Source organism: Poecilia mexicana, unplaced genomic scaffold, assembly GCF_051168715.1.
Source record: "Poecilia mexicana isolate PSO_F unplaced genomic scaffold, ASM5116871v1 scaffold_14, whole genome shotgun sequence".
Classification (NCBI taxonomy): domain Eukaryota; kingdom Metazoa; phylum Chordata; class Actinopteri; order Cyprinodontiformes; family Poeciliidae; genus Poecilia; species Poecilia mexicana.
Window position 1 is genome coordinate 26,331,349 of NW_028263383.1, and position 271,811 is coordinate 26,603,159.

General features: G+C 38.0%; 7 protein-coding genes across 10 annotated transcripts; 4 read left to right on the forward strand and 3 right to left on the reverse strand.

The window, feature by feature from the left end:
• Positions 1 to 21,247: 21,247 nt before the first annotated feature.
• Positions 21,248 to 47,074, forward strand: klf5l (Kruppel like factor 5 like). Its single transcript, XM_015012404.2, has 4 exons — positions 21,248 to 21,520; positions 34,713 to 35,643; positions 36,645 to 36,704; positions 44,683 to 47,074. Exons 1-4 carry the CDS (start codon positions 21,380 to 21,382, stop codon positions 44,859 to 44,861), a joined length of 1,311 nt encoding a protein of 436 aa, XP_014867890.2. The 5' UTR covers positions 21,248 to 21,379; the 3' UTR covers positions 44,862 to 47,074.
• A 6,214-nt stretch (positions 47,075 to 53,288) lies between these two features.
• Positions 53,289 to 124,050, reverse strand: klf8 (Kruppel like factor 8). Its single transcript, XM_088012436.1, has 7 exons — positions 123,605 to 124,050; positions 88,106 to 88,423; positions 72,368 to 72,616; positions 72,050 to 72,284; positions 66,232 to 66,343; positions 62,606 to 62,745; positions 53,289 to 61,752 (listed from the first exon to the last, which is right to left on the reverse strand). Exons 1-7 carry the CDS (start codon positions 123,629 to 123,631, stop codon positions 61,571 to 61,573), a joined length of 1,263 nt encoding a protein of 420 aa, XP_087868562.1. The 5' UTR covers positions 123,632 to 124,050; the 3' UTR covers positions 53,289 to 61,570.
• Positions 124,051 to 125,481: 1,431 nt separating this feature from the next.
• rbm41 (RNA binding motif protein 41) lies at positions 125,482 to 134,387 on the forward strand. Its single transcript, XM_014998115.2, has 7 exons — positions 125,482 to 125,504; positions 127,346 to 127,462; positions 129,584 to 129,788; positions 129,866 to 130,070; positions 132,346 to 132,800; positions 132,898 to 133,045; positions 134,114 to 134,387. Exons 1-7 carry the CDS (start codon positions 125,497 to 125,499, stop codon positions 134,296 to 134,298), a joined length of 1,323 nt encoding a protein of 440 aa, XP_014853601.2. The 5' UTR covers positions 125,482 to 125,496; the 3' UTR covers positions 134,299 to 134,387.
• A 2,214-nt stretch (positions 134,388 to 136,601) lies between these two features.
• cldn2 (claudin 2) lies at positions 136,602 to 141,870 on the reverse strand. The gene is made up of 2 exons (XM_014998117.2): positions 141,222 to 141,870; positions 136,602 to 139,263 (listed from the first exon to the last, which is right to left on the reverse strand). The coding sequence occupies exon 2, from the start codon at positions 139,237 to 139,239 to the stop codon at positions 138,400 to 138,402; it is 840 nt and encodes a 279-aa protein (XP_014853603.2). The 5' UTR covers positions 139,240 to 139,263; positions 141,222 to 141,870; the 3' UTR covers positions 136,602 to 138,399.
• A 3,853-nt stretch (positions 141,871 to 145,723) lies between these two features.
• Positions 145,724 to 178,106, forward strand: clip2 (CAP-GLY domain containing linker protein 2). Of its 2 annotated transcripts, XM_014998119.2 has the most exons (18): positions 145,724 to 146,293; positions 149,042 to 149,258; positions 155,464 to 155,963; positions 160,167 to 160,291; positions 161,843 to 162,056; positions 164,817 to 165,014; positions 165,091 to 165,194; positions 166,200 to 166,260; positions 168,869 to 168,919; positions 171,067 to 171,435; positions 171,567 to 172,130; positions 172,219 to 172,276; positions 172,873 to 172,956; positions 173,861 to 174,017; positions 174,994 to 175,153; positions 175,842 to 176,030; positions 177,018 to 177,077; positions 177,328 to 178,106. In XM_014998119.2, exons 2-18 carry the CDS (start codon positions 149,144 to 149,146, stop codon positions 177,337 to 177,339), a joined length of 3,021 nt encoding a protein of 1,006 aa, XP_014853605.2. In that variant the 5' UTR covers positions 145,724 to 146,293; positions 149,042 to 149,143; the 3' UTR covers positions 177,340 to 178,106. The 2 variants fall into 2 exon arrangements, with proteins under 2 accessions (XP_014853605.2, XP_014853606.2); XM_014998120.2 differs by lacking the exon at positions 168,869 to 168,919.
• A 5,591-nt stretch (positions 178,107 to 183,697) lies between these two features.
• On the forward strand, positions 183,698 to 218,979 carry gtf2ird1 (GTF2I repeat domain containing 1). Of its 2 annotated transcripts, none has more exons than XM_088012437.1 (27): positions 183,698 to 184,596; positions 192,213 to 192,342; positions 193,500 to 193,641; positions 195,334 to 195,510; positions 195,587 to 195,770; positions 198,314 to 198,612; positions 199,807 to 199,902; positions 200,302 to 200,385; positions 201,435 to 201,618; positions 202,841 to 202,866; positions 204,159 to 204,285; positions 205,474 to 205,517; positions 205,653 to 205,733; positions 207,739 to 207,900; positions 211,522 to 211,575; positions 211,729 to 211,809; positions 212,276 to 212,459; positions 212,585 to 212,646; positions 213,746 to 213,814; positions 215,023 to 215,290; positions 215,374 to 215,402; positions 215,487 to 215,534; positions 215,615 to 215,692; positions 217,161 to 217,353; positions 217,666 to 217,703; positions 217,791 to 217,897; positions 218,174 to 218,979. In XM_088012437.1, exons 2-27 carry the CDS (start codon positions 192,217 to 192,219, stop codon positions 218,240 to 218,242), a joined length of 3,012 nt encoding a protein of 1,003 aa, XP_087868563.1. In that variant the 5' UTR covers positions 183,698 to 184,596; positions 192,213 to 192,216; the 3' UTR covers positions 218,243 to 218,979. The 2 variants fall into 2 exon arrangements, with proteins under 2 accessions (XP_087868563.1, XP_014853607.2); XM_014998121.2 differs by having other exon boundaries at positions 183,701 to 184,596; positions 217,788 to 217,897.
• Positions 218,980 to 220,177: 1,198 nt separating this feature from the next.
• dtx2 (deltex 2, E3 ubiquitin ligase) lies at positions 220,178 to 240,520 on the reverse strand. 2 transcript variants are annotated; one of them, XM_014998122.2, is made up of 9 exons: positions 239,930 to 240,520; positions 236,956 to 237,544; positions 234,798 to 234,856; positions 229,768 to 230,004; positions 225,426 to 225,493; positions 224,009 to 224,176; positions 223,636 to 223,797; positions 223,075 to 223,164; positions 220,178 to 221,401 (listed from the first exon to the last, which is right to left on the reverse strand). In XM_014998122.2, exons 1-9 carry the CDS (start codon positions 240,243 to 240,245, stop codon positions 221,156 to 221,158), a joined length of 1,935 nt encoding a protein of 644 aa, XP_014853608.2. In that variant the 5' UTR covers positions 240,246 to 240,520; the 3' UTR covers positions 220,178 to 221,155. The 2 variants fall into 2 exon arrangements, with proteins under 2 accessions (XP_014853608.2, XP_014853609.2); XM_014998123.2 differs by lacking the exon at positions 229,768 to 230,004 and having other exon boundaries at positions 239,930 to 240,519.
• Between the last annotated feature and the right edge of the window lie 31,291 nt (positions 240,521 to 271,811).

Here is a 271,811-nt window from a genome sequence, read left to right on the forward strand (position 1 = left end):
GTGATGTGTGCTGAAGTAAATGAAAGAGAAGTTCAAATACATGCCAACAGTGAAAATTCTTCTTAAAATGAAGATATATCACAGATTTAAAAATAAATTTAGCGCCCCCTTCACTGGGCCAGGACCCCTTGACCTCGTTAGCTGCCCTGACTAATGCCTAAAGAAAATACGAGGTAGAATACTTAACATTTTGAAAACAATTTTATTGAAACCACTGATATTGAAAGACCAACATTTTTGTAATATCTAATAAAAAATTTGATCATACATGACCTACTTCAGGCCTTTTTAATGGCGCAGAAAACAGGCAATAGCAACACGGACCAACGACAAGGACCAACGACATGAACCAACGACAAGGACCAACGACATGAACCAACAGCATGGACCAACGACGTTCATCACATATGCAGCGAACGCATATGCAACATAGACATATGCAACGTAGACATATTCAGCAAACACATATGCAGCGAACGCATATGCAACATCTACATCTACATGCAACATAGACCAACGACATAGACCAACGACACATAGCAACGACACATCTACACATATGACTTCTACTTATTTTTGATACAAATGGAACCCCATAAGACTCGTTTTTTGAATGTGTGAGAGCGAGACTTTTTTTGAATGTGTGAGAGTTGTCACGGAAGAGGCGGGGCATAATTTTTGGATCAAACTGCGCATGCGTAGATCCTAAACTATAATTTTCCATTTTTGACTCACTGTATGTTGTATTACTTAGTATATTTGTGTTTTTAAATATATATAAATATATTGAAACTATCTTTCAATAGCTACCTTATATTAAACTATGTTAAGGACAAATGTCAAACATAGTGCAAATATTTTGAAAACAAAGTAAAAGATCTTGCAGGTATATTAATCTCCTTCCTCCTTCATCAGAAATGAAAAATTATAAATGCACACTATGTGTTGGGAACCTGTGTTTGTTGACTGACTTTTATTTGTCAGGCTTACGAGACAAAAGCTGAAAAAAGATCGATTTTCTTCGCTTTCAAAATAACACAAAACAGCGAAAAAAGACCTCCACACCGGACCTCGTTTATTTATGTATGTATTTTTATTTTGATAGCTGCCGATTAAACTGAAAGTTACACATTGATATGATCATATGAGTAGTTTTTACCGAGAAATCGATCAGAAGCGCCGTGAAAATGGTCAGATTCACCGGATCCACGTCTCTGGCTGCAATGCGCGCTCCCGTCACAGGGGGAACAGATTTTCACGGGGGAACAGAATTTCTCACAAGACCTCTTAATAATTCCTGTAATGCTGGCACCCAGTGGACAGATTGTACTACAGCAATTTTGCTATTTTTAATCAATCAATCAAATTCATTTATTTCTATAGCACATTTAATCTACAAGAAAATTAAACGTTCTATATATATTTAAAATATATATAGCACAAATATACTAAGTAATAGAACATACAGTGAGTCAACAATCGAAACTTAAGGTTTAGGATCTACGCATGCGCAGTTTGATCCAAAAATTATGCCCCGCCTCTTCCGTGACAACTCTCACACATTCAAAAAAAGTCTCGCTCTCACACATTCAAAAAACGAGTCTTAGTACTGTGTGTTCAACTTTAGTCTTGTGTATGTGAGAGATAAACGTCTGTGTGTGTGTGTGTGCGAGCTGGTAGCAGTGTATGTGAGCGAGACAGTTAACGTTTGTGAATGTGCGAGCTGTTAGTAGTGTATGTGTGCGAGAAAGTTAACGTTTATGTGTGTGTGACATTTTAGTATTTTTTTAGTGTGCGTGGCTATTTTTTTTGGAGTGTGCGAGAGTTTCTGGTAGTGTGTGAGAGACAAAACGTAATTTTTTGAGTATGCGAGGCAACTTTTTTGGAGTATGCGAGAGTTTCTGGTAGTGTGTGAGAGACGAAACGTAATTTTTTTGAGTATGCGAGGCTACTTTTTTGGAGTATGCGAGACTTTTTGGTAGTGTGTGAGAGACAAAACGTAAATTTTGTCCCAAACGGCCCCTCATACAAGACCGCAGTCACACACACTGACATTTTCTAGGACAGGTTTAAGCCTTGATTATGTTTTAATAAGTCTCCACAGTGTTGCACTTTATTTCCTTCCAGAGTTGCCTTAAATTTTTGACAAAATCTCATAGAAATAGTGGAAGAGTCGAACTGTTGCGCAAATTCTTAATGCATGTCTCAGACAATAAGGTCTCGAAAAAGATCGGCCATGTTCCTTGAAGCACTCTGTCATAGCATTGTCATTTTGGAAAAGGGGTGGAATATATTTACTGGTGAAATGACCCGGTCATTCATCATCTCCAGATGACCAGCTGACCTCAGCCTTTGGGCCGTCACAGACTGCTCCAAAGTTCATGTATGCACTGCTTGGCTCTACAAACTCGCTTCCTGTCAGTGGATCGTGATGACTCAGTGTTTATCTACTTGTGAAAGTTGATTTTGATATCATACTTCCGGCCAGAATATGAAGAGAAAACACAATCCCTCAATTACATGGAGAACTATTTTACTGAACTGATTTGCGGATTTTTCTGCATCAAAGATGAAAAGAAGATAGTTTTCCACACCAAGGAATGTTATATGAACTGCCCAATAAACTATTTGAAACTTCACTATTGGATTTCCTGTCAATCAGCAAATTTTATATAAATAAGGTTTATATACATTAAATAATTAAAATGATTGTCAGCACTAATTCAGCCTATATAATGTAGACAGACTCCACTCTGCCTTCCTACTCTGTAATTTACCCTAATTTTCACCGTTTATTTCAGTAAATGGTCCATTTATCTGGGGAATATCTAGTCCTGACATGTGCTGAAAGATAAACCATGAAATAAACCATTAAATGCTTCAAAGTACATGAAATAAACAAATATATGCTCCATAGCACATACGTTGCTAGAAAAACTTTTCCTGAAGTTGTTATGCAATCAACAGAGGTGGTTTCCATCATCAAATCACTTTCTTTCTACTTGCTGAGTTTGAATAAAAACAGGCCATTTTATCTTCTCTGTTATCTCCTTAATGTCATGCCTGAACCCGTCTCAAAGGCTCTAGTTTTTTTTTTTTTTTTTTTTTCCTGTCCTCCTTTCTTTCTGTCTTTCAACAGGAAGGAAGTTAGCTCCATAAATGGAAAACCTGATTTGGAGTAACGTATGAATGAACCGTTTCCTGTTCTGAGGAGATTATTCAGATCTGGAGCAGATTTTGATTTAAATGAGGACGTATCCTCACTGGAATCTGCGGTCTAACCTGATGTCATTTAACTTCTAACATAACGCATTTTGGCAACAGCACAAGAACAGTTGGATTCAGTGAGTGGCTCGGAGGCCCGGAATGCTGCTTGTGACGCAACGCAAGCAGCATGTTGCGTGTCGACTATGTGGTATTGGATAAAAGACTCTTTGAGCCAAGCTCAAACATGTCACTGTATTGTTATCAGGATAGGACTAATTGTTAGCTTTTATTTTGTCTGTTTGAAACAAACAGAAATGAGGCATTAAAGACGCCCAGGTCTCCGTTTTTCTGCAGGACTCAACACGACACCTGATGAAAAATTGTGCTACTTCTTTTTTTTAATAAATAGAATGAGGACACTGTGACTCGAGTTGATAACAAGGTCTATAATTAGTTAATCGTATTTTATTGAAAATAAGCAAAATTTTCAATTCAAAAACCCTTTTTGCTGCTGAATTGTTGAATAAAGAGACTCAACAACAAATATATTTATTGTTCTTATTCTGTTATTTAGATTATTTAGCAAAACTTAAACGCAACAATAGTTTTTTCCAGTGTATTTGGTTTTGTATTGTAGGTTGTGGATATCGCTTGTGCATCAGATTTAAGCTAACAGAAGCTAACAGAAACATGTGAATACAAAGATTCTGGTTTTTTTGAGACTAATTGTGCTAAAATTATTACACTTTAGAGCATAAACATGTAGTTGATTAATCAAAATTAACCTATAAGTAGTCCAAGTATTATTATGAATTAACTTATCCAGTAGCTCTCAGGAGTTATTTTCTCTTAGTCAGTCTCCCATATCGCTGGTCCTCTCATTTGCTTCAGTTTATTGAGGTTTGTAGACAATAGTCACCTGAACATTTCATTTACAATGAGCTCTGGACTTTGATTGGACCATTGCAACACTTTGCATCATTACCTTTTCTGTCATTTTGTTGCAGATTTAATGCTGCAGTTCTGTTCATGACCCAGTGTGGACCGAGCTTCAGACCTGACTTTTAATTCGATAACTCAAACTCCTCATGTTATTCTGTCACAACACAGTGACAGTTTTAACAAATACATAAAATTGTGATGTTTACTGAAGTTAGGAAGTGCAGCTTTAAAACCAGGCCAGTCCAATTACGTCCTTACTTATTATCCTGTTATAAATGTTGAACATTTAACAAGCTAACTGCTAACTTTTTGTCTGAGCATTGCACATTCTGATGTGGGGTAAAGAAACCAGAGCCTTCATTCCTAGGAATACTGTGAGTTTTCTGGAGTATTTTCTACTAGTAAATACTCCTTAAATGTACTTTTCCCAGACTGATATTGAGCAATTATTTGTTGGTTTATAGTTACGTAAGTGACTCAGAAATATAAGTATTCTCACTAAACGACATGTTACTGTCAAACATGTACATTTTATGTAAGCACTTTCCATCAAGTTTAGAAACTACTAAAACAGTTTCTTGTCTCAACACTCTTCTCAATCATTTGTTTTATATAACTTGTGAAAATTTCCGAGGCTCATTGAAAATTACTAACGTTTTCTGTGTAAATAAGATGTTTGTAATTTTCCCTCGTTTGTTACAGGCAGTCTGCAGAGCCCCATATTTGATCATGCAGGTCACAAGTTGTTGCTCATTTGTGGAGGGTGAAGTAAAAATGGAAAAAAATTATTGCAATTAAAACCAGTTTAAAAAATATATATATATCCAACAAACTACACAGTTTTACAGTGCAACATGGAGATAAAGAGACTTAATGTACTAGAACTACTGACATCACAAAGTATGTTACTTAAGGACAGTACCAGGAAATCTTGGTACATAATGTAGGTGAACTGAACCTACTCATTAAGTTTAAGAGTTTGACATACCTACGCTTGGAATTAGACATTCTCAGAATGTATCTCTGGATGAAAAGAACTCCCAGATATGTGACTGCAGAAGATCTGCCAAATCAAATTAACGTCACTGTCAGCAGGTAGTTTGTAACAGAAAAGAGATCTATGCAGAAACTCAGGTGCCATTCTAACAGTGTAAAATGATTACGGCTTGAATGATAGCACAAGGATGTTATTTTCTCATGGTACCTGACCTGAAATGACACGCAATGATGGACTAAACATCATAATAACAGTTGGCAGCACTTTGATTGTGCCTTTTTGGCGACTTGAGGCTGCATTCCTGGAAATGTTGACCTATTTTTTTAGTTGCCCCACTGATCCATGTCATGCTCTCAGTGTATTAAATTCATTTTTGAAAAATAATGGATTTGAATGTTAATGGTTAAAACTGAAAGAAGAAGATTCCAAAGTTTTAAGTAGAGGTGATTTAATTTTAATTTTATGTGGATTCATCTTATTACAAACAGGTTGAATCCCATGAATACATCAATGTACATCTTCTCAAAAGTAGTGCCGCACGGCTTTTAACCCAGAAAAACTAGAAGCTTGTGTTCTGTGCTGGCAAAAAAAATTGTCATTTTTTTGCCAGCACAGAAATTTTGTTTCAATCAGGATTGAGTGAAATTTGCAACGAGGGAAGACAAATACCTTCTTTAGAGCACTTTATACAAAAGACAAAAACTGAGATGTTTTCTCACATTTAAGTATGTTTAAATAAGTCAAGTTGAAGTTTTTAGATTTCAACAGTTTGTAATTGATGAGTAACTTTAGGTCAGTTCTGCTGGTTAATTGCAGAAAGTGTTTGGAACAGTGAAGGACTGCCTACAAAATGATCATCAGGTTCCATCTGAAACATGTTGTACGTGGTGGAGCTTTGGAAGGTGGTGCAGGGTGTTATTTTCTCAGAGTACAAGGAACATTTTAATAACATGCAGCACCAGTTGTGATAAAAGGGAAGCTTTCATGAAGACTTACTTCAAACCTCAGAGTCCTGTGCCATAAAGCATGGTGGTGGCCAGAGACGGCTAGATTACCCTAAAATATCACTCGAGTAGCACTTCTTCAATATATTTTTACTCAAGTAAAAGTAAAAAGTACACATCCAAACAGTTACTTAAGAGTAAAAAAGTATTTGGCTAAAAGGATACTTATGTAAACATCAATCATTCAATGTTTAAAAATGACATCATCAGAAGAACCAAAGGATAGTTTAATGGAAATTTTGATATTTAAGGACCAAAATGAAAATAATTTGTATAAATAACAATTACAACAAAACAAAATAATGCAAAAAATATATTTTTTTTATTAACCAGTTTTTTTCTTTTAATATAATAATACTGGAAGATTGCACATTTAGGGATCCAAGTGATCCCTAAAAGTGGATGGAGATGTTATGTTTCTGGGAATACTTTCTCAAACCCCCAACTACAACCTTTTGGAGATTTGTGGACTATGTGAATATGTGAAAGAAACCAATTGTTTATACAAATTCTGCAATAACTGAGTTCAAATGTCCAGAATTGGACAGCAATTTGTTCATGAAAACAAAATATATATTACATATATTATAGGTATTATATGACCTTCTGTTCTGACCCAAGACTGTCAGGTGGTTTTGTCCTTTCCAACAATCAACCAGGTGTGACACATTAACTCACCCATTATTAATGAACCTAAATTTATCCTGCAACACCCCTGAGGATACTTAGCTTACAGACATGTGTTCCTCTGCCTTAAATTAACTCAGTCTATCCAAATGTGGCATTAAAGAACAATATATTGCACATTTTAGATTTCGGAGTTGAGTTTAATAGACAATGAATTCTTTATTTCTATACCACAACCCTGAATAGGTAGCTTTGTGGTCTTTTGTGCTCCTGTTTCTTCATTAGTGGTGCCATGATGAAGTGATGTTACACTGCATTACACAGTGATGTCTAAAATTTACCTGTGAAGAGGAAATTTGAGTAAAAAATGTTTCTGATGAACTGAGGGGTCTACATGATTGGCCAGTTTTTTGTGCACACCACTTTGACAGGCATGTCGTACTTCGGGCAGTTTGTCTTTTCATTTTTCCCTTCATGGTGTCTATCGTTCTCTAACGCTTGACCGACTGTGACTCAGTGGGAAGAATTGTTCTTTTGCAATTGAAACGTTGTGGGTTTGATTCCTGCTCACTGCTGTTACCAGGAGTTTAATCACACTTTGCTCACCAATCTGAGTATAAATGTAGGTCTGACTGAGTGAACGTTGTTCTAGCGTGCATCGCTTTGTGTGACTGGTATGACTTAAAAAAGTGTAACATAAGCTATAGAGGTTGACAATGTTTTAGGAACAAAATAGGACTACTTTTCCATTCAGTTAAATAAAATTCTGATCCAGTGAATAATTTTAGACAGACTTAATGTGATTCTGACTCTGGATAATAATGAAATAATGCATATTACGGTATATTTAAACTATTAAAATAAACATTTATTAGCATTTTTAGAGGGAGTCTTTATCTTAGTTATTAGTTATGTCTTAGTGCTGTAGTTTACATCAACCTGCCAGGGACTGTAGATGAAAATTGGCCTCTCTGGCTAAATCGGGTTTATTTATATGATGAACTTATGTTAAATAATGTGCATTGTTCATATTTTATGTTTAAAGAAAAAAAAGTAAAACAAAATAGAATCATCATCATCATCATCACCACCCAAAAAAGATTAAAACTGTGGTTTCATGTACTCATAAAATTCAATCCAAATCAATAAAAACATCTTAAAACATATCCAAGCATTTCAATATACGTGGCAAAAGTAAATCCTGTTAAATGCTGAACTTCCTTCTGAGTTTAGTGCTATGAGCTAGTGTAGTGCAATTCCACTGAATCACTGTTCAATGATAATAAAAGGGATCTTGATTGGTGAATCTTATCATAATTGGATTGCTCAAGAAGATAAATGGGTTTTACAAGAAGCAACAACTCAGGGAAGCAAATAAAGAGACAAAGGTGACATTTTAAATTACTTTAAGACTTAAAACTCATTTCAGGACATTTTACACTTTTTACACACCAGCAATGAAGAGTTAATAATAGCCCAGACCTCCACTTTCTGTCATTTCAACTAGCTGTTGTCTCTATAACGCCCTTTCACTCCACAGTCTACCTTTGAAACAGGATGAGGGGTAACCTGATATTGTGAGAACCGTCTTTTCTCATAGGTTAAAATCACCAATCACCCACTTAAAGGGTCAAATACCGCAGCATAACATTTTGCAATAAATTCAAAAGTGTCAGTGGGTGTGATAAAGGACTCTGGTGTGGATGATATATGGGTTTATCAGGAAAATCAGTCACATAATCAGCAGAGTAGAACATGTACGCTACTTCAGGATTGCAGTGACTGGCAGCTTTCCAGCATCCTGAATCCATCATTAAACGTCCTGCTTGGTGATCGCTAACTTACTCATACTCCACCTGAAGGAATTCCAGGACTTCCTGAAAGCCAAATATGGTCAAGCATCCGACAGAGCAGCAAACGCATTTCCTGTTGTTACGGGTGCAAAGAACAGAAACCAGAGTTTATATAAATGTATTTGCCTTAAAGGAAAATCAAATATTTCATTTTGTGGTGGCATAGTCAACTTTTAAAGTAAAAAGAAAGTTTATTATGAACAAAGACAAGCAACCTTTACACCTTTAGCCTGTTGTGTAACTTACAACTGAGAATGTGTCTAGTTACACCAATTTCTGGCCATAAACCACTTAAGTTCCTGTGTGTCTTTATCAAAGAGTGCAACTATTGTTTCTCTAGTAGCAGGTTTACAATTTGTGTGCTCACAAATCATAATAACAATGAACAAGAATATAGAAATGTTTCTATTAGCAGCCAAATCTGACCTGTTCTGTGTAGAATCCAATACAGAAAAAAAAGGAACTGAATTAGAGAGATTTCAGTCTCTTTGAAGTGTGTCTCTTTGTTGGTCACATACATCCTTCTAAAAGTTTTTTTGGTAATGACTAATGTGCAATTGCACTTTATAGTATTCAGTGTGGAATTTAGCTAGACAGGGTCAAAGCTATAAACAGCATGACTTGTCTTAAAACTGTCACGCAAAAGAGAGATAAGGGCTCTAAAAAAGATGGTTTCACATCACAGGAAGTGAGGTTGAAGATACATTTTATTTTATTGTTTGATCTAGTGGAAACTATTACATCCATGTTTTAAATAAAATAAATTATTTCTGGTTATTTAGATCAGCAAAAAGTTCTGAACAGAAGTGGTGCTCTGATCCACTGTGGTTACTGGCTAAGAGAGGTTATATCTGTACAACCTTCTCCATCTGCAGACTGATAGTTCTGTCCATTCTTCTTGGCAAAACATCTTTCTGCAATCATGCATTTCCAAGGCTAGCCACAGATTCTACGGCAACAAACACAGAGCAGGCAAAACGCAGCCCAAACCTGATTTTCTTAGCAATATGCAACTCATATCTGACTTTCCCCCCCACAATCTGAACGACCCAATTCCGATCTTTTCACCTCCCCCCAAAAAAATTATATTTGTGCCACTTCCATACATGGAACTAAATTGGATAGGCATCCAATAGTTGTCAAAGTGTCTGAGGTCTGAACATTTATGTCTTATTTTTTCCAACTTTTACATCATTGATGTGAGACATGCTTTATAATTATGCACCAGGAGAAGCTAGACAGCCCCAGTAATTTAGGCTTAAACAATGGCAGAAAATTATAATTTTGGAAATTATGAAAGAAGTCTGTCACTGAAGCACATCACATCACAATCCCACCACTCTTGGTTTTGACTAAACGTCTAAAACTTCTCTACAGAAGCTGCAGTTAATTAGCCACAAAAGGTCTTTGCTATCAGCTTCTTTCATCTTTTAATGATCTTGTGATGATTGTCGGTTACCACTGATGGATAACTATGACGTCGATCCATAGACAGAGGCATTTACTGTTACTTCCATAAACAGTGCAGTGCTTCCCTTGTTCTAGTGTGATTGTAATTGCATTTAATTAGTAGTATGAACAAATGTACAAAAAAAATCAGAATTGAGCATGAAGACCTGTTGTCTGAACGTAGCCTAATTTAGACTAAGTCTGCACTTTGACTAGATCATTTTAACTCATAACCATATTTTGATCTTAATCACTTAATCACATCTGATTGCATGTTTATGGTCAAAGATGGTCCAATTTTTCAGAGATGATTTCTAAACTAAATCAGAGTTGGGAAATAAAGCTGACTGATAAACACTCATAATCACCACCTTTTTGGACATTTGGGTGGATGAACGCAGCAGAGTTAAGGACCCTACCATTGACTAGTTGGATCATTTGGGTCTTGTGTGCAAAGACCAGTTATGGCATAGTTACTTTGAAAAAGTAACTTTAATCAGATTACTGATTACTCCTTGAAAAAGTAACTTAGTTAGATTACTGATTACTTGATTTGGAAAGTAACTAAGTTAAATTGAAAGTAAATTCTTTAGTTACTTTCAGCAGCTGCCAACAACAACGCTTAGCCACCTGTGAAAATTACATTGATCTTTGCCAATACTTAATTACAAGTTATTTTATAATGGTAACATCAACAATGTGTCTCCACTTATATGGTTGAACTGCAGGTGAGATTGTTTACTAGCTACAACAGTACAAAAAAAAAAACTTTAGTAATTTGTGCGTGTTTTTGTGTGTTCCAGTATTGTATGAAAAACTATAAATAGTTTTTACTATCTTTGCACCCATGATCCCTCCCCATCATCCAGGTTGTGCATTACGGCCCTGCGTTTGGTGTCAGAGCGCAGCGCACAGAGCTCCTCCTGCGGCTCCACAACTCAGATGACCCACTGCACAGATTTGTGATACTTATCTTAATATTAATAATTATAATGGCGTTTAGTTGCACAACTTTACGGGCTCTTTCATTCGTGGCTGTTTTCACAGTTATTGCGCTGTTCATATCAGTCTCGATGTTTGCAGTTTTCTGGAGCGTAATGCAAAGCTCAGAGGTAATTCACAGGTAATGTATTAATTAACTTGATGTTAACAAAGACACCGGGATCATCCGGGAAATGATGGACAGGGAGAGTCTCACTAAAACTAACTGGATTTCAGAAAAATTCTGGGGTTTATGTCTGCTTATTTGCAAGTCCAAAAACCGCAACCCATGACTCACTTAATCTGCAGCGACTTTAGAAAAAAAACAAGCCCAAAACCACTTATAATAATCTGAAACTCAAAATAGTTCCTGTTTATCCAGCAATAAAATGCGCATCTCCCTGTTCCCTCCATTGTTTCTGTCGCTCTTGATAACTGTTACATAGAAACGGCGGTCACTCCCCAAGATGCATAGAAAAAATTAAATTAAATTATAAAAGAAAATAGTAATGCAAAGTGATTTCAATAAGTAACTGTAGTCTGACTACTGGATTTGAAATAGTAGCGCTTTAGATTACTCGTTACTGAAAAAAGTAACGCGTTACTAAGTAATGCGTTACTGACATCACTGGCAAAGACTCCTCTATTTTGAATTTTCTTTTTCTTTCTGAACAGTGTTAGAAGTAAAATGATGGAATATAGTTATGCAAGTGGACTGGAGCTTCTGCTCAACGAGTTCTGTTGCTACGTGGGTGTGCGCTCGGTCTTCTACAATGCTTAGGCTGACGTAAGCTTCAAAGTAAGATGACATGAATAACAAGTCTGAGTTTCTACTTTCTATGAGAAGGTTGCACTCAATTAGAATTTATCTTCCTTCGCCTCCTTTTGTATGAACTCCTTACCAGCGACTTGAACTTGAAAAGGTCTGACCTTTGTACACACTGCTCATAACTGACGTAATGAAGCATAGGAGCTCTGAGTTTACTCGGATCAATTCCTGAGCTCTTACCTTAAAGAAAGGCAAACACTCTTCCACTGGAGGCATCCTTCTTCAGAACAATCAGTCACTTGTTCCCAGGTTCCTCCTTCAGTCAATAGGAAGCCTCCAACATCCAATCAGATGATTTGTTTCATCACACCCATATTCACTGTGAGGGGTGAGGTAACTACTTGCCTCACTGCTATCCCCATCAATGTTCGTCATCGTTGTCATAACAACGGGATTGTTGTCGCTCTTTTTTTTTTCCATTTTACACTTGAGGAAATGTACCGCTTAATAAAACATTTACTAAACAATAAAATAATTCATAAGTGTCATGTGGTGGTTGAGAGGTGGTGAGGAGAGACGCAGAGACCCAGGTTGTGAAAGAAATGATGAATTTAATGAAGAGAGCTCAGAGAGTCCAATACAGGTGGCACGGCAGAGAGTTAGCACACAGCTAATTACCGGTAGCAACTGAAAGAACAACGGACTGAAAACGAGAGCGGAACCAACACAGGACTTAACAGTACGACTGTTGTGGCAAGCAGACAAAAGACATACGACGTACGTTTGACGAGGACCCGACAAGAGACAGAGACAACAGGTGGACTTAAATACACACGGGGTAATCAATTGAACGAGACACACCTGGGAACAATCAAGGGCTGAGAGGACAACAGGGAAACAGGACTAAACACAGAAAATCCCAAAATAACTATACAGAAAAACACGGATCATGACAATCAGAACCGGTTCAGAATAACAAGGTGTAGTTCATGGTTTGTAATGTTAAAACTTTTGAACCAAATGTCCTAGTCAACATTCATTTTAAAATAATCTAAATGTTTGGCACATACTCTTTCTTGTTCACATATTTACTCACTCACTAAATCATCCACACTAGAGGACAGTATAGGTGATAAAGTATAAAAGTAACTACACTTCTAACCTGAGGTGAAAAAAGAAGTGGTTTTTCAGTTTTTCAAGGAAACAATGTTCTAATTACAGTTCAGAACAAAAAAATAAACTATATGACACAAACAACAATTTCCCTGTCGCAGGGAATTTCCCTCTCACAGAGTTTCCTGGTAGTGCACTACAGCCAAGCTGAGATTTTATCTTAAAGAGCACAAAACCTATAAATATTGCCCACAAAATGATAGAATATATTTTGAATAATTGGTTTTGGAATTAACAAACTAACAAGAGCACAAACTACTTAAATAATGAGTAAAGTATGAGTAAAAACTAAAATTTTCAAGCTACAGATATTACAGTTAATATGCTAACATTCACACTGGAATGATATTAGCATGCTAACTTTAACCAATTACTGCTTTTTTATGGAAGAAGTAACTTGGAGCTGTGAATGACATCACAATCAGCTAAACACTTTCAGTTAATATCTAAGAAAAGTTGAGATTCTAATATGGTAACACCAAAGCAACCATTGTTTATACCTCTTACAAGCATTGTTTAAGCTATAGCTACTTTCCATATTCAAAAACCTTTTATTTATACTTTTTCAGTTTAGAATTGTATGCATTACATGTAACACTGATGTTAGTTACATTATATCTGGCGTGTCTCGTAAAATAAACATGTTTTCACAATAGCTTACCATTGTTGGAGCTACCATATTGGATCATAAAACCAGAATTTTTTTTTAAAAATCTCAGACCTTTCAAATGGTAAGTCCGACTTTGAGAGACTTTCAAGTTGTTTTTTTCTACTCAGAAGTCAAGTAAGTTCTGACAACAAATAGCATGCAGCATTATTGCAATGTTAACCTTTGTATGCTAATATTAGCATTGGCATGCTAACAGATCTGATGTCATGTTGCATGATATCAGCTTATGGTTTGAATATTTTTATTCCAGCAGTGAAAAATCGCTTTGACGTACAACATTTTTATCATACAGCATTTTATGTGTTTCATGCACTACAGTTAATCAGGCATAACATTATGACCACCTCAGTAACAGTGTGTTGACTATTGCAACACACAGGAACCAACTCAATGTAGATTTCAAAGAGATTGAAACTAAACTCATGTTCATCTTTCAACTTTTGAAAACCCTGAATATTCAGTTTGAACTCCAGTCTCACAAGATGGGAAACATTGATTTTTTTTTTTTTAAAGGAAACCACATTGTATTTATGCAGCATTTTAGCAGGTATGATTACACAGCATGAAGAACTGTAATATTAGGCTCTTTATGTTAATAGTTACCAATTAAGGCATTCCCCTGTTCCAACTCTCAAAGCGTGGCTTGACTATCCTAACCACTGTTTTTATTTTCATCTTAAACCCACTTTTACTGACATGCTTAGACATAGAGTATATAATCCAGGGTTTTCCAACATTATGTATGACTCTCCCCTCAGCCCTCCATCTCTGTTGTAATATACTTGAGATGGCACTCATGGAGCTTTATGTGTCCACAGCACAATGGATTTATGACTCAGTTTAAACCCTCTAGAAGGAAATACTCAGTCTATAAAAGCCAAATATCATAAATTTCAAAAGAGCTCCAATTCAAAAGTCCCACTTACATCTTTGTTCAAATGTCCAGTAAGGCAGCAGGAACTGCCAGGGACCTGTCAGCAGTGAATGATGAATAGCAAATGTTTCACGTTGAGTGTGATGACAGGAGCACTTAAGAGTCTACGAGAAGAAAACTTGAGTTTCGCAACTAAGGAGTCACCTTTTCCTCAAACAGAAAGACTGATCAAACAACAATCGCCTTACTAGATTTAACTTTTTTATCTAGACGCAGTAGAAATGGCAGAATTGCACTACAATAATTGGTATCTTGTAGTAAAATCTTTTGGAAAAAACTTTTCAATTAATGCTTATTTTGTTCCCATTTTGTTTACAGCCATCCTAAGTTATTACTTTAAAACATTACTGAAATTTTTGTCCATTCTCCATTGCAAAGTAACTCAAGAACAGTCAGATTTGCTGGGGACCATCTTTGAACGCTAAGACATGACTACTCTAATATTCTTTGATTTGAACCATTCCTTTTAGCTCTGGGTGTTTGCTTTGGATTGTTTCCATGTTGGAAGGCAGACCACTTTCCCAGGTCAAGTCTTTTGGAACCTCACAGTTTTTTTCTTCAAGCTTGCTCTGGATCAATCTCCATCCTTACTCCCGTCCAACTGTAACAAGCGTCCCTCTCTCACTGTCCCATATAATGATACTGCCACTGCCAAATGTCATGATGGGGAGTTTGAGTTTTCTGCCATATTGTGCTTTTCATTTAGGCCAAAAATCGTCATCTAGAGCAATTTTTATCCCAAATTTTATTTAGCATTGTCAGAATATTTTGGGCTGAAAAAACACACACACCACACTTTTAAGATTTTTTCATCACTTAAGAATTTTAAAGACATGCTATTTTCATTTCACAATTATGAACTATCTGGTGTTCTTCTATCTTCCACACCACCCCTAAACATACACACACACACTCAGAAAAATTTTATGAATACTGGCACAAGGTATATAGATAAAGAATTAATCTGTGAATTGTAAACCAAAATCCCAGAAAACCTCTCAAAATTTCCTAAAGGCGTATCATATCTGTCTTATTTTCAACATGTACAGCATCAGAAATCCTGTAAACAACATTTTAGTATTACGTTATTACAGGAAGGACTGGAATAAATCAGTGAGACATGAAAGCAGTAACGGGTGGATGCCTGAACTGTTGATTAATAAGTGAAGAAAATTGTGGATGATAATCATCGAGTTGTCAATCACACACAACTCATATTTAGATAAAGCTTCCAGAGTTCAACTGAAAGTCTTCAAGTTATAAATTAAGTGCACCGCACCTTTTCTTCCCTCAGCCCTGAAAAAAAAATGACGTTGTGTAAGAAGCTTGAGTTGCAGCCAACAGACAGCTGCCCACACTAGAGTTTGCCATATTTATTTATTTATTTATTTATTTATTTATTTATTTATTTGTTGATTGGAAAGTTACATACAGAATTTCTTTTTTAGCTTCCTCAGATTTTAGCTTCACCTCTGCTGGGAGACAGAAAGTGACAGGTCAGCAGTTTCTGTTACTTTCTCAAATTTTTGTCAAAGCATCTGATTCCAACGTGATCTAACAGGAAGAGAAATGCCCACATGCGTTTTTCTCCTTTTAGTCACGAGGAACAACTTCCGTTCTTGTCAGTTGACATCTGAACAATGCATTGCTGAAATTTACCAACACTTTACAATTCATATCAGTCTATCTGCTCACTCCCACTTAAGCTTTGTTGTTATCCTCTGATAGTTTGGCAACAATTGGTAGTCCTCTTTTCTGAAAGATTTTAATTGTAAGTCATCCAAAACACAACCAACAGCTATATTTGTTGCAACATCTAAAGAAAATGTTTGAAAATGTGCATGAATCTGTTTGTTCAGACAGAGTTAAAGAGGGATGCTCATGGATGTTCTTGGCAGAAAAGAAGATCAACAAGATCTCCACTGCAGATTGAGACAAAGACTTTTAACTAAGACATCTAGCATGGAGTTCAACATTTCCCCTGAATTTACAGAGGAGCTTGCTGTGACTTGAAGCGAACTCATAATTGAGCTTAAGTGTTAAATTGCAGTCTCCCTTTGAAGGTAAATGGGAGTTAACCAACATGTGGATGCCGTGTCCTCCGGTGCCCTTAACCTGCTGCTAAAGACAGAAGAAAAGAAACAGGAAGGAATGCGGTGCGTCCAGCTTCTTATAATTGAAGGAGGTGTCGTTAGCGATTAGGCAGGTGAAGCAACACTTGAATATATTTGGCATTACATCTTTCTTTTTTGCTTTTAGAGATGGATTAATCCTCAACATGAATAGGTTTTCATTTAAAGTAACTGAAAGTAAAACATGACAGTTTGATTTCATTTGAACCTCTGTTCAGTTTTTATTCTGCCTATTATTTTGCAGTTGATTACCCAGCCTGTCAGCCCACCATTAGCATAAATTCCAAAGCAGATTTGAATTTTTTTTTTTAATGATTTTAAGTTCCAAGTGCATGTTTTACTTTAAGCAAGGCTACTTGCTTGATGTTGTGCAAAATTAAGATTGGTTTCCAGTAAATTTAATAATTCAGATCAAAACGACCAAAGAATTGACAAGTTGGTGAACCAACTGATTATTAGGAATTAATAGCCAAACAGCTTTCTGCCAATTGCTGTTTTATGTAGACCTGCCTGGTGAGATGTGGTAATATTGCATATCAAGTTGAACAAAAAGTTCAGTTATTTTTGTTCCTCCCATTTCATTTTCCTTCTATTGTCTTTGCATTCAAAGGGTGATCCAAAAATATCAAATGAATGCATTGGAAGTTTATGTCACAGGATTCATACTGGCAGAGGAATTTGACAGTTTTTCTTTGGACTTTGGCTGCTAAGCTGTGTGGCTATAAGTTATGACACACACATTAGCACTGGCATGCTTTTCTTAGTCAAAAAAGTAATATTTATAGACATTATTTTAGTTAAATATATGGGGAAAATAGCAAAGACAACAGATTGACAGCCTAAGAATCAAAATTTTGTTATTTGCTGTGATAATGAACAACATAAAGAATCCGCAAACAGTGTGAACTTTCTCACGGCTTGCCGTCACCCAGGCGCCTGTAATTTAAGAAGCAATAAACTTGCACAATTAGATATTAAAAGCAGCTATGGTATGTTTCGACAGTTAACGCAAGAGAACATTCTAGTAATATTGCTCTGATGCATCACAACAGCAGATTGGCTGGCTCATCATTTCTGAGGAAGAACAACTTGTTTTATGTTAATTTGTGACGTAGTTCAGCCCCACAGTGTGACACTTAGCTCCTCCTCTGATAAATTCTCTCGTTACCCAATCTTTAAGGATGGAAAACCATGACTTTGTAGGTTTGCTGTTGTGAAATACTCTTGATGATGGGTTGATCAGAGCTCTGCAAAATGTACTAAGTTTATTCTCAACCTGCTTTAAACTTCTCTTTTACTTTCTCCCTGACATGTCTGCTGGGTTCCCTGGTCTTAATGCTGCTCATGATCTTCTCTAATGAACCACTGAGGCTTTTGAGAAAACTATATTGAGATGGACTCTGTTTACCAATTAAGGGACTTCTAAAAGCACAATTTTGTACAGTTTCTTTGTGTCATTTTTTGTGATTTTTTTTTAAGAGAAGAAGATGAAGATGTAATCAGACCTCAGCAAATGCCAACAAGATTATTGTACACTTTACACAATTCATAAAAGCTAAGGATGATTCTTGCTACCTTTGTTAACTGCCTTGTATTATTATGCAAACCCAAGAACCTTTTCACATTTGTCATTTTACCAAGACCAACTTCAATTTATTTTATTGGGGTATTAGGTGATCAACACAAAGTGATGCATAGCAGTGAAAGATAAAGAAAAAAACAAAATAAACTCATTCAGGTTGGACAGAGAGCATCTGTGATCTCCAATAGTCAGGTTTTGCCACAAACTTTCAATTGGATTTAGTTCTAGACTTTGACTAGAACTAAATCCAATGACATTACAAGTCATATAAAAATGTGTTGATCTGAATTATTCCATTGTAGTTCAAGTTCACATTTTTTCACAGTCTCTCTCTCCAGAATTTTGCAATTGTTTTTGTGATTTTTTTTTTCTTACAATAAAAATCACAGATTTTGTTATGTTACTTTTGAAATATTTGCTAGGAAATTTCCTCAGTAAGAAAAAAGATGAGAAAAATGTAACAAGCAGGAAGATTATTTAAGGAAATTAAATATGTCAATTACTTGCCATACAGATTACAGAGCGTGATCTGACATCAATGAAGACTGAGGCAGAAGTGTAGAATAGTAAGAAAACTGCCACATGCAGGTGGGAGTTAGCAGTCTTAAACACAATATTTTTTTACCATTTATATGGAAAATTTACTATAAACTTACTGTCGATTTTGCATAAACTTCCACAATCGCAGAATCACAAAACACTGAAGGGATTGTTATGTGTGACCACTAATTGTAAAGCTAAAAAATCTGTATTTGGGGGCGTAAATATGTAGAAGCCAAAATGACATCCTGGAAATCACAAAAAATGTTTCATATTGTTTTTTATTGCCTTTTTTAGTCATTTGATCTAGTTCAGGGATTGAAATAACTGGCTTATGGCTGCAAGATATGAGAAAATCCTGCAATGGTGATGCTATTGATATATGTTTGATGATATAGTTTATGACACATGCACATTTTCTTTGCAACATCATTTGTATCAGGTGTGAGCATCTGCTGCTCTGGTTAAATATTAGATTAGCGTAGAAAATGCAAGTTTTTGACACTTGGAATATTTTAGGCAACAACTATAAGACTCCAACCAGGTATTTCTAATCACTTGGCTTTTCCTTTATCTCCTCTCTCCCCTCTACGTCTCAACATTTGAATAAGTGTGAGAAGAAAAAGAAAACATTTTGAATATTGTTTGGTTATCGGCGTAAGATTCCCAGGGACCCATGAATCAAAGTATCAACCACTTCAAAGTTCCCTTCGCATTCATGTGAATGCAGCTTTTCTCAGGGAAACCGTTCACTTTTTTCATCTGAGAATGCTGGACAATTGTTATCTGAAATAATGTGGCTCTTGAAGCTCCTTCATGTAAAAGAGGGTTTGATTTGATTTACTTTTCTGTGGCTACAGTATTGATTAAACAAATCATAAAGGCAGAAACACGCCTACAAAGCTGTTGCATTTATGGTTCCCCTTTTGTTCTGCGGTGACGTCAAACCTCTGATATTCAAGGCAAATCACAAAACTGGACTTTTAGCTTTTTAACTACAGTTAAAACAACCCATACATTTCAAGGCGTGAGCTTCTATGAGTCAGAGGGTCAACACCAACAAACTGAGATTCTAAAGATGTAATTAAATACTGAAATATCCAGTTTTGTAACTGCGTCAACACGTTAGGCTGACATCAATCCGATTTAAAATGGAAAAACCTAAACAGAAAGTCTTCTTTAAAATGTGCTTCTTTTGACATCTTGCCAAAGAAAATGAATGAGCAAAAATTGAAAAAAAAAATAAAATAATTGAGCCAATAAAGATGTCTAATGTCGCCTAAGACATTTTTGCTAACAAAAATGTTATAAGAGGATAGAAAAGATAGAACATATAAAACCAAATCTTCTCTTGTTTTTATTTATTTATTTTATGCGTTCACACAGACTACAAACTACTAGCTGCAACAACAGGTGTGAAAGGTTGTGTTTGTACACTGCTAAAAGTCTTAGGAAATTTTAGCCTGTTGTAGATTTTCAAAAGGACAGAAAAATAGTTGAGACTATTAGAAGTAAGGAGCTTACTTCTCCTTACATATGACCCAGTGTTAGCACTAGCCGCTAAGATACTTTTATCAAAATTAATGAAATATTTTATGATCAGTTTATTTTCCTGATGGAGTAAAAAATGTTTCCTCAGTCGTTCCTATAAAAGCCAGTCTGCTACTGTCGCACAGTTAGCACCTGCAAGATGTTGAATATTTTGCATATAATATAGTTGTTAGAGGTTTTTTTTTGTGAAATAAGTTTTTATTTATACCTCTAAAGGACAGAAATAAAAATAACAATTAAAAATGGATCTCAAGGTAGCTCTAACAACTGATTTAGCTGCAGCAAAGTTGGCTTATCAGATGGATAAACATGGTTCTACTCATTATTACAGCTTTGTTATAAAAACATGAATACTTTGTGTGGTGCTTAACATTTCATATTGTAAGAAAATCATGTCTGCCATAAATTTACCCAGATTTTAAAACAAAAAAGTCTCAATCTGCATCAACTGCCTGTGCTGGGCAGGCCACAGTTGTATTATTTTTAACTGCAGCTGTGGGGTCACAAAAGACCAGTCCAAGGGCCACAAATGGCCCCTGGGCTGCACTTTGAACACCCATGTGTAAAATAAATTAGAATTTCCCCACTATCAACATATTTATTTGGAAAATTTTTCCAGCAAGTTAAATTAGTTTAGCTGACTCTCTCTCTCTCTCTCTCTCTCTCTCTCTGTCTCTGTCTCTCTTTCTCTCCATCTCTCTTTCTCCCTCCTACAGTGCATCAGGTGAACCCCACCTTCTTCCGTTAAGCCAGCCCTCCTCTGATTGGCTGAAATTCGTGTCAGTCATGCCCTCCAGGTCTATACTTGAGCTCAGGTAAAGGCTACCTGAGACCTCACAATTATCTAGAGGACTGTGGATTACACCGTCTGTCTTCAGCCTCACGTCAACGCAGTTAAAGCCAGTAATCATAAAGGCCTTGGCGGATACAAAACCCCAGTTTGTTAATAAGAATAAGTTCCGGTTTTTATGGCAGCGGGAGTAGAATTGGCCATGAATCCGCCGCATATGACAGAGGAAAGGGCGGTTTTCACGCAGCTGAAGCCCGTGAGGATGTCGGGAGCGGACGGCGCTGAGGACACGTCCGTGTTTGAGGACGTCAAACCGCCGGTGAGAATCTCTGCCGACCCGCTGAACTCCAGTCTGGGCCTTTCTGGGTTTTTAATACCTTCTACTTATATTCTCAGGTCTTATAAACAGTCTGCGATGCTGTAAACTGGTTCAAGCTTCGATTCCTGTTGAATTACCTTTTGTTTAACGGGCTGCACAAAACGCAGCTTACCTGTAAAGGGCAGGTTAAAGTCCTAAGCTGACACCTGACAGGGTAGAAACGCACTAATAAACCTCAGCTATATGCAACACGAATTATATGACAATTACACTGTTTTAGAGATGCATAGAGTTCTTAAAAACTTTATTTGCAAAAATGTAGATAAAAAAAAAGCCATGCAAAACAACACATTTAAAACAACTCTCAGGAATCATAAAGGCCCTTTTATGATAAACAAGGTTTTTAGAAGTGTGATGATGTTAAATTCGTTTCAACTTAAATATTTTGCAAGCTGTACATAAAGATTGGTCAGAGAGAAGCTGTTTGCACACCTTCAGGCCTGGTTTCCTCAGGTTCTCCTCCCCAGAACAATCCCATCATCCAGGAGGAGGTTCGAGCTCATCCTGAGAGCAGCTTCAATGGAGCTACTGTTTTTGTCCCATCCTATAAAGTAACCTCATGCTTACAGTGTGACATGTGTTCCTGAACATTTCAGGAAGTAGCTCTTGGCTTATTGCTCACAACCCATCACAGTGAGATTCAGAAGCCCCTTCTGGCCTGCGTCGTAAACATGGACAGCCGGTGACAGCACAAACATGCAGCTGCATTAAAGTTACATGGCTTTACAAAGGCCCTGCTGATCGCAACACGGACAAACTGAAACCGAACCCCTTTTGTTGTGCTCCAGAGTTTGGTCACTTGCCATTGGTTTTTGGTAAACAGGTGCCCAGTCCGAACACCTAAGGCTAAAAAAACAAAACAAACAAAAAAAAACACTTCCCATGTGGGCAGCAGTAAACAACTGATGGTTGGCGTTTACGTTTTCAAAATGTAACATCCAGAGTGCATCTAATACCCGCGAGGGTGTGTAAATCCTCAATTTCATGTGATTTTTTTTTTTTTTTACTTCCATGCAACACGTTCAGGTCTTAAGTATCATCGACAGAATGACGTGGATGTTTTTTTTTTCTTTTCTTGTAAACAGGGAACATGAGAAGCTGAACGCTGTAGCTGTTTATAAAAAGCAAGAGAGCATTTCCTGTCTTTTTTTTTTTCCTGTCACCGATAACCCAACTACGCAAACATTTCATCTAAAACACTGAGTGTCTTTAGGCATGTGGTTGTGTTCTTTAGGAAAGCTCTCTCAGGCTATCTTTTTGCAGATTACTGTGGGACTCTATGGGAGCCATAAACATGGACCACTTTACAGCTCTGACCTGTTTGTGTGCTCATAGGATTCCATGAATCATAATGTTCTACAGCCGAATACCTGAACCTTAGTGGGCCAGTGCAGTATTTTTCCTGTTAATAATTGACTCAATTATCATAAGACATCATTTCGACTTGAAGGGTTCAGCGGGTTGTTGGCGCTACGTAGCAGGTTGCAGCAAATGGTGTCGTTTGTTACTTTTGGGGTCACTGCGGCGCGTTGCTTGGGGTGAAACAGCTTGGATACGCGTTTGTCTTTTCTTGTTTCGTCGCTAGAACCTACGACGCTTGAGCTTTATGCAAAAACATTACGTCAAGTACTCTGAAGTCTGGCTAGGTGAAATTGCAACCCCTCAGGCAAATTTTTGTAGGCGGCTGCTTTGAGGAGGTTTACCTTATGTGCTCTTTGTTCACCAGAGATTCATCCAGTTTGTTTCTCAAATTGGTCGCTTTCTGTAAGAGTTTAAAAAAAAAAAAAAAAAAGCTCTTCCTTCCTTTTGTTTTGCTCAATTGACTCAAACGATATAACAGAAAATTAATGGAGAGGGGGAGGAAAAAAAGAACGTCAAATCCCTCCTTTGTCTTGTTTTTCAAATTTCTTTTCTCCACTCTCAGACAGGTCTTTGTGTAATTGTGTCGGTGTTTTTTAAACAGCGCTTAAGTCGACTGTGTCGTGACAGCTGTATGTTGCTCAACCTGTCTGTGCAGCGCCCGCATCTCCGCCGTCCTCCCTGAGGCCAGAGAGAGCACGAGGCAGGCCGACCTCATGAGAAAGTCATAGCCATGATGAGACCCTCATGAGTCCAATTCCTGTCACAAACAGCACTTTGATTAACTGCCAGGGAGCTGTCTTCACAACTCCAATGAAATATTAAGCTCGTAGTCAGTCTTTTTGCACAAATATTTGTTATGTTTTGTTTAAATTCTTTATATATTTTATTTTAGTGTGCAGAGAGGCCTCAAATGATGGGAATTTCTGATAAAAGTGGCCATAATCCACAGTTGATTGATTTTTTTTTTGCTCATGCTGAGAAGCAAGGGGAATCATTAGCATGCTCCAAAGGAAACCCAACTCCTTCCTTTGTGTGGTCTCCCTCAATTACTGAAGCAAATATTTAGTTATGGCTAATTAGTGTCCAACATTAGTCACCAGCTTGTCATCAACCTCAACATCAGAATACCCTCAGATTCACATGCAAGCGCCAGCGGGACCAGCTGGGAGGATTGGAAAATACGGAATCAAAGACTTTAGGTTTTGTTCTGGTTCACCGCAACATGTCAAAGCTTGACACAGTTTTGCACCTGACATATATAATTCTTGCTAATTATTGACATCTTGAGTAACCTGTAAAGAAATATGAAGACAAACATAATTCCAGGTATGATTGAAATATGTCAGATTCTGTCATTTGCTTTAGCTTTGGAGAAGCAAAGAGGGAAGTAAAAATTCCAACAGTTTTGTCACACCGCTTTTTGGATTTAGACATAATGGGAGTTGAGGGATTTTGTTGGATATAAACCCATAAGTTGGCAGGTGTATTCGTCAGTATCACCGTAAACATATATTTTTACAGCTTTACCACTCTCTTAATGGGCTTAACCTGGAAAAAGAGACAAAGTCCAATATTTATGGCTTATTCTCCTTTCAATGACTAAAAAAAATGTTTTGAAAGTTTTTCAAGGTTATAAGTGCAACAGTAGCTTTGTCTTGTCTTGTAATTTTGTAGTGTGGCTTGAAATGAAAGAATAACTTGTAATACACACAACTCTTTACTAGTGTAAGTTTAAATCTCTTTCTCAAAGAAGCAGATGGCTTCTTTTAAAACATTTGAGTCATTAGAAGAATACAGAAAGTAAAAGAATAACAACCCACAATGTTCTGTTATTTACATAGATTCCTTTTTACCCTTGAAGCATTGTAAGTAAATTTCCCTGGGAGCACTCTTTGAAAGTTTAGAGAAATATTCGGCTACACCGGTTCTGTAAAGGTTTGCTTGGATTGGTAATAAATCCATTGTCTGAAGCTTGAGAACATCAGAGCATACATTCAAGCCAAACTCAAGAAATCAAGTCAAATTTATTTCGGAAGCATGTTTTAAATGTAAAGTAAACCAGACAAAATGATCAAATAAAACAATTTTGCATCAAATGAGGAAAAACCTGAGAATGAATTAATAAAAATGATTTCTTAAATTATACATCAAACCTTCTTTAAGGATCCTTGATTTGTTGCCACTTAATAGAGGGAAGTGTCAGAAATCTCTCAGTCCTTTGTCTTTTATGTGGGGCATTATAGCAAAAGATTTTCTTACTAGTGAAAGTAAATCTGTTGGGCTTGTCTAAGGCACTCTGCTACACTGCTGGATAGGATGTAAAAATAAAGAAAAACACAAAACTGGTAGTTTCTATGAGAACTTAAAAAAGTTGCACTTAAAATTTCCATGAGTTGTTGCTTCAAAAATTTGTGATATTCTTGTATCACCAACATAGAGAAGGACAGAATATAAAAAATGTACACAGATAAAATCAAAACTTTTCCTTTTCTGTTACTTCTGCTAATTTGCACACCAGCATTAGCTTTGCAGCTAAGCTAGTTGTCGAGAAAAAAAAAAGTGAAATGTTTTTGGTTTTATTTATTCATACATTTTTGGATTGTTTGTCTTATAAGCTAAAATCAAATAATTAGTTGCCTCTGCTTTGAATCAAGCAATTGCTAGCGTAGCACAGCTAGCTTCAACAAGAAGTTTAAAAGTGGAAAATTAAAAAGTCATGAACCATGGGCTTCAAAAAGTTGTCAGTTTTGTTCTTTGCATATTTAAAGATAATTTCACCATGTGGATAGTTACATTGTTTTCTTTACTTAGAAGTCAGAAACTGGATCTGAGAATGACGTCGTAGCCAGTTTAGTTAGTTGTACGTCGGAAAACGTGAAGGGTTGCTCAGTAAACACTACTTTTGACTTTGAACTCAGAAATTCAGACAAATATAATGGCTTTAATCTTGCCGAAAAACAATATCATCCTAACATAGATAAGGAACTACTGTGTTACTATCACTGACGTAGAACTTAAGTTTCCAAATTATCTGCACTCCACACTGGAAGACTTGTTCTAACACTTTTTCTATTTAAAGTACCACAAATCCACCATGTACAAATATTTTCATTATGTTAGTACAGGTCATTGATATGAAAAAGCCAGTAAAGATAAATTCAACATTTTTTTTTATATGTTTCTGCACAATAATATATAATGGCTGCCATTATTCGGAAGAAAGCAGCTTTTTTGTTTTTGTGTATGTGTGTGTGTGTGCGTGTGTGTATATATATATATATAAAAAAATAAAAAAATTCCCCTCTCACCCTCTGTGGGTGGTCTCTTTCATCCTCTGAGCTCGGGTCCTCTACCAGAGGCCTGGGAGCTTGAGGGTTCTGCGCAGTATCTTGGCTGTGCCTAGAACTGCACATTTCTGGACTGAGATGTCTGATGTTGTTCCTGGGATCTGTTTGAGCCACTGCTCCAGTTTGGGGGTGACTGCCCCGAGGGCCCCTATGACCACAGGCACCACTGTGGTCTTCACCTTCCAGGCCTTCTCCAGTTCCTCTCTGAGGCCCTGGTATTTCTCCAGTTTCTCATGCTCCTTTTTCCTGATGTTGTGGTCACTTGGTATTGCTACATCCACCACAACGGCTTTCCTCTGTTCTTTATCCACCACCACAATGTCCGGTTGGTTCGCCATTACCATCTTGTCTGTCTGGATCTGGAAGTCCCACAGGATCTTAGCTCGGTCATTCTCCACCACCTTTGGGGGTGTTCCCCACTTTGACCTCGGGGCTTCCAGTCCATATTCGGCACAGATGTTCCTGTACACTATGCCCGCCACTTGGTTATGTCGTTCCATGTATGCTTTCCCTGCCAGCATCTTGCACCCTGCTGTTATGTGCTGGACTGTCTCAGAGGCCTCCTTGCACAACCTACACCTTGGGTCTTGTCTGGTGTGGTAGATCTGAGCCTCTATTGCTCTGGTGTTTAGTGCCTGTTCCTGGGCGGCCAGGATGAGGGCCTCTGTGCTGTCCTTGAGTCCAGCTTTCTCCAGCCATTGGTAGGATTTCCTGATATCAGCCACTTCAGTTATTTGTCGGTGGTACATCCCATGTAGGGGCTTGTCTTCCCATGATGGTTCCTCCAGCACCTCGTCCTCTGTTCCCCATTGTCTGAGACATTCGCTGAGCACATCGTCCATTGAGGCTTTGTCCTTGATGTACTGTTTCATCCTGGACAGTGGCTCTCACACTCACTAGTCCTCTGCCTCCTTCCTTACGGCTTGTGTACAGTCTCAGGGTGCTGGATTTGGGGTGGAACCCCATTGGCCAGCTAATTATTCCGGCAGGGTATCTGATTACTGGTAAGGCATAGCTGTTTATTGCACGGATCTTGTTCTTGCCATTGAGCTGGCTTCTCAGGACTTGCCTTATTCGTTGGAGGTATTTGGCTGTGGCTCCTTTCCTTGTGACCTCATCGAGGTTGCCATTTGCTTGTGGTATTCCCAGGTACTTGTAGCTGTGCTCTATGTCTGCTATTGTTCCCTCTGGGAGTGAGACCCCTTCTGTGTGGGACTGAACCCTTTGAGGGATCCTTCTGGATCAGGATTGTGCGCAGGATTTGGCAGTTTCGAGTGCTTCAGGTATGGGCATCTGGCTGTACTTCTTAGGTACTGGTCTTTTCATTGCACCTCTTTGGAGCTCTATCTTAGCCTCTAACCGTCTTTTCCATGATGGATATTGGGTCTCATAGTTGCTCTTATAGCCAAGCATTTCAAGGATCACTGATGCTGAGTTGTATATCAGCTCATTGGTTTCTGTTATGGTGTTGGTAGGGATTGTTCTCAATGCTGCATTCACATCTTCAATGAGACTTTCTGATGGTACTTCACTCAGCCGTTGTAATTGGCGTCGGGGTTGCCTGGTGTTCATTCGGGCCACGATTCTCTCTCTCAGGTCAGTTGCTGTCTCGTTCAGCTTTGATAGTTCGTTCATTACTGGGGCTGCATACCCAGTCTCGGGGTGGGGAGTAGTTAACTCCCCCCTGACCTTATCTTTGGGCTCCTCCCTTTTGCCGTAGCATTTGTGTTGTACCTCGTCAATCTCAAGTTGTGATAGCAGTTGCCGTTTGCGGATGTTGGAACACTGAGCTACTAGTTGTTTGGCAGTCATTGTAGACTGTGGGTGTCGAAGTAACCATTCCACCCTCAGTCTTTGCATGTAAGCCCTCTGACTAGGGTTACTTGAGTAGTAGCATTCCAACAGATCCATGTTTTCGTCTCTCGCCCATTTCCGTCTTGTTCCAGTAGCCCATTTTTCATCAAGGTGCTCTGGTTCCCCAGCACCTGACGCAGACCTTGTTTGGCCGGGCGACGTCTGAGCCGGCATGTTATGCGTATCAATGTCTCTCATGTTATGAGGTAGGCTATATAGCTCCAAGGGTCTTGCCTAAGGACCCACACTGCATAGCTCAATTGCACAATTGCACTGTTGTAACTCGCCCCAGCCCGGATTCGAACCCCGGTCTCCCGGGTGGTAGACTGGTGTCTACCCACTGAGCTATACAGTCAGCTATATATATATATATATATATATATATATATATATATATATATATATATATATATATATATATATATATATATATTATTGAAAAGGCTGCAAAGATTGCGTTCATGATGACATTTACACGTTGCAGAAAAAAGTCCCAGTTAAAAGTCACGTTCAAATTACGCCTACCTAGTAGATTTGATGTTTACAGTCTTCTAAATGGATAATCATTATCCATTTTCTTCAAAACGTGGTGTTTTAACCTCCCGTATTAGAAGCTCTTTACGGTCAGATCAGTCTATTATTCTTACCAGGATTATGGGAAATAAGTGAAGGGAATGAAACTTCTTCCTAGATTCTTGTGTCATTATGTCACCTGTGAGTTTCCTGTAAGACTGACTGCAGACGACAGGATAAGTTACAGAGTAACTTTATGGAGCACAGATCAAGAGCACGTTGCCAGTCACGCCCACTGATTCCTGAAGATCAATACTTCAGATAACATCCAAAAGTACTCCAAGCGTTTTTTTGTTTTGTTTTTTTTTTGTTTTTTTTTGTTTTTTCATTATCCCGGATGCTTACCAGAAGTTTCTTTTGGTTCTGTCCTCCAAGGCCCCTCCGGCTGTGTGTTATCAGACTGAACAGCCCGGTTTTCCAAGCAACTTACTGCCAACAGACGTTCTCCATGCAGCCGAGGTTTAACATGGTTGTGGTTTGACTAATGATTTGACTTTCAGGACAACACATGCAGGTGATTTGAATATAAGTGAGAGCCTCTGCTGTGTGCGTTTTACAGCTCGTTGATATCCTCGCAGCAGTGGGAGAGGTGGAAGTCTATCATTTGTATTTTTTTCAGTCATCTAGGTAAATTTAATTTTTTTTTTCCTTTCCATTCTTACTTGGTTATAAGGTGTTTTCTGTAGATCTTGGTATCGTCATGATCATCTCAACCAAACTGCATGTGTTTGTGAAACTGTGTCTCCTTTTCCTCCTCCTCCTTTCCTCTCCCATAGAGAACTTCGGGACAGTCTCTGATGGATCTGACTGAGAGACTTTGAGACATGTTTTAAAAATGTGAAATCTTACTTTTATTTCCAAGAAACATAAACGTGAGTTGCCTCTAATCCCTTGGCACAGTATGTTCCTTCCACACGTTTCACTCGTGTGATTCATGATGTGTTCAGTAATCTGTGTCCGTCCTGCCCAGCCACGTCTCCCTCTGTCTCCAAACAGTCATATTCTTCTGTTTTCTTTTGGCTCGTCAAGAAAAACAGTTGCTTTAAGAGCTGCAAACAAAAGGTGAAATAAGTCTTGAAAGTCTGAACTTGTTATTATATATGGATTCCTTCAGTTTCCTCAAACAGTAACGACCACTGCTGGCGTAAAGGAAGGGGAACTTCATTATTTTGGTTTTCATTTAGAACAAAAACGGAAGAGACGCAATAAAGTATAGCTGAAATATTCAAAAATGAGTAAATATATGCAATGGTGGCAAAAAAAAGGGGAGGAGTGCTTTCTCGGTACTTGAATGCAATTCCCCAAATAACACAATTAAGAATATTAAATAGAAATAATTTAATAAATAGAAAACATAAAGACACAAATTATGAAAGGAAAAGGGATTAAATGTTATATTAATTATGACAAGAAAACATATTGGGATGAAACAAAAATATAAATGGTGCAACAAAAAAAAATAAGTTGAAGCAGAAATAATGAGAGATAAAAGTAAATCTATAATAAAATAAAAAATAATCATGGTCCAAAAATGAGTGTAAATAATACATTAAAAATAATAATACAATGCTACAATAAGCAGCACTGTACTATATGCTACATTCAGCATATAAATCTTACGGTTGTAGGTCAAAACAGTACTGTGATGATAAAATGTACCAGATGGAGGGGTTTGAGCGATCATCAAACGTTTCATGAATCATGATGGTTTATTGTTGCTCTGGTGTGTCATAGTGGTGGCAGAGCGATGTGCTAACACAGTGCTATCATGTTAGCACATGGCTGCATCCTGGAGCTGTTTAGAGAGGGAACAGGAGATGGAAGGATCGTCACGGGAACGGGTTGGTCACACAGAGCTTTATAGAGATTGGGAAAAGAACATAAATTCTCTTCAGTCTCTGTTAACTCTGTTCAGGCTTGTTTTTCTCTATGTAGTAAAATCATTTTTACTTTCTTTGAAAGCTAAACAGATTTCTCCTAATTTTCTTTCCTATCAGAAACCATAAAACAGTCTCAAAGGTTTGATTTTTAGCTCCAATGACCTCCACACAGTTTCTCCTCTGAACAGACCCGCTGGCTCCTGAGCAAATATATATATTTTTTCTTTTTCTGTTTTTTTACGACAATCCAAAGGCTAATAACCTTTTGCATTCCTGAAAGCCATAAAGCAGAAGTGGTGTGCAGACGCAGCCAGTCATTCTGCAGTTTGCTTTACCCGGGGGGTGTTTTTGGTAAATGGAGAGATTTTCAAACAATATCGGACGCATCCACCAACGGTAAGAAATCCACAACTTGATAAAGAAAAAAAGTTTTTTCTGCGGTTGGTTTTTCAGCAGAAAGCCTTAATGGAAACAGATGTTCTGTCTCCAACAGAGCAAATCTAAAACTTATGGAATGATTTTTCTGTTGAACTTGGAGCTAAATTCTGCAAAACCTCTTTAAGGACGGAAGTAAAGGTGGGTGGAAGTGGGAAACTCCCACTCCGTCCCATAAAGCAGCTGATAAGAGACTGTTGTTATCAGACTGAAAGATTCATAGCACGGCTGTTATGCATTTCTCTAATTATTAACTGACTCACCGCCCGAAAATATTCTCCACGTTTAACACATGAAACAATAGAGACACATTCTGAACTTTAGCTTAATGAATCGAAGACTTAAACCAAACAGCATGACCTCAGCTTGCAGCAGAGAAATCTGGAGAAGCTTATTAGCTTTGGGAAAAGTTATCAATCACCAACTAACCAAGACCGAGGTCACCTTAGGGTTACCGCTGCCAGCATCCACTGTAACAGAACCTGGTTCTGTCCAGTTCTGAGAAGGACACAAGCTCTCTCTTTTTGAAAGGAAACAAAGCGACTGTTTTTGTTTTCCACTTTTTTCCACTCAGAAAATACAGAAGTCTTTTCTTCTCAGCGGCTTTCTCAGATTGCACTGATCACACAGCGGAGGGAGTTCACCTGTGACTAATGATGGACATCTGACCTGGCCCTGCAGGGAAAAGGCTGCAGGATTCACGCATAGATGCATGTAAAAACAAGAAAACATGCAAATGGCAACGTGTGGAGAAGGGTTCAGGATGGGTGGGTTTCTTTATTTGAGATAGCTGCATTTGGGAAAACCAAGAACTGTCCATGATTTAGCAGCTTTTGGGGTAAATCTGACATTGTTGTGGAGGGATGCATCAGTTTGTTTCCAGTGTTTTATTTCTGCACTTAAGTTCAGTTAAGCTCTGGACTTTGACTGGGTCATTTGCAATACGTTGAGTGCTTTCTTTTCCAGCCATTTTTATGGCTGCTGTGGCATTGAGACTAATTGTTCTGTTGGTAAACTAGTCTGGACGTAGATTCAGCTGTCAAAAGGATTTTTTTCACATTTGACTTGGCAAATAGTTTGGACCCAAGACATCCAGGTCCTCTGGCTGCAGATCAAGCCCACATCATGACTTCTCCACCACTGTGCTTGACTGTTGTTCTTCATTTCATCTAACCAGTTTGACCCTTTTGCTGCATTCAGATGCAACTTTGCAAACCAAAAATCATGCAACCGTTTCGTTTGAGACAGAACCACTTGCAATCTTTTTAAACAAGTCAGTCAGACTTTGTCTGTTATTGTTTCCTGTCACAAACTTTTAACATGTAGTGTGCGACCCGAGGACTGAAGAGTCTAATGTTACCACCTTTGCAATCTCTGAATTGATACACCAACTGATTTTGGGGGGAATTTGCCATCCTGTTTATCCTGGGGAAAATTGGCAACTTTCTTAAATGTTTTCCACTGCAAATAGCTTTTCTTTTTGCAGAACGGCAGATTTATGTGGTTTACACATGACTTTCCAACCCCTCTCAGATTGACGGGTGGCATCTGTTGCTCCTCTGCTTCTTGCTGATTTCTCTCCACCCCGGTCCGTTATGCTCTTTCAGTTAGAATAAATGTAAATAGGACTTGGTAAAGATTATATTGTTTTTTTTATTTCCTGAAACTTTAGAGCGATGATCAATTGAAGTGTTTAATTTCCTTTAATGTCTCTTTAAAAAGATAAGTCCTCTGACAGCGTATTAGGGCTATTATTGTTAGAAATTTTCCCCTTTTGCCAAAAAATCTAATTTTCGACTTTTAAAGCTCAGAAACTCACAAGTTCCTCGCAAATCTTTGACAGCTGATTGCACACGTGTGTAGTGCAGATCATTTTCTTGACCCCCATCAGCGTCTCATTACCATCATTTCTCCAGATGGCTCTTGTGCAAATGAAAGACGAGTTCATCAAGTCCATTTTCCCTCTGATCAATTAAATGTTCTGCTTTTGCAGAACTGAAATATGTGAAGTAGTTACGTATCCAAGAACAACAGTTAGTTTGTGGTTTAAAGCTCTAATCTTCATATTTCTGATCATCAGGTTTCTGTCATCACTTTCAGTTTGTGCTGATGTCTCTGCTAGATTAGTTGCTCTCCTTTGTGCATAACACATATCACACATTTCTCTTGCTTATTTTAGCTCTCTGATGCTGTCCGTTTTGTGTCTCACTGGCGTGTTTTTCATGCTGATCCCAGTCGTCCTCCTCCCCTCGTGTCCGTCATCTTTTGTAAGGATCGGATTTGTCTGGCAGGTTTATTTTTACCCCTCAGTGTTTAGGTTTTGCACCATCTTTCTCATGCGTTCAGCCTTTGTTTTGGTTTGTCTGAGAGCTTTTTCTTTCTTCTTTTTTTTCACCGATTGTCTCCTTCATGCATCAACCCCCCGGCCACGCCCAGGGAGGGCTCTCACCCGTCTGAGTGTGCAGGTGTAACATGTGTGAACAGTCTGGACCTCTTAGAATCTGTGCATATTTTTACATTTTGTGTGCATGCGTGTGTGTGTGTGTGTGTGTGTGTGTGTGTGTGTGTGTGTGGGTGTGTGTGTGATCTGTGCTGCAAAGACTCTTTACTCAACAGCTCGTCCACCGCCTGCTTCATGGACTCTGAATGACACACACCAGTTAATTAGGAATGAAGATCAGATAATGGCTCCCAGTCAAACACAGGAAAATACCTGTCGTTTATTTTACTCAGCGCTGAGCATGTCCAGTCCTGCTGCGCAGAAAAATGCCTCTGTGTTCTCCACAGATCCTCCAGCTTTGAGGCTGAAAGAAGAGTTTCCAGAAATAGACAAAAGCAACATTTTGCAAAAGTTGTATAAAAAGCACAAACGTCAGTGTATTTCATGTGGTGGGCATTCTTCCACTAATGCATTACACTAATAGCAGAGCTAGTTTTTCATTTAGCGCTTCAGGAATTTTGCTTACTTTGAAAACATTTACAGCACTTAGCTGAATGAATTTTTTAGATAAATTCTAAAGCTCTAGTTTATTTGGCTGTTTTGTAAACTTCCCGTGGAATAATGTTTGACTTCTGTGTTAAATTTTAGTTGTTGACTTTTAGGAATCCAAGTAATTATACGTTTATATTAATGCTCTTATTTTGAAGTTCGCCCAGCATTTCTGTTTCTTCTCCTCATGTTCTTTCTTTTTCCGCAGTGACTTGATTTCAAACAAGAAACACAGGAACAAAATAAAACCGAGTGGAGGACATGATATAAACATAAAAATAATATAACATACGGGCTGTAATCATTCAAGGGTAAATATTGGAATAATATCCCAATAATATACTGAAGTTTGTGTTGGTAAGGTGACAAAATGTGGAAAGGTTCTTTGGTTTAGGTAACAGTAATGTTCCTTACTGTTTATAAGTCGTTTCATAAAGTGTATGATAATCTTTTTGGCACTTGTTGCAGACTGATTGCATCTTTGTTTTCTTATCTTTAAAGAAACTGAAACTTGTCAACTCCTGCCTTCCTGTGATTTTTTTTTTCCATTTTCCAAGGAAGCAGAGTGAACATGCTCAGGAAAATACTTGCAGATGCTCAAAGTCTTACATTTCTTACAGAACAGAACACTTACTGTTACAAAGCAATGATTTGAAAAGCTCAAAGTTTAACTTCTGCTATTTTCATTTCAGATTCAGCTAGAACTGGACAAGTACCTTCCCTTGGTCAACAGCCCCCTGCTGACCACCTCCACAGACATCGAAAAGAAGTACAGGCGAGAGAGCGCGTCCGTGGTCGATGAGTACTTCTCAGAGGACAAAACTCCCACCCCTTACAGCCTCAACATCAACCTCATCCTCCCCAGCACCACCCACCTCCGCACAGGCCTCTACAGGCCCAGTAACCCCAAAACGCTGACGCCACAGCAGATCAAGACAGAACCGGGCCTGGAGGTTCCCTGCTCCCTCCCTGCCACCACCCAGGCGCTGCCAGACTTCACCTCGGTCTTCAGCGTACCGCCGGTGGTCAACAACGTTTTCATCAAGCCGGATATGAGCTCCACCGGCGGGGTGACAGTGTCCACCGCAGCTCAGCAGCAGCAGCAGCCGCATTTAGACACAGAGCTGCAGATCGGGCCGCCGCCGCCGCAGCCACAGGTCTACCACATGCCCATCGCCAGCTCAGACCTCACCCTGCCACACAGCGGCGCGGCGGTGCAGGGCTCCGCCGGCGGCAGAACCATGCTGAACCTCGGTGCCGCCGCTTTGCCTGCAAACAACGGCGGCTACATGATGCACGCCGAGCACCAGCTGCAGCAGCAGCAGCAGCAGCAGCATCACGGCTACTACCAGGCGTCAACCCAGCCCACGGCGCCCCACAGCCTGCCGCCCTCACCGCCAAACTCACAGCCAGGCAGTCCGGACGGCCAGCCGGAGCTGCTCACCCTGGGGACGCAGCCGCCGCCTCTGTACCAGCAGCGCCTGGGGGGCCTGAAGGTGACGGGACTCTCTGCCCACGCACTTCTAATGACGCACGGCCAGGGCGTTCTGACGGGGCCCAAATACAACCGACGGAACAATCCAGAACTGGAGAAGAGGCGAATCCACTTCTGTGACTATCAAGGTGTGTGTGGGGGATAAACATAGACACAGCTGCATGGTTGTGAAGTAGAATATCATCCATGATTTTTTTTAAATTATTATTCTGGGCTCAGTTGGAAAAAAAAAAAAATATATTGTGTCAATTCCCTGCAAATAAGACATCACCCAGGTCAGTGTTGGATTGAAAACACCTGCTGTATTTGGCCAAGTTTTAATGCAACAATTAAAAGCAGATTCTGATGATTGAGGTGTAAAATAGAGTATAAGTCAGTGAGTAGAAGTGATTCTATTTACCATGGAAAGCAGAAAGCTTGCAAAAGATGATGCCTTTGTGTTGCATCTAACTTTTTACTAAGAGATTTTAACTTAAAAGTCTTAAGTTATTTACTAATTCATTTCATTTCTGTTTGAATTCTGGTCACAAAGCTGCTTCCAGGTCAAGTTCTCCAGTCAGCATCCTGCATGCAACCAGATTTAACAGCTTGATAAACAAATTGTTAGCAACAGCAAGTTTCAGCACAACCACTCCAACAAGTTTGTCCAATTTGCAGCCGGAGTTGCTGTTGTGTAAACAAACTGAAATCCAAAAGCAAAAGCGCACAAACACGCAAGATCGTTCAGGAAGGATTTTCCCATCGCCAGCATGCTATTAATAACGCAACAGAAAAAGGAAGCATGCACGCCAGCAGATTAGGGCTGATTTTAACTTGATATGAAAAGTTTCTGCACAATTTTTTGCAACACTATTAGGGGTCATATGGAACAATAAACTTGAAGTTTAAAATATACAGCACCTTGTTTAACCTCCAGAACAGGTTTTATCTTTTTGTTTTCTGGCTCTTCAGAAACTGTAAAAAAATTCAGTTTTGCTCCAAGATTTTAGTTTTTCTGAATGTGGATCTTACACTGTTTGATCTAAGCGGCTGTTGTAGTTCTTCAGGAATACTTGTTGTCGTGTGACGTTTGTTGAAGACGTCTCTGCCTCCTGCCTCGCTCATCAGCTTCTCCTTCGTTTCTTCACAGGTTGTACCAAAGTTTACACAAAGAGTTCCCATCTGAAGGCGCACCAAAGGACACACACAGGTGAGAAAACTCTTCCCAACCGGCAGAGTTAGACTCTGACATGGCAGGAAGTGGGTGCATTTGTTTGCCATCACTTCCTCATTTCCTGTCTGGTCACCGTCCGTTTATAGAGGAACCTTTCATTTGTTTATTTATTCATCCAGAGTTCCCACACAATCTGGAAAATGTTCTTTCCATCCTTACCTTCTTTCCTTCTCCATTTGTTTCATTTTATCCTTTCTTCTCATCTTCTTCCCTCCCTTCATTCCCTCTTCCCTCCATTTGTCCCTTCTTACTTTCCTTCTTTCCTTTTATACTTCCTAGCTCTTGTCTCCCTGTTCTGTCTCTTCATCACTCTTCTCGCTATGCTCCTTCCTGCTTTTTGTGTTTGCTATTCAAACTTTTTTTCTCTTTTTTTATCAGTCTGTTTTAGTTTTTCATGGTTAAAATATCTTTGATGATGATGATGATGATGATAATAATAATATTTTGTATTTACTCTCAAATACCAAAAACTGACCTAAAACCTAAAAAGAAGGAATGTGTAATGGTGATGAGAAATTTATATGAACACTGAAAGTCACTTTAAAAATGTTATAAGAATGATTTGAGTATCTTCTCCATAAAACAATATTTGATTGTATCTTGCTAATCATATCAGTGCAAATCCATGACTGATGGCTGCTGTCCACCGCCATCTTCTTTCCTCTCCAAAAGGTTTAGAATAAAATAACAGGTTTGGTTTGGATCCTTGTCTTTGTGCTCCCTCTGACCATTTTTACAATGAATTCAACTAAGTAAAAGTGAAGCTAGCAACTGTCTGATGTTTGACAAGCCCTACAGGAGCTAATGCATGTTTAGGTTTTCTTGACGTCCATCCTGGCGACTGGCCTGATTTCTAACGACGCGTCACGTGCTGAGGGTCAACAGCGAAAGGGACGTTTAAGGAGATGATAGGAAAACCTGCCGTAGTTTACAATTTGGAGATGGCAGCACTGACATTAAGACCACTTTTAAAAAAATCCAAGAACGTCTGGCTGCTTGGAAATGCCATGTAATACCAAGAAGCCTGGTTCTGGAGTGATTTATGGGCTCAGCGGTTGCAGATCACTGGATTTTCTGGTTTTATCAGTCACAAGATGTCTCTCAAAGCTGCAAAACAACTTGAAGATACGCTCCATGATAACGTTGTAGGACTCAACAATCTTGTTTTTTGCATTATGCGTCAACTTTAAGCATGCAATGTCAGCTTTTTGTAGACCTGCTTGTTCTTCTGTCCCAACTTTTTCATGTCTAATTGCAAAACGGCAAACACCCACTCAGTCATACTGGAGCTATTATCCTTCCGATGGAGCCACTTTAAGCTTATTTATTCAAATGTCGCATGTTTGTCACTTTGCCAGTTTCGATACGCCCTCAAACGATAATAGAGGTGAAAAACAAGAGCATAATTAAAATGAAAATGACATTCAGGCGATTTTAGCGTTTGTTTTTTTGTTTTCTTTTTGTTTTTTGTCCTCAGCATGTGTTCATGCTCATACTTGTCCGCTAAATTTCCCAAGAGAGAGAGAACAAAGAAGGGAGGGAGGAGATCAAAATGAAGAAAAGAGAATAAAAAAGAGGGAAGACGCGCGATTAAATGAAGACCAAACCAGTTCCTCCTGCTTTTCAGTTCCTTTTCAGCATAAGCAGAAGTAGGAAGGCAAAAGGGGCTTTGCCTGCAGAATGGGGGCAGGCTGGTTTCGACGTTTCCTTTTGGTAAGGCGAAACCTGCCGATTCCCAGCGGCCTCGGCTCAACCTGTGTTTTAGAGATTTACTCATGCGATTAAAAAGCTGCGCGGCTCCTTCAGCGCAGAGGTTTGAGCCCGCAGCGAATGTGACGAGCAAACAAAAACGGACCATAAACGGATAAGATGAGACTTTATGGATGTGAGCGGGGATGTTTGGCTGTTAAAGCAGCAGGACACGGCAGCACAGTGCAAACAGAATATATGTGATATAGTAATATGTAATGAGAATAGTAAACAAATAACATAGAAAAATATATAAAACGAATGACCACTGTGTAGATCAGGGTCTGTAGCATTTACAACCTAAATGAGACAATTTTAGAGCCGTAAAGGTTTGAACCTTTTGAAATAAAACAAGATGACGTACAGTTGAAATTGGGATGGGGAAATTTATTTAAAAAATTAATATTTTCAACTTGATGGCAAATGTTGTCACTGGTATTTTTAGTGTCGTTTTCTCATGGAGGAATAATATATTACATGGAAGAAAATGCTTAACCACTATTTACTAGTAGATTTATATTTTAAACAGTAGTTGATTCTTTATTGTTTAATGTCAGAGTTATTACAAACCATTGCTGAAGGTCCAAAGAGCCACTTGTGGCTCAGAAGCCGTATGCTGCAGAACCGTGGCATTAGATGATAACAGAAATTATAGCTCCAATTTTGGTCAAAATATATGAAAATTTACTGAAGATGCCTTTTCTCTAGCAGCGCTATTCCCATTTTTTTTTTCTTTTATCAAATCCTATAAAGTGATCTTAATCCACACTTGTCCAGGTGTTTTGGATTGGATCCAGCACCGGACCGTTTACTCCTCTGACCTGTGAATTATTCACACATAAAAAGGCTTCTAGACTAAAACTATCTATTACTAAAATTAATAAATAAAAACATAACTCATGTGTTTATGAATAATGTTGCTTTGTTGCCACAATCCAGTACAATGACATGTTGAATTAATATTCATGTACAGTAGACCCCTGGTATTTGCGCCCATGAATCTTATTACTTTTACTTCATCTCATGTATTTCAGCTCTGATTCATCGTTCTTCCCCACCCTTTCTTGTTGTTTCTACTTTTTATCTCCAGATGTTTTAACAATATTTTTCTGCTCTGAGTTTTCCATACCTGTTAATGTTTTGTGGTCAAATATCGATCGATTTCCTGATGAGATCAGCTCTAGTCTAAATGAGTTACCCGGAGTGTAAAACTTGTGTGATTTACGACGATGCTTTGCAATTTCTCTTGCCAACTAATTGCGAAGATCAGCAACTTTCACATCTGACGTGTCTTATAATCTGATTAGAAGATAATCTGATTCTTTTTATTGTTGCAGTGACCCATTGCAGCTCTTTTAGGTCTGTTTCAGATTCCTGGAAGAAAAAGTTTACTCTTCCTTCCAGAGTTGATTTTGTGAAGTTGTGCATGTGTACTTATATGGCCACAGTATTTAAATTTTCTTTCCCAAGTGCAATCTATTGTTATGTTTGCTTGAGATTCTACAAACAAACCAGGCTGCATCCCCTGCAGGTTACCAGCCTGTGGAGGGCAGGAGTAGATTGTCTTTGTTCGATATTTATCTTGTTTTAGCCGTCGAGTAGATAAAGGCTCGTTGCTAAGGTTCACACCTGATGTAAGACTACAGAGTGAAACTTCTTGATCTAGGCTTTTGTTAGATGCTGAAAATCATTTTTGTACTTTACTTGGAGACTTCAGTGTATTATCTTGGTCTGATTGAGATTAAAAACAGCGTTCAGCACTGACAGTTGCCTCATATTCAGTTACTGTATTGATGATAGTAAAGTGACCTGCATTAAAGATCCAGAAATCTGTCTGTTTTTTTTACATGTCTTTGCCTTTAGAATTGAATATCATTCCACATTATATCATGTTACAAAGCTAGCAACTGCTAACCAATCACAGGGAAGAAGCAGAATTCATGGTGGTGAATGCATGAAGTGGTGATCTTATCATTATGCCTGAAAGAACATTTCAGAGAACATTTTAAAAAATGTTTCTGCTAGAAATAACAAGAAAAGAAGTCAGTTGAGGTGATTCAGAGATCAGATCGGGATTCCTGCTGGACGTCTCCCTCAGGAGATTTTTCAAAGTTTTTTTTTTTTGTTTTTTTTACCCAGCATGCAACTGGTATGAAATATTTTTGCCTTTCTCCACTCTGTAAGTAATAAAACAGTCCAGGTTTAAAAACACTTTGTTTTTAGAGCTTTCATTTTGACAGAGTCATAGTTAATAATTACACTAGCAGCCATTTCACCCATGAGTAAGAGTTAGAATGCTAATAATGTCCACTGTCAAGCATCGGATTCAACAGTAAAAGTCTGTTTCTGTGGAAGTGAATCACCATCTACACCTTTACCAGAGAAATTGGCCCCTCCCAGGAGCTCCGAGAAGGGGGGGGGGGGGGGTTAAGGGTCAACCTTGGCCATGACTGCCTCATCTCTTCACTTTGACTTTAAGTTGTGTGTCGATACCTAAAGAATGCAATCAGCCCTATTGGGTAACCCTCCAGCCCTCTTCACAAACACTAACCAAGCTGATAAAACTTGAGTTTATGGGCGTCCTGAAGAGCCTGAAAGTGTTTGCTCTTTGACTCCGTAAAAAAAAAAAAAAAAAAAAAAAAAAACAGGCAGAGACGTTGTAAAAATAAATGATTATACTTCATTCGTATTACACCAGACAGTGTATAGTCTTGCACGGTTTGAACCACAGAGGCAAAAAGCTGAGAGCCTCTAATCTTAAATTCAGCTACGGATGAACTGAAAAGCTGACGAAGTGCAAGGAATGGTGAAAGTTTCCCAATAGAAACATTGAAAATAATTATTTCTAAAGCTAAATAAAACTTCTGTACTTAAATTGGTAATTTGCAGGAAAAATACCTAAAACATAAACTGCAATTTTTAGTTAATAGTGCACAGCAAAAAGTATTTCTCACTTATTAATATGGCTCTTATTAAAGAGCCGCAAATAATCATAAACTCAAACTACAAGAAATTTATTTGATTTTGTTTTTTAAAGAAAAGATTATTGTTTCTAATCCAAGTGCTTTCAACTATTTTGGTTTAAAAAGAAGAGAGAAAAGAGAGAGAGCCAGGATCTCACTGATGGGAATTCACCTGACATATAAGAAGGAGGAAGCTGAGGTATTCGTTCCCTTTTAAGATGTGAGACTTGAAGTTTCTCAGAGAGTAAATGTGTATCTTCCGTATAAAATCCCCGTCAGGCTGAATAAAAGCCTCTCTTTGTTCGCATTGATTGATGCACCCTCGCCGCTCGCCGTGTGTTTTGTTGTGATTGAGTGGGTGAGACTGTGCGTTCATCCATCATGGCTTATGATGTGGTCGGAGTTCGTGAACCCATTAACACACACGTAAGCAATACTGTAGTTTGACCGTTTTTCTAATCGGCCACCTGATCAAACAGCTGCTGGCTTCCATTTACCAACACCTGCAAAGGCTTTTTAGAGCTCATTCGCTTCATCTTATTGCCTTTTTATTTTTTATTTTAGCTTGATGCAGTTTTCAACTTTGAAATATCGTATAAATTGTATTAATAAACTGCAGGATTTTTCTTGGGATCGAAGACGAATGCTGGCAGGTGTAGATGGATGACTTTTCACCTGCCCTATTGCCAGCTTGTCGAGGAACATATAGCAGTCAAGTATGTTTGTTCTGCGCTCCTATGTGTCGTATTTCACCGGCTCTCAGGGATAATAGTCTTAGAGAGCCGACTGTGCTTCTTTTGACCTCAACGGCGCAGCGAAAGAGCAAAACCAAACACACCTGTGGCATTGAGGGGCCTGAGCTTTTCATATTTGTACTTATAACTCCTCTTACATACACCAGGAGTCACGATGTTCTCCATATAAGGAGACCTTTGTGCCGTTCGAGAGTTTCGGTGATGTATTTTAGGGGATTTTGGGAAAGGACCAACATTATTGGTAAAACATGATTACACCAAAATTCTTTAAAACCTTCTTTTGTTTTCCTCTCCGCCCACTGTTTGCTCTTTGGACTCATAATGGCTGTCACTACGTGACTGATGGAGGCCATCTAATCAGAGCTAACAGTGCCCATGCTAATAACGAGAACATAACGACCCACCAGACAAAACAGAGTCAACTCTTCACATTTTTTGATAGAATAGCAAAAGCCTGTTGTTGTAGAAACATTTAAAATGTTTTGCCTTCAGTAAACTTTTGGGGGTTTGGTCATTTTAACTCTGTTCCCTCTGATTTATTTCCAGACATTATATTGCACCTCAGCTATGAACTATGGCATATTTTCCTCTCTGTCATGTACATACCAGCTTTTTTTTCTTCTTCTTCTCTTTGTTGATTATTAGCTCAGGTGTTTGGCTTCGGCACGTCGCGGCAGCGCAGAAATGTCAGCCTTTGGGTGGGGTGGGATAACTGTCGAGTTACATTTAACTCGGCTTGTTTTTCCGCTCTGCTTTGAACCCATTTCTCACAGGTTCTTTGTCATCATACCTTCTTATCCATATTGGCCCTTTTATTGTAGAACCAGTGGAACGTGTCTTGTTTCATAGAATCAACATTACAGATACAAAAAGATGTTGCAACAGTCGGATAAATATTGTTTCAAATGATCTCTGTGCTGCACGCGACACATGATTTTTTTTTATTTTTAATTTTTTTCTTAAACATTAAGAACCTGTTTGCGGGATATTTGTGTTTTATTATTTGCTGGATATTTGACCATCTCTAGTGAAATTGCAGAGTTTGTGAATTTTAAACATGCTGAGGTTAATGTTAGCCTGCTTTATATTTAAACCCAGTTTGGATGTTGTTGTCGTCATTTCTGGAAAGCCCAGTTCAGACCAAACTTCATTGGGATTTGTGGCCAAATTGACAGGAAGTATTTTGATAAGAGTCGAGCTAAAACCATCAAGATGAAAATGTTACAGGTGTGTTGCATAAATTATTCAATCTCACCTCACATAGATGAATAGGTGGAATTTAGGCTCTACTTCAGGAAGGTGATCTCAAACACAAATCAATTTTTTTTGTTTGTTTGTTTTTTTAATGAACAAAAACATTTTAAAATTGTGGATTGGTTTCCCAAAAAACCCAAACCCAAATGACAAATCTTTCAAATACAAACTACTTTGATATCCAAGCTTAGATGTTTTTTTTTTTTTTGGACAAACAATAAAGTATACTGCAGTTTTCCAGCATTAACAGTGTGTTTTACTCTGCTAATTGCATTAAAACTATGGATTTAATGTAAATAAATATTGGTTTTCTAAATATTATTTCACTTATTCAAATACTTACATGAACAAGTGCTTTTTCTGTAGTGATAAAATATGTAAGTGTAAATAAAGGAGTGACTATAACTTTACCCTTTAAAAACAAAGGTAAACTGTACTTGACTAAAACACACATTCATTTTCAAGAAAAGTAAACTTAAACTTAAAGGCAACATTTATTTGACTCATGTTTGTGTTATTTTTTTATAAAGAAAGTAAACTTTACTGTTCATGTTGCTTTCTGAAAATCACATTAAGATACTTCAGCTGCATCTTAATGTGATCTGATATTTGATTATCAAACATCTCAGATTGTGAATATATTGATATAACCTAAAGGCACGTTGCATGTTATTGCTTACATCCTGAAATGTGCATGCGAACAACTCTGGAGGGCAAAAAGACTATTTTTTTACTTGCCGTCCACAGCCATGCTGTGGAGAACAATTCTGTCAACCAAGTGAAGCCTGGTGATGTTGGTGTGATTCATTTAGTGCAGTGTGCCACAGCAAAGGGACATTGACACAGTAAAAACATTAAATAACATTAAATAAATAAACACTCATATTTTTCTTTTTTCTCGCTTTCTGGGTTGGCTTTATGCAACACGCAGGCCCGCAGAATGGTCAGTTATGGACATGGTTTAGTGCACACACTAACTAGTGGTTGGTATTTACGTTTGTTATTGTGCAACAAGCTGGCACATCTGCAACAGATTGTTGCTAGAAGTCTTGGTAGTGACATCAAGACTGTCATTTTTTGCCTGACTATTGGATGCTTCAATACCTGCTTGTGTAAATGTATGAACTTTGGTGTATTTGCAGGTCTATCACTGGTCTGCATGAGGTATCATCATGGTGTCGAAGCATCCTGCAGTGTGCTGATGACAATGCCTTCTCCTTTTTTCACTTCCAGGCGAGAAACCGTACCGCTGCACGTGGGAGAACTGCGACTGGCGCTTTGCCCGATCGGACGAACTCACCCGGCACTACCGGAAGCACACCGGCGCCAAACCCTTCAAGTGCGTGGCCTGCAGCCGCTGCTTCTCCCGCTCGGACCACCTGGCTCTGCACATGAAACGCCACCAGAACTAGAACCCAGCTGCCTGTGGGTCCAAACCAAAACAGTCACATAAGGAGAGCAGTGCCCACACATCCCAGCCACCTGTCTGGACTCTGGTACCTCTCAACTCAAACACTCCAAAGAAAACCTAGGGGTGCACTAAAGGACCTGATTTTAACATACAGGTTAATCACTTTGTAGATAGATCTTTACTGAAGATCGCTTCCAGGTTTCAAGAATGGACTAAAAAAACTCCTGATTATCTTGGAGAACTTTTTTTTTCCCCTACAAAATGACTGTTTTCATCTTCCAGCTCTCTGAGGTATGAACTTTCAACGAGACATGTCCTGCCTGTGTACATACTTGTGCATATGTCTGTGTGTGTGTATGTGTGTGTGTGTGTGTGTGTGTGTGTGTGTGTGCGTTTTTGAGAATACAGCGAATGTATTGAGCATTATACTTGATAACTTTTCTTTTTCACTGAACGCGATCCTCAGTAATATTCTGTGTTTTATGACTTCCTTGTGATAAAAATAAAATCCTCCAGCTGAGGGCCTGAATGAGGAAAGGAGGCAAAAAAAAAAAAAGAACCAGCAGATGAGATGACGCAGACCTCCATGGAGGGGTTAATCTTAAGCTTGTTAGGCCTGTTCCAGCTCAGGTAATACCTGTCGAACCCAGTGTTTGTATCCTTCATCCCTGTTGCCATGGCGACCATAATATCGCCAGATTTTTTGTCCCAATGTTTTTTTTTTTTCTTTTTTGCGTTGCAGTCTATTTATTTTTGTTTGTTTTGCTTTAGTTCTCCCCATATTTGTTTAACGCTTTAGCTCTGAAAAGACAGACGCGGGTGGGCAGAGCTTTTATGTAATCAGGTTTGTCCTCCTGATCGTTTTAATGCATCACATGGCAGGAAAATGACTCTCAGGCAGGTTAGCATTCACCGCATTGTGTAAGTGGCTCGTTGATGGGGCCTGTGTGGCGTTAGGGCAGTCAGTCTTGCAACGAATCTGAAGATGCCTCTGACTGAAGACTGGTGCTGTGTGATGGCCTCATGACTGTCATTACAGCTCAATATCAAGGCAGCAGAGACAGTTTTCCACCGTAAGACGTCCTGGATGACATTTTGGCAAGCACTGCTAATCCACTTAATTTGCTTTTGCCACACCTCTTTAAATCTCCGTCTGGTTGTTTGGTTAGAATTCAACCAGAGAGACGTTGGACTTAATCCTTGTCCGTTACACTGCTAAACCACAAGATTTTAAGTATTTTTGGCCTAATTTTTAATGCAAATATCTTAGAATACTTTAAATAAGGCAAAACTAACTTACAAGTAACTTTTCAGCAAGATATAGGCTTGTTTTAAGTCCTTAGTTTCTTAATATTGATGAGAAAGTGATCACTCCGCTGGTAGATTATTACACTTATAACATTTTTCCCTTGTTTTAAGTGAAATAATCTGACTTGAGAACCAGTACTTTTGATCAATGTTAAGGAATTATTGACTCAAAACAAGATTTATATCTTGCTGAAAGTTATTTGTAAGCTCTGTCTTATTTCAAGTGTAGTAAAATATTTCAAATTAAAATACCTTCTAATAGTTTGTGTATGTAGTTGAGATCATTGTAACTTCTTCCTTCTCCCTCTAATTTACGTTCTATACCTAAAAGATTAAAACTTTTGCTCCTTGGCTTCTGATCTTAACCCAAATAAATTAGTGACTCAAAACCTGAGTAGTTCTGGAGAAAAGAGAGAAAAGTTTGCTATTGACCTGACTGACCCCAATGAAAGACTTCACTCCATGGAGGCTGGCTGTCTGATTAGATGATTTAAGTGAAAACCTTCCTGTTATTTCAACAGTATGATTGTTCTACTTTTACTTTTTTTTTTCTTATTTTGTCACCAAGGAAGAAAGTTCTCCTGTCTCTCTCAAAGAGGGAGCGCTGACCAAACCCCACTGTGTACATAACTGCAGTCTTAAACGAAGTCTCTGTAAATATTTGTTTTATTTACTATTATAATATTAATATTTTTTGTTTCCTTTTTTTAACTAATGGGATTTTAGATTGGTTGTTTGTGAGAGTTTGTTTAATTTTGTTTTGATACCTAATGTGTGTAAGAGAATTATCAAATTGTTGATGTACAAATTAAAAAGAACAATGGTTTGTTTGTTTGTTTGTTTGTTTGTTTTTCTGGTTGCGCAGCAGCGATGTTGCAATGGAACAATAAAAGATATTTGAAGCTATTTTAAATTCTTCATGTTGCTTATTTTGAACTGTGTTCAAATGTTGGTTGGTGGAGTAAAGTAAAAACAACAAAAAAACAACCTAAGATGTCCTCCGTGCTTCATGCACACACTCATACCTAAGGGCAGTTTAGTGAGACTAGCTAAGGGATGCGGTGGGGATGAGAAGTCTGGTTTTGTGTACTTTGAACCATTTCTGTATTGACTTAGCGACACATTCTGAATCATTAGAAATCTAAAACTTCCATCGATGATCCCTTTCTGTTTTTGTTTTTTTTTTTAATAATTGCATTTTTATTTTACTTTCCACATCGTGTCAACCACGTCGTCTTCCCGGGAAGATGTAAGTTTGATTCTGAGTTAATTATTCCTTTGTGTCAACTCCTCTGCTCCATTCCGGCTCTTCAAGTCACACAGAGTTTTTTGCAACTTGCGTGATATGAAAGTTGATGCCGCTAGCAAAGTGGCGGTGCAAGACACAAAGGTGCATGATGTTCTGACGGAACAATTAAATACAAAGAGTAATTCAGTGCATGAAGATCCAAATGTACTCTGTCATTAGGTTTGTGCCAAGATGATTTCAGGCTGGAGCCTCAGAGACCAGACATCCAGGTATTTTGGAATGTGTTCCTAACACAGTGGAAAACATATATTTACACACACAGAATAAAAAGATAGAAACAGATTTTTTTTCTCACTGTCTGAAGTTAAATCAGACCAAACTGTTATTGTTTTAACTTTGTTAGAATTTGCTTTAAATTATTTCTATTTGCTAAATTCCAAAAACATGGTGAAAACATTTTTTTTGTAACTTTCCTTGAATTGAAAATTGACTTGTGACTCGCATGAACACAAATGCATCACATAATCCATCAGACATTTGCAGAGAGAAGCCCAAAAGTTTTGACCGAAGTCATACATTTTAATAAACAGCTAGAATTACCAAATAATTTTGGTAATTCTAGCTGATCTAAAGCAAGAAAAGTCTGGTATGATTTAACTTCAGACAGTGAGAAAAAAATTGTTGTGTCTTTTAATTCAGTGTATGTAAATATCTGGTTTCAACTGTACATGTACAAGACAAAATGAAGGAAAACATGACTATATTCTGCAATTTTAAACCATAACTATCATCATGAGACTTCTTCCATCCTGCCTGGGTTTGAATCTCCATCAAAAACCAAACATAACACTTTTCAACTCTTACTGTGGAAGGTAATTCTATTAACTCAGGGGGCAGCTGAATACTTAAAAAGTATATCACACTTTTTAAGATTGTTAGTGACAAAAAAAAACTGTTTTATCCTTTTATACTCTGCAGACTTCCCCTACTTTGTGTTGGTCTGTGGTTTGCTTCTCCACCTGCATCCATAGTGCACAGAGGAGTGTTATCATACATCCTTCCTCCTATAAACTGTCTGACTCCAAGAAACTCTTAAGTGTTTTCATCACTGCTGGTATTTACACACTTTACTCCTTTTAAATAATAATATTCTAGTTTCAGTAAATATTATGGGGGGTTTTTTGTTGCTTTTTTTGTTTTAGTTTTTATTGCATATTTGCAAACAGCAGATTGTTGTTCAGGACTGGATCCAGCAGAGATTTGGCTACAGGCACACGGATGACTCACCTGTTTATCTACAACCATCAGTCGCTCTTCCATTTTCTGCTCAGTTACTTTTTTTTTTCTTTGTGGTGAAGCTGACAGCAGAGCACATGGCTCATTCCACAAAACGTTCTTGTTAAAACTTGTTCAACTGCTTGAAGTTAACTGTCTCTCAGAAGAACAGAAAGTACAGAAAGGCTATAAATACATTTTTAAAAACATGTAGGATATTTCCCACAGGCATTCACTACCTCTGTCAGTCTTTAATTGTGTGTTGCTTTGGTTGAGTACTGATAATTTATTATTACTATATTTATCTTTATTACTAAGATTTTATTAAACTTGACCATGTTATTTTGAAACATTATTTATTTGGATTTATTTAGTAGTGACAGACACACTAAGTAGATAAGCTACAATCTATCTGTAGCTGGAAGCTAGCAATTTATTGAGCTATTTAGTGCTGCAGGGTTTTTACCAACTTCCCCCTAAAATTAATCTTAATTATTTTGTAAACATTCAGAAAAATGCTGAAGTTTAAGTTCTCGACTGTTAAGAACTCCTCAAGTACTTAGGCGTTTATATTTGAGTTAGCAGTTTACCATTAGCTTTTGCTAAATACCATGTTAGTGCAGTGCTTAAACATTGGCTTAAGTAATGTTTATGAGCAGTGCTTTAGGTTAGCTGCACTGCTAGCTATCTTAAGGTCAAGGTTCAGAAGCTTCAATAATCAAAATAAATACTTAATATCCATCAATATTCTTTACAAGTGCTGGTGACTTTCTCCAGCGAACCCTGGACAGGTCACCAGTCTGTCGCAGAGCAACACAGTGACAGACAGGACAAACAACCACACACACGCACACACACGCACACACACACGCGCACGCACACGCACACACACACACACACACACCCACACACACACACACACACACACTAAGGAAAAATTAAAGAAACCAATTAACCTAACAGTCATGTTTTTGGACTGTGGGAGGAAGCCAGAGTACTTAATATTAAGTTTTTAATACTTAATATTTGTTTCTTATCTTGGTCAGCAATAAAACAAAGAATCGTTTTCAAGTTCATAAGTTAATTTGACTTAATTATGTCCTAAAACATAATACAGTGGAAATGTAGAACTGACAGGTTTGATTGAACTTTTCCTCTCAGATTTTGTGTCACAATAACTAACAAAACACATCCGCTCAACAGTCCCAGACATGAGTGACTTGTTCCAACAAAGGCCAGCACTGATTTCTCAGGATGTTCATAATGAAATTTCCTGAATTGCCTTATCAGAAATCTGAGAGACGCTTCTCCTTTCTTCTCAGAACACTTGAAATGCAAGAGATGCTGAAGTGGGACACCCCGGCAGGAGTCCCTGCCTGCCAGACCTTCAGGGTTGAGGATGCCTGGACGGCCCTGAACCTCTGTTCCACACAGGGCCACAGCTCCTGCTTCTGCATGCCGCTGTTTGTTTTAAAAACTCTGACAGTGTCTCATTTGGAAACTGCTTTCCAAGCCATGCCTGGGTGACATGTGAGATGGTGGAAATAGGGAAAGCAGCCAAAAGAAAAAAAAAAAAAGAAAAAGATGTCAAAACAGCCCTCAGCGCCTGCAGACTGTGACTTCTCGCTCTGACACGCAGGGATCAGCTGCATTGTTCGCCTAAATCCATCGTTTGGTAAAGAGCTGCCTTAACAAAAGATCCACCAAATCCACAGAGTGTTACGTGATGTAATGGACGACTAACTGGTCTGTTTGGCTGCGTTGCACCGACATGTTGCGGGACACCATCTATACGTTGGTTATGCTACTGAGACAACAATTCGTTCTCAGAAAGATTCAGGAATCAGTTTGGACTGGTGGCTGATCGTGGCGATGAGCTGTGGAAAAGCTGCTTCCAAGAAACCCTGTGATGCTCTGCTGTGGTTGTGAGTTTTCAGGCATGAGGGTGGCCGCAAGCAAAAAGCCTACTGCAGGAAGATCTCTATCAGATATGGAAAACGGATGCCTGTGAAAAGCATTTTCTCATTAAGTTTGTTCTTATTAAGTTTGTTCTTTCTCAGGAAAGCGTTCATCAGAGGATCCTAACCCAAACGTTTGCAGAAATTTTAAAGTCCAAAAGTTTCCGACACAACTTCATTGTCTTCCAAAGGGACAGAAAGAGTCACAAAAAACCAAAAATCTGCTAAAGCAATAAATTAATGTGTTACAAAAAGCATTTTATGCCATAAACAGGACTTATTGTTGAGGAGGTGTGATGCTGTGGGATCCAAGGTACTTGTCGTCTCATGAGCTCATTTTGGCTCCAGGAGATTTTATTTTATTTATTCATTGATATTTTTTGTGGATCTCTTTGTTTAGGTTTACACAATTCAAAAGAAAACATGACCAGAGACAAAATTGAATACAAAATAAATTAACAACAAAAAAAGCGTGTTCTCGTTCTCTTAGAGTCTCTTTCCAAAACTTTTTGTAAATACTTTAAAAACAAAGACATGCTTCAACTATCCAGCTGATTTTTTTCCATCATATAAACCTTTTTTAGTCTCTGTTTCCATCCAGTTACAGTTACTGACTTCACATTCTTCCGATTAACAATTATAAAGCAGAACATATGAGGACACTTCCCCTTTAACAGTTTTCACAATTTCTTTCTTAATATTTTTCTGTTCTTTAGAAAATGACTGGACAAACGATACCTGTGGTCACCTGTGTTGCCTCATTGTCTCCAGCATAAAGCTGCATACAGATTTTGAGATAATCAGAGGGACATGAAAACATTGAATTATTTCCACTGCTGACAATCGATTCCTTAGTGACTACAGAGTTTAACCCACAGTTCTGCTATTTTAGAAACAAATAATGGCATAAACTTTATTTATTTGAGTTTTATCTAAATAATAAAAACCTGATATATTTATTTTATTCTATTCTAATGTGGGAGTTTTGTCTTTTGATTAAAAGCAGTCCTCAGTCAGACACACTGCAGTGACCTGACATCGGAATGCATATCAACAAGCCATCAAGCAGCAAAGATTTCTCTTTGTATTGCATTTATGACTCGTAAATGTCTCACTCTCCATCTGCAAGAATCCAGTGACTACCAGTGTGTGTATGTGTGTGTGTGTGTGTGGGGGGGGGGGGGGGTGTGTGTGTGTGTGCGTGCGTGTGTGTTAATGATTGACCCGATCAGGACTGATTGGAGCCAATAAACCTGTTTGGGTTAAAAAGTAAAGCAAGGAGCCTCTTTCTGTTGTTGTTAACATCCAGTATGTCATTCTGAGAGTTTTTTATTCATTAGATCCTTGTGGTGGATTTATTGTTTGTCCTGCTGCAAATGAACTAAGTATGTTGGTTTTCAATTCTTTAAGTAAAAGTCAGAATGTTTTTGAAAACACATTATTTTTGTTTAACATCAATAACAAATCACAACTCAGAAAGACTTGAAGGCAGACAGGTGTTTGGTTCTTGGCTTTTCTACTCTTATGTTTTTACGTGGCGCCCTCTTGTGGACGCAATCTCAACATCTGATTATTTTTGTGTCTTTCGTAACTATTGAGCTTCAGTTTCACACGCTAACATGGCAGAAATAACTGCCCTGCTTTACTTTGTTAATTAGAAAATAACAACATACTGTTCAAATGCCAAATTTAAAATAAAATAAAATACATTTCTGGGACTATGTATGAATTTACATAACCACAAAGCTGATACTTTTATTTGTTGGACTTTTTATATGTTGTCACATTTTAGTGTATTGTACATGTCACCTGGATAATTTTTTTTTGTACAAATACAAATCTGAAAATTTGGTATCTTTATAATAAATTTGTAATAATATGAGCATAAAGTAGCAATAATACAAGAATGATGTCGTGATAGAGTGAGAATAAAGTCGTAATATTAGACGAATCAATCAGTGAAAAAAATAACTTCTACATAAAAAATAATTTGGGCATCTTGTCAAGTAATAATTCAGTATTGGCTTTTACAAATCAGAAAATACTTAAACCTTTGTAACACGTCTGTATCAAATTGTGATCAGCAGGCAGAACCTGAAGCAATTGTGCAAATGATTGTGTTCATTTCAAAGAAAGAACTGCATAGACTAGCCAATCTGGTCACATCAGACCTAACTGTATCAAAGCTTTTTCAGGTTATTTTACCTCTTCTAGTAATTAATTCTGATAAAATTATGACTTTATTCTTGTAATATAAGAAAAAAATCACATTTGTCTGGCCCAAAAGGTTTGTTGTAGAATTGTATATTAGCAATAAATACTTCTATATTTCTTCAAAATGTCAGTAGAGCACCATACTGTACAGTTTGAAACGCGGAGAAATGAATAAATGAATAAACACTGTGCAATCTACAAAAATAACTTTGAAATTGTGCTTAGTAATAGTTCAAGGACAACTTACTTCATGCGTTACCAGTACAACCTGAAGCACCAGTCACTGGCGTTACCCTCTCAACTGCTGGTTTCGATAAAAATCCAGTAACTTAGTTTTTTTTTTTTTTTTTTCTCACTTGATTTTACCTCAATTGTTTTTCACTGTGAATTTGTAATATGAGAGACAACACAGAGACAGCAGGCATGAAATCGCACCAAAAAACATTTTTTATTCTATAAAAGAAGAAGAAAGGGAAGAAAAGGGGTCAAAATAATCACAACTGTACAGGGAGAAAGCGACTTTTAAACACCATGAGTCACAGTATCAAAAAGCTCACGTTTTCCGCACTGATCTTTACACTTTTGTTCTGTACAAATAAAAAAAAAATCAAGAGAAAGGAAATATTATTGATAATTGTATTATTATGATAACTGCATTGCACTGAGTAAATACACTACTGGCCCATAAGTTACTGCATTCAAATAGAAAATACCTAAAAGTTCTGGGTTTTGCGGGAGAAATGATTCACGGTGGGTCGAGGCACACAGACGGACACAGGCGGTGACGTCTCAGCAGGGGTCAAACTCTTAAAATATGTTTCACAGATGGACATTCCCGTTTGTGTACATAAAAAAGCCCGACAAAAATAAAAACTCTGAAGAATACTGAACAACAAAAGATCTGATAAACAAAGAAAAAACAACCAGAACAGGAAAGTTAAGTGTATAGAAGCATGAAAAAGTATTTGCTTTCTTACAGATTTATTTTGGTTTAGCTTTAAAGATTTTCTATCATTAAATGCATTTTAATATCCTGAAAGAAGTTGTTCCATACTTTTTTATAACAAGACGATCAGTATTTTTTGGAAAGGTCAATTTCAATTTTCAATTTGATGTGATCAAATCAGATTTGCAAATCAAGGAATTACTTAAAAAGAACCCATCAGACAACATGAAGTAGGCTAAATGTTCTCAAAGAGCAACATATCATGTCCTGAATTATACTCAAAAGAACCACAATTCTTCCACAGTCTCATAAAAGGTTCATTGCCAAGTATTGCAATACATGGAGACAATTATTTGATTTAGGGAGCAATTCCTTCTTCATACAGTACCTATCTCAAGGTAAGTCATCATCTAAAAACAGCATTTTATATTTTCTGTGGTCATTTTTGTGTGATAATTAAACTTGTTTGTTGATGTGAAATATTTAGTTTGCCAAAAACCGACAAAATTTGTTAGGGAGCAAATACTTTTTCTCATTGTTTCACACTGGACATTTTACCCTCCAAATCCCACACTAACACACTTTGTCCGTTGTGACCAGGTGTTTACATCCCGGCTCTCTCTCCTTAGTGTGACTCTATAGCTGAAAAGTGTTTTTGCTCACAAAAGCTTCTGTGATTTCTTGTGCTTGTTAAGTATTTTCCCAAAACTTGCTCCTAAAGTGCTACTTTCTCAAATGAAGGTGAAGGATAAAAACTCTTTAAATGTACAGCTTGTTTGTTTTCCAACAGAATTCAGTTCTAGTTTGCCATAAAGTTTTGCTTTATCTGACTGTGATACGTTTGCCTTTGCCAAAACATATTTGATTTAAAATTTAATCTGGAAGCTCCACAATATTGCTGAAATAATAATCATAATAGTTTCAAGTATCCATTTTGGTTGGCTTTACTAAGTAATAAACCAGATTCGGTGGGGTCACAGCATCTTCCTGGAGAGTCTATGAAATGTTTAAGTCATTATCCAAATTCTTAAAGCTGGGGTTCCAACTTCCAGATTATTTTACAGCTCTGTAGAAATGTTCAACAGAAAACAAGAAAAGTTTCTACTTCTTGGCTCAAACATAAATCACTCACTAAGCCAAGTTTCACCTGTTCAGTTCAAGAAAATCTGTAGCTTCAGTAAAACTATGTCCCAACAAGACATTGGATCATCAATTTGAGATTTTTTAGATCTATTCCTGGAATGGGTTTGAAAATACTAAAAAAGAAAGAAAACAACTTTTAAATTGGCATAATTCATCTTCTTGCTAGTTTGCTAATGTTATGCAGCTTCTAATAGCTTTCAAAGAAGTTGTTAACCTCAGGAAATCCACATCGCTCAAAAAAATATTGTTTTGTTTGACTTTTTGATTTGTCTGGCAAATGTTTATTGACTTCTGTTGCTCCAATGAGTTTTTTTATTAGGCAAGCAAGTGAAAAATGTTAAGTTATCTTGCTTTTAAGTAAGTATTTCCTATTTCTTTTATATGATGAAAAATTAAGCTTTTTTCAGCATCAATTCTGCCTCTTCAACATCATCCTCAATGTTAAGGTATTTCTTCATTGAAAAGATTTAAAATCAAGTACAATTCAATATCAACTGCTTGTAACAATCTGAAAATTATAGCTTTAGCAGTCAGTGCTAGGGATGTCTTCACATTTTTCTATAAATAATGCCCAAATTTAAAGGATTTTTCACTTTAACTTAAAAGGAAAACCCTCAAAAAATATGAATTCATAAGCTGAAATGTTAAAGCACCTCACATTTGTTCTATACAAGTTAGCATTGCTAGCATTGCTCCATTAGAATTCTAGAAATCTTTAGATGTGCTTTCTCATTACTTCTTTGAGTTTTAGCTCATAATACTCTATGACATCAGTATATACAAAAGAAATTGGTTGAAAAATCTCATATTAAAACAGGAAAAATACCACTTGTTATCCTAACCCACCTATAAATGCAATTAGCTAATATGTTTGTGTATTATGTACCATCTTAATGAATTAGCTCCATCCTAAGTTTGCTGGTCAGGGCTAGTAATATTCATTTAAGTTTCTCAAACAGATTATCAGTGTACTTTAAAAAAGATAACATTTGAATTTACAATCTGAAATGTTAAAGCACCACATGTTTGTCCTGTACAAGCTAGTTTTGTGACAACCGCTTCGGAGAAGCTTTAGTAAACTTTGTTCTCATGGACATTGCTTCTTAGTTAGAGTGTCTCTCACATTTAGATTGTGGCATTTGTATCTCCAACTGTAGCTAATAAATTGAAAAACTTCCAATAAAAAATAAAATTAACATTTGATTTCTTACTCCATCATAAATGCTAGCATCTAGTACATTAAAGTTAGATAGCATCTGTGTAAACTAGCTTGTAGGTAGATTTATTGGTCAGGGATTGTAGCTCTCTGACTTAAAACATAATTTATAATTTTAGAGGATTTGTATAGTTTAGCTTTAAAAAAATACAGAAATTTTAATTTTATTAATGAATTGGTAAAGTACTGGAAATGTCAGCTTTTGTGCCTTCGTGAATCTGTTTCTTCAAGATTTAGCTTCTTTAGTTTGACCTTTCATTCTTTATGCATTTCAGCAATGGGATCAACAGCTACATGAAGTTTGAAAAACACCTATTAATTAAGAAAATTTGAATTTTATTTCTGGTCCACCTTGGATATTACCAGCTAGTGTTTCATTTGAGTGAATTAGCTACCCATTTAGAGTTAGTAGAATAAGACTTGTAATCTCTTCAACGTTTCCAGATGAAACTATCTATTTAATGGTATTTTTAAGTTAAAAGAAAAATAAAATGTAAAACATTTAAAATTAAAAGCTGAAATGTTAAAAGCATCACAAGCTAGTATTGCTCCATTTGCCTCAACATTTGTCGTAAGCATTTTGTCTTTTGTTTGAGTTTTATGGTGACATTAATATCTAAAACTATACTGAAAAAAACATGTTGTAAAGAGAAGTAGTTCACAATTGTTACTTTAACCTTCCTTAAACGCTAGTGAGCTAAGTTTATGTAGCATCTAAGTTAAAGATCATTTTACTTGTATGGCTGAAATCATTTTGTGGTAATGTATTTTATTTGTATAAAATAGAATCTATTAGTATGTTAGAATCTTTTGTGTACTATTTGGGAACTTTTCAAACTTTCTACAGAAATAAAAAATGTGAAGCTAGCTTCTGATTTAACCCCGTAAGTCTGTTTCTGTTGACCACACCTGACTCTTAGCTAACCTTACCAACAACATTTGAGTGCTTTTTGTGTGACAGAATTCAAATCAGGTCCAGTGATAAAATATTAAGCTCTCTTACTATTTAAAAATAAAAACCCTGTTTGTTTGTTTTTTTAATAAAAATTCTCACCCCGCCCAAACTGTCTCACACGCACTTACATGCTCACCAACGTCACTATAAGAAAAAACAAAGCTATTCTCCATGCAACACAAGTGTTCACAACACAAGTGGGACCACTTTTTAAGTAACTACGAAACAAATGTATTAGATTTTGGGGGGACAACACACATGATGAAATACATTTTCATCAAACCAACAAAGGAAGAAAAAGAAAAACTTTTTTTTTCACATTATCTAGTCAGTGTTAAAAATAGAAATTCACCCGTTACATTTACTCTGCACTTTCTGATTATATACAGTTATGTACATGGATTTCTTTTAATTATTTGTCCTTAATGTCTTATCAACAGTTTACAAAAGAAAGAAAATTGCAATCAAATGCATAAACTCTTCTAAAAAGATGTGCTTAGTAACTTTTTCTTTTTTTTTACTTGAAGCAAGGGGGGATGATAAGAAAACTGGGACTATTGTGTTGGTCTGCTCAAGTAAAAAGAAAAATGTCCCTCCAAACAAGTGACTGAACTGAGTTAGGATTTTAAACATTCGTTTTTATGTGGAGAGTTACCAATTTTTCCTATTTCTTCTAACTAGCTTCCACTGATTTACACCAAAACCTGTTAAAATCCTGAATCAGATCCAGTGACTGTATTTGGATTGATCTTCTTTTGCAGTTTGCAGATCAAGCAACAATCTGCCCTCGTCGCAGCATGCACTCAGCTCACAGGAAATCTGCATGTCCATTTCATTCACTAACATTGAGTTCTCACATTCTAATTTTTTAAATGATGACAAAAATCTGTATGGTCTATAAACAGAATATCTTTTTTTTTTTTTTTTTTTTGCACCTGAACAGACCAGAACTATAAAAGAGGTTCTTTCAATTGCCAACAAAGCCTCCATAAAAACTTATAATCTGTTGGCTTTGCTCAACAACACGGGCTTCTATCCTGACGTTCCCCCATTTTTAAGGTTCTTGTGAGTTCAAACTACCAAGCTAGTGCTCTACTTACTGAGTTGAACAGAACAGCGCATGGAGCGAGGTCTGCGTTTTGTTGCATAATCAAGTTCAGCCCAGGTCAGGGGTTGGAAACCAGCCTGTTTAAGACATGTACACAGGATCAGTTCTGCTCCGAAACACCAACAGTTTGATTTATGTGCTGAGCAGCACTAAAAAACAAAAACAAACAAACAAAAATAAACATTAAATCCAGATTTGCTCAGTACTTTGTGGAGCGTACTGTATGTTTACTGAGAGGATTGACCCCCTTTGGGGTAGAAATGCTAGTGAGGAGAGCACTTTAGTTTCCCCATGGTCTGAACCCAAAGGCGTGATGGACCCTGACAGCCCGGCACAGTGCCTGTAATTTCATTCAGGACCTCTGACAGACGACCTACAGTCAAAACCTGACGTACGCCACTGGATGTTTCAACAAAGATGAACATGAGTCGCAAAATGGAGCAATTTCTGGTGCAACAAATTCACATAATTAATTTTTAAACTAATCAAGTGGAGATTCTCATATTTTCTCCCCCATCTTCAAGGTCTTCAACACACGTAGCCGGGTCTTTATGAAAACAAATATCTCTGCCACATCATTTGAAAAAATAACATTGTGTCCACGGGATCCGTTTAAGAAAGGTCTTCATCAACACGAACCTGCTGAATTACACCACACACCATCGTTTTAAACATGCCAACCCATAGGGGCAGTGTTGGGCAAAGCTGAAATCTATGTCAGCCAATTACATCCTTCAAAACAACCTCGACTTCCTGTAAGGAATAAATCATGGCACTAGGATTTGTGTGGACAGTGGTTGAGCTGCTTTAAGAATTAATAAGTGAAAAATAAATTTAACTTTATCTCATAAGCAGACCTTTTTTATATTCTTTGTTTTTATTTTCATTGTAAGAGACCCTTTATTATATGTAATTGTTTTTTTTTTTTTTGCACATTTAAGAAAATAGTATTATTTTACTCATTTATGTATATATTTATTGAGTTTTTTTTTTCTTTTTGCTTAATTTATTTTACATTGTAGATTTCAAGACATTAACACCAACATTACCAATAATTGCGGTTAATTTATATTATTTATATGTCATCATTCCTTTATTATTTTTTTGTTTAATCTGATATTATTTATTGTGTTGAAAATCTTTCTATGTAATATATTTGTTTGGACTATAGAATATTTTTTGGGAAAATAAAAAGAAAACAAAGATAGAGCTACTTTTAGTAACCATGCTAGAATATAGGGTCAATGAAACACAAATCGTTTTTAATGATATTAAACTGAGTTTACATGTGGATGACATCCGGCTACGTGTGGACTAGGCGTTAATAAAACCTCCAAAAGCTGCTGGATTTATGATTTATTAGATTTATTACGTCACGGTTTGGACTGCAAACTTCGTCTCAGTGGTTCTGGTTTCGCCCTTACAGATTGACTTCAGTTATTAAGGCTCAACGGGCAAGAGGTAAAAGAACGTTGACAAATGCCCGCAATAAACACTCGTAAAAATGTTCATTTCTGATTATTTCTAGTTTTTCTTTTAACTCAAAACTCACCCACAATCACACAAACGCAGGCAACTAACACACAATCTGAAAAGTCCCCCCTATTGTATTTCCCTGCATGAAGAGTTTGTCTTCTTAAACAACTTGTGTTGCTCCATCTTTTTCACAGCCTCAGAAAATCAACGAAAAGGATCCGACTTATTTATTTTTTTGTTGTTGTTACTGTTCAGATCAGCAGACCTGGAGGGAATAGAAAACTGTTCACCAAAGGCCTAGCTTTCTTTCTTTTTTCTTTTTTTTTTTGTAAAACACCAATAAGAACGCATACAAAGCAAATACTGTTGCCAAAGAAGGATTGGAAAGGTGTGTGCACGCCCGAGGGAGAGGTGGAGGGAGAACATAAACAATGTGACTGACGCACTGAAAAAACAAAAAACAAATCAGTCTTTAAAAAGTTCACAGTCTTCCAGCTCCATGTACCAAGGAGAGGCAGGAAGGTGGGTTGGTTTGAGGACCAGGACACCGGAGACGTCACTTCAGCTGCTGCAGGTGGGTTCGCAACATGGAGTCGGCGAAGTACTTAATCCATAAATATTGGAGGCTGTGTTTGCAAGGAGCCCCAGGAGGTCAGTTAAATTTCCTCCATTCATTAAAAATCTTGAGTAAACATTTACTATGATGTGACTTAAAAGTTGAGAGAAACCAGATCCACCAACGAAGGCGAGCTAAAGGTCATTTATAAACCACCTTCTAGTCTCAGGCTGATCACCTCCGTGCCACGCTGCATTGATGCAGGAATTCATGCAAAACGACTCCCGACCAACAACTGTATAATGCACACTTTTCAATATGCCCACATTTCTCTATTTAAATCATTTTTTATTGGTCTGATGTAATAGTTGTAATGCTGCTAATCATCAAAAAAAAAAAGCTAGAATTATGTTATTCTTAGTGAAATTTTCAATGCAGTACAGGAATCTTCCTTTTAAAATTACAACTGCAATAAATAGTTGTAATTTTTTGTTGGTGCAATTTATTGAGATGCACCAGCAAAAAGTCACTGGTATCCCTAATTTTCCAGCATTTATGTTGCTTATTTGTATTGAACAGAAAGGATTCAACTCAAACCATTCTTGCTCTGCAACACGTCAGTAATAAATTTACTAGGATGTTAGATGGCGTTCTTCATTGTGAATTGTTGTTTGATCACACAGCTAAATCTCATGTGACAGCACAGGGCTTAAACACAAAGTCAACATTCCTTTGACTTTGTGAGAACCTGGATCCTCAAAGAATCCAGGTTCCTGGATTCTTTGAGGAGCGACTGAACAACTCTTCACCAACTCCAGACTTACACTGAATTCAGAATAAAAAAAAAAAGAAAAAAGAAAACAGCAACTGAAGTGACATCCAAGTTACATTAGGTTTTTAAAAAACACTGAACAACCTCTTTGTATCCCCTACTCTTCCTCCTCTCCCTTGGATGGACTGATGGATGGATGGAGGGATGAATGAGTGAGTTTCAGTCCCATCTTCTTATTCCATTGCTATTCAAAAACTGAGTTCAGGATTTTGAGATAGGACTGAACTGAGGTGCACAATGAAGATAATTAATAAATCCACCATGCATAAACACGTATGCAGACACACTCCCAGTTGTCCTGTAATTTCAACGTGGAGAGAAGGAGGAAGTGTTCTTGTTCCGCCTCTGCAGATTGTGTTTAGAAATCCTGGACGCAAAACGTGGAACATCATGGAGGCTCTTGTCTACGCGGGTGGACTCTGGGAACCCGAGAGGGTCGGAGGTCGGTTCGATGGGCTGGTTTTGGAGGGGAGTTCACATCATCACGTGGCGGCGGCGGTGAAGGGACAAATGGTCAGACCGGGAGAAAGAGCGGTCGCATTCCGTGCACCGGAAAGGTTTGATTCCTGTGTGCTTGCGGAAGTGTCGGGTGAGCTCGTCGGAGCGGGCGAAGCGCCAGGTGCAGCCCTCCCAAGTACAGTGGTACGGCTTCTCTCCTAGAAATAAACACAACAATCATTGTTACATAAGCAGGAGCTTTAAGCATCTAAACTGTACATAATTCATACATGGACCTCACACCCAAGGGGAATGTTGATGTCTTAGCACCTTCACCTTTCCTCCAGTTTTGCTCAAAAACCGACTCTGGGTGTGCAGTGAGACTGATTTAAGCACATATATCTAACAATAATTAATGGTGTGTGCGTTTAAATCACACAAACTCCACACGTATTCTGTCACAACTCTGATAAACCCTGGCTTCCTTGCTCCTCATGTATGAAAATCCAGGAGGGCCAAAAGACATGCAACATTTTTAGCCTTTCACATGCAAAGTACGTTTTTTAACGTGCACACAACTGTGTTCTCAACTTAAAGGCAATCACAGACAGTTGTTTTTTTTGTCTAATAAGTGTATTTGTTGGACGGAAAAAAAATAAATCACTACCAACAAATAAAAAAACCCACAGCAATTTTGTGGAATATGTGGTTAAGCATACAAATATGTTTATTTTTTGCATTGCCAGTAGTATTTAAACATTTCTTGACTTACTATGTAATGTATGAAACTATTTAATAGTTTTGCATTATATTATTTTTTTTATTTAATTTTAATTTTTTTTTTCAGATAAACCCAGTCAAAGTAGCCCTTTTTCAGTCTCTCACTTGCTTTAAGCCGTTCACAAAGAAGTCTGATTGTAGTCGCATTTAATTATTAGTGAGAATGAGCATGCAAAAAAAAATAAAAAATAAAAATTCAGATTTCAGCCAAAGAAAATGCCATTATTGTCAAAGGCAAAAATGTTGTTTTTAGATGTTTTTGGTGACGTGAGCTGGTCGCTTTCCTTTTACCTGTGTGTATCCTCCTGTGGGCTTTGAGGTGAGAGCTCTTGGTATAAACTTTTTTACAGCCTTCATAGTCACACATGTGGATCCTCCGCCTCTTTAGGTCTAGTGTATCGGGGTCAACAGGTTCCAAGTCTATAACTGACCTGGGACAGAAAGATGCAAGTAGGAGTTAGTGGTGCTGGACACTGAAAATACAATACCATTTCTTTATCTCATGTCAGTTTGTGTAACCTCTTTTTAAAAGACAAAAATCACATCAATGAATAAGAGCAATCCTGGATTTATGGAAGTTAGGTGGAAGTAAACCCAGTTTTCTACCTTAATAATACCACCACTTATTGATTCTCTTCAGAAGAAAGCTAATCAAAACTGTCTGTGACTGGTTGACTTTGATAATGCCAGAAAGTGTATGGGATGTAGGATATATTATTATTGTATTGGAATTTAGACCCACAAATGAAAGGGAAAATCAATTTCAGCCCATTTCCAACCTTCATCTGTCTTTCACTGGAAAATGACCAGGGTATCCTTGGCTCAGCATTTCCTTTGTGAGAGTCTTATCAGATTAAACATGTAGCTTATTCACTGGAAGAATGTTGGAGTACCAGCACATCGGGACCAGGTGGTACAACAGAACAGGGAAGATTGTGTTTGTTTATGCTAACGTCTATATTTATGTGCAAACACCACTGTATTTTATATATAAAGTTGTCGGTTGTGTTTATCTCAGTTACAATTGCAATGCTATTTCTGAAACAGTAAAGTTTTTCAGTGATAGGAGCTTCCAAAATTAAAACTAGTTTCAGTAGTGGTTATAGAAGAAACTACTGCTTCAGCTTTGCCTGTGAAAATATAACATGAGCTGGAGCATCATTAAACAAGAACTTCTGCTAACTGTGTAAGTAATGGTCCTTTTAGATAATGATAGCACATAAACTGCTGTTAGCATAACAGATTTGGTTGGCATAAGCTAACATGTTAATGTTAGTGTGTTAGTTAATGGTAGCACGTGAACTGATTTCAACTTAACTAAATGTTAGCAACCATAGATCTGCTTATTTTAGCATTTCAGCTAGTTATAATAAATAAGCTGCTGTTAGCATGGTAAACGGTTAGCTAACAGGCATTCAGTTCAACTCAAAAATAATCTAATCTAATAATCCAAAAATGAAATTATATGTTGTTGTAATTCATATTATCTGAAGTTAAGCTTAGGAAGCCAGTCTGAGTTAAGTTGTATAGTTTGACAACTAATCAATGTAGATCAGGAAAGACTCAGGTAGACTAAGGAACATTTAGGCATAAGTGCATGAAAGTAATGAATTTATTAACCGTTACAGGCCTGTGAGCACAAGGGGCCTAAGAACAGTCAAAGTACTACCTGTTGACTATCAATGGATTTCACTTTGACTTCATTCAGTTTTTCAGCCATCAGCTCTCATTTTCAGCTGATCAGGTTCAGACATCAACTTCTTGAACAATATTTAGCATTAGCTCAAGCTTTGATTGTTCAGTATATTTCTACATCTCTATGAAGGTTTTTCTTTGAATATTTATGGCAGATTTGTTTTCTTACAAGTTCTTTCTTTAGTTGAGCTCATCAGTTTGGCTTAGAGAATTCCCTTTGAGTTTTCCCCAAAAATGGAGATTTTTCTAGTTAAGAGTAAAGTCCTGAAAATATTTTTTTTGTTGTTGTTTTTCTAAAATACAAGCAGGCATCAGTTCTGGGAATATCAATAAAATAATGTTGTAGTGTCATCTCTGCCCAGCAGGTGGCGTCACACATACACTCTCTAACAGCTTCTCAAGACAACCTACTGTATTTTACCATGAACCTCTCTCTCTTCGTCATGTATTCAAATCATTCCGTTTTTTCCTTTCTGTCTTCCTCAAATGTTTTACTGTCTTTAGTTTCACTCTGATCTACTTTTCTCTTTTCTGCTGAAGTATCCATTTTAGAAAGCTTTTTTTGGGAGTGGAGAGGGAGGGGGGTTAATGAATGGTATAGAGGAACAAAAAAAAAATCACTGATCTCCAAGTCCATCTTACAAAGAGGTGTGACGGCAAACTGCATTACGTAACCCTTGTTTACACCCCGGTTCTGGGACAGCCCTGCCCAGCAACACACAGTCACACAAGCAATCCCTTTTTTTTCCTCTCACACAGACACACAAACGCACAACTGTCCAAATAATCTTCATTATAAATATAAAATACTCCACTAATGTGCAGAGTTTTTACAAGGCAGACTCTCCGTCATGCACACACATGTAGATTACAGAACTGAACAAACCATCAGCTTCCACACCCTGGAAATACAGTTAAGTAACAGCGCCGCGCCCATGCGGGTGTGGCAGAAACTCTGCTGATCTTCTAATGAACCCACTGGACACTAACACACACACACACACACACACAGAGAAGTGTTTCTGCAACATCTCAGACTTCTTTTTATGAAGCATGCAGACTGCACCTCCAGTCTCTCTGCACACTTTGTCTTCCTGTGTTGCAGCCTGGGCGTCTCCAGTGTGTTCAGCTGTACGATGGGTTATATAAGGTTATATAAGCATCCAGTCATGGCTTCACTGCAGTAATGTAATTAGTCAGGAGCCTGCAGGCGAAGGAGGTGACCCACGCAAAGACCGAATTTCTTATAAACCCTGCTGCACATTGCACTCTCTTTCTGACCCTGCTGACTTGTAGTATGGCTTCTAGAGTCAGCTGACGTCACATTAATGGCATATCAACAGCTTCAGCGACTTACAAAGAAATACTGCACCTTCCACAGTTAATCATGTTTTAATGGTTATCTTCCACGCTGATAATTGAAAAAAAAAAAAAACATTAGTTGGTCAAGGTGTGTAGAAAAACTTTTGACCATTTGTTGTTTATTTCAGCAGAGAGAATCAATCAAGTTTGTTAAAGAAGTTATCTTGAAAATCAAGACGAAAGCAAAAAATAAAACAGGCTTAAAGATCATTTTGAAATTGACTTGCAAAAAGACAGTATTGTGAAAACTTCCACTTCTCATTAACGTTGCGGAAAGGCATTGTGAATATGTTAAGTGCAAAGCTAACCAGCAGGGGGCGACTCCAGTGGCTGCAAACATATGCTAATTGATAGACCTGGACTTGTGTTTTTGATGTTTTTTGGTCTAAGTCCTAGTTAAACACAGCCGTCAAGTGGGATGATCTGACATTTTTCTCAGTATTTGATGATCAACAGAAGAGCTTATGGCAGGCCCACAGCATGACCCCTCCACCAACATGCTTGACAGAACGACATGTTTCTGCTGATGTGCTTTGTGTGAGTTTCTTCAAACAAGGAGCTGAACATTATGATCAGACATTTCTGCTACGGTCTGATGCAGCAGAAATGGAACTGGACACTGTTCCATAAGACTCATGTTTCACTTAAATGCAACTTTGCAAATCTTTTCAAACAACATAAAAAAACAGAGTTGTACCGTCTTCTATTAACGGTAATGAACTTTAACTTTTAACAGGATAAGTGGGAGTAGAAAGAGAGCTGTTGTTTTGATTGCTATGTCTGATGCTGGCTAACTGCATGGATGGATGGATGGAAGGATGGATGGACGGACGGACGGACGGACGGACGGATGCACTCACCCTGCGTCAATGCTCTGGGCGCTGAGGGAGGCCGATCCGGACTCTGTACCGCTCTCTGCATCGCTGTCACTCTGATACTCCACTGGAGACGTCGAACCCGGCTTGATCCGAACTGCAGGAAAGGAGAGGATGATGGAAAACATAAATCAGTTGTTTAAACGGATGAGAAGGTGGAGATGGTGGAAGATGGAAAAGCGGTGGGGATGGGTGGACAGCAGAGAATAGAACAGCAGGGGGTTAATTGGAGAATTACAATGTCAGGATTTAGGCAAGTTGGCAAGACAAAGGCTGTCTGAGTCTGAATGCGTATCGGAGGGTGTGGTCTGCTAAGCTGCAGCATTAATGGATCAATTAATACAAAACCTCATGCTGGAATCCCCTATTTGTATCTTTATCCCTATATTTATTATCATTTTACAGTTTATTTTCAAGTGCATTAGAGTTAAAGGAAGCTCTTCCTGAAGAATCCTCTTTACTCCCAGAAGCTAATTAGTAATTGAGTGAAAGATAAATCTCTGTGTTGGGTTTCCTGGAGCCTTGGCAAACTGCTAAACTCCTCACAGATGCCTGTTTATCGTGAAGTCAGGAGGCTGTTTGTTTTTCAGCTGTGATCTCCTGATAGTGCAGAGGCATGGCGAGACTTGTTCAGTTTCTCTGCGTTCACAGAGATGCAAATTATGTTAGAATCGGTTCTTCTGTGTGAAAATACTGGTCTCTCATTTCTTTGGTTTTAAAGTCTGGGGTGATTTTTAAGAAAATAAGAAAGGAACAAGGAGCTCCAGCTGGTGAAGAACCCACAGATCAGGGCTGCAAAGGTTTGTAGATCTGAGCCAGATCTATAAACTGACTTGCAGCTAGTCAGCTTGTTCCAGCTAAAGCTCTGTAAAACCACAGTGTGCTGATTGTTCAAAACCAAACAACATAAATGAACAAATTATTTCACATTTAAATCTGAAATTTAGCTTCCTAGCCAAACAAATGTACAGCTAGACCAGCCACAACCCATCATCACAATATGGGTGTCGTTGTCCTCTTTTCTTCCACACTTCCTTTTCTGTATGTTTCTCATTTTGAGAAAAAAAGCGAGAACACGAGGGGAGGATTTGGAACTGCTGTGTAAACAGTCTTCACCCACTTCAAAATAAGGGCATGAATATAAACATTTAACTAGTTGAAGAAATCTTAACAGTTGAAAAAACACAAATGTTGAACTTTATTCAGCTGAAAGTTCACAAACCGCCAAGTAAATCAGTGCATAAGAATATATCTGGGAAATCTAATTTAGGGGAAGCTAACTGTGCTAAACATTTTCAATATTAGCAAAAGGGCTAAACAAAGAAAAAGTGCTTGATAATTAGCCACTAAAAATATCCTTTTGTGGCTTATTGACCTGGAAACAAATCTCTGTGATTGTCTACTGGAAAACGTTCAAGTCAGCAACCTTCATCATGATTGCGTAGGCTATAATTACTGTTTTAAAAATGTGGTTGTTTGTGGTTTTTGCAGTATTAAAAATGTTTAGTTTCCAAGTTTCACTTTTGAACACTGACACTGAAAATAAATACTTTATGATATTTAATGTGTAAATATATATATATATATATATATATATATATATATATATATATATATATGATAATATTGCGCTTTACTGACACATTCTTGTTTGTGGGTCAGGCTTTTAGTATGAGAATCCATTCGAGGATCTACAAACACCCAATCATCAGAAACAGTTGGACACATTGTTTGCAGGTTTCTGTCCAATCGCAATCAGTTCAAATTAAATAAAACATCCAGTACTCATTTAGGTCCTATTTACTGCCCAGATTTGTCCTGAAATAATTATTTTTACAATTACGCAACACGGAGATAATCCTGTCTGGCGCCCATATGTAAATGTTGGCTGGTTTCTTATCCATCACACAGTACCTTCATGTAGTTGCCTTATATGACCATTTAGGAATGTGTTGTTGGTTTTTTACTTTTAAAGGACCTTGTCGTGCAGAATTACCTGATATATTTAACAGTTTTAAGAGCTGCATTGCTTTGCTTTGAGTTATTTGCTTTATTCAGTCTTAATACTTTTGAAAAGATCAAGCAGCAATACCAGGAGTAAAGAAAGTAAGCACTTTTTTTGCACAAGATTGTCATTTTATATATGGTAATACAGTGAATGGAGACAGAAGTGACCTCCCCCTCGTCTGCTATCTGCAGGAATGTGGAACCCAATAGTTCAAAGTCTACCCGGCTGAAGAGAGCAGTTAGGGGTGGGGAGGTCTGAGGGGTGATGCAAGGAATTTGGGTGGAGTATATGCATACATGGGGAGGGTGACCAAGAAAAGACTTGCTTTTTGTCTCTTGAGGCCATCAAGCCCCCCCCACCCCTCGCCCCAGTCCTCTGGTTGCTGCAGCTTTTCTTTTTCAAAGGCAGAGAAAGAAACGACCCATCTTGTCTCCTGTCCAGCCCCTTGAGCCGCTCCCCTCTCCTTCACATCCTTCCTGCCGGACCCTCCCAACTCATGGAATCGTGGCACCCGCTCTCTCTCTGCGCCTTTCCAGCCGGCTTTAAATCTCGATGCCTCCCACACACCACCGCGGCGCACGAAGCGTCATCTGCCTCCAGCTTGTTTGCTTTGCAGCCACACAAGGCTGAACAAAACGTCAAAAAGTTTTATCTGTGCGCTGCACATTTTACTTCCAGTGCTGCCAAAAAATGTGGACAGAAATCAAAATATGCAACACAAGGTCTTCAGAATCCACCTGGCCTGATGAACCACACTGACACTGGAAGAAAACAAAAAAGTGGGGACCTTTCAAAATTCTTAAAATCTACCTAAATTTAGTCAGTGACATGGAGAATCAGGGGAAATCATAAAAAATTTAACTTGCGTTTGTCCTTACAGCAAAACTGTATTTTTAAATAATGCTACAGGTATATGGAAAGGTGTTTTTGTAGAGAATTATCAGGTTTTCAAGCTGCCATATCTGATCTTATCTAGCACAAAGGGGATGGAGTCTTTATGTCATCTGATTAGTTGTAACAATAGATGTGAAAACAATATATACAATTTATAAAATTAAATAAAATGTTACCCCACGGATGTAAACGGGTGTTTATGCTGCCATCCATCCCTGGTAGCTGATATATCCTAGGTGCTACAGTGCTGGTTCTGTCATTTTTGTACAATGACTAACCTTTAGCGCTTTCAATTTGAACCAGAGCACATGGAAATGGAAGCCAAAGCAGAAATGACAATAGGAAATGAAGATGAGGAGAATCTTCATCTTCATGATGAATGGTTCAAATGGTTGAAGAGGAGAGAGTTGGCTGAAAAAGCTGGTGTTTGTGCAGCTGCTGTTTGGAAATGTCAGCCGGAAAAGAAAGTGTATGATTTAAAGAGCTCCAATTTCTAACTAACTGTTTACAGTTAGCATCGGGATGAAAACATTTTGTCAAATATATTAAAATGGTGTGTTACAAAGGCTTAAAGATGCCTTATTGTCACTTTAAGCACTGACTTATATTACAGTTTGTTTTAGTTTTGCTTTAGCTTCCACTAATGGTGTTAGTTCCTGTTACTGGTGTTAGCTTCTACTGATGGTGTTAGCCCTAGCTAATGTAGTAAACATTAGTTCAAGTCAATAACGTTCATTAATTTCAACAGATATCAGGTTTATAAAGGTCTATAGAGTTGAGTCTTCCAATATGCGCCCATATCATCGATACGGCATCCATTGTTCAGATGAAAACATGACAATCTCCATAGGCAAAAAACATAATAAAGTTGTATAGTTTGAGTAACTATGAGTTTTTAGAGATCACAAACAACTATTAGTTGTTAGTCTAATAGGAAAATGACAACATATTTAAGCCAACAAGTTCACATAGTTGTGGCTCTCATTAAAGACAATCCTGATTGTCTCTCCAAGGAGGATATTCTGAAGCAAACTCCTGTTCCAGCTCCTGGTGAGGAGCACAGTTTGGAAATCGAGTCAGAAAAAGAAGAGAAATATTCTCACAACGATAAAGCTCTTCACTCTGAAATGTTTCCAGTGATTTCGCTTAGAAAAGGAAGAATTTTTTTTAATCGTCAGAAGTATAATAATTGATTACTAAAAGAATCTATAGTTACAGCCCTATTTTTGTATGAATGGTTCTGTATTAACAATATGACCTTCCCATACAAACAGTAAAGCTTCAAATAGAAGCTCTACTTTTCTCACAAGTGAAAAACAGTTTTAACCACTTGAGAAATCCTGACCTGACATTTTTAAAAGTCGCTGCTGGGAACTGGGAGGAAGTAGGAGGGCTAGTTTGAGACATGGATGTAAAAAAATAAGAAGAAGGAAAAAAGATGATAAATCAGAACGCTGCAGCTCCTGGCATGAACTGAACGTCACAGGCTGCTGAGGACAAACAGTCCGAGAGCATCTTCAGGCCGGTCAGAACGCCTCAGAGTCTTGCGGATATTTTCCAGAGTTGCTGCCTCCGTCGTTTACATTCCTGAGTCGAGGCCATGTTGGTTTGAATTAAAAACCAAGGTGAAGCAAACAGGGACTTTACAAAGTTGGTCAAAGAGGTGAAGGCAGTTCTACGCCCAGAGTTTACTCAAGGATGGGCGACATTTCATTCAACCTCATCCTCACTCCAGGTTGATGTAATCAATGGCACATCAGCAGTGTGCACACCATGACATCATTACAGTCTGATTCCTTTGAAAGTGATTATATCTTGAATTTCAATCAACGACAGATTTGCACAAAAAAAAAAAAAAAAAGAAAACAACGTAATATCCAAGATGTTTTCCTAAAACTATCAGTCATCTGTAACCAACGAAGATCTTAACACCAGCTTTCAGGACAGGTAAAGGAGGGTGAAGAACTGTCTCTATATGCTTCATACAGCCAAAGAGGTATTTAGTCATTCATGCAACTTCCTCTGGAATCTCATTAAAACAACTTCAAAGCATTGGAAAGGTAACGGCACAACATTTTCAGCCCCTTGCTAGTAAGCATTACTCCATCTTTGCATCAGTAGTCCAGTGTTTTAGCATCCGAAGCCTGTCTACTACCAAGGGGTGCATTCACACCAGTCGTGTTAAGTCTGGTCTAACTGAACTCTCATTTGTTTGCCTAGAAAGTCTGGTTCGTTTGGGGAGGTGTGAATGAGCCATCAAACTCTGATGCGGACTAAAAACGCAAACTCTGGTCCACCGACAGACCTAGGTCTCAGTTCGGTTGAATTGAACTCTGGTGTGGTTAGAATGCATATGAGAATACCAAGCGCATCAGAGACCGTTCCAAAAGCAGGAAGTGGACCACAGCGCAGGGCATTCTGTAGAGCTAGTGGTACAAATGGCTGGGTGGCTTTGCCAAGGGCAAAAGAGAAATCCTACAACCTCTAAACTCTGACACCACTCCACTTTTGTTTATGTTTCATAAAGAAATGTCTTCTTCAAAGGTTTTGGTGTCGTTTCCTTCAATGGTTTTAGGTGTAGTGCCACCACAGGGGAGGGGGGAGAAACATGTTTTCAAAGGCTTTAGTTTGTTTGCAATTTTGGTCTGCAATCAAATCGAGTCAATCAGGTGTGAAAACATCTTAAGTGCAAACAGTGTTTTATCAACAGTTGTTAACAGTGTTTCATACAGTCTTATAAGAGTGAGATGAAGTCAAAGCATCCCAGCTATTGTTACAAACCAGGACACTGTAATGTATTTATCTTCATGGATTTGTGTGGTTTAACCCAACCTTAGGACCAAGGTTAATTAAAAGTTTAGGGTTCGGGAGGAGTCTCTAACAGCACAACAACCCGCTCACCTGATCCTTCTGAGCGCCCGTCGCTGCCTATCAGTGGAACTGTGATGGCTGCCGTTGCGACGCCGTCTGTGGGCATGGTGGTGTAAACTACAGGAAGCGACTGCACCACCACAGGGATGGTCTGCAGCTGGCCCACCTTGCTCGGCATGCTGACCGATGGGATTGTATGGATGACGTGGAGAATCTGCTGTCCTCCGGCTCCTTGTGTTGCTAGGATAGAACCTGGAGAGAGGACCTGGCAGGAGAACATGACGGAGTCAGAAACCGTGCTGTGTGTCTTATTATGAATAAACGGAGGAGGCAGGAGTTTGTGGTTACCATGGAGCCTATGGATTGTACCGTGGAAGGAACGGGCGTGGCTGAAAGGCCGGGCTGGGACGCGGCGCTGCTGGGCGCCGGGTTGACCGTGGAGCTCGTTGTGGAAGCAGAGCGGGGCTTGTTGAGCGACAGGTCGACGGGTTCGGTCTGGTCCTCAGCGGGACTCGAGTGAGGCGAAGATGGCTCCGCCTTGAACTCTGACTTCATTTTCAGGTCTGTGGGTTGGGAGCAGTCATCACCTACATCCGCCTGTCGGGGGGAAAAAAGGAGGGGAAGAGCTACGTCAGACTAAAACAACACGTTGTTTACACATTACACATATCGCATGACATACAGTATTAAATAATAGATTACATTACTAATGTGAGACATGACAAATCAATACAATAATGACAGAAGTTTTCAAACAATCTTTTGTAGCCTTTTTACCCCAAGAAAATGTGGAATTTCCCTTACTGTAAAAGGTTTGTCTGTCTTTGTTTTAAAACCAGAAATGCTGAGAAACTAAAGCCTAGTTCTTAAATTTCCCAAGTTTTATATGGTAGGCATATACAAAACTTAAGTTTGTTAATCAGTGTCAAGTTCTGTCTTGGTAAATAAAAAAAGGCCTTTTACCTTAGAAAGTAATCTTAACAGAAAGAAGCAAGTCAAGTTTCAAGGTGCTTTATGTGATAAAAATCTAACACATTGAAAGGTCTGAAGACAACAGCAGACTAGTTCCACTGGCAGATTATTTCACTTATAGCAAGACATTTCCCCCTGTTATAAGTGAAAAATCTACCAGGATAACTTGTACTTTTTATCAATATCCAATAATTATTTCGATGAAAAGTTTCTTGTTTTATATTATTTAATTGTACAGATATTTTCACTAGAGACTAGACAAAAGTACTTGGTAAGATTTTGTGTTTTTCCAGTGAAACAGAATGAGATTCAAAATAAAGGGAATTTTATTAAGGCAGACTATTTAAACTGGAAAATGGTGCAGAAATTATGCCATCAGACGAGCGATAAGCCTCCATAAACATGCATCATTTAATATTCAGTCTTTTTTTTTTTCCAAGCAATGGAAGCAGGAATGCCGGCGTTGGGGATCCAATAAGCCCGCGTTCTCCGAGCCTCCTTAGAGGAATGGAGCGTTGATTCTCCTCTCCAACCACCCAGGGCTCAGCTGCCATGCAGCCCCAAAGTACAGTGAACAATGGCTGCTGTGTGGAACGCTGGGAAGAGGGGGAGGTGGATGAGAAAGTGAGACGGACAGAGACAGAAGGCTGCATGGGTATGGAGAGAGACTGGTACAGGCTGAAGGAGAGAGACAGAGAGAGAGAGAGAGAGAGAAAGAGAGAGCAAGAGAGAGAGAGAGAGAGAAAGAGAGAGGGGAGAAGTGGAAGAGGGAACAGCAGTGAGCCTCCAGTCCAGGAATTGGCCTCCATCCAGTTGAACTGAGCATAGTTTGGCTCTGGGCGAGGAGGAGAGGGTGGAGGCTCCGCTACACCCTTTTATCAGGTCACGCATTCAGCTGGAAGCTGGGTTTGTAAAGGTGAACGGATTAACAAACACGTAAACATCAGCTATCCACCTGGATGTCTATGAAAATAACTGCAGTCTAATAAGGAAACTATTTGTTCTGCATGTTTGGATGAATTTGTTACAGATTAACTTCTTTTAAAGGGATGAATGTGTCTTCTCTTCCAGCTCCAAAACTACATTTGTGAATGGAGATTTAAAAGTGCTAATGACCCGCTCTTTGTGTCGGATATATTATCTGTTTCCTCTGCGGATGAACTGAGCAGGAGAGAACAAAAGGGAACAGAGAAGAGGAAAAAAAGAGGAGCTCACAAGGCAAGAGGAAAAGAAAAGTAGAAGTAAAAGAGGAAAGGAAAGGAAAGGAAAGGAAAGGAAAGGAAAGGAAAGGAAAAGAGTGGCAGACAGGTATATATGAAGTGAGTTCCAAATCTAAAATTGTTCAAAACTTGGCAAAGGTCTCCTGAACAGAAAAGAGAAAAAGAAGAAAATAAGAAAAGGATGATCATAAGCCAAAAAGAAAAGGAAAGCCATAACGCGATTATAGTGAGACGGTCAAAAGGAAGGAAGAACGGAAACAAAATCCTGAAAAGAAAATCAAGTGTGAAAGAAGTGAGCAAGGCAGGGAAGAGAGAACGAAACAAGAGAAAGAAAGACAGAAAGGAAGGAAGACGGAGTGGGTGGGAAAGGCCCTGCCGTTTCCATGGAAACTGAGAGCCATCAGCTGACTCCATGTTTTCCGCTCGTTCCACCCACCACCAACTCCCTTCCCTTTCCCTCCCAGTCCGTTCACCTTTCCATCCTTCATCCCTCCATCTCACCCCCCTCTCTTCACTCTCTCTTTCAGGACCACACCTCTGACACCTTTCTCTCCCACACCTCCGCCTCTCCCTCCTCAGCATCCCTTACTCTTTACACCAACCACACCCTCAGTGCCTCACCCTCTCATCCCCACGGCGGCTTTTCTTTCTACCCACTTGCTCACGTACTTTTTTTTCCCGTTTTTCCCCTCTCCTCACGGCTGCTCAGACGATTCTGAACAGAAATCCACAAACAAAGACTCCAAAAGGATCCGTTTCTAACAAAGAGTAGAACATCTTTTCTGGACTCGAGATGACATAAATATTAGAAAAAGAAAAAAAAATTGTAGCTTTTAAACGGGTTAGTTCACGGGGATCATATGTGGAGATATTACAGTAACTGAATTTGTGCAATTCAAATAAATTGCATCACCTTGAGAAAATATTTAAACAACTTAAACTTTTTCACATTTTGTTATTCAGTTCAGTTCAAAAATCCTTTTTTTATCCTAAGATGGAAAGAAAATATTATGACTAACATCATCCAAGTATCTTCAAAGAATTCCTGCTTTGGGCGGGAAGAATGTCCTGTAGTAGTCAGTCTTGCAACAATTCTGTAGAAGCCTCTGACTGAAGACTGTTTCTATGACAATATAGTTTGATTTCCAGAGACAATATTCCACAGTAAGCATGATGCTGCTCCCTCCTGTGTTTTTGCTGGCAGAAGCTGGAGCACATTACTGACAGAGGCTCTTCTTTTATTTTGCATTTCAATATTTGCCTAAATCCCATAATTGCTGCGTGTTCTTATCTCAGCGCATCTATAAGCCATTAGGTCTGTCGCAATAAGCAATAAATCAATTATTCGCATGATAAATTTCTACCAAAAACTGCATAACAAAAGTCTTCATTCTGGCCCTTTGGACAATTTTGTGTACAGCAACTTCATAATTCATTTTATTTATTGTTTTGTTTATTTATTTTGGATATTTAAAATGTCTTCTAGTTCCAGTGTTAAATGTTCATTAGAATTTAAAGTTTATTGGTCTTTAAGAATGTGTTCTAGCATAACTGTCCCATCACCATTACATCACTTGTCATAAATAAATGGAATTCCACCAGACAGCCTTTGGGCTTTTAACTGCAATTAAATAAACAAATTTAACTTTTGCTAAGAACTTTCCAAAGTCAAAGAGACTCACATCAAACTGTCTTTGTTTAAGCCACAATGAACTTCCCACATTGGGATGCTCTGAGCTGAAACCCTTGACGGAGCGTGATGTGTCGCTCCTCTTCATCCGCCTGCATTCCCCAGTTCAACAGCTCCGCCGTAAAATGGGTCACCCGGTCCTCATCTTGCAATTAATTCATGTGATCCCCAACTCTGTCTGATGCGGCCGGCAGCTGTGACTGTGGCGGTGGAGGAACGCACTCGCTCGGCGTCCGCAGGACTTTAATCATCTTGTACTTGGGACCGCACGTTTGGTACCGGTAATGAGTGATTTACGGGCAGGCAATAAAGCTCAGCAGTCAGTTGGCCCACAGAGGACGGCTGACACATGTAAGACGTATAACTGTGTTTAATGCATGTGAACAAGGCTGAGGTATTCAGAGCTGGCAGTGGCTTTAAATGATGTTTTAACCGTGTGGTGTGTGCGTGTGTGTGTGTGTGTGTGTTTGGTTTTTGTGATGTGACTTTAAGCATTTAACAGAGAGAAACTCTGTCAGGTTAGAAGAGGTCAACTAACAGATGGCGAACAGTTTGTGTAGCTTACTGGTATATACATGGGATTTTTAAGTGTCATTTTAAGGTAACAAATGAATACATGATTATATAATTTTGAAGCATTTGGGTAAATGGAATTAATTAATGAACCATCTGACCACAGAATGATTCCCACAAACCAGATAAAGGCAGCTTGATTATTTATACGACTAAACTTCAGATGCTGCTGCTGTTGTGCTCTTTGTTAGACGGCATGGAATCAAGATGATGGTCCAGCAGAGACACGTTCATAAATACATCCATCCATCCAAACAGGTCGGGTCAAGCGTCCATCCATCCATCAATCAATTTATCCATCTGTCCATCCGGCTGTCTCCCACTTTTCTGAAATTGTGTCTAGCAGGTAAACAAAGCCGTCCTCCTCAACAGTGAGATTCCAACAACCTACTGTCCCAGTCAGACAGGGCAGAAAAACCTCCAAACTGAGGCATTTAGGAAGAATCCTTAAGAGATTCCTCCTTAGCGCCTCCATTTGAAGGTGCACTGGTTTTTCTGGTGCTTTCATGTTTGATCATGAGGGCAGAGATGGACAGCACAACACAGACATGAAGAAGGAGAGAAAAGAAACAACAGCTGACAACATTCACACAGATGCAGCTCCATCCACTCCAACCAGCTACAACCAGTGTTTAGGTGAGAGCATTGTGCTCTCATTTCCTGCCCTGCTGGATCCACCTGTTTGCAGACTGATCCCAGTCAGTGAGCCACCAGGCCAGACTTTTTCCTGTTGCTCACCACACACCAAAACTGGAGGTTCGCTTCGGTCTGGAGTGGTTTGACAGGAAAACTCTAAGGCAGTGGGTAGGAAAAGCTTGCTGCCAACAAATGATTGTTAGACAGTTAAAGTCTGGAAGACTCTGTTTGACTTTGAACCAAGATTGCAACATTTGTTATATTTTCAACTGCTGCGGTTTGCTGCACTGTCAAACAAACCAAACCCTTTGAAAAGCCTGTTCCCCTCCTCACCTGTAGTGGCGCTGCACCAAGAAGAAACCAACACAAAAATCCCTGAAAAAGACACTAAGAGCAAATTTCTTCTTTTCATGAAATGTAAACAAAAATGGAGTGGGAGTGGTCTGCATCAGAACTCCATTACGCATTCACGGACTTGGACTTTCTAGGCAAACTAACTAGTTTGATGAAAGTGGAGGAAGCAGGGCTGTGTGAAAATGTTTCAATAGAACGATCTACTCAAAACGCAGGAAAATGCTGAACTTTTGCTGATCATTGAGTCATTTTTTAATTATTTAACATTTGCAAAACTATGTATAGTTAACATTCCATAAAAATTGCTCCTGAATTGTTCGAATAAGCTTGCCACACTATGACGGTGAAGAGGTCAACAGTGAGGCCTCACTCATCACTCGCCACTCCACTCCGTGTTTCACACCCCAGTGACAGTTCAAGTGTCACCAGAGGGTTTTTCAAGTTATAACTCACAGCACACCCTCTTCTAAAACTGCAAAAATATTCCCATTCTCTTTCTTCCTTGTTCTGAGGTAACGTCTTACAGGAAAGAGAAGTTCTGGGAGACACGTTACATCCACATGCAGTAACAGACAGCAGAGCAGTTCCAGAGCCACAACAATCTGAGTTCAAACAGCAAACATGGAGCTTCTGCACAGCTGGAGAAGCAGGAACTCATCTTTTCACTCTGATAAAACCAAAAACAACACTGCAACAAGCGCTTCACCCGTCTCCTGCTTCGTATTCATCCCTTTCATGATTAAAATATCTTGATTCAATCATCGTGCGCGGTAAATCTTTCAGCACTTCATTAGGGGAAGAGCTGGCGCAGACGAGTCCTCCGTTTAACCAGAGGAAACAGACTGTTTCTGTTGGATCACCACTGGTAGGTATTGTTCTCCTACAGTTTATAGGCAAATATGGAAACAATAAAACTATAACCCTGGCTTTATGGATGAACATCCCACTGTAGATGTATCTAAAATAATACAATAAAATAACTGCCTTATTAAAACATTAAGCCAAAACGTGTGCCATGATTGTTGTGTTTGAGCTTAAATAGCATTTTTCATTCCATGTTTCCAGAACCATTTTATGTGTCTATATATTTGCCTTCAAACTGTAGCTCAGTTTAACTAAAGCAAAATACTTTGGTAAATAGAGGAAAACGTATACCATCATAATATAATCAGACTATTTTACGATGTATATTTCATTATTTAAATTTGTCATTGTTTGTATCAAAAATATACTTACATTTCCTAAATTTGTGCTGTTAAAAGGTGAAATTATTTATTTTGTCATTTCTAGAACAATTTATTAATCTGCAATTTAATATTTTGTATTATTCTAAGTAACAGAAAAGAAGAAAAATAAATATATCTATGTTATTCGTGTTCCTATTCTTCTTATTGTTTTTAATACTCAAAATATATTTTACAAACTAAAAATGACATTCAGAATGCTGTTAACTTTACTTTTTAGAAAATATTTTATGCGAAAGGAAATTTTAAGAAAGCCTCTAATTGTGCATTTTTGGTCATTTATTTGTTGAAAAAATATATATTTATATTAAATTATTGAATAAATAAAAAATATTACCTTTCTGTTAATATAGTTAATTACACTTTCTAAGATTTAAAAATCCACATTTTACTTTTGGTTCATTTAAATTTGTGCTCCTAAACACTAGAAATAGATTTACATTTATCAAAACTAAACATATTCTCTAGAAATCTCAGATCTTAAATTACATAGGTTCTTAGCAAAACAAAAATCTGCTAAAAATTTTAAAATAAGCAGTAGAAATTGGTCTTTCTGTGCAAAAATGATGCTAATATATCACATTATAAAACGTTCAGTGTGGAACATCTATATTTTCTCAACAATGTAGGTTTAATAATTTCACCTTTTCACCTTTTTTCTTCTGTTCTGGATTTTACAAGCAATGCAAATGAGAAAACACAAAAACAAGTAGCCTGAGTGGTTTGGTGCAACAAGCCCCACATTTATTGCGAGAGATATAAACCATTTTTGCCCCAAATTGTTTGAATTTCCTCAGCAGATGACAGTTGAAACTGGCAGCTCAGTTCCCCACAGCTGTCTGCCGGGGCAATTAAAGCAGCAGGGTGTGCGTTTGTCACTGCTGCCAAGGATCAAAGGCGAGCTGAGCATTTCTCAGCCTCTCCAGTTGTTCCGCACCAAACCCTCGCATTTCAGAAAAAAAAAAAAAAACACGTACAGTACGCAAACTGCTTCCTGTCTCAATCGGGGCTGTTGCTTCTACTTCCTGGAAGCTTCGCGGCGTAGGACAAGCAAGCTGCCAACAATGACATCATCATCACCATCATCATCCTCATCATCCTGCAGCAGCAGCAGCAGGAGAAAAGCTGCATCCATCCAGTATTTGCACTGCAAAGCCCCAACTCCCCTGAAACGTCGCTGCTCTTTCAGAGTCTGGATGTGAAATCCTCTGAATGGGGTGAAAGCTCGGAAACAAACACACACTAACTAACTCACACATGGTAAACGCTCAGCAAATAGACCCCGAAGCTCTCACACATGCAAACACACGCACGCACGCACACACACACACGCACACACACACACACACACACACACACACACACACACACACACACACCCCCACACACACACACACACACACACACACACACACACACACACACACACACACACACACACACACACACACAGGCCTTTGCTGTTTGCTTGTGTGTATTTGTGCTTATGAGAACCACAGATTAGATCCATTCACTGTGTTTGGCTGGCAGGTATTCACTGTGACTGTGTGTGTTGAAAAAGAGAGAGAGAGAGAAGGTGGAGGAGGAAGAGGAGGAGCGATGGGGTGGGTTTGGGGGTGGGGATGTTGGTGGGATGGGAGGATTGGGGGGGGTCGGACTATACAGTCTTTTGGCAACTCCCGCCAGAGCTGTGGTTGCCATGGTGACTGGGCGAGCGGAAGCAGAGCCTCCCCCGACATATCCTATTAGGGTGAGGTAGCGAGGCCGACCAAGAGAGAGAGAGGGGAGGAAAAAAGGGGGGTAAAGAGAAGAAGAGGAGGACTTATGTGAGAAAGTTTGTGAGAGAAAGTAGAAGAAGAAGAAGAAGAATAATGATGGAGGGAAAGGTGAAGGTGAGATAAAGGTGTGTCCAGAGAATTTTCTCCCAAACTTTTCTTTTGCTGCTGCAGTGACACAGCTGATGAGCTGAACAACCCTTGACCCCGTTCCTTCGCACTGATGAACACTGATTAACCTGCATGAAGCAGACATGTTGTTTAATCATCAACGCTTTCTCTGCTGGTGACTCAACGTCACAATGTTTGGTTCATCAGCATATGAACTGGAAACACCTTTTATCAATTTATCATCTCTCCATCCATCCATTTGTGAATCCATCATCCATCCATCCCTCCGTCTATGAGTCATCAACAAATCCGCCCGTCTCCTTCCTCTAAATATGTTTTTCTAAAATTCTAAAGCACCAACTGACTTGGCTGCATGTAAACTTGCAGTTGAACAAAGTTTGGCATCTTTGTAGAAGTTTGGTTTATTGATTTTTTTCAAGTACCAACAAGTCTATATGCATGCTCTTATTTTGAAGTGGGTGAAGACTGTTCATGCAGCAGTTCCGTTTTTTCTCCTCTTTCTTTTTACTCCTAATAACTTTATTTCAAACAAGGAACACAGAGGAATAAAATAAAACAAGGACAGCAGGGATCCAGATAGAAACATCTAATAGTCTTTCAAGAACAGATATAACTTCAATTAAAGTTAGTGTTTTAGCAGTAGGCTCGGCTAAATACTATGTTGGTGTAGTGCCTTAGCATTAGCGGAACAGATGATTATAGAGTTAGCACAATTAGCTTTTTTCTTAGCGATGTCTACTGCGGCCTAATGCTGACCTGTGTTCAGATCTCTCCCATACAGCTACATGTTGAGCCTCAACTCAGCTAACAATGATAGTAGGTTGATCTTCTGCCAAGCTTAGTGACATGTTTTACTTTATTTCCTGATAAATTTTAAAAATCAGTTTGAAATTACTTGAGAAAGTAACTGAGGTTACTGCATTTCCTTCATATATGTGAAAAATGGCTGCTGTATAAAGTTGACAATGTGTGAAAGCAGTCATTAAAACAGTTCAAAGTTCACCACAGCTGAGATGTTTTAGCTCTAATTTAGCTGCAAAATAAATATAAGCAGATAACAGTAGGTCCGCTGGGTGCATGACGGTATCTGGACGGCATTGTCTTTGAGTTAATGAATGTTGTTTTTATAACTTTATGGCATTTATAAATAAAATAATTAACTCGGTATTTATTGTATAGTTGAATAGAGCTAATCAATCATTTTACAGCTTTTTGCCATTTCTCCGGTGAGATCAGGACCCAGAGAGGAGCGCTCAACGCCTCCTGCTGAGAAGCAAAGTGGGACGCTTATTGTTTGCATGCCTCTAACATGTGGGAAGCCACTGGTGCATGTAGCAGCTGTATGGTGGTGTTATTCGTTTTCAAGCAGTTACCCAAGGGCACAGACTTTCAGAGTAAACATATAACAGCGATAATAATGATGGTTCTGATGGTTTTGAGGCATTAAGTAGGATGTTTTAGGTTCTGAACTGCAGGAGGGTCCACTTCCTGGAGACTTTATCTACGGACAGGAAAGTCCACTCCCCTGTGTTGGAGACAGCCGCAGAGGTGTGGTCAACACACACACACACACACACGCACACACACACACACACACACACACCCTCTGCTTAATGATCCCTTACGCAATACTACTCCACCCAGCCCCCACCCATCACTAACCCAAACCACACCACAACACAAGGGGCTCCACCAGAACCCTCCCCCATTCCCCAACACTTTCAGCCTCATGTGAACAGAAATCGCTCAAAGTTTTTCCAATCAGAAATTTGCTTCCGATCCATCGGACATTCTGTCGTTTCTGGGTGTTATCCTTGTTATTGTTGTTCTCAGTGGCTAAAAGATAATAGTTTGATAAGAATTCATGTAGTCAAATTCTAAGTTTGGATGCAACTATGTTCCATCTGCAGCTACAGTAGAATTACAGAGTTCATGAAAGAATAACTGGTACTGTCAGCATGACCTTGGCATTTCTTTGCTTGAAATTACAGGATTTTGTGATAAGACACCATGGTCTCAGTGTCCAGATATTTGGCTAACCCTAACCCTAACCATACAACAGGTTTGTTTAGGATACCATTTACATAAAGTGGTGTGATTTTTATCATTAAACTGCATGGAATAACTGGATTTACTTTTTTTTTTTGACATTAAAGTGGAGTGGAAAAAATATTAAAAGTAACAGTCATGACAAAAATCTGTTTTTGAGGGTTTTCAGACATCATTAATTCAAATTCTTATTATAATTATAGATTGTTCTCAAGAAAAAATTAGAGAATAAAAGTACAGGATGGGCTAGACCTCAGTCCAAGCTTGTTTTGCACCAACATTACTAGAAGACATCGCAATCTCAAGGAGGAGCAGATTTATGGCCTTTATTTCGAACAGATCTTTGTCTATGATTAAGGGAAAACTGTCATAAATGCTGAGAACTCTAAACTTTGGTGTAGCTGATCCAGGTGTAACGTTGCTTCATTGTCGGTTTCATCAAAATTATAGTGGTCAATAACTGGTAACACATAAGAAAGCAACACCAGCACAGAATAATGTCAAATTAGAAAAAAAATATACGTCTTTCAGACTAATACACACAAACTATCCAGAAATATTTAAATGTAAACTGTTGCAAATTCAATCCCCCTTTATTGCATTTTTTTTTAAAAATCAAATGGCTGCTAAAACAAATCCTTTAAAAACCCCAGCTTTGTATCAGATGGAACATGCTGAAGGCTTTGAAATACATGCAGTTTTCTCCATTTAGCAAATGTGCAGCACAAGGTCTCTATGTGTCAGCTTGAGTCTGGTTACTTAATACGTTCATGATTTTTCAGCGAAGACAAGCCATGACATTTACAGAAGCAGTGTAACCAAACAGGAAATGATGCATCACTGAAACGTTTTGTAATTTGTTTATTTTATGTTGGTAGAGTCAGTTAAAGCTCATTCACCTTCAAATTTACAATTTTTTTCACAAAGCTGGTAGATTTATACAAATAATTTCAAGGGGTTTGCATAAATCATCCTGCAGACCATCACAACGGCAAGACCGGAGGACAACAGCCTTAGAGATGTAATTATTGCCTCACTTCAGCCTGTAAAGGCCCATAGTCATCTCCAAACTATTTGACATCTAAGAAAACATGTAAACATCAATCCCAACACATACTCAGATCCTCCATCCCACACTCGGCATGAAAGTTCAAGGTTACATCAGCCTAATTAGACAAAGATAAGGTAGTGATAGGGTGATGGTTTGGGCTTCATCAAGGCAGCATGAGCTTCTCTAAACACCAATGTACTCTAGAGTCAAACAATCATCCCGAACAAAGCAGCACATCTGCAACAGAATTTCCCAGAAAGTTTTTTTCCATAATGCTGGAAAAAACCTGAAAGAAGCTTCAAAAACATTAAAGTTGAGCAACATTTTATCAATTGGAACTTTTAAAGACACTGTCTGAAACATGCACATGTTTCGACTAAGATATATAATGTCATTTTTATCCTGTGTCTTTGTCTCAGTATTGTCTATACTGTTTTATGATCTCAACTATGTTGCTAATGTTTGTTGTCTACTGGAAAAATGTGCTGCTTGATGTTCTTCCCTGCCTGCCAGGTCGTTAGTGTAAATAAGAATTTGCTATTAATCATTCACCTGGATAAAAAAAAAAGGCTAAATAAAAGAAAAAAAAAAGACTGGTATAGTCAAAGTCCAGACTTTCTTAAATTACCAAGTTACTGACACATACACTGCCACAACATTCAGACTGCATTTTGATTAACAAAAGTAACAGAAGCATTACTTATTACTAGGTCACTACGACCAAGTTTTCCAAAAATTATTGCGATATTTTCAACAAATATAATAGTAATAGTGACGTACCAATGGAAGTATGGAAACTCACAGATTGACTAAAAAAATATTATTCATTTAGCTAAGACAGAGAGAAAAGGGAAACGTGACAGGTACTGCAAACCAAAAACGTTTGCAGCATTTTTCAACGATATTCAAGGGGAACATCTCTTTAATGATTATTGTCCAATGGGAAATTATCAAGCCCATTTTAATTTATCATGCAGTAAACGGATTTATGATATGATACATTATGGGTTGTACAACAGTAAGCCTCTCTGTTGGATTCTCCTTTAAAAACAAAGTGTCCTCATCTTGCAACATGGAAGACAAAATGGACAACAGTCTGCTCTTATCTGACTGTCCACACCCTCTCCACCTCCACCCTATCTCCTCCCTCCATCTGAAACCTATCCCCGTCTGTCTCCTATTGCTCCTTTCCCACGTCCTCCAACATATTCTGCACCAATCCAGCCTTTCTCTGGACAGCGAGGCTGAGGTAATGGCTGCTGTTGCGTGCCTGTAACTGACAAACATTGCCTTATCATTAATCCTCACGCCCTGCATCATATATGCTCTGATAATAACAGGTTATGGTTCTAAAACCTATCAGCTTCAATATGCAGTTAGAAACGTTAATGTGCAGCGACTTGCCTGCGCCAGCAAAAAATGGTTCTCATGCAGGATGATGTACAGACAGTACTTATGATTATATTTAATTAGCACACATCAATAATGAGGGTGCAAGATGTTAACAGGCGAGCAGATAGAATGATAACAAGAAGGGGGAATTTTAAGATGGTGTAAGAAATAAAGTGTTTATGAGCTATCCACTTTGATTCCTGTGGGACAACTCAAATTTCTTTTAAAGGTGACCTATTATTCTTCCTTGAACAGGGAGGGAAGGTTGTAGGGGCCAAACAAAACATTGTCAGTTACATCATTTTTTTGAGCAAAATCAATCTTTGCTGATGAGATTTTAGTCTGATCAGTTCTGTCCATTCTGAGCTCCTTTCAGATCGAGCTGCTTAAGGGCCTCTTGTCACTTTAAATCCAAATAAGCTGCACCTGGCCACACCCTCCAACTCAGCGTTTACACTCGCATGTGAAAATGGATCCAAACAGATGCGCAATTACAAGTTTGAAAAGGAGAAGTAGAGCCTCCTGCACAACCAAGAAGAATGAAGAAAGTTGTTTCTGGATGGTAAGTCAACAACAAAACAGATTAAACACGCCGGAGTTCAGTTTGGGTTGCTAATTCAAGTTAAAGGGGGAAAAACTTATTAAACCTGTTGTGACCTTAATAAGCTCATGAAAGCATTTGGGTCAATTTCTTTAGAGGTTTTATAGGGTTTTAAGTGGGACTTCACAGAACATCTTTACCTTGTTTGCCTCTCTGAGGGAAGAAAACAGTTTGAAGCTCAGCATAGACTGTAGAGTTCTCACCACAGTTTACAGTGGTGAACTCTATCAAGTGTTTACTTAAAGTAAAAAAAAAAAACTGACTCAAATTTTAAACTTTGCAAACAAATGATGTGGTTAGGGTGTGTTTCTTTCACATAGGGCTCCTGGCCAAAGCCAAAATGTTTTCAAACTATAACGATCTTGTAAAGGCTGTACACACTTTTATAACTTTGAGACTGGACTTAACAAAATACCCTTCATTTGGCATAAACTAGTCTCTACTAATTCACGTCCAAACCATACAGAATGCTGCTAACAAACTCTAAGAAGCACAATCAGCTTAGGATTGATTTTAAACTTCAGATTCTGGAATAAACTTCTACTAGAAATAAGACTGACCTCTGACCTAGGACTCTTCAAGACTCTGACATTTTTTATTATTTGACTGTCATTTCTGTTTTATTTTATTGTATTAATTGTAAAGCTGTGTTTAACTTAGTGGTTTTTGTAAAGAGCAATACAAATAAATGCATTATTATTATTGTTATCATTATTATTATTATTATTATTATTATTATTATTATTCATAAAATAGCATCTCTATGACTTAGTTCTGATTCAGTATTTGCAGATATTTCTGTGGAAAGTAATTTCAGATAATTTGTGAGAAATTTGCCTATTCACAAATTTCCTTTCCATTGAGCATATCTAAATTATTCAAAAGGAAAAATTTCTTTCACTGCTCTGAATACTAAGACTCTACTGTACTGATTTTTCGGCTTCATTTTTATTTTCTCTAATTTTATTAAATCAATAGTAAAAAATAAGGAATAGTAACCCACATAATATGAGGTAATTAGTGGGTCCAGGACTGTAATGTGGTCATCTTGATAAATTAATGACACAATTTGTAACGCGTTAAACATTTTATTTAATCACAATTTATTTTTTACATGCAAAAGTTCTAAGCGGAACCTTTTTATTAGGTTTCTGGTGTGCCTATAAATCTGACGCACAAGAGACATTTGCAAAGAAACAACAAAGCAGCTTCTCTTGGCCCACTGGGAGTTAATATTGCTTCAAAAAACGATTTAAAGGGACGTTGGAAAGACTACTATTGTGTTGAAGTTGTGCTAAAAGGAGTTAGCATATCAGCAACATTATCCATCCATCCTTTATCCTACATGGCTATCCCTAGTCGGGTCAGGAGGGGAGCTGGTGCCCAGCTCCAGGGGTCAACGGTGAGCGGCGGGGTACACCCTGGACAGGTTGACACTTCAGCAAAGTTATTCAATCCTAAAATAGCATCGCAATGCTAAACATGATGCGCCAGCACAGACGTCCCCAATGCTAAAAATGATCAGGGGTTCCTGAAACACGGGAAAGCTGAATGGGCATAATAGGACTTTGCACCAATCAGATAGAGGAATAACCTAAATAACAGATTAAAAGCAATAAATATCTTTGTTGTTCAGCTCAGTTGTCTATTTATTCAATAATTTAGCAGCAAAATGGGTTTTTAAATTGAAACTGTTGCTCATTCTATCAAAAATTAATTATAGAGTCAGCAATTAACTGGATTTAGAATCTTAATGGCATCCCACCACTAATAATTATCACACCAAACATAAGCTCTACCATCATCTTGATAACACCCTTCAGTGCGGAAGTACGTAGTGCAGCAAGAAGACTCAAAAGAAGCAGAAGTAAGCGTAAACCTCTAAAAGCTTCAACAGAACAGAATAAAGGAGAATCTGGTCTATGATGAGGACTCACTATGTTGAATTTATGAATAAATGGTTGGAAATCAACTGAGAGAAAATGGGGTATCGGCTCTCTGAACCTTCTGGTTTCGTATAAAAGCCATTCATGGAATAAACTTTCTGAATGTTTTGCTGATTTAAATTTAGACAAAAAGTAAACCTGCTTTCACTCAGTCTTGTTGATCTGATGGATCTTTACACCTTCTGTTTGGATTTTCTTTTACTGATTTCTAAAGTTAGGAACTTCCAAAGATATATATATATAAAAAAAAAAATCACAAAATATTGCTAAACCAGAATCTTATCTTAAATCCTGTGAGGACTCAACGGGTTCCAACGCGTCAGAACCTGCAGCTAGATCTGCTGACGCCTACTTACGCCCCACTGATTCTCCTCCATCACTTCCTCTATCCACCAATCATCTCCACCCAAAACCCCACCTCTGCCTCCTCCCTCCTCCTCCTCTTCCTCACCGTGCACTCCATCTCCTCTGGCTCTGGTTTGATCTGTACTGAGGGCATGTCTCTCCGGCCTTGGGCCTCCTTCTCCTCTTCCGTTTCCTCCTGCTTCACCCTGACGGTGAGCGTCCCCACCTCCTTCGGCTTCTCCTCTTCCTCGTGTGGCGGCCGAGGCCCAGTAGCCAGCTCCTCCTCCTCCTCCTGCTCTCGTCGGGCGGCGGGGGGCGGAGGTGAGGATGGTGGCTGCCGGGTCACGGCGCTCTGCTTGGCCGGGCTCCTCTGCTTCTTTCGGGCACCAGCAGCACTCTTCTTCTGCTTTGGAGTCGACTGGCACTGAGGAAGAGGAGGAGAGGCAGACGATTAGTTAGGCAGAGGAAGGTACAAATTGTGCAGAAGATGCAGAGGACAGGAAGGTGGAGAGAGGGGAGGAGGTGATAAGGAGGAGAAGAAGGGGGAGGGGTCAGAAGAAGGTAAAGAAAAAAGTTTGAAGCCACAGAAAGGGGGTGAAAAATAGGAGAAAACTAAGAAAAAAAAAGGAAAAGGTAGAAAGGAATCTGTAAGCTGGAGTTTAAAGGCAAAAGAGATGATAACAAGCTTTACCTCCTCTCTAAAAATCAGCCAGAAGAGGGCTCACACACACTCACAGTTTTTTTAAAAAGAGTGGAAATTTAAAGCTAAAGTAAAAGAAGAGAGCAGAGAAGAGGAGACAGAGAAACAAAGGCCTAAATCCTGAGGCTGACACTGAGGGAATGAGAACGAAAGAGAAATAACAGACAGAGCAGGGAGGAGTAGCCGTGAACTGACCCCTCCCTCCCTTTCAGTGGCAGGCAGGCGGACACACCCTTTTCTGGAAGCCAAGCTGCAACACACACACACATTCAGAGAGCGACTGGGGAGTGCCAAGGCAGAAGGACGTAAGAGCACACACACACATTCAGGAGGAGAAGCAACACACCCCAGTTCCTCTGGATTACTCTGCTGTCCATTTCCTCTTCCTTTATAAGTTAAAACATCAGAAAATCATCAGCTCTCCCACAAATGATCAGGGAGCAGAAACTTTTGACGAGTAAAGCCCAAAAAGATCAACTTCAAGGGTTTTGAGATGAATTCATCTACAGGTTTAGGAAATAGTTGGCGTTTAAATGGTTTACTTTTACTTCTACTTCAATAAAGCAAAGTTTCCTCTATATCACATGGATACAGGACAAGATACAGACAGTTGAAGTTTCTCCTGAACATGCTAGGGAAAAACCCATCAAAGAAAGGGAAAAGGAAAGAACAAAAAAACAAGAACAAGGATGAGTTTTAACGTCAGAAGACAATTTATGCCAAAGAGTATTCATACCCTTTAAACTTTTTCTAATACATCTAAAATCTTGTTGAAAGAAAGTCATAGGAAGTCCTGTTTGCCACAATGAATATAAGAGAAACAGCAAACATGTTAAAGGAGGACTAAGAACAGAATGAAGCTTTTTGGGGGTCTACAAAACACTGGGAAACTAACACATCATCTGCTTTAATCTAACTCCAGTAAATTTGCCTAGGAAGTCCGATTTGTTAGGGGAGGTCTGAATTCGTAATTGAACTCTGATGAGGACCAAAAATCGAAAACAAGTCTTGATTCAGTTGAAGTGAACTGTGATGCAGTTTGAATCAAAATGTGAACTCCAAGTGGATTGGAGAACGCTCCAAAAGCAGGAAATGGACTAAAGCACAGGGCATTTGGGGTAAATAAAACCAAAACAAACACACAAATTTGCCACTAACAGAAGAAACGGTTCATGATCTTATACTAAAAACAAAAGAGAAATATTACAACCAATAAATTCTGGTGCTACTCCATTTTTCTTTACATTTCGTGAAGGAGGAAGTTTTTATGTCGTCTTCTTGAGTGATTCTTGGTGCAGCTCCTGGTACAGGGCGGAACAGGTTTTTCAAAGGGTTTGGTTCGTTTGACGTAGTGTAGTGTGAAAGTGAACAGCAGGAGTCAAAAATATAACAAATGTTGCAATTTTGGTCCCCAATCGAACACTGGGCATCATCACAGAGAAACACAAGGCCGGCAGCATCGTGCTATGGGGACGTTTTAGAAGGGCTGCAAAAGACTTGTAACCCTCAACACAAAGTTGGAGATCGAAAGTGATGTCGGTATCACTTTTATTTGAAGGGAGTGAATAAGACTGACATGACACCTTCATAAACATGACATAACACCTGTCATGAACATGAATAAGCCTTCATGAATATTTATGACTGTTGTCATAAAGTGTCATTCGGTAAATTATGACACTTTTAATACAAAGTTGACATTATTCAAAATGTCTTTGTTATGACAACTTGACATTAACCAAGAAATCATTGCTGTTTAAACTTTACCTTTAATAACATAAAGTTACCTCATTTTTCAAGTGCAATCAGTAATACTTTTATAACAAAATTATATCAGATTAATCAAATAAAATGTCCAAGCAGTGTGAATACTAAAAGTACTGTAACAACATCCCTTAGAGTTGCTCACAGCTTTAATCAGTATAGTTGTGCCATTTTAGTTGGTGCTGCAGGTCACAACCCCTGCTTGGACTTTTAAAACATGCTGACTTGTCTAATTTCTGTTTCGCTTCCCTATAATTTCAGCTGATGCTGGTGTGAATGCAGCTACAGGCCTGGTTTCTGAGTAATAAATGAATAACCTAATATTGTAAGGTCAGCACGTTCACAGACATACGCTTTATACAAAAAACACTGTCTTGGTGCAATCAGACCATCCATACTATAAAGCATCTTATGTTTAAGTGCAAGCAAGGCTAAACTGGTTGCATCTAAAGCAAAAATGTTCAATCGGTGATTTGTAAAAGCCTACTAACTGCATGCAAAGAGGCTTATTTGTAAACTAACTTTTCTGGTTGACCAGTTTGCTGTGTTTTTCCTGGTTTCTGTGAGCCTCAGCCATGGTGCTGAGTTTTATGCTGGTATGCTACCCAGCCCCAGCAGATTCCACAGTGAGGTGGGGCCTTAGTTAATCAGGCCGGGTGTGGCTGTAAGCACCACCCCACTCACCCTCATGCAGAGAACACACACACACACACACACGCACACACACACACACACACACACGCACACACACACACACACACACACACAAGTCCCCCTCCCCAGGTCCATTGTGACCAGACAGAGCCCCCTCTGTGTCTCTAAACAAAGGTAAATGCAGCTTGATGCTTTACCTTCCCCCCAAACCAACAACACAACCCACAAATGGACTATGTCTGATATTTCACTGGACTCCCATAGAATAAAGTATATTTTTGGTGTGAAAAACAAATGACTTCTTAGGAATGAAATCTCTCATGTTAGCATTGTGCCCTAGAATTAAACGTGATACAGAAAGTTATTTCAAAGAAAGTAAAGCATGCTGATTGTGTTGCTTCTACAGCAACACAACCAGGATGTACGTATCACTGCATCACAATGACATGACTTCATCTATACTGGTATGTGTTTCAGTTCTGCTTCCAGGAAGTTTGAACATGAAGGCAAAAAAGGCTTCAACTATTTGTGATCAGATTTTTTTACCCTTTGTAATTTGTTTGAATGACAAGATTTCATTTTTGAAATCTTGTCAAAAATGACAAGATTTCTATTGTAAATTTTTAGTGACTATAGTGACATCTCATCTACCATTCATCAGGCCCCAGTACATCCAGTTGTACCAATGGCAGATGACAAGATAAAGCTCTAGCAAACTAGACTCAGTGAGATAAGATCATTTGCAGATTGAAAAGTAAACCGTCTACTGCATTAAAACTACAGTATGTGAACTTTCTCCAGGCTAAACTGGATTTTTTTTAAGCAGAAATTGCATTTAAAAAAACTCTTAAATATACTTTTAGTAAAGTAACACCAGTTACCTTGTAAAGGGTTTAGGTAAATATAACTTTTTTTAAAGAACGTTTAAAATTGCTGATACAAGTTTTATCCCATCTACTTTAAATGTTAAAATCTCATTATATTAACCTCATTCTATCCCAGTGAACTTATGAACTGCAGAATCCAGTAGGATTGTTTCCTCAGATGTAACTCCATATATTAAAGGTATTTGTCTCATGCCAATGCCTCCTGTCTAACTAATGTTAAACTGCTAATGCTACATGTCTAATTTAAGCTAATGTCTTTTACTGACCACTGCCAATAACTGTCAGACAAATGCTAAAATGATCTGCTATTTTTCCAACTCTAGCTAAGTTATCTATCTAGCTCAAGCTAATGCCATCTGTCCAACTACAACTTATAAATATCTAACTAAAGGTATTGCTCTCTATCTTACATTAATCCTATATGTTTACCTAGTCTAATGGTATCCAACTTCCTAAAGCTAATGCTATTTTTTCAACTAATGCTAATGCTAATTGAATCTAATGTGACCTCGCTAACTAAAAATAATGCTGTCTACCTGATGCTAATCCTTTACGTCTAAAGCTAAAGCTATCTGTGAAACTAGAGCCATTATCTTTTTAGCTGAGGCTATGTGTTTAATGCTAACCCTTAAAATAATGCAAATCTTTTCTGCCTGAAATCAAAATCTGAAGAAAATATTGTAACTTGTCAAGTTTATTTTTGTATTTACAAGGTTAAATTAGACATATTGAAGTCATTGCTGATTATATCAGTTGCTGTGAAAGCTGTGTTGGTGAATTAATCTACATGAGGCCATTGCTATATTTGGTGTTTTGTTACATTTAATGCAACAAAACACATTTCAATTTGATTAAAAACATAATCTATAAATAATTAAATAATAAAGTAGCTAATTTTACAAAAAAGCACATAAAGTAATGGAAGAGTAGAATGTGTGTATTTAACAAGCAAATCTTTTTATTTTTTGCTCCCCCCTCCCCTCCATCCACCCTCACACACACACACACACACACACACACACACACACACGCACACACACACACACGCATACACACACGTGCACACACACACGCGCACACACACACGCGCACACACACAACTGAGCCTGCTTTGGCAAATAAAATTTAAAGATAGTCTGGAGACTTGGATTGAGGTTTATCTGCAGTCATTTACAAGACACTGAGGGCAACATACAAGTGTCACTACTCGTGTGTAATGAAAACAGTTTAGAGCTGATCAGGGCAACCCTGGCACAATAAAAAGGAACAATTGAAAAGAAGCTAGAGAACCTCTGAATATTAGTCCCTTCAAAAATGTTTTGGATTTAAAATCTGCATGGTGTAAACATAACAGGATCAAATCTGATTCGTGAATAATAATTGAGTGTTTAACTTAAGTCTGTCTGGCTTTCTAGATAGATGGGGTTAAGTGTTTAATGTGAACACTAAAAGAAGAGATTTCAAGTCAGCTGGATGGCATTTCAGCTTACAGATCACACGCATGTTCTCACTGAAAACAGGTCGAAGCAAACACTGAGAATCTTCAGCAAATCCAACTTGATCCACATCTGTCCTCCGACAAGGCAGTAGAGGGGAAGGAGAGCACCGAGGGGGGCCAAGAGCTAGGTCTGTGTGTATGCGCATGAGTGTGAAGAGCAGCACTAACGAGTAGCGATAGTGAGAGACTGTGGTAAGCCTATGCGCATGTTGTGTGTATAAATGAGGACTGACAAGATTGCTTGTGTGTGAACCCCCCACCCAGGAGCAGGGGGTCCCACTGTGGAGTTCCAGGAATAAAAAAGGGTGGGGTGGGTGTGACCCTGTCAGCCTCTGATCCCACCACAGGAAGTTGGGATGGGGGTAGCTGGGATGAGGAGGATTGCAGGAGAAAAACAGAGAAGGCCGCAGAGTTTCTTCACTTCTTTATCTGTCACTTCTTGGCTAAAAAGGTTTTTGCCCACTTACAAATATCTTCTGTTTTTTTTTTTTTTTTTTTCATTTTTAAAGTGGCAGTATTATGTATTTTCCATGCACATTGTGCTTTTTTATAGCACAGTCATGTAACTGTTATCTTCATTTATCATAAAAATGCTATATATATCAAATTTTACATAAAAGAAATTTGATTGTGCAATCTGTGTTGAAATTGGGAATCTGTCTCTTTAAAAACTCCTGCTCTTTCTGAAACTTCAGGAAATTATACCAACATGTCTTCTCTATTAACCCTTTAGCAACATTTTTACCAGCATTGCTCAGCATTGTATAACAAGTTCAGCAGCTGCACAGTTCTATCCCGGTGTTTGCTAATTGCTGCTGGCTAGTCTGAAGGAAAAAAGAAAATAAATTCCCCAAGAACTTTGAGAAAAATACCTTTTGAAAAAAAATTTTGAAAGTGTGCATCCTGTCACATCCGCCATACAATTAACACTGCATTTCAGAAAAGGGTTGCAACAAACATGATGGAGGTAGTCTGATGGTCCAGCTGCTTTGCTTCATAAATTTCTGACCATCTGTTTGTGGTTTAAGGTTTCTAATGGGTTAAATTGTTGAACATGGCCCCAGAGTTTTAGATTGTAGTATCTCACAGTGCAAAAACAAGTCAAAGACGGCTAAAAACAAAAACATGTTCATTCAGTATTAAAAATATGCAGATGTCAACTAGATCCTGCGTCTTAGATATGTCAAGAAACAAGCCTGATCCAGCGAGGCTCCTCAACCCGGATTTAAAGAGTCCTGACAACGTCCTGGTGCCAGACACCACAGGACTTCCCCCGAGGTCTCAACTCCATGCCCCAATGGATCAGGGCTGATTTGGCAGCACAACGGGGGCACATATGTTAAAGACAATGCATGTTGACTCTGATCTTTGCATGCTCGAGCAAATGCTGCTTTCTCATTCAGTTTTATGAATGGAGACTGATGAAAGAAAGGCAAAAGCCAAAAACAAAATCATCACTCAAAACTTTGGGGATTGAATTTTGTCCATAAAGTGGGGAATATAAACCCTTCTGGTTTGATAATATAACACTACAACTCACACAGACGGGTTGTTATTAACCAGTACCAGTCCAGGGTGCATCCTTTAAGGAAAGAAAATGCTCTGTCAGAGCCGTGGTCTGTGGCTCACTGACTGTAAATACTTGCTCTATAGTAGTATTAAGTAAGAACAGAAAAAACCAGCAGCCAGCCATTTTTTTTGTATTTGCTATCGAGAAAGATTAGAGAATCCATATCTAATGAGATTCAAGTCTCAGACCTCAAGCACAAATTAAGTCTGGAGTCTTTCAAGTCTAAACCTTACGGTAGATTGGCAAAGCAGATTGCCTGTATGAGCAACATACAGGCACTTTTTGCCTGTATGTGACCCATTTTTCAAATCAGTCTGAATGGCCAACTTCTAAACTTTTCACTCACCCATAAATCTGATTTCCCATATGTGGTGCTAAACCAAATACATATCCAATAGTTTGTAAAGGTCAAGTCACATCCAACGTTTTCGTTATTGACATGAGACATGTTTCATAATTCTGCTCCACAAGAACCCAGACGCAGTAAACTGGGAAGTAAGCAAAGGCTGAATGTTATAATTAGGAAAATTATGAAAGAAGCCTGTGTCAATGAAGAGAATCACATCACAATCCCACCACTCCTGGTTCCGACTTCGCATCCAAACAGACTTCTCTACAGAACTTGCATTATTAGCTTTGTTTGTCTTGTCATCATCTTGTGACAATAATGTTGACTCCATTTCTGAATAACTTTAAAAATCGATCCAGAGTCGGCGGCATCCATTGTTACTTCTGAAAGCAATGCACTGCTGTGTGGTGTCTACAGAATTAAGCATCAAGACTTGTGTGAAAGTAGCCGTAGTCCCAAACTCTGGTCTTACATACATTTTATCGGATAAATAACTCCCTCTCACAGCCAGTGTAAAATATTCCATATTGTATTGGGGATGAGAGTGTTGGTGCTTTCAGGTTGACATTAAATTAGCATGTTTAATATGACTGAAAACTGCAGAAAACATTTTTCCTAGAAATAGCTCCTCCTGGTGGAAACCAAAATCAGTACAACTGTTAAATTTTAAGTCAACTCACATATTTATTTAAAGGTATTCATCTGTATTTTTATTTATTTTTTTATAGTAACAAAAACAAACTTAATAGGGATGAAGTTGCACTGACCCAGCAGCTGCAATAGCTCAACCAAAATGGGCAAAAACTAGCGGTTGTAAAATAAACTGCATGCAATAATCATAGCAAATAATGAAGTGATTATAATAAACTACTCTTTAGCGACTAATTTTAGCTGTCACAAATCAACGTAAGTCGACAGTGTGTCAAAAATAACACGGAGCACTGGCTCTGTCTGGGCTTCATAACAGGCCAATCTCCACATTTTTTAAAACCTATTTTTATCCTCTGAAGGCTGGCTGAGCGTGAACTGAACGCTCTGCTTCATCCTCATACGATCCCACACATTCACACCCGCTCAGAACAACCAGTCTGTTGCTGCAAAGCTGCAAAGATCTGATGAGAGCTCAGAGTCATACTGCAAGTTTGTGACAGAAGTTTTTTCCATTTCCGTTCTGTGCTCTATAGTCTGGGTTTTAAACCCTTGCTCAACTCTGTTCTCGTGAATAATTTTTAGCGTCATGCAGAGCAGTTGGTAATGAAATTAAATGCATGTTTAAGCCTTATTTGATGAATTTTGCAGATGAAGAGGAAGGATACTAGTGCAAAAAAAAAATTTTTTTTTGCAGTGCACGAGCCAGAGAGGGTGGGACTGGGAGACTATCTGGGTCAGCGCTCCCTTCGTGTCGCTGCTGCCTCTCTACAAACCCCCTCCGGCTTTGTGTGTTGTGCGTGCGTGAACGTGTGTGCACGTGTGGGTTGTGAGGGGGGAGGGTGGGACTACCCCAGTCAGCCGCTGCGTTCATGCCCTCACTTCGTTCCCATGCATGCTCGCATATGCGCACATCTTTCACTTGTGGTCATGGGTTTCTTGAAAAAGTTCTCAAAAAGAAACACATTCACAGGCACCTGGACACAACATCTGCACAGAAAATAATTTGGTTTCCATTTCTCTTTCTGTATTCAGCTGCTGCTGGGGAATCCTGTCATTTTACGATACTAAAAGAGGAAAATAAATGACCAAACAAGACGAAAGGATTTTCCCTCCTAATAACGGCTTTTTTTCATTCCACTGGGGGTTCAATCCAAGTTCACAGCACTGCTAAACATCCTGCAATACAATTCACAGATGAAACAATGTCACAGTTTATCATGAACCTCAACGTTTACGCAGCCAACCCTCATAGTAAGTTAGATTTTATCATCCTCGGGTTTGCTTATCCACAAATCAAAAGAGGCAGAAGTGAACAGGTGCAACTAGAGTTCCAGGTTGATTATTCATTGACTAGTAATGGGGAGTGTTGGTGTAAAAAAAATGCTTCTCTTTCACAAACACCCTTTGCTGGTTGGTTGGCTTATATTTTTGTTCACGGTGCTCCAACATAGCGAGACTTTAATTTGAATAAAAAGCTTCAAAGCCTGAGCACCTCTCGGTTTAAGAACAAAAATCAAACTGGAGACGTTGAAGCTGGCAATGTTGCAATAGATGTTGGATTTCTTCAAGCTATTGGAGGTATGTTTTCTACAAAGTAAAAAATAGGTCAGGTCTGGGCTATGGTGAACAGAAATTAAGTAAAAACTTGCAAAAACATAAAAAACTGTAGTTTGCTTGAAATATACAGCTATTGATTATCCAGTCTGCCACTTGGTGGTGCTTATTAAACTTTTATTCTTCGAAAACTGTCTTGTGGTACAACAGGACATTGTGCCTGTAACTCTCACATTACAATAACACCAAAACAATCAGACTGAGACTTTTGGAACATCATTACTGCAACTACGTTCTTGAACTCAGAGTCAATCAACACGTTTCAGTTAAAATCCAATCATTTTATGCTAATTGTTAGTTTTTCCCAACACTTGTTAAAAAAAACTGCAGCAGTTATTCTCCTGGCATCTAAGTTGTTAGAAAATAATTTTTGCATACATTATCGTTAGCATCCTAGAGTTAACTTCAGTTATATTAATGCTTAAGTTAGCATGCTAACAGCAACAAAATGCTGTTGTTGCTAACACTGAAAGGCTAATTTTTATGTATATTTCGTACAGTCCAAACTTCCATAAAAAATATTACCAGTCATGTCTCTATCATATCAGTCATTACTCAAAAACAGCTTTAGGTGGTGATAATTGTATTCTAGGTAGTCCACATGTCAAACTGAACCAGATTTGTTCAGAATTTCCGATAAAAGTGATGGTCTGATATTTTTGACTACATACTGATATGTATTTTAACCTTATTTAAATTAAATAAAGTGTTGCATTTAAAGGATTGTTTTATTCATTTATTCTTTAAAGTCACAATATAATTGTTGATTTGTGACAACAAGGTTCAGTTTTCTGAACGGGTCGTACTTTGGATAGAAGAGGACATGCACCAGATTAGTCTGCTGGAGGACAGGGAGGTCAGTTTCCATTGGTTTCCAGCTGAGGGTCCAAACATTGCACAACTCCTGTAACTGGAGTCCCTAACACACACACACGCACACACACGCCAATCACACACATCTATGCCCCTCCCTGCGTGGCCTCAGCCCTGAGACGCAAAGGACAAACTTCTTCGTACAAGACCAAGGGTGTGAAGAAAAATCTAGCAAAACTCACAGCCTGTGCTAGCTATCATGGTCACAAGGTTTTGGCTTGAGAGTCCTTGATCTCAAAAAGTTAACATACAAATTTACAGAAGGTCATTACTTTAGCTCAGCAAATCCTTCCCCTCCCCGTCTCAATTTTCTTCCTCCTTTTGCCCTCCCTCACTTTGTGCTGTGCGTGTGTGTGTATGTTTGCAAGGGTGGGGTTTGGTTAATAAGTGACATGGATGAGATGGGCAGATGGGTGGTGGCTGGTTGGCTGCAAGAGTACAAAAAAATACTTCACTAAAATACCAAAACCTCAATGTAGCCCCAAATATTTAATCTTTTTGGAAGTTAAGTCTCTTGGAATTTCCAAAAGGTCCTGAAGACTTCATCTAGATTTATGTTGTTCTGTCAGACATTCAGGGAAAAATTACAAGCATTTCGGCCTCTAACTCACAGACTGAAGGTTGTTCATTACATGTGAGACAACTGGATACAGCAATTAAAGTAAATGAGGAATATAACCTGCAGGTAAATGTGCTCAGTAATTATATGCTAGGACTTAAAAATGATTTTTGGAACATTAACATTAAGCAGTTCTTCCCCAGCCAGATTTGTCTCCATGTGCAGTACTTCCTCTTTTGGTACAAGCCACACCTATCCAGGTACTGCGCGCAAGGGATTTGAAATTGACAGCAGACTGCATTCGTTGATTGGCTGATAGAGCGAAGGCAATACTTTTAAACTCCTTAAAAACATCTCAACCACCATTTTCAACCCAGAAGAGGACATAGTATGTGATGAGATGCAAATAAATTATTTCCACAATCAACTTTTAAGCTCCAAACTTTTTATCAATTGTGGCAGAAGAGAGCATGCAGCATCAACTGGATGGGGCAGCCTGCATCCAACCAGAGAAACTGGCTGCTGAAGGGTACACGCAAAATGACATCATCGGAGAATCAGCCACAGTTCCTGCACGCTCATGGTCCACCCAAGTTCCCACATTCCCACCAACATAGTGAGGAACACACTGCCAACGGAGACACACCCTACTCAGCTACAACCAAACCAGACATTAACCGGCTAGAGTGAGACGTGACAATGGAGAAGGGGCTTTGAAAAGTATGTGTATGGTGACCTCACAAGAGTTTGTTGGGGTTGAAATCAGAATAACAGGCAGGTTGGGCATGGAATTGGCATAGGTTTTTTTTTTTAGAAAAGCTTTAAAAAAAAAAAAAAGAATTACAGGCAGATTGTTCTATCCTGTCCTCTCCCAAACTATGGAGGTAGTCTCTTTTGAACCCTGCTTGGTGTGAGTGACCATAGTCATCTCAGAGTATAGAGATCGGAGGGATAGGATTTCCACTGGTTGTTGAAGCTCATTTCAGTAAAAGTCTTGTTTTTCAAGTTGGGAAGACTGTGTTTGCCTCCTTCAACAGTTGCTCAGGATTGGTGGAGAGGAGATGCTGCTATTCAACACAAAAATACATTTTCCTTATGAATGCCCACTAATCCATCACCTGTATTGCATGTAATTGCAGGGTTGCAGAGGGGGCTGGTCCCTATCTCCAGCGATCATTGGGCAAGAGACGAGGTACACCCTGGACAGATTGCCAGGGAGTCTTTGTGTTGTAACAGGACAACACAAAGACACAAACAAGACAAACAGCCACACACACACTCATACATAAGGTACATTTAGAGACTAATTAACTTAACAGTCATGTTTTTGCTGTGGGAGGAAGCCAGAATACCTGGAGAAAACCCAAACATGCACATGGGGAAAAAAACAAACTAAAGGCTGCACAAATGTGACATCATTTAAAGTTTTTAAGTAGATGCTAATGCCACACCCAAGAAAGCTGGTTGAAGAATGGGATGAAGAGTGTGTGACCAGGCAAAGGAGAGAAGAAGCCAGGCTGTTGAAGCTGTGTACAGTTCTCCAAAGTTTGAGGACCCTGTTTGTTGAATGCTGAACTGTTGAATCACCTATATATGCTGTTTCTCCAGCACATAACCATCCAATCCAATAAACAAGAGTCAATAGTGAAACAAGTTGTAATAAATGCACATCGCAGCTGAAAAATGCGTCATTATGGTCTTTCACATTGGTTACATTTTGATGCTGTTGTAGTCAAAACACCAAATTATGGGATAGGTCATACGCCTGTTGGCTTTCACTTTCAGAGTTTTAATGAAGTGGAGCAACAAGAATGTCTACAGAAAATATAACCAGTTTTGGTTTTCTTTTCAAGTGAAGTTTGCTTTCATACACACACCTACAATAATCCAGAGATGAACAGGAAGGAAGTGGTTCTTTAATAATGCCGTATATCTAAGAAAGGCTTCAAATCAAATTATTGTCTTGTATTTTTATGCTCTTAATCTAATGTATATTCCACATTTCTGTTGTAGAAAACTCTTATTCGTTCTGAACAACGTTGCTTATATTTTTTTTAGTAAAGTTTCTATTTTCATGTGGGTCTCTATGTACATCAAATCTTTCTGTATTTTTGCACAGAATACAGAAATAAAAAACAAACACGCCTAAGTATTGTTCTGTTTATTAAACATTTATTTTTACATTTTATTTATTATGCATTTCTACTCACACATCGCTTTGCTTCTTATACTCAGGAATTTCACTCAAAAGGGACAAGTAAATGAATATTATATTTAATTCTGACCTGAACACATCATGATTAACCTTTTTTTCATAAGATTCTTGCAATTATGAAGTATTTTTTAATGAGAAGTCGGAGAAAGTACCAACATGATCAAGGTTTTATCTGCCTGTATGTGGTGTAACGCATTCTTAGCTTCACTACTGTGTGATAAGATTGTTGTGCTAGATTATTTATTTATTTATCTATATCACCAAAGGATTTAAAATTTAGGGAAATAGAGTTCCGAGATGTTATTTTTCATGTAACTGAGCACTCTTAATTTAAGTCAACATTGGCGTGAGACCAACAAATTCTGTAAATCTTTTGAAATTGATCTGCTATAAATGGTCTTGTTGTCATGCATGTTGGATGTGAATTGATTTGAATTCCATTTCTTTAGTATTACACATGTTTTTTTTTCAGGACACGTTACAGAAACTTTATCAATGTCTCTACTGCTGGAGTATAAATGTAAAAACATCTATGCAACTTGATATTTTCTGCATAACTTCATACTTCATTCAGATGAGAAATCATTTCTAACATCAGCTCCTGCAATACGCAGCAGAAAAAAGGTAAGCAGACACTCATTCTGGTTACGTCACAAGGCTGATAAAGTCTCAAATAGCACAGGAACTACAACAGGGCTACTTCTGCTTCACATCGAGCCACACAGAACCAACTTATCTCAGTCCTTCAGCCACTCCCTGACAGTTTCACTCCCTCCACCCCTGCATCAGCTGAGAACAGTGTGACAACACCCCTTAAAGGGCCACGGTCCCCTTCAGAGGGGGCTTACATCCCAGGAAGCGGAAAGTTCGAGGTGAGCCGATGGTCTGAGAGGAAACAAGATACTTCTATGTAGCAACATGGAACCATGAGCATAAGGTGTTGAAACATCAAATGTGTCATGACTTCAGCAAAATTTGCTTCACGGATTCACATGTAGTGGTGCTATTAGGTTAAAACTGTGTTAAGTTAGATTTGCATGTGGCATAATAAAAAAAGATGTCAGAAAGCACGTGTATTTTTGCCTTCAAAGTAGTCAGATGTTCTTGCAATTCTTTAAATCATCCTAGTCAAAACTTCTCCAAGCTTTTTTGAACGTTTTTCAGTGGTTTTCATTTGGACTTCAGCTGTGGTTTGTTTTGTTACCAAACTGACAAAAAAAAAAACAATTTGTCAGACAGAAAATGGTATTTTCAGACCTTTTGAGGAACTTTTTTAATTCCTAAAATTACTTTAAAGTACTCTGTCAGCTTAAGGGTGGTTTTTATTTCATGAAAGATGTTTCTTCTTTTGTTTGCCATATGTCCCGTTTTCTCTTTACTAATATTCTATCATGGTCAGGAACACAGACTCACCATAAAACAAACTTTGATAGATAAATGACTGCCTAAAAGGAGAATCTCTATAAATAACCTGACTTACACAGTCAGGTAAATGTTTACAACCAAAAACACAAACTTTTAACTAACAGAACAAAAATTAAGACAGATTGATAGCTAGCTAAATATTTATAGCTAGCTAGCTGCATATTGCTAACTAGCTAGTTGAATGTATGTAGAAAGCTAGATAGAGAGCATTATTATTTGATGCTTCCACCCTAAGACTAACATAATAAACATTGTTGGAAAACACACCAACATCCTAGAGCTAGAACTACTCTTTCAGGAGGAAATTTCTTAAAGTTCAAAGACCGACCAGTAGTTACTAGTGAAATATGGTGGTGAGAGTTTCATGCTCTTAGTCGAAAAATGTAGTTGGGATTTTTATCATATAAAGCTTAAGAAAAAATATTTAATCTGTAAATGTTGAGAAAAAAGGCTCAAAATACATTTTAAAAAATATTTTCATTAAAATATTATCTTTTTATTTTTGGACAACCTATAGATTTCCTTCTAGCACTGAACATAAAGAAGTTCTCCTTTGCAGCGGAAACCAAATCACCAGCTGTCAGGCGTTCACAGATCTAGCCGCTGATTACATGATACCTCTGACTAAGATGTGTTTGACATTCCTCAGCAAGAACTGTCATGCATGTTCCTCGAACTCCTATAGGACAAAGAAACATGCTTCAAGGGAAATTTCTCAGCAGTTGAGAATCTGATGAAAACAAGGTCAGAGTCACCGAGGAATCTTCCAGCGTTGCTTCACATGCAGATGCGTAGGAACTGACGGCGACATTTAACAGCAAAGGACGCAGAGAAAACATCACTAAATGCAAACAAGAGGACACGGGGAGGGGGGGCTTTTATTTTTTTGAATTAGTGGTCTCAAATAGAGTATTTTTCTTCCTGTAATGTGCAGCCCAAGTTTTATTGAAGGTTAATTGAAACAATTTAAAGATTTCCGTCTGTTTATTGGTGGAAGTTATACATACATATATATATATATATATATATATATATATATATATATATATATATATATATATATATATATATATACATACATACATACATATATATATATATATATATATATATTTATATTTTTTTTTTTTTTTGAAAGTTTGGAAAAATTTGGAACTTAATTTTTTTTCAATCTTTCCATTCATTAACCTATCAGTCCATTTACTTCTGTCCTTACATCCTTACATCCAACTATCACCTTCTGTAGATATATCAATCTATCCATCCATCGCCTTATGTCCATCTACGTATCCATCCATTACTATCCATCCAACCATTATCTTCTTTCCATCTGTCCACAGATCCATAGTTCCATTTCTTCATTCATCCATACATCTGTCCATCCACCCAACCATAAACCTTTCCATCAGTTTGTCTGTCCATCCATACATAAAAGATAATATCAAGATATTCTAAAAAGTAACATAAGCACAGCTGAAGTCGAACAGATGATATTCATGTGTTATCTTGTTTGATCTGATTTTCTGAAAATAAATAAATAAATAAATCACCTAGTGTCACCTAACTTGTAAATTATCCAAGGGACAAAGACCTTTTTGGGGGAATTTTACAGCATGTTATTAGTTCAATATCAGAAGCAAGGACAGGAAAAATTCCACCCTATGGCGTAGCAACGTGTAAAACGATCTTCAGTAGTTGTTGTCTGCATGACTATCTGTGTACCACATCCATTGCTTCAGTTGATTGAGATTTTGCAATGCCTTGGAGTACTGCAGGGGTTCACCTCAAGATGAACCTGCTGAGACAACACCTGGGAAGAATTCTCTGTAAATTTACAGACTTGCAACACTTCTCTGTTTGACAAGCAGCAACTGTTGCATCCTTAGGATCATTTCCTAATGACTTTTCTACTCGCAGGCGATCAGTTCATCAATACACTTGATCAGCACCTGCTGCTACTTACCCTCTTAATTCTCCTCAATCAGTAAGGATGTGCTTTGTTTTTCACTCACAGTGCTGTTGACTTTGTCCTCAGTCTTTCTTAAAAAGACTCCTTGGTGTGTTTTTCTCCCTGAGACATACACCCGTTCTACATTGAACACTAGGCTTAAAGTGACTGTGGCTTAGCTGCTATAGGCATAGGCTGTTTAAAGACTAATAACCACATATTACCACTTTCCCATTTTTACCATAATCTCAATTTATGCATTATTTGCAATCATTGCAGGGACAAAATAAATAGTGAGCCTGAATCTGCTGAGGTTTCTATTGTTTAATGTGAGTAGTTCCTTTCCACTCTCACCAAATGCTTGCTCAGAACGAGGAATTGCTTCAAAGTCAATTGACTCAGTGGAGTCATCTTGGCTTCCCTACATAGAGAAATTTTTCATATTTGGCAATAAATTGCCAACTGAACTCCCTCAATTTAATTTAAAGTTTAGATTAATTTGGCCCAGAGTCTGACTGATGACTGGACTTTGCTAAAAATTACAGCTAAAAATTCAATTGATTTCAACTGAAGTTAATTCCTGGATATGCATCCAATGATCATTAAGACTTTTCTATTATTGCAGCTCAGATTATTTGGTCTCTTATGAATTTTTTGCTTCACTGATTGCTTTTTTTTAAAATGACCAACAGATGCTGTAAACTGGAATTGAGCCAAACCCGGCCCGTCTCCAGGGATCGCTCGTCCTTTAAGTTTGTTTCTAAAATTCAGTCGCCAGAAAAACAAAAGCTGTGCCATGCAGTAACATATTCTTGCCTTGCGGTCGCCTGAATGTTGGGTCAGAAACAACAATAAAAAAACAACAACAGAACCACAAACACAGACGGTGAATGTGAGGAGCTAAACTGGGTGTGTCTCCATCTGGCAGGCAAAAAGCTCTCAGACAGAGAGAGAAGCTGTCTGTTATCACACCACACCCTGCTGACGCAAAGCCGGCCACCAGTTCCTTACACACCCTCTTCCCTTGACACACACACACACACACACACACACACACACACACTCATATATTCAACAAAAAGTTAGTGCATATTTTTCCTGTCCAAACGTCAAGGCTGTGTGGTCAAAGTACCTCCCCAAATCTCACGCCTCATTCAGAATGACCTGCAGTGTGTTCTCACAAACATATTTACTCCAATCCGTAAAACACTATCTACATTTGTAGCGCATGTTTCAATTCAAACACAAAGTGGTTTACATCTGATGAAACCAGGAGACAATGAGAGGAGAAAAAGAAGTAAAGCAAAATACCAATCAACAATTATCGATAACGACTGAAATGAAACACATATCGGGACACATCTTTCAGCCATATTGTCCAGTTTTTTCCAGTCACTATACCCAGATCTCTTGACCATAGATGAGAGTAGGAACGGTAGCTCAACCAGCAAATTGAGAATTTCACCTTTTGACTCAGCTCTCTCTTCACTACAACAGATTGGTACATCGCCCACATCACTACAGACGCACCACCAGTCTACCCGTCAATCTCCTGCACAATTTTTCCCTCCTTTGTGAAGAAGACTCCAAGTTGCTTAAACTCGTCCACTTGGGCAGGAGAAGGTACACTACTCTTTTCTGGTTCAGGGCCATGGTGTCAGATTTAGAGGTATTTAAAGGAAGAAAAAAAACACAAGAATGGATTTGGTTTTCTATGGCCAGAGAGCCAAATTGGAGTCATCTCAATATGTCGCTAAAAACGGTGTCATCAAGTAAATATTTAATCGACCCCATGTTGTATTCTGATTTTCTGTTGAGGACTGGTGTGCATTACATACAATCGGGATATCTGATCTTTTTGTTTATCTTACATAAACGGTGATGAAAACAGGAGTTTTCTATTCCATGTCATTATGATTTATAAGGGTAAGAACTCACAATTAAAAACATATATTAGTTCAGCTGTTTTGGTGCACTGACATAGACTTAAAGGGAAGATTTAAACATCTTCATCTAGCAATGGTCTCCAAGAGGCCCAAATGTTGGTGCCAAGGTTTGGCACAGAAACCAATCACTGTGGATGAGGTATTCCAAAAAAAATTGCTTCTGATGAGCTTCTACATAAACAAAAACAATGTCAAAGAGACAATATTTACAGTTTAAAATTAGTTATCTCAACCTCAGTGAGGTTCAAAAGGGAAAGGTGGCATTTTTTGAGACCAGCCCAGCAGGAGACACGTCTTCCTCTTTTTGTTTTTCACTAACCTACTTCTCAGAGTCGCAGTGTGGGCCACCTTTCAAAGAGAAACATTTCAATTTCTTATTTCAACAGCTGATTTCCCCCCCAGCAGGTACACAGTGTGGTAAATTAAATCATCATGGTTCAGTTTCACATTTGAAGAGCTCCATTAGGTTGATGCAAACCTCCCTTTCCTGATACTTTGTTTGTCGTGGTGACACACTGAGAGCTCTACATCTCTTCTTTGACAGTCACTGAAGAAAAAATAGTCAATAAAGTCTAATTCAGTTTCACACAAACAGCTTGTTTGCCTTCTCCCAAAGCCACCTAGGAACAACCAATCAGAGCTAGGAGGTGGGTCTTAGTGCTGTCAATCAACCTCCATGTGGAACTGTTCATTCCTTCCTCCCCTTTTCTCTGCTACACTTAAGCATAGCCTGTTGTGAATGCCAGGCTATTTGGCATTCCCACCAATGATGACTGATAAACGCTTTTCCTGTAAGGGTTGTAACAGACTGGAAAACCACAACCCCGGGTGTGAACATGAAGATGATTGACAGCGCTAAGACCCTCCTCCTGACTCTGATTGGTTGTTTTTGGTCAGGAACGGCACATTTCTTCAGGCGACAGTAGTAGCTCAGGGAGGAGATTGATGTTTTCACAAATTTTCTGTCTCAAATTACACTGTCATAACGTAGTGACAGTTTAACAAATATGTAAGAAAAACATTTTTATAAGTGACAATGCAAATTTAAAGTATTAATTTTTCATCACATTTCTTTTCCATTCTCTCGCAATATTTTGAAGTAATATTGATAAATATTCATCATGGCTTTCCAAAGGTATTCAAAGAGTTTTTCTAAAGACTTTCGATGCTCTTTTACTCATAGGGATCAAAACCGCGTGAACAGATTACAAGACAGTGTCTGCTTGGAATGAAGAAATGCTTCATCTTAAAACTCTCACCGTTCTCAGTTCAAACCAAAGCTGTTGTCAGTGAGGGAGAGAGAGAGTGTGCTCTTGTTTTATGAATCTTTTATTTACAGGAACCCAACAGTGAAACAGACTTCAGAGTTTTATCAAGTCAAGTGGAGTAACGGTTTCAGACAACCACCAGCTGGGACTCCAGTTCAAAAGCCCGACCTCACAACGATGTAGTCACAGGGAAAAAGGTGAGGGAAAACCATGGAGAACAGATGACCTCAGTATTATTTGGTTTCATTTCTATTTTCAGCTGAATCCCTTATCATTTTTATGAGAAACTGTGCAAGTCTGTAGCCTTTACCCTGAAAAAAAAAAGAAACAGATTCTTTTCCTCCTCTCTCGGAACTGACACACCCACCACCCTCTCTCCTCTTCCTCTCACCCTTTTCTTTCCCCTCTTTTCACTTTTTCTTTGTGGCCGCCTTGGCAGCGCCGCCGCGGTTGCCACAGAGACGGGATTCTTCACCCCCCCGGTGAATGACTGTGCCGCAGTTGGTGGGCACGGGGGGAGTCGCTCTGCTCCACCACCAACATCATCACCATCACCAGCCCTGCATCCAGGCTTAATCTAAGGTGACACGGCCACTGTCCTCACGCAAACACACGAGGCACAGTACACACACACACACACACACACACACACACACACACGCGCGCGCGCGCGAGCGTGTCAACACCGGCATGCAGCAAACACTCACAGCGAGAGGAATGTGTGCCCCATACACTTAAACCCCTTCTGTCCGCCACTACCGTGCGCTCATTCACGTAATTTACATCACACGTCTCCACCGGAGGCGCACATTCAGACCTGCTCAGGCCTCCGTAGTGAACACACTTACACACGTCCTTTCCTTTGAACATCCAGTGCCAACGTGTCTCCGCTCCCTTTTCAAAACCAAACTTAAAAATCAAAGCTCTAAAATCCTTGTTCTCTTCAACTTTAAATCAGAAGTTATGTTCACTGATGGGCTCATCATTTCATTAACCAAATTAAAGAAGACAGTTAGGTGATTGGAGGAAAAAACAATGTAAAGTTAAAGAGATTAGGAAAAGAAGCAAAATTGCTTAGAACCAAGACCTTAGTGTGAAACCTGCAGTCTAACAATTTTAAACAATTTAATCAGAATTTATTTTCATTATTTCATTCATTTGAGGATTGGCTGCTGAAGTTTGGATCACTACTCTGCTGTAAATCAGTTCAGGCCAAGTTTCAGGTATCAGATTGGACAGAGGAGTCCATGGTCAACTAACAGAGCTGCCATCCACGTTTTTAATGTGTATTTTGAAGAATCACATTAGAAAATGTTGACGGAAGACAAAACATTTGAAATAAATTATTGAATTTTGTAAAAAAAAAAAAAAGGCTTTGGCTCTCACTTGAGGTGGTTTTGGACTCGTTCAATCATTTTCTGATCTGGTCATGATCTTAAAAAGTTACTATGAAAACAAAAGCTGTAGAGTCTCAGACGGAGCCCTCGTTTTGTTTTAAAGGTACATTTCCTGGGAAGTCCACTTTTGAGAATATTGACAGTTTTTTTTATATTTTTGACCTGAATATAATTTTTATTGCTGATTTCTTATGAGATTATGACCCTTTCCTGATCCCTGATTGATGGGTAGCCACAGTGGCCTCTATAAGGTCATTGGTATTTCTGTCCAAGTACTCAGTTAACTCACTCCTGTGTGCTCCAGACCAAGGCAACTATCTAAATTTTTTTTTTAGAGTAGGTCACAATCAGTCACTTAGTACATATTGTTTGAACTGAACTGTCCGATTATTTCCTTACTGAAAATCCAAGAAAGCAACTTAGTTTTCACATATAGTTTTTCAGTTTTTGCTTTGTTTTTCTTTAATACATAATTATGTTATGAACTATTTAGTGGTTAATTTAAGATTTGATGAAAATGTTAAGTGTTGTAGTGAAAACAAAATCTCGACATCTACATTTAGAACAGCTTCATTACAAAATAAGCAAATTAAAAGTCAAATCTTCTTTTATGATATTTTTTAACATAACACTGCGTGATCGGATTATATGGCCACACATTTTGAGACGGCCTCATTCCCATTGGATGATTTCCAACCTATCTTTACGCTGATATTATCTCCAGACTCAGGATGTGAACTTATGCATGTTTACACACAAGTAACTGCCTCTGAGTCCTCTGGAAGTACAACGTGCTGGTAGTACACCTCCAGCTCACTGGCATGCTTTCACTTGCACTAAGTGGCATTTATGATGAAAATATCCTGTTTAAGTTTATGATTTCAACTGAAAGGCAAAACAGAACAAGATGTAATCAAAGAAGAAAACGATGTGCTGCAATATTTTTAGCCAGACGTTTTACAAAAAACGGATAGAAGTCTCTGAAATACTTGAATGATAGTTTATTAATTTGACCCCCAGTGAGGCAGTGAACAGCAGCAAATAAAAAGATGGATACAAAACTCACAAAAAGAGATAAGCGCGGAAAATATAAAGTAGAGCAATTCAAACATGAATAGGCGAGTTATTACAGCCACAGCCCTAACAAAGCTGAGCTTTCAGGAGCAGAAGCCCACATGACAAATCCTTTTGACCTTTCATGAACTTCACATGAACTTCAACTCTGCTTTTGTTGACATCAGAAGAGACTGGGCGTGTTTTCCAAACGGCCACCACCACGCCTCCGTACACGAACAACGCTGACAGATGCCTCCATCAGGCACATGGGAAAAGTTTTCCAAGAGGTGCTGTGGTCAAATTCAGATCTGATCTTCTCTCTAAATAGACCTGGTGTAAAAACATCCTTACACAAAGCCTGTAGCTAGCCAAGTAGAAAGCTATTGTCATACTTCTTCATGTGCTTGACATGCTGGAGCATTTTTGTTACTGTGGTCTGAGATAAATTCATGTTACAGCACAGATTTTACAACCTAAGTATTATTAAACACACAAACTAGAACAGTTATCTCTCTAAATGATTGGTAAATGGCAAAAAATGTCCATGTTTGAAGAAACACTTCATGGCAGTTTAAACTTGTGCATTTCAAACTTCCTGTGCTGCAGTGCAAACACTGGACATGAACAGGAACAAGAGAGATTTAGCTTCAACTGTTATTATTGTTATTCCGTCTTAACAACAACAAAAAAAGCCAAATGGATCCAAAAGGCATCTCAAAACTAAAAAAAAAAGAACGGCTTCCACGAGTTTTGAACTGTTACTTTTTGAAATTCCTGTAGTAGCGCTGTGGTCCTAACGTTATAGCTTGGTCAAGCAGAGATTTAGTTTCAAATAAGCATGTCTTTTTGGGGGGGATCTTCTTTATTACTGAAAAAAACACACATGGATCATTAAGCAATGTTTGGGAAATTACTCATTCAAGCTTTAAACTAATGCTGTTGTAACTTTGAGTAGCAGGAGTGCTTACATTAGCTTTGAAATAAAACAAGAGATTTAGTTTCAAATGAAATTTTTGTTGTTATTTTGGGCTTTCATTAATAGCAAAATTTCAACAAATGAATAATTATACAACTTTTTAAATAATGCCTTACCAAAGCTTTGAACTGATACTTGTCTGTGTACAGCAGCTAGCTGAGCTGCAGTGCTAATGTTGACTTGTTCAAAAAGAAATTTGGTTATAGTTTGGATATTTTGAACATCTGTGGTTTATATACGGCACTCCAAAAGCTCAGGCTTTTGTTCACAAGATACCGGTTACTATACCAATAATCAATGTTAAAATAGAAAGCCAACTACAAAAATTATCTCCTACACAATTTCTACATTTTGTAAAGAGGAACTTCATGAGTTAAAATGAATTTTTAAATGTCAGAAAATCCAACAATCTTCACTTAAGCACTTAATGTAACCAAAACAGAAGACAGAGTCCTTTTTAAACCACAACAAAAGATTGTATAAAATAAGGATTTAAATGACAGTCAAAGGAAAACCTGATGTCTCATTTTATCCACACCATCTCATGAGACAATGAACAATAACCTAGATAGACTTTCTGTCATCTCGTTGTCTGGCTAATCCTTTTTTTACAACCACAATTACTTTGTTTTTTTTTTGTTTTTTTTATTGCTACCAGCATGGACGTCAGTAACTGTAATTAAATATCATTGTCTGCTTCTATTTTGTCTAAAAGAGCTTTTTCAAAATAAAATGTAACAGCTGTTTGTAGTTTAACAGTCTGTGTCAAACCACTGTAACCATTAACAACATGCAGTATAGGAAATAATATTTACCAAAGCCAGTCTAGTAATATTTTAGAATTATTTGATATCCAAAAGACAGAGGGTCAGAGGTCAGTCTCGGATAACTTTTCAGCTCCAATTAAGCTACAACAATGAAACTTTTAAAAGCCATACTTTTACATTTTGATTAGAAAAAGGCAAGAAACAAATTAATTTTTTTGTTTTCAAGATTAACCCCTTCAAAAGTCTTATTTCCTGCACAACATAAAACAATAATCTTTTTTTTTCCAAAATAAAAGTTAATATTTTATTGTCATCTTTTGAACACAACTAATTAAAGGAAGCTGAAAACAGGACTGGACTGATGGTTTCCATTATGACTACTGTTGGCAATGTAACCCAAGTCTAGGGCTGAAACGATTCCTCGAATGATTCGAGTACCTCGATTACTAAAATTCCTCGAGGAAAATTTACCTGCCTCGAAGCTTCGTTAATTTATGTTTTATTAGTTAGCGCACCGTGTTCCGGCCGGGACTTCATTTGCGTTGCGCGGAGCTCTCACTTCCGCCTCTGAGTTGTTGACAAAAGCTAAGTCTCAGCGGCATAAAGTCCAATCTTCAAGATTGGCCCGTGGGGATTTTATTGATTGATGATAATGCCCGACTTTTTATCGTTTTTGGGGAACCAATAAGCATCCTTAAAATGACTGGGGGAATGCCTGGAGTACGGCAGCATTTCTCCTCCGGGGCTGCTGGTTGAAAGCGAACGGCGGGAAGAGCGCTGAGGTGAGCGGATAGCCTGAACAGGGGGGGCGGCTGAGTAGCTGATGCTTACCGTGTAAATGTAGCTTTACCGACGAACCGCACAATACATTTCATATCCCGGTCTGAAGAAACGGGTGGCGGAGCGCATCGTACATGGCTGGTAGATGAGTTTCTGAGTGTGACCAGTGAAGGTGTCGTAAATATCCCGTATTGCTTCCCCCGTGTTCGTCCCCCGGTCTAACGGTTCGTCAGTCCGCTGGTCTATTTCCTCCCCTCCACCCCATGTTCGTTCATTCGCCCTCTCCTCCCACTCCAGGCGGCATTTCCCGTATTTTCAAACCCAAAGCGTGACAGGTTAGGTGGCAAGGTGAGTTTAATTAATCTATTAAACTCACTGAAGATGAATACATAAACTAAAAGCTGGATTGTAGACATTTTTTATAAGCATATTTGTGAGCCTGCCTCTTTGTTATTAAATTCAATATAATTTCAGATTTTTCTATAACTTTTCTTCTGGTTAACTTAGAAAGTGAGCTATTATTGTTACAGGTTAGTTTTCTAAACTACAATAAAGCAACTGTTAGGGATGCTCAAATATGAAAAATTGGACTGAAATTGATATCTGATAGTAACACCGACCGGTATTATGCCAGATTTACCAATATTTCATTTTATAATTTTTTTTTATCCGATTACTCGATTAATCGTAAGAATAATCAATAGATTACTCGATTACTAAAATATTCGTTTACAACAGCCCTACCCAAGTCCCTCTAAAATTTTCAGACTGAAGCTTTTAATTACCTTTTTTGGTTCTTTTAAATCACTATACGTTTTATCAAGACACCATAACATAGATTTACAGATAAAACTGTTGACATTTTGTATTATATGCAGGCTCATTTTGATTTTCTAAAAACCTCATAAACATAACTTTTTTTATTTCTATGTTTAACATGCATAGGACAGATGGAATGGCACACAGTTCAGATTGTTTCGCAATATTTGCCCTCAGGATACAAAGCTGCTTCAACGCAACCAATTCCTGGTAATGAATTGTCTCGGTAGCTTCTGCAGAAGCCTGTTAAAAGCCTATAAAAGTTTAAACTAAGTGCTGGTTTTACTGCAAGGTGCCACAACTAAAAACAAAAGAAAGTATATTCATGAAGAAACCAATTTTTATGCAATATTATTTATAGTGTGTCTCTGGTGGAGTCTTAAGATCTTGTTTGTGTGTGTTTTGCTGTTTTTTTTTTTCCTGCTGGATGAAGAGAGTGATGTTGTGGGTTACTCATTCCCACCAGAAACCCAGAAACGGAGGGAATCGCTATAGCAACCACTAATGCAACATCTTTTATGTCTGTAGCCCATTAGCCCATTGGTTATAGTTACCTGATAACTAACCTGTCATCAGGTAAGTTGTAACTTATTTAAAAGAGCAAACCGAAGGAATATCCAAAATGTTTTCCTAATAACACTTTAAAAATGTGACACCACCAATTATTTTTTGTATGCATTTTTTTATGTAAATACATTATAAGACTATCAGGTAGCTCTACTGGGAAGTTTGCATCTTTTCTTTAGAATCAACAGACTGTAAATGTTATGATGCCAAAATCAGAAAATATACAAGGATGATTAGCACATCAAGGCAGACTGAGTTAAACTGTCACTTAAACATACAGTCAACACAGATGGCCACTGGACAGGCCAAGCTGTTCCCGGGGAAATTGGTTAGGTGTGTGTTAGTGTGTGTGGGTCCTCACACACACGCTTCAGGATTTTTTTTTTTTCCTCATTTCTATTCCTCCAATTCTCCAGATTTCTACCATCTACTACTTCTTGAGTTGTTTATTGTGGACAGAGCAGTTAAAGATGAAGACAAGAAAGAAAACACACTCAATGTGTGTGAAAATGTATCACCAAGATAAAATAGACTTATTATAGAGATGAAATCAGAGAAAAATAACTAATGCTCTGAATATGTTGGGGGGTTTTCAGCTAATGGCCTTTTTTAGAGTTTGTAACGATTAGTCGATTACTAAATTAGCTGATGAGTATTTCAATCTAATCATCACGATTAATCATTTCAGCCCTCGTCACAAGCATCTACAATTTCCACAAACTCAGATAAGACAGGTGGCTGAAGGTTTACTAACACTTTGGCTTAATTATGTACAAATCATATGCTCGTATAATCAAACTATTTTGTCTTGTAAAGTACTTGGCAAGTACCTTTAAATTGAATAGGGGGTGTCATGTTTTGACCTGACAATAAGGACTTCAAGAAGTCATTTTCTACCATTACTTGTCAGGGTCACTTTGACAATTACATAACAGATCTATTCCAAAGTCAAAGTGATACAAAAATTAACCAATGAGTGTTAAGTCAGCCATTCTGCAACAACTATGCAAATCAATTCTCCTCCAACACCTAAAATGTTTTTTTCTTTTTTTTTTTTTCTGCAGGATATTTTGGCTAACATTGTATTCTTTTGTACCTTGATTAATGATTAGTCAACCAATGAAAGCAAGCTTGCATTTAGTGGAAATTCGATTCATCTCAGTGTCACCTCCAGATGGTGTGAATGTGTAGAATGTACTAGTGGTGGAAAACATGGAGGAGGAGGAGGTGAAGGAGGAAGAAGAGGAGGAGGAATGACAGAGCTGCAGTAAGCTCCTCATCCTTGTACTGCGGCAGCCTGAGCCTCCTGTAACAGAGTCAGCTCACGACATAAAGGGGAGTCCCTGATCCATTCATAACTGGTTACAAGTCCAACCAGTGTGAAACCAGTTTCTCTCCCAGATCATAACTTTAAGTCTCATTTCCACTCTCCATCCTAGGCTCAAATCTACTTTAAGTTGGTAAAGAGTTTGTGAATCTCTGCAGATCAGCAGCTGTGTGTGAATCTTGGATCGACAGCAGCTCTGCTGGTGTTTCAAACATTTCAATTCTGAGCCTGGATCTGGTGAGCAAGCTTCAATTTTTGGTATCATGACGAGAGAATTGGCCTCCTCTGCTCTGCTCTGCCTTCGTCATATAAACAGAGATGTGTCTCTATAAATAGAGCTAAAGCCCCGAAGCAGTCCGGCCTGAGCAAGACAACCCAGTGAACAGAGGGGGAAAAAAAGCAATAGAGAGAAACCAACAACTCTCCTTCCCTTTACCGACTGATTCTAAGGCAAAAAAAGGTAAAGTTTCTCCCTGAATTCTGCACATTTTGCCACTTTTTTCTTTATCATATAGAGAAGTTCCTTCCACCTTTCTCAGGAACTCACAAGAAACCACAATCACACCAGTCTGTTTTCAACACAATCCATCACAGCTGGGAGAATGGAGACAGAATCAGAGGTAACAGATTCAGTTGCAAGTATTTCATAGAGTATTTCAAAGTCTTGTTCAAATGTCAACACACCAAAAATTTGAAATTATCTGTAGACTGAAAATGATAAAAAAACAATAGCTTTTAAACAGAGCTGAAATCTGGACCTGCAGATAGCTCCAACTGTGTCATATTTTCAGTCATTTTTTGAGGCAGTAGCATTTTTAACGTCCATCAAGGTACTTGAGATGGGCTTTAAAAACCAATTCATGTCCATGTTCTGCAGCATTTTCAAAAAGCTCTGTTGCAAATGCAAAGAAACAAAAATATTTTTTGAGTTAGGAGAGAAAATTTTAAATAAAACCAGAACTCTGCATAATTTCTGCTTTCATCAGCCTTATTTTGTGGTTTAAATAAAACTAGCAAACTTTTTAAAATTACCTCGTGTTATTCCCAACTCTAGCCATCAATAGCTACTATCCTTCATTTTTTAAATGCGTCCTTGCGCCAACACACCTCAATTACCTCTGCAGCATGTCATCAAACTCTGCAGAGGCCTGGTAATGAGCCATTCATTTGATCCAGGTGTGTTGGAGAAGGGATGCATCCAACGCCACTTACAGACACCTGATCTTGATGCTCAATTACATTTTTTTGCTGGAATCCAGTTTTGTTTTTTGTGAGGCCCTTCATATTATTAAATGTGACCAGAACTGTCTTCATTGCCATAAAATGTCCCACATGCGCAGAAGAAGAACGTTGACATCAAACAGCAGCCTAACGCTAGTAATAATGGACACCTCCATCTATGGATTGATTTTAAAGTTATTCAGCAATGGGAGCCGACAGAATCGTCACAAGATCAAACCAAGACGAAGGAAGTTAAAAAAAATAAGGCATAACTAATAGGGACAGGCTATTTTGGCTGTAGCTTCTGTAGAGAAGTCTGTTTGGATGAGATTTATTGACTCAGATTTCTTTCATCAGTTCAGAATTTTTATGATTATAATTTTTAGCCATTGCTTATGACTGGATTTATATCGCCTGGCTAGTTCTGTCGCAGAATTATGCCACATCTTACGTCAATGACATTAAAGTCATTTAAAATTCAGACTGCAGATGCTTTGAAAACTGCTGGATACGTACCCGATGTAGAACCACATGTTGTCACCTTCCTAAAATAATGTCCTGTGTCTTTTTTTTTTTGCCAAAAGGTGATTTAGGGAAAAAAAAAAGAAAGAAGAAAAATCATACTTTTGGCAAAAGTTACTTATGCCACTACTTTAGGAAAGTGACAAAATACAAAGGTGGCAAAAATAACATTTTTTTGTGGGGTGAACAGATTGGAATTGGTCCGTTCAAACTACCGTGAAAAAGTTGGATCTAAGTCGCATTTGGGAAAAAAATTTAATAAAAAAAATCTGATTTTGGTTCCACTGGCCAGCTGCGTGACTGGAACCTAAATGTTGCCAGGTAGCTCTGGAGGGCTGGAGTTGGAGACCCCAGCTTCAGCCTGCCTTAACACAGAAATCTAAGTTCAGTGTTTTCAAGTAGTAATTGATTTCTAACCCTATGTCACTATGGGCCAGTCTTCTTGGATATAAAGTAGTGACATGTTGGGTGATGAGGGATTTTAATACATTTCCAGCCAGTTTCGTTTATTCCGGCTGACATTTCCTGCATTTCCTCCTCAGACCTGCTCTGCATCATTTCTGTGATTCAGCCACCAAAAGGCAAAACCAAAACAGCAACAAGAACAACATCTACCGAGGCGAATGCTCAGATGCAAACACTCTGCTTCCCGCATCATTTTTGTCTTTTTTAACTCACTCTAATTTATCTCCTCTGACTCCCAAACACAACCAGACATGCAGCCAGCTGGCCAACAGACCAGTCATCCACTCACTCAGCTGGGTTGGTTCACCATCAGATGTGATTCAAGCAAGGAAACAAGTCTGTGCACAAGGACGCCAAGCAGGAACCAGAGAGAACTTGAAGCACATTCCTGCGAACTGCTGCTGATGCTGGTGATCGAAGAACTGAAGCTGGCTGCACACGAGAGCACGACTGGAAAAAAAAAAATCCAACAAGCCCAAATATTTCCTCACCACCTGGAGAACATATTCATTTTTTTAGAGAGCCTTTTACTCAGACGTCCTGCATTCATTCAGATTCAAATGTGAATCATCAAGCGCACTTCAAGTTACACCACCTTTAAAAGTGTTTAAAAATTCACTAACCAAACCAGTTAAGCATGCCAGTTTGGCTGCAATTTGATCTAAATGCAGACCAGCAGTGGGTCCATCCAGGATTTGATCAATTACATCAAAGACCTGGCATGCCTAGAGTAGCTGGAGCATCTGATAGGCAGTCAAAACAGACAGAAACAAATTTCAGCAGATTTATAAGCACCATCAGCAACAGTGTTTACAAGCTGAAAATAGCAATTTTGAACACAGCCATGAGCTACATTTACCACATGATGAGCAGAAACAACAAAACCTTAGTAAAAAATAATAATAAAGTTAGTGATTAAAAACTCATTTGAGAAAGCATTTTGTCGTTTACTAAGGAGAATAAAAGCAAAATCATGTGAGGTTTTCCTCCCAGTTTGGAAAAAAGTAATTATTTCCTCTCCCCAGCAAAGAGGTGGCACCAAAATGCACATTTTATTTTGAAGCATGACCTTTGACAGTTTAAGCAGAAACAACAGATCTCCTATCTGACTCCAAATGGAGGCGCTTGCACTGCAGAAGTTGCTACAATGCTTGAAAACAGCAGACAAGTTTACGGATGTGAAGTTAAAACACATTAAAACTAACTCAAACTGTGTATGAGGGACAAAAGTTTTGATATCACAGATCAATTTTTGCTCAGCAGGTTAGTGAATCATTACCTACTGTGCAGCATCGCTTCCCTCCCTTTCATACATAGCTGGACTTTGCACCACTGCAACCTTTGCTGTGGATGTCCTGCTGATGTCGTACGACTGACCTCGTTTGTGTGTCAACGTCTCAGCTGATCCACTGAATGTAAAGCACAGATCATGCTTAGATTGGTCCTAGTGGTAAATGGGTAAGTGGGTTTTCTCTAAAATTAAGTAAAAAGACTCAACAAAACCTAACAAACCAACCTGACATTTATGACAAACTACTTTCACTGACTGGCTGTGACAGAACGGCCATTAACTACATATGGACACAGTAAAGAATATATGAATATACTTTTGTCCAAGAGCTACTGGTATAGAAGATTGTCACTGTTAATTAGGCAGCACTGATGCCAAAATGTAAAAGCTTTGTGTGAAAAACTTAAGACACACTTGCTGCTTCCCTGGGCAGGTGCTGCTGATCAGATGCACTTGATTAATTGATCATCAATGTGGCCACCTCCATGAAAGCAGGAGTTTTCATAGTCTGATGCTCTGCAGCACACACCCCAAGACAGAAAGACATCAGCCATAATCGATGTAAAGAAGCTACAGTTGCTGCACATCAATCTGGAAACGGCAAACATTCTGAAGAGAATGATAAACTTGTACAGAAAAGGCTCCTAAAAGTTACTGCATGTTCGAGAAACGATGAGTGATCTGACACATTTACGCAAAGTTAATTTAGAAAATCTGGCAAAAAACAGATCATTTTTGACATGTCCCAACATATAAAACCAGGGCACAGGAATCAAAAGTTGATGCAATTTCACTTGCATATTTCAACCAACAACTATGTAAACAAGTGGCTGCGTTGCTGCCAAGTGACAGGTGTCTTCCAGTGCAACTACAGTTCATAACAGCCTGAACCGCAGCAGCTGTACTTCTGCAGCTCTCAATAAGAGGAAATCGTCTGCCACGCAGGATGTGGGCCGTTATTTATTTTTGTGGTTTGTTCAGAAAAAAAAAAAAAAGTGACAAGCCTACAATAAGCATTCTGTCAGACCAAGAAGACCTTTGTGTTACAAAGCAACAAAAGGGGTAACGTCATAGGGCACGAGAAAAACAGCTGCAGTTACGCTGCATTTTTGCTCAGTGCACAATTTAAAAATGCACGAAAAAAGCTGCTGATGCGTTTCAACAGCGGCTATTGTAAATAAAGCAGATTTACAATACTTGCATGCATGTCCACAGGCTGAATTTAGGTTCAAGTAATAAGAGTCGGGTTCATTTCTATAAAGCAGAATTAACTTTAGATTTTGCAGGTTGAGAGTTTCAGCCTTGTGATCTTCAATCACCAGGCTGCAGGCAGATCTATCGGTTTCCACTTTGTGCTACAAAACTTTCATTCACCGAAGCAGTCTCATGTTTACCCTGGAGTCCAGGGTTTCTTTGACGATTCACACAGGTTTTACATAAAAGAAACTCAAGCCACATTTAATCTGACACAGAGGATACTAAAACGTTCAAAAGCAGTTGTTGCTTAAAAAAAAAAGTTGATTGAAACGTGTTGCCATTTAAAACAATGTGGCAGATACTGAAACTTCCTTTCTCTCCCCCCACTTGCGTTTTCAGCCAACAGAGAGGAACACTGCTGGGAATATTTCAGTTCTGACTCGCAGAAATGTTTGTAAAACTACACTTCCCCCTAGCTGCCTCATCCCTCTCAACCCAGCAGCTTTTTCACAGGCTTTCAGCCCAGCAGATGAAAGGTATGAGAGATCAGAATATCAGTGAGATTAATGATATCATGACCAATATACTGTCATGAACTGTCACTGGATGGTACTTAAACTCTGCTGAGGAAGTTAAATGGGAATTTACATGAAGTAGCAGTGATTCTACCTGATGTGCAGGTTTGATTTTAAAATAATTATTAATTTAAATGAAAAAAAAAATTAAGATGCACTCCATAATACATTTTTTAAATCATTTGGCAAAGAGAATTTTTAAAACGTGTCATTCACATATGTTGCCCTGATGACCCGAATTTAAATCCAATGCAACTGTGTGCATTCATGAACCCACCTGTGGGTAATTTAACCTCATCATGAACGCAGCTGTTCCATAAAAGCATCAGAGGTTTGTTAGAGAGCAATAGTGAACAAACAGCATCACGGTGACCACAGCAGAGAGGTCAGGGAGAAAAATGTGGAGAAGTTTATCAAACAATGTGCCAAGCTTTGAACGCTCACAGAGCCATCAATCATCTGAAAGTGGAAAGACACTGAAGTTTAGAATCTGCTGAGGACATCCATTCGTCATGCACTACACAAATCTGACCTTAAAAAAAAAGTAGCAAGAAGAAGACTATTATTTAAAAAAAAAAAAAAAGTCCTGAGGAGACGTGCTTTTAGCATCCCACAAGCCACATCGAGAACACTGGAAGCATATAGAACACAGGACACAGTGGTCCTGGAGGGCCACTGCCCTGCAACTTTTAGATGCGACTCTGCTGCACCACACCTGAATAGAATAATTAGGTCATTATCAAGGCTCTGGAGAACTTATCTACTCAGGAAGGAGGTAATTAAGTCATTTCAGTCCAGTGTTTTGTACCTGTGGCACATCTAAAAACTGCAGGACAGTGGCACTTGAGGACTGGAGTCTCCTGATGTAGAAGAAGGTCCTCTAATCAGATGACAACAAAACTTAATTTTTTGGCCTACATGCAAAAACATCACCAAAAAAACACCATCTTTAAATAAAAAGCAGTGGCAGCATCATGTAGTGGGGTGGTTTTCTACAGCGGGATATCTAAAAGCAATTTAAAGAGACCAACTAACCTAACACTCATGACAACAATGCTGCTTCATCGTACACCCTTCTCGCTGGTTTAATGCATGTAAATCAAACAAAACTCATAAGTAGGATACCAATTCAACCGTCTGAATCAGCGGTGTTGGAGGGAAAAAAATCATCTACAAACACAAGTGTCTAGTCCACTCCTCGAGATATGGTATCCTAAAATGTTAAATGTTTTTTAGAGTCTGGACATCACACTGGAGTTGTCCACCACTGGTTGAAATCAAAGCATATCTACTTTGTAGAATGGCCCAGTCAAAGTGCAGGTCCAAAACCAGTTGTGGTGAGACTGGAAAACTGATGTTACCCATCCAATCTGACTGAGAGAGAGTTATGTTGCAAAGGAGAACGGACAAAAAAATAGCAATTATGCACTAATTTATGGCATAAATTCCTAATGTAACCCTTTCAGAAAATTTAATCAAGAAATCAATTTTATCAATTAACTGAATTGTTGACCGACAACTTAATTATTTGGAAAATCTGAATTTGTTTTTTTTTACCAATGTACTCCTTGTGTTTTCATAGAGTGATGTCAGCGCCCCCAGGGTGGCCATCTTGTTTTGCAGCTTCTATTTATCTGGACTTTAAATGTTAAGACCGGGTTACATTTTTTTTTTAATTACAAGAATAAGAATAAGGATGTAATATTAAGAGAATAAAGAAGTAATGTTATGAGAATTCCAACATGAAAAAGAAATAAATTTGAAGTTATACTTTGGTATAGGTTTTATAAGTAAATGCTTCATATTTTAAAACTTCAGCATCAAATTATTATTAGTAGCAGGACTTTGAAACGATTGAGTTAAGGATTAAGTCTATTTTGAAGAAAGAGTCACACGTACTGACCTGGTCACATCAGTCCTAGCAGCTTTTTTCTTATTAAAATTACTTAAACTCTTAATTTTCAAGATGGACATCTTGGATGATGATAAAGTTGCATCTATATTGTTGGAATAAAACAAAAAAATATGATGAACATAGCCTGCTCATAATAATCCATTGAACAACTCAGAATGGATGACTGGAATGAAATCCACTTTTTAAAAACATTTTGTCATTTGTAATTTATTTTTTAGAATAAAAAAAATAAAATTGGATATGGTAAATTTAAAAAAAAAAAAAATCTAAGATTTTATTTTTAAGCAATGTTGCCCAGCCCTACTTTTTAGCAAGGTGCTACAATAATGATGGTACAGAGAGTACCTGGAGGCAGTGCACCTGGCTGCTTCCCATGGACGTTTGCAAAAGAGACTGCTGGCCCTTTAAAAGCTAAGATGGTGTCCTGCAAGCTGCAGAAGCTACCTTCCGTTTCCTTTCTGCTTCCCTGGGATCTCGGAGCATTTAAAATTGAACCTGAACTACCATCACACACACATACAGAGAGACACACACGCAGAGAGAGAGAGGGGTGCAGAAGCTTCCGTGTTTTAGCGTGGAAATGACAGGACTCCCCTGTATGATGCACTTGCAAAGGCAATGAGGTTACAAAACTCCGCTGTTTGCAGAATAAAAAGGATGCGCGTGGCTGCAGCAGACACAGCTTACTGACATTTAAATGATCAGACACATGTTAGGCTGACATGTCAACTCTGCTTGTGTACAGGCAGATCATCCACAAAGGCAGATGTCACTGTTTGTTCCTCTGACCAGGAATAAGGTGCACTTACTTTCTTGTTACGGGTCTCCGTGTGCATCTCGGTTGCCGGAGCGGTGCAGCGGCGGAGGGGTGGAGCAGCAGGAGCAGGAGGGGGTCGATCGGGGCTTTGGGTGTAGCACTATCTGAACAAGAACTGTCAGAGGGGAGACAGGAGGTTCGCTCTTTTTTTTGGGGCGGTGCTATTTTTTTTTTCCACCTTTACTGTGAATTTTCGGGATATATAGGAACACCGATCCCCGCCTCTTCCAGTGTGTCTTTTCAGTTCATGTCCGCAGCAGCGTCGACGGCTCCCTGAGCTTCATCCCCCCAAAACAAAATCAGAAATACGGCCGGGGCTTTCTGCGTCTCTCCCTCTCTGAGTCGGCTTGCTGTTGCCGTGTATTCAAGGGCTGGGCTCTCTCTCTCTGCCTTTTCCTCCTCCGCCTCTCCCTGCTTGTGACCCCACCCTGCGTCCCCACCCCTCATCTCTCTGTCAGTCAGCAGAGCTGCAGCCCTGCAGAGGAGCGGAGCCGAGCCCGATCGAGCCGGACCGGACGGACCAGGGCCCGCTGCACAATCCTCTTCAAATGCTAAGAGAGAAGGGGGATAATGCATGCAATGTGCAGCTCATGCAGCCCCTTAATAGCATGCAGCGCCCATGTCACCTTACTGACGTCATGCCGAGAGCTAATTGAGGCCGCTCGTGGGTGCGGAGGGTGTGGACACATCCGACAAAGCTTCACCTTTGACAGATAAAACACTCATATAGACGAAAGAATAGTCGCAACAGCCGAATATTCTTAAATATATAAGTTATGAGACGAATATTTACATAAATGAAATTATAAAATTGGAAATACAGAAATACATACCTCACATTATGTACCTTTTTAAAATTTAGATTGACGATTATTTTATATATTTTGTTTATGTTTTTATGTGTAAATGTATATAGGATAACTAATTTATGTCATTATTGTTAAAGGTTATGATAAAATTAATATGGCATTTAGGAAGAAAAAATAGAAAACATTTATTTAGAAGGAAAAAAATTATAAAAAATGATTAGAACACACAAATTAGTGTGTGTGTGTGTGTGTATATATATATATATATATATATATATATATATATATATATATATATATATATATGGACCATTCTTTAAAATAGCGAAATGGATTCTTTAAAATAGCTAAATGGGTTGTTAAAAAAATTAAAGAAAATAAGTAATTATTTAAACTTTATTTTTAAACTACCTTCTGTCAAATAATTTAGATGTAAGTTGAATGGTGCCTGTATTATCTAGATGTTTATGTGTATTTGCCAGACAGTTTAAATAGTTTTACGATAAATAATCAGCTAAAAATTATATGGCATTATTGTGAACATGTAATATCTTGTTCAATTTTTGTCACATTTTGTATTTATTGGTTTTGGAACAGTGATTTTTAAAGGGTTATAAAGAAAAATATCTGTTTAACACATTAATTTGTTATTTTAAGCCTTTTGGTCCTAGAAAGAAAACAGCCATTACTAATGAAAGACAGGTTTATAGGCACACCCCTAGAAAAGCAAGGTGTGGCTCCTGGATTTTAAGCGTCTTTATTTCCTCGTACATATTTTGTCGCAACAGAAAAGAAAATATGCAGGCTTGTCAGGACTTATTTTGATTTCATAGGTGAAACGTTATTGGAAACAATAGAGCTTTTAAAGAAATTCAATTAAACTTTTGTCATGTATTATTTAATAAAAAAAGAAGTTTCACTTTGTCTTCTAAATCCCTCTCACTTAAGTTATCTATAGATTAATTGTTCCACTACTGTAAAGATAAAACCAACCTTATGTAGTTGAACACGTCGAAATTCAACTACATTTCCCATAATTCCTTGTTTCCGGATTCGGAAATCTGAAACGGGAAACATGCGAAGGTAAACAACACTTTCTGTGTGAGATACAGTTGTTTTTTAAAGCATTTCCTTTAGCTTGACTAAAAAACATTTGATTTTAGTTTCACTTTACTTTCGAAATTGTGTGAAAATGCAGACCTAGAGCTGTTGTTTTAGCTGATGCGTCGCTTAGTTCGTCATTTTCCTCTTGTTGTCATGGAGATAGCGCCACTGTTCCAAGCTAGCAGTTATGTGTTTTACTGTTTATAACGGTTTTATTTGAACATAAGTTAAGTTTTACCGTGTACTGTTGTGCTTAGTGCTCACATAGACATTCTGCTGCACAGCTTGTTTCTATCCAGGCCCCGGAGGTTGTTTATTTCGTATAAAATGGGAAACGTAACAGAAAGTGAAGCTGAAGTCACGATCTGTCCACCACTGTGCTTCAAGGAGGTTTTATACATTCACATTTTGGGCTAAATATATCCAAATGTCATTGTTTCAGAAGCCTTTTGGGTCCTTTTCAGTCTCCTAGGAACTGTAATTCCCTTGTGAATAGGCTTTTTAGCTGTAGAATGAATAAAAATAGTGTTGTATTGGTAATTGCCTTATAACTCTTCCCAGATTTATTTTGCTTTTCAATGGCAGTTGACTAAGTCCCTGTGTTTGTAGAGATAGTCAAACTTCCTGTTGATAATTTAATCAATGGCATTTCATTAGCATCAGCTGACTGCTCGACAATGGTTGTTTCCCCAAGGTCATCTATGTTGTCTTTTCTTCTTTCCCCTGTTAAGTACTAACAATCTACTTTGGTTTTTCCAAAGCTGCACTTACATTGAACCCTACATAGTTGGAGCAGCTCTGTTTATTTACTTCTGATTTGTAAGATTTTATTCATAATTTTATTAGTTTTAATTATTGCTTTTTTGGATGATTTTTCCCTCTGGTTTTGGATGGTATTCAGCTGAGGAGACTATTTGTTATTTTGCATAACAGTGGTGGCAAGGTGTTTTGTTTACAATTTTTTACATTGAAGTAAACAATTCAAAAGAATATTTGCTTCCTGGATTTTTAACTTTAATGATAATCATGTCATATACTCAGGACACTTTTATGGGCAGTAGGAGTTGATTATATGAACTTTTAAAAAATTTGTATCATAATAGTTTGTGGTATTTGTCCTAACAAAGATATTGGGGGCGATGCAATATTCAGCACAATTTTTATTACTTTAAATCAGATATAAAACACAAATATGATAAACCTACCCATTTTAATAGTAAGTTTAATTTATGTTAACCATTTAAGAAACAAGAAAACTGTTCAAAAAACATATTCATAATCATTTCAGACTCCTTCATGTTACTCAAGTGTCCGATTGCAGAAAGAAATGCATGCAAATGTTGCTACAAATGGTTCCAGATGTAAATATATTATATTTTATTACTGTCTTCATGATGGAGATAAACATATAAACACATCGATAAGTGTCTGAGTGGCATCAAAACTCAAAGGGTCAACCAGTGTTGTGCTGTTTCACCTTTATTTCTGTTGGTTTTGCAGCAATTAATAAATTACGAAACCTAAAGAATGTTTCTTAATGAAAAAAATAATTTGGGCATCTCCTTATATATTTAATACATCATTTTGAACAATTTGCACTTTGCTCAGGAAGTAATGCTTCCTGCTCATGAAAAATTCCTTTCTATAATATATAAGACATTTATAACCAAAACAAAGTCCACTCTTAATGCTCTTCTTCTAAGTCTTGTGTTGTTGCACAATTTCCAACCACGTGTGACGTGAGAGATGATTGCAACACCATTGTGTTATGATTCAGTGTCCATGTCATCAGAGCCCTGAGTATTGACGTGTCTCCTCAGAGTGAGCCGGAGAGCCTGCGAGGAGGGCCCCCTGCTGGAGGAGCAGGAGACAGAGGGCCAAAGGCAGCTGCACAGCCTGCTGCTGCAGCAGCTCCACACCGGCGTCGACGTTGACCGGTCAGAAACTGCCTGTTTGTGTTTGTTTACCAAACAATTTAGATCAAGGCTGTAGGTTAGCTGAGGATTTTCCCCCTAGTTTACACGTTGACGGGTTGTTCTTTAATGAGGCAAGCTTTTCCATTTTGATGAGTCCAAAATTAGCATTTCTTTTTTTTGTTGTTGTTGCTGTCATGATGACACTTTAGAGCAGTGGTCCCCAAACTTTTTCCTGTGAGGGCCACATAACTTTTCCCTTCTCTGGTGGGGGTCGGACACTGTAGAGGGGGGGAAGGAGGGAGCGTTTCTCACAATTTATTTTCACAATTAACAAATACTGTTTAAAGTTCTAATTTCGAAATTGGTACAAGTATACTTTTAGTATACTTCAGATACATTTTAGGTTGTACACTTAATACTTAGTTTAGTTAAAATGTACTTTCACAAATGTATGTTTGAAATATACTTAAAGTATACTTTTTTTCACCTGGGGTGAGCCTCGATATAGCCAAACTCCGTCAAGTATGGCATTGTTTTTATGCCATATTAGATTTGTCGTGTTGATGCACATTTTTACGTGCTTCAGCCCCGACATCGAGGTAATTTTCCACCACAACACGCAAACTTCCCCATTCACTCGGTGCGTTAGAAAGCACATGGGCAAAAACCGTGACTGGGACTGACTAGTATATATTCCATTCTTTCCATATTCCAGGGAAAGTAAATATAACATATTAATTTCTCATATGTTAACATAAAGGCTCGTTTTGAAGTATAAGTTGCTACTTGCTTCGAAGAAACCTGGAATGCTTGTTCTTAACAGACACGCGTGTTCATCTGCTCTATCGCTAGCAAACAACCGTACTGATTAAATAACATAAAAGTCAAGCAGTTCCCTAAAAGTCCAACAGATGGCAGCAATGCGCCATGCAAAACAAAACACCCACAGTTTACAGGACACACTTCCTGCTAAAGAGCCCCCTGGTGGTTGAAGAAAAATCCACATATAAACCGGAGAATACAATAAATGAAGAATAAATCTAGATGCGCTCTGATATTGTTCAGGGGGCCGGACCAAATGTGGAAGCGGGCCGGATCCGGCCCGCGGGCTGTAGTTTGGGGACTCCTGCTTTAGAGTGACCGTTAACAGTAGTGCATTGATCAGTGTTGGAGAACTCTGACAAGATGCTAGGTGTCATAGTCTGGATTAATATATAAATCATTCATCTTCAGTCCAAGCTATAAAATATTGAGATAATGACATATTGAAGCTCTTAATGTGAATGTTATGTGGAGTAATTATGATAAACCATTATCACAAACAAAGATGTACATAACATTTTCTTAAATTTTTACAAAAAACAAGATTAATTTATTGTTTTCTCAAAAAATGATAAGATCATTATTATGACAAATTTATCTTAATATTACAAATAAATTAGACTGTTATCTTAGTCAATAAACATTGAGATCTCATTACCTTGAGATAATGAGATAATAAAGCTGTTTTCTAAACAAAACGATCTTTCTAGCTTGTTATTTTAAGATATTGACATAAATGGAGCTGTTATTGTGTAAAGAACAAATTTGATTTCTCACTATGTTGAGATAATAATACAACTATTTCCATGGCAAATATTAAGTTAACTTTTTATTAACTGATCTTGCTAAGTTATTTTTGGGCATTTACATAATAGATTGTTTTATTAAGTTACGTCATAACAGTCCTTAAAAGGTCCTAAAATGTCCATAATTTAATCTTCTTCATACTGCCGATATATAGATGTATTTTTTGACTTTTCGTACTTACAAGGTCATCAGTTCAGTCTGTTTTGTTGGAAGTTTTTACAATTTTGAGTTAAATTTTGGCTCTTTTTCTTGATGTGCTGCAAAGTGAATTTAGACACACATTTTGGATAAACACTCCAATCAAACGCTCTATTTGTCCCACAGAGCAACACGGAGAACCTAATTACTCTTAGCCCTTAGGGCTACAGGGTCTTACTGAGTTATCTCTCCTTGTAAAACATCTGAAGCACACATTCAGACCGTTCAGCTGTGAAGCCAAATGTCTTTGAGTTTTCCTGCAGCTGCAGGTAACGAGTGTTTCTGCATCACTTTGAAACCAGCGGCATCTTACAGATGTGTGGCAAAGAGGCAGTGCTTCGCCCCGGCGTCTCTCTATCGGCCGTTTGGGGAGCAAGCAGCAGGAGTAAGGAGCCTCTCCCAGTTTCAGGCTCTGCAGGATGGGGAGAAGGAACTGGTCGGTCTCCAGGAACTGGGACTCACTGACGCTGAGATCCAGCTGTGGCAGAACAGAGACGTACCAGACATGTCAGGAGACAAGGTTGCCTCTCAGAAATTTCAAAAACTTTTAGGTAACTTTCAGAGACCAAAACAGCTGAACCTCGTCATGTCTCACAGTCCAGCGGTGTGTGTGCGGCTCCGGACGCGAGGCGGCAGCGTCTGCAAGCGATCAGGGACAAGATTGAAGCCAGAGCGGAGCTGCTGTCCCGACCGCAGCGCTTCTCCGCCAGCCGACCGCTCTCACGCCGGGAGATGGAGATCGAACAAGCACTGTTCCAGGGGACCGACCGGCTGGGTTTCCTCACAGCTCTCTACCACCGAGGTAATGTTCAGCAATATGAATCAAATAAATCAATTAATCACAAGATAAACTGAACTAAGTGCGATCATTTTCATTTCAAAGAGATGCTCCCGCCATTTTAAGAAACCCTGCAAATAATTGGCACCTAGTATGAAGTGGTTAGTTTGCACTACCTGCCACTTTTGCCTGTTTTCTCTGTCTAAGCTGAATAATTATAATTTTTTGATTTGCAGTTTTGGTTAGAGAGACTTCATAATCCATATTTATTGTTGTTGTTTTGGTTGATTGTTGGTAGGCCAGTCACAGTAAGCAATAAATCAATTAATCACATTAGAAATTAAACCAAGCTTAATCATTTCCTTTGGCATGATTTATCATTTTTCTTGTGTCTCTCTCTTTCCATCAATAACTGGATGACAAAATTCTTCAGTCTGGTGCTTTTGTTCTCAACCAGCCGTTTTTTTGAAGGGCAGTTTTGTTTACAGATTCATTTTGTGTTTCTGTTGTTTTCTTTATTTACTTTGGATGTTTAAAATGTCTTCTAGTTCCAGTGACAAATGTTCATTACAATTTAAAGTTTGCTAATATTTTAGAACGTGTTCATGCATTAATATGTCATTACCATTACAGTACTAAATGGTCTCAAAAAACAATGTTATTGTTGATCAACAATAACTTCTGGGAATTTACAAAATTTGTTATCGTGACAGATCTATTTGTTTATTTTGGATATTTAAAATGTAAGTATTCTTTATAAATTAAAGTTTTTTTCTTTATTGTTTATTTTAAAATTTGTCATTGTGACAGGCCTAAGCAAATGTCAACCGAGCCGTCAGAGAAGAGATGTGAAATTACTGTAGATTTCACAGAAGAACTTTTGTCCCAAACCAAGCTCAAACAATGTCGAATTCTTGATTTTCTGCTTTAAAATGACGTTTCTGAAAAGGTGGAATTATGTTTTCTCCCTTCCAGGCTTTAAATTACACCCTTCACACGTCTTCAGTGCATTTATAGAAGTCACATGTAGAGATTTTCTTTGTCTAACTTCCTGCTGGGAACTGCTCTTTGTCTCCCTGTCAATTCGCTTCATTCTTCGGCTTTTTCAGTTATCCTGCACATCTGGTTATCCTAAAACAGACTCTATAATGTTTTAGATACAAGTTAAGTAAAGAAAAAGAAGAAAACTAGATATGTTCTTTTTTAAATTAACACAACTAACATCGGGGTGTTGTATTAGGATGTTAAGTGATAGGCCGACGACAAGTAACGGGGGAGTATAAATGGTCCTAATTATTACTTTTTAAAAAAACTGAAACAATGAGGTTTGCATTTGTATTTGGTCTCATTGAGTAAATATCACTTAGATATCACAGTAACGAGAAAATAGAGTAAATAGCATTAGTAAATAAATCAGAGATTTATTTACTAATGCCTTAAAAATCAGAAGTTTACATAGAGAATTGATTAATGTCTCTTTAAGCAATGAGGTAAAGGTCTGATGATGATGTCATGGCTTTGGAAACCTATAATATGCTGGTTCTGACTGGAGGAATGGGCCAGAACTCCAGAAAACTATGGTGAGAAGCATGAGACAAACCCAAAACATTTGACCCAATCATACAGTTCAAACACAACACTACCAAATACTGAGGAAACATACGTAAACTTCTGATTTCGAAGATGTTAATAAATTCATCTCTAACATATTATTTTGCTCATTAATGTGGCATTTAGCAACTAGAACTTTGGTTACAAGAAAAGATGGAGAAAATTGATTAGATTCCTTGAGAACAATTAGTGTATGAATCATAGACTTTTGAAAATGTTGTCTCATGCTTTGTAACTTTTTCTACCTTTATAATGGAATGTGAATTTCCACACATATTTCCATTGTTCTGCTTGATAAATGGAAAGCAGTCAATAAAGACTGAATTGATAAAAAAACAAAAGCAAAGTCATTTTGGTAATTGGCAAGAGAAGTTTGGTCTGATTTGACTTCAGACAGAGAGGACAATTAATCCATCTTCCAATCCACTCTGACCCCAGTACTTCAGGTGGAAAATGTCTTAATAGCATAATGCTGCCACCACCGTGCTTTTCCACAGAGATGGTTGTTCAGGGTAATGTCCATTGTTAGTTTCCCTCAGCCAAAAAAATACTATTTTGAAGAATGTTTTGGCTTCTTCTGAAGGATTTTGATTGTACAGGAGTTTATTTTGGAATATTCTGTATTATCCAGTAGTTTGTGGTTGTAACGTGACAGAATTGCCTTTGATGTGTGTTGCTTCCAACCTAGATGGCGACACAGAGGAGAGCCAGCAGGGGGCATCATCCTCTGACCCAATGGACTCGCTCTACAGAGATGTTCTGAGGTGTCAGAAACACATTTCACCAGAGGACTCTGAGGGACAGCAAGCAGTGGGATCAGCATCTGGTGCTACATCTGACCAATCACAAAGCTCTCGGAGCCTTTCACCTCGCCACGGGTCAGATCTGCAGAGCAAAGACACATCAGAGCATCAGCAGTACGGAGCAGAAACAAACCCACCAGCTCCTCCTGAACGGATAGATCTCAACCAGCAAATTGGCAGACTCAGCGGAGCATCGGCAGCAAAGTCAGAAAAACTGCTAACCGTCAGCGGGGAAATCAAGACACTTCCAGACGAAGAAATCCTGAACAACCGTGAATCTGACGAGGGGATCCGGAGCATGGCACGGTTCCAAAACTACCAGCCGGGAAAACCTTCCAAGGCACTTTAACCCTTGTCTTATATGAAATGTTTAGAGGAACTTCCTGAATAACATGCTCATCAGCTCCTGTAACCCTGCATGTTTTTTCTCACTGTAGGTTCTGTGTGTGAAGAACCTAAGTGCGCAGGCATCCATCGCACAGCTGGTGGCGCTGTTCTCCAGATTTGAGCAGAAGGACGGACCTCCAGTTGTGTACCGGCTTCTGACAGGAAGGATGAAGGGTCAGGCCTTCATCACGCTGCCAGGTGAGAAACGGTTTTACTTCCACGGAGGTGGGATCGATGGAGTGTTCACATGTTGAACACTGAAGTACCAAAGTCCACTTAAAACCTGATAAAGTAGAGTTTGTGACCAAATCTTACGCGATTTCAGAGTTCATGTCTCATAAACTAACTGAGCCAAAACAGGAAGTGAGGAAAACAAAAATCTTTCATCTTTTTTCACAGAATATAAATCGTAGTACACTTCATGTAATAGAACAGGGTCCTGCAGAAGATAGTAAGAGGAGCTGACTGGAAGTAAATCAAATGTGGTTCAGGGGTGTGCAAACTTATGCAATCCAGGTGACTGATTTTAGTTTTTGCATTTCCCCCTAAGAAATTTGTTAGCCTAAGAAGATAAACTCAGTTTAAGGTAGCTTGTAAAAGAAATGTCTCTTATTTATGTTAAAATACCAGCAGCTGTGATTCTGGCAACCGCAGAATTTTACAGTGCAAATATGGATTCTACCATGTTTGTTTTATAAAATTCTGCCAACCACAGTTGACGGTTTTTTTTTTACAGTGTATCTAGAAGTTAAAAAAGTGGGACCAAGAACCCAGCTTTGTGGAACCCCGCAGAATGCAAAATCTGATGATGCATTTAAAAATCTTTTAATAACTAAAGACTTGTTTTAATTTTCATGTTGCTTATTTTTTCCTGAAGTCATTATTGGACATTTCCTCAATGGATGTTTTCCTTTGACACCAGAAATTTAGCAATACTTTATTTGAAATTATTGATTTTGATGTTGCTTGTATCAATGTGGATTGACAACTCCCAACAAATCATGTCATTTGTTCAATAGCAGCTCTATTATTAGGTTTTGGTACAGATTATCAGAACCAGGCAGAAAAGAAGAACCAGAATAAAGAGAAGAAAACAGGTTGGAAACGTCACTAGATTCAAATATCAGGCTTCAGTATCTTAATGTTATACATTCCAAATATATAATACTAGTGACTAGTGATACTTTTCTGTTTTTGTAGTAAGTGAATAACCCTGTGCATATTCTTGTATGGATGTTTCCTTGTGTGTTTATTTTTCTGTGCCAGATACTGAAACAGCCCAAAATGCCCTGCGGTTGGTCCATGGATACCGGTTGCTTGGGAAACCTTTGGTGGTTGAGTTTGGCCGTGAGCGACAGGAAGAGGAGAAACAGATGGAGCAGGAAGGAGAGAAGGAGATGAAAATAAAAGAGGAAAGAAAAACAACAGAAATCCATCAGACTTGTAAATAACAGCCTGTAAAACTGCACAACATGATATTTATGTCTCCCTGGGAGAAACAGAGTGGTGTGTGTTGTATTAATAAATCTTTGTTTTTTTACCCATTGCCTCTTTTTATTTTTGCAGCATTTTCTTTGCTATAATGTCTAGAGAACATTATAGCAAAGATGTTCTCTAGACATCTTTAGATGTCTAGAGAACATCTAGACATCTAGATATCTAGATGTCTAGATGTTGTATTGTATTGTCTTATATAAATGCATTGTCTTATATAAATGTATTTATATACATTTATATAAGTATTGTCTTATATAAATGTGACTAATACAAATAAGCTGCTGAAATCATTAATTAGTGCAGAAGAGTTGATTTCTGATTTATTCCATATAAATTTTATTCAAACAATTGTAGAAGATATTTTGTTTCCTAATGTCTCTTTTATTTTAGTCATTCCATTTATATATTTGCATGTATATTTTTCAGTGTTTTTAATAACTTTGTTATAGGACATAAAATATTTTCAAACCCAAGAGAGTTTTTAAGACCTTGACCTCTGGGTCTTGCATAAAACAAACATTTTACGCAGTTAACTTAAAAAAAATATTACAATTCAGCAGTTTATTGATGTTGATGCTCTTATTATAAGTGGTTTAAAAACTCATCAAAACTTCTCAGATTTATAATTCTCATTTGCAGCTCTGCAGATATGTGACAAATGTGTGCTCACAAGTCTCTGTGAAGTGTTTTCAGGTCAAGTTTATCTTTCCCACAGTTGCACATGAACATAGTCCACTGATGTTCTCTCTGTTAGTTTCTGCTGAATGGGAGGGGGGCCAGGGGGCCTGGCTGCATTCAGGGCTCAGAATCAGGCTTGTTCATTCCTCCCATCGAACAAATTGTCCATTGAGAATAAATTGAATCCTTGTGTAATGAAAGGTTTGCAGACTGGAGTTTAAGAAATGTCTTGTCTAAATGTTTAGAAATTTTCCTTGAAAAGAAATTAAGCAACTTAGCCAGTTTTCTCTAAATGAAGTAGAGTCTACACCACAAATTATCACCTAAAGTGTCAGAAAATAATTTGTCATTTTTAAGAACACCCTTTAAAACTAAATTTTTGAAGGATTGTGTCTAAATTGAATTTGTGACCTGTTTGGCGAACTCAAACTACTCATTGATTGGAGTGAAGCGCGTCCTTTGTTTGTCTAAGTCTGTTTGTGCCTGTGTGCCGTTTGCCTTCAGTTCAGGGTTGTGATCTTTTTCTCATTCCGCTCAAAAGAAAACATCAGTCGAAACTCACCTACTGCATCGCAAACACAAAAAACCCGCCAACAAAATGTCCATGTTCAAACAAGATCTTCACACCAACCGCTCAAGAAACAATTTTCAGCTAAAACTTGTCTGTAAATTTCTCTTTTTTTATGTATAAAAACAAAAAAAATATTTAATTAAATTATCTTCCTTCTGAAGGAACTAAAATCCCTATGTTTGAGTCTGATGATTAATCACTGAACTGAGATTTCTCTGCATCTTGTACAATTAAAACTTAATCGATTTCCATATTATTTATTTGTATTCCCAATAAAATTTGGAATACAATTCCAAATTTTATTTAGGAATTATGTGTTTGAATCTAGTAATTTAATTTTGTTTTAATTGATTTCACTTTGGAAAACCATTAAAACAGTCAGTTTTAATGGCCAGTTTGCAATTACAAATAAGGTTGTGGGTGTTCTGTGGGGAATTTTTTGTTGTTTTGGGAGATTTGCGTGTTTATTATGGTATGCAACCATTTCCACAAAACACCTAAAGATAAATATTTTTCATTGCTGCAGCGTAATGTGGCTCGCCCCAGATTTTTCTAGATTTTGATTTTCAGTTCTGCCTCTGCTTTAATCTTTCAAAACTTTCTCTAGCTGAACAGAAGAAAAACTGAAGTCATTATCTTTGGACTTAAAGAGGAGTGATCAGGAGTCGGTACACAGCTTCAGTTATTACAGCTGGGAACTAGTGATGAACCTGAACCTTCAAAGACACATGAAGATAATTACAAAGTTGGCCTTTTATTTGGTAAAGCACTTTGATGGGATATAAAAATAAACTTGACATAGTATTTTGTCTGGATATGGGCTTGTTGGCAATTCCTCTAACTGGCTTCCACTTTTACACTTTTTTCTGCACACAGGCTGCAAGAACCTTCCTTTTGAAGGCCTCAGCTCTGTCTCAGGTAAGTTGTAAGTTATACTACCTGCAGCTGTGGCTGTATGCGCAAAGCAAAATATGAGAGAAAAAATAAAGCAAGAATGTAAGAAGGATGTTGAATGCAATTTACTTTTATTTGTGAATTAAAAAAGGCATGAATACTTTTGTTGTGTGTAAATTTGGCAAAGTGAATATAGTGAAAAGAGGAAAATGTAATTTACATATTTACATATTCCCAAAAATGTTATACTGATACTTAAAAAAACAAGCACTTTTACACATTTTCTTTTCTATTTAGGCCCACTAATGTTTTGACAATTTCATTGGTTTCATATCAAAATGACTCCTAACTGATAGAGGACTAAAAGGAAAGATTTTAAGGAGTTGAGATTAGTTGAGGTACTGAAACCCAATAAAAATCATAATTACAGCAAACATAAAATACTCATCAGCATTCATTTGGTGGTTGTTTGGTATCAGCATCCACAAACTGGACCCAAACTTTTCGCTTTTAACTTGTTCTTGTGACAAATTTATATATTAATGTGATATATTTTATTTTGGCTTACTTTACTTCTTAAACAGCTCTAACTAGAATTTTTTGAAAAGCAGGGCAAGATAAGACTATAACTTTAATCTATTACCAAGAAATATGCAGACAATGTTCAAGCTTCGTGAGGGAGGACATGACTTGAGGCACAGCTTAAATTTAAAAGTATTACCAGCATATACAAGGTGTAGCTGAAGCAGTGTGATGGCTTAAAACTGTTAAAATTATACATGGATGCTTCTTGTTTAGAATGAGGACAAGAACTGAATGTTAAATAGAATTATTGTATTACTATGCATTTTTATTTAATTTGTAATGTAATTCATTATTTATTAACTGGCATTAAGTAGATGAAAGATGTTTAAAGACAAAGTGGGTGGGATTATTTAAGTATTTACTTCTATCTACAACTTTTCCAACAAGAAACTGATGAATAAGGATAAACAATTTATCATATTTATTATTTATTGTGAAAAGCTTCTTATGAGAATTTTTGATTTATCATTGTCTGAATGTCAATAGATTCAGCTACTGTGTTCAGATATGTGATTTAAATCACAATTTCCATATTTCAAATGGAAATGTTTTTTTTGTTTTGTTTTTAAGATCAATATTTGTCTTGAATTCTGTGCCATGCAGTTACCTAAAAAGGTAGTAAATGGGAATTTTATTGCATACATTTTAATGTTATCACAATAATACCACAAATTACTGAGATAAAATTCAAAGTCCATATTTATTGTCCACCCCTACTGATGAATCACAGGCAGAGGGGAAGCCTTCAACATTTATTAATCTGCTATTTATTTTTACTGACTCTGCTTTGTTGTCTTTCCATCTGATTGCTTTGTTCTTGTAAAATGTCTGAAATAAACCTAAAAAAAAACAAAAACACCTTGGAGGTTTCGACATTAGGAAATTTTCCCAATCATCCAGGAAATCCGACTTGAATCCAGTTGAATTGGAAACAGAAGTTTTGTTCTACGGTGGCCCTGAAGTGCAAACCACTTCAACAAATCTACAAATTTAAAAACACAACAACGTTAACTAAACACAATAAAACAAAACAAAAAAAAACAACAAAAAAGAACACATTAACTCAGCACAATTACAAATTAGAAAACACAATGACTTTAACAAAACAGAAGTAGTAGGTCTGAGTGATTTGTTGATGTTTGAACTTCAGGGCCACTGTACTTTTCCTTTAAAGAAACCATTTTTATCACAATGGAAATAACTTCATGGACACAATGAAGACAGCTTGAAAAGTCCACTAAAATGTTGCCTCCATATTCAATATTCAGTACCTTTACATAATCTGAAGTTGTGTTTGGTGTTTAGTTCACGGAGTGCTGGAACCATATCACACATATCCTGTGATGTCATATCCTGCTGCAGTGGGCTTCTTAGCTCCTGGGGCTCCTGGGGCTCCTGGGCCTCCCTGAGCGCTGGACTCTGAGGTACTAGTACTTCGGACCATTGTCTGCGTCCGGCTGGCTGTGTTGACGGCCCCCATTTGTAGGGTGGGGTGGCGGTAGGTCTGTGAAGTTGTCCGAGCGCCTGTGCCAGACATCCCAACTCCTACTGGCGGGTACGGATATCCTAACCCATGCCGCCTCCCCCGGCCGCCCTCCTCCTCCACCCAGCAGGAGACGCTCAGCAGTCCACCACCCAGCATGGAGATGAGCGAGGAGGTCAGGCCGAGGTACAGGCACTCGCCGATCTCATACTTCATGCCGGCCGGTATGTTTGGGCTGTAGAAGGTCTGGACGACCTCATGTGTGGTCCATGACACGGGTACCAGAGACAGGAAACCTGCAGCGAGAAACAAAACCCCACCAGCTCCAGCCACACGACTCTTAACCGTCCCCGCATCCTCCAAGCAAAGAGTGCACTGCATCCCTAGAGACGTCATGCCAATCGCAAGGACAGACAACACGACGGAGATGACCATGAGGGCGCGGGAAGCCTGGAGGTCAGCCGGCAGTGCCAGCATGGAGTTGTAGGTCTCACACTGGAAGGCCCCTGTGCTCTGATAGACACACTCCATCCACAGGCCCCTCATGTTTGCCACAACCGTGACGATGTTGGAGCCGATGTGAGCAGAAATTTGCCAGTAGGGCAGCACCGTGGCGACCAGGGTTCCCAGCATGCCCAGGAGGCCCAAGAAGAAGCCCATCAGCTCCAGAGCTAGTGATGCCATGTCAACAGCAGCAGAGACGGAGATCTGACAGGAAGCACACAGAAGAAGTTCAAGTAGATGAAACCAAAACAAAATATGTCTCAATATGTTCTTAACTGGAACAAGTTGTAAGCTACAGGTTTGTGGATGCCAAAAACCAGCAAGTGAACAATGATGAGTTCTTTATAATTGCTGTCATTAGGATTTTTAAGAGTTTTATGGTAGCTTTGATAGCATTGAGTTCTGTAAACTGATCTACTGAACTCTGCTTTAAGAAAACAGAGAAGTTGACAAAATGTCAGCGGGCCAATTTTTATTACAGAAATTGTGTTTAAGTGCTTATTTTTTTGAGCATCTGTATAATGCCTTTGGTAATACATGCATTGCAAATTACTTCTTTCCACTTTTCATTATTTCCACTTTGTTTGCCAAATATACACATAAGACAAAAATATTTATGTCTTTTTTCATTTAAAAATAAAGGTAAATTACATCCAACAGCCTTCTTATGTTCTTGCTTTACTTTTTCCTCTGATATTTTGCTTTGTACATACAGTAACAGGTATAACTTACTGATAATGCTATAAAATAAGTAACTCCATCTTTTAGAAAGCAGTACCTAACAGCTGTTTGAGGCTTTCAAAAAAAGATTATTGTGACTTTTGTGCAGATAAAAGTCTAAAAGTGGCGTAGGTCTTGGCAAAATATTAAGTCAAGTTTATTTAAAAACATCATACAATCACCGATTATGAAAGCCAGCAATAAACATTATGTTTTATCAAATGTCACCATCAAAATCATCAATACACATCAAATATAAAGATCAATATTCCAGTTAGTAATCAAAAGCAACTCTAAACATAATGTGGTTTAGCCTTGATTTAAAGGCTAAACAGTGTTTCGACTGTTTTGCAGTTTTCTAGAAGTTTGTCCAGATTTCTGGACTGTGTAAAAACTATTCTAGTAAAAAATATGAACATGTTTTCTTTATTTTAGTATAGAACTAATCAGGTCCTAAGCGCATTCATGACTTTGTTTTTGTTTTTATTTCATTGCACAATTGTCTTAGCGTACATGGCTAAGACAATATGTCTTATATGTCATCAGTAAATAGATGCAAACAGCTTGTGAAGTACCGTTTCAGATGGCAAGGATATGCTGTTTACATTATGTAAACAGTCAAGCTGAAAATCATTTAAACCTCTGCCACATTTAGATTTATAATTGTTTTCATTCAGTGTAGAAGTTTGTCAAATAAAATATTCCAGTTTTATTTAAATTTTAATTAAAAAAAATAGACATGTCAGAAATTATTTATAACTTTCATAAAAATAAAAATAAATCTTTATTGCCATACTCTAGTTAATTAGATTATGGCAATAATCTAATTAACAATCCATTCATGACTAACATCAGAATAGAAATGAATACATTTTATAAAGAAGTAAATCATGTGTCAATAATTATTTCCATCCATTCATGTTTTCTCCCACCCACTAACTTAAATGCTTAAGGCAAATGTAAAAGGAAATGAATTAATGATGTCTTGCAGCACACAATTATTAAATAAAGTATATTCTCTTAGAAATGAACACATCTTTTCTAAAATAATAATATAGTTAATTCTATTTTTATTTATATTTTTTCAATCATGGATAATTTATGACACATTACATTTGTATTAAATATTTAAAGTATTCTAATACTGTGGCACTGTTAGACCTCCGTATATTTAAATCTGTGACTGTTACTTTCTTTAGGGCAGATTATGTATGCAGAAGTCTAAACTTTTAGCCAAATAATCTTTTTTTTCCCTTCTGAGCAGCATGCTGCTACACAGACTCATGAACGCCGATATGCTGACTTTCAAATCTTATTTCATGTCAACACTTTCAGAGTTCAAAGTCCTGTGTTTTATGTATTGTTTTGTTCAGGAGTTAAAACACTGTTTTGCCTGAAAATACACCAATATGTTCCACACACATCCATTTTTCATGCATTACCTGAGATTTCTGCAGGTTAGGGGAGAGCCAGACTCTGAATTTGTTGAAGATTTGATTATGGTCCTTTGCTGCAGGTGGTAAAGTTGCAGCTGAAGACGATGAGGAGGCAGAAGGAAACGATGTAGCCTGCAGCCAGTGCAGATTGTGTCCACCACTGGTATTTCTATGTAACCTGCTGCTACTGCTACTCCAGTTGTGAAATATATTTTCTGCTTGCTGGATCAGACTCTGACTGCTTCCTCAGTCCTTAACATAGTGGCAGCTGTCGTGTTGCAGATGAATGGCACAGCCTGGATCAGACTAACGGAGTCAGAAAAACGCTTTTGAGACTAACTCTGTTGAAGATTGTGTCCAAATCTCTGTAATTTACAAATGATCTTCTTAAGAAAACAAAAAAGTGGGATAATAAATCTTCCACATTGTTCTGCTGCTGTCTCTCATCTCTGTGTTGGTCAGATGCTCTGGTGTCTTTATTTAAAATTTGGGTCAGTGTCCCTCATTTAGACCTTCACCTAATGTCATGTACACACACACACTGAAACTGTTGAATCTGATAGCGACTTGCATTCCTGCTGGCAGCCGGTTTAATCATTTTCTCATTTGTCATCTCTCCAAAACAAACGTTTGTTACAACATCAGCATTATTTTTGAACGAAAGCAAAAGCCTCAGCAACTTCCTGGGGAAAAAAATGACAATTATAGTTCATTGGTGATATTGATAATAACATGTTATATTTTAATTTTACCAGAAAAAAATATATACATATGCATGTGTTTTATGCAAAAACATCTGGGTAAATTCTAAATATGTTAGCAATATCAGCTAAATATTACAAGAAATGCTATTTTTTTGGCTAGAGTTTGTTCACTTGCAGCATGGCCAAACCTAAAAGTGCTATAGCTAGCTTGCCAGTTAGAGTAACTTATTGAAACAGGTGTTGTGATATAAAATCCTATGCTAATAACTCAATACACCATACAATAAAAACAAATAAACTTTATTTTTACTTATGTTACTTCAGCAAATTTTTGGATGGGAAGTTAGCTCCAATTTTATTCTAATAATAATTTATTGATTTCCCCAGTACAGCTGTTTTGTTAGGTTTAAAGGTGATAATAACATTCTTTGACTTTATTGGTGGCTAAAAAGAGCATAATAACAAATAATGTCCTTATTAAAGGGTTTGTAAAAAACAAACATATGACTATTTAAGCCAGTTGTACAGTCATATTTTAAAAGTCATAACCTAAATTTTACTGTTTTAGTTAAATTTAGGAAAATTAATTAAATAACTGTACAACTGGCTTCATCTATTTTTAACAGAATATTGAAAAGAGTTAACAAATATTAAATATTAATAAATCATTTTATCTCCTTCTCTTACTTATTCTTTTCACTTATTAGCATAATTACTTTTTTAATGAAGATATATGTATACGTATAACTACCAGAGTTAAGTCAAAATTATTTATTGTAATGACGCATTTTGATCATAAATATGTATAGTATCGTAAACATACTAAAGCAATGTAGTCTCTTTCATTATTTTTTGTTTATTTAGTAATTAAACTGTTAATGAGAGAAATAAATTAAATCAGAAGTAAACATACTGCAGGTCAGTATCATCTACTAAAAATTCAAAAACAAACTTGAAAAGCAAAAAAGTAAGTCATATTAAACAATTGTTTAATATAAATGTACAACTGGCTACATCTATTTTTAACAGCATATTGAAAAGAGTTAACAAATAACTCTGGACACTGGCTTAGGATTCATGAGATTTACATTCATGAATGTAAATCTCATGAATGTAAAATAGTTCTTCTTTTATATATTATGTAAAAGTTTAATTTTTCAGCTGAAATTTAACTGCTGATTTCTCTTTTTTGGCACATTTGACATTCCATACCAAACTGCTTGCAGGCTGCAATAATAAGATGTGAATTTACAACTCAGGCTGACGACAGACTTGGCAGCCTCCTGTACCTAATCAATTAAAATATGTTTGTTGGCTTGTCAGTTTCTAGAGGATAATAAAGGTGGAGAGAAATTCCATAAATAAACATTACCTACCATGCCGGTGTATCCGAAGATGAGAGCAAGTGAAACTTCCCAGTTTTTTTTGTTTGTTTTTTTTAATCATTAAAGTTTTTCCAATTCACAAATTCATTATTAGTCACTGGGTTTGCTTCTGATTAAGTTCCCAAACTTGAGTCTTCAGTTTCTGATCCTTCCATCCAGGCCTCACATGGCCACATCATCATAATGGGATTAGGTTGTAATCCAGCCACTTCCCCTATAAAGCAGACTAAGAGGCCAACGTCCACACACTCTGAAACACTAAGCCATTATTATGAACCACAGAGAGGCATTATATAGACACACTGCATATCAATGAGCCTGCTCAGGTCAGCTTGTGACCCTTTGTTATTATGTTGAAGCTGGCTGCTGGTCAGTTGCTGTACATCAGAGAAATAAACATAAAATGTGAATTTGTTTGGTCTTGTACAAATAGTCTAAAACATAAATGGCAAGAAGCTTGATGACATGAAGCTTGGTCCAATTGTAATGTAAATATACTGTATATGTGTAGTTAAGATAAGTTAATTGAGTAAGGTTACTAATCAATTTTTATTCTTTTAGCGACTAGATCTAATATTCATTTGATTTTCTGCTAACTTCCAATATAAATTTTGTGATTCCAACATCAAATATATTTTATAACCTATTCTTTCCTTTCTTTTCTGTGATGTATGCAATTATTGTTCCCTGATAAATAGAACCAGAATTTTTCATACATAAACTTTAGCAGCTTATGAACTGCTATAGTAAACACCTGGTGGACACTGGCTTAGGATGCAAATATGTAATATTTGTACCATAGATTTTGTGCACCCAAAAGATACATATTCCAAAGTATCTGGAGTGCTATCTAAAGCCATACTGAAAGCATTTGGCCCAAAATAGGTTCAGTATCTCTGGCTATTCACGTTCAGCTCTGGTGTCCTAAATAAATGTTCAATATATATTTTAGTCTTTAACTGGTCTTTAGTTCCCTCTAGTGGCCGTCATAAAAGTTACAGCCTAAAATTTCTTGAGAGGAAAACCATAATTTTCACTTTGCACAATTTTTAAATTACTTTGTTTTGAAGGAAAGTTGCTGATTAGTGGCTTTTTTAGAAGACAGTGCAGTGATTAAAAGATATAGTCTCTAGGCTAGTTACTTTAAAAGATTTTTCTTTCAAAATGGTTTATTGATACTTAAACATTTAAAACATGGCATTGCGAGATAATACAGAAATTCTTTTCTTTTACATTTTCACTTTTTTCCTAATAAACACAGACAAATAAAAACAATTTGTCAGCTAAATTAAACTAAAAGAAGATAAGACAAGGACATTTAAAAAGTTTCTATTTGTTAAAAAAAATATTTTAGACAGTATTTCATTTGGAAACAAACTGAGGGAATATTACTTTAAAATTTGTAATTGTTTTTCTCACTCCACCAGTTAGCATCTTATGTGTTTTTTCATAACTGTTTCTGCAGGTTTCTTTGTAATTTCATGCTTCTTTTTCAATGAAAAAAAAAACAACCAGAAACCAAATGTAATTATCATAAATGTTTTGTTTTTTTCTTTCTAATATTATGTTGCGAAAGAGTCAAAGTGATTTGACTTGGTTTACTGAACATTTACACCAATTTCTAATTTGGAATAAGTAAGTTAAACTTTATTTATATCCCATCCATCATGGAAAATAGAAATGACAGAGTGCTTATTTGTGCTACTAATGCTTGAGAGCATCAACCCAGACCAAACAGTCACATTGCTTGGGCTAAAATCGTTGAAAACAGACCTGACTTGCTCAATAGTTTTTGTGTGCTTCAACAGAAATGCCTATCACAATATGGGTGCCGCGTTAGCATACTGTCCAAATGCGCATGCGCCTTATTGGTATGTGTTTTGTGTGTGTGTGTGTGTGTGTGTGTGTGTGTGTGTGTGTGTGTGTGTGTGTGTGTTTTCTGGGGCTCTATCCAGCAGTAAATCAGTGCAGCAGCGGAGGTCTTCGCGGTAAGGACTGTCAAACTGGCCACGCCTTTGAGAAACAAAAATGTGCAATCAGGGAGCTCTTAAAATGATAATGGCTCCACCGTCCAATCACAGCATTAAGAGAAAAGTGTCCCCGCCCCTACCACTATAAATTATGTTGAAAATCCAAAAATTCCATGCGCTAGCTGTGTCAAATGAGTTGAAATGTGTGAAAATATACAAAAATAATTGATTGAGGTTATAAACACATAAAACATGATTGAGCGACTTTTTGTGTTATTTTAGTTGATTTACATAAAAGATTCAGTATTTTTGAAACATAGAAAATGAGAAGACTAAGCGGATTATCATGTCTACGTTTGAAAAACGTCCCTTTCTCGGATTTGTTCAATCCGATTTAAAAAGTAGTACCAATGAGAGATAAAGGGAATGCGAATATAAATTTATTTCGGTTTATAACTCCATACTTTTAAGTTGAAAACAACAGGAAAATGAGCCAGACTGTGTGTAGTCTAGTCTCATTTTTTCTCCTCTCAGGAGGCTCTTCTTCCCAGCCCCTTTGTTCGATCCAGTCGGTGGGTTGAGTCAGAGACGGGAGGCTGAGCTGGACCCAATAAACCACCAGCACCGGCGAAACCAGAGCGGAGGAGATACCGAATCGGTTAAACAGGAATAAAAAATAAACGGAAAAAAAACTTGGACTGAAAGTATTTCGGAAACGGTTCGGCTTCTTTAAGAGTCGTTTTTCTTCGACATCCTTTCCTAGCCGTCTTAGCTATCACCCTGGAGCATGAACCGGCAGGCTGACGGCTGCTAACCCCACACCGGTCTGTCTCCATCATCCACGCCGATCCACGCTGATTCTCCCCTTTCAGTTTTTTTCTTGGCTCAGCATCCATATTTGCATCCCAGGGAGTGGCAGGCACTAATCCGCCCTGTCTCTCCCCCTCCTCCGCCGGTGAGGACCTAGAAGTTAGCCGCTTCTCGGACACCCCTCGGACTCTTCATTTCCACACAGGAAGGTGAGGATTTTCCTGCATGTTTTGAGTCATTTCAGACATTTTCGAAAATTCTGTCTGTTTTTTTGTTTTCGGGTGGAAGTGAAGGGCAGAGTGAACCACGCTGCCTGCCGCAGTAGCTACAACAATAGATCAAACTGCTGGCGTTGTGTTAACATTATCATCCCGACGCTTCCATCCTGTCCCCAAAGAAATAATATATTAAGGCCTTATTGCTTATTCCATATATAAAACATAGCTTTAAACCACCAGCATCGGAATTTTGGCCAGTTTGATTTGATTGACCTGATGTAAAGCGTAAAATACCAATTTTTCTGAATAAAAATGAGTGTAAATAAGATGTAAAATCCAACGCTATGCATGAAAATCGCTTAATTTAATTCCAAACACAAATGTTAAAGCTCCAAACAAAATGAATATTTCTTATTTGAGGCTATAGCAGCTTTATGTCTTCCTAATAGGCTCTGGGCCATGATTTGTAGGACATGCTCCACTTGGGCACCGGCCTACATTGGACATATATCAGCCTGCTGAGTGCTGAGACTATTACTTCACAATAAAAATACACGAAGAAAATAACTGTTATTCTTATTATTGCTTTTGAGAAATAGATTTAGTGACAGGGCATTACCTCCCTTATTGATCAAAGTGAACTAATGGTGTGGTTGTCTCAGATTAAATGTGTGTAATAGCTAACTTAGAATATATTTTAGATTTTTAAGCAGAAAACATAAGCAGCAAACTTACATAGATTGACTTTTTTCTATAATTGAGGGCGTTTCAAGCATGAACGGCCTGCTTAAAGTTCCGCGACAAGTCCTGACTTGGACTAGGCCGCTTCAGAACTTTCATTTTGTTTTGTTTAAGCCATTAAGTTGTAAACTTGCAGGTATGCTTGAGGTCATGCTGATTGTTGTCCAGGATTTTATTGCTGAGATCCAAATTCACAGTTTCCTCAATTACAAGTTGTCTTGAACACAAGTGTTTTTACCTTGAAGCTCTCTTTCTCATGGTTTGAGTCATGATCTCTGACTGAGGTAAGTGAAGTCTACGCGCTTCAGATGTTACTCTGGCTTCTTCTGCAATGAGTCTTTGATGCGTTCTTGTATTAATTCTGGTAGGTCGTCCATTATTGGGAACGTTCAGAACTATGTTGTGTTTTATCCATGATTTATCAAAGCGGGTTACCACTACAGGTTGGTGCATGGTTTTAATAGTGTGCTTTTTATGCTCAAAGTCAGTCAGATTGTATGGAAAGCAGCGTGATTTTTTTCAGTCTTACCACAGATTTCCTTGGGTTTTGGTCAAGACTTTAACATTCTAGCACTCCAACTCTGTTCCTCCAGGGCTCCATCCTGAAACCTTTAGATGCATCTCTGCTCCATTCTGCCACCACCGTGTTTCCCAGTGAGCAACAACAGAATTTTAGACCTTGTACAGAAGTAGCTGTATTTTTATAAAAACAAATATCTCTGCCACAATGGAAATATTTTCAAATTTTATACGTAAAAAAAAAAAATAATATTGTACACACAGGATAGGTTTCTGAAACGTTTTCATCAACATAAACTCACACAAATACTACCATAGCGTTATTTTAAACATTCCAAACCCATAGGGGGCAGTGTAACTCAAAGCTAAATCCTGTCAGCCAATCAGATTGCTTCAAAACAACCATGACTTCCTGTTCCGAATTAAACATGGAACTTGGCGGTTTATTTTTGGGGACAGATATACATGTTGAACTACTTTTAATTAGCATAGTAGAATATAAAGTTATTAAAACACAAGAAAATGTGTAATTACAGAAAATATTTTCCAGAAACTTCTGACAGAGGTTTTTAATTATTTATTTATTTATTGGTTTCGGTGTTTTTTTCTGTGTGGATGTTTTTTCTTCTTTCTTTTCTTTATTCTTATTGTATGCTTTCGTTAAAATATGTATTTATATATTTGTTTAAGTTTGTCCTTTGATTATCTCACAATGGGTTCTTTAGCTTGCCTTTTCTTCTGATGTTTTATTCTTTAAGGTAAAACCTGTTTGTTTAGGAACATTTTTGTTCAATAAAGATTAAAGAAGTCACAGAACAGCTGGATTTAAACACACATTTGGTTTCACTAGGGTTTAATTTAAGGGTATGAAAATAAAGGGATAACGCCATATTTTTTAGATTTTTATTAATGAAAAAGGATCCACTTCCCAGTTATGCAATACTTAGACATAAAAAAATACAATAAAGCTTGTAGTTGTTGAGTGTAACATAGTTTGAAAAGGCTCAAGAAGTTGTAATAGACCATCCTCCTACAGCTGTTATCTGTTTGGTTTTGTCTGGAATTTGGTTTGTTTCGTCTTGTTTGGAGCTCACAGATAAAACAGCCAGGCCACCGTACAAACTTCACTATCAATCTGAGTCAGTTTGTTCCGATGGATCGGAAATATAAAATTTGGAAAAATATCTCTGTGTCTATAATGGAGGTCTACCTGATTTGAAACAATTAAAATATAGATTGATTATTCTAAATGAAACCATTACAAGTATAAACCGATTGAAGCATTTTATTGATAGTTTTTGGTTTTTTCCTCGTCTGTCTAAGCAGCTGCAAATCTCTCCCATTCCCGTTCCATTCCTCTTTTCAGTTTTGTCAGAGTTGAGGTCGTGGAGACTTGACAAGTTCCCTCCTTTTTTTTAACCTTTGTATTTTGTATTGTTTGTGTACTAACATCTTTTCCCTTCTATTTCATTCTTTCAGCTAAACATGGAGAATGACGGCCTCTGCTCTTTGATCTAGTACCGGATCCGTACGCCTCCAGAAGATCGCTCCAGATCCCCGCCGTGTCCCTCCTCCTGCAAAATGAACATGCTGAAATCCAGTGGACTGAAAATTCCCGGCCGTGGGGCCAAGCATTCCAGCCCGGTGGGACGGAGCTCCGTGGGTGGAACGTCCAGCCCCGTCACCACTAAAGACAGTAAGTCACTTCCTTCTCCAAACTCCCTGAATATTTCTTCTCATCAGCAGGAAGTGGCTTGGAGCATTTATTTGTGTTTCTGACTCAGTCAGCCTAACACAGCTGTTGTAGGAAACACACTCAAGGTCTTCAGTGTGTCTCTCTGGTCCCAGGGCATTTCTCTGTTTCCCCATTGGATTGATTTCTGACCTTTTTATTTGTTCTATCGTGCAAAAACATAAAACCTTACCAAGTATTTTTGGTCTAGTTCCTAGTGCAAATATCTTAGTTCATGTGAAATAAGACAAAACTGACTTGCAAGTAACTTTTCAGCAAAATGTAGGAGTTTGTTTTAAAACAGTTATTCCTTAATATTGATTTAAACATGTACAAGTTCTATTGGGAGATTATTTCGCTTATAACAAAATAAATATTTGTGTTATATGGGAAATAATCTGCTAGTGGAACTAGTTAACCTATCAGGAGCTTCCAAACCTATGACATCATCATCTGGGTTTTCCTTCGTTGTTTAAAGAGAGTAATTATTCTGTTAATGTCTTCTTATTTTGAAGACATGAATAAATAATCTCTGACATATTCTTCTTCTCGTTATTTAGAAAAAAATAGGTAATTTTGAACTTAAGAGAAGTTTGGTCTGATGTAACTTCAGACAGTAGCTGCATTTCCATTACAAATGTGTGCGAAACTTTGTTGACAAACACAATTTCTCAATTCCATTAAATGTGAAACACAACTAAAATCAGAGGTGAATAAGTTTGCTCACACGATAAGTGACTGAAAACATCCTACGATATCATCCTCCTACCACTTCCTGTTGTCTTATTCATCATTTCCACCAGTGGCAACATCTGATTGTTTAATCTTGTGACTCATATGATACAAAACGGATGTTTCCATTGCAGTTTCTTGCAAAATACACTAATTTTGATACAGCCGGAAAAAAACATTTTATCGTAGATAAAAGCCTTTTAGTGAAAAACCTAAGATTTTTTCAAAATTGGAGTGTTTGCATTAAGCAGATTTATTTTTTTAATTCCAATTTGCACAGTTTTATGGTGAATTGAAGCACAGCTATTGAAGAAAAATATATATTTTTTAAAGATTTTTAACGTTCATACATAAAATGATTACGTTAAGCAGAAAGTGGACAGCGAAGCTGCTGAGTAAATCTTTCACTATTGCTCAGTTACACCAAATTACCATCCTGTCTAAAATAATCCCAGCTGTTCAGAGCCACACTGTTTACGCCGTTCAGTTGTAGCTCACATGACAGGCTTGTTCTCACAGCTCCACACGCATGTCTGTGCTAAATTACAGCCTGACGATGGGAACAGGAGAACGGCCGCCCTTTTTCTACATCCACCACCAGTGCCCGGGGTTCACGCTGATTGCGGGTTTTCATTAGAGCGCTCTTAAAACCTCGACTGAACACTGTCGGGTGATATTCTGCAGATACCTTCTCAGATTCACTGGTTTTACGTTGCTGTCTTCCTGTTTCAGTTCTGGAGTGTAAAATAAGATAGTTTGGCTTCAGGCTGCACGACCTCTAAATATGTGAGCAATCAGAGCGCAGAAAGCGCATTCTTTCCCTGGTTCATTAGAGCCACTTGAAAGCAGAAAAAACAAACATTCCTCTCAGTTATCCATCCAAGTCTTTAATTTGGCCTGGTGGTGATTTTTCTTTGGGGGGCTAATATCTGACTGGCTAAAATCTCCACTCTGATTCTGTTAAACTCAAACTTTACTCTCTTCTGCCATAGATTCTCTCAGTGTTTTAGTTTTTTTTGTGAATGAACTTTGACTAGTGTTTGTAATGAACAGGCGTTACACACACAGCTTAAGCAGGGCCAATAAACCACCTGGTGTTCTGAACAAAACCGATGTTAATGAATGAAGCCAAATTGTGCTTGTGAACACGTTCTGACTTGAAGTTGTTAGGGGTCACAACCCACGTACTCAACTCTGCTGCTCAACCCACATGTGCAGTTCTGTGCTAATGTGGTGCAGTTAACAGGTTTATTCAGTGGTACAAGATTTATTGCTAACTTTTGGTGCTAAAGTTAGTTTAGACACTGGTAAAAATGAAGTTTATTTAGTTATAATTTACTTTTTCTGTTATTTTAAATGTTTATATAAATATAGATAGATAGATAGATAGATAGATAGATAGATAGATAGATAGATAGATAGATAGATAGATAGATAGATAATAGATAGATAGATAGATAGATAGATAGATAGATAGATAGATAGATAGTATTTACTTGTCTTTTACTTTTTCTTTTGATTAAAACAAATGTCCTTATTATATTTTTTTTATCCTATCCTTCCCCTAACCCTAAAAAAACTTTTTCAATAGAAATCTGCTCCTTCTTCCTAGAAGTTTGCCACATAAACACTAGAGCCTGATCAAGTGGCAAAACTAAGACTTTCCTACAGCCGTGCATGCAGCTGTAAATACCATATTTGGTATTTACAGCTGCACACCCTTCATTATTTCAAAATACATCTTGAATATGAAGCTGATTCACTTTTGGTTGCTGAGAAAAAAGATGGAGGCACATAAAATCGCCTGCTGTATGTTATTCTGACTTTATTTTGTCTGGGAGCTGACACAGTAAATATTCGGGTGTGTCAGAGATAGAAATTTGCTTGTGTCGCAGCTGTGGATAGTTTTGAGAAAATTCACAGAATGTGGTGGAAAAGGGTTGTAGGTTAATCATCAAGTAGGTTTTATTTAGTCCTGTAAACAAATCACAGCTCAGGTTGTAAGAAGCGGTGTATCTTTAGTAGTTTAGTGAGTAATGAGATGTGACATTGTGGCTTTTATTCTATCCTTTCTACCTGAATGTGGCTAAAAACACACAGAGGGATCTGTTTTCTACAGCAGATGATCTTCACAGTGACCCGGCCTCGTGCTCTGAATCCCAACCCACAGTTTGTTAGTTTTAGCTGCTGCGACTGTCAGAGAGAGGGGCCACTGTGTCGGAAGACTTGGCTCGGCGTCCAGAGGAAGCTTTAAGCTTTGCTTTAGCTGCTTTTGAGGTGAAAATAACAGAGCCTGCCACCTCTCCTGGTTCTGCTTCTCCTGAAACTCTGGAAAATCGATTTGCAGCAGCAAGGTCCTTAGCTGTAGATGTGCTTCCCTGGCAAATACATTTGTAAAAACTTCTAAAATGAATTCCTCTTTTCCTGCAGTTGTGTGATGTCACTCTGAAAATATTAGACAAATACACACTTTTAATGTGAGGATGTCTATTCAGTGGAGTGAGAGTAGAAATTGCATAACTAAATACCATATTGGTGTAGTGGCCTAGGGTTAGCAGAACTAAATATCATGTCGGTATTGCGCCTTAGCATTAGCTCCCACTAAATAACAGGTGGGTTTAGCGCTTTACCGTCAGAGGAACTAACTACCGTGTTGCTATAGTACCTTAGGATTAGCAGACCTAAATACCATGTTTAGTGTTAGCTAAGCTAATGTTTATGATTAGTGATTTAGAGTTAGCGCAACTATCATTTTAGTTATTGTTGCCCACCACTGCTGGAAACTGATCATGCAAAGCTTGCCTTTGAAACGTTTTGTACAAGGAGTCCTGTTCAGTAGACAACCTAAGAAACCATGTGAGCTCATGTGATGCAACAATTAAAAACATCATAGCCTGTAGCATTGGGCAGAATAAACCAAATACTACCATCTAACAAGAGCAATGCTTCCCCTGATCCTAGCAATGTTACATATTAACCCTCCAGTTATTTCCTCACACATCAAAATGATCCACAACAAGATAAACGTGACATTTTAAAATACATTAAAGCCTGTTTGTGTTTACAGAAAAGACCTTGAATGTCCAACTTTGTCCTTTAAATGTTGGTCATGACTCTCACTATTGTGCTAAATGATACTGGACCACGACGCGAGGCATTTAAAAGCAACAAATTGATCAAAAGTCAAGAACATTTAGGCTCAGCCACCCAACACCCCCTCCATCTGTCGTCCACAGCTGTCACAACCTCTGCTGAATGCAAAAGCACAATGTCAGGCCTTCCCGACAGATAAATCCGACCAAACATTAAGCGACTGAGGGCGGTGGTTACTGTTGAAAATGATCATAAAAAGTGGATTTAAAGAGAGAGGAGGGTGTGTGTGTGTGTGTGTGTGAAAGAGAGACCAAAGCAGTGAGAGATAGGGGGATAATTAGAGGGAGGAGGAGGAGGCGAGGGTCCGGGAGGAAACTGTGGAGGTTTCATTGTGCACAGTCGATGAATAGTGGGATTCAGATGGTGGTGGGAGGTGGCCAAGCACAATGGTGAAAGTAAAGGCTGTGTTTCCAGTCCTCCCTCTGCCAAGGATCCTTTTGCCCCTGCCTCCGTGTTGCCTAAGAAACCCGGATCATGTTGTTAGCTCAGGTTTTAAATGCCACACTGAGTCTTTTAACCTACAAACCTGCTTGACAAAAATTATTTTGCAAGCATTTTTAAAGTAGCATATCCAAAAAAGTACTAGTGGTTTGAGTCTAAAAGTGCCCCTGTTATCCAGAGCATACCTCCACCTCTTTAGACTCTCCTCCACCTGCTCCCCCATCTCACTACGAAGCACGGTGTTGTCCGTGGGGATTGCTGCTGACCTCCTCTGTCAACCTGTCCATCAACACTGCAAACACGAAGGTGCCCAAAGCTCATCCCTGATGTAATCCCGCCCCTCTTATTGAACCGATTTGTCCCTTCTGGCGTACACTTCACAGCTTCTTCACACACTATGCTCCTACGCCACACCTTTCTGCCAGCGTTTCACAGTTTGTCCTTTAGGTCAGCTGATGGCGATCACAGAAATGAAATGTGAACTAACGGGATAAATGTTTCTTCGGTTCAAATTATAGCATTTCATATGCAGAAATAAAAACAAATAAATCAAATCAAAAATAAAAATCTTGCTCTTGCAGAAATAAATAAAAACACAAAAGTGCCTGCCATTGTCTCTTGTAGTTATTTTCTAACACATAGCATCAGTTCCACAGGTAAAATAACCAATACTTGTTTCCATCTGGTTGTCATTTATAATTCTGGTGTGGTTTTGGCCATGTGGCATTTGCTTAGACATGTGACAGTGTTAGCAATGCAGTTGAAAATGTAGGGAAGTATACTGTACACCAGGGCTCTCTGACTTTTAGGCTACGATCACTGATTTGTACCACTTTTATGTGTGTTCCTAAATCGGATACAATGGTTTTAAACAGTCATGTTGTATTTTATCGACTTTTACGTCACTGACGTGAGATATGCATCATAATGCTGCACCAAAAGACGCCAAAGTCCGTAAATCTGGATGTAAACAATGGCTGAAAAAAGCCATGGTTATGACATTGTAAGAAACCTGCATCACATCACAATCAAACCACTGTTGGTTCTCACTGCTCATCCAGACAGATCTCTTTACGGAACCTGCAGTTAATGCTCCACAAAACTCTGTCGCTATTAGTTGTGTTTTATTTTTATTAGCTTCCTTTGTCTTATGATCTTGTGACATTAATGGCCAGTGAGGGCAATTAATTAACAGAGAACAAAAAAAAATCTTTTGATAGCCCAGCTCCAAAATGGAACAAAAACAGAGCAACCCAATTTGAAAGGCATCTGCCTAATGAGGAACCTCTGTGACCCTGTGTTTTCTCCAGATTCTGGCACCATTTCGAAGCTATTCCCACCACATCATCACATTTCTTCTTTAATAGATTTTTCCGTCTCACTTACATCTCTCAGAACTCCATATGTGAGCAACTGAGGCATAAGCTACATAAAGCACAACAATTTTAGGCCCAAAAAGCCTCTGGCTTCTTGGTGCTATACAAAGTAGACTGTCACCAACCACTACTGCTGTACACACACTAGACAGGCAGTGCTGCGCACCAGACCGCATGCTAATGGAACCCTTACAGGCTGCTGAGATGCAGCTTGTCTATGTGTCAAACAGGCAGCATCCCAGGCAGCATGGCAGGGTTAATCACCGGCATGTCACTGATACCGTGTCTCTGACCCACTTTTCACAAAGAATTAGAGTGTCGTCTAATCTGCCTTCTGAATGTTGCCGCATAGGCATTTTTTTCCCCCCTGCAGGAATGTCACAGTTAAGTGGGAGAAGGTAATTTAGTAGAACAATGCAAGAAACTGCCAAAATTCACAGATGAAATGTGATGTCTGTGTTTTTTAGGCACTCCACCGAAGGCTGTCACTCCAGCTAAAATATCAGAGGAAGGCGATGATGTTGTAGGAGACTACACTGTTGGCGAACAGGTGTGGGTCAATGGCGTCAAACCTGGAGTCATCTCCTACCTGGGGGAGACCCAGTTTGCCCCCGGACAGTGGGCCGGAGTCATACTGAACGACCTAGTTGGCAAGAACGACGGGTCGGTGGGCGGCGTGCGCTACTTCGAGTGCCAGCCCCTCCAGGGCATCTTCACTCGGCCCTCCAAGCTCACCCGACAGCCGGTCGGAGAGGGGAGCGACAGCCACTCCACCGACTCGGCCCAGAATCAGACTCAACAAGGCGGCAGTGGCGCCCCTGCTGGCCAGAGGGTGGTGGTGCCGCTCAGAGAAGGTCTCCTCAACAGCGCCGTGAAAACGGGAAATGAGTCGGGCTCCAACATGTCGGACAGCGGCTCGGTTAAGAAAGGTGGAGATAAAGACCTGAGAGTTGGAGATCGAGTTCTGGTGAGTAAATCACTAGTTGTAGATTGGATGGATGTGATTGGAAAAGGCAGGCATTCAAATTCTGAACGGGGAGAGAGGGTCATATTTGTTGTCTTGTTGGCCAAATTAAATTACATTTGGCAATCCAGAAGGCAGAAAAGTATCAACACTGCAAGGATTTTTTTTCTTTCTGCTGAACAGTAAACAAGGCATAACAAGATTTTAATTTATCAGTAAAAAATTTCCCCTAATTAAAAATTTAAAGTCCACATCTGCATCAGCCACCTGTGATGGTGGGCCACATTTGTATCATTTGGGTGCCAAACAAAATCAATCCAGGGGCCACAAATAGCCCACGAGCCGCACTTTGGACACCCCTGGGTCTAAACAATCTATTGATTGATACTTTCATTTGTCCATCCATCCATCCTTAAAAACATGAGTCTGGAAAAGTTGGGAGTTTTGACAAGAAAATGTGTAGAAACATCTAGGGCGACTCTGGCTGTAGGTTCAGCTCCTTCAGTCATGTCAATGGGCCCCTGGGCAAGGCACTTAAGGCCAGTTTGCCTACTGATCTGTGATTCAGGGTATAAATGTGCACATTTCTGGGTGAAACTGGGTGAACATGCCTCAAGTGTAAAACACTTTCTAGTGTTCAGTATTGCTGGAAAATAGCTCTCTATATCCAGTAAAAGTTGAGTTCCAAATAGTCTAATCCAGTGGTTCCCAAACCTTTTCTTCTGTGCCCCCCCCCCCAGTGGTTTCCAAACATTTTCTGCGTCCCCCCTATGGATTACAAATGGCTGTCTGGTTGGTTGAAACGACAGGGGGGGGGCATCTGTAGCCTACCAACATCGGTAGCCTACAAGGTGCTTGTTAAGCTTAAGGTTCTGTATTGATATTATCTAGTCATCTTTTAGCTAACATTACCTTCATCCAACAGCTTTACTCAACTCAGTCGGTTAGTTTGGAGGGAAAAACTGTGAAAAGTTCTTTGCGTTTTTCTGGTTTGCTGCCATGATTCTAACACAAACCTACGTAGCTCCGCACAGCAGCAGCAGGTTTCCTTCACCCAGCGCGAGCGTCGTAGCGCTCATGTTGCGTTTAAAGGCGGCTCGGAAAAACAGGTTACAACATGTTAACAACGGATTAAATAGTTTTAACTGCTGATAAAAGTGACAGAGGACACAAATATGGGAAGTGTGGAAGCCTCTACTGTATCAAATTGACATAGGAATAACAGAGTTGGCCATTCTAAGGTAAAAACCCAGCGCATACAGTGTTCATGTTTTGTTTTGTTTTTCATCCAGACGGCTTCCCGCCCCCCCCTGCAATGACACGGTGCCCCCCCCTAGGGGGCGCGCCCCACAGTTGGGAACCTCTGGCCTAACCGAACTCGAGCTGTAGAGGGGTTGAATATCCACCAGACTTACATCAGAAGCTTCTTGCTGCCAACAGAAATCAATGTTTGTGTGTGACTTTCTAAAGGATATTAGCAAGTCCTTTAGCAATACATACATTATGAGATGTATTTGAATCTGTATGTCAAATTTTCACCACATTTCAGCTGCAGAAAAAGAACCTGAGCAGAAGAGAAACAGGCATATGTTAGAACAGCCCTTAACGTCGTCTTCTAACCCTCTCCAACAGTTAGGAGTGACATCGGACGGCTACACCGTTCCCCCTCTGATAAATTTGACCCTGGCTCCCTTTGCTTTCCATTTACTGATGGGCGAGGGGGATGACTAGCACCTCCACGCCGCTCAATATTATAAATCACTCTGGATTACTTTCAGCACTTAAGGAGAGGAGCGTCCGCTGCTGACACATTGATCAGTGAATCCATCTATTTCCTAAGCCTCTGCCAGTGAAATCCATCTGGCTGCCGTGGTGCGGATGCGCTGCTATCCAGTCGTGTCGGCCTCTGATATTTTGTGAAATTAGCACAAACTCAGATTACACGCTGTGGACACAAAGCGGGTCGTTGTTTCTCTGTAGTTGGTGTCAAATTCTAAAACGATGGCAGTAGAGGGGACACCCTGAAGAGGAGTTCATCCGCGCTGACTGGGAACCTTTCTGATAATTCTGTCAAATTCAAGCGTTTTTGGTAACAGAATAATTATACATGTTGCGGATTAAACGTTGTGAAAGGCAGGAGTAGTTTTATCTCTGCAGACGACGCCCTGGTGACGTTTTAAGCCTGATTCGCTGAGACGTCTGCCGGCCACGCTGACAGACATTCTCTGCCTAACGTCTTGTGACATCGCACGTCTCTGTGGAGTCACAGAAGGACAACGGTGCCTGACAACAACCCCAAATTCACTGCTTTCTCTTTTTAAATATGTCACCTTTATTTGCTATTAATTAATCTTAACATTTTCTCCTAAATTAATAACATTTTAACAGTTTATTAGGGATATATATTTTCTGCCCGATCACCGATGTTTAAAAAGCCTGACCTGCTGATTCCAATATATATTTTTGAGGAAAATTTACTGTAAACTCACAACTATGTATTAGCGAGAACAAATGCGTAGATCTGTTGATTTTATGTGAATTTCTGTGGAAAACTGGATGAGCTGATTTTTAAAACCTTTGTAGAGGTAAATACTCAGATTATTTCACTTATAGAAAAAATGTCTTGATATAAGTGAAATAATCTGCCAGATGATCTAGTACGAACATTGACTTGAAATGAGATTCTACATCTATCTGAAAAGTTACTTCTAAGTTAGCTTCTCTTATACTAAGACATAAATAAAATACTTGGTAAGATTTTATGTTTTTACAGTGTATACCGCCTCTCACCCAATGAGCGCCTCAAGATAACTACTGATCAAATATCAACACATGTTGACAATAGATGGGCGTCCTGCTCTCACCTCAGCAAACCATGTCACCTAGCAACCAAGATGTCGCTAACATCAGGTGGCAAAAATGGAGCTCAAAATCTTGCACAGTTTTTGAATTACTTATTTAATCATTTTAGCTAATTAATTTTATGAATGAAATACATTTTATGTATTATACTACTATATATTTTTTATAAAGATTTGATTAGAAACTATTAAAAGAACACTAAGCTTTTAATTTTTATCCCACCAAATTTTATTGTACTCATATTTCGAACTGTTTCCTCTCACACTTTTCTTAGAAAACAAAATCATCCTGTTTGGCCAGGAATAAATCTCGTAAATACCATAGGGAGATATTACATCTGTTAAATATGGTAACACATTCTCATATTGAAAACAATTTTCTGCACTTAACCAAGTTTACTGCAAACACAAAGTTTAATCTTTAAATATTGATTTAACGTTTGAAACGTAGTGCCGTAGCAGGATGCTTCTAGAAAAAAAAACTTCATTTAGGAAGATCCGGCTTTCCTGAAGTCACTTCCTGAGGAAATGGGATGTCAGGAGTGTTTTCATGTGTGTCATGCATGTGCTCGCCATGTGTGAGAGACATTCACCAGCTGCAGAGTGTGCAGCTTAGACTGTCCTCCCAACAGGAAACCATTATTTTCACCCAGTGATGTGACGTTGTGGATGAATTATTAGTGACTGGTGATTTTTTTTTTCCCCATACATTTCTAAAAGCTGCAGCTGCCTTGTTGGAATACCGTTTCCCTGAATAAATGCGCTAAAGGAGATGAAACAGATGAGTGACACTATAAAGGCTAAAAGTTGAAGTTTTCATATTTTTATTATTTTCTTCTCTAAGCTTCTTCTTTTCACTTCAGTAGTTTCACTCAGCAGGCTCCAAAGCAGCATGTGAGTTAGCAGAAAAGCATCAGTTTGTGAATGGGTCCATTGTTCAGCAGTGCAAAACGCTCCTTTTGTGACCGCTCTTCATCACTTTATTGGCCACATCTCAAACCGGTTGTTCGGAGTAATAAAAGAATACCTCTGCTGCAATGTTTTTTCTACAAACCTGCATGAATCATACTTCTGTTTTCCGCAAAATGATGTGGAGTGCGACGTTATCGGGACCTACTAACACATTAATGGGAATGGCCTTACCAATGGATGCAACATGGTACCGTGAAATGGAATGCCTCCATTTTGTAAATAACTGTCTTTGTACCACGTTTAAAATTAGAAGTGACGCCTGATATCTCACCGCCATGGTACGACATCACTCTGTCAATAATCTCCAAGTCAGCGTAAACGTTTATCGACTCCATGTTGATTTTATCAGTCTGACAGCCATCTTTGTTTTCAGGTGGGAGGCTCTAAGATGGGAGTAATACGTTACATGGGGGAAACGGACTTCGCCAAGGGTGAATGGTGCGGGGTGGAACTGGATGAGCCCCTAGGGAAGAACGATGGTGCAGTCGCTGGTACAAGGTGCGCTCTCACATCCACACACACACCGTAAACTACAAGCTCCTGAAATTCCTCTGCTGTTTCCCCTAAAAGGAAATCAAGGGGAAGGATGTGGATCACTGCAACTGACCCCAGATCATTTTTGCTCCATTTATCAGGCTTATGTTTTTGAGAATGTTATTAATGTATTCATGCAATTATAAAGACAATTATTTATTAAATGCCAGCTATATGAACCATCTAATTATTAGTTTTACATTTTTATTAAATCGTTACACTTTTGCTACTTAAACAAAAGGAAACCCACAGCAGAACCAGAACCTCAGTGCGAGCGGCCATCTTCCATAACCAACACACAGACAGAAAAACACACAAGTACTGAACAAGGAGTACTTTCTATGTAAGAGACAATGGCAGAAGTAATTGGAAGGTGTTACTTTTAAACAGAAACTTAGAGATGAGAAGGCCATTTGGGTTGGATTTTATGGTAAACTTCCTGTCGGGCAAAACGTATTTCTTCTTGTGCTGCATGTTTGAAGTGCAAACATGCAGAAACAAATGGTGAAATGCACTACAAACACTCCAAAACACACACACACACACACACAAAAACAAATACAGCAGTAAAACAATGCAAATGCAATTATAGACAATAGAAGCAAAAATAAAACAACTGCAAATGTAAAACGTTACAAACTCATAAGTGCATCAGGCCACGATGGGAGTCTGGAGTAGGACATATTACCAACTTGCTGCTCTTCTATAATATTGTAAAAGACACTGTTTGAAAAACTAATGTAAACTTGTAAACTCAAGTATGACATACAATTTTCTTCCTTTTTCCATCTTTCTTCTGGAAATCCTGTCTTTACTGAGCATCCGGTCCATATGATCAACTAGTTGCCCCCCTAGTGTTGTGGAGGATTTCCATTTTGCGGCGCAAGTTTGCAATGTTTTATACTTGCTGCTGTTCTTTTGCTGTTTGGATAATTTTCCCTTTTGTTTCAGTTTTCTGCAGTTGCAGCATTTTTCTTTGGCATTTTGTTTTTAATGCATTTGAAGTGTAATTTGACATTTGCATTGTGTTTACACCTGTCATCCTCCATAGAGAAGTCATGCTTAAAGCTGTCAGTTTGTACACTAAATAAGCCAGGAAGTATGTCACTGCTGCATCTGGTTGTTTCATAGCTAAACAGGAAAGAAAGTCAACAAAAATGTGTCACAATGGACTGTAGCTTCTTCCTGGATCAAAATCTATAAGGACAGCTTTTTTCCAATCCATATGAAATCAGCCCATTCTTGACACAAAATGCATTTCTTCTTGTGCTGTTTTGGAGAAAAGTCGCACTAATAAGAAGTGTGTTGACAACTCCAGTGTTTCTCTTGCAGTCCCAAAAGAAAAATGTGAAGAAAAGTGATTCAAAAAATACCTTGTTTAAGAGGTTGAATTATTAAATTGCTTAAACTCAAGCATTTCATATGAAGCACAAACTTGTATAATATTTTACTTTTTCCCAATCGTCTCCATGGTAATCAGAGTACCAAGCATCCCTTTCTCCTCCCTTTTTCCAGATACTTCCAGTGCCTTCCAAAGTTTGGCCTGTTTGCTCCCATCCACAAGGTGATCCGCATCGGCTTCCCCTCCACCAGCCCGGCCAAGGCCAAGAAGAGCAAGCGGGTGGCCATGGGGGTCTCCTCCCTGGCCCACAGCCCCAGCAGCTCCTCCATCAGTTCAGTCAGCTCGGTGGCCTCCTCTGTGGGTGGACGCCCGAGCCGAGCTGGACTGGTAAGACGGCTGCAGTGCGCTCCAGGCTCATGCTGATAGCAGACGGGCTGTTTCAGCATGAGTGTGACGAGCAGTTTAAAGGATCTAGTTGGCAGTCAGTGGTGTGTGTGTGTGTGTGTGTGTGTGTGTGTGTGTGTGTGTGTGTGTGTGTGTGTGTGTGTGTGTGTGTGTGTGTGTGTGTGTGTGTGTTTGCTCTCTTGTGGAGGGTTGGATGAGCAGATCTCATCGCTCACGTCTTGGTCAGTCGTATTTTCATAAAAACCAAGCAGATCTTACATCACTTACTTCAACTTCTGGAATCCTTAAAATGTAGCCATGTCTGGAGGTCAAAAGCAGCAAACATGCCTTTGAATGTTTTTGGCTCCGTTCAGTCAGCAGACAAACGCAACCGTCTGCACGGCTCAGTTCGGATCGTTTCACAGCAAAAAAGCTGATGTGTGCCACTTCTGTACGTAGTACTAAACTACATGTGTATCTGAGCGTCTTCAGTCTGAACGCATTTTATCCGTCTTTTACGTCATTGATGTGAGACATGCGTCATAAACCTGAACCAACTTCTGAAATGATGCAAAAACCTCTGAAAATACTGGGCACAACTTTGAGAGTGCACCGCTGTGAGACGTCGACGTTATTCTGGACATAGAGGTCGCTTTGAGGTCATAAGCTGTTCAAACAGAAGTCTGTTTTCAGACACTTTTACATTTAATTAGCAGTATGAACCATCACACACAAAAAAATCAGATTTCAGCAAAATATCAGAAATTGAGCATCAAGACTTGCTGTGTGAACGTATCTAGAGTTGGAGCATAACTCACTACAGGGTTGCCTATCTCTAGTGGTTGTTGGGTAAGTGAAACTCCATTGACAGGTTTATCACAAGGTTTGTCATGAAATTGGATTTAAACTGTGTTCTACTCATAGTTTCATCTCTAAATATGGATGTTATACATAGGCATTTTTCTCTACTTTCACCCATTAATTCCCATTACATGTTAACTTTCAATCTACTCTCTAAACTGTATATCTACAATATATAAAGCACTGTAAAAATACCAATAATATAAACATGTGGCTTCCTGACGTTTCTGTCACTCAGGATTTTATTACTTCTTTCCCACATTGCTTATAGTTTTCTGTAATTTCCTGTTTATATGCGGCTTAAATGCTTATTTTTGTTGAAAAGAGTGATGATATTGCCCTTCCTTCCTTCTTCCCAGAAAAGGCAGAAAATCAGTGACTCAGCAATCTAAAAATTGTTTGGTTTATTATTGAGCATTTCTTGTTAAGTGTTGTTATTTTTTTCCCCCCAGACATGACTTGTTGGGGTCTTCTCATCTAACTGCAGAGATAGCGAGTAAACATGGTTAACCAGGCTGGTTTTAAACATTCTGCAAATTGAAAGAAGAAGTTAAGGAACTGGTTTAGCTGCAGCCTAAACCAGACGTACTGTCTCTTTAAGGCTAAGAATCAGAGTGGTCCCTGGCAGCAGACTGAAGTAGATGGGGCATCAGAGTATCTCACATTGATTTCTAGCTTCTGGTTACAAGCCAACACTTGGACGGAGAGCACTCCCCTCTACTTTCCTTAATTGTTGGCAGCGGCGTCAGACAGCACTGAAAGCAAGCTCTGTGAATTATCTGGCGGCTCACCCTGACTGAGCACCAGATATTCAAAAATATTTGCCCCGTCACTTTCACTTAGCCGAGTGCTAAAGAACAGAGGATTTTCTAGTACCTGTATAGCTAGTGTGTTGGTAGAAATTTACATTAATTGTATATTCTGTTTTTGCAAGAAAATGAGTATCTCCAAAGATATTTTTATTTTTTGTTCTCTTATTTGGCTGCTGAAGCTAAATCTTCATATCTCTGGTTAATTCTGGTTAAAAACAAACAGCCTTACCAAAATAAAACCCTCCTGGAAATCTTTGAAAAGAGGTCCCTCTAGTGGACAAACAACATGTTGCATTGTGACATATTTTTAAGTAGGAAATACATGGTTTAAATGCTATTTTGCAGCTTTTGTTTATGTAGTATGCTCAAGAATAATAATAATACTTAATAATTCTTTTAAGAAGAAGAAGATGAGGATGTTTTGAGCCGACTCTTTATTCATAGGGGTATTTTTGGACAGAAGTGGGAGCTTTTTTTAAGTACTAATTCCACTGACAGATTATTTCACTTATAACAAGACATGCTTCCCATGTTATGAGATAATCTTCCAGAGGAACTAATACTTTCTATTCGATATTCCAGAATTATAAGAAGCTCCTATATCTTGCTGAAAAGTTACTTGTAAGTTAATTTTGTCTTATTTCAAGTGTATGCTACATTAGAGCGTTAGAAAAAATGAGTCAATTTTTGAGAAAAAACAAATTTGCCTTTGTTTTAGAAAAATCCTGATAATCAATCCCAGAAAATCTATTTCCTTGAAAATGTTCGACTTTTCCAACAGAAATTTCAGGGGGTTTTTCACGCAAATCTACTCCTTTTTAAATGTTTCTAGCTACAATAGCCCAAATACACTCTTGTGTGGTACACTTGAAATAATTCAAATTTAAGAATTAAGATATTTCCACTCAAAACTCGACCAAAAATACTTGGTAATATTCTGTGTTTTTGCAGTGTTTAATTTTCGTCCTATGTTTCTGTCACAATACTGTGATGTTTAGGGTAACATGGTACGCAGCGGGTTGGCAACAAACGTCCAGGCAGCTGATTCAACACTCGTCTCTTAATGCTTCATCTTCCTTCTCGCTTTAAGCTGACTGAGACGTCGTCGCGCTACGCCCGGAAGATCTCGGGCACCACGGCGCTCCAGGAGGCCCTGAAGGAGAAGCAGCAGCACATCGAGCAGCTGTTGGCCGAGAGGGACCTGGAGCGCGCCGAGGTTGCCAAGGCAACCAGCCACATCTGCGAGGTGGAGAAGGAGCTGAGCGTCCTCAAGGCTCAGCATGTGCAGGTACAGAGAGATTGTGGGCATCCGGTGCATTTGAACGCAACAAACCAGAATCAGTCGTCTTCTTCTGTGTTCTCAGTACGTGACGGAGAACGAGAGTGCCCTCCAGCAGGTCCAGACCATGTTGGCCAGCACACAGAAAGACAAGCTGGAACTGGCCAATCAGCTCGAAGAGGAGAAGAGGTGATCTCACTCACTTGCCTCTCTGTGACCACAGCTGTCAACAAAACATGCAATATTTAGTTGAATGTTGTCTGTGAATCATTTTGGATCGGAAACATACAGTGCCTGTAAAAAGTATTCAGTCCCTTGGATGCTTTACCCTTTTTATTGCTTTTAGAAATCAATTATGATCTACAAAAGCTGGCCTTTTTTGACCAAACAGGCCATGATAATCTTCTGATAATCCAAAGAACCACCCAAGTGTTTTTTGGCAGTAAGTTAATGTTTCTTGGTGTCTGGAAAACAAGCTGTTTCAAAAGCCTTTGGAGTTTAACGTAACAAATCAACTCACACTGCCCTTCACTTAGCAACCCCAGCGAAACCCGGCCGGTTACCTAGCAACTCTGTCACGTTTACTCAGCTGGTTTTACTGCTGTATGCGCTGTACAATGGCTGCTGAAAAAGACAAGTGTTTTGTTGTTGACTTACCATCCAGAAAACACTTGCTACATTCTTGTTGATTGTGCAGGAGGCTTCACTTCTGCTTTTCATAGATGTACGGGTATAAAATTGCACATCTGTTTGCAGCCGGTTTTACATGTAAATGTAAACGTTGAGTTGGGGGCGTGACCAGCAGCAGCTTATTTAAAGCTCATTCTGAAAGGAGCTCAAAATAATCAGAACTGAGCAGACTGAAATCTGATTATCTAAGGATGATTTTGTGCAACAAATTAAATGAACATGTTTTGTATAGCCCATAGACATATCCTAACCTGTCCAAAAAGCATCATAGGTCACCTTTAATAGTCCTTTGGTTTTAGAATAAAAACAATGATCATAAACTGTGCTTTTTTGATTACCAGGTCAAAATATGCTTTTTATCTTAAGCCAGAGAAATTACTAAAATAAATTCCCAGCGAGCGGGTAAATTGGTTTTCTGTCGGTTTGCATGAGTGCTCCGAGTCATTTGACGAAACTTTGTTCTTGGCTTCCCTCGTAATAATCAACATGTTTAAATGTTTACAGGAAAGTGGAGGACCTCCAGTTCAGAGTGGAAGAAGAGTCCATCACCAAAGGAGACCTGGAGGTAATTATCAGCATAAAATACCTGTCCAACTCACTAACACTCAGTGTCGTCTGTGGACAAGATAAACATGGCATTTCAGAACCATTGTCAGGGGTTTCATGAGGGTCAGATTAGTTCAGTTATGAGTCTTAGACAGAAAAATGCTCCAGATCAGATTTCTCCAACCAAAGAGCCATTTTTTCCTTCAGTCAAACTAAATAAGGCTCACCTTTAGACACTGATATCACATTACCATTTGACAATTTTTTAATATGAAATATCCACTAAAATAAATATTATTACTAAAGAGTGAACATTTTTGTATTTCTTTTTTAAGGTTTTCTAAAAAGGAATGAACATTAAACATTATTTTGAACTAAAGATAAAATATATATATATATATCAAATATATGTTACTGGTAGTTTTGCTGTTAATGTTGTGGAAGTTCAGTGCAATTATTCCATGAAGAAACTGTTCAAACTGGAATTTGTTTTTATTTCAGCTTTTTTCTAAAATTAAAAAAAGAACATTAGCCGAGTCGTTGTGTTCCAGAAAGCCACCCTACCCCCACTCAACCGCACATACATTCAAATTAATAAAATTTTGCTTTTGTCCCTGAGTTTGTTTTTCTGCATGGAGGTTAAAGGTTAGTTAATTAAAGATCGCTGTTGACTAACTCTTTTATTTTTGGAATAATTATTAAGACGTTCAGAAGAAACCAACAGGACTTCTTTCATGTTAACATGTTGGTGTAGATCCAGTACATCCAGGACATGGCAACCCTAAACATTTGTCAGCTTTCCTTCTCGATACGTTTCTCGCAGTTTTTCCGTGGCACGGTTAAGAACTGACATCTAAAAATGCATTTCATAGATTCTCAAATACTGTCAAATATTAATGGCAAAGTTCTCACATCACTGAAGCCTTCAATTCATATTTTATTGTACTTCGTCAATGGAATCTTCAAACATTGAATGGTTAAAGAACTTTTATGTCTTTTGTATTAATCGGCTATAAAACAGAATGGAATCTGCAAAATGCTGACTTGATGAAATCCGATCTCGAACGAATCTTCAGCTTCACTCTGATCATCTGTTGCCGCTCCGCTGGGTTATTCCTCTCTGATCTGCATTCGTCTTTTTTCCCTTTCAGCCTTTTCTTTTCTCTTTCCTTTTTCTGTCTGTGTCTTTGTGTTTTTCCGTAGACTCAGACGAAATTGGAACATGCCCACATTCGTCAGCTTGAGCAGAGTCTGCTGCTCGAAAAATCGAGAGCAGAGGCGCTCCAGAAAGAATTAGAGAGGCGAAGGGTAAAAAGCATGAGCTGCCTGTGCTTACTGTCCTGTGGTGTTCTGCCTCTTTGTCAACAGCATTTAAAACAAGCTGCTCTGGTTGAAGTCATGTCCTGTCTGCCTTTGGTTTCCACATTTTAATTTAATCCTGAGGAATGCCGATTATAAACTTACAGAATATTAATTTAGACTGAGTTACCTGTGCAATATAGATATAATTAAAATATAATTTGCATTTTTTTGTCAACTCTACCTGCGTTGATCTTCGTCTGTGTTTCCAGTTACTGAAAAATATCTTAATACTGGTAACTAATCACTCCTACAATTGACTTAGTGACCAGTCATAATTGTTATACTTTTAGACTGTAGGAGGAAGCTGGAGTACCACGAGAAAACCTATTCATGCTTAAGGAGAGCATGTAAATGACCAACAATATGTTTCCAGCTATGCACCACTGTGCAGCCTAATAAAGTATTAACTCAGCTTAGCTTATTTCATCTGATTTTAGTTACGTTTTGCCTTAGCTTTGCTTATTTTAGCTTATTTAAGTTTAGTTTTTGCCTTAGCTCATTTTATTTTACATTAGATTACTTTGGCTTATCTTTATTTTTGTCTTGGCTTATTTTAGTTGACCTTAGTTTAGATTTGCTTTAGCTTATTTAATTTTATGATACTTTAGTTTATCTTAGTTTATGTTAGGTTAGGATATTTTAGTTTAGCATTATTTAGCTTATGTTAGTTTTGTATTGGGATATTTTAGCTTAGGTTATTTTATCTGAGTTTAATCTTTCCATAGCTTAGCTTATTTTAGTTTATAAGGTTGGGCTAAGGGAAAGGGGGTTTAGTTTTTATCAGCTTATTATTTTAAGATACTTTAGCTCAGCTTACTTTAACTTACCTTAGTTTAGTTTTTGCTTTATTTATGTCAGTTTGTTGTAAGTATCAGATCCCAGATTTGATCATTTCCTTTGTACTTTTGTAAAATAAAGCAGGAATCAAACAACTACTGATGCTAAAAAACAAAGTGACACAACAAGCAGGCAGACAGCTTCATTGTTTACTTTATGCCCACTCTCCAGGATGGATATCCTTTAGCTCCATATCCATGTTTGTGTGGTTCTGTAATTTTAAAGCTTGAAACGTTTGTGGATGATTGTGGGATAAATCATAGAGATCATTTCCATGATGTCGTGTGAAGAGCCTTTATTTGCTGCGTTGCACCTCCTAGTGAGAGTCCCATCAATAATAAACAGGGTGCCACTCTTTTTTGTTTTCCTTCAAGATTTTGAAGACAACTAATCATTCTGAAACATTTGATTACTGCTTCTGTCAACAGGGAAGACGCAGTCATGTTGCAGAATCCTTGAGGTTGAGCAACAGAACCAAGGTGAAAACAAAGATGCCATCTTGTTTTGGCTTTGATCCGCTGCTGAGCTGTCTCAACTCTCGACTTCAAATTGACTTCAGATGCTCTCGGCGACATTAACCTTGCATAGACTCTTCCGTTTTCTGGTTTCACACCTGTGTTTCTGCATCTGGATGCAGTTCAGGAGAATGTGTTTAAAACTCTGCAGCCGATTGTTTTTCCACACGGTTGTACTGTGTCGTGCAGCAGGTCTTTCTCCTCGATCTTCTTTTTGAATACAGATGCGTGTGTGTGTGCGTGTGTGTGTGTGTGTGGAATGTTTACAGAACTGACACTTTTTTCAGGTTTGTTGTTGGCTTCCTCACATTTGCTTGGCTGCTTTTAGATGATCAAACAGAAAATGGCCTTCTCTCATCTTCTGCTTCTTTGGACAGTGACACATTGATCATTTGGCTCATTTATACATTTTGGAAACGATGCATTGACTTTAACTTTAATATCTTTCAGCTTTTATTATCCTGCTGATACCATTACTTTGATGCTAGTCTCCTGAAATAAAGACAAAGTTCCCTAATGGCTATCAGGATAGAAACTATTTTATGCATCAGCAAGATTTGGCTCTAATAATAAAAAAGACTTAAATCTCACTTAATTATTGCTTTTATATTAATAGAGAGGAAATCTAGCTGCATAAATTGTTGCCTAGGATTATAAACCTACAGAAGATAATCACCTGGTCTGCTTTTAAGTGCCTCATTATTCATCGTTTTGGATCCCAGCCTGTAAATGGAGTCTTAATTAACCTTGCAAAGAACAGAATAATGTTACACAGCAGGGCAGCAAAGTCAGCAACAATCTTCTTCAGGAGACGGATAAACAAATCAACAGGGTTAAATGCTGGTTAAATATTGACCTGTTGTTTAATTGTACTTGCTTGGTCAGCTCGCAGGTTTGTACATTTGTGTTTCATCCAACCTACTTCAATTTCATGCCTGTAAACAAACAGTGTCGTAACAATCAACTTAACTGTTTTACGTATGTTTCTGTTTCACTTGGTAGATGGGTATTTGATTAATTTTGAAGTAAAATCTCTCAAGTCTTATAAAATATGTGGTAGAGCCACATAAGAAATGCTTCATGACAGCTCACCTTTTTTCGTATCCAAGTTTTGGGTGTAATACGGAGCTCCAGGGAGTTAGTGTCCAAAGTGGCATCAACATCAGCCAGACCATTGTGGATTACAATGATGACCAGATCCTCTGAGACTAAGGAATCGTTGGTCTGACCCTCAGAGACTATGAAAGATTTGGCATCAGCTGGACCATCACATACTGAAGAGGGATTGGTCTTACCTGGACTGAAAACATGGTGTCTGGAGCTTTAGAGACTCAAGAGGTGACTTCAGGAACCTTGGAGACTAAAGACATGATGCCTTTAATTTTGGAGACTGAAGACGTGATATCTGAAGCCTTGGAGACTGAATTGGTGTCAGCACTCTGACCCTCAGAGACTTCACAAGTGTTTGCATGAGCAAGACTATTGGAAACTGAAGATGCGCTGGTGTCACTCAGATATCCAGAGACTGAAGAGGTGTCAGCTAGACCCTAGGAGACTGAAGAGACATCTCCATTCACTTGATCCACCAACGGGGCTGTGGTGGTGGCTCTGGTTGCTCTGTGGAGGATAAACCAGGGAGCTGGACATTCAGACGTGGCTTAAAAGAGGGATTACTCTTCTGTGTATTTAGTTTGAGGAAAAACTTCAGGTCAGGGGGGCCCCAGCATTAAGACCTACCATCCTATAACTTTTAGTTGCATCTCTTCTCCAACTCCAACATGCCTGAATCAATTGATATGTTATAACGACAAAAAGCTAAATGGTGTTTTTAATTAATGGATGTGTTTGAATATGAGAGGGAGCCAAATGTTGACCAATCTGTCGCTGTCCACATATTTTATTTGTCATTTATATCCACTGCAATGCACTTTACTGCCTCAAGTCTTCAGCAGTTTCTCTTTTGATTTCCGTTGTCCTGAAGCCTGATCTCTGCTCGTTTCCTGGCTTAGATTTTCTTTGTTCTGCGGGTCGCAGTTTGAAGTTCTTCGTCTTCACCCTCTGAAAGGAAACGTCTCAGAACCAGTGACGGAAGTTGTTTTGTGTCTCATCAGCAAACCACCGTAGAAGAGCAGAGTCGCATCATGCAGCTGGAGGAGGAGCTCGCCCTCCGAAGGGCTGAGATCAAAGACCTCCAGGGTCAGCTCAGACGGGTCGACGCGAGCTCCCAGCAGGAGGCCCCGGGGACCGACGCCCCGCCGGAGACCGTCCTGCTGCGTGAGCAGCTGCTGACGGTGGGCCGCGAGCACCACAAGGAGAGCATCGAGCTCAAAGAAAAATACGAGACAGCGTTGGCAGCAAGCCAGCAGGAGGTGGAGTCTCTGAGGACGGTTGTGAAGAAACAGAGCGCTGAGATCGGCGAGATGAAGCAGAAAGTCCAACAAGCCACCAAGGAGAACATGGAAATGATGGACTCCTGGAAGGTACTCTCTTACTACTTGGTCTTCAGATTGTAGAGCTTAAGGTAGAACAGCGGCGACACTTCATTACTTATTACTTTAACGGCACTTTCTTGATTTCAGCCTAAATGTGACTTGTTTTGTGTTTTCCACAGACTAAGTTCGACATGTTGGTGACTGACCATCAACGATCCTTGGAGGAGCTGAAGGCATCGCTGAACAGAAGTCAGTCTGCTCCACAAGGCCAGGAGCAGGACGCCCAGGAGCTGAGGACCACTCTGGAGAGCCTAAAGATGGAGCATCAGCTGGAGGTGGAGAACTTGAAGGCCAAACACAAGATCGAAGCCGCCATTCTGATCAAGGAGCGCGAGGATCTCTGCAATCGCCTTCAGGAGGCCAGAGACCAGCTGAATGAAGGCAGGTCTGACATGGAGGCTCAGAGCAGCAAGGCGGCGCTGAGCGAGGCCTCCCAGAAGCTGCAGAGGGCGGAGGCCAGGCTGGCAGAGATGGAGGTGCTCCGGGTGGAGCGGGACAAAACAACGACAGAGCTTCGAGACAGACTGGAGCTGTCAGAGAAGAAGATGACGGACTACCAGGCCCTGCAGAAGGCCCAGGCTGAGAGCCAGGAGGAGATCCAGAAGCTGGAGGAGAAACTGAGGGTGACGGCAAACCAGCTGCAGGCTGTGCAGGCAGACCACTTTAAACCTCACGACGCAAACGTAAGCAGCTGAGGAGAAGATCTGAGCTCACCGTTACTCTGCTTTACCCTCATGTGGAATGTTTTTACAGCTCTTTGTTCTGTTTCAGATGATAGAAGATAATGAAATATCAGATGAGAAGAAGAAGCTGAAACAGAATATTGAAGGTATTTATATCCATTTAGTAGCAGGTTATCTTCTGCACATAATCATTTGCTTGATGGCACTTGTTAGATTGGGAATGATCTTTTAAAGTATTGCATGTATGAAAACAGTCGCAATCTTGATAGCACAGACAAAACTGATTTGCATTGCAGGCGCAATTAATTTTGCATGTCTGCCTTTATGAATATGCAGAACATATGCTGATTATCAGTAAGTGCAAAATACTGGGAGGAGTATATAGAGATGTAATGACTGCAATGCGATTTCTTAAGCCTGAACCAGATTGCAGGAGCTGTGTTTGCATCTATGTTTAGCACGTTTAAAAAGCAGGCACAAGCTGATACGCAACAGTTTCTACAGTCACTGTGGCAAGAATGAGGGATGGATGTAATGACAGAAGATGTTTGTGTCAAAATATTTGGAACATTTAAAAAATAAAAGTATTTTTAAAATATGTGCCAATTTTGAGTTGGCCAGAAAAAAATGCTGCAGTTTATATTTGTCTGCTGCACATTCAACAAATTTTGAGGCCAAAGATGATTGCTTAAGACATATTAACTAACAGGATTTATGCAATTAATGTTTTTTTTCTCTTCAGAAACAATGGAGAAGTTGATGAAAAGGGAAAAAGAAGTTCTCACACTCTCCTCCCAGGTCGAAGCTCTGAAAACACAGATTGGAGGTAAAAGTTGTTGAGCTCTGATGGTCTTCATTCTTATACACATCATACACAGATGCTACATTTCAGTTAAAGTAAGAACTTTAACATATTTTGTAAAAATTTTAATTTATTTTATTTTCTTGTTTAGAATTTGAAATGATATTTAATTTTACTCAAACACATTTACAAATAAAAAACCAGAATATCATGAAAAAGTTCAATATATTTTGGGTTTGCATAATCTGTTAGTCATAATCGTCAAAATTGCAAGAAATAAAGGCTTGGAATATTTGACTCTCTGTGTAATGATGAATCTGTATGAGATGAGCTTCATCTCCTGAAAATGGTAACACCGTTTTAACACCGGCAGAGTTCACGCTGCGGTTCTTTGCTTCTTCGCGGTTTCTTTCTTTTGATCTTTTCAGAATAATGTTTTGAACAGATCTGTGACATCAAACAGACTCGAAATGTGCTCGACCCAGCTCGGATAATCAGACTGACACCCTCGGAAGAATGAATCATAAATCATTTATGGAGGAAAAAAACAGATTTTAAGCTGTCTCTTAAAGCATAAAATTCATTTTTATTGTTTTAATATTCATTTTAGAGTCTAAAGTTCATGGTGGGACAAACAGGAGGAAACTTCATTACTTCTGACTTCAGGTTAGAAGTCAGATGTAATGGAAATAATGGTGAAAAATAGCTTTTTGATTGAGGTTCTGACACATACTTAGCAGATGGATTTAAACATAAGCCAACATATTACTCCTCTTTGGAAAACGTTGTCTTCATGAGATAAAGGTGAAGGGATCATTGTCCTAAGGAAAAAAAGACTTGGCTTGTTCTATTTTATTTTCTGGCTAACAGAAATACCTCATTGCATCAAGTTCTCATTAAGTATAACTTTATTTTCCTTCTCCATTAGCTCTGGAAAGTAAAGTTCGCTCTGGGGAAAAGAAATTGGAAGCTGTAGCCAAGGAGAAGATGCGTGTGGAGGCGGAGCTAGAAGCCATGACCAAGAAGTCCCATGATGCATCAGGGCAGCTGGTCAGCATCAGCCAGGAGCTGCTGAAGAAAGAAAGGTAGCTGCTGGATTGATTTTTCAATCTCCTCCAGGACTCACTGAATAACTGACGAGAAAAATCAGCAGAACGGTATGAGGAGGAAAAAATGTTTCACCATCAGGCTGATAAAGACGACTCACTTGGAAACAACAGATAATTTCTTGATTTTATTGTGTTTATTGTGACCCAGTGACAGGTCTTCTGATTTAAAGCAACATTTTCTCATAAAGGAAATTAACTCTGTGGACAATAAAACTCACCAGAATGGTTTTAAAAGAGTGATGGGCAGTAATAACCTTTAAAGCAACTGAAAGAAGCTGCTGGTTTTGTTTTTGTAACCATATTTCGGTATATCTTTTAGCTGCAGTATAGAAACTTGTACCATAATTATATATTATTTTGAATAACAATATTATTTCAGTAATCAATTAATTCCTTATGTGTTAACTATTCAATTATTTTTTCTAATTTCTACTATCTTTCTACTATTTTTTCTTATACCTAATAAAAACAAGACAATTAAGATCAGAATATTACATCAGACCTGTAAAAATCATTTTTAATACAGAAGTGGACTTCCCTGCTGAGAGGTTATTTTCAACTCATACTTTTAATCAGACAAATGAGCTTCATTGAAATGCATATTTAATTTATTGAATACAGCTGCTCAGTTCAGATTTATTTTATTTGAAATTTTAAAAAAATTCTAAATCTTGATTTGTTTTGTTTTTTTGCCTCAAAAATAAAATGGAGACAGAGCACATGTAGAAAATCATTATCTTCTTACATTAATACTAATAATTTTATCCTGAAAATGAGCACAGTTTGCATTAGACTTAAAGTGGTTTTAAATTGCAGAAATATGTGGATGTGTTGCCTGAATAGGACTTTTATCATCTTTGGCATTGAAAATAGTTTTAAATCCAATTAATAATGACGTTTTTGTAATACAGTTGCTGTTTTGTGAATTGCAATGTTTTTGTCTTTGCTCCAGGAGTCTGAATGAACTGCGGGTGTTGCTCCTGGAGTCCCACCGCCACTCTCGGGACGTGGAGAAAGACCTGAGCCGAGAGGTGCACAAGGCTGAGTGGAAGGTCAAGGAGCAGAAACTTCAGGACGACATAAAAACCCTGAGAGAAAAATTGCTTCTGCTGGTGAGAACAAACAATGGCTCTGATTTAATATCACACTAATTGAATTGAATCGGAATGACTCCAAAAGCACCAGTAATATTTTTTTATTTTTATATCTACGGTTGGAATCTGTTTTTGTCTTCAATACATTTTTCAGAAACATAAACATCCCATAGAACAAAATGTGTCCATCCTCTTTTTTCAAAACTTTATTTTTTTCTTAATTTAAAAATGTGTGCTGCATTAAATATTAAATAAATAGAAGATGCCTGTTAAGAAATATTAAAAGCCTGTAAGATGATTAATAAATGTTCTTTGTTGTACTTTCGAGCAAACACAAAGAAAAAACACAAAATTTTACCAAGTTTTTTTACAGTCTAATTTCTAGTGCAAGTATATTAGCACACTTAAAATAAGAGTGTTATTTATCAACTATATTTCAGTCAATTATTATTCATTGTGGATACCTAACGTACAGAGATGGAGGTTTAAAAGAGCAACAAATGGACATTTTTACCACAGTAATAATTATGTCTCCTACCACGTTATAGTTGGAATTTAAAAAGATGTAGTAAAATATCAAAATTAGTAACTATAAAACAGAAACGATCAGTTATTCTTGGATTTTGGGTTCCAGTAATCTCTCACACTCTGTATCCAGGAGCTTTGCTGCTGTTAATAATTCGCCTCGTCTGCGTTTGTGTTTCAGGGAAGGGAGCGGTCCTCTCCTGACCACCGGCGGTACTCCATGCTCGACCCGTCAGCTCTGGACTCGGAGGTTAACCGCCTGCGCCAGCGGCTGCTCAACACCGAAGACGCCCTGAGGAACGCCTTGGAGCACAACCAGCAAGTCGACCAGCTTGTCCAGGCCATGCGAAGACATCCAGATAAGAGCCAGGTGAAAATGGTTTAGAAAGGAGTTTGCATGGTCTTTGAAGAAGCTTCATCGATATTAAAAGCTGGAGAGTGGATTTGCTTGTTGTCAGTTGGGGGAATTTGAGTGGGAAGCAAAGCTAGTTAAAACATCTGCAAAAATCATCCACATTCTGACTGTTTTTTTTTTTCCTATTTAAATAAATAGGAAAGTAGACCAGAACATGTGCATTAACATCTTGTGAAAGAAGACACTTTTTTCAGAAAAAACTGTGAAATGAACCAGCACATCAGTCTAAACATAACATGTTCATAATAGAACATGGTGGGGGCAGCGTCATGCGAATCTTTTTCTCCAGCAGGGAGAAAAAGACGTTTTGTTGTTGACGTGCCATCCAGAAACCACATGCTGGATTGTTGTTGGTTGTACAGGAAGCTCCATTAGTGCTTTTCAAAGACGTATAGACGTATATATGCGCAACTGTTTGCATCCATTCTCATGTATGACTGTAAATGTTGGGGGGGGGCATGGCCAGCAGTAGAAGTATGATGGGCTATTTTTATACTTCAAACACCAAATGTACCTTAATATGTACAGTTGGAGCTGTTCTAGATCTACCATAGAAGCTAACATCCACACGTCCTTATTTTGGCTCTTTGGGGGTTGTAGCCTATCACTACCAATGAAAATGAGTGGCACTCCTAGTTTAATTTGCTTTGTAAATGCCAGACAATATCATGTCATGTAGCATTGCTTCCCAAAGTGCATTTTCATTCAAATATCTGTGAATAATTCAGAGTTAAATTCCACAGACAAATCCTTGATTACTGAACCGCGAATTGCCAGGGGTCCTCTGTAATGTCCTTTCCAGGCAGATTAATTAAAATTTACTCAAATATATCTGAAGTCATGGATGTTCACAGGGCTCTGGATATTTGAATGTTCTGGTCAGACATTTGTCTACATGTATCATCTCTGTTTTGTTTTTTTTTTGTTTGTTTGGTTTTTCAGGTTCTCGGTGCAAATTCGGCGAATGGAATTCATCACCAGGAATCAGACAGCACTCAAGAGGTTGTTGTTGTTTTCTACTGACATGTTCTTAATTAAAAATAAATAAATAAAACTCCATCTCTCCCACCCTGGATAACAGATAAATTAAATCAAAATCAAAAACAAACAGGAGAGGGCAGTAAACATACATGAAGGGAGTCATTGACAAACCCATAAATATTATGTCTGTTACTCAATACCTATATCAGGAAGTAGACGTGTTTTTGCTCTCTTCTTGCTGAAGCCAAATGCTTTCGACCTTCTTTTCTAGGAACAACACTGATGGGGGCAGCAGCGACGATGGGGCGGGCGACTCCACCGTGAACCCAGACTGACGTTGGAACCTTCAGACGGGAGCAGAGCGTCTCCCGATGCTGCGTCAAATGCCTGAAAAACATTTCCGTTTACAGTCAATGAATACCAAAACAGTGAATTTATATGTTGTTGCAGAATGCACCTAATAGCCAATCACGAAGATCACTTAAAGTACTATAAAGTATGGGACATGAAGAGATATTATCAGTGAAATAACTGCTGAGAACTCAAGAGAATGGCAGCTTTGGATGCTTTACAGTAGTTAGGAAGCTTCGTTCGACAAGTCAGCGAACTCCTATTTTGAAGGAAGAGTTCGTGAAGAGCTATTGGACTGACTCTTGGTCGCTTTCTTTGTTTTATTTATTGCTGTTATTTTTGACATTTTGCTCTCTAATAATCCTCTGTACCGCTCGAAGAAACACCAGAATTCCGACGTTTCTGTTAGATTCTGACCCAATTTGATGTCACCGAACTGTAAAGGTCAAAACTCCCTCTGTAACGCACACAAGCAACAGAAATGTCATCTCTTTTTAATCCCTTCATGATTGTAGTCAGGTTGTATGCATTGTATGAATTTTAGATTTCCCTTTTATAACATCACCATGAATGAACCAAGTGTGGCCCAAATAGAACAGAACAGAATTTGCAGCGTATCCTTAAGATCAGTCGCAACAAAAGTGCAGAAACCAACCAACAAGTCACTCTAACCTAAATAAACAGAGTTACCAGGAGCAACTATGTGTCTTAATATAAACGTTCTATGCCTTTTCAATCCTTTTAGTGCATTATTATGAAACAACAACACAGCAGTGGAAAGCATCAGTATGCTAGCAGTTTTCTGATATAAACCCACTGGCAACCGAAGTGAAACACCACAGTGGAGTGATCTGATGTGGACCGGAGTTAATGCACATGTAGACCAGCGGTGGGAGAATCGGTAGAACCAGCACCAGAGGAGTTTTCATCTGAACTGAAGGACTTGTGTAAAATCAGACACATAGTGAGACTAAGACACCATGACTACATTCACACATAAACAAGCCATATCCGACTTTTTCACTGCAGCCTGAGCGACCCATTTCCAATCTTTTCATCCCCCAAAATATCAGATTTGTGCCACTTCCACATGTGGTACTAAATCAGAGACGTGTCTGATTGTTTTCAACTCGTCTGCAATCTGAACGGTCATGTTGCATTTCATCCAGCTTTTACGTCATTGACACCTGTTGTAATTCTGCACCAGATTATGATGAAGGCCCCTGGCTTTTATTTTGATAGTCCACTTCCAGCTATGAGCAAATGCATTTGCATATTTGCTAAATATTTTTGGTCTGTACTAAATATTTAATTTTAAGCTAGATATTTAGCTCAATAACAAAATATTTAGCTTGATAAATAAATATTTAGCTCACTAACTAAATATTTAGCTTGAAACAACATCTTTAACTTGCTAACTAAATATGTAGCTTCAAACTAAATATGTAGCTTCAAACTAAATATGTAGCTTGCTAACTAGATATTTAGCTCACTAAGTAAATATTTAGGTAGAAGTAAAATATTTAGGTCACTATGTAAATATTGAGGTTATTGTTAATGGGCTCAATATTTAGCTCATTAACTAAATATTTAATTCACTAAGTAATTATTAAGCTTGCTAAATAATATATTTAGCTTAAAACTAAATATTTAGCTCACTAACGAGATATTTAGAGTGAAGCTAAATTTGTAGCTTAAAAGTAAATATAATTATTTACTTATATTACCTAAATATTTAGCTCACTAACTAGATATTTAGTTTAGTTTTGGAAACTAAATATTTAGCTTGCTTGCTACATTTTGAAGTTAGTATTTGTACATGAATAAATAACTTGGTGTAAATTTGAACCCTGATTTTTCCCCCCTCTATGCCAGGCTAAATGACCTAAACTATTGCTGTTTATTTTTGACTGTGACTCTTCAAACAGCCCTGCATAGGATCCACTGGCCCATCAGCAGGTTTCCAATAAAACCACAGCAGAAGCAGCTCACTTCCCCTAACCCTGAATCACTGGACTGGTCACCACTACTGCCATCGTGTCTTCAGAGATAAATGTTGGTTGTGTATTCCATTGAATGGCACTCAGTACTACCTATCTACTAATATTGTAAAGAGAGACATGGACATTATTCTTGGTATTATGGTCTGGGAAGCCACAAGGAGCCAGGTTCTTCCATCTTTCTTCTCAGCTTCAGATCCAGTGAGGATTTTCTGGATCTTAAGGGTCCAGCTACATGAACTGGAGCTGCAGCAATGACTGTATGACTCTGATTTGTATCAAATTATTTCTTAAATTTGCCCCACTCACATCCGTGAGCTCGTGCTGCCAACTCTGTTATCCATGTGATCAGATATTGTAATCATTGCTTTATGGTCACATGAACTTTCCACTGGTCAATTTCCCACCACTCTCTGTGGTTACCTGGCTCTTTATGTCAGTGGCTGTACATAGTTAGAGAAACTGCAACTTGACTGAAATGCAGTTATGATTGTGAAAAAGTATCCTGGCTTTGCTTCTTTCGTCACATTTGAATGTTTCAAACCATCAAAAACCAATTTCAATATCAGACGGAGATATCTCAGGTGTACCCTGCCTTTTGCCCACAAAGCTGACATCGGTGGAATTTTTGAAAGTGTGTGCTGTTTTACATCTTACTAACGCAGTATTTCAGAAAAAGAAGATTATGCTAACTTGGGGGTGGAAGTAGTTTGATGGTCTGGAACCATCAAACTAGACAGCCAACTGTAATTGATTAACTGCATAAGTTTTGCTCCTTAAAAGAAAATCCCAAAGGAAAATGTCCAGCTATTGGTTACCCATATAAAGGATCCAAAGTACACCAGCAAGTCCACCTCTGAATGTCTCAAAAAAACTTTTTGAGTGGAATAGTAAAAGTCTAGACTTTTAACTCCAATTTAGATGTTGTACCAAGACCTTAAACAATTCATCGATGCTCTAAAACTGTCCATTGGAACGGAACTGAAAATTATTTGTGAAGTATTTGCCTGTTCTCTTAAGTTTTTTGTAGAGCATGTCTAAAATATTTAATAGAAGTTGAAACTCTGGAAGCTGAAATACCTCAGCACAATGCTACTAGACTTCCTTTCAGCTGGCGTTAACAGAGCAGCCAATCTAGGAGCACCATTAATGTTCCTTGGCGCTGATTGTCTGTACCGCCATGAACTGAGATAAGGAAAACATTTGATGTTAGATCCTGCTGTAGTGCTATGATGCCTTCCATTGTGCACATTTAAGTATATTTGGTGTCCGAACTAGAAGCAGTTGTAAATGTTTTTAGAGGGGATTTTCAGTATTTGCAAATTGCAGTCATAATGTCCATACCTGGGGGCCCATTTTAAATTCAAAAACATTTTAGTGTGACAAAAAAAGCAAAAACTGAAAAAATGTCTAACTTTGGGAATACTTTTTCGCAGCTGGGCACCTCTGCAGCATTGATATGATAAAAAAAAAACTGTGTTGAATAACTACACTATATCTTCCCTTGTTATACTATTTTCAGGTGGTTGCTAAAGGATACTTTTGAATTTGTCCTTAAAATCAAACTTGCTTGAACTTTGGATGCAAACAATGAATCGACTTATGATTAATTGTCATAAATCTAATAAACCATTAAATGTAGATTAATGGGTTATTAGATTAGGATTAGTTCCACCCAATTAACTAATAATGTCCACTTAGACCTTATTTCACTGTTGCAGTGTGGCCGCCATCCAAAAGAGGGCGCCACTGGTCGTTCTGGAACCAGAATTAAAGATGGCGGGGTATTCCTGTACAGGAAGAAAGAAACGGCCCAGACGGTGTCTGGTGTGAGAATCAAGGATTATGTGGCTCTTTTTTGTTACAAGACAAAACTCGGGTTTTTCAGAAAGTTCCCGCTTATCAAGTAATCGTTAGTTGATCGATAAGAACAATTAACTTGAGATTAACTAATTAATCGATAACTTGCATCCCTAGCTTGGACCGAAGGTGGGTGATTATTATGCTGGAAAGCCTACAGAAGAGGGCCGTCCTTCTAAAAACACTAATTAGTGCAGACAGTTATACTTAATTTACTGTGGACTCTATCAGCACAGATCTCATCCATTTGGTAATTCATGATGTTTTGTTAAAATGACAGCCAACATGAGCCCTTTCTTTTGCTGTATTATTAGAAGTATACCTGCAGTGCTTGACTGATCCCTGAAGGGCTGTCACACAAGCTGAAACCCTAACAAACAAACAGATGTGTGATGCTGAAACTCACCCAGCCTCTGATCGTTATACGAGGCTCTTGTTTGGTGCTTATGCTGTAAAGTCTTCCAGAATTTGATTTATCTAAGTCTCATCTGAAGCAGGAGTTTGTTTTGTGGGTTTGCTGAAGACATGAACTCATCATTCAAGGCAACATAAAGTTTCCACTGGATGCATTTGTATTTGGCCTCCTCCGCTTGGACCCTTTGGATTATTGCTGCAACGGTTTTGGAGATTCAGTCATTAAATATTAACAATGTGGCTGAGAGTCTGTCAGTTTTGTGTGCTTGTTTTTGAGCTCTGGGTTATTACTTACACAGCTCAATCTGGTTTTTGCTGATTTTGAGCAAATGAAACAATATTCAGAGAAATCAGTTATTTATTCCTTCCACCGCTTATGAAACTGAACTTGTGCTGCAGATCTTTAATCCAAATCTGAGTTTATTAATATTATCCTCAAATGTGTTTTCCTGGTGGTAAAGTTAAAGCACCCAATAAGAGGATGTTTATTTTTCATTTCATTTCCTGGAGGCAATTCAAGCCTCCTGGTATCACTTTTATTTGTTGGCCTTGGCAAAATGTCAGCTCTTATCTATGTGTCCTAGTTTTTAAAATTTGAGGGCAAATTAGCAACATTTAAGCAGTTTATGCTTTGACCAAAAAAAAAAAAAAAAAAAAAAAAAAAAACAAGCAGCAGGCAAGGCAAATGTCCCAAAACAATATGTAAAGAATAAAATAAGGTTTATTATGAGTAAAGTTTATTGATGGGTAATACCACAGCAGTAGATTTTCTTGTGGAACAATTTCTATTTCTTTCCATTAACTTTACTGTACATTAAAAGCCAGATTGTGTTCATCCCAGCCACTCAGAACAGATGCTAGTCCTAAAAATAATTTAAAAACTCCACGGCTACCCCATTATGCAATCAATGCAGTGGTGTATTCAGTCGTACTGTTCCCCTCTTCATTTTTGTCACTCTTGTCTAAGACTTGCATGTAGTGTATTATTGTTAGTAAGTACTTTCAATCTGCAATGGGATTTTGACATCCAATCTTCAAAAAGGGTGTTTCTAATTTTTTAGAAGAGGAAAACATTTAAGAAAAACATGTTTTGGAAGCGCTCTATAGTGAGGGGATTGGATTTGACTTTAATATTTTAAATATGGAAACAGCAGCTCTTAAATTCATAGTAACTCCATCCTGATTAGCTTCAGGATGGAGTTATTAGAAATAGATTAGTGGGACAAGGAGGGCTTCCAGGATTCAAAACTTATCATGGGGGAGAAATTATCATTAAGATGTGCACATATTTTGAATGTTCAAAAACACATTTATTTTCATTTCAACACAAGAATTCTAGCCGATTGTGAACAGTTAATACATGTTTTATACATGTAGTATTGTAAATAATGTTACTTTCGGAGTGCAAAATATGTAAACTATAGTAAACATTTAGATTAGAACATGACAACCGATGATGGTGATAACTGAGCTAAAATGACTCGCAGTAGAAGTGGGAAGACGATAATAATGGATTAGGGAGTACAGAAAGGTCAGGTAGCAGTGATTAAATAACTGGAGAAAAGTGTGAAACAACAAACCTATTGTTTCAATCAAAAAATCAAAATTTATGGAATAGTGCAAACATGGATGAGTTTATTTAGAAATTTATGGGAGGCACTGATCTTGACAAATTGTTAGAACTTTCAGAATTCATCTTTATATTAAAAGTGCGGCTCACATTTCTCAAAAACTACTGCAGACTAGAAGAAAATGAGCTGCTACTGTAAACCGCAATAGTAGCAGGTAGAGAGCAGAAAAGATGAGCTCTCTTGAGGGAAACAAAATGCAACATGGACCTTGGAGTAAACAAAGACAAACATGTGCTTTTTGGTCTGTTGTGAAGAACAACACACATGAAAATAATTACTTTTAAATTAAAAGTGTTATGTTAACCTTTACTTTTATAGTAGGGAACATATAATAAAAACCTAGCTATAAATTCCTGATGGATGGATTAGAGAAGAAATAAAAAATCCAGGTAACTATAGGTCCAAGGTATTAAATTTGAAAAAGAAATCAACTCTGTCTGCTTATTTGTTTATTCCCTGTAGAAATAATTCTTAATTTAATATTTTTCTTTTTAAAAATGTAAATAAACAAATAAATACTCTTGTCGTTGTTTGTAATCATTAATTAGATCAGAAAATGTAATTATAAAAACCTCCAGAAACAGGCCCAAGATAATTCTGATTTAAAGCCTGCCAAGAATTAGGATTTTTTTTAAATTTTACTAATAGAAAAAAACAAACAAACAAAAAAACAACTCTCATTTAAGATTTAACTTTTGTTGTGCCCTTAAAATAATAATAATAAAAAAAAAAACACCTGAAATTGAAATTGTAGCACAAATGAAAATCCACATTGTGAGTTATCTTTTGGGGCCCCGAGCTGGGGCCGTCCCTGTCGGATCAGGGATTTCCTAAAGCAGAACAGAGTTTATGAACTGGATGGCATGATTTTAAAATAAATACATCTTTACACGAGTGAATATTTGTTCCCTATGCTCCCTTGCTTGTGTCCAGAGGTTGACCCGTTAATCCTGTATGTAAATCGCAGCCAATGGATGCTGCTGTTGAGCTGGGCTGGGATTAGCAGGAGACGAATGAGTTTCAATTTTACTGGATTACAGAACAAAGAAAAAGGGGAAAGGGACACCCTGCTCTGTTAAGGGGCATAAACAAGAAACAAACTCAGAAAATAAGACAGAAAAACACTCGGCTGCAGGAGTCGAAGCCGTTGTCAGGAGAGTGATGCGGATTACGGTGTTTTAGCGGACATTGTTGGATGGGAATTGCGGCTGTTTCTGATGGATTAAAACGGGGGAATAAACCGGGATTGACAGCAGCAACAAGGCTATTTAATCGCTAATTAAGGTGAGATTTTACTGCTCTCTTTTAATAATTCTAATCGTGTTGGTTTATTAATTTAGTATAGTGTGGTTTTTTTAGTGACAGCGCGGTGAAAATATACGGATTATAACCTAATTTCTGGACTGGGGGAGGAGATGAAAGGCTAGCGTTAGCAAGCAGGCTAACGACTTGGAGCTAGCTGGTTAGTTAGCTTAGCGTCTGTTTTTGACCGTTAAACGACCCAAAACGGTCACTGAAACTAAGTTTAAAGACTTTATAACGAGTTTTGAGCTATTTCTTTTTGAGTAAATTGCTAGACTCTGTTTTTGAAACGCGCAAGCAGCCCCTGTCTGCCTGTGAATTATTCTGGCTATCACTGACACGAAGGTTACCCAGCTAACAACAAAGCCAGCTGGCTGGACTGGAGGTTGCGCATTTTAAACCGAAAGCGACGCGGTTGAAGTGTTACTAACGCCTTAATAATGACCGTGTTGCACCGTTAGCAACACCTTACTGTGTATTATAGAGTTGTCATCGGTTTCAGCTTGTTTAAAAAGTCCTAAAAACTTACAACTTGAGTGTATTGTTTTCCAGCTCAAGACAGACTTTGACAGGTTTTGACATTTCAGACTTTTTTCTGCTTTATTTCGGCTAAACTCATCCTTATATATTGATTTAATTAATTATAACCTAAGAACACCTGTAAACAACAGAGAGAAGACGTGGTATTGTAGGAGGAGGACTAGAGTGTCAGATAAGTATATTAGTGTTGCAGCATAGAGAGCAGAGAGGCAGCAGTGAGGTGTGCTGTAGGTGTTCAAGGAGGAGGTTGGGCTGGATCATGGATCAACTCTAAGCTCCTTCTTGTTTGCTTTGGTGATGCACTAGATGAGGTCAAACAGAAGTCTCTGTGGAATATGTTATTTCCAGTTGACATTTTGACCTGCAGTCAGGTAGCGCTAAAGCTACTGTAAACATCTGTAAACAAGATTCATAAATTTTTTGCATTTCACTTTTCCAGGCTCACATCTTCAGTTTAAAACATTCCTGAACAAAAAAGGTCATGCATGTTTTTCCACTGTAAAATGATAAAATATTCCAGATTCACATTTTTGCGATCTTTTTATTACCCCTAGTTCACAATAATATCAGGGGCTTGTAACAACAATTTACAGGATTTAAGACTTGTTTTCTCACTTTAACTGTGAGAAATCAAGTAAAAAAAAGCTTCAATATTATTTATTGAATCCATTTCTAAAGTTCTGTGGTTATGTTTTTTTTCTTTTCCCTAAGACATTTTTGTCCATCATCATTTTTCCAGACCACAACTCCTCCAGAGACCATGCTGGGTAGTTGATAGACATAAGTCTTAATGCTGGCTGTATATTACTCAGCTCACAATTTATTTCCTTGAGTTCCTGCTGCTTCTGTCAAATAAGCTCTAGTGCTTCACTTGCATGGAGTACTTTTACTGCTGAAGTGGAACAACTGCTGTTACACAAAAATTGTGTAGTTATTATTTCGATTGCCTTATTGAGCATTCTGAACATGACTAAACTCAGAGCCTTCTTACACAAATGAAGCAATCCAATTGAATTTATTGACCTCAGGTATGTTACTATAGTCCTACATTTGATAATGACCTACTTCAAAGGGAGGATTTGAGGAAGTACAAGAATTCATTGTTTTGGTCCACATCAGAGTTCCCTTACGCATTATGCATTGTTAACCACCAATGGTTAATAATACTGGCTAGTACTAACAATGGACTAGTACTAACCAGGAATGGAAATGTGATTTGGTCTGATACTGCAGTGGAGCTATCTCAAGGTCAAGCATGTGGTTCTCTTCTATCTTTGATGGTGATGGACCCACCAGATAGGACTAACTCTGTGATAGATTACCTGTCCTGCCAGCAGCTGCCCCCTGTGGAGTGGAGGTCACACTTTCAGGATGTACAGATTATTAGCAATCACTTTCTGAGAACCAAGAGAGATCTTTTTACCGTACAGACCACAGCTCATCATGCTCTCTGTTTTTCTCTATTTGAAGGTTAATGCTGTCCCGTTACAAGGTGACAGTTTCTCCATGGTGCCATTAGGCTGCATCCCTGCAAAATGCAGCCAAAGAACCATCCACTGTGATAGTCACATTCAAACTTCAAATGCAGGGCCTTGCAAAAGTGTTTGACAAATGCTGATATATATATATATATATATATATATATATATATATATATATATATATATATATATGCACAAATAAAAGAAAACCTGAGCACTGTAGATAATCCATCTTCCCATGACAGTCTCTACTGACTAAGCATGACACTTCCACCACTATGTTTCACGGATGTGTCTGTTGTTGGTTTTCTACCATACAGCGTTTTGTAAAGGACTTATAGTATAAAAGAAAGCTATTATTAACTGTCCTGTGTATGAAAGAGCACAGCTGCTAAAAAGCAAACAAATGGATCTGACCACTCACCTATAGTCATCTTGATGACAGGCCACTCTTTGCTGCATGCATTTTCAGATGATCTTTAACGTCACCATTTTGAAAACGTAGTGTTTTCTTTAAATGGATACTTAGTTTTTTAAGCAGGATTTTCACTTTCAGCTTTGTATTTTTAAGATGCCTTTTTGCACCATCTTATGTTGAAGGATAAATCAAATTTGAAGGTTGTCTGTTCATGTGACCACAGCTTCTTTTTTTAGGTCGTCCTGCTTGGATTTGCAGAGATTAAACATAATATGTCACAAGACAAAAGGCGGATGCCAGACTTGGAGCACAAACATAGGGATTATGCTGTTTGTTATGAAAAGCAAGATATTAGCTGTCCAACCACACCCTGTCTAAAAGGTAGTAGAAGTAAATTAAAATATACTTCTGCTTTTGTTTCCTTACTTTGTAAAAGAAATACAACCATTTGGCCCATTTTCAGGTGTTTTGTTCCTGAATGTCTCTGAGGATTGTGTTGGCCCATTCAAGCTGCACTTGATTTGGAGATGATGACAGATTTACCTCAGCATGCGCAGTGTATTCTCACCGGACCAATTTAGCTTAGCTGAACACGGCTTCAGAGTAAATGTGTTTATGTCAGATTCAATGGATGGGATTGTGTGGAATGTAAATATACTAAAACCCTCTGTGAAATGTGAAGCAGTACAACTAAAACCTTCCTCTTAAAGGATGGAGTTGATTTGTGGTTTTCTTCACTCCATGTCTCTCCATTTATTGTGATAAATTCTGGGAATGTATGTTTAGGGCGCATTCACCCCAACCACGTTTAGTCACTTTAATCAAACTCCAGTTTTTCTAGAAAGTCCGGTACATTTGGGGAGGTGTGAATGGTAATCGGACCAAAAAAGTGAAGCCTGGTCCGCCAACAAACCTCAGTCTCCATTTGATTGAGGTGAACAGGGGTGCAGTTCGACTGTGAACACCAACAAGACTAGAGATCAGTCCAATGGCAAGAAGCGGGTTGTGGTGCAGGGTATTGTGAGTAAATACAACTAATCAGACGCACATGTCCAGCTTTAGCGGGAGAAATGACTCGTCATTTTTTTTGCCAAAGACAAAACAGAAATCCCCCAACTGTTAAAATCTGACACCACTCCATTTTTATTTACATTTTGCAAGGAAGGACGTTGCACTCAGCATCTTCTTCAGAGGTTTTCTTGTTGTTTCCTTCAATGGTTCTTGGTGCAGCCCCATCCACATGTGAGGCATTGAACAGGTTTTTCAAAGTGTTTGGTTCGTTTGACACAGTGCAGTGTGAAAACACCCTTACTTTTTGTAGACAGGCACATCTTTGTTAATCCATGTAGAAAACGTATGTCTAAAACTTTCTGTACAGGATGCATATTTTTGACATTCTGGATGAACAACATACAGTAAATAAAAGGAAAATTTGTAACTATTAGTGGTAGTAAAATAAATTGTACTATTCAGATATTTTATGGACATTTGGATGTGGCATGTACAGTCCAAGCAGTTTTGGTGTACAGTTTTCCCCCAGTAGGATCAAGTGGGAGATGGATTGACTTTGGCTGCAGTACTATGGGCCTTACTCTGGTCTGACATAGTGAAGAAAGAGGTGAGCCAACTGAGCGACACTTTCGATTTACTGTTCTGTTTACCTTCTGACCCCTACCTATAGTCCTGAGATATGGACTGTGACTGAAAGAATGAGATCCTGAATGCAGCTGGCTGAAATGAGAATGACAACAGCAGAGTTTCCCCCAGAAAAGTTATTAAACCCAGTGATTGGAGCGATAGTCCATGTTTGTATGTTAAAAAATGGAAACATGTATGCTCTCACATCAGTCTCACTGCATCCTCAGTGCAGACCTCTAAAATTGAGACAAATCTTTTATAGTTGCACTTCTAGAGGTTTGAGTTGAGCGAGTCAAGCAAGCAGTGAGGTTTGTATACGTGTGTCTTGGTGCAGTACTCACCAAAAACATCTGCTCTACAAGAACACCTCCCAATAGACCATTTTGAGTGTGTGGTGGTGTGTCTGATCTCCAGCATATTACAGAAGTTCAGAAGTGCACAACCAGGTGCTGCAAAAGCGTGCAAAGACGCCGTGATTAGTGCATGACCCTTGACCTTGAGCTCAGTTCAATGCTTCAACTTTAATTTTGCTATCAGAAGCTGTTTTTCAATTAACCATTGAATTGCCCAAATTGATATTATGAAAACAAATTTGCTTGATGAAAAAATGGCAGTTAAAAAACCCTCCTGTTTTTCAATAAAACATTTTTGCGCTGGGACGAGGTCGTTTTTCAGCTGTCTCGAAATAGTTGCAAAACTGCAATGGAAACCCTTTTTTTCGCCGCGTGAGTCACATGATCGATAGCGGGATGTTACTACTAGTGATAACGACAAAGAAGACGACAGGAAGTGGTAGTAGGATGATGGTTTGTTTTTGTGCTTTTTGAGACAATGTGCCGCTGGCTCCACCAGAGCTCCCACAGCATTGCACAGTTCATAAAAAGTTGTTGTTTCAACGTGTTGAATCCAAAGCTCTTCCATAAAATTGCCGACTACAAATTTCCAAAAATTGGTGCCTATGTAGCCACTCATAATTTTGAGGGACCTGTTGCTCCAGTGCCTGAATAAGAAGCAGATGTCTCCTCTGATGGCTGATAGATGAGTGCTAGTGCCATGGCTGAATTATCAGGATAATCTCATGTAACTGTTTGCGTCTGTCGCTGCCATGATTTTTAATGTCTTATTGTGTGAACAAACTTATTCACGCCTAATTTTAACTTGATTTCTTATTAGAAACCTTGCTAATTTTGCAAAATTGTGTTTCTTCGACATCAGAATAGCAACAAAGATTTTTGCACATTCGTAATGGAAACACAGCTACTGTTACTGTTGTATAAAGAAACTCTTTAAAATGAACAAGCAGTGCTTTTCCTGGTGGGGGTCCAAGTAAAGCCTGGTGGCCTGCCAGGCTTGAATACTGTGTGGAAACTCTGTATCAGGAACAATTGAGACACTTTTGGTTGAGATAATAACTAAACTTTTTCTCTGGATGAAGTATTAGTGAATAATATTTGCATGGCGACCACCAACAGAGCAGCGGAGATCAAAGACTACCGAAAACCTTCATCTGGCTTCCTTAGAAACATGACCGTCCTCCCAGACTGATTATCCCAAGCCTCTGCTTGCTTATCTCCTCCGTCCTCCTCCTAGCCTTCCGCCTTTCTAAATATGAGAGGAAAGCAGGCCATCTATTTTGAGGCCATAATAATTTTGGAATGGAGGGAGGGGGTCTAATGTTTGCTGTGTGGCCTGAGGGGAGGCAGATTTAGATGGACTTGGCACGCTCAGACTGGTGTGCAGCTGAATCCCACCACGCCCACCCTCCTCTCTCTGCCTCTCTGTCCTCGCCTCTATTGAGTCAGTGGTTTGGGTTTGCCAGAGGCTAGGATAATGGCTCCCAGTGTCTGGAGAGATTAAAGGCCAGAGCTGCATTGTTCAAATGCCCCGAGATTAGTTTCCACGGAGACGGTTTTCAGCACCGAGCATTTTTTATCTTTTTTTTTATTATTATTCTTTTTGTCTCCATGACTGTTTGCCCCTTTATGCATGATTCAACTTGGATGTTTTTAATAAAACGATCTTTCGGCTGCATCTTAACTGCAGTTGAACTTTAGATAGGAACTTAAGTCGTCTTGTCCACCTTAAGTCAATACTCTTCCTGCACCATCTGTCAAGGAGAGAAAATCCGGTGTAAAGGGTATCATATGACATCCTCTGAGCGCTCTAATCATCTTTAACTGACAACGGCAGCTTTTTGATGGATTTGCCTTTTAGATATTCCAGAAATATGACTCTAGGGAAACAGGCGCCTGTCAAACGGATGGATGGATGGATTAGCGTGATCTTTTTTTTATTTTTTTTATTTTTACCATTATGTTCCCCGGAGGATCAGCTAAGACAAGAGCAATGTGGTGAAGTCATAAAGATGAAATGTGAGAGGATAGATCTAACATGGTTTACAGAAGAGCATTAGAAAGAAGATGGAGTAACATGTGGAAGAGGTGCTCTGGTCAGAAGATAATAAAATGAAACCTTTTGGCCTAGATGCAAAACACTGCATGTTGTTCTTGGCTATAAAGCGATTTTACTGATTGTAAATTCTTTTTTTAATTTGTTTTTGAAGATTAAATTTTTGGAAAATCAATGCTATTTTTGGTCCTCTCTTTTTAAGCTTTATAGCTTTTATTTATTTGGCCTTTAAATTCAGGTCAAGTCTATGAAGGAATATTAGGCTAAGATTTGAATCTTTTTTATTCATGAGAATTCATTTCTAATATTAGAATAGAGTAGAAATTACATGAGGACTACACTGCAAAAACACAAAATCTTACCAAGTATTTTGGATCTAGTTTCTAGTGCAAATATAGTTGTGCATTTGAGATTAGACAAAAACAACTTTTTCAGTAATATTAAGGAATTATAGAGCTCTTATATTTTGCTGAAAAATTACTGTTAAGTTAGTTTTATCGTATTTCAAGTGTACTGAGTCATTTGCTCTACAAACTAGACCAAAAATATTTGGTATGATTTTGTGCTTTAAAACATTTTTCTTGCAAAATCTGGATCTATGTTGTGCTAATATTATGATCATATTGTTGTAATTAAATAAAATTCTCATAGCCTGGCCCTAATACTCCATTGTGAATTCACAGAAGGAATAACTCAAATAAAAGACACTTTTTGGAAATATTTTACATTATTTGAAATGTCTTTTTTAGAAAAGAATGGGTAAAAAACCCCAAACAATTAAAACTGGCTCTGCTACGAACAAATCAACAAACAAAAGAGCTCATTTTTAAGCCATATCGCCCAGCTCTTCTCTCAGAACACCTTCCCCACAGTGAAACATGGTGGTGGCACCATCATGCTCATTTATCAGATTTTATTTATTAAAAAAAGTTTGAAAGCCATGTATTTCACTTTTTCTTTGTAAGTGAACATTACTTTGTGTGTAAAATAAATTAAAACTTGTGTTTGTCATGCAAAAGAATATGAGAAAGTACAAGGTGCATAAGTGTTTAAAGGTGTAGTTTTTATTTGATGTGTGCCTCCTTTAATGCGTGTTCATCTGGATTTTGCAGAGGTATGGCTCAGATGAGGAAGCTGGCGTGTGACGGCCTGAGGGCGAGCTCCCGTGGCGAGCCACAGGTCCAGCTGCTGTCCGCCAGGCAGGAGATACTCACCAGCCTGGTGTCCGCCCTCGATTCAGTGGTACGTTCTACATCTGCTGGCGTTTTCATGATGCTATCAAACTGAGATCTACCCAAAAACAGTCCGGATTTATAAAGATACTTTAGAGTTTTGATAATTCAGGGTTTGTACAGGTGCTTAAAAGCCTTGAAGATGCTTGAATTCTGTTTTCCAGGGTTTGGAAAGTGCTTGATTTCTGTAATAAGTCCTGAAAGTGCTTGATATTCAAACTACACAGTTTTGAAATAAAGTGCAATCTAATGTTTCATTGAAAACCTAAATTTAGTTTTCAGTGTGTGGACTAAAATAATTAACCCAAAATGTCACAAAGTAAAATATTCTTGTTATTCGTTTGTCCTCCACTTCCCAACTTCTGTTTTCTCTCTTTTAAATTCTTTCTTCATGTTTTTATGGTGTTTTATATGTTTTATAAAAAAATAGTCAAAGTTGTCAGTTTTGCAAAATGCATAATGTGAACGACATTATATAATATCTTGACAAACAAAGAAAAATATAATTATAAAATATATTTGGAAAAACAATATATTTTCATACTCCTAATAAAAAGAGAATTTTTTTCCCTCACTCTTCTTCTCTGGTTTTAGGTCAGTTAAGAGTTACCAAAATTATTTCTATTTGCTAAATACCAGAAAACATGGCAAGAATTTTTTTATAGATTTTATTCTAACTTTCTTTATGTTTTGTGGTTAAACATTACTGTAGCTTTATTTATTTGGATTGTTTCCATTTAATTAATATTTATTATTCCCAATGGCTCGGTGACTTATTGATCTGTGTAACTGAAACAAAGTTGGATTATGTTTCACACAGTAAGCAAAGTTATTTAAATTTTTAGAATTTTATTTTGTTAGTGTTTTGTTCCCAGACCAGTTAGGTGTAGGCTGTGTGTATGTTCAAAACATGAAATTTAGTTATATTTTAGACAGTCTAGTCCCTGCTGTAGAGTGTAGAATACTAAAACAGGACATTATTAATAACAGTAATAAATAATATCACATTTCAAAGTTTGATGCTGGGAGAGTTTGAAAACTCTCCCAGTTTCTCTTGACATGTGTTTGAATTTTACTGTGGGAGAAGTGTGTGAACCTTCTAATTGGAGTATGAAGTATAACTGAAGATTTCTGTGCTTCTGAATCCTGTCTCTCGCCGCGTTGCAGTGCATGGCGATGTCTAAACTCAACGCAGAGGTGGCGTGCGTCACCGTGCACGAAGACAGCGTGATCGCTGTGGGGACGGAAAAGGGCAGAATGTTCCTCAACTCCAGGCGGGAAATCCAAACGGACTTCTACAAGTTTTGCCGTGAGCCACACCGCTTTCCCGCTCCTGATTAGACGTTTACTTATTCCGTTTGCGTCCACAGCTGCGAGGCAGTTGCGCAGTCGAGTCTCCGTTGGGTTTTAAGATTATGATTGAGCCAGAAGCTTAGGTAACCGCAGCTGTTTGTGTTTTAGCTCAGTGTCGAATTACTTCAGTGTGAAGTGATCAAATCAACAGAAGCGTAACAGAATCATGTTTTCTCTTGATCTCTTTAAAACTGCGCAGTATCCGCAATTTGATGCATTATGCGGTTTGTAGTTAAGGATCAGGTGTGAGAGGCTTACAAAAATTGCCAAAACAATCTGGATTAAATTTAGTTCCCTCAATAAAAAAAAAAAAAAAATCACTACAACACGCCTCATTTGTTATCCGGTTGTTTTTCCACCTTTGTGTTGTGAAGCAGGATAAAAATAAACCTATTTTAGACTTTAAAGTGTGGGAAGGTATTATAATTTCACACGGTGTTCCTAAACTGATCAGTCATAAAACAAAATCAGTTGGAAGGATAAATTCCTGACCTTCCCCATTGGATTCTCCCTGTTACACAATTAAAGTATCAGAAGATTTCTTTACACTTCTCAGAGTTTTAATTCATTTATAAATCAATTGATACTGTTGTCGCATTGCAGCAACGAGGTCCGGAGTTTGAATCCCGTCCTTTCGTCTCTATCCATGGAGTTTACATGTTTTCCCTCCATCTGTGTTTCCAGCTCTCTCTTTGCGGTTTAACTTTTTTTCAGAAAAGCCAAAAAAACATTTCAAGCCAGCCAGTTGGAAGTTTTTTTTGGTTTTTTTATTTACAATTTTGCCATTTCCATGAACCTTTTCTAATGTGATACTTAAAAATGCGCATAAAAAAAACACATTGATGGAAACACAGTGGGTACCATGACCAACAAGGACTTGACTTTCTTGGACACCATTTATTGTTCCAACTGTGAACGGTGAGAACAAACCAAAACATTAACTCTACCAGGCCTCCTGAGAAGAACGGTCAATGATCTGGCAAGATTCATACCAAAAGTTGTTGATGGTAGGGCGGCCATCTTGTTTGACAAGCATGTTTCACAGCTTCTATTTATGTAGACTTTGATTTCAGGTCAACTACCCAACACAGTTTTAGGGCTTGGCTAAGATTTTAGTTTGTTTACAAGAATAAAGTCATAATATCACACGAGTAAAGTGGTAATATTAGGAGAATAAAGTAGTAGCTTTTTTTTTAAAATATAGCTATTGTTTTTGAGAAAAATAAAGAATTCAAATGAGGAATGTTGAGCATCTTGTAAAGTTATACGTTGGTATAACTGAATGTGTTTGTTTTTAAGACAGCACCATATGAACTGAGCTGCTCACATGACGTCCTGATAGTGAAACCTTTTCTCATTAAAACAACTTTTTTCACATAATTTTAAAATAAAATTGCTTAAATTTTCTTCTAATATTATGATGATCTCATAATTCAACAACAATTTAATTCACAAGGGATGATTGAAACAAAAGCAACTTGGAAATATTTTCTGTCATTTTAAATCTCTCTTTTTGGAAAAGTAAGTGAATGAAATGGAAAAAAACCAGAGCGATTTATCTTTAAGCTGTATCGCTCAGTCCTAGCTTGAATTACAGTTGCGTATTTGTGAGCCGATTTTAGCATTTCACTTTTCATCCTGGCTTCAGGAGCACCGTGTCTGCAGAGTCTGACCGCCGTAAACACCCATACCAAAGACCAGGAAGGCGATCCCATCAAGCTGAGTAAAGACGGCGAACACGCGAAACAGCGAGCGCCGTCAGACCCCCAGTCCAACGTCTTCGTTCTGAGGAAGATGGTGGAGGAAGTCTTCACCGTCCTCTACAGTAAGACTGTTCTACGCTTTATTTGAAGGGCGGGGTTTTATTTTTATCCATCTGAGCCGCGTCGTGTGACCCGCAGGCGAGGCTTTGGGTAAAAGCAGCCTGGTCCCTGTGCCTTACGAGTGGATCCAGAAGGACCCTGGTTGTGTGGTGGCCCACGGTTTGCCTGAGGGAGTCGTCCTGAAGAAGCCCTCAGAGTACGACACAAAGACGCTGATGAAGATCCTGGAGCACAGCCACCGCATCCACTTCACAGCGAAGAGGTGAGTCCGTGGGGGAAGCAGCCGCTTGTTGTTTAAAAGCTTGTATCACATGAGTAACGCAGCTGTTTCACATTAGATTACTCATTCCAGCCTCTAATGGTTTGCAGAAATTAATACTTGTGTGTCGCTGGGAGCAGACTGCTGCTTCAGCAGGGTATTCATCCTGACTGGACAGGATTTAGAGTCAGTTTGGAAAAAAAAAAAACTCCCACTCATATTACATTTTTAGTGTCTCCACAACACATTTAGTAATATTTATTGGTGTTTAAACATGCGGCTTGAAGAGAAGCGGTAATATATTTCTTTTCACTCTACAAGAATGCTTTTAGGGAACAGAAATTGTCCCTTAAGAGTCAAACAATCATTACAGTGACACAAGTTAGAAAAACACACCCATGAAATTAAAGGATTATCAGCTGCAGCACATTTGTTACACTGAGATTGAGGATTTTACAAACACTGGTCCAGGATGTGTCATAAGAACAGAAACTAAACTTTTTATTTGGTTGCTTGTACCGAATGAGGTCATAATCTTTTACATACTTTATACAACATTAAAATTATGTAAAAAAAAAAAAAATCAAATAAATAATTCAGTTCTGTTTTAAAGGAGAAAACATCTTAGGGTTGATCTGTTGATTAATTTTTTCAAATTAACCTATCAATAATTAAATAGCAAAAGGTGCTTTATAAGAAATGCTTTTAGATCGTTTAAACCAGGTGAAGCTAAGTCTATGCTATTTAAAGAGTTCCAGGTAAAAAATATCTGCAGACGAACACAACATCTTTTGAACACTTTTGACTTAATTACTGCTCTGAGTATGTTGTGCTTTTAGCAATTAGTCTTTTTAGTCTGTGTTCTCTAGCTATCGATTAATCAGTTACTAAATTAGTTGACGATTATTTCAGTAATTGATTCATCACGACTAATCCAACTAATCATTTCAGTCATTTTTAATTTAACTTGATCTATATGTGGACAGATATTTATTTTAATGCTGATTTTCAAGAATGTCCTTTAAAGTTTTGACTTGAACACCAGTCCTCATCAATTTTCCAGTCTGCCAGTTTAGATGGACGTCCATGTCTTGGTAGATTGAAGAGCAGATTAAACAGTTTATTTTACTTTTAGGCTGTATAGTTTGAAAAACTTAATTTTTATTTTTATTTTTGTTTTCATCTTTATCATTCATTTTTGAGAAAAACACAAGTTTCATTTGAAATTGTCTTTGAAGCAAACATTTTGTCTAGCAGGAATTTGCTGCTGAACATTCAGCTTTCCATGTTAACCCCTGGGAAACACAAGCTATACTTGTGATTCATGCAAGTCCTGAACTTACACTCTGACAGTCTAAAAGCCTCAGCTTTCTGCTGCTTTGGTCAAAGCAGTGTGGTTGAGGCAGGGCAGCGTGCAGACAGACGCTCAAATGAGGCATTTCATAGGCTTGATGATAAAAACAGAAACATACAGACATGGAGCAAGGAAATAGAAGATTCTGGCTAGGAATAAATAAAACCAGTGAGCTTTTATGCTGGGGAAGGAGTGCAAAATGGCATTGGATCCAGGTGAGGAAAACAGCTGTGGAAAATGCAATAACAGCATTTTTACAGCTTTATATTTTATTTGCACAGTTTGGCAATAAGGCTGTAATAAACTTTTTGCACAAAAGGTCAAGTGATTACTTAGATTGTGCTAAAGCATTTAATATGAACAGGAAGGTCATTTACCTTAACACAAAGCAATTTGTTTAATGTAATGCATATTTATGATTCTTAATGGGTCAATGAGTTATTGATCTGTGTAAATGAAATAAAGGTTGTCTTATATTTTACACGTTACTTATTGAAATTGGGGGATTTCTTTTGTTAAATTTGTGTTTTGTTCGTTCACCAATCAGGTGTATAAGGTGTGTGAGGGATGTTTTGTTATATTTAAATTTATTTTACCCCTGCTTTGTGGAATACTATCACAACACATTGTTAATAACAGTAATAAATTCTGATAAATATACATCGAATTGCAGTCTGGGGTTGGAAAAGTTTGAGAACTAACCATGAAAAGTTCTTGAAGGAAAAATGTCTGAACCCTGTAAATATTTATTAAAGAGAAGCAAATTTACATATTCAAGAAATTAACATGGCAACACATAAACAACAATAATAAACACAGAATATAAATGAACATGAAGAGACCTTCAAAAACTAACAAACTGAAGGAATGTGACCAATTTGTTGGTCCTTCAGATAAAATGTCATTAAACCACATTGAAGGTTATGGTTGTGTGGCAAAATATGGAAAAATTTACAATCAGCTTTCTTTTATGTGTTGAGTTGACCTTTCACCTGTTTGTGCTGAGATAAGAGCCGCCACATGTTCAGCTCACCACAAATGAGAGATTTTCTGTTTCTATCTTTGCGTAAAGAAGTGAAATAAACGATCAGTAAATACATGCCGAGGTTCTTTATTGCTGCACAGAACTAGATGCAGGCAGCTAAATACAGGTTAGCATGAAAATGTTCTAATGTTTTTTGACTTTTTGCAGGCAAGCTGAGGATTTGTCCAGAGAAGCCAAGCTGAGCACGGAAGTGAACAACAACCCCTCCGCTGCCGTCGTCGTGACGCCTAGCAGCCACGGCGCGGCAAAGGCAGTCACCTCGCCGAGTCCCGCCACCGCCAACAACTCGGTTCTGTCAAACTTCCTGTACGGGATGCCCATGTCCTCCAAACCCCACCCTGACAGCAAGCTGGACTTCAAACCCGCAACCCTCGTCAACCTGGGCAAGGACAGACTGGCCAACTGGACAGAGAAGGGCTCCACTGGGAAGGACGGTGGCAACACTGGTTAGACTGGCCTTTCAAAACTTCTTAAGACCCTCGCCCCCAGTAACAGGGCTAGGGTCCCTTTCTGGTATCCACAGAAAGGGGATACCTTTCTGTGGATACCAGAAAGGTATCCCCTTTCTGGTATCCACAGATACCAGAAAGGGGTATCTTTCTGGTATCTGTGTTCTATAATATAATAGAATATTATATTCTATTATAATAGAACACTCAATTATAATAGAGTGTTCTATTATAATTGGATGAATACAATACAATGGCCTATTTGGGCCATTGTAGGACCAACACAAGGGAGTGCATTTCCACAAAAAAAATCAAGGAAAAGTCAAAAGTTTGCTTGAACAAACTCAGAAATCTTGAGACTAATCTTTGAAATTGTCTAGAGAAAAACAGGGATTTTTTTTTTTTTGCCAGATCTTTACTCCTCTTTTTTTTTTATCTATAATGGCCCTAATACACTGTTGTAAATAAAAAATAAAAATAACCCCAACAGAAGCAGTTCTAGACAAGTTTAAGTTTAGTAAGTAAAAACACAGGATGTCATTAGGTTGGAAAGATTGTGGTTCAAACAAGAATTTTGACTTAAATTTTAAGCTCTCACAGCCTACAGACACCAGGTATAAATTATAATCTGAAGAATCCATTATTTATTCATATAATTTTCCTCTATACGCTTCAGAGGAAAATATGGAATTTTTATAGCATCTTCCACCCACTTTATTGTGAAAATCTAGCATCTTTCTTTGTTTTAACACCTAAATCAGAAATAAAATGATGGTTCTTTAAGCATTCTGCTGTAGATATTTATCAGAAATCACAAGCAGTCTTGTTTTCAAAAGATCAAGTCAGATTTGTGGCACTAAAAAAGTTTTATTTAGCTGGATGGTGACAAATACGAACATTGCAGACCCCTGGTATAAACGAACCACAGCCTAACTGATAGCTTCGCCATTGCATCTTTTTTCGTCGGATCTATTTGACTTAAAGCCCAAAGATGTTTTAAATCTCAGCTTGACAGCTCAATAGCCAATAAAACAATGTTAATTCTTTCAATTAGAGTAGTGCACTTTTACAGTCATTATGAAGGTAATTAAGAAAATGAGAGCTGGAATGCTGAATATGTGGGTGCTAAATTAAACATTACAGCCTTAAATGAATTGAGCCAAAAGTACTTAATTTGTCTTGTACTTTTAGATGAGCCAACAAGGCTACCTGCTGAGCAGAGTCAGAGTCCGCCTGGAATCCACATCTCAAAGAGGCTCCTCTTCTCCATCGTGCATGAAAAATCAGGTTGGTCCCAATTAATTAAAGAGCAATTACTCTGTATAAAAGTACATTCATCACTCATATGTTTCTGAAGGAGCGTTTCTGGGAAAGATGCACAGATTTATGGCATGCGTTATTATATAGCTATATCATAAATAATATGATCACAGAGAAATAAATCCTACGTATTTGGTTCTATTTACAGACAGTTTCTATGTATTGTTCATGGAAACCAACATCGACCTGTGTTCACTTACTAATCTGTCTGCTGTAATCCTTTAGAAAGATTGCTCTGGTTTACCAAGTTGGCATTAAGTGAGAGGGAAAAACACCATTTCATGATATTTATTTGACTTTCTGAAGATTTGGTTTACATTAGCCATCAAATAACCAGGACACTGAGAGGATTCTCTTCTGTTGCAGAAAAATGGGACTCGTTCATTCGGGAAACTGAAGACATCAACACTTTGAGAGAGTGCGTTCAGATCCTGTTCAACAGCCGATATGGTGAGAAACAGTTGGCCGTTAATATCCCAGCTATTTTATAGCCAGTCAGTGCTACTTTTGTTTTGTTTGGAGGTTAGCACTTTATTTGATCATCTGTTCCTTTCCTGTTATTTCAGTAAAACAAAGGCTCCTTTTCTCCAAAAAAAGAAACGCTTTGACTTTTACCTGGACTTTTATTTTCTTATAAATCTAACTTTATGAGAAATTGGGGAGTTTTTAATTATTTTTTTAAATTTGAAACTGGTGTCTTTTTTTTTTTGTTTCCCAAATTTCCAGTTGTTGTCCATTTCGGTAACAGTTATATTTTGTGAGATTCTGGCAGGCGTTCACTCATTAAACAATTAAAAAATGTCCAATCCTTTGCTTATTTTAGCCTGGATCAGGGTTTTCAAAACAAAGTTTATATAGATTGCAAACTGTTCTCTAAAGAATATGTATTTGGTGTAGTATAGTCCTGTCCTGATTTCACAGTTTGCATAAACTAGTTGAAATAGACCACGTTATTGTTTCTGGGTTCTGTTTTTTTCTCTTTCTGCAGGTGTAGAGACAGACTTCATGTATTCTTTCTATCCTCTACACTTATCTTCTTTTTTCCTTTTAAGCCTTTCCTCCACCTTTTTCCTTTCCTTTGCCCCTTTATTTTCCATCTTTGTTTCCATTATATTTTGATTCGGAGAGAAAATGTCTGTGGAATAGCCCTTTAATTTGAACCCAACTTCAGCATAGTGCTAAATATGATTTGTGGAAAATAAACATTTCAGATGCCAACAACATCAACATCTTCCTCCTCAACATCTCAATAGTTGTAAAAAATTGCACAAAAGAAAACCTAAGAATTGGACTCTTTAAAATGTTGGAAATTGAAAATAATTGAAAATTTGCAAAGGTTGATTTAATCCAGTTACCAAGTCCAGTTGAAGACAGTCCATTGGTATCCACTGCCTGTAAAATCATGATGTTGATTTGGAATTTACAGACCTAAAGGAAACATTTCATTAGAGTTAAAGCACTAAACCTTTTTTTTGTTTGTTTGTTTGTTCTTTCTTCAGCGGAGGCTCTTGGTCTCGATCACATGGTGCCTGTCCCCTACCGCAAAATCGCCTGCGACCCGGGAGCTGTGGAGATCATCGGCATCCCAGATCAAATCCCCTTCAAGAGGCCGTGCACGTACGGCGTGCCCAAGCTCAAACGCATCCTGGATGAGCGCCACGGAATACGATTCATCATTAAACGGTGGGAAACGCATTGATTTGTGACCTCATGGCGGCGGCGGCCCAGAACCATACACAGATCACAGCCACTTTATGTGTCATTTTAAACTTGCATTCAGTAAAAATGAATCTCCCAGCCATCTGCTTTTTTTCAGCGACCGACTGCTGAGTCATTTCTGTCCTGAGCGACTCTCCGGCTCACCAGCACGCTGCACTAATGGCTGCTCTTCCTCCCATTTGTTCAAGCTAATTTAAATGAGCCAGCATGCCTTGTTTGAGATAACGCATCTTTTTACCCATCCTGCAGGCAGCTCATTAGTGTTAATATAATTAGCAAAGATTGAAAATGTGATTAATTCACTATTATGTTACATTCCCATTGTCTCCCTCGGTGAGATGTTTCAGATGCAAACCCTGAGGTGGATTCATGCCAAAACAAATGGACTGTGAGCTCAAAGCAACGGATCAGCTAACTGAAACCATTGCTTCCTTCTTATTTAAGCCACAGATTGTTGTCTATTTATTTATTGTCCCGATGGATGGATGGATGGATGGATGGATCGATCTATCTATCTATCTATCTTGTGGCCCCGCCCTCCTCCTGCTGTGGGAACCAGTCGGCTCCCTCAGAGCTTCAGTGCTGAGCCTCTTCCAGCTCTGATAATCGGGAACTGATGCTGATCATCAGCCAGTTTATTGTTTCTACTCGCTGCTTTTTTACCGCTTTACTGGAAAAAACAGCTTTTTTATATGCCGTTGTACCTCAGATGAAAACCTTTTATTTGCTTCTCTGTCATTGTCTTTCTGCCACAAAGTTCAGCAGACCTCCATGTGTGTCACTCTGCTTTTATATGAGAGGTGGCAAAATGATTTGCTGGATGAAATAAACACAGCTTCATTAAATCTGCTCTGAAAGGTTCACAAACAGGTGTAAACAAACACGAGTCACAGAAATCTACCTTGAAGTTAATTATAATCACAGCGAGAGGGGAGAGAAGCAGCATGTGGCAGAGAGGATTAGGTTATATTTCACATCCAGACGACTATAATCATCAGGTTGTTTCAGCTGTAATAAAAGAACCTGGCTGTTTTTGTTAGACTGATCGTTCAAAAGGAATTAATGTGCTGAAAGAGTCAGTAATGACGTCCTCCATTTGTTTCAGAATATTTTTTTATGTCCTGAAAGCTGAAACAGCCTCTGAACTCTCTGACTGACATCCTGATGTTTTGTTTTTCTGTTGCAGGATGTTTGATGAGAGGATTTTTACTGGTAAGGCTGTAATTAATTCTCTTTTTCTTCTAATGCCATTATCACTAAAATGTACAAGCTGCTATTTGGGCCTTCATTACTGAAATGCTGCTGTGACTTCTTAAAATTACTGTTGGTGACTGCAGCTGAAAATGTAGGGAAATTATTTCCAGGATGACTAAATATCTGCAGAACAACAACTAAAACCTTTTTAGCTTTTGAATTAATTTCTGTTGTGTTTCCGCTGACTGCAAATAAGACAAAAAAAAATAAAAAATCTTTAAAATAATCAATAGCTGCATTCCCATTACAAATGTGCACAAAACTGTTTTAATATTATGCTAAGGTAAAAAAAAAACAACTATTTTACATTTGCAATATTTCCATTAAATAAGAAATGGAATTAAAAGTCACACGTGAATACGTTTGATCACACGTTATGTCATTATCGCCATCATGCTGCTACTACTTCCTGTCGTCTTCTTTGTTTTATTTGCCAGTAGTGGCATCCGGTTATTGTTCATATGATGCGTGTGATGCGAAAATAATGTTTCCATTCCAGTTTTCTGAAATTCACTGACTTTGGTGAAGCTGAAAAACCAAAACATCATATCACAAAAACTTTTTAATTTGCATGTTTCCATTGGACAAATTTATTTTCTTAATTCCAATTTGTGCAATTTTATGGTCAATGGAAATGCAGCAAGTGTTATCTTGCTTTACTCACCTGTTGATGTAAATTCTTTAAAACAATAATAATATACATCTAAATAATATATGCTGTGCTAACTAGCAAGGGTAAGATTAGCTAGGTATCTAGCTAGGCTAGCTAACACTAGCTGTTAATATTGTAGATAGCCAGCTACTCACCTGCTAGCTAGCAACGGTGTATTGGTGCTAACATTTCATTCCTTTTTTGTGTCTAATTGGGTAAGTGCAAATTAGTCGTCAGTGTGGAGTATTAAGTCTTAAATTTCATTCATAATGGTCTTAAAGAAATCCTGAAACAGGAAAAGATCATATCATCGGTGTTTCAAATATTTACAACAAAAAACTAATCAATTATTATTGATATCGACTGATATTAAGTGCTTATATCATGTTTTTCAGCCATGTCGTCCAGCCCTACTTTGATAAAATCAAACCAGATTAAATTTTGCAAACCTTTCAGTGTCTTTGTGATTAATCAAAGGAGGCAACAAGCAAGATAGGCTGTCAAGTTTTTATTTACCGATATACATTTACTCTCCCAAACACACTCTCTGTTAATGTGGTGCTTTGTTTATTTATCCTCTGTGTCTTGTTTGTTGAAGCTGCAGGCAAGATTGCCAGAGAGGAGGGCAAGCTTGACCCGGGCTGCGCGCCTGAAGACGGTTTCTCCGACTGCCTGGGCTTCCCTCCCACCACAGCAGAGCTGCTCAGCAACGCTCACAGCAGCAGGTTGGCTCTCAGCCCACAGACACACTGTCCAAGATAATGCCATAGCCTTAATGTGCTAACTGAACAAGGACACAACGTAACGCTGTCACCATTTGCTTGACGAGAAGTAAACACAAGCAGTTAATTAAAGCACTGTAATTCATCAGCAGCAGGTGTGACATCCTCTGCCAAAGCAGGAGTTTTGGCTCCTTTAAGTTTAGTTCGTCTTTATTAACACAATGCCAGGGTGGAAAGACGCCATCAGCGACTTCGGAGAAGCAATTATTGCTTCTCTGAATACTGTTTATGGAAGTAATACTGGGTCGATTTTAGAATAGAATTCAACTTAGTTGTCATTGCAATGAAATGCAGTTAGCATAAATCCAGAAGTATATGTGTATATATATATATATATATATATATATATATATATATATATATATATATATATATATGTATATAGACTCTTTGAAAACTATCGGTTACATATCCAATTTAGTTCCACATATGGAAGTGCCACAAATTGGATTTTTGGGGGGTGAAAAGCTCAGAAACAGACCATTCAGACTGCTGTAAAAATGTCTGTTTTTTTTTTTTCTTTCTCCATATGTGATATAATATTTATGGGAGTACTATGTGGTGTGTAAGGAGCCCCTGCTTTACACCACCGGATTGAACAACTGTGGCTTATTTGGAAGCTTTTCCCTTCACACAAGCAAAAATGAGGTGACGTGTTATATAATCTGCCAGCGCAAAGAGCCAAGATGGTGGATGATGTGGGCTTGTTTTACAAGAAGAAGATCTGGGCACCATGCAGTCATTGACTGGACCATGAGCTCTTCACTTCGCGTATTCTAGTGTGAAAATGAGAGAAAAATGATCCAAAACACAGCAGAAAAAGGAATCAAGCTGTCTGCAAACCTCCAGAAACTGCAGCAGCTTTGCAGTTAACTGTTAAGGAGTAGTTTACTTATTGTACTGAAGAATAACATTTGGAACCAGCTGAGCTGTTAAAGCCAAATTACAACATTTCCCACGCTTTGCATTTATAATCTAGTCTTCTTCTAGGGATTTGTCACATTTTCTTCCAAACTTTAGAGAGAATAGTGAAGTCCATCAGAAACCCCAACACAGACAGTAACGGTTTCTGGACTTGTTTGGTTTGTGTTGAATAAATACCAACACATTTTCTTTTCTACTTTCTCACAGATCAACAAGTGCTTGTGTGAGCCCCCAGGCTGACTCTGAAGCAGGTACCAGCCTAACAAAAACCTCCCTCTTTTTTTTTAATAATTCAAAGTTTAATAAATGTGCTGGTTAAAGGGAAAGCTATGTTTGAAAACGTACTGATGATGTCTGATTATTGATGGAGCGTTTAACTCTGGCAGGTCCTTCGGGAGACGGAGCTCCTCTGAGGCGGATTAAAACGGAGCCTCCAGATGGAGACATCATTCAGGTTACGGTGCCTGGTAAGTGAGCCAACATCATTACACTTCCACTGGTTACCCTGTCACTGAGCATTGCTGACTTCTACAAAGGGCTTTTTACTTCAATTTTTTTCTTGGTTTCTCTTCTAAAACAAAAATTTCAAATAAAAAAATATTTTCAAAAAGTGGCCTTAGCTTCAATCTTCCCTTTTGTGGGCGATGAGAATTTTTTGTTTAATTACGAGAATATATTCATTATATTGACAGAATGAAGACTCAGTTTTATCAGAATGTCTTAAAATTACAAGGAAAAAAATCTTTCTTTTTTTACCAAAATATTTTACTGAGATCTTTCACTTTGAAAATACAACCATGTACCAATCTTAGACTGTCGCAAGTCTAAGTCCTTAATAAAGTTAATAAAAGGACCAAAAATCTTCTCAAAAATATATTGATTGGATTTCCAAATATATACCGTTCTTTCCAGTGGCAAATTAGACGGCATCTGCTTTAACCACTGGGTGGCGCTAGGTCTGTTGACATTTTTCCAAGTCATAGCTGTACATTAGCATGTGTATAGATATCTATACCCATAAAATGGGTATATCTGTGGGTATAACCTGCTTATTAAAACAGTTAATTTCAATGAGAAGAAAGCTTGGATAATTAATTTTCTGCTATTTTTGTTTTTACATTGAAAATTAAAATGACAGGTGTGTTGTTGTGGCGCAGAGGTTAAGCACAACCCACATATGGAGGCCTTAGTCCTCGACGCAGCTGTCGCAGGCTCGATTCCCGGCCTTGGCGACCTTTGCTGCATGTCCTTCCCCTTCTCCCATCACCTACTTTCCTGTCAATTAACTATCAAATAAAGGCCACTAGAGCCAAAAAAATCTTAAAAAATTAAAATGACTACTTTATTCTCTTAATATTATGATTGTATTATGGCAATAAAAGACTTTTTCTCCTACTATTTTGACTGTATTGTTGTAACATTATGATGTTAATAATAAAAGTCCAGATTAGTGTAGCTGTAAAAAAAAATCTTGATTTTACCAAAACTTAAATTTTCTAAAATCAAAAATCATTCAATAAAATCAATTAATTCTACATAATTAATACTCCAGTTGACCCTCTTCACCACAAGCCCAGAAATAATCGCTTTCCCTCCCTGACTGCTTGCTAGTTGGTATTTAAAATGTCAGCCATGTATCTCTTAAACTAGATTATCACGGTTTGACTTTTACGTTTGTTGAACCAACAAAATCTTTAAGACACCAGACAGACGTTTCTTCTCTTCCAGAGCTGCTTTATGATCAAAACTAGATGTCAGTCTAATCAGCCACTAAACGCTTTGACTGTTTTTATTTCTTGCAACAAAATTAAAAGTGGTTTTAAGTCTGTTAAGGAGTAGTTTACTTGTTGTACTGAAGAATAACATTTGGAACATCCCAACATTTGGAACCAGCTGAGCTGTTAAAAGCCAAATTACAGCATTTCCCACGCTTTGCATTTATAATCTAGTCTTCTTCTAGGGATTTGTCACATTTTCTTCCAAACTTTAGAACACTGACCTCTACTGGCCTCATGTGTAATAAAGCGCTGAACTCTGGCAAATGAAACTGCATAATTAATTTGAAGTAATAGTTAGAATGCATTGGTGTATCCTCTTAAATTACATAAATCTTATGAACAAAAATACAAATTTGCAAAATGTTTGTTATAAATAGTAAAAATTTATAAAATCTTAAACAAAGGAGCAGAAGGACAATGATAATCTGAGTTACAAATTTAAAAAATAATTTAATATAACTTGGGGAAGCACTTTTCCTACAACTTGGTGTAAAAGTTTAGGTTTTCAAAAACACTTTGTTAGAATTAAATGTAAAAAAAATAAATAAATACCAATGATCGAATTTGTTGTGAATTTTGCCTTATCCTTATTAGAGCACAGCAGTTTGTGAGAAATATGCTGAACAGTTGGACCTGTGCATTCCAAGGCTTAGAGAAGGTCAATCTGGGGATGTTTTATTTATTTTTGTTGCAGATGCTGGGACGAGTGGGGAGGACCCTGTAGAGTGTTTGGGCGAGGCGGTTTCAGCCGCTCCGTGTCCGACCACGGCCTCGCCCAGCGCTCCCCCTGTAGCCCCCGCCCCTCCGGTTCCTCCAGCTCCTCCAGCTCCCCACCACCCAAAGGAAAACCACTCAGGTACACTCATCCTCCTCAGATCAGTCCTCCATTTAATCTACCTCTTCACGCTGCAGCTCCTCCCAGCTACACCCTCTGACCTTCTTTAGATCGCAAAACGAAGCACGTATGGAACCACGTTTTTGTCAATATTTTTGCTCCTTTTTTCACTTCCTCAGTCACTAGTGCCCTCGACCCCAACCTTATAAATGGCCCTTTCCTTGATTTAACCTCCTGTAGCTCCACCCTTTCTTTGAAGATTAGCTCTCATCTGTGAAAAGCACCATGCATCATCTGCAAGTCTTAATGCCTGTAGAGGGATTATTTGTTTGTAAGCCTGACTGCAGAAAGAGCCAGTCTGCCATTAAGATGTTGCTGATTGCCATGGTTACCCGCTGTTGTTTTGCTGCTTTAACATTAGCTAGCATGTTGTCAGCGTACTACAACTAAAATAAGTTGTACTACCAAATTAACATTAGTGAATGAGATGTGTCTTCTTGACCCAAAAAAGTTACAAAATTCCCCAAACTTTAGTGGTTGGACATCACTTACTAGGAATATTAAAGCAGTTTTGTACACAGTAATTAGCTCTCAGTGAGAAACGTCAAGCCCCTCACCATGGAAACAAACATATCCATGATGAGCATGGGCGACGGAGTAAGGTTTTCCTAAAATTGTAAATTTGAATGAAAAACAAAATTCATACTTGGCGTTCTTTGACAAAAATGCTAAATGTCAAAAGACAGATATAATAGACAGATGGACAGCTACACTGGCAGATTATTTTACTTATAGTTAGTCCTTTTTCATCAATAATAATGAATTATTAACATAAAACAAGCTCTTATATTGTGCTGAAAGGTTACTTGTAAATTAGTTTTGTATCATTTCAATTGCTAGAAACTGGACCAAAAATACTTTGTGAGATTTAGTGTTTTTTTCCCTGCAGTCATTTTAACTGCAGGGAATTTTCTGCTGTTCTAGTTCAATGTCTTCAGCCCAGGCAGAATAAAAATAGATACCAGTTTTCAAAGACGTTTCCGGAGTTTGGTCACCCTAACAGAAAAATCTCATCAATTCCACATCTGAAAATGACATGTGAAAACCATGTTTCACATGAAGCCATCAGAAATCAAAAGTACAGCAGACTGAACGGGAGACACTTCACTAAAAATAAACCCTCTGACATCTGCAGATCCCACAAAGCTATTGGATTTGCGGCAGGCTGAGAGGTGATCTTACGAATAATTTTGTCAGCCTAATTGTAAATAGTTTAAATAGTTAGAATAATATATTCTTGCTTTCTTTCTGAAGGCGATGTGCGCCGTACAGCTGGTGCTGATGCAGCGTGATGTCGACTGATAATCACTCTATAGTTTCTATTCATGAGTCACATGTTGAACCCAAACAACTGGACATGTCAGTGATTAGAAACGGTGCATTGTGCATTTTGCAGGTTGTGAGTATTAAATGTTGTATAAAAAAAAAACCCAGTCCCTTACCTTCAACTTACAACTGGTTTCTCCCTGAAACTTTAGATAGAGCAACAATACCAAGAACATTTGAGTAGACTCAACTTCTTCACTCTGCCTTTTGTTTTAGATCAGGAGTCTCCAACTTCAGTCCTCCTGATCCATTTCATTCAAAATGAATCAGGCTCAGATGCCCTGGTAGGATTTTCCTGACATTTACTGATTGTATTATTTTTAGCTCCATGGAGAGATTTGAAGAAAAGAACCGAAAGATCAGGAGAAGTATTAGACTTTTACAGGATTTATGTCACAGTCCAAATTTCTGAATGTAAATTTGGATTATAAACAGGAGATTTTCTACCTCATTTGCTCCCAGCAGAGTCTACTCAGAATGATCTTGGTTATTACTTTCATTGGTTCATAGAAGTGATTATTTTTTGGGGTTTATTTGATTGTTCTTTCTTTAAGTTTTCTTTTTCTTTCACAATTTACCAGTAAAGGAAGAAAAATGAAGGTAAGTGCTGACATTGAATGTAGATTTTCATTTTTGTTTCTTTGTAGGGAAACCCAGTTTGCAGTTGTTTGTCTGATTTTAATTCAATCATAATTCTCTTTTATTGTGTACAGTGGAAACCAGAATTTTACAAACACCAAATTAACAGACAGACATTTTTGTTCTCACCTTCTGAAGTTAAATCAGATAAAACTTCGTTAGATCAATTAGAATTACCAAAATTATTTATATTTGCTAAATGCCAAAGAATTTTGCAAGAATTTTTTTTTTTTAGAAATGTTATATTTCAGTATAGTTTCAGTATAGTTTAGTATAAGGGATAACTATATTTTAAACTGTATGACTTCAGTCAAACCTTCAGTTACAAAAATATTTAACAAGTAATAATTATTAATAATTAATAATTTAGGTGATGTTATTTGACCTAAACAGAAGAAGTTTGGTCTGATTTTATGTCGGATGGTGAGAAAAAATGTGTTTTTATTATGTGTATGTAAATGTCTGGTTTTAACTGTATCAGGTTGTCTGTTCAGGCAGATTTTGGTCAGTTTGGTTTTCCTGGATGGGTTTGCTAAATTCATTCAACTTCAACTTGTTTTTTTATTGCATTACCTGAGCAAACCAATGCAATAAGATTAAAAACTACCCTCAAATATTTGTTAGGTTTAATATTCCATATAAAAACATGCAAAGAATTTTACATCTGAGTATGTTACTGCTATTAATTATTAGAAAGCACGGGTTGATAAACAAATATTTCTTATTTTATTTCATTTAAAACATTGTGAAGTTTGGTCATTTTGGGGATCACTGACTACTTCTTTCACTTGAAGCTGCTGTTTTTGAATTATTAGTATTTTGAGCCTTTGGTTCAGTTTTTATTTTATTTTATAGTATCGTTTAACATCTCTTAACTTAAAACATCCTGACTTTTAATTGGGAATGAAACCTTTCATATTCCCTCTAAGGTTTTTTTGTTGTTGTTTTTTAACAAAGTTGCAGCACCGCTCTGTTTGGCAGGTGATGGTAATATTATGTCTAACTGGTGTACAATATGATTCTCATCTCTTGTAAGTCTGCCCATTTATTCTTAAAGCACATAAAAACTACTGATGTTGACCAGAATGCTGCACAATTCAATGAAAGATGACAAGAATAAGAACAAGAAAAATATACTTAAAAGTAAGACCTATATATATATATATATAAATATATTCCATACTCATACTTTATGCATTGAATGATATATTATTTGATTAATTTTCTTTTGGATTCCAAGCTGCTACTATCTCAATCAATGAGCCTGAAGAACATTTCTGTCAGAGTCAGAGTTTATTGTATTTAATTGTTTAATTAAATAAATAAAACATATAATTTTTCACGTGTCAAAGTTGGAATCTGCAGGTTAGATCTCAAAGAAAACCTGTTTTAGTCAGTATAAACCTGACTGGTGTATCACTATATAAAATCTGTACAAATGCAGATATTTCTAACATTGGATACTTTTAATTCTACTCTGCAGGACTTGCATCCGTTTCCTGGGACAAATTAAAAGTTATAAAGCCTCTGCTGACTCTGTGAATCAAATCTCTTCTCTTCATTGAAGAAGATGAAGAAGTGGCGTGTTTCTCATGTTTTTCTCTTTGCACCTTGCAGCTGAAGCTTCGTCTCCCAGTGGAGCGCCTCAAAGCATCAGGAGACCCACTGAAGGTAGGCTGCACTCCTCCACAGTGAAACCTTGTCGAGTCCCTCGTCCGCTTATGACGTTCTGCCATATTTAGCGTTAGTTACTCTGTGGGTTTCCTGGTAGCACAGCTCAACTCTGCAGACTTTCATGTCCTCCTCTCACTGTGATTCGTTCAGCGGAAAGTCTGGTGGAGGACATCGGTGAAATGATCCTTCAGCTCCGGAGGCAAGTGGAAAACCTCTTCAGCATCAAGTACGGTAAGCAACAGATTAATATGGAATAATGAAAAAAGTTTTTTTTCCCTGATAATTTTGATGATCATGGTGTAGTTTGTGAAAGCCAAAAATTCAGTTTCGCCAAAAATTGGATGGAACGGCACAATAGGAACAATAATTGCTTAAGAAGAGACTGAGTAATGGAAATCTAGTGGAAGGAAAAAGTGTGGTTCATGAGTAATGTCTTGAGAGGATTGAGAAGCAAAGCTTATCCTGCCAAAATCGGGAATCGGTTTAAAATTCAGAACAACTATAAAAACGGTGCATGTATCAGTAAGTGTGTCTGTAAACTATGGAAAATTATATATGAGCACAAATGCAAAAAATTAGCTTTGCTAACAGCGGATTAGTGGATGTGTTCCTCGATGTGTTAAGATTTAACCACTTAGTGTTAAGATTTTTGTCTGCTCTCCCCTATCCCTGAATTATTTCTGCTTTGTGTCTCCAGCTGAAGCTTTGGGTCTTCCAGAACCAGCCAAGGTGCCGTACTCAAAGTTCCAGATGTACCCAGAGGATCTGTACGTCACCGGCCTGCCAGAGGGAATCTCCCTCCGAAGGCCCAACTGTTTCGGAGCGGCTAAGCTACGCAAGATCCTGGCTGTTAGCAGTCAGATCCAGTTTTTTATCAAAAGGTAGAGAACATCTACAGAAACTACCTCCATCCACTTTATTGTATATGACGCTGTGAGGCTGTGTACATTTTAATGTTGCAATTTATTAACGAAGTTGTTACTAACTGCCTCACTTTCCTTATCAGGCCTGAACTTTTAGCTGAGCAAGTTAAACAAGAGATGCCTTCGATGCCTGTTTGTGAAGCAGGTATGTCTCTGAGGAACTGGGACTGCAGTTTTCACAAGCGCAGCTGCTAGTGTCTGATTTTCACTTAAATAAGCTTATTTTGTACAATATTATGAATACATAAATGGAAATGAACAAATAATTCAATTCCTTTTAAAATAAGAAAATAACAATTTTTTGTCAAAAATGCAATAATATAGCATTCTTTTAGTGTGATTAAAATAAAACATCAGCATGCGTTGAGCTCCAATCTGTTAGACTGAACATCAGTAACATGTAGGGTTGATCTGCTTATCATTTTATGGATTAACTGATTAATAATTGGATAACAACGGTGCTTATGAGGAAGTTTTGTTAACAGAGTTTGAACCAGGTGAAGCTATGCCACTAAAGGAGTTCTGGGTGAAATAAAGTTGTTTTTTATCTTTAGTGCAAAATATATATATTTATGGAGACTTTTGTCTTCTTTACTGCTCTCACTGTGTTGTTCTTTTAGAAAATTGCATTTTTGAGTGTTCATACTCCAGTTAACAATTAATCATTTACTCAGTTGCCAATTATTTGAATAATCAATTCATCACGATTAATCCGATTAATCATTACGGCCCTAGTCATCTTTACTTTAACTTGAACTTCATGTGGCTGTTTTCAGGAATGTTTTAACTTGAACTGCAGATCCCATCAGGTAGTTTGATTTATATCCATTCTGGGAAACCAATCTGTTTGTTACATCAATAAGAATAAATGCAACATCAATTTTAGACATTATAAACTTTGCTTTAAGCTGCCGGATGCTGCACTGTTCCTTATCCTGTTATATTTTTTAGCTCTGAATACATTACGTTTATTCTCAGTGTGTGCAGAGAAGAAGCTTTACAAATATGATTATGCCTGTCCTCTCTATGATCAGAAGGATCGGGTCACTTTCAGTTCAGGCTGCATTTTAAAACGGCTTTTTTTTTTGAGACAAAACAGAAAACCCTCGCAGGGATTTCCTGCAGCAGCTTCTGCTTTAATCCCTAATGAAGCTCCGCTGCTGAGCCTACGGGCTGCTGTCAACGTTTTCTGCTCGGTAAGTCTTGGGGAGACAACAAAAACAAAATGTATTGTTTTTCCACAGAGCCAGACACCAAGGACAGCGCACCAGCAGAGGACACAGCGGCTTTATCCAAGAGACCCGGATTCTCAGGTACCTTCATGATCCACAGCCGCAGATCCCAGGATCAGACCTGGAGCTGCTTAGACATTAATTAGCAGAGTATTAGAGCCTGGCTACGAGATTTTTTGCTTAAAATTTTGAGAATAAAGTCAGAATATTATGACAGTATCGATCAATCAATCAAATTTTATTTGTATAGCACATTGCAGCAGCAAGGCATTTCAAAGTGCTTTACATAATTAAAATAAAAACAGCATGTGAGAAAGAGATTTAAAAAACATAATTAAAACGTAAACAGTGAGAAAGAGAAATAAAAAGCTGTAAAACTTTAGTTGAGACGCCGTCAACTGGGACTCCAACCCTTTGGACTTTAGTCAAAACGCCGTTTGACCAGGACTCTAACCTTGACAATAGGTATAAATATCAGAAGAATGTTGTATAACGTCTAGAAAAACATTGTTAATGAAAGCAAAGCGTCGGACGTGACCGGCTATTCAAGTCTCCGGTCGTTTATCCTGCTACTGATGATCATCTGATGCTGATGTGTTAACAGGTTAAATATGTCCTGTTTGTAAAATCAACACCAAAATATTACTTCACAAGATGCTCAAAATCCCTCAATAAATTATTTGATTTTTTGTGCAGGAGTTATAATAAAGTAACTTCTTCGTTCTACTAATATTTTTACTTTATGCTGGTAATATTATGAGCTCACGCTTGTATGATTTAGACCCAATTGTCATAAGACTTTTTTCTCATATTATTATGACGTTATTCTTATAATATTGGGACATTTTGTGTTATAAATTTCTTTTCATATGATTGTTCTCAAAACATTATAACATTATTCTCGTATCATTCTGACTTTTTATTGCATTCTTACAACTTTAGTGATATTTTGACTTTCATTTGTACAACATTCTTTTCATATCATGACTTTTTTCTAGTATTATTCTCATAATATGAGTTTTTCTCATTATTATAACTTTATTATGGTAATAGGACTTTATTCTTGTATTATTGCAACTACATTTTTGTATTATGACTTTTCTCGTATAACTTTATTCTTGTAATATTATCAGTTCCGTCTCGTATTGTTACGACTTTATTTTCTTTTTCTTCCAACTTTATTCCTGGAATTTAATTAATTTTTTCTTTACCGTTGTACCTTTGCAAATAAAGCAGTGTGGAAGGAAAAAAGACTTTGAAAGTGTCCTGTCTGTGTCCCATGTCAACAGAGTGCATGGAGTCCAAGCTGTCCAGGATCGACTTGGCCAACACGCTGCGGGAGCAGGTCCAGGATCTGTTCAACAGGAAGTACGGGGAGGCATTGGGCATCAAGTACCCCGTCCAAGTGCCTTACAAGAGGATCAAGAACAACCCGGACTCGGTCATCATCGAAGGCCTCCCCCCCGGCATCCCCTTCAGGAAGCCCTGCACCTTCGGCTCCCAGAACCTGGAGCGGATCCTGGCGGTCGCCGACAAAATCAGCTTCACCATCACCAGGTGGGGCGCAGGAATGACGGCTTTCTGACGTCCTTCCAGCAGAACTTCAGCAGTGATCTTGTTATTATTCTCTGTGTTTTCAGACCATTTCAAGGACTTATTCCCAAACCAGGTATTCTAAGAATTTCACTTTAGAACCAATTCATGCATCAGAACATGGAGAGCAAAGTTAATATGTTTTATGTTCTCCTATCAGCACCTCGTCGAGTCACTTTACTAAAGAAGGCCTACGCCTCAATAAGCGGTGAGGAGAAAGTCTCTTTTTTCTTCTTCTCCTCCATCACATGCTGCGTCTTTACACTCGGTGTCGCTTTCTGCCGACAGACGATGACGACATCAACCGCATGGGCGAGAAAGTGGTCCTCCGAGAGCAAGTCAAGGAGCTTTTCAACAAGAAATACGGTAACAACAATCCATTAAATCAATTCAGACCTGAGTCTGATGAAGTTTGATGAAAAATGGTAACATGCGAAAAAGTTTGAATACAAAGACAGAGAAGAGTTAAATAACGGATGTTTTCATCTGCAGGAAAGCAAAACCCATAGATTTGACCATCTTTATAAAAAATAAACAATGATTAAATCAGCTTGATTCAGAAGCCAATCCGTTTTTTTGAACATATCAATTCAAAACAAACATCTTTCCAACGTACTTTGTAAGAAAAGCAGATCTAAGAATCAGTGAATCTATGAATCAACTTCATCTCACAGTAACATAAACAGACCAGATTTACCACACCGAGCCTGTTAAATTAAGACATGACAAATATTTTATGGATGCTTCAGTTGAGTAGTTTTGCAGCAATCCCTCCTTCCTAGCAGTGGCAATTGACAGTTGGTTGCATCAAAAGCTTGACTTTTTAGGAATCAATTACAGAGTAAAAATGTGGCAGCAGCAGACAAATAATTGGTTAAAGTCACAGATTTGGCAGCAATCCCTCCTCTGGAGCTGCAAAGTGTCAACAGTGGACAGTTGATTTCATCAAAATGTTTAGTCAACAGTCAGTTTTGGGGACATTAGATAGATGACTGCAGCAGTCCGTCATATTAAACATGCATTTGCTAACAGTGGACATCTAATTGTATCAAGTCTTTAACTTTGCAGCAATTCCTCATACTCAGCAAACATGTACTGACTGTGGACATGTAGCTGTATTTCCACTAAAGCTAAGCTGAGCTTCTTGAGAAACTAGCCAGAGGTTTGTGTCGTCAGCATATGGACAGATGCATAAATCTACAACAGAATTTCTTTCATTATTACTATAAATGGAGGAAAAGGTTGGACCAAGTATTGACCCTTGTGGGTCAACAAAAAGATGTAAAATCAAGCAACTAAAGTAGCCCAATTTTTTTTTTTTTTTTGCTTTGTTTTTATGGAAAAGTGATGTTATTCATTGTAGAACTAAAACTTTAATATGACTTTCCACTTTTCTGTATTAAAAATGGCATTTAGTCTTCAAATCATTTTTGGCTTGGATAAAAAAAATATATATTCTTTTGTAGAAACAGGATTTGGGTCACTTTATTTCAGAACGGTTGCTAATACTTAGCCAATTTTAATAAAAGGCGATTTGGGTGCTGCAAGGTTGGATTTATTTGGAAAAGTCTCTGGACCTTCCCTGTGGTTCTACTTATTGGAAAGGTTATAAAAAGACAAATATTTTGTAAATTTTTCATTGTGAGAAGATTAGGCCAACAATAAATTTAAAAATGTTTAACAGACAAATTTGTATCATTCTTGAGCTGCAGTTCGGAGCCACAAATGACCCAGACAGACGCCCTTGCTCTGAATATTTCAAACGATTGAGTAAAGTTGGTTTTATTCACAGCTCGGTTTAATATTTCTACGTGCTCTTGTTTGTGCGGTCCAGGCGAGGCGCTGGGTTTGGACCGCTCTGTCGTCGTGCCGTACAAACTGATCCGCGGCAGTCCGGAGTCCGTGGAGGTCGGCGGTCTTCCAGACGACGTCCCCTTCCGAAACCCCAACACTTACGACATCGTGTGCCTGGAGAAAATCCTTCAAGCCGCGGATAAAGTAACGTTCAACATCAAGAGCCAGCTCCAGTGAGTGCAGAGCTGCCTGGAAGCTGTCAGCGCCTGGGTTCAGGGGAATTTAGGCTCTCATTGTGTCGCATTAAAGCTCCTGACGGTTTAAACCCACCCTTTGATATGTCACCCACTCTTGAACAAATATATTTATATAAAATAAAACAAAGCAGAGTCTGCTTTGACATCAAAGCGGCTCGTTTAAGATGAAAGAAAATGAAAAATCATTAAAATAATCCAGATTTCAGTCTCTTTCTCTGAACTTTTAGGTGTCAGAAAGTTCAGTCACCTGCAGGCTAATGGAAATGTTTTACCTTTTACCTTTTACAGGCCTTTTGCAGAGATCTGCAGCCAGGCTTGTAACACAGGTATGAGCAACTCAGACTGGATTTGTAGAGTTAAAATGAAAAACCTCCATCTGTTAGCTGAACCCGTCTGCTTGGTGTCTCCAGCAGGAACAGACGCCTCCACTAACCGACGGAAACGCAAGAGAGTCCAGGAGAGCAGCCGCATACCCGCCTCCTCCGACCTGGGGATATCAGCCAATCAGATTCCAGTTATGGTACTTTAGCCCCGCCTCTTTTTTTTCGTCCTAATGCATTTTACGCAATAAAATGTTTTATTATTTAAAAAATGAATTGAATTGTTTGTTTGCATGTTTAATGTATTTGTAATATTATACAAAAAAAGGTTAAATAAAAAAAACCCAGCAGAATCAACGGATGACTAAATGAATCGCTAGTCGCAGCGTTCCGGTGAAGTAAAGCTGCGGTCAGAGCCGTTGCTGTCTGCAGCATTTTGTCCCCTGCTGACCCGTCCTCCCTTTGTGTCCCTGCAGCAGTGGCCCATGTACATGGTGGACTACAGCGGCGTGAACGTCCAGGTTCCCGGGAAAGTCAATTACTGAAGGACAAACTCAGACTGCAGCAAGGAGGAGCTTGTTTCTCTTCCACAGAGGGACACTGGGACTTTTCCCCTGAGGAATAAGACGTGCCGATCTCTGCAGAATGCTTTTCTAAAAGCTGCAGGTTCGACTCTTGAACGGCAGAATGTATGTGCGGCAGAAAGCTTGGCTTGTTTTGCTTTTAAAAACACAAGTTATTTCACTTTTTTAAAAAAAGCTGGAAACGTCACTAACATGTCGTTATTTCACTTTTTTTTCAGTTACAAACTGTCCATTCACTGAGTCATGATTTTAAATCGAGATGTTCTGGTTCCACATTATTCAGATATTTGTACCTTTTATTTATTATATTTATTAAAATATAACATTATGTGCAGGGATGTAAAATATATTATTCTGTTATACTTTGAGGAACTCACAACACTAACTCAGATAACTATAGGTGGCTGCTAAACACGAGACTGAAGCAGCAGGTTTTCAGTGTCTTAATTTGTTGTTTTGTTAAACATGAGACTAAAAAAACGGACTCAGTTTGGTCAGCAGGAAGTACTACACTTCTTTATGTTAACACCACATTAACATGTAAAATATGTCATTTAAAGTCAGCCTGAATGTATCATGTAAAGAAAAGAATGGTATGTTACTCTGCGATGACTGTCTCTGGACTAATTATATTTAATATGCTGTACCTTAACGCCAGTTAGGCCTTTGAAATAAAATGTGTTGCCTTGCACTTTGAATTTGTGGATTTTGCTTTTAATTGGTTTTGAACAGAGTTCAATCGATTACAGGATTTTCTGTCTTGTAAAAATGTATAAATATTCTTAGCTAATTCTTTGATTTATTTTAGAAATGGATAACAAATCAGTTTAGATCAATCAACATTTTTAAGAAGTTCAGTGAAACAAACCATCAGGTTCCACTAGGGGGCAGTATCTATTGTAAATGTTTTAATCAAGTTAATTGCAGGGTCTGTACTTAAGTGCATTTTAATCAAAATATATCAACAAAATAAACATTTTCAATTCAAAATCTTGCTTTGCTGCTGAAACATCTGAGCTCAAAAGCAAGTCCATATTTCTGGTTTTTAATCTGTTTTAGGATATTCAACCATGAGGTCGGTACAAAGTTTTTCCAAGAACCTCTGGTCACCATGGAGCTTCTTTAGAAATGGGAACAATGGATCCTCACATTAGCACTGGGGACGTCTTTGCTGCTGCAGCATGCTTAGCACTGAGATGCTACTTTAGGCTTGAATAGTTTAGCTTATAGGCTAACTCCTGTTAGCACAATTTCAACATAATAGTCTTTTTCACCATCCAATCAGATCATTTTTGAAACAAAAATTAACACTTAGTGGGCCAAGAGAAGTGACTGTCATCCATCACGGCTTATAGATGTCACTCGTGCATCATATTTACGGGTGCACCAGAAACATGCAAATAAAAAGGTTCCAGTGTGAACCTTTGCATGTTAAAAAAGGCAATTGTGTAAAAATTAATTTCACCATTAATTAATCAATAACATGTTAAAGTCAGAGCAGTAGAAATATTATTACAAACTATAAACAGGTTACAACAGAACATGTAAAAAAAATTAACTTATCCCAGATGAACCAGTTGTGCCTGATGTTGCCAATCTTTTTAAAGGTGTGGTGCAAATTAGCAACATAAAGCACAACTGGGCACCATATATATATATATATATATATATATATATATATATATATATATATATATATATATATATATATATATAATGAATAAAAATATGTCCCCAGAATTTCAAAGTGTGTTGAATCACTTCAGGTGTAACCATGTATGCAGATGATGCAACACTCTTTTCAACAATCGGTCCCGTCAACTCAACACACCACAATGAGATGATTGGAAAACAGTTCAGATTTGAAAAAAATAAATAAGTCACACCTAGTCATGATTTTATTTTGCATTGTATCTTTATTGCAGATCCATTTTTTCCCCTTTTTTTTTTAGTTGTACACACGTCGAGGCTGAGCTGATCAGCTGTGACTGCAGCACTGTGAGCAGGATAATGTGAATACAGGAGGTTTCACCTCGTGGGAACATGGACACGTTCGCTGCAGCTTTGCTAGTCTTGTTTTAATCAAGACAACGTTGAAGACTGATTGTCACACTGTCAAATCTTAACTAGAGATTTTTTTTTGTCTCAGAGGTGAGAAAATAACTGAGGTCAGGGGGCTCGTTGTTCTTTCTCGCGCAGCAACTGCAACATTAAATGACGAAAAACAGCTGCAGAATGCCCCCAGTTTGAAGGCTTAAATAGAAGATGGCTAAACAATAATAACAAAAAATAAGTCACAACTTTTATGGCATTTTTTTTCATATTTTTGATGCATTTATATTTTTATTTACAACTGAAGTATTGCCTCTTCTCATCAAATCTGTTCATTAAACTGACGTTGCTACTTGAAGTTTAGTGTTCCGACTGCACGTGTTCCCAGCTTTTACTGACAGGAAATAAAACAACTGAATAAAGTAACTGTCGCCATGTCAGCTGAATGCACTGTAGGAGCTAAAGTGCTTCATGAGATTCTCATTCCCAGAGTGAGCTCCGCTTCCCGCTGCAGCTGAAAGACGAGGATACTGACGCGGCCGGGATGGGGGGCAGGGAGGAATAAAAATCACGAGTTTTCCAGTGTTTTGGAGGTTTGAAGGAGCAGGCAAACACTGAGACGAGGCCTGCAGGTTGTTGGGTTTTTTTTTTTTTTTTTTTTTCTCCCCTCCCATCGTTTCTGTTTTGTGATGTGCAGAAATGCAGCAGCATATGAACCAGGCAGCTTCTCTGCAGAGATTATAGTTGTGTTTATTTCTTTCTTCTTCAGCTGAGAGCTGAGCTGGAGGTTTGCAGTGGAGTGGAAATGTGTGAAGCTGCGACCTAACTGCTGCTGCCGCTGCCCGGAGGTTTGAGGCAGTCCTCTGTCACGCCCTGCGAGGCCAGCTCTGACAGAACGTTGTCCAGGTAGTTTGGGTCGGGGTAGCCGTGGCCCGACATGTTGGACATCATCTCGGTTTTGTGGTGGATGCCGTTCCACACCACCGTGTCGTGCTCCCCGGTGGTGCTGGACGTTCCCACGGTGAAGATCAGGCGCCGCATCCACGCCACCTTCAGCAGCTCCAGGACCTGACATGAGCAGAGAGATGGCTGAGCCAATTGAAAGAGACGTACTGTACTTCCTTGAATAGGTTAGCATACATGCAAACATGCTATTACATTTTTTGCACCAAATCATTCTTAGATGATGAGAGTTTAGTCTGCTATTTAGGGCCTCTCTCACTTTAAAGACAGACAGGCTGCTGCTGGCCACGCACCCAAACTCAAATTTCTAACACGTGAAAATGGCTGCAAACCGATGCGAAGTAGTATAACCATACATCTTTGAAAAGCAGAAGGGGAGCCTCCTGCACATCCAACAAGAATGCAGCAAATGGTTTCTGGATGGGAAGTCAACACTGTTTTCCAGCAGCCATTGTACAGCGCATACAGCTGTAAGACCAGATGACCAAATGTGCTAGAGCTCTGTTTGGGTTGCTAGGTAATGGCACAGTGCCCGTCAACTGTTACTTCATCGGAAGGTTTTTGAAACGGCTCATTTTCCAGACACCGAAAAGCAACATTGATTTATTGCCATTAAAAACAGTTTGGTGCTTTAAGCACTTTGGCTGTTTTCAGCAGCATCAAAAACCAAAATGGAAGTACAAAACTGCAAAATGGACATTTTGCATAATGGGTCCCTTTATGGGGGTCTGGGCCATATGGAATAAAAATAACCCTCTGATGCGTAAGTTGGTCTTTTTTGACCCAGTGATGTATATATATAATTTTTTTGCAGTATCTTTGTAATTAAAAGTTTTAATCATTTCATATTCCTCAAAAAAACATGTTACTGACATCATGCAATTCAATTTTTTAATTTACCTTTTATACATTTTAAGAAATAGCACGTAGTCTGCTCAGGCCTGGACATAAAAATGACTCGTTGCCTTTAATGTTCAACATTTCACTCCATTGTTGTACTCATTAGTAAGTTTTCAGGGTTTGGACTCCAGCTGCAACTGCTGACTATTCTAATAAACTTCATTTTTATTTGTTTAAACCTTCAACCATCGTAATAATTCACTCTACTCGACTCAAAGTGGCTCAGATCTGACAGCTGGTCTTGTTTTCACGTGATAACCTGATTAACCAGCTGACCTGACACCGTGAAACATGTTGCTGGATGATAAATTGTCCCAGAAGTTATTGTGATAAACAATAACAATGTTGTTTTGAGATCATTTTAGTCATGTAAAGATAATGGTATAATAAAGCAAGAACACATTCTCTAAGATCGATAAAATTTAAATTCGAATGAAGACTTTCGTTATGCAGTTTCTGGTAGAAAGACAGAAAAGAGGAAACATTATAAATCATGTAAATGGAAATTATTGAGCTCATTTTAATTTATCGTATGTTTAATTGATTTATTGGTTACTGCACTTAGACAGCTGACAATTTCATAAAATTTTTACGTTGATTTCACTTTTCACTAAATAAAAAAGGGAAGTCAGATTAGCGACCTCCTGTTGTTACCAACAGACATGCTGCTTCCAGGCTGTGAAGGTCAGAAGGTCCTGACCTGTGTAATGATGCCACTGACCATTTGGACAGAGAGAACTGAATGTTCAGAGACTGATGGATGTGATGACTGTGTGTTAGACCTGCAGGAGCCTGCAGGGAGCAGCGACAGCCCGTATCGGTTATGATGGGCTCAGATTGAATCCCAGCGTGAAGCAGACATCGTCTCCATGTTTTACCTTCCTGCCCTTGTCGTTGTCGGGGAGGAAACAGAAGCGAGGAAACCCCCTGCAGGTGAACGGCTGTCCTGGGTTGGGATGCTCCGGGCCCTGAGGAGGAGGAGGGACGAAGAACTGAGAACTCTTACACAGCTTGAGGCTGAAGCGATTAATCGAATTAATCATGATTGATTGTTGAGATAATCTTCAGGAAAGGCTCCTTATAATGCCACATATGTAAAAACGGTTCCTGATCTGGACGTTCTACTTCAGTTCTGGTTTCATTGGTCTTTGTTTGTATTTGCTGTAAATTCTGGAGGTGACATCACTTCAATTTGACACTTGAGGACAACATGTTTACAGACAACAGTTATTTTTCACCTCTAATGTAAAATGTACATTTCTTGTACATTTTTGATTTAATTACAACTCTGACTACGTTGCTCTCTTGGCCTCTTTTTTTGGGTCTGTAAACTCCAGTTAACAATTAATTGATTAATAAAACAGCTGACGATTATTCCTATAACTGATTAATCCTGATTAATCGTTCAGCACCTGTAAGGTGAGGTGGGGCTGGCGTACCTGTATCCCAGGTGGGATGCTGTAGATGATCTGAATGGTGCCGCAGTCGGGGTGACCAGGCAGCGACTGAGCGACGCTGTAGATCTCCATCTTGCCTTTGGGCTGCGTGCCGGTCTTCTCTCCATAGATGGTCTTGCAGGACGGACACTGCAGGCTGCCGTCCTGCGGGGAGGAGGCAGAGCCTTAAGACTGAACTCAACAACCAGATCAGGGCTGCGTCCTCTTTCACAGTAAAATTCAAGCATTTTCAAGGCAAGTTTTCAAACATTTCAAGCACCTGTATGAATGCTGCGGCCATGTTTGCTTTCTATATGTATTCGTGCGGCACTCTGAGTTCTGCAGGTGTAGTTCGGGCCTCTGATCTGTTACGTACCTTTGTTCCGTTGTTGTACATGGCCAGCATGCAGAGCATGTGCAGGGTGTGTCCACACTTGATGAATTTCCCGACGGCCTGCGGCACGATGCTCTGGCCTCCCTCCTCTGACGGCGGCGTCTCATAGCTGGACGGGTTGGACAGCTGCTCCATGCAGATGATGCAGTCCTGAACAGGACAGAGAGCCACGCAGTCAGAAAACCAAATCCAGGAAATATTCACTTTATGTTGGGACTGCAGTCCTGGAGAGAGGTCTTAGCATTCAAAAAGCACAGGTAAATCTGTGAAACTGCTTTGTCTCCCAAACACTACGTCGTCGTCGTTTAGTGTTGGCGACCGTTGCCTCAAAAGAAAAGTTTATGCAGCAGCTGAATACGACTTTTAACCCCCAAGAAATCTGATCTGTGCCGCTTCAATGTGTGGCGATACGACTCTCACCGATCATATACACCTGGCATTCAGCTGGAGTTCATTCAGCAAATCAGATTTGTTGTAGGTATGCAGAGTATGATCTAGGACTGAAACGATTAATCTGATAAATTGTGATTAATCGATTACTAAAGTAATCGTCAACTAATTTAGTAGTACAGGCTCAGAACTAGGCCAGTTGCTGAAAGAACGTGTTACGAGCAGTAATTAAGGCAAACATGTACAGAAAGTACATATGTTTTGTATTTAAGATAAAAATTTAAAAAGTCTGTAAATATGTTTTACCCAAAACTCCTCAAGTGGCAGTTTGAGCTTCACCCAAATTCTGTTAAAGAAAGAATAATTAATAGGTTAATCCAAAAATGATCACCGGATCAGTTCCACGCTGATGTGGTGAAAACTGGAAGAGCTTTTCGTATGTTTGAAGTATAATTTTTGTTCCAGACGCATCGTTTGCTACAAATGATCAGCAGTTCACTAAAGAAATGCTGTTAAGACATTTTAGGCAATAAAATGCTTTTGTTTAAAAAGAACTGAATTGTTTATTTACATCTTTAATGTATTTCTAAAATCATATAAAAAGGCGTAAGTGGTTAAATGATAAAGCTACAGATTTTTTTTTATGATTAATGCTCAAAATAACAGCTGGCCAGTTAAAAACACAAGACCAAAGAACAAGACGACGAGAACGGCTCCCATTCGGTCAGGATTTGGCCCAGAAGTTATGAATACGGAGAATCAACACTGGAAATATTGAGTCGTTGCATAAATGTAATTATTTACCAACACACTCCATCTAGAAGGAATTCATTTTAAAGTACACCTCAGGAACAGGTTGTAAACTAATTTAAACTGCTGTCGGTACATTAATTAATGATACAAACGCAGGGCAATAACTTTCCGTTTAGTCAGCCGTGTCTGTCAAATGCTTCTCTGATTGTTTCTAATCAGGATACTGATGAGTCGGGGAAACGTGGGAAACCTTTACCTCCTCTGGAGCGTCAGCCACAACCTCCATGTAGCGCTGGATCACGTCTTCTGACCTCTGGGCTGGCGCTGGCAGCAGGATGAAACGGGAGAACGGACATCTGATTATTTTCCTCAAGAAGACGACGTGATAAATTCACGTTTACATGCAAACTGTTGATGAGAGACGATGTGAGGACAGGGCGAGCGTGGAGATGGAGACGGACATTAATGACAGTTAATAAAACATTTCAGACCCAAAGTCCAGGTTAAACACCTCCGATTGACTCAGCTCCATCTTTTCTTCATTACTGTCAGTGAGGAGGGTTTTTACTGAAGTTTGTTAGTTGCAAACTGGTGCAGCAACATTATGACAGAGTACTAGGGCCAGACCAACAAATGCTGTTAATTACGAGTATTAATAGTATTGCTACCACAATGAAATCAGAAAATCATTAGAAAAAAAATTGGATAAAGAGAGAAGCTTCAATAATAGTTAAAGATCTGATGTGAGTTTTTCTTCAAAATGGACTCAGTCGTCTGCAAAGTGGTAAAAGATTTAGTAAAAAAAGGATTTAGTCACACGATTCTCAACTTTGCTCATTGGAATTCAGTTTTTGTCGGAGTTATAAGATTACATCTTCCTTCCCCTAAAACGACTTTCTTCTGGTAAAATGACGACATACGACGTGTCTCCTGTATTAGAACTTTATTCTCACAATGTGCCATTATTTTCATATTACGACTTTATTCTTGTAACTTCACTGTCATATGGCTTTTTTCTTGTACAACTATCATATGTTTTTCTTGAATTAAGTTTTTTTCGTAATGCGTATTATCGTAGAATTTCAACTTTTATGACTCCATTCTTGTAGCATAATTCTTACAAATTCCTCTTATTAGACTTTTTATTGTATTACAACTTTATTCTCAACTTCTCACATTATTACGGCTTTTTCAGAATTATTACAACGCCTTTGCATTACGACTTTTTTTGGTAATACGAGTTTAGTCTTGTATTAAACTTTTGTCGTACGACTTTATTTCACGTATTTCAACGTTTTTCTCGTATTGTCACGATTTTAATCTTGTAATGTGACTTTGTCACTATTATTAAGCTTTTTATTACTATTAAGCTAAATTCTTGTACAACTTTTTGATTTTTTTTTCTTAGTCTGGCCCTGATACTACTTCGTAGATGACAGATTATCTGTCAGGGTTTCCATATTTCTCAGTCGTCTACATGCTGAACCATCAGACCAGATGGTTGCCTTGTCCAGCCGCTCCTGGTTGAAGTGGAAGCAGCCTGAGCTCATGCAGGGCTGGAAACGTTGCGATTTATCAGAAACTATACAAAGTAGCTTGAAATAGTGACATGAATTGATCACAGCCATCACTGTCTGTCACTGCATTCGCTTATTTTCCTTAGACGAATATCAGGAAAGTGTACTGTATATAACCAATCCAGCAAAAATATTCCAACACATTTTCCTATTATATTATAACTTATACTGCATATTTTGCTTTGCTCTTGAATAGATTTTAAATCAGCACAATTAACCAATCAGTTTATCCCTAGTTTCCTGGGGAAGACGGGGGTTTGTAGTCGGTACAAATTTAAATCAGTTTAACGCTGTAATACTCAGAAAAGTATGAACTGGATTATCAGAGATTAAGGACAAAAACTTTAAAATAATTTTTTTCAAATCAATAAAAACAGGGGGAAAATAGAAATGTCAAAGCTTCCATGTTTGGTGCATAAAAACCATGAAGAATCCCAAAGTAAAGTCTTCTACCTTTATATCAACATAAAAGGTCCTTGTTTACTAGACGCAAATTAATAAATAACATCTGGTAAGCTGTAATTTCATGCAGGCTATTTTAAGTTTTCCAGACCGAAATTCCAACTTTTTCAAAACCTTGAGGGAGCCTCGGAACGAGGGTGAATCTACCGGGGCATCGCTGCAGGCACAGCGATTTCATGTCTTTTTTTTTTGGCAGCTTGTCGACACGTTCTGTTCCTTCACCATCTCATGTTGTCGCGTCGCCTCCAACCCCACCTGCAGCCCTGGTGAGAGCTATGATCTCTTCCTACAGGCACAGAGTTCCTCTGCTTTCTCATTTGAAAGCAAACTTTTTAAGTTCAAGGATGAAAAAAAAAAAAAAAAAAAAAATCTGGTTTGAAAAACCAGATGTGAAACAAAAGAACTTTCCTTCCTACAGACTCCAGCTGCTTGACACAAAAACTATTTTTCCATTAAGCTAAACAAATAAAATGAGTCACAGCAAGAAATTATTTAGTGTGCAGCATCTCTGTACTGCAAGCACTAGCCTCTGCAGCTCGTCCTTCCTTTAAACTTTAACGCCGACCTCTGGAGGGAGACGAGGTTGCATCACTAACTCCTGATATTTCTGAGGTTTTTCACAGCAGATCTGCTGTTTTAAGAGTTGCTGCATCTACATAACTGTGTTACAGTAACAGTTTCCTGACAAGCTCAGCCTTACTGTCAGCAGTTCTTAAAAGTTTCTTTTCTTCCTTTGTTGTTTATTTTATTTAATTCTGAATTATTTTATTCAATCCAGTCTGGAGGATTAATAACTTTTACTGTCCGCTTCTCTTTTTTTGTTTCAAAATGTTCGATATTGAATCTTTTTTTTTCCTATTTTTACTGGACAGCTACAGTGTAAAACTTATTGCATCACTAAAAGCTGTTCACATTTTCTGTTGAATGGATTTTATGTGACAAATAGAATGTGTGTATAATTGGGAATAAAGGTGTTTTGTTTTTTTTTTACTTTAGAAACAAATACAAATCTGAGAAGTGTGGCATGCATCTGTAATATGACCCCATCTCTATTAGTGGTACGGCTGATCTAGAGGTTGAAATTCAACTCAAGATAAGTTCAATTTGATGTGTGAACTTTAAAGTCTTGCCACAGATTATTTACAGGATTAACGTCCTGCCTTTGACTGGGCCGTTCTAATACATGAACACAGTTTGACCCTAATCCTTTTCCCTCTCAGGTGTTCTGGAGCAACTGGTTTTCTTGCAGGAAAACCGGTTCCACATCACAACTGTCCAGAGTGCAAAAATTTTTCCATCTGCAGAGCATCCAAAACCAGACACAAAAATGTCCAAAAACCCAAATCTTCAACACAAACATGAATCCAATTACAAATCTACAGAAGAACAACATGAAGCTATTGCTCAGGGGACGCATTAAACCAACTATGAATCAATTCATTACTGCCCACTAATGTTTTCTAGTTTGCATTAGTAGAAGAATGTTTCTGCAGTGGGCTCCAGCCCAGGGGCCCAGATCCTTGTAAGTCCGGCCCTGCTGATGCATCTGTAGCGGTTTCCAATCCAACGTGTTGATCGATCAACAAGTTCTTGATAAAACAACAGTAAAGCTTTGGGCTGCAAAGGGAACAAATTCAAGCGGTTTGAATACTTTTAAAAGGTGTCGTGTTTTAAAGATAAAGGAAAGCAGGACTTTAGCAACCTGACTGATTCTGGAGGTAAAGTAAAACAGCAATGACTATTTTAGTAATCGATTAATCAATTATTCTGAATATTGAGATTAATCGCATGAAAACAGTAGTCACATTCAGCATCCTGGTGAGTCTTTTTTTTTTTAAATACTTTTTTTTGCTAAATGCAGTCATATTGTACTCTTGATTATTTGTAGCATAGAATGAATCTGTGGCTAAAATTATAATTCACTCAACATATGAAAAGCCATGCCTCTTAAGGAGTTCCCGTTAAAGTTTTTGTTTTTTTTAAAGTTTTTTTTATCTGAAATGCAAAATGAAAATATTTTATACAGTTGTTGCTCAATTACTGCAAAATATCCTTTCCTGAGTCTTTATACTCCAGTTACTGATTAGTCAACGACTAAATTAGTTGACGATTATTTCAATAACCGATTAATCACAATTTAATTCAATTAATCAGTTGTGGCCTCATTATTGTCCTGACTATATTTTTCTTCAGCAAATAGCTACTTTTAAGAGCCAACAGTCGATTACTAAAGTAATTGACAATTATTCCAATAATCAATTAGTTGTTTCAGCCCTAGTTGCTGTTGCTGTTTAGTTCCTGATATTGAGAAAACACTTTTACCAAACCTGGCATTTTCCACGCGTCACACTGAGATATCCACAGGTGAAAGCAAATGTTTTAAAGCAGCGACACTAATGTGAACGTCACGATGAGATGACAGAGCAAACAGAGCGGGATTAGTGCGAGACACGTGAAAACAAAAATCAGCGCTATGTGGAGGATGAAATGCTCCTCAAGCCGGTGGAGGATGACGATGGAGATGAAGAGGTGGATTTTGGCTCATAGCGAGGTAACTACCTCTCCTGTGCTGCCTCTTTGCTCTCCTAACTGAACTGCTGCTGCTGCTGCTGCTGCTGCTGTGGGGCCTGCTGGCTGTGGGGAGGAGAGGAGGAGGAGGAGGAAGAGCAAAAGGAGCAGGTTGTTGCTGCTGATGCTGCTGCTGCTGCAGGGGCTGCTGCTGCTGCTGCTGAGGGAGGGGGGCGGAGGTGAAGTGCACGCCGAGTCCCACCGCTGACATCAAAATGGAGGCCATGCCTGGAGCGAGGGTGAGGTGGGGGTGGGGTGGGAATGGGTCGGGATGAGTCGGGAGCGAGTGAGGGGGGTGCAGGAGCAGAAAGGAACAAATCGAAAGAATGAGTAATGCAGCAGCGGCGGCGACAGCAGCCACTGCGACTCTCACTCATGGACAAAAAATCACAAGGTCTGAACAGGAGTCGCAGGTTTCAGTGGCCAAACTCTAAGGGATAACGAGACAGCGTTCTGGACGCGTCGCCAAGGAGATGGACGAAAACTTTACATTGTCCCCGGAGGAGAGCAAAGAAATATAACGTAGTTTGTTGATGCCATCCAACAAGTAAGGAGTCCCGAAGGTGATAAAACCCACCGCAGTGAACGCATCGCACCTTAAGATGCATTCAAACTGATTCCAGATCATAAAAATGTGGCTCCAGAATCTAAAAAGGAACTATCAAATTTAATGTTCGTTCTAAAAAAAATAATAATAAAATACTCAATGAGGCTCCGGGACATGGTGATAAAGATAAACTGCATCTGAGCCTGAACTGTATTACTTTGCTGTCTGCAAAAAATAAAAAGACTAACTTAAAAAGTTTTACTTAAAAGTAAACTAATTTCTTCAGATATGTTAATATCTAATGAGGTTTTTATTGTTGTGGTTTTTAATGGCAACCAAACAGTCTGATGTGGTTTGTTTTTACTGCCGTTTCCATCCCACATGTATTTAAACTCCTGACTTGCTGTCAGGAGTTTTAACTTCACCCTTAGTCGGTGCAGATGTAGTTTTCCTGCCTGCTAAGCAGCTCTTATTGAGATTTAATGACAACGATCCAAACGAGCTACAGGAATGAATCGAAACAGAAAACTGCATGTTTACAAGATGAAATGTGACATCAAGCAAGCAATTTTCTAAACCGTAGAGCTGCTTCTGTTGAAGTTATTTTTGATTTTCTAGCTTGGTTTGTCAGAAAGTTAGATAAAGATGTTTTTTTTTTATTTGCTGAATCTTTCTAAGGGATTCAATTCTCAGGATTTTATTGCCTCTCATTAACTTCAAACAAATAAAGAGTTGATGTTTTCCTGCATGCGTTCAATTCGACCAAAAATTCTTGAAGGCCAACTCTAACACTCTGCTGTACAACTCACGGAAGGGATGGCTAAAATAAAAGCCACTTTCTGAAAAATATTTTGTCATTTTTTTTCTTGTTGAGAAAAGAAAGTAAAAAGAAAAATTCAATGAAAATCCAATCTGGTATGACAAAAATCTGAGATATTGTTTGTACTCCATATTGTCTGGCCCTGACCAACAGGAAATGTGAAATAGCCACAGATGAAGTAACACATTGATGTAGTGAAACACTAAATAAATAAATAAAACCTACAGGGGGAGCTATTAAACAAAGCTTACAATTTGGACGGGGTTTTTTTCTGTACATTTTCTTCTCTACCACTTCACTAAACACACTAAGCACTTAAAAACCAGCTGGGTGGTTTTTTGGTTTTTTTGGGGAGCAATGAGTTTTTTTGTTGATGTTTTTTTTTGGTGTCTGAAAAACCTCCAGAATGTAACGTCACAAATCAACAGGCGCCGTCCCTCACAGCAAAACCTAGCATTACCAAGCAACCCAAGCTGAGCAACCCAATGGCTGCTGGAAAAGCAGCCATTGTAGAGTGTGCTGTTGACTTACAATCCAGAAACCACTTGCTGCATTATTAACTGGTGTGCAGGAGGCTCTACTAATGCTTTTCAAAGATGCACAGCTGTATAATTGTGCATTCCTTTGCAGCCATTTTCACATGCAAGTGGCCAGCTGCTGCTTATTTGGATTTAAAGTGAGAAGACGCCCCTAAAACAGCTTGGCTTGAAATTAGGCAGAACAGAAGAGACTAAAATCCCATTATCTAAGAATGATTTTGTGCAAAAAATGAAACAAACATGTTTGTACCTATTTTAAAATGTTCAAAGAAGCATAACATGTCACCTTTAAGAAGTAAGAAAATTCATGTCCCCCCAACCAACGCATAACCTACTGTGGCTCAAGCTAGCAGACGCTACCCGTTTCAGAAATGTGTCAGGGTTACCACACCATGCATATCCGCATCAGCTGAACACCTTCAACCTTTAGCTCCACATAATGACACAAAAATAAATCTCCAAAACTAATAGGATTTCTGCAGCTGCAGATGTTGAAACATGCATATGATTTTTTTTTTTTTATATTTACGTTTCAGAGCCACCAGTATTTGTTCTGCGTGCGCCGAATGCAGTTTGGTTATCATTGCTGTTCATTTCAGTCTGATGAGCAGTAAAACTGCATTAGGAGAAGATGCTGCGCCGGTGACCTTCCATTTGAAATCATTTACTCAGAGTCTCAGTTGGATGCTCCCGCCTAATGAGGTTCTGGTCCAGCAGCCTCTGATTGGACTGATCCAGTCAGCTCGGCACCTGGCTTTTAAATTAAAAAGGTGCGCAGCAGGAGAAAACAAAGTGACAGAAAATACTTTATCTAACATTTAATGACAGCCCTATCTAACGTTACCATGTTTAATTATGCAGAACTGTTTTTTTTTCTCTCTGCTGAATGCATCAGTTCATTTCAATTAAATTCCTCAATTTTTACTCAAACATCGCTGATTAAAAAAGTTTCAAAGTGAGGTTTGAAGCTCGGCCTCAGAGCCACATGGCCGGACTAAATGTAAGATTTTGACCAAACCATTTCTAGTTTAAACACGATGGCTTGATATGATTTTGAATTGTGCTGACGTTGGGGAGCCGAGCAGCATGAATATGCATTAAATTATGAATATTTTCTGCTCAAGCTGAGCCTCAGTGAGTCTGTAGATACTCTGCTCTTATTAAGAATTGAAATATCTTATATACTTTATGAAAATTGAGTGCTTGGAACAAAAAAAAAAACAGCAGGGAGAACATCCCAAAATACAACTTTGAGCAGATTTGTAAGGTTTGTCCAGCAGAGCAGATTTCAATGCCAGACTAGCTCTGAACATGCATAAAACAACGAGGCCCAACATGGAGACGCTTTGGTTCAATAGCAAAAATCTCTCCCTGTTTTATTTAAAGCAGAACTGAAATCAAATCTCAAAATATTGATATTGCATGAATATCACTTAGTGAAACACTTCCATAAAACATTTTAGGGAATCACTTCTCCGGCCCAAAACTTCACTTGTTTCAAATGTCTTTGGTCATAAATGCTGAATGGGGGGCGGAGTTACCGTCCCTTGTTGATGATGTCACTGTGCCTCAGCTTAGCTCTAAAACGACTCTACTGTCCAGTTATTCATTAGTGGAAATGGAAGAAGACTGTTGTATATGAAGAGATGCTGGAAGACTTTATGGGGGTAAAGGATGTACAGCCATGACAGGATGATAGCAGCTCAGAATACCGTATTTTCTGGACTATAAAGTGCACTTAAAAGTCTTCCATTTGATCAAAAAACGACTTAGAATCTGGAGCATTCTGGAGTAAAACCATCCCCGTCTGGTGAATTGGTTACCAGCGCTCTGCCAAAATGTTTTAGTTACGTTACGGTTCCCGTAGTCAGGAGCATCGTGGAGTTTTGTTTCACTTAACATGCCTTATGTGCGAAAATGTGAAATTTGTGAATTTAGTGCATTAATAAAGATTTCTATTCTGGTAATTATGTGCAGCACATATTTGCTTGAGAAAAGCCCCCTTGTCGTTTTGTCTCATTGTCCAGTGCTAAACCAACAATTCATTCATGTTGAAATATTTTTAAGTTTTTTGGGGTTTTTTTTTTGGGCCTGGACGGATTGTGTACGGCTTCTGACTTCAGTTCCTGAATGATACAAATTTGGCCGCGCCGCACAGGAGTTTGATGGAAACTTTATATTTTTAATTAGGACAAAACTATTATTACAAAGTAATGGATTCCTACAACAGAAAAGAAATTATTTGACTTCAAACCACCACGCCTTTGTGCATTCTCTTGTAAGAACAAGTGACTTTTACTCTAAAACAAACTGTGCTGCACCCTTTGTTAAATATAGAAAGCATTTTCAAAGACACTGACAAAAATACTGATATTGTTCAAAATCGACTAAATTGTAATTTTTTATTATTTTTTTTTCCAACTGATTTTCAGTTACTTTTATTGAGGCAAACTTTAGAACCTTTTTAAGTTTTTGATTTAGAATAATGTACAAATCCTTTTCCTCCAATAAATCTGACTAGTTTATTTGTTTAAATAAAGTATTATATACTTGGGTAAGGCAGATCGAAAGTGAAGATTCAAGCATGTTGGTCATTCACAACATTTTTGTTGGTATTTGGTTTCGACATGCTGGGAAAACTGTCCTGAAATAGAACTGGAGCAACGGAGGAACTGGTTTTACAGAAACCGGCTCATCTGCATGCTAAAGGACAGCTGGCAGAGATTATAAAAGTAAAACCTTTTAATGTGGTTAAAAAGAAATAACACATGCAAACCCTTCAGCGGTCAAGGACCTCTAGCTTTTCTATTTGAAAAAAAAAAAGAGATTTTAAATAAATGAGCTTGATTAGAAGGACAGATTATGTTATGTAGATTTTCACACATGAGGAAATGTTTCCATGCACTCTCTCTCTTAGCATTTTTCCATCTTTAAATTCTTAAACGTTGGACTCTGCTCTTCTTGTTCCTTTGCAGATTTTGGTCCCAAACAGGCAAAGACAAATGCAGTGTGGCGGCACCGAACTCGGCGACGACCTGCGGCCTGAAACCTGCATCCAGCCGGAAAATGTGGTGCGGAGGAAACTGTGAGGATGGATGATTAGTGACCCGGTTACCTGCCAGGGCAGAGCTCACGCTGGTGGAGCCGTTCAGCTGCACAGAGATGGAAGGAACACTGCAGGCCGGGAAACACACACAGAGACACTCAATCAGTAAAAACACACACCAGGAAACTCAGAGGAAGTGCAAAACAAAGACTGGCAACTATTTTAGTTTTCAACACACGTCACAGTCTCAATATCGGCAGAAAATGCTGCTGTGACATCAAAACAGAAACCCTGTGATGGGTCCTACATCCTGACTGCTGGGCCTGATTACTCCAGGTTTGGCTGGATGACTCGACAGTTGATATGTTGATGGACATGCAGGAAACAAACCCGATTACAACCCAATTCAGATCAAAGGTAAAAAAGGAGCAGAATGGAGCTTCAGTGCAATGTTAACATTTAAGTGTGATAAACATTTTTTGAGGTTCTCACGAATCTACGGAGGACTGATCCTGCCAACATTGGCAATAAATGTGGAAATAAATAAATACTGCATCCAAAAAAAAACCATCACTTTCCCAACTTATTTAATTACACACTGAGACAAGTTAATATTTATCATTTTAATTGTATTAATTTAACAATCAAAATTATTTAATTGTCACTTTATTGCCAATCTTTTTTTATTCATTTTATTTCTTCTCACTTTGAACATAAAAAATATAGAATAGATTATGAAAAAATGACAGTAAAGCAAAATTGAACAAATTGAAAAATTACATTAAAAATGTGATAAGAAAAAAAACTTTAACAATGAAATAATATTGATCATGTCCAATTAATAAAGAAATTAATTCACGTAGCTGACTAAATTTTTTGGATGCAATATTTTGCACAATAATCAAGCCATTCAGTTATTTATCAATTATTGTCAACTTTGTAACTGAATGCCTGACACACTGATTAGATTTAGAATTTTGAAAATCATGTATCGTTTTCACTCCATTTTAAATTTATGCACTAATCTGTGTTGATTATTACATAAAATACGACATCTGCAGCTGCAGTGTGACAAAATGTCAAAAATGGTTTAAGGGGTTTGAATATTTCTTTTACAAATCACCATAAAAGTCAACTATGCACATCTGTTCATATGGGAACAGCTGCAGAAATTAACTGGAGGATTAGCTCCAGTTTTTTACTGCACAATTATTAATAACCTGTGGTTGAGAAGAGACCAAATTAAACTCTGTGTTGAAGAAAATTAGACCCCAAATGAAGTGCCAGTGAACTGCGTATTCATTACAGTCATTAGGTTTGCCGTTTGTCTTTCAGAAGCTGCTCTCTTCAACTTTAGGAACAAAAGGAACCGAGTCAGAACCAAACATTGCTAAAGCATTCCTGTCTGACGGGACGGGACGGGTCAGCGAAGAGACAGACGGGAAGGAACGAGGCTGGGATTAGGGGACGTCATGAATAGAATCTACACGATAACAGTTTGCTACATATTATTTTATCAATCAAATTGAAGCAGTTTTTATGTTTGCTGCCTTTTTCAGCCCCTCCAGTTTCCTTCCAATTCAAGAAATTTATGGTTTTGATTGCAAAAAAAAACCCCCAACAAAAAACAATCATGAAATCTTGAAAGGACTGATGAGAAGATGTTTAATATTAGTTCATTTTGAGGAGCACTGTGTAACGACAGAGTGTTATAGCCATGATAAGAAGAAATAAAGTCAAAATTACAAGAATAAAGTCACAAAATGATGAGTGAAGTCACAGTATTAGACAGAATCCTACCAGAATTAAGTCAAAAAAATATTAGAATAAAGAAGCATTACAAGAATAAAGTCACTACTATGGGAAGCTGTATGAGAATAAAGTCATATAAGAATAAAGTCTACATTTCAAGAATAAAGTTACCAAAATAAAGCTGTCATATTACCAGAATAAAGTCAGAAAATAACAACTTTATTCTTCTAACAGTATGACTTTAATCCAGTAATGTTTTTTCTTAGCTTGGCACTAATATTCCGTCATACTTAGTGAACGCAGACACAGCTGGTCATTAATATTTTGACAGTTTACTGGGTTTTATCAATACATTCAGGCACAATCGGCCCTTTAAGGTCATTCCTGACCTTGATGTGGCCCAAAATGAAAATGACTCTTAACCCCCCACCCTGCTGCAAGTGATTCACCCCCAGAGCAAACGGCAGACACCAACCTTAACCCGTTAGTGCTTGGAGAGCCGCTCAGATGAGGCGCAGACATCTGACCAGCAGAGGGCGGCGGCGGCGGCGGCAGCGGCCAGGGGCTTCCCCAGGACATCCTCCCCACAGAGAGGGGTCTCCTGGGGTAGGGCGAGTAGACGGAAGTGGGGTGAGCAGCAGCGACCCTCCCCGTCCCCTGGAGGACGGGCCGGTTCAGGCTACTGGAGGAGAAGGAATGTCGCGAGCGGCTGGGCATTGGTCCTGTGCTGCTGTGGCTCAGACACTGCTGGCAGGAACAGGTGGGGGGCGGGGGCCCGGAGGAGGCCAGTGGGTAGGGCAGGTTGCACTGCCGTCGCACCTGCCGCCTGAAGCCCGTTGATTTATTGACCTGGGCCAGAGACGTGAGGTCCACGATGTAGTTGTATCCGTGGGGGCCGAGGTCGGCCGTGCCCTGGCGCGCCTGGTAGCTGTGCTCCAACAGGATGGAAGTCCGGGTCTCGTACGGAGTCCAGCTGCCTTCGTCGTTGGCCCATTCCCAGTAGACGCCGCTGCCGAGGCCGGAGGACTGGGCGAACAGGGACCGGCGCACGGAGCGCGTCTTTCCTGAAATTACACAGGAAGGATTTCAGCAAAACACCAAAAACATTCAGCATCTGAAACTCCTACTCATACTAAATATCTACTCAGTTGATTTTTTTTATTTTTCCTTCCACGTGAAGAGTTTAAATCTATATTTTGCATTAATTTCTGGATTATTTCATGCTTTAGTGTTCAATTTTTAATACACTTTGAATAAACCTCATTAATATGTTGCTAATTTAATAATGTCTTAGCAGTAAGGCTGAAATGATTAATTGGATTAATGATTAGTCAATTATTGGAATAATCACGATTATTAGGATTAATCGATTATTGTAATAATGGTCAACTAATTTAATTACTGAATAAGCATTAACTTGCGCATACAGACTCTAGAACATCCAATTTGCTGAGAGATCATCATCCTCACAGCACTAACTAAACCAAAACCAATTCTGGTTTAGTTGGTGCTAAACTAACTAAACCAAAATCAAGTGGCAACTCTTCAAGTTTAACCTTCATTTAGGTTGAAGAGTGGCATACTTTTAATTTGAGCTGGCTCACATTTTGTTGAAAAATCTATTAAGCACCTTTTGCCATCCACTTAATCAATTAATAGTCAATAGATTGATATGCCTGCTATTAATAGATTAAGCAGAAATGTGTGAGCTTTTCACATGTTGATGTTAAAATATTATTTAGCTGCAGCATCTGATCAAGCATTAACTAAATATGTAATGATCATTTTGTGATTTAAAAAGGAACTGAATTGTTTGTTTATTTTCATTTTCACACATATTTCTAATATTGTATAAGCTTAAGTAGTTAAATATCAAACTTGGAGAATGTGCCAATTTTTTATGTGAATATTGGCCAGAATAGTAAAGATAATTGTTAGTTAATTTTATTACCTAAAACGTCAGCATAACGTCATTGGGAACGTCCTAAAGAGCCTTCATCTGCTTCAGCTGTGACTCAGATATAAACTCCATCCATGTTCAAGGTGCGTTTCAATCATGTGAAATACAAAAGCTTTCAGAAAGCCTGAGAACTAATTTTCATCACACCTAGGAAACCTCAGGTAGAAGAAGTTTTAAAACAAAAACTAATTTAAAACTCATGAACCAGCTGGATATCCAGTTCATTTACTTTTCTGCTCCTTTTCAGATCTCAGTCTGGCTGTTGACAGAAAACTCTTCTGTATGACAGTCTGCTCACTGTGGTCAGTAACGTCCTTCGTTTTATGGAGCATTTTGATTTGAATAATCATTTACATATGTTAAGAGTTACATTTTACATTTGAATTACAAAGCTAGGTAAATATCTCTTTTGTTTAACGTGAACTTTCTTGGTTCGTCACTTTTCATCTAGATCCCTACAGGCCATTTTAAAAATTCTCATTTATATTTTTTCCATACATGCTCTTCGAACATTAAAATTAAATCCCAAGCTTCTATCATTGCATTTTTTAACTGAATATAAATTCTGATGTTCCTACTTGTGTTATATTGTATTTTAATCTTTTCTGCAGCACTGTTGTTCATATTTTCACCACATATTACTGCTTATGAAAGCTTTTAGTATTCATTTAGTCACCTTTGCAACAATAACAACATGCAGATTAACAAAAACTCAGCATTGTGACTGTTTGTAGTTAATAGAGCAATTATAAAATGATCATTTAAACAGTGAGCCTCTGAAACATCGATGCCATCAGATAAAAAAGGCTGATTCTGTTCTGGGGAAAACACTTGAACATCTGGAGATATTATTACTTTCAAGAAAACAAATGTATGCTACAAAAAGTCCTTTATCCTCCATTTTTATTCATGTTTGCCAACATTTCTTTGCATCTCTTCAGATCTTAGTCAGCACTTCAACTATGCATGCTCTGCAGTACAACATTATGTCAAAACATGCATTGGGATTAAGATAGCTCAATGTAACCCTAGACATCCAGCCATCTGTTGCTATAGCGATACCTTTTGCCTCCTTCAGCATCTGAAGAACTTGCAGCACTCATATTGTTTAAATATCTTGTTACAGTCCTATAAAATTAAGTCAATTACTCACAACCTTGAACATCCTCTTTATGTGACCGTTATTAAACAACGTATCTTCAGTCAGTTGCTTCTTCAAATTTGCTGTAATACAGACTGCTACAGGAGATACAGCAAACAGGATCTACAACTACTCTTTGAAAAATGTGGATAATAAGATTTAAAACATTTAAATTCCCTTTGGGATGAAAAAAAAGTATTTTTAACTGAATTAAGACAAGACTGTGAATTTGTTTAGGAAGCTCGTTTAAAGAAGCTAAACCATCCGGGCCTGTTAGATATATGAGACACCGTTATAAATAAACACATAAACGGCCTACAGAGGTCCAAACGCGTTGAATTAGTTCACCTGTGTCCTGTCGGAACTGCTTCAGGCTCGGTATGTCTATGAGGTAGGGCGACAGGCTAGGGTCCGACTGTCCGAGGCAGATGCTTGTAGCGCCGGCTCCTCCGCCTCCCCGGTGGCCGCGCGGTGACAGACAACGCTCGATGTAGGCGCTAACCTGGCCGCTATAAGGCCGCCAGTAGCCCAGGTCGTCCTGCCACTCCCAGACCGCTATCATGGGCTGAGACTGCCCCACGGAGCCAGAGGCTGTCGTGGCCGACACCGAAGGCCCGTTTCTGGAGCCGTTCACCCTGGCACAGGAGCCAGACACAATCGCCATGTTCGCTAACACAACGACTGGTTAGCCGATTGTGGCTACGACGAAAACAATGTCCGCAGCGAGGCTAGCTGGGCTCGTTAAAAGACTCCATTAGGAATGTGTTAGCAAGCCTGCGAGGAAGCTACGAGGTGGGGATCAAACTGGAAACGGCCTGAATAAACATTCAAGACCATGTTGACGAAGCTGAAGCATTCAGATCGCTTTACATGAGCAGAGACGTTAACAGGAATCCTTCCTCTTGAGCGGCTGCCTTCACGGACTGTCGGAAATAGTAGTGGTGCTTCAAAGTAGGAAGCACTACTAGTTCCATGTTTCAATTTCCTACTTTGTGCTTCAAAGTAGGAAATGTCAGTCAGAATTCACTTAATCCAAGCAACAGAAGCAGATAGCATTGTATTTAGAATAGAATAGGATAAATGAGAAATAACCTTTTGTTGCCTCAGTGGGAAAATTCAGCGGCAAACAGGGAAATCCAAGCATGCAGATTTAGATAACAATTAAAGAAAAAAAATATATAATAATAATAAAAAAAAAGAAGAATGTACTGTACACAAGTGGTACCCAGAGCGGGAGTCACAAAATGATTTGCAAAATCATATTATACACCGGAGGTGTACGACAGTGTTCTAGGGAAATAATAGATGAAAAAAAGACTACATTTCTGTTATAAAACTGAAATTTTGAGATAAAAAACTAACAAAATAAATCTCAGAAATTGTCTAGAAAAAACAAGAACTCCAAGAGTGGAAAATTGAGAGAGAAAACTGTCAAAATCTCAAAACTAGACAACTTGGAAATTGATTTTTTTTTAAGTTTTTTATTTATTTTATTTTTTTACTTTTCTAATTCTGAGATTTCAAAGTTTATTTTTGAGAAAATTTCTGTGATTAATCTAAAAATTTACAAATTTTTAACTTTTCAAGCTTGTAAATCTCCTTGTTTTGTTTTGTTTTGTTCTAAGAAAACTCTAATTGCTCACACTGTCGTAGATGCATGGGCCAAAAAGGGCAAAATCAAATACATAAATATACCATTTAATGTCTCATTACATAATGTTCAGTAGTATACCTTTAGATTGTCTTTATATTCAAAATGTATTTTAAAATATGTATAATTATTTGACTCCATATATTTATTTTTAATAGAGTTAAATATGTGTATTTTTAGGTGATCTCCAGGTTGTCGATATAAGGAGTTGCCATGCAGTCTCTGGCATTATTATTTTGGAGATCAGAGGCTGAAAAGTTTGGGTACCCCTGCTGCACAGTAAGGGAAAATCTACAGCAAAAGAAAATACTGTGCAGAAAAAAATACTTTGCATAATTCTTTGAACCTTATTCTCAAAGAAATGTGAAACTTGTGTAGGATAGTTGAAAAAAACTATCTATAGAATGCACATGAATAATAAACTGACTATTGAAAGAAGTAGATGCAAATGACAGCTTTTTTTCTCAAATTTTTTCCAACTTATTGACTCTGTTGGAAGCCTGGAATAGGTCGTCCTTAGACCACGATACCTTGAGGCTTTAATAGACAAACAGAAAGGAAGGAAAAAAGCAGAATGCCACAGTGTTTTGTGAGGTCTAACCACACTTATCTTTTTATCTTTACATCAAAATGGAGGCAGAACCTTCTTGTTGCACACCATTACTGTGTTTCCTCTCTCATCTGACTATGAACGATTTCTGCCCTCAGCTGGAGATAAACATGCATGACATGAGCAGCAGTGCAGTAAGCTTTCCAGAACCTCAGTGTGTTTGAGTTCGTAACGGATGAATCATGACTTACAGTTTACAAAAAAAACAGTACACTTTAGAAAGATGGTTGTTATTGCAGTATATGGTGGTTAATGAAACATGAATAAAATCTACGGAGAACAGCTTAAAATAAGTGTGATCTGTTTTAAGCTTTAAACCAAGGCTGCAAAACAAACCTGGGCCTTATTAATTAAAACTATGTTAATAATGAATGAAAAAAGTCATATCTTGCTTTTCTAGAGATTGACTCACTAGACCTCTGCTTTGGACATGGTTTTACTTACTTTGGAAGAATTTCAAATAATTTTAATTTTGCATGACATCGATACTTCTGTGTGCTTTTTTATACAACATCCTGATTTAGTTTTTTTTTTTTTAAATCCACCAAAATAGAATCTAGTACAGTTAGACAAAAGTAGCCAAGAAGTTTCAGAAGTATGGAAAATCTTTCAATTTTGCTGAGCAGAAACTTTTGGTTTGATGCACTCAGGTTGTAAATTATGTACGTAGAGGATTCCTGGCTTCTCCCCGATTCTTCGGAGGCAAATAAAAGTTTAAGGTTCTGCTGCAGCAGTGAATGATATCAGAAACAGACTCCCTGCTGAAAGAACATGGCAGTTGTACTTGCTGAAAAAGCAGTTTTCAGTAGTTGGAAACTCTTCTACTGCATTTATGTTAGAGAAGATCAAAATTTTACATCAATCACAGATGGAAATTGTGAAGACTGACCAAACAGTGTGAAGCATGGACTCCACTTGACCCATAAAGGTGTGCTTTGGTATATAAATCCTTGTCAGAATGTAACTTCTAATTTAAAGTCTAGAATGCCATCGTAACAACAAATGTTAAGGCCTATGTTTAAGAAAACATGAAAAAATAAAGTTGTATCCATAATTTATAAACTCCTGTCATTTTTAGTGTGCTGTTGATTTTATCCTCTGTTTATGTTTTCAGAACAGAAAATAATTAATGTAAAAACAATTAGTGTTTAAAACTCCTGCCGCCACTACAAATAAATTGAGGTAACATGGTTTTAAATTTGAAAAATACACACTGGATCAGTCTGGATCAGGTGTTGAAGGTTCTTTGTTCATCGTTTTATTTTTCCCATAAAACATTACATATTGCTTTCGTCATGCAAGTATTTATGCACTTTTATCTATTAGAATATTTATGCAAGAGCTGACATTTTATTTTTATTACCGTCATTAAATTTCGCGACGGGTGTCTTTGATAAAAACGACTAGCTGTCTGATGGAAGAAAGCAAAGATTACTCTTTGTCATCACTGCGATGAAGAGATGTTTCGGAGATAATTTAGCTTCAGAAAGTACTACTGTCTATTTGATCACAGTTTTGTCTTTTCAGCTGACTACAAAAGTAATCAGCTGAACATTGAAAGTTTGCGACACATTAAACCCCTTCCAAAAGTACTTTATTGTAAAGTGTATAAAATCATTTTCTCCCACTCTCGGGGAAAACAGAAGAATGCTGCTTTTCTCTGTCTTTTGTGCTTAAGTATGATGGCTAAATGTGACTTTTTCTGGATAATTTTGGTATTTTCTATACATTAAGCAAACTCTGAGTTATAGTTGTTCTCCGTGGCTCCAGATGTCCAGTGGATCCCTGTTTGTACCTCCCTGCCCTAAAGGAATTTCCTGGCAAAAGCTCAAAAATTTGAAATAGATTTCTGCTGAACAAAGGCTTGTGGATGAAGATGTGAGTATCTGGAGAAATTCATTTTTTATTTCAAGATACTGCAGTTGCATGTTAACCTTGAGAACATCTCTGTTTTCATATGGTCACAAGACTGTTATGGGGAAAAAATGTTGAGTTCCCTGAGAATACGTATTGTAAAACCCAAAGATGATATATGATAATACGTAAAATCATGAATGCGACACAAAGTCGTCCCAAAATATAGCTGAGCACTGTAGTTAGTATTTGTGCTGATTTGCAGCATTTTGTGGACTTTCCACTTTGTTTTTGGCATCTGTTTATGTCTTTCCATCTTGAACAGAACCCTTCTTTCAATTTGTGTACAGCGGTGCAAATGTCTGGCAGCAGTTGCTTCTTTATGATATATTTTTGTTTATTTCATGCATTGAGCTAACTCACTTGTGTAGAAGATCAGGAGGCAGCCAAACTTTTGCTTTTATAGAAATTTTAAGGCTTTTCAGTGATCAGTCTTGGAGGCATATTTGAACATCTCATTCCAACTAACCCCTTAATTACTGAAAGTAGCAACAATGCTTTTAGTATTATTATTTATTTATTCTCTCATGAGTGGCATTTCCATTAACCATGGATTTTAGTTTTATTTCTTGTTTAATGGAAACATTGCAATTGCAAAATTGTGTTGTTTTTTTTGTTTGGTTTTTTGACATCAGCAGAATATGGACAAATATTTATACACATTTGTAATGGAAACACAGCTAACTGTCTGGTTAAAAAACATCGTAAAATTTTAAATAACTTCCTCAATTTTGCAAATAAGTATTTATGCTTGATTGAGGAGGTTTTGCTTTATTCAATAGTTAATACATTACTCTTGAAAGGGAGATGGAAACACAGTTGACCTAATAAGTTCTGTACGGAAGCGCATTGCTATCACGCAGGAAAAAAAAAATTTCGAGCGCTATCACGTTATAACGTGATACGTATCTCGTTAAAACGAGATAACTATCACGTTTTAACGACATACATATCACGTTTTAACGAGATAACTATCACGTTTTAACGACATACGTATCACGTTTTAACGAGATAACTATCACGTTTTAACGACATACGTATCACGTTTTAACGAGATAACTATCACGTTTTAACGACATACGTATCACGTTTTAACGACATACGTATCACGTTTTAACGAGATACGTATCACGTTTTAACGAGATAACTATCACGTTTTAACGACATACGTATCACGTTTTAACGACATATGTATCACGTTTTAACGAGATACGTATCACGTTTTAACGACATACGTATCACGTTTTAACGAGATACGTATCACGTTTTAACGACATACTATCACGTTTTAACGAGATACTATCACGTTTTAACGAGATACGTATCACATTATAACGTGATAGCGCTCGAAATTTTTTTTTTCCTGCGTGATAGCAATGCGCTTCCGTAGTTCTGACATAGAGACCGCTCCTGTCCAATGATGGGTGTGTGTGTGTGCCTTACCAGAGGCATGAAACTTGAAAAAATTGTAAAAAAGGTGTGTGGCTCATGTTTGTTTGAAACCTCTACTTCCTCCTTATTGCAGTCATCTGTAGCATCAACATCTGACTTAATTGTGTAGCCCAGATCATTTGCTCCTAACCAGTTGATAAAAACAAGCCTAATTTGCATGTTCTTTTTTCTTTTTTGCGACATTTTAAAAGTTTGCTCAAAACCTGCACAATTGGAATTAAACTTAATTATTGTTAAATCAAAAATGTGTTCATCTGAAGACTATAAAGGTTCACATGTCCACACTAGACCTTCAAACATCTGTTGAACAATCCATGTAACATTAACGTCCATATAAATTTCCATAGAAAGGGCAGAAGATGATCTCTTTTTCTCAGTCACATCACATCACACATGTTAAAAAATGTACAAAAATGCCTCAAGGGAAGAGTTAATGAAGACAAATTAGCAGATGTGAGTCATGTCCCCTAGATGACTGGATCACTTTGATGAGAAAAGACTAATTCTTGTACAACATTTCCGAAAGAAAATGAACATTTCCGTCACTGCGAAGTGACAAAAAAAGTAATTTTCCACACCACTGTTCGAAAACCCGCCTGTCGCCGTCTCTGTGGTCAGGGCCTGTGCACTCTGAATGGTGTCAATTACACGAATGAGACCCGCTGCATTCAAATTATGCGTCTCGTATGCCAGACTTACAAGACGAGGTGTTCCAGTTGGGGATGAAATAATGGAATACATCCTCTCAGGAAGCCAGGTCCCAGGATAGAAAGAGCTGTGGCTGGCGTCAGGGGACCAGAACAATTTCCATTATCCAATGGCTTCTTGCCCACATTGTGGCCATCAGTATCAATGAAAGATCCTCTCCTTCACTCCTTTTAAGACCATTCTGGAAAATGGGTCGTTAAATCAGGGAAATATTGGAAAGGCACTGAACATCCTTCTTAAAGACAAACGGGGTGTTTAAATGCTAATGGGTATTTTTAACTCAAAAACCAAACCGTACAGTGATTAGCTAAATTCAAGTGGTTCACTACTTATCTAAGGTATTCCAGATGTGGCCACAGAGAACATGATAGATAACAAATATCACTGTCAGTTGCACACCTTTATATTTAAAGGAATATCATCAATAATTTAGTTTTCTACAGTTAGGGAACTTCTGCATTGGTCACATAAGATATTTTCCAGTAAATATTGAATCTTCTGTTGTGTTCCGAATGTTTTACATGATCATACAGTGGAGGGAGAGAGTTTAAATACACATATCGCTTTAATCTCATGCTTTCTGCAAATGTTGTTGCAACATATAAACACCAGCCTGTGGTTGTGAAGGCTGCTTACAATCCAAACCAGCATTTCCAATCTCAGTAGTGCTGTAAAAAGGAGTTACACACATCAGAGAATCAGAAGTTTTGTGATAAACACAGTGGTGGTTTGTGTAAATAAATCTCTGTACAATGTTCATAAATCCAGTCCAATTGTGAGGATTTGGATTTTGGTGTTAATTTAGGTTTCTGTGTTCAGTTGAGTCTCCATGTTGTCCCACCTACCCCCTGACTGTGTCCAGCTGTCTCTTGTTTCCCCTTGATTACTCCCTGGAGTATTTAATCCCACCTTTGTCTGTGTTTGCCTGTTGGGTACTTGTCGTATGTTGCATGTCAAACAGTTGCATGTTGTGCCTTTGCCTGTTACCAATTGCTACCAGAGACTGAGCTCCTGACCTTTTGCTCACCTGTGCTGCCTGGATTTTGGACTTTCTGTAAACCATCATTATCATTAAATCTTAATTTTTCTCAATACAACCTGGGTCCACCGCGTCTAACTTACAACCGCAACTCATGACACAAATTCTTTATTGGTGTCAAAGGTCACTTTTAAGGACATTGTAGACATAGTTAGACATGTAACAATAACAAATTCTGCTGGATGATAATTTGTCCCAGAAGTTATTGAGATGAACAATAATACTGTTGCTTTGAGACCATTTTCAAGTACTATAATGGAAATGACATAATAAAGCAAGAACACATTTTTGAAGATCATCAAACTTTAAATTCGAATGAATATTTAACACCAGAACTGGAATACATTTTAAATGTCCAAAATATATAAACGAGACAAAATGGAAAGCAAATAAAAAAAATTGGTCCTTCAGAAAAAGGGCTAGTTGAGATCAAAGCACCAAACTGAGGACTTTTGTCATCCAGTCTTTGGTAGAAAGAGACAAAAAAGAAAAACGATTAGTCATGCATATGGAAATTATTTAGCTCATTGTAATTTATCATGCAATTGATTCATAGATTTGTTGTTTATTGTGACAGGCTTAGACATAGTTCTCACATTGTCGGGTTCTTTGCTTTGACCAAGCTAACATAGGTAGGCTGTATGTGACCGGTGGACTTCTGCGTCGTGTGTTTTGTGTGGTGATCAGACAAACCACAAGACATCAAGTCTGGGTTTGGAGGTGGTCTCCGTTTATTTATTCTGTCAATCAGGAGATATTAGCATTAGCACCTAGCATGTGCTCCAGTTCTCCAACCCGATCTATACAAAATAATAGTTAGCATGCATCAAATGATATAAAGGTGTAATAGCAACTCAAATAAAAATATCCAAACACTTATCAGAAGGAAAAATAAACATTTGAACTATATAAATGAAAGGATTACAATAGATTATGAAAATTGCCTCTCCCCAGTGGAATGAATAACAAAACGGAAGAGGAAATTAATAACTTAATATTTATAATAGTCCTGAACAAAAGAAGAAGAAAATAAGGCAGAGTTGGAGGACCAAACCCCTTATAGTAGACACAGAGGAAACAACAGCAGTCAAGTAAAAAGCAGACAAATACATGAAAGAACACATTTTGTGGAAATATACAACTATTAATATAGACCCAGTTACATATATAATGGCAAAAAACAACAAAAAAACCCCAACTTTTTGTGTCAATGTTGTGGAAATTCAATGATAAGTAATAATGTAAAAACTTGTATTTGTCATTATTAGAGTTGTATTTAAAAACATTAGCTGAGCCACTGTGGAAGTTCCAAAGAGCCACTTGTGGCCCCAGAGTCACAGGTTGCAGAACTGTGGTCTAGTTCAAGCGCTACATAAGTACAGGCCATTTAAAATACCTCCAGAAAACCTGAGGAACTTCACAAGAGTACTAAAATCTGTCTGTTATGACGCAAAACTTGACAGTTTGGCACAGTTCTGTGAATACTCACTGAAGAAGATGAGTCATGGAGCTGTGCTTCTAAATTCCCCCTAAATAAGATGCAAGAAAAAAGGATTAAAATAGGGTTTACATAAGAGTTCTTCAGTGGATGTAATCCTTCTGCGTTCGACCAAAGCATATCACAGATTTCTTTAAGACTGGAAAATTTTGTCAGCGTGTGAAACACAAGCATAATATATCTCCTTTCGGTTGTTAGTCAGACATTCATACATCTGCATTCAGCAGGATGTTCTGCTGCCAGGGTTCATCATCTCAGCCGACGCAGTCTTACACAACGATTTCCAGGTTTTCTACGAACTCTTGAGAGAGCGCAGCTTTTAGAGAGGAACAAAGACAAACAGTTGAGCTAGAAGACAATGCACAGTGACATACAATCTCATCAGCTGCACACAGTCATAGAAAGTCTGACAGCTTAATGGGGTTGTTAAGTTAAACTATGAAATCTGAAAGTGTATTTTTGGCAAGCCATACAAAAGGTAGGCTTTTACTAATGAGCAGTGACTCAAATATGGCCAACACCTTGTTTACAATTCAGTCTGTCTGTCAGATGTCACATTGTGTCAGAGCAGACATGCCAGCACATGGCTTGAATTATGCAGAAAAGTTTAGTTCCGGCTGCGTAGGCTTCCAGTGACACAGATTCGGATTCTGCTTTAAACTGCACTTCTTTTCTTCCCTGCAGAACATTGGAAAACACCCCTCAGAAAAAAAGATTAAATTATTTGGATGGTGTTTAGTGAAAACTCAGCAACCTAAGCAGTTTTTGGAATAGATTTGTAACATTAAAGAGGTCTGAAAATGCTTCACAAGCCCCCTAAAGCTAAGATCGTTTTCACACTCGTTAAAATACTCTAAAAGACACACAACTTGCAGAAAAATGAAGATGCTGTTACAAAAAGAAAGGCGATGCAAGATTTGGGGGTTTCTAGAAGTAGCTTTTGTAACAAGAACACATCATGTTCTGATGTTTAAAAAAAAAGATTGTACATGTGTGCTTTACATGCAGAGATAATAATTTGCAGAGTGAGTAAAACTGAAACCATGTTAGGGAGACGGCTAAACTTTAAGTAAATAAAGTAATTTGAAAATTAGCCTGCAGGTTTTTGTCATTAAACTCAAGCAGAACACAGAGATTTGCTTAAAAGGAGGAAGATTTAAAATTAAAAAAAGATTCATAAATTCATTGCCCTGAGACATGATTACGCAATACAAAATGCAACCCACATGCTGTTCTGAAATCATAACGTTGTTTATTTTTTTTATTTTTTACAGAAGACATTGTGGCATCTTAAGGTTTAAACATGTGAAACAGGAACTTTTGAAGCAAAATAAGGACACATTATCATAACAACACAAATTTATAGCAGCAAAAAGCAGCTGCTGAATGGTTATGCGGACATTAAAATTAAAAAATAATGGATCAGCTGTACTTTACCTTATCTGGAAACATTTCTGGTTGATTATTCAGAGATACATTAGAGTACTGAAGCATTAATCTGTGGAAAATAATAGAACAAACGTAATACATTACCCCACTGGCAGGTAAAGACAATTTAGAAGATTGCAAGTCAAAAATTAATCCCAGATTTATTCTCACCATTTTTTTTGTGCAGATAAGTGTTGTTAATGATGCCTTCTGGCTGCTTAGGCTGTCAGTATTTTTAACAACTCAATCAGACAAAAAAGCATTTTCAAATTCAATTTGTAAAAGCGTCACAGTTGGAAATCCAAACTGAGCAAGTTGAGGATTTTTGGTTCCCGAGGCAACACTGAAACATGTTTGTACTCAGTCATGTTCACAGAAACTACAGAATAATTAGTGTCAAAACTAGGAATTAAATTATATTACTATGACTGCTTAAATAAACATTTAGTACTTTTTAAACTATTGAAACAACTGGGCTAGAGTTCAGAATTTCAGCATTAATAATCTTCTGATGTGTATGAAAGTAGTAAAGTTGCTGATTCGTGAAATCAGAAGGTGGATTTTCATGTTAATGAGACTTAAAGGATTCATAAAAAGTATCAAGGGAGATTTAGATTGTCCAGATCTGTCAATAAATCTGAAGCAGTACCTGTTATCAATACAAATTTGTGATAATGAAATACACATCTTTTGAGATCACCTGCTGCTTAACAAACATCCAAAGTTTATTTATGTTCTGCAAATTACCCGATTCTACTGATTGATTATTTCTGGGACATTCTGAGCAAAAAGCTTCACAAACATTTTATCCGTATAGCTGTTAGCAAAACATTTCCAACTTGAGTTTCTGTTAGAAAAACATTTCCAACTTGAGTTTCTTCAGTACCTCAAATTTATTTTGATTTAAGTACAAAAGCTATAACCTTCTGTCCAAGCAACATTGGCTCTAAACACATAAGACATCAGCAGAAAGCCAGTTGTTAGCCTGAGATGTTTGGACTCCCTTCCCACTGACGCTAACATGCTAATTTGTTCACCGAAGGTTATCAGACATCTAAATTAATAAAGTACTCAGTGCAGATTTTAAAATGTAATTTTATGCCAGGCTGGACAAAAAAAAAAAATGCATTATGTTATGGAATAGCAAATTTTTTCTCTGGACAGGTGGCACTAAAATGATTTGTTGTTAGTTTTACAGGATTTAACATTAAGCCCTGTGGGAGTTCCCATTCCAACCAGGTCACAACTCTTGAACTCTTAAACTTTTGAACTCGAAAACATCAGATTATGGTGCCCTTTGCAAGAAAAGAAATAAATAAAAATAATAAAGTGAGGATTTTGAAAAAATACCAGAACATGACAAGGTCAGTTTATCCAATAACACCAGGATATTTCAGGATCTCTTACAGGACTAAATCCTGATTACCTTAGCATTCATTTCCTCAAGTGAATTAATATATATTTTACCTTGAATATTAATATTTTTAATCATATTCTGCAAGCAAAAAAATAACAAAAAGCGGTATTAAACCTACTCTTTAAATTAGTAATACCTCTTACAACACAGACAATCTCTAATCTAACACACTGTCCAGAAGGTCCGGCTTTACTTTCATTGGATAAAAAGATAAGCCTATCTTAACAGTCTTATCTCCGGATTGGTGAAGGCATAACAGCCAAGGGCGTAGGTTTGGTCTAAGTTTTGGTGGGGACCTTGACACCCCCCCCCCACCCCCCCCGCAGCACAGTGAAATGCCGAAGAGCACCGAACATTTTTGAGAAGGGGGGGAAACCACATTGGCTTAATAACCCCTCCCCCCAACCATAACCATATCATACATCTTGTGTATACAACCAGATACAGTCATACTCAGCAGATCAGTTCAAGAACACTTTACTTTTTCCTTTACAAAATTCAGCAAACGTTACAAGTAAGATCAAAAGAAATATCCTCTGGATACTCCCTGGTCACTGGCACTCACACTGACAGCCTCCTATAGAGCAAACAAAGCGTAACCTGGTTTGTATTCACACTAGCTTAACTTAATTTAAGACTAACACTTCAAATGCCATATTTACTGAGATAATTTCACAGTATATTTCATATCTGAGAACTAACACCTCACCTGGAGCCCTGAAGCTCCAGCCACCTCTCCATCGTTCTGCTCTGCTGTCTGAGCATCCTATGTGAAAAAATATTACATAATTAACAGACCTATTCTACCTCACATTCAGTGCTGACCTTACTAAACACCGGACTTTACAACAAATGCGTTGCGTGATAGATATCTAACTTATGGGTCCACTCACTGTACTTACAGCCGACGTAGCGAAATAACTTCTAATGTCTGTCCTTTTCTTTTTTGGTGGCGACATGGTCTCGGAGACTCAGAAGGAGACGCGTGTGCCCAGCTAGCCGCCGCCTTTTGCAGCTAATCAAAGAACGTCCGACGATTCAACTGACTCCCCCTCCCCCACCCCCCGACAGCACCTGACTCCCCCTCCCCCCACGCCCCCGACAGCACCGTTCCGACACGGTCTCGGAGGCTCATAATAAATGTCAAACTAAGAAGCTTCCGTTCCGCGCACCGCCTGTTGCTGCTAATCAAAGATCGTAGATCCACGTTCTTTGAGCCAATATGGCAAAAATTGGTCGGGACTTTTTCATATCCCGTGAATATTGGTCGGGACATGTCCCTACCGTCCCTACCCAAACCTACGCCCATGATAACAGCAGTGAATATAAAAGGAGAAGGATTTACATACTTAAACATTAACATTTAGCAATCATTATGTAAAATAAGTGTATAAATGCACCTTTAAGGCCTGAAGATTCACATCCTTGGAACGATAAATAGGAAGTTTCAGCGCTCAGCTTGAAAAACTTGTTTGATGTAAACATTGTGACACGAACAGACGTAGTGGTTAGGTTGAGTGTGATTAAAGGATTTGATGTGTAAAATAAGGTCACTGCCATCAGGGAGCCAAAGTCTTGTTCCTCGTGTTCTCAGCAAACCGTTTCAAGGTTAAGGATATTATTGTTATCCCTGGAGGGCAATTAGTTTTACGGCTAGTAATCCCAAAATCTCAAATAGACGCCAATTGGATTTACCTTCTTGGTTCTTCTTTCAAGACTTTTCACTTCTCACACAGGGCTTCTGGACTGCTGGAGAGCACCAGGGTAGTGGGTCACTGGGTTCTGTGTTACCTGTGTAATCTGGCCAGACGAGATTATTTTCTTACATACTTTAAAGTGTATTTAGGTTATGAAACTGCTGTTTGAGCAGAGTCAAAATTTTGTAGTAAATCTGTCTGGAAGGCTGTCAAATGTAGTTGCAATTGTAAATTCATGCATCTAAAATTAATGCCTTAAAATGTCTTACATTTATAAAAAAAAAATAGTTAGCCTTGAATACGTTAATCACATGATCTTAAATTTTATCTCGAAGTCTATTTAGTGGTATTTTCTTTGCATTTTTCTTCTGAGACTTTTCAAACGTTTGAGCCACATTCAGACATCTACATTGTGTGCGACTCTAGACGGATGAGGCTACCAGTAGCTCACTGCTAACATACCTTTGCTAGTTAGCTAACTAGCTGGCTTTTTCACAAATTTATAGCCAGTTAGCTGGACGAAGTTTTCACATTTCTGTGAGGATACGGGTCTTAAATTTCATTCATATTCAATGTCTTAAATTTGAGTTGGTGAAACCTGCAGAAACCCTGCCCTCTTCTTCAAAATTCAAGAACAGATCAAGATGGTGTACAAACAAGAAGAATTATATTTTTGCTATATTTGCTTCTCTTTAGTGTACTATTGTGTGTTTAACTTGTTGATATGTTTGTCAAGACACTTTACTACCTAGCAACAAAAATGGATCATTAATGTTAATAAAATGTGTTTGAAACCTAGATCTAGCACATGCAAAACTTTTTTTTTTTTTTTTTTTGCAGAATCTGATTTATGCAGATGTATTCTGCTGCAGCCTTTTACAATTACTCTCTTCCTGGTAGTTTTGCTATTTACTGACGAACTACAGCAGGAGGACAGGCTGCTATGAGTTTCTACTTTTTCTGCTCTAATTGTCACCTTTAGTCTGGCTCCACCATTTCAGTTATTATTACACATTAGCCTCCAACGCCTTTACAACTAAACAGGAGGATAGAAGAAGGGGGCGACCGGTTTGTTTTGTAGCTTAGCATTTCCTGTGCTAATTCATATCACAGTAGATCGGAGCATAGTGTGGTCTGGAGTTGCAGCTGGGAAGCATGTCTGCACAGCAGAACTTAGCCTGACAGGGCTCTGTTGTACGGTAGCATGTTAGGGCCATTGTAGATAGAAAAAATAGGAAAGTTTTCAGTTCCAAAATTTGAAATACCTACATTTGAAATACATCAGAAATATTTAGATTAATCTCAGGAATGTCCTTGTTGTTTTTTTGTTTTTTGTTTTTTTTCTTAGAAATGTTCAGTTTCAATAGTTGAAAAAAATGTTTGGCTTTCAGAAATTTTCTGAGTTTGATTTTACAAGCTCAGAAATGTTTTTGTTTTTTCTAGAAAATTTCAGAGATTAATCACATACAAAAATAAAAACTACAAGACAAAAGGCATAATAATGAGTCCAGAATTCTAAAGTGACATTTTTATTAGCCATCATATAAGCACATTATTTGAGAATTGGTGTATTTGCGTGGTATTCTTCATTTTTTGCGTTTTAAAGCAATCATCCCTTTTCTATCATTTTGCACCAATTCGATTCTTTTCTCCTAAATTCCCTATCCTGTGAAAATTGATTTCAGCTCACGGTCTTGAAGAATGTCTCAATTCTTAAAAGGCATCTCAAGGAGAAGGGCGGAAAGAGAGGGAGGACCTCTCAAAAGAGAAGAGTTGAGGAAATTAATCAACAAACTGACGCATTATTTCATCAGCGTTTTGAAATGAAAGAGGGAGAACGGCTGCCGTATCGAAGGCCGACTGCTCTCTCCCACCTCGCCGCTGAAACTCCTCTGAACCATAACTGCACTTGCATCAGGGCACTGGCATGATTTGTTGTCTGCAGAAGAATTGCTTTTAGAGAGGGGGGGGGAAGATGTGTTATGGAGCCACCATCTTTGTTTTTCCTCCATGGCTGAGAGGCTGCAGATGGCCTTTTTATATGAAGTATTTTCACACTAGTTATAGTGCAAATATCTTGGTGCATCTCTCCAAACATCATACTGAAGTAAGACGAAACTAACTTAAAAGTCTTTTTTTTTTTTTTTAGCAAGACAGTGGAGCTTTTTAAAGTTAATAATTTCTTAATATTGGTTTAAAAAGTACTAGTTCCACAGGCAGATTATTTCACTTTTAACATTTTCAGCGTGTGAAAGTATTATGTGAAATGATCTGCCAGTTCCTTGCAGCCAGTGTGCATATGGGTGGCTATTTATTGTATTGCTTATCATTTACTGTGCAGTGACAAAAGAAAATGGAACTTCAACTTCAAAAAATTGAGTTAATTTGTAACACATATTCAAATTAAGTTTGTTAAACTTATTAATGTTTTAACATGATAACTTTATAAACTTAATGTGTTTACTTGGATGAACTTGATGTACTTTTAACAAATTAACTCAACTTTTTTATGATGTTTATTCAATGTGAGCCTCATTACCAATAAATTTGAAGATAGGACTAAATGCAGTTATGTTGATAGTACAAATCACACTTCTTTATGTGACTGGTGTTTTAAATAAGCGTATTTTCACTCAAACTGCACTTTATTAATTCTTGAAAGAATGAGAACAGCAGGGAGAGATGTTCGGCGTCGGTTGAGTCTCATCTCTTCTAACGACCAAAGTAAAGAAGTGTCTTCTGGGAAGCAACGTTTCTGGCTCAGTTTTAGGATGTTGACTAATGACCTTGAAAACCGAGTAGCTCTTCATTGTTATCTAAATACAACATAAACGTAACTGTTGCTCCAAAAGGTTAACATTTTCCCCCATTCTCCATAAAATCACCTGACCATCAAGAAATTAGAAATTTTACAACATAAAATTTTATTGTTTTAAGTCTTAAAACAATTTCAAAATTTAGCTTGTTAATTCGATTTGTAACGTTTTATCAAAACTGCTCAGTGTGTGTGAGAAAAATTGCAAATGATTGACTGTGATGCGCATTTTTAGACTAAAATTTAGCAACATTCAAAACCTTCTTCTGCAAACATTGGTTATTTTTCAGCTTCACCAGCATATCCCATCTCAAACCGGTATGCAAATGAACCTTTTTTTTCCCCAGCAAATTTGCAACAATGTTGCTCATATTTGATTTTACCATGATAAGTACATAACGTATCGTATTCACAGTGAACCCAAAGGCCATGCAGGTGTTGCATTATTTCTCTTTCTGCCAGATATTGTCCCTTCTTTACTTGTCTCTGTCACCACCAGTTTTCTTTCCACTGTCAAATGGCTCATAAAATTATAATAAAGAGCTATAAAAATACAAATATGAGCTTTTTTTTAATAATAAAAAAAAAGCTTTGAACACATTTCACAGATTTCTATCCTCTATTAACTGTCTCCCTGTGTGTCGTAGAATAGGTTTAAAAATTCTCTTGTTGCCTTATAAATGCCCGAATGGGCCTGCACTCCATATCTCTCTGACCTACTTCAGCCTTATGTTCCTTCCTTCATTATGTACAAGTCGAATGAATACAAAGAACATGATACTGTTTCTATTTCTTCTTTCCAGAAATGTAAAATTTCAGCCCATCTTCCTGGAGTTTGAGATGGTGTTGCTGAGCTGTATGGTTTTGTGTGTTCTCTCGGGAGAAAAAAGTAACTTCATATGTTCCAGTAGTTGGATTTACCCGTTGATAAGTGGTGTTTAATAAAGCTGTGTAGTTGTTGCTGCTCAGAGAAGCTCTAGATTAAGAAACATCCTTTCTAACCGTCTGAGCTGCAGTATTAAATTGACAGTAATTCCTTACAAGAAACTTCTGGGGCGGCTTCCTGTTTTGTCGTAAGGAGTCATTAAAACTATTTTTTTTCACTGATCCTTAAAAACAATTGTTGACATTATGCTTTTCAGAAAGATTTCCAAAAAATTGGGTCCATTGCTGAAATGAGAAATATTGCATTTCCAGGAATTAAGACAGTTTAACAAAAGGCTGAAACTGCAGGCACCATAGGAGTGAGTCCTTTAGAAACGCTTGATGGCTGTGTAACAAGTTTCTCCTCTCTGGAAATAAAGAGAAAATTAACCCACTTAGAAGTTATAATATAAACATTCTCAGCCCCCTCACTGTGTTTCTCTCTGGGGTTGAAACTACATGTTTCCCTCAGGTTTCCCACTGTGTTACAAGTCTGTCAATTGCTGTACTTAGTCCTACAGCTGAATCCATGCTGCGCTCGAGCTCTGCACTTTGAAACATTTGTATTTTCTGTGTTTACAACCTCTGACAGCTTTGTCTTTCAGCTGCCCGGCTTTTCTACCCTTCTTGCTTTTCATAAGAATTTCTTCACATCAATTGTGTTGCTTCTCTAGATCTCAGACTGTGGGGAAGAAGTTGGTTTATATGACCTTTTGAAAAATCCTTCATGAAGTGGATTCAATCAAAGAACTCCTTGCCAGGTTTCTCCACCACTTTAGTTACTCCACAATAGTTTACTAGTTAAGAATAGATGGTATTTGTATCTTTATTTTAGTGCAGGAGAAACATTTATTTTCTTTTAAATTTAATTTAGTCATATTTTTTTCTCAAAAACTGAAGTTAATCAGGGTGTCTAAGCATCCTTAGACTTAAATTTAAGTATCTAAAATTAAGGTTTTATAATTAATCATTTTCTAAAAAGTCTTTAATACCTTAAACATGTTAATCACAGGTCATAAATTTTGTCTTGGCAATACTAAGTGCAAATGTATCAGCAGCTGGGTGGAGGAGGTTTGTGCTTTTCTTTGGAGATTTAGCTCTTAAGTTCCATTCAAAATAGCTTTAAAAAGGTCTTAAATTTGAGTTGGTGAAACCTGCAGAAACCTCGACACAGACCAACTTTTCATGTTGGTTTTATTTTGTTGGGAAAGAAATGCGCTTGAAAGGCTACAAAAAGCAATGAAGCTTAAAAAGATGTTTGGCTGCAAGGACATGAATCCAATTACTCCTCAAATGATTGGCTTCATTATACTTCAGACTTAGGTGGTTACTATTGTGGGCCAAAAGTGCCACAATTTGATACGCAGTACTTAAAACATGTCCCCTACTCAGCTCCTTCAGACTAGCCAGCAGAAATTAGTAAACACCTGGTGGAACTGCACATCTGCACTCATAAAATGAGCTACTCCTCAGTGCAACCCTGGTAAAAACATTGTTAAAGGGTTAATAGAGGAGCCATGTTATGATGACTTCCTGAAGGTGGAGCTTCAGAGCAGGAGTTTTTAAAGAGACAGAGGACCAATTCATGAGGTCAAATTTATTTTGTCATATTTGAGATATATAGCATTTTCATAACAACTGAAGGTAACATAGTTACTTGATTGTGGTATGAAATCGAACCATGTGCCATAATAATGTCCCTTAAAGAGATAAAGTCAAACAAGAAGGAAAGCTACTGGATAATGTGGTTGTACTTACTTTTCCCACCCTCAAGTTTACGGTTTTAACTCCATCATTTGTATTTAAAAACTAATACAGTGTGAAATATCTTGTGTGTACAGTTGAAGCTAGATTAAAATAATATCAGAATATGATAAAAAATTTAATACCTCTCTTGGAACAAAGAGTGGCAATTTGATGTATGTGACACGTCTTTGTGAAATACTGTTTCTGCTACACTGAACCCAAACATCAGATCAAAGCTCAGTAATATATATGAATGGGAGTGGCAGTATCAAGCATACAAGTCTCTTTTGACATGCCAAGTAGCCTAAAAGAGGCTTCCTTCCTGATGATGGGCCGTACTTATGCTTCAGCAGTGATTTCACTTTCATCTGACTTGCAAAGTGATTGCATTTCTTCTTCTATGCTGTGATTCTCGCTGTTTACATCTCAGCTGATTGCAGTCTCTCTTTAAAACCTATGTTTTGGTTTCTGTCTTTCTTTCAATTGTCCAGAAAGCCACACAGAAGCTTGGCGATGCATTTTTCATCTGTAGCCTACAGCAAAACAATCGAAAAACAATGGAATAAAAAATGCATGCGTTAATTTGTAATTTGTTCTGTTGAAAATCATGTAAGAGTTTGTTTCTGACCAGAAAACTGGATCTCCATCTGGAAGTGATTTCACCAAGCTGTTGCAGCTGTGAGCGTCACTTATTGTCTATATTTATAATTTAGAGTGAAAACTGATGAGTGAGGCTCTCGGATGAAAATCCTCAAAGTCCAGGTTTCTGCAAGTGTCTTTCGATCTGTTCACATCTTTGTTCAGCCTCCCAAACTATGGCCAACAGACATCAGTTGGCAATCGTCTCACTGCTGCCAAGTTGCACAGCTATGTTCCCTCAGGGAGACAAATCTGCTGAGAAAGTTAGAATAAAGTCCTAATCCAGCAGCTTCCCTGGGGCTTCAGTTCTGCTTTAATTGTCTGTAGAAATTCCTTCAGAGAGTTTACACTCTTAAACTTGTTCCTCTGATCCAGTTGTGTTTATCTGGTGTTGCAGCAGCTCAAGCATGAAGCTGCACGATCATGACTCAAGTACCAGTAATACACAGTGGCACTGAAGCGTCAGAACGTAAAGTCGACGAGTATACAGTGTTTTGGGGGAAAGCTGAACTGGGGAAAACAGTTCCCCAGTTGTTGTTTCAAAAACAACAACTGGGGAACTTGTTGTTGTTTTTGTTTGTTGTTTAAAAAATATTGACTGAATTGAGATACTGTAGGCTGGGGATACATACGTTTCTATTCTTTGGAGATTAAACTGTTAGATAAACTTAAAGCTGCGGTATGTAACTTTTATGGTTTTTCATATTTATTAATACTGTCACCATGTCATGACATGTCTGGTATGTGAAATTTTTTTCACAGATTATCTGTGAAATTATAGCACAATCTTTGACCAGATTATGTTATTAGAATCTGGTCAAAAACAACCAGTCCGATTCAGGAGGAGGGTCTTAGCTAGGGGTGAAAGTAGTTTTAAATTCTTGGGGGTACTTGCTTCTTTGCGTGCTTTGGAGTTTCTGTGCTGATAAATTTTTTTGCGAAGCGATAAAAGCTGGTAGCTCTTGAATTGCTACAAAATAAAGCTGTATTTCCTCATTCAGCCCACTGGCTGCAATGTCGACACCTTGAAATGCCATGAGACCTAAATCCTGAACATCATGGCATGGTGTGCATCCCAGTTTTCCATGTCTGGCATATAACCATTCATTTTAGCTTTTAAACTGGTTCTATTGATCCTGTGTCCAGACAGAGGGATAATCAGTAGCCTAGCATCATGACCTGTTTGTTCTGAAGATCCTGCAGCTTCCACTTCTCTTCCTAACATGGCGCCTCCTCACCCTGACTCTCATACTGATAGGAGGAACCACAGAGCTCTGTTAGGTTAAAGCTCATCTTCTGAAGTTGGGATATTTTTCCTCCAGCAGATTCCAGAGATGGACTGGATCTAACTGAGAATCTTTTATCCTTCATCTTTTAAATGTATATATGTTCAAAAATATCACAAGCTCAATTTCCAAGAAAATAATAATCACATTTTCCTAAAAAAAAAAAAAAAAAAAAAAAAAAAAAATAGATTTAATTTCAGATCCTTGATATATTTTTCTTCTTATGTATGACAAATCTTGCATTAAATTGACAATTTTAACATCACCTCTGTGATAAATGTACTTTTTCTAACAGTTCCTTATCTTTTCTCATAAAACTGCTGGGGATTAATGTCAACATGAGTTTTCTGAGAGAATACATTAAACAAACAAAGAATCTACTTTTTAGACACCAACATCGACAGACATGTTGTCACAGCAACCTGAAGACCATTTACCAAACGTGTCTCCATGTAAACCCCTACAAGGATCCATCAGTATGCTTTCAGATCAGAGTTATGGAAAATGGAGGAAATCTTCTTCTCATCAATCTCACGCTGACCAGGCAGATCATGTATTGGAAATTGTAAATACCACTGGCGGAGAAGAAAAGAAATATGAGGGGGAAAAAAGTGTGGTTCCTCTCTGTTCTGTCTTTGTGCCTAATGGAAGTTCAAACATTGACTGGAGGGCATTCAGCTCTATAGGAAATTAATAGACCTGGAGATTAGATCATTTTAAGCATGGGCAGTGCGGACATTGGGTCATTGGTCACAAAATGCTGTGTGAGTGAAATTTAGGCAACTGTGGATTTCATCAGTTTGCAGAGATGACGCAGGCTAATTTATAGTCCTGACCCGCCCATACTGGGTCACATTTCTCCAATCAGTTTCAAAGTATTTTAACTAATGGATACAACATAGTCTGGATAGTCATAAGGAAGGCAATGAGTGAATGTGCCTCTAATAACTCAAAGCCAGACAGCCAAAATACAAATCTGTCAAGTTTCCCTGTATAGCTTAAGGCCATAAAAACATACAACAAGTAATTTATGAAACAAGCAATAAACATAATTTTTTTTCAAATGCTAATATCAAAACCATCAAGTAAAAATACATCAAAAATGTTGGTGAGTGCCCCAGTTATTATGAATCAAAGGCAACTCTAGAGAAGTAGGGTTTTAGCCTTGATTTAACTCAGTGTTTTGGGGGGTTTGCGGTTTTCTGGAAGTTTGTTCCAGATTTGTAGAAACTCAGAGCTGCTTCTCTGTGTCTAGTTCTGGTTCTGAGGATCCAGAGCAGGTTACAGCCTGTGAAGATACTGCTGCTGCAGTAATTAATGCGATAAACACCTGGATAGATTCATCCAGGTGTTTATCCAGATAAACTTAATGTCTTTATGTGGCTGTGAAGGTTCAGATTTAGAGCTGTGTGCCGACGCTAGATCTGTCCTCTGTACGTTCTGTTTGGAATAAATAATTCTGTGTTGTCATCAATCTCTTTTAACTATTTGCATGCTCGTATATACACACGCACATCCATAGAGCGTACACTCACAATGCTAAGGTTAAAGGAAATGACACACTGGGGAACGCCCTCGTTAGGTTGTAGCTTAGTTAGGGGACCATTAAAGGAACTAGAAACTATTGTTAGGTGCCATTTTGCGACAATGGACCAATGCTGCATTTTGGTATTAATAAATGGAATTCATGAAATCAACTCACTGACTCTTCTTCAACCTCATACATTAAGAAACTCAATGGAGGAAGGATAATTCTCCCCAGTTCAAAGATAATAACTTAAGTTTTATTTTTGTTCAGCTGGAGAAAGCTACGACACCTTAACAATAGATTTTACAATATAGGATAGACAATACAATGTTGGCCATCCCTATGTATTCCTATCTATCAATGCATTGATGCGTCCAAAGCTACCCAATTGGAGACAAACTGTGGTTGAATAAAGGAAGCTATGATTCTGTTAGCCTTGAATTTGATCAAAAGTACCTGATGTGATGTTATGTAACCATAAAGCAACATAAAATATTCCTGGCAACAAATCAAAATTCAGACACTCTAAACGTAAGATGACTAAAACTATTGCTAAAAATTGAGTAAATATTGTAACCCATCACTTTTGCTTTTAAGTCATGGAAAGAGGGGCATAATTTTGAATTACTCATACCACTTAAGCATTTTAGACCTCTGGCATCCTGTTGCCATGGAAGTGCATTTGGCCTTGCTGTGTTGCTCAGGATTTCGTAGCTGTGTTATTGTGTTTCAGCTCAATAGGCAAATGTTGCTGTGGACTTAAGCATTAGTTTATATTTTGTCAGGTCTGTATAACAAACTGAGGCTGGCAGAGAAGAGGCTGAAGGATGTAAGACAAGGCAGGAAGTTAAAAACAGGAGTTTAGAACTGACTGAAGCAGGAACAAAACCTGTAATGGCAAAGAAAGACGACAGAAAAATGAAACGGCAAGAATCTGGCAGATACTAAAGGAAACCTGGAGCTGGTTATTTATCAATGGGGCTAATGAGTGACTAAAACCATGTATTTTTTGGAAAAGGAGTCAAGCAGAACAGAGGCAACAGAAAGCAAGCCACAAATCTGTCAGGGATAAATTACACTCTGCTGTCTGAACATTCAGTGCATCCACCATTCAGACTGTTGTGATTTTAAGAGCAGAGAGGAAACTAAGCGGCTTTATTTAGATTAAAAGAACACCATTTGAAGTTCAGAGTGCTTTATGTACGGTTGAGGCTGTGTGCTGCACTGATGCTAGAAAACAGAGACATAAACCGTCACCTCTTTATTTTTGCTACCCTGGTGAAATAAACTGAAACAAACTGTAGGCCAATGAGTCTGAGAAACTGGAAATAAGTTAAGCAGAAAAAGAAACCAGACGATGCTGAAATACTTTGTATTTGCATTAGGTAGCTGGTAACAGCCAGAGCAGAGATTTGTTCTTGTAGTTTCCATTTGCTTGTAGTTTTGACAGAGCATCTCACAAAAGATTTCCCTGTGCAGTTACAAAGTCCAAAGTCAAGTTGAGTTTGATGAGCAGCAGCAAAACTAGAGGTTTTAATGGAAATTGAGTGGGAGATGTCATGAATGATACCTTTATTTTCAAACAGTGATACTCACTATACTCGTACTTTACTGCTGCTGCTGTGCTATTCAATGAAACTGATAACGATGTTTTCCCTCCTAATTTAATTTATGAATCTGAAAATAGAGAAAAACTGAACCAATGTGTTTTGAAGGGGAGGTGATATTAGGTGAAATATTATGGCAGGTTAATGCTGTTACGTCTGCTATGGTTCTAGAGCCAGATCATAACAATGCTTTCAAAAGAAACTGAGTAGAAGGTTTTATTTTTCACTCGAGTCGGGACTTTAAACTGTAGTTTAGGTCGGAACCAACCGACGCCACATTCCCTGTGAGCCAGCGCCAGGACCGTGGTCGGCATCAGGCGAACAGGATTGTTGTCGGACAACAGGTCGGCAACGAAGAGAGTGCGGAAGATCTGCCTCAAGCAGGAGGAGGCTCTGAGAGACTGATCCCCGGCAGCTAGGGCCAGGGCCTCCATGTCAATCAATACAGAAAAATTTATATCAGGACCTTCTTAGCAGGAGCTCTTCAGCATTGGTAATTTTACTAAACCTAAATCATAAAACAGCAAACATAGGCATCAGAAGTTGATGCAACAAAGTGAAAACCCAACCGAAAACTCTTCGCTTTCGATGTATTTATGTGTCAGATAAAGAACAAGGACAGTGGAGAGACATTCAGCAAAAATTATTACATACAAAAAATGCATTTGAGGTTCAATATGAAGAGAAAGAGACAGGCACAGACAAAAGGACTCTTCTGCACAGCGCACTTTGTTTCATGATCCAGAGCATCAAACAGCAGCCAAGTTATGTTGTTGACAACACAAAGACAAAGATGTGTCAGAAAGCAGCACAAGAGGGAAAAAATGTTTCTAAAATGAAAGTGTGATAACACACCAGACTCAGCACCATGTCAGAGGTTTCAGGAACTAGTTCTCATGATAACAAGCTTTGAAAAATAATAACCTCTGAGCTTCACTATTGGCAAAACATTGATTGAACCTTGTACTGATTAATTTTTTTAAAATTAGAAGAAATCATAAAAATGTGAAATATCTAATTTGTTTCTATAACACTTAGAGGAAATAATTCAACCCCAATTTTTGCTGACAAAAGTTTCTCTACTTGACAATTAAACTTTTTTTATGTCACTGGGTGAAATGATACATTGCAGAGTAAAATAAACCATTAGGAGAAATATTGTTCACGCAAACACCCTCTGTGCCTGCTGCTTAGTCACCTGGCTGTGTTCTGGTGAAGCCCAGGTGTTCTAACTAGAAAACTGCGAGTGACTTGATTTGTATAAGTGGATGTGATAAATTAGATGTGTTAAGCCTTTTGGCGCAGCGGGATTGCTGCCTGTTGGTCTTCCCCTCCAAGCTGTTATTAAGAAAGACACTGAGCTCTGCACTTTTCTACATTACAAACAAGGAGGAAATTAAATACCACCACCTGATGGGTTGTCCACTGATTATTTATTTTTTATTTTTTTTGTTTGGGCTTGCCAGATCATTAACTAGTAAATTCTATAACCAGCATTTAAAACCTCAGAGTGCTGAAGCAGAAGCCTGTGCGCCTGCTCATTTAAGCAAATATCCAATAAGCCAATTATGTTCTAGCGGTTTATTGTTTAAATGTATGCAGAAACAGCTCAGGGAGATTTAATTCACATTTACACTAAAACAGCAGAAAAGTCTGCAAGAAAAAGTACACAAATGATGGAGCTTCTGTGGATTCATATCTCCAAGTGAAACTGTTTGAATTCCTGTTTTTACATTTGGTTTCTAGATTTGCTTTGCAGCTTGTTCTTCATAATGAACAGTCCTGCAATTTGTCTCTAAACAACATGTACAGTCAATACTTTCTCAGGAGCAGGCAGGTTATTGAAATGTCACATTTGAACCCATCAAGCCTGTTAACTGTACATACGTTTTATAGATGCATTCAGATGCATAGTGTACCGTTTCTGGTGTGCCACTTAACTTTTTTTGTATTTTAGAGACCTCGTCTCATCCTCTTTGTGAAACAAGCCATTTGCATATCATCTGCTGGCCTCCAGATGTCAAATTATGTCTAAAACTAATTACTTCCTGCTTGGTAATTCATGCTGTTAATGCATACAAGTACTAAAAATATACATTAAGCTGAAAAACATTGTTTATGGAGCAGTATCTTTAGGCACTCTTCTCCTTTAGCTGTATATCTTTGATTTGTGGAAAATTGCACTCTGTCAGAAAGCATTGTCAGCTCATATGCAGATAATGGGGAGACTCATACATTAGACATGTCATATTGCCATTTTTATACTTAATGTTGCATGCTCTTTTCTTTTGAAGTCTATCCACGGCTCAGTTTGTGTATTTAGGGTTGAGTCATAACCAAAGTCGTCTCAGGGCTGCATAGACAACTGAGACAATATACACCCTAACAATCCTTTTTAGCTTTTCAAAGCCTTCTTCAGTATACCTGTCAGGTGTAGGTGGCTGGGTTTGTCTGTTATTGTGCAAATGTAGAGTTTTAGTAACAATAAAAAAAGGTAGTTTACAGGAATAGCATGGGAAGAGCAGGATGTAGAACATGGGGGTGTTATGTTGGGTACGTTTGTGGCTGGACCAAAATGCAGGAAAAAAGGAAGTGATTGTCATTTAAGACAATCTGAAGATAAAGAAGAAAACTTTAAAACAGACAAAGCAGAGCAACAGGATGACATGGAACCAAAATGAAGCATGATGGAGGATAATGAGAATAATGAGACCAGAGAGGTTAAATGTACTGAGGAAGGAGAGTGGAAATAAGAAAGGAACTAAAAGAGCTAATGACAGGTGAGTGGATGCAGCTGAGGAAGGGAGCAGGCAGAGGCAAATGAGGAAATGATTAACAGCGGGGATGGGGTGCAGACTGATAGAGTGAGGTAAAAAAAAAAAAAAGAATGAAAAGGAAACCTGAACAGTATTCAGAAACTAGACATTTTTGGAAAGAGGCCAGTCAAGAGCCCCTTTCGCACTGCACAGCTGGACCTGAAGCCGGGCCGATTGTTTTTGCATTAGCACTGGCAGCGGATCACAACAGGAGACAAAAAGAAGAAACCAGCGAGGAGCAATAAAAGACAAGGAGCTTAATGCACTGAAGCAGGGTTAGAAAGTGACTGTTGCTAGATAACAAAAGCTAAAAACTTTCCTCTGCCTACATCCCCCATAATGCCATGCAGTTCTGGATCAAAGTTCAGTAAAATGATTGAATATGCTGTCAGACATATTTTCAGTATATTTTTATTGATTTGTTGCTCAGCATTAGAGCCTACTTAAAGACTGATGGATGTCAATGACTGTTTTGTTTTTCTTCTGTTAATGATCATCTGTGCCTGATGTTTTGCTTTCATCCTGTTTAATGATGTTAGGTTCTATTTAAGGGATTTCTTGACTCTACCAGTTGGGCAGCATTCAGACCTCACTGTGACTATTGAAACTTTCAACAAAATGTGCTTAATCAATGCTTGAATAGCTTATTTCCCTTAAATTAAAACCATAAATAGAAAATTCTATTTATGGTTTTAAATTTCCATAGACCATTTATGGTTTCTGGAAACCATAAATGGTTTTTTCTATCTATCTATCTATCTATCTATCTATCTATCTATCTATCTATCTATCTATCTATCTATCTATCTATCTATCTATCTATCTATCTATCTATCTATCTATCTATCTATCTATCTATCTATCTATCTATCTATCTATCTATCTATCTATCTATCTATCTATCTATCTATCTATCTATCTATCTATCTATCTATCTATCTATCTATCTATCTATCTATCTATCTATCTATCTATCTATCTATCTATCTATCTATCTATCTATCTATCTATCTATCTATCTATCTATCTATCTATCTATCTATCTATCTATCTATCTTATTGGTTTGAATAAAATATATATACATATATATCCTTGTTCATTTTTGTAAGTGACTCAGGAAAGATCACTTACAAAAATAAATGTTTGTGTGTTTGATTGGAAACATTTTACTTTGGCAATGTAGAGAAAACACAAGAAGTCCATAATAGCCCTAAGCTTTATTAGATAGTTCCTCGATGATTCTTTTTCCTCCTCAAAGGTCATCTCAGGACTGTTCTTTTTTTTTTTTTTTTTTTTTTAAACAATACAAACCAGTTCAGTTGAAATCCAATTACATGAAATCCTATTTTAAACAGACACAATCCAATTCATTACAGTCAAACTCAGATTCAAATCCAATTACAGGCCAAATATAATTCAAGTTAAGTGATTTAAAAATAAAAGCCACAAAGTGGGAAAAGTTATATTAGGGAGTTTGATTCAGTCTTAATGTACTAACCATGCATCAGGGAATGGGTGGCGGCAAGTAAATTATAGAAGAAAGCATTAAAAAAACTAACATACATATTCTGCTATACTAGTGTATTTTTTAAAGATATTGTTACTCTCACAAGGAAGTAACAACAGTTCACCTGTAGCCTAAAGCAGAAGTGCCACCGAGGAGGGGGAGTAACAGATTTATGGAGTTAGCCATTTGCATTGGGAACCCAAAGTTGCAGATTAAAGGAAAAGAAACCAAGAGAGTCTCATGTGCAAAATATTTTCTCATGAATATAATTGAGAGGAGTTGACAAGTTTCAGTGGGTTGAAATATTTCATATTTAGTAAAGTTTGTGTGTAGCATATTTCAGGAAGACTGATAGCAGATCTCTCTTTTATTTTGTTTCAAAGCCATTCAGTGATTTATAAACTAACAGCAGTATTTTAAAGTCTATGCTCTGAGCTGCAGGGAGCCAGTAGAAGGACTTTGGAAATGGGATGATGTGCTCTACCTTCCTGGTTTTAGTGAGAACTTGAGCAGCAGTGCTCTGGATCAGCTGCAACTATCTGATTTTGTTTAGGGAGTCCTTTGAAGACACTTTTGCAGTAATCAAAGCGACTAAAGATAAACATGTAGTTGAGTTTCTCTAGATCTTGCTGGGACATTAGTCCTGTCATTCAAGAAATGTTCTTCAGGTAATAGACGGCCAATTTTCTAACTCTTTCCATGTGTCTTTAAAGGTCCAGGTCTGAGGCCATCACCTCACCCAGAATTCAGGCCTTCATAATTGCAGCTGATCCAGAGCACTGCTGCTCAAGTTCTCACTAAAACCAGGAAGGTAGAGCACATCACCCCATTTCCAATGTCATTCCACTGGTTCCCTGTAGCTCAGAGAAGAATTCAATAAATTAAATTCAATTTACTTATTTATTTATGGCTATTTGAGTTTTGTGACCTCTACAGCTGCTTCCCCCAACAAACAGCCATGGATGCCCATAACTTCAGGTAAAATATCAAACTTTTCTAGTGTCCCTCAAAAGTTTGGAATGAATTAGACGTATAATTGGAAAATTATTGATTTAGTAACTGAATTGAAAAGGGAAATTCACATGTTCCCTCAGTACATAAAGTGTGTTTTTCAGCATTTATATTTTTGATGATTATGTTTCATAGCTATAATGAAATTAAAGGAGATTATTGTAGATTTCAAGAAAAACTGGATTAGGTCAAGCACTGTTTTCATCTTGGGAGAAGAAATGGAGGTAGTGACGGAGAATAAATATCCTTTTGTTCATCTGGAGGACAGACTGGACTGGAGACGCAACAGTGAAACTGTCTACAGGACACAACAGCATAGATGTGACTTCTTGAGGAAGCTTCGATCCTTCAGTGTTTGCAACAGATTATTGTGCAAAGAAGGAGTTTTCATAAAATGATGAACATCACGGACAATGCAGAGCTTCCCCTTCAAGATCAAGGTCAACATAAATTTTATTGTCCCCAAGGAGCAATTTGTTTTCCAGCTAGCAAAGAACAAATGGAAAGAAAAGTTCAAATACAACTGCCAGAGCACTCATGATACAACCAGGACACAAACGTAGGCTACTAGGCTACTACAGTCTTTATTTGGCCCTATTGGGTCAAATTATTAACGAGGCTGACACTAACAGTGATTAATGAGCATTTGTACTGTTTTTGGGTCAGCAAGGACAGCTTTAGCCTTCCTTGTGACTCTTGTTCTATAGAACTGGAGGAGCTCTGCCTAACTTATCCCTTTAGTTTAGCAGCACATCTTCACAAAGATGATTACCTTTTGCTTTTTTGTTTTTCAGGGTAAGGGGCTTTTTATGAAAATTAAAACATTTTCATATTGTCAATTGTTAAACTTCTCAATATCTGATAAAAAAAAATACATAGGCTGGTGAGCAATAGCACTGACTGCATATGCATTAGCCTCAAAAGGGGTCAAGCAGCTGTTAACAGTTCTACCAAGTCTTTGTAGTGATGTACAACTTTAATAAAAATTGGACATTGTGGAAGCCTCTTTTATTTAAATTAATTAACATTTCTTGCTACATTAATCTTCAGAAATGAGCGCTCATACAAGCCAATAAAATCCTTCACCATCCAGCCATTATCAGATCAAACTTTATGATGTGTATGCCCTCATTTCAACTTTGGCACTCATTAGTGTATAAAATTAACAAAAGTGGTGTAAAGGCCTCAGCCATGAAGGAAGTTGGTGGAAGATGAAAGTAAATAAAATAAAAGTCAGTTAACCCTCACCCTCTGCAGTCTGTAAAAAAAAAAAAAAAATCAAACTGTCTTACAGCAATGTGTCTTTAGTCAGAGGCTTCTTCAGATCTGCTGTAATACAGACTGCTGCAGGAGGTCTTCCTGCCCTTCAACCACCAGCATCTACAACAAATCTTTGAAGAAAATTGCATATCAGTTGCAAAATCCTTATATTTCAATTTGGAATTAATAAAGTATTTGTGAATTTAATTATAATACTACATAAGAGAAATTAGAAAAGGAAAGATGCCATCAGAACTAATTTTGCATTAATTATTGAATCATTATGTCTTATGAATCTCCTCTAAACTCTGAAATAAACTTTGTTTCACAATCTCCTCTACTAAACAATTCCCGTGGATTATCTATTATTTTCTGTGTCAGTTTTTTTTCATCTAATGAACCTTCCAATTAATGAATGCAACATTCTGTAGACATCCAGATTCTTTTGTGGCAGCTTGTTGAGGTTTACCCTCCTTGTAGAGTAAATCAGACCGTCTACAGGACAACAACTACGGGAAAACAGCCGTTTTCTTCTTGATTGTATCATGTAATACAATCAAGACGCTGATACAATCCTGACATTTAAATAACAGCTTGCTATTCAAAAATATATATTTTAAAATTAATTTTATGTGATATATATATATATATATATATATATATATATATATATATATATATATATATATATATATATATATATATATATATATATATATATATATATATATATGTATACATATATATATATGTATATATATATATATTAAAATGGCTTTGATTTTTCATTACATTTCAACTATAATCAATCAAATTCAACAAAGACTTCACATTTATTAGGTATATAACAAATGGATATAGGCATCAGCACCCCTCATGACCCCAGTAAGGTATGATGGATGGATGGACGGATGGATGGAACAAACTTTTTAAACTTTTTAAACTCATTTTCTATATAAATTAACTTTTTCTTCTTTTTGGTTTATATGAAAGTATGCTGACGTTCTGCCGTACTGAGATGCACCTGTATATCCCAGTGAATATAAATAGGAGCAAATGGCCAAAATGATTTCTTGCTTTACTCTTAATAAATTTAAACTTAATATCATAAGTAGCCTAACCAGGTTATCAGATAATGATGCGGTGAAAGGGAAATTATTATTTTTTTTCCAGGCAAGAACACGTGATTAAAATCAGTCCACAATGTCAGGTTTGAAGCATGTAAAGTTCACCACGCCTAATAAGGGTATTACCGGAAATCAGGAACGTGGATTCGAAAATAAAAGCTAAACCCATGAGAGGTTTTGCTATACCTATTATAAAGATAAAGCTTCCATACAGCGAATGCATTTTGTGTCATTGATGAAATTTTATTTAATTAAGAGGGCTGCAGATAGTTAAGAACCATTTTTCAGGAAAGTATTTTTATTTAGAATGCACAACATATTTGTTTATAATTATCAATGTTCAAAAGTTTTTTTATTATAAAGGGATTCTATGTAGTATTATATATCTTGCTACTTTATTTTATATGCAATGGTAATTATAAAGGTCAAGATGTCTTGATTAATTTTCACTTTCCTTAATGTCCATACTTGATGAGAATGATAGTAATTAAAGTTCTGATCTCGGGAATATACAAGTGAAACTGAAAAGTAAGGTAATGTATAATTGCT

Bases quoted from the DNA above. Each gene is read 5' to 3' on its own strand.
- klf5l (XM_015012404.2), top strand. From the start codon at position 21,380: ATGGCAGCGGGAGTAGAATTGGCCATGAATCCGCCGCATATGACAGAG. The intron at 21,521-34,712 runs GTGAGAATCTCT...TTTTCATTTCAG, and splicing joins TTGAGGACGTCAAACCGCCG to ATTCAGCTAGAACTGGACAA. The intron at 35,644-36,644 runs GTGTGTGTGGGG...GTTTCTTCACAG, and splicing joins CCACTTCTGTGACTATCAAG to GTTGTACCAAAGTTTACACA.
- dtx2 (XM_014998122.2), bottom strand. From the start codon at position 240,245: ATGGCGATTGTGTCTGGCTCCTGTGCCAGGGTGAACGGCTCCAGAAAC. The intron at 234,857-236,955 runs GTTGGTGTCTGC...CCCGGCCTGCAG, and splicing joins CCAAGCACTAACGGGTTAAG to TGTTCCTTCCATCTCTGTGC. The intron at 224,177-225,425 runs GTAAAGGTTTCC...TGTCCTGTTCAG, and splicing joins TGGCTGACGCTCCAGAGGAG to GACTGCATCATCTGCATGGA.
- clip2 (XM_014998119.2), top strand. From the start codon at position 149,144: ATGAACATGCTGAAATCCAGTGGACTGAAAATTCCCGGCCGTGGGGCC. The intron at 166,261-168,868 runs GTAATTATCAGC...TTCTGTCAACAG, and splicing joins TCACCAAAGGAGACCTGGAG to GGAAGACGCAGTCATGTTGC. The intron at 172,277-172,872 runs GTATTTATATCC...TTTTCTCTTCAG, and splicing joins GCTGAAACAGAATATTGAAG to AAACAATGGAGAAGTTGATG.
- klf8 (XM_088012436.1), bottom strand. From the start codon at position 123,631: ATGCACACGGAGACCCGTAACAAGAAA. The intron at 72,285-72,367 runs GTAACCACAAAC...TTCTCCTGCCAG, and splicing joins TACAATCCATAGGCTCCATG to GTCCTCTCTCCAGGTTCTAT. The intron at 66,344-72,049 runs GTGAGCGGGTTG...CCTTTCCTGCAG, and splicing joins CGGGCGCTCAGAAGGATCAG to TTCGGATCAAGCCGGGTTCG.
- gtf2ird1 (XM_014998121.2), top strand. From the start codon at position 192,217: ATGGCTCAGATGAGGAAGCTGGCGTGTGACGGCCTGAGGGCGAGCTCC. The intron at 193,642-195,333 runs GTGAGCCACACC...TCCTGGCTTCAG, and splicing joins GGACTTCTACAAGTTTTGCC to GAGCACCGTGTCTGCAGAGT. The intron at 205,734-207,738 runs GTAAGTGAGCCA...TTTTTGTTGCAG, and splicing joins CATTCAGGTTACGGTGCCTG to ATGCTGGGACGAGTGGGGAG.
- rbm41 (XM_014998115.2), top strand. The intron at 127,463-129,583 runs GTCAGAAACTGC...GGCATCTTACAG, and splicing joins ACCGGCGTCGACGTTGACCG to ATGTGTGGCAAAGAGGCAGT. The intron at 130,071-132,345 runs GTAATGTTCAGC...CTTCCAACCTAG, and splicing joins CACAGCTCTCTACCACCGAG to ATGGCGACACAGAGGAGAGC.
- cldn2 (XM_014998117.2), bottom strand. From the start codon at position 139,239: ATGGCATCACTAGCTCTGGAGCTGATGGGCTTCTTCTTGGGCCTCCTG.